The 288,358-nt window shown below is 45.7% G+C and overlaps 1 protein-coding gene and 3 long non-coding RNA genes across 5 annotated transcripts in view; all 4 read left to right on the forward strand.

Annotated features, from left to right (window-relative positions):
• Positions 1–2,519, forward strand: part of LOC139052542 (uncharacterized) — a 15,302-nt gene extending 12,783 nt beyond the window's left edge. Inside the window, exon 4 of the long non-coding RNA XR_011509959.1 lies at positions 1,704–2,519. This is a non-coding gene — a long non-coding RNA (uncharacterized lncRNA). The remainder of the gene's footprint in view (positions 1–1,703) is intronic.
• Positions 2,520–40,861: 38,342 nt separating this feature from the next.
• LOC139052507 (probable cytochrome P450 12a5, mitochondrial) lies at positions 40,862–192,145 on the forward strand. 2 transcript variants are annotated; one of them, XM_070529624.1, is made up of 9 exons: positions 40,862–41,085; positions 70,120–70,357; positions 72,278–72,468; positions 94,253–94,454; positions 103,122–103,284; positions 121,095–121,267; positions 155,176–155,254; positions 188,087–188,320; positions 191,617–192,145. In XM_070529624.1, the coding sequence occupies exons 1-9, from the start codon at positions 40,893–40,895 to the stop codon at positions 191,758–191,760; spliced, it is 1,617 nt and encodes a 538-aa protein (XP_070385725.1). In that variant the 5' UTR covers positions 40,862–40,892; the 3' UTR covers positions 191,761–192,145. The 2 variants fall into 2 exon arrangements, with proteins under 2 accessions (XP_070385725.1, XP_070385726.1); XM_070529625.1 differs by having other exon boundaries at positions 70,237–70,357.
• Positions 192,146–226,124: 33,979 nt separating this feature from the next.
• On the forward strand, positions 226,125–227,682 carry LOC139052540 (uncharacterized). The gene is made up of 2 exons (XR_011509958.1): positions 226,125–226,549; positions 227,442–227,682. It is a non-coding gene; the product is annotated as an uncharacterized lncRNA (long non-coding RNA).
• A 25,977-nt stretch (positions 227,683–253,659) lies between these two features.
• On the forward strand, positions 253,660–254,860 carry LOC139052537 (uncharacterized). The gene is made up of 3 exons (XR_011509955.1): positions 253,660–253,819; positions 253,898–254,039; positions 254,755–254,860. It is a non-coding gene; the product is annotated as an uncharacterized lncRNA (long non-coding RNA).
• Positions 254,861–288,358: the final 33,498 nt, after the last annotated feature.

Consider the following 288,358-nt stretch of genomic DNA (forward strand, 5'->3'; position numbering starts at 1 on the left):
TTGTTGAGCAAACCTTCATTCTCAAGCTCCATTTTTATCATGCCAGGTTTCAGTCTCTTAGGTTAGTTTTATCACAATGCAATGATGGTACTTTTAAGACTAATGGTAAGCTATAGACGGTGACTCAGTAATGTGTCACTTAAGTCTTCTAAACAATTTATAGTCTTTAAATTTTCTTCTACTGATCCAGGACTCCTGTGACTGCCTTAAGTAACATACTTCATTGCCTTCTTGCCCTAGAAAATATAACTGGTGCCTTCTTGCAGGCCTTTAAAGTGGCAACATGTGTACTGCAGACAGTAGGGCATGTTCAGATAAATTCAACTGGACATGCCTGGCGATCACTTTTAATTTTGATTTAAAAGTTTATTTTGCTGCCCGAGCCTGGCGACAATGAAATTAACCTTAGTTTTCCAAGAAAAAAAAAAGGTGTCTCTGCAAAAAACAATATAGAATGAACTGTTTAGTTAGAAGCATTTTTCCTGGATTTTACCGAATCTGCATTTTGGATAGATCCGAAGGAAATAGTGTTGTTGCTGCGGGTTTAAAAATATTTTGTACCAGACTGTAGGCCAATAGCAATAATTTCAACTAATTACCACAGAGTATCCCCACTACGGTATAAAGAAGAAAAATTTTGGAACGAAACATTGCACAAATTGACCAAAGTTTTTTTTTCTTTGCATTTACTAACAGCACGGAATTTGGCCATCCTGTTCCCATGAGTCGCAGAAATTTGAGCAAATAGCTCATTCCTCATTGGCTCTCAAAATCTATGGGAAGTGCTCATGTTTAGGCATGTTAATGAATTACTCTACTTTAAAATTTTTTAGGAGAGGCTTGATTCATTTCAGAAATTTCCCGAATTAAGCGCATTTGCATGAAGCAATGCAATCTAGAAAATTATGTTGCATTAGTCAAGAAACCGACAGAATAAACAGTACTGCCTGCCAGAGCCATGTATGGGGTCCAGGTATAATTGCAGGCTTCTTTACAAAAAGGGCAATTTTTTTGGTGAACACAGTGCAATATTATAACTTTTTATGAAGATGGGAATGGTATGTTGATACTTTCACGACCGTAACTTTCAATTTTCACTGCTTGAGTAAAAAGAATATTACACATTGATACTTCTTCCGTGACACAACAAACCATATCCGAAAGGGGCTGACAGCTGTTGTGACACAGTTGTGGTGCAAGCATGGTTTTTTTGTATTGTCGCTATTCTACCAGCCTGTCAGCTGGACAATATCTTTGGCTTGCTTGTTCTGCGTCGGAAGTAAACAACATGCATGGTTTGCGCTTGTTTCAAGAGTGCTTAATTGTTTTGGGAAACAGTAAAATCTGCAAGGATGTTCAATGGAGCAGTGAAAGTTGAAAACTATGGTCTGCAGTATGTGGCCATGGCAGCTCTACCTAAATATGGGAGATGTAATCTCCGAATGTCATAATGTGCACGTGACATCTTTGACTGTTCCAAGCAAACCATCAATTGACTTGGGTCCTTTCTATCTGAAGCTTTTTATGCTATAAGGCTACGAATGAATATATACCAACATGGCTGAGTCTGAACCATTTCTTTTGACAAGAGCACTTGTAGTGACAGTTGTGAATACGAAATCATTGTTTATCTGAGTAACAGTAGTGATGATGATGGTAAATAATTGAACAGCCTTAATTGATTGGTGTTTCTTACTTTTCAGGCAAAGCCGAAGGCCTCTGCAAGCAGCCAGTCATTCCAAGTCTCAGCCAATCCTTCCTCTAGTCAGCCAATTTCTAGTGTCTATGCAGAAAGGACTTGCGCAAAACTGGACACGGGACACTAAAAAGGCGACAAGGACAGGCGTAAACTTCCAACTGGTGTTCATTACAAAAAGGTATGTATATGTACTCTTGCACACTTGATCATAATCTGTTACAATCGTGCAAGTCAACATGGTCATCACAAATAAACAAGCGCACCAAGGCCTAAGGCGGCTTCCCGCATACAGACCCCAGATATTCAGATTCTTTACCAGTCAGTGCTATTGGGATGGCTTGTTAACGCTGTTGCATTCTGCAATAGCCGCTGCCTCAATGATGAGTCTAGTGTTTTCTTTCACATTGCTTGCTATTATTTCTGTTTTTTCAAACAGTCGATGACATTTGCATTGGCAGCAATGGACTCCAAGGAAACCTCCGTTCCCGTTTTGTACTTTCCGATTATGTTCCTGTAGTCTCAAGTTTAGGGAACTTCCCATTTGTCCCACGTAACGCTGCCTGCAGGAAGGAGGTATGCTATACACTATTCCTCTTGAGCATTTGATGAAACCCTTTCTGTGCACAATGTTGCATGATTTTGATTGTCTGCTGACAGGGCTGGTTTTGGTGCATAACTTGGATAGCTTGCGGGGCCCGGAAGAAATGACCAAGACTGCAGTCCTTTGGCCTATTTTCTTTAGTTACACCTATGTGATACTGTTCACAGGAATCTAGCAGTCATCCCATACATTACGCTATCTTGCATAAACTAAAGAAAATAGGCCAAAGGGCGGGAGTTTCTGTCGTTTTTCCCGCACCCATCAAGTTATCTCAGTTATGTGCCAAAACCAGCCCTGTCAGCAGACAATCAATTTCATGCAACATTGCTCACAGAAAAGGTTTCGTCGAAATGCTCAGGGGGAGTAGTGAATAGCACACCTCTTTTCTGTGGGCAGCGTTACGTGGGACAAACGGGAAGGTGCCTAAATATGAGACTACAGGAACATAATACAAAAGTACAAAAGGGAGACAGGGTTTCCTTGGAATCCACAACTCCCAATGCAAATGTCATGCACTCTGAAAAACCAAATAATAGCAAGCAACGCACAAGAAAGCACTAGGCCCATCATTGAGGGGGCAGATATCGCATAACGCAACTATCCCTAGCGTTGACATTAAAGAATTTGCATACCTGGGGTCTGTATGTGGGAGGCCGCCTTAGGCCTTGGGGCGGCCTTAGTGCGCTCTTGTAACTGATTATGATCAAGTTCACAAGAGTATATATACATGCATTTTCGTAATAAACACCAATTGGAAGTTCGCACCTGTTCTTGTCACCTTTTTAGTGTCCTGCGTTCACTCTTGCGATGGTCACTTCAGCATGGAATACCAACTAGCCCGTTCTCATACACTGCTTTTTTCAGTAAAGCAGAATAAACACAGGTTTTTTCAGATTCAAGTGGCTTGTTGTTTCTCGAACACAAATCTGTATGTATGCTGTGTACATGTTGGGTGTAGAACCCAAGTGCAACATGACAACACTGACACGAAGAATAAGCGGTGTAGAAAACAATTACACTAGGAGGAAACATGCAAACACAGCACGTTCTGTCTGGTGTATTTCCTGTGTGCTATGATTTCTGCCCCATTTCCAGCTATATCTTAAATGATGTTGCAAGTTATCCACGTTCTAATGTACAACTTGGGTGGTTCATTGCCCAAAATAACTTATTCCAATGAACGAAACAATTTGGCTCAAGAACACGAGCATTCAAGTCCCCGTTTCTTCATTACCGAAGTACGGTCATGTACTATAATCACAAGTACGGGGCTCAATTTACAGCATTTCCGTTTTACGGAACTCACCGTTTTTCTTATTTGCAAAATACGGTCGATTCTGTTATCACAACTACGGAGCTCACCGTTTTCCATTTAACGGAAATAATTTTACGGCCTGTCCGTTTTACGGAAACACCGTTTTCCATTTAACGGAAATAATTTTTACGGCCTGTCCGTTTTACGGAAACACCGTTTTTCATTTGACGGAAAAGTGTCCGGCAACGTTTTACCTACAGCTTTGACCGTAAACTGAAGAAATTTTTTTTACAGTGTGATCTACACCAGCCGATGTGTGCGGCGCCGGGAGAAGATGTGAACTTGCAAATGGTGTGTTATTGTGGTAGAGAGTGTGGAAAAAGGATAATCGGCTGAATTTTCTGCGCATGACCAGAGGCGGGAGATTGAGCGATATTTTCAGTGATGTTACAATTTGATATCGAGAGTAACGGGAAAGGATGAATCGTGCAGCCTTGTTTTGTATAGATTCTAACATGTTAATAAAATAGGTATAATGAGGGTTCCAGATCACTGAGGCGTATTCTATCACAGGCCTGATTAGCATGTTGAATGCGCGAAGTTTTGTATCCTGGTTGGCTTGGTGTAGTCGGTGTTTCAGAAGACCAAGTTTTTTTAAGGCTTTGGTAGTAATCAGTTCTATATGAGTGCTCCAGGATAAATTAGAGGTAAGATTTACGCCGAGGTATTTTACCGACGCTGCAGTTTCTATGGTAGTATTATTAACAGTGTAGGCATTAGGACTTGTGTTAGCAGCGGAAGTAAAGTTGACATGTTTAGTTTTGTCTGCGTTAACAACCATATGCCACCTGGAGCACCAGTGAGTTAGTTCATCAAGGTCAGTCTGGAGAGCAATGATGTCGCAAGGGCTTGATATTGCTCGGTAAATTACGCAGTCGTCTGCAAATAGCCGTATTGATGATGTTATGTTCGACGTGATGTCATTAATATATATTAAGAAAAGCAGTGGACCCAGCACCGAACCCTGGGGTACCCCTGAAGCAACGCCTGTACCTCTTGATAAGAAGCTTCCTAACTTAACTGACTGAAAGCGGTTTGTTAGAAATGCGTTGTTCCACTGCGTAGTACGTTGGTCCAGCTGCAGGTTGCGTATCTTTATCATCAAGCGGTTATGAGGCACGCGCTCAAAGGCTTTAGATAAATCAATAAAGATGGAGTCAATGTAGAAGGAAGAGTCGATTGCTTGATGAAGGTCCGTTATTAACTCAAATAACTGCGTCTGACACGATAAATGTTTGCGGAAGCCATGTTGGTTGTTATGAAGCAAGTTGTTCTGGTTAATATGAGCCATAATGTTAGTGTATAATATGTGTTCGAGCACCTTGCAACATATCGATGTTAGTGAAATTGGCCTGTAATTATTAGGAACGGATCTGTCACCAGATTTAAATACCGGCATTACATAAGCGGATCTCCAATCTTCTGGCACACATGTCGTATCGAGTGACTGCTGAAAAATGAGCGATAGCAGGAAAGCTGTGTGTTGGCAGGTAATCTTTAGGAGTTTCGCGTTGATACCACCGGGTCCTGGGCTAGTGTGGTGAGGTAGGCGTTCAATTGCACGAGCCACGCCAAGCGCAGATATGTGAATGGGTGAAAAACGGAATCTGTATACCGGCCTCGGGAAGCAACAGTGGATTGTAAATGGGCAATTCGTTCGTAAAAACGTGTGAGAAGTGGCTATTGAATTGTTCTGCACACTGTTCGATAGGCAGAGTGCTGCCGTGGGCGTCCAAAAGAACAGGAACGGTACCAGCGGTTTTAGGATTAACAGTGTTCCAGAATTTCTTAGGGTTAGTTTTCATCAAACAAGGAAGCGTAAAATTAAAATATTTGTTCTTGGCTTCAGAAATTTGTTTTTCAGCTATTTTGGAAATGTTTTTATAGTTTTCCCAGTCTGTAGCTTCATTTGATCGAACCGCTTTACTAAATGCTCTTTTTTTCCTATTTAGTGCCATGTTGACGTCTGTGGTGAACCAAGGATAGTTGGTGCGCGTACTTATCGTTAGTTTTGGCACGCAGGAATCTTCAATTTCTTTGAGTTTGTCACGAAACAACTTCCAATTTTCGTTAGGCGTACGGTTATGAAAATTGGTCTGAAAGCTATTTGTGAAAGTTTCCAGCAACAGGTTCATTTTTTCAACATGCGCACGTGCGTAGTTGTAGATAAGCTTCGTGTTTTTTGTTTTGTCGGTCCGTGGGAGTAGAAGAGAACAGTGCACAACTTTGTGGTCACTTATTTTTTCCAAGACGTGAATGTCTGAGAGCTCAGGATGGGTTGTTAGGATGAGGTCCAGGATGTGTTTACCGCGAGTGGGCTCGTGAACAATTTGGGTGAGCTGGTGATATTGAAGTAAATGAAGAAAGTTAATGTTCTCCTGTCGGTTATTGTCGGAGCCAACAGTTAGCGTCGTCCAGTTAATCGCGGGAAAATTAAAGTCGCCAGCTAAAAATAGGAGGCAATTCGGGTGCCTAACAAGGATCTGCTCGATAGCGTCATTTAACAGTTCAATGAATTCAGGTTGGCTACTTGGTGGCCTATAACAGGCGCCAATAATGCAGAACTTATGACCAAGTTGAGCAGAAACCCAGACTATTTCTAAGGGAGAGTCGATAGGGGTAAGAGATGCATGGAAGTCTTTGTTAATCGCAATGAGCACTCTTCCTCCTCGTCGAGAATCAGCCCTATCTTTTCTAAATAAAACGAACGATGGTGGAAGCGCGATGTCGTGAGATGCAACGTCTTAGGTTAGCCACGTTTCCGTACCCACGATGATATCAGCTGAGCAGGTGTGTGCTATAGCCTTGAGTGCGTCTACTTTGTTATGAATGCTGCGGAAGTTTGCCAAGACCAAGGAGATTGGTTTGGTTTTGTTATCGCTGACTTTCTTTGGGGTAGACTGTCAATTCTCTGGGGGCGAGTGCCTAGAAAAAAGTTTTTTCACGCTATCTGTTGCCGAATCATACCGGTAAACAAAATTTCTTATGTGAAGCTTATCAAATCTTACAGAATAACGCTCGTTTTCTCTGATATTGGCCTTGGCGAAGTCGCGCAGCTTTTTCCGTGCATGTAGGACCTTCGGGGAGAAGTCTTCGTCTAGCCAAACTTTTGGTTCCGTGAGATGTTTTAGTTTATGCGCATTTTGAAATGCTTCGAGTTTAGATTTAAAGTTGATAAATTTAACTATAATTGGTCGAGCTTTATCAGAACGTGGCCGGCCAAGGCGATGTGCACGTTCGATGTCACCACACTGTATCTTAAGATGTTCGCTAAAGAAGTCCTTAACTATTTTATCTGTTTCTGCATAACCTTCGTGTTCTTCTTCAGCGAGTCCTTTGATAATCAAGTTGTTCCTTCTCATTCTGTTGTTCATTGTTCTAATCGAGAAATATGACGCAGTCTTTTTCAATGTTTGACATTGCGGCCACTTTTACTTTCATCATAGTTACTATATCAATCAAAACGCCGGGCTTAAATGACAGGTGCTGCAGTCGTCTGCAAAGTGTTCTTCGTGAGGGAAGAGGATTGCCCTGTTCTAAAAGTAAGTCGTAGCCTGCAGAGCCACAAGCAAATTTGAGTTGCAGTGCTTTCTTTACGGTTTCTGCACTCCAAGCACTACCTCTCCGGCTCTTTCTCTTCAAAGCAGCCTTCTGGTCCTCGTTCAATAAATCCAGAATTTTGGTCAGTGCTGAGAGATCTTTTTCTAACCGCTTTGTTTTCTGGCAGCAGTCTTCAACTTCTTTTTTGATGTCGACAAGTTTTCATGCAAATCAGTGTTTTTCTTTTTCGCATCTTGCAGAGCCTTTCGTAGCTCACATACAGAAAGCGAGGAAATATCTTCATTGCTCTCATGCTCGACTGCATTTTATTCGAAAGAAGAGGTACTATCTCGACTCAGTTCTGCGGAGTCTTCTTGGTCAGCGCCTGTAGCAACTGTTGAGGAGGAGTTGGTGCCTTCCTCGCCAGCAGGTCCACATTCGGCAGTCCGTCTCATAGGGAGTTTCCTTCGCTTAGGTTGAGTTGAATTATTAATAATAAAAAGGACATCTCTCAATGCTTATTGAAATAAGTGCAAATCGAGGAAATAATACGCTCCACTACAATTATCACTCACGTCTAAAGTCGAACAGCGTTGGCAGAGCTGTAGACTTTAACAGGCGGCGTCCATCCTGTCGATTTCTCTCAAACTGGTCCTCTTCAAAGTGGATCTAAAACAATAAATAAAACACCAAATGTGGTTATTCACGTTTGTTTGGACTCATACAAAAATACTTGTAAAAACTGACCAGTTCTTTAAGGTTCTTAACAGAAAATGTTCATAAAAAATGTCGCTGTATTACCGAACCTCGCACGTTTCCAAAGAACGCGCAGGTTACGACGGACGCCGAGCCAGAAAGCTCAGGAAAAATTTGACCCATAATGTGCCTTAGCTGCACGTTTACATGAGTACATCCTGCTTAGGTATGTAGCTCCGTCACAGAATAGTGACCACGATCGGGAATGAACATGCAGCGTTAAGGTCTGCTTACGAACAGCGTAGTTCAAATATGCCCGCCATCATAACATCGGCTACGTCGCTTTCGAATGGCACGATGCAATTATATACCAATAAAAAAAATCCTCTATGCACTTTGACATGAGAGCCGCAGTTCTCCACTGATATCTCAAAGAAAACCGCAGGGCTTCGAGTGGCACCAGCACAACAGCCGCACTCTCCAGACGAAGCCGTGTGTGCCTTCAGTACCAAATAACGAGCACATAACTTTCGGTTCGTCTATTTTCACTCAACGTAAAAGTAACTCTGCTGTCTAAACAACAGCGATGTGAATTTGCAAAAGAGACGCCAGGGCTTCCTGTGAAAATATAAAACAGGTGTGCGACGTTACGATTTTTTGCTAGTGTTAAATATTCCGCGAATAAAAATCACCCTCGCCCGACTCTATAATCAGGGCACTACTCGCGTCGAAAAGCTAAGTTCAAAACGAAAAACACGCTCACGCCCATGCGTATATATATGCGCGTACCTATACGTTGCCCATGCAGCAGCGGCGTGCACGAGTTTGCTTTAATTGCAAAATACTGATCGACAAGACTTAACTGTTTTGCAACTCAACTCGCGGATATATGAGCTGTCACTTGCATTCCACCGATCCCGCTTTACTTGAGCTTCCCATTTCTTTATTCGCTCCGAGCCCCGCGGAAAGCGAAAACAACGCAGGCCTTTACGTGTTGACCCGGAGCACATTGGCACGCAACAGCCCGTCATGATGGCTCAGTGGACTTGACAAGCTTGTCAGTCATGCAGTCGAACACTGTCAAACAAGTTGAACTACCAGTGAGTGCCTCGAACAATGCAAGCTCAGCTGTTAGCACCGATCAACTACGACCACTCTGACCGCCCGCCGTGATTTAAAATGGCGTCGCAGCGAGAAAGAGGGGGCGTGGGGGTGGTCAAAGGATGGCACCACCCGGAACGGCGGCGCTGGCATCGAGGCACCTTAGGCAGCACCACCTGACAGCGCCTCCAATGTGGAAACGTCAAGCAGCGCGGTAGCGCCGTGGCGCACTATCCACTTTGTTTACGTTGCTTTGTCCGCGCTTTTTTTCGCTGCTTGTGCTCACGGCGCTCCGGTGCAATGACTGCAGAGCGGTTTCAAGAAGGCTGCCGACGCCAACAGCTTTTTAGAGCGCAGCTCTTTGGCGTCCGTTCCTGGGTTTCGCGTCGGCGTTGTCGTCGGCCTCGTAACCAGCTCCGCCCCCCTTTCATCCCCCCAGCGCTAGCAGCGACCGACTGATACCGCTGGATGCCGCTGACGCCGCTAGAGATTCAAGATAACGTGACTGCATAGAACACCGTCGCCGCCATGCAGAAAGAGGACGAAAGGGTCCCCCCCCCCCCTGTTCTTGTGTGGCGGATAGGGGTTGAGTCACTATCGGCGTCAGCGGCATCAGTCAGTCGCTGCTATCTCTTCTCTCCTCCCTTTATCGTGTTGTCCGCTTGCTGCGCGTGCTTCTGCCCCCATCGTTTGCCGCTGGGTGTACACGCCGCCCCCCTCCCCCCTCTTCCTGCGAGTCTCGGGTTGTGGGAGAATGCGGGAGAACATCCCGTTCCTCTCGCTCGTAACGCGTCCCACGGCTGTGACAACCTCGCGAGGCACTTGTATAGATCTCGTCTTTGAGAATCAAGCATTGGTGTACCAAGTCGAACATATATCAGCCTATTTCTCCGACCACAAAGCTTCCTTCATGACTGTCAAGAACTGTTAGTGGAGTCTTTGTTAAAGGAATACGTGTGAAAAATAAAAAAAAAATTCTGTGATAGCGCATACATGTGTTGCTCGATTTCTTTGCCTCAATCTATCGAAAAGGTGAAACAGCTTATTTGCTGCGCTCAAATTTCGCATTAGGAAGTAACGTAATCGTCGGTAATTTTTTCGTGGCGTCAACCACACGAAAGGGGAGCGTCTGCTTCGGCACGTGTACGATGTTGAACAAATTCTGGATGGTTATGTGACAGTGAAAGCCAAGTGCGTGTCACAGGTGTCCGACAAGATCGTATACGACGTCGAGTTAAAGGTACGCACCAAGTTCAGAAATTTAGCCACTTTTATTTCCATTACAACATAAGTCACTCTTGCAGCAGGAACTTTTGTCATACTACTCGATGACTGCAGATCCATTGGGCTGCTTGTTGACGGTTTCGTTACTTCACAACGGCATGTGCTGGAGTCTGTTTCACGTGTGTCTTGCTGCTGCTCAAGAGCTGTGTCGCTGCTGTACGAAAGCACATGTCCCGGTGGTGCTGACTGCTGAGAAGACTCCTGTGATTGCCACTGGTCTGTTTGGCGCCGGTCCCATCTACATCGCATAGAAATGAGACAGTATGTGTGCCTATTTGTTGTGGGAATTAAATTACTCCTCCTAATATGTTTGCAAAGGTAACGTTCCTGCGATTGTGTGCATATATTATACTACAAGAGTGCTACCACTAGAAGTTATGATACTTGCAAACTTACATACTTAGATACTTGGAAAGCATGACCAAACAACAAACATAACGCGCACGTCTCGAGCGGCTGCTTTCCGATCTGCCGCTTACCGACGCACGCGACGACCACGGCTTGCATTAAATACGGTCTGCTACCATACAAAAGTAGCGCGCGGCCCCTTTCATTACCTGCACAACTAGTAATTTAAGTTGCAGCGTTTGGAAAAGGGAAATAATCCCTTGAGCTTGTCCATGCCGATCGCGAGGAAAGGCACAGTGCAATCAAATAAATTCGGGGGTTCTAAGTGCAAAATTCATGCCAAAATCCCGAAATCATTATGAGGCACGCTGTAATGGGGAGTCTCAGGAATAATTTTAACCTCCGGGGTTTTCTTAACGAGCACAATAATCAAAGCACAAGGTAGAAAAGGTGTTCTTGCATTTCGCCCCTATCGAAATGCGGCCGCCGTGGCCGGGAATCGAGCTCGCGTCCTCGAGCTTAGCGGCGCAACAAGCATGCATTTACCGCTAACAAACGGCGGATGCCACCACAATTCAACAACGCGACACGACTAAACAAACGGCCGTGCGCTGAAAACAGGGTTATCGCTATTCCGATTTCATCGAGCGGCCGTGATATTGCACGCGAATGCGAAAGTGCGAGACTTACTTGACTCGGCGCACTGCAGTTATCCATGTCTTATCCTCTGTCCTTCTCGTACCACTTCCCCGGAAATCTATAGAACTTCACGGGCGGCGTACGACCTTTCGTTTTTTCAAGGCTGCTGTGGCAATCAACAACACAGCAGTATTGCGTGCCACCTTTCCTGGCTGATGAGGTCGCACTCTGCATCGCAAAAACCACGCGCACGAGCGCTCCCGCCGTACACAACACGGGCGCGCGGTAGCACAGCGAGGAGCTTCGAAACTTCCATCGGTCCGCTAGGGGAGCATTCGGCGCTGGTGCCGCGCGGGCAAACTTTAGGTTGCCTCGTTTATTTGTGTCAACATGGTCAGGCTACGCGCAGCAGCGCTTGGCGGTTGTTGGCCACTACAGGCCACCTTGAGTTTTTTCGAACCCTCTCCACTCAGGGACTACATTAAAGTGTATCCTAGTGAAACTTTAAGCGCGCCACAGTGATGCATTAGTAGTTGTGATTCAGAAAGCTAGCACACGGGCTTACAAGTGCTAATTTATGGTTCCGTTACCAATGGGCAAACAGAAAAGCAGGGAGCAAAAAGAAGAAAACTATGCGGATCCCACGCATTCGGGGAATCGATCTAAGGGAACCTTTCTGTGCTGTTTGCTTTCAATGACAACTAACGGTGATGTGGACGACGGATGTTCAATTGCTTCAACGTTTAGTCCTACAGGAGAGTGTTGAGTTAATGTTGAACGTTACCTTGAGTGCACCACTGCCGTTTGTCTGCGTAGTACACAGAACACACAGCGAGGCGTGTTTGCTTGAAGCGTTGTTGGGCGCCATACTTCCCAACCTCCGAGAGGGATGAGCATATTCGTTGCCTCACATGGCACATCGCACCATGGCAGAAGTATTAAATTTTAATTGAATTATATGGGGCTTTGCGCGCCAAAACCGCAATCAGATTATGAGGCACGCCGTAGTGGTGGACCCTCGATTAATTTTGACACTGTGGTGTCCTTTAACGTGTCCCTAAGTTTAAGCGCACGAGCGTGTTTTACTTCGCCCCCGTCGAGATGATGCTGCCGTGGTCGGGACCGAACCCGCGACCTCAATGCCATAGCCGCAAAGCTACAGCGGGAGGCACAGAAGTGTTTATTTGACGTGCGACCACTTCCGTCGTGTTGCCTAGAACTTACGGTGTGATTTAATGCGTCTCTGCTTCTGCACGCCCTGCGTAAGTTGTCCGCTTGACTAATTTGCATAGTGTTTATTTTTCACACATAGTAGAAACGTACCGTACCTTGAACTTAAATTCGTCCCATTTGCCCGCAACCACTGTTGTGTCTATATGAGTAGAGTTTACTTGCCTTCTTACGTCATGTTTTTTTTTTTCTATTCCTTAACCCCTTCTCCCGCCCGCGTTGGTATGGGAACTGCGAGCGAAAAGACCCAAGGCTGTTACTCGTTTCGCAATTCTCCGCCTCCTCTCCCCCTTCTCTATATCTAGCTTCCCTCTGGACTTGCACGTTAGTAGAAAGATAAGCATTGCAGTTTCCGGAATGCTTTTACGGGGGATCACGGATACTTACAACTATCAAGAGGCTAATGTGGCTACCCCCAGGGAGCTCCCTCGGCGTATCCACACAACTTGGAAGACCTTACATACAAGGAACCTATACAACAACCTATTTGGCATCCAATTTGAGTACGATGTTGTATGCGGCCTTCTGGTGAAACCCGCCGGAAAAGCGCAGAGGCGGGGGATGAGATCTGCGGCGCCTTAACGAAAGGTCGTCCCAGGCGGCCACCTGTTTCGCCTATCGGAATCAACGAACTTGGACCTTACAGAGAAACTGTGGCAGCAAGCATATCAGGCTAGCACTATCAAGCTAAAAAAAATGGCCGCAATCTCATTGAACTACAAAGTGAGGAAACCTCAAGTTATTTTATCTCTCTTTATTAATCGACATCCCCACGAAGCGCAGTAGGTGAGAACTATATAAAATTTAGTACACTCTTAAAGTTTTCAGACCCTTATGGGTGTAATGGGGGTTTATTTATCCTTTCACCCTTGTAAACACTATTGCAACACCCGTTTTTACCGGAAAAGGGTGTTCAATAAAGAAAACACCCTTGGAACACCCCAGTCTCTTTAATTTACACCCTAATTTTACGGGAGTAAGTGAACAAGCTTACAGTATATGCTAAATGAACATTGGCACTTTACGCTTTGATATTGCCTATGCATGAAACGCGCGCTACCTGCGCTTTAATCGGGTAGCTGGAATGATAAGATCGGGGCATCTAGGCAGCAGCGCACTGACAGCTAACAGCGGTCAAAAATTAACATTCTCACGATTGTTGATTACGAACAGCAGACACTAACGCGCCAACTTTGCATAGCCAGATATCTGGAAAAGGCTTCGCATGATCGATGGCAAAATCTTTACAATGCAATCACTGAATACTTAAAGGTATGCAAGCAGTTATACTGGGAATGGTTAGGAGTGAGGGCTAACGGTAACTAGCTCACCAACTTACGGCTTGCGGATGACATTGGCATACTCAGCAACGCTGTAGGCCATTCGCAACAAATGTTTGAGGAACCTAGCGAAGGAAGTGTAAGAGTCTGATTGAAGGTTATTATTCAGAAGAGAAAAGTTGTGTTCTACAGCCTGGCGAGAGAACGAAATGTCACGATCGGCAGTCAGCCTCTAGAACCTGCGCAGAAATACGTTTATCTAGGTTAATTACTCGCAGGAACGTATGATCTAGGAAATTTACAGAAATAAGGTTGGAGAGCTTACGGCGGGCATTACTAAATCATGATCATGGAGCTTACTGGTAATCATTGCTTTCTGCCATTACTTAACATATGGGGCCGAAACTTGGAGGTTACCAAAGAAGCTTGGGCAGACATTGAGGACCGCGCAACGAGCGACGCAATGAAAAATGTTAGGCGTGACGATAATAGATGGGAAGACAGTAATGTGGATTAGATAGCGAACGGGGATAGGCGATATTCTGGTTGACAACATAAAGAGGAAGAAGTCGTGCTGGGCAGACCATGCACTGCGTAAGGTAGAGAACCGCTGGTCTATTGGGGTTGCAGAATGGGTGCTAAAGGAAGGGAAGCACAGTCGAGGACGGCAGAGAATAAGGTAAGTGCGATGGAATGAGAAAAGTTGAAAACACGCGGAACCAGTTAGCGCAAGACAGGGGTAATTGGAGGTCGCTGGAGAAGCTTTCGTCTTGCGATGGACATCGAAATAGGCTGATGATGATGTCACAACATCGATGCCAGCTTTGTGGCATGTCATTCATGTTATGTCATGCATACGTGTCATGCACGTTCTGATAGCTCGAATGCGTCAATTGCGGGAGCGGGGGAGTAGCGGCGTAACCAAGGGGGGCACGCCGGGCACTTGTAACGCTTACTAACAGTAACATTTTTCTTACTATGGCACTGGCCCAGCTCCTCCCCCCTCCACGGTCAATTTGGACCATTTGGACACGAAAAGTTTTATGGCTACGCCACTGTAAGGCGTGGGGTGTCAGGTTGCTCTAGACCCCTCCCCTAACTTGTCAACGGAAGTGGGGGAGGTGAGCTGCTGCCGGGCTGTAAACCTTAGGCAGCCCAATTACAGGCTGCATTTCCTTTTGGACGTGAATACTGCTCTAGTGTCATTTAACAGTAGGATTCATGGTGGTTCCAGGCATGCCACAATAAAAAAACGACATACAGCCAAGAGCAAGTCTTAGCTTGACCAGGTCTTTGGAAGCTGTGGAAGAATCTCATAAAAACAAAAGCTTCGCACCCCTCCTACATGCATTGTCAGCTCTGGATCACCACTGACTGCACCTTTCAGACAAAAAAATCACACAGAAACTCCTCTGGGAGTTGTCTAAGCATCCGTAAGCATTGTGACACTTGCTCATCTACACGTAGTCCGATCTCATTATCAATGTTACGAGACGATACGACGAGTATAAGCGACACCACTGCGGCGACACGAGCTGCTGTGGTTGGCGGCGCAAAGTGAATGAAGCAAGCAAACTACTTCAGGTGGCGGTGCCATGTGTGCTGACGACGTTCCATTCATTTTGAGCCGTTATCGCTCTTTTACGCGGCCTCGGAAACTCAGCCGCTTCCGTGGCAGAGGTAATTGGCGCCGCCCATCGCGAGGGCGGAAGAGCAACTCCGCTTCCCTTCACGGCCTCTTAGAATGGCGCGCGCCGATGCAGGACGCTGTGCCCTTTCCCCCCTTCTCAATTCCTTGCTCCTGAAAGCTGTCAAATAGATGTTCCTCCTCATTGTCACATGGTCTACGACTTCTTTTCTTCTGCCAAGTCTCATTCTGCAACTTCGCTAACTCGCCCAGCTTTCCATTCCCCCCTCAGTTCTTTTTCTGCGTGTCACCATTCTACAAAAGTACTAACAGCTGAAAAATTACCGTTCGTGTTTATGTATTATCTCAATAAGTGCCGATGGGAAATCCGCGCGAACAACATTCATCTGTAGGCATGATACGCCTTTTTTCTGGAAAGCATGAGCATTGCAAGTGTCCTATATGCAGACTTTTGTAGTTCGTGTTTATTACACAAAGGAGTGCCCGGTAGGTGTGACTTAGTGCCTTGAGTGACGTAATTTTACTGCTAAGCATTGCATTCGTGGTAAAAGAAAAGTCGACTTGTCGGCTTATTTACCCTGGTCTTTGATTGAAGAATAGGCCTTTCTGCGAATGTTTTGTATGTGCTGCTGCAAAAGCTGACTACCTTCTGCGCCCCCTTGCTGCGTTACTAAATTTGTGGCCAAGTGCAAAATAATGTGATAATGTGTATTTCCATTTTTAGTCCAATGCCTTTTTTCTGCTGCCATGTCCGCGTTTTCATTTTGTTCAGTAGTAATGAACATGTCGTGCATTTCATATACTTTTTTGCAGGTATATAATTAATTTCCTGTATTTTTTGGTATGACTGTCAATAAAACAATCTTTGCTTTTCGTGGTATTTTTTGCGTGCCATTGTTTTGACCATTGCCAGTGAATTGTCGCTTTTTTTAATTGTCATGACTATGTGGTACACGTCGTCCAGTTATGCCTTAGTGCATTTGGCAGAAGCTCGTCTACACTTTGGTCTTGAGGGCGTTGTATAAAAATCTTTTTTATACTTGTGTGTACATGAAACGGCCTTCGCGTTTTCTAGCGTTTTTTTTTGTATTGCACTGTCTGTGAACTTTTGTGTTTAGTACTCAAGTATACGTCATGCACCTTTCACTTTTGTTCATTTTTTTGAGCGTGTATCAACCCCCCCCCCCCACCACCACCACCACGTTATAAGAAAAATCTTTTTTTCGAAAACGATGTCAATAAAGCGAGACCAAATTCTGTTGCGTTGGCAGTGGAATTTTTTTTTTATGTCCCGGCACATGCTGGTATAAGTATGGGCAAGACTGCGTGCGTGCCAACACGTAGCCCACGGCGCACCGCGCGCCAGCGCGCCAGCTCGCAAGCAATGCCAGTGTGCGGCGTAGCGCGCGCGCGCGATAAGAAAAAATGAGTGCGCGCCGCGTGCACCCAAAAACAGAAGAAAAGTAAGGGGTGCGCGTGGCAGGGGGGGAAAGGGCGTGGAGCAGGTCGGCAAACAGAAAAGAAAAACAAAAAAAAGCTACGGAGAGGAGGCACCACGTGGCTGTTGTTCCTGTTGCCATGGCAACGTAAACAATCGTGTGCGCCGCCATTTTGCTAAAGCATCGCCCTCCTGTTAGGGCCGCAACTGAAGGGAACCTTGGCGCTAGCGCCGAAGAGCGTTTGCTTCAATACAGCCTATGGCAGACATGTGGAGATTCACCCTGGGCTTTCGCGCTTCACTCATCTGCGTCCAACCATTATCAACCGTTCTCCGGCGGTGGATGTTTGTGGCACTGCTGCGGGAACCGCATCCTGAAAGCGAACTGCATACGGAAAGTGTGTGCCCGCTGCTGAAAGCTTCACGCGCTGTGTTCTCGCCGTTTACTTCGCTTTGAAAACAGACGTGCGTGCACCTATCTTGAAAGTTATCTGCGAAAAGTGCATAGTGCGGCATGTGCTGAGCGCTTCCTGAGCGCTGTGTTTTCGCCGCTTCGGTCGCGTTGAAGCGAATGCTAGCATGAAGGTGAATTCACTCGCTTGCTTTGGGTTCTATCTTGAAAGATATCGTATGGTACGGACTGAGGGGGACGGATGGTATTTCTTGTTAGGTAAGTATACAAATGCTTACGTATTTAAAAAAAAATTTGCAGGGCCCGCGCACTTGGCAATGACAACCAACACCAACCCCGCCCCCCGCTGAGCGATGCCGTCTCGGTCGCCCCTTTTCCAACCCCGGGGAAAGAGACACTACGCCTCTATCTCAGTTAAAGAAACGATAATGAAACTCTAACGACAAGGGCAGCGTTTCCTAACGCATTGTCCCATAGACTCCGAGATTTTAACATGAAGCTGGCACATGCAAATCTCGGAGGCCATAATTGACCGCTTAATCGCACCAAAAGACAAAAAATAATGCCAAGAAATGCAGTAAAAAAGGTAAACAAAGAACTGATCTTAACCATACAGTTTCGGTAAAAGAAATAAAAAATTAGAGAGCTGCAACACACCGCTAAGCCCCGTATTCTGAAATGCAACTTAAGTCAAAGCCCATGCTTGATTTGATTTATATGACGTCTGGCGTTAACGTGCCCAGAGAGGCTCACTGCGTTTCCTTCGGCGCCTTCACGTAGTCGTCACTTAGATTAAGTCAAGCGTGGGCTTCAACTTAAGTTGCATTTCTGAATACGGGGGTAAGAGCAACCACCGCCGGCATAACGTCGGAACGAACATTTGGCAACATTCACGTGTCCGCTATATTCCCGCTTTCCCACTACACCGCTGCTTCTCCGCAACGAGAGCCGACATCTTTTCGCGCCTATCGTTTTCTTTATCTGCAAATTCGCGCACGCAGCTTATCGCTGGATGCACTTCGTCGCATTGTGATCTGCGCCATTTGCTATTGTTCGCACAATCGGTGTGAGACATTTCGCATGTGAAATGTTTGATAGAAATGCCTCACGTCCAAGTGAAACGGCCGTACGGTTGCTATGGCGATGTGTCCCTCTCTCGGAAGCGTCGTCGGGTTTTCGGCATGCGGATTTCAAGTACATGCCAATTCGTTTCGCCCTCCTGTTCAGCTCTGGAGCAAAGCGTGCAATATTTCATGTGAAAGATGTAGTGCCCGTCATCATGGTGTGAATTTCGAGCGCCAAGTGAGAACTGCGGCACTTAGCGCACACTGCGGCAGCTAAGTCAGCGTGGAAATTGTGTTAGGTTGCAGTAATTGATTGCTGTCAATCTAACCTGTGGCTTGTGGACAGCTAGCTCATTGACTTTTGCTTGTGGCAGCGATATATATGTAAATGGAAGCGGTAATAATTTTCGAGAGCCGACAGTTGTTTCGCTCGATGTGTGGTCGTGTTCATGGCGTTAAGAAGGCTAGAAAACTAACGGGCTTGATGGTGCTTAGTTCCAACTTAAAGGGGCGTAACATTGGGGCAGTATGTGTTGTTTTCCGTGCCGCGATTGCCACATTCATGCTTTTGTTGCATGAGAGTGGTAGCTGCTACATGCCGCCTGAGCGGACAACAATAAAAGCAATATCCTTACTATCATACGTATGCAATGTGACGGAACAAAATTTCAAGCTTTTTACTAGGAGCGTAAATATCCACTATAGTTTAGTAGGAAACTCAAATTCTATCTTAGCTTAGAAGCCAGAAGACAAGTGAAATTCGCATTCCTTTTTGAATTTTTCGCCCACACCCTACGGCCCCTGGTAAATAAGTCACCTGGTATTTGGCAGTAGCTTCGCTACGTGAGTCCTTTTATGCGCAAATAGAGCCCAGTTAGTATTCTGTTAATTTATGCCGACACTGGTAATGTTATTTTTAAGCGATTACTAGCCCTGAGTACCGGACGACGCTAAACTTGTTGCGAGGTGTAGCAAGTAAACGCGGGAAAATCAAAGTGGCGTGGCTGCAGGTTCCTGTTTTTACGTTTCTTGCTTTCAAACCAGTGCACACAGTATCACTTTTCCATTTCTGCTGTGCTTTGTCAACAATGTGAAAACAGTATTTGCTCTTTAATATTGTCCCTTTATTGTGTATTCAGCTTGGCTGCCAGGAAATACTAGGATTTTTTCCATGATAGAAGTGACGGAATATTTCACTGACGGCCGTGTGTGAAACACACAAGATGACAAAACTGATAGCAAAATGATGAGATGTTTCTTTTATAGAGTTTGGACTCTACTTTTGGTGAGGATGTCGATCGACCTTGGGCCTGGTGACAGCACACCCGACATGGCCAAAGTGCAGCCTGTCATTCTAGTGCCCCCGAATGGACCATCAACATCAGAAAATGAAGCAGAGCGGGCAGAGGGAATTTTCACTTTGAAACAGAATACTGACAACTGCCTTTTTTTAAGGACTAAATAACACATTAAAAAAATAATCCTTTCACTTTGCGCAGCCTACATAGAATTTTTTGTTGCTTGTTGTACGGATTTGCAGAAAGCTGTCCTTCTGAACCCTTTTTTTCATGCAGAAATAAACAAAGAGGAGTGCACTTTCTGAAGAAATTGATGCACTGAAATGTGCATTCGGCACACATAGAGATGCAAAATAGCCAGAAACGTTAGAGCGATAAAAACAAAAAAAAACAGGTTAGAAGGATGTTCTAGCATCCTAACCCACCTTGGAATACGGAACTAAATATAACAGCAACAGACCTGGATGCAGAGAGGTGTTTATAAATGTTTTCAGGATGTGGACATTGTCTAAGAGATTGTTTTTGTTTACCTGGAGCTTCTTGGTACTATTGCCGTGAGTAAAAGCTCAAGATGGTGCCCTGCTCCCAATAAAGCACCTTTATATATTAAAATTAAATTATGGGGTTTTACATGCCAAAGTTGCAACCTCAAGTTTTGGCCACCTGGCCTTCTTTAACGTGCACCTGCATCTAATTACATAAGCGTTATTGCATTTTAACCCCACTAGAGCGCAGCTGCCATGGCCTTGATTGAAGCTGTGACCATCATGACTAAGCAGCATGGCCCCATAGTAACTGGGCTATAACACCAGGTCAGGCCGAGAAATACTGCTTAGAACTACCAACATCTTCGCTCACAAGCACTTTGCGCTATGTTAAAGGAGTACAGAGTACTCACTGCGACCGCTTATGTACCAATCTCTATTTAGGTTGTCCACTCCATTATTAGGGTGCGAAGCTTTAATTAGTCAAAACCACCCTAAATTACACAACCATCTCAAAACATGGACCATGTCTCTAGGCTTTGCATAAGAAAATGGAGTCAATTAATGTCGCCGAAAATGGAGGTGCCAGTGACACTATTTCATGCATTTGCCGAAAACATGAATAGTTAATAATAATTAATCAATTTATAAAGTATTCTTCTCAAATATAGTTTTTTCGAGCCTCAAAGAAGGAGCCAAATGGTGTTCAGGTGCACGAGCGGTTAGTTGCGCGGCACTTCTTGCTTGTATTCTCGGGCTTCTTTCAAGCTAGGAAAAAGCACATTTGTATTGCACCTGTTGAGCAGTAGAAAGCTGGATTGGCAATTTTTCAGGATGCTCTAAAATTTTCACACTGACACTTTTGCACTGTATATAATATTTGAGCAGCTAAATAATCGTAAATAACTAATTACCTAATTAGGCGAAATGCAAAAATTGGTTTGACTTGCTCCAAACGATGGCAAACAACATTACCTTGGTTCTGTCTAGCTACGTGGCACTTGTACATATTTAAAGCTTGCACAAGTCACACAGACCACCTGGTACTTACAAGGCATATATAGAAGCGGCTGCGTTGTGTGAACCAGCCATGTGTAGCGAATCATGAGAAAGAGCCATGTTTCTTTGACTTGGAGGCACGATTAGATTTACATGCTCGACACCTTGTATCAGTGTGTTCTAGTCGTATTCATAGATTAGCTGCTACGTCAACTATTTTTCTGCACATGTAAGCTCATGTGCATCATTCAAGTATATTGCCTCGTGTTTCCAAAATAAACCATCCTCGCACTTCCTTCATTATGTTTTTATCTGGTGCTGTGCTTAATTTTCAACATGCAACTGCACAAATTTTTATCTAGTTTTCATATTTCCTCCTGGTTCGATGGCTTTATTTCTGAACAAGTTTTCTTTAAACCCTGTTGCACACGGCAGTGCTGTCTAGAGTGGGAATTGTTTTCTTTTTCAGATTCACATTAATACACCTTGCCTGGGCATTGTAAGGCTTTCTACGTAACATGGCCCTGCAATCATGTTTTTTATTGCATTCCAGCATCATGCAATAGCTGTTTACTTACCAGATGAGGATATTTATATGGGCTGGAAGTAACCGAACTGGAAGACGCCAGCAGATAATGAGGCCAAGGAAAGCATACAGGAACATGTTTGGTGTTTTTTATATGAAGTATCTAAATGATAAATTCAAAGGAAATTAAAGTGGATGAAAAGACATCCAGCTGTGGGTAGGGAACGAACTCATAACGTTCACATTACGCAAGTGAGAGACTAACCACTGTGGTATTACGGCCGCGTTCCAGTGTCGACATTATGAGGGACAATTGTGGACGGTTTAATTCTGCCTTGGTAGCACAGTGGCTAGTGTATCGCATGCCTATGAAAAGGTTGTAGGTTCATTCTCCACCCATGGCTGGTAATTGTTTTACCATTTTCCTTTCCATTTATCATTTCTACATTTCAATAGAGAGAGAGAGAGAGAGTTAATTTATTTGAATGAAGGCAGAGAGATCGGATTGAGCTAACGCGCTCTAGCCTGCTACTCTGCACAGGGGAAGGGGGAGCAGGGACATAAAGGTGTGATGAGGGATGATGACATAGAAAGAGGGATGTGCAATGATGAAAGCAAGTTCAACATTCTGATAATAAATATTCCGAAAGCTCATTCATGTGTTCTGGTTCCGTATCTAGTCAGTAGTCGCCAATTCAAGTGAACTTAAAGGCGCTAGGACGAAGCTGGTGTGTGGGCCTCCCCTGCGTGAGCAGCACAAGCACCAAACAAAAGCTTAATAGCATGTAAAGAGCTGTGATAAGCGGCTCCTGCACGGCGAGTACCTGCAGAGCACTTCTTGCGGCCGGATTCTGGAGACCACCGAGAACCACGCGCATTGACTCTACCAGGTGCTTCAGCATTGCCTGTACGCTCTCCTTCTCATTGTGTCCATCTGCTTGCTTGCGCGTAGTGCCACTGGTTTCATTGGCCCTATCATTCTTGGCTTCATGGCGCAGAGTATCACTAGGGCTCTCTGGCATGGCTGTGGGCCTAGAGGGCAGCAAATGCCATTCCGTGTATGTATCAGCCGGTGGAGGTCAATGTTTGCCGCGTGCTGTCATCGATCTTGAATTAGCAGTAGGTACCGTTGCCGTCCTTAATGCACGCACAGGCAGAGGTGGTCATGGCGCCTTTGCCCCGCTATGTAGTTCTGAAATGGCTTTCTTGGCGCTTCTTTCGCGAGCGTTGGTGACTTTGGCGAACAGATTGAGCAGTCTCTTTACGTGAAGATTGGTCTCTTGCCATTTTTCGAAGTATAGGAACTTCTTGTTTTATCTTTGGGCATTCCTTCGAAGTCGCTTCGTGAGAGCCAGTAGAGTTGGGACATTTAAATGAAGAAGCATCACAGTCGGTGGTATAATGCTCTCCACCGCAACGCGAGCAGGTGGCTTGACTTCTACAAACAGCGCTCACGTGTCCTACCTTTAAACATTTCCGGCATGGAACAGGCCTTGGAACGAATAGTCGTACATGGTGTATCACGTAGCCCACTTTGACAGACGCTGGTAATGTCGAAGAAGCAAATATTAACTTGATACATTGGGAGTTCCCCAAGTGGTGAATCTCAAGAATGCGCAGCGATGACCTCAAAGGACTCTTGAGGTCCGCATACTTGATGTCGAGCTCCACGTCGGAAATCACAGCAGTCGTTGTCACCTTACCGTAAGTAATAAAGGAGAGGACGAGGATTACGCTTAATTGTAGAATGGACTTTAACGTCTCTAGTATTGCAGAATTCTTCACATCTATTGTGAGGATGTTCTTGCGAGCGTTGATCCTAATCTCGTTGACTTGCACAGGGGCCACTTTCAAAATATTTGGTTAGAAACTGCCTGTTGAGGGAGTTCATGCTTTGTGACGTCGAGAGCGGCACGTAAGAAATCAAAGGATTCCTGTCGACATACGGCGCATCTTCTCCGTATGACTGCCCATGACAACGGTGTACTCACTGTCAGAGTCCATGGCTTCTGGCGTCGAGCTCTCCCAAGAATCAAGCTGGTCCGAGCTTCCAAAGGCACGTCATCCAAAAGTGAGCGATGAAGCTGACGACTGACCTTGTTCAGGTGGTCGTGGGAACATCTTCTTGCTCATCTTTCACGAAGTGACTCTCACGAAAATGGGAAAAACGGAAAAAATTGCATAACAGCGAGTGGCCCAGAAAAAGAGTTAGCTCTGGGCAATTCTTCCTCTTCCTCCATTTCAATAGAAAATTACAAATAAGTTTCCCTGCACCTTCCCTGGCTTCTTCCAGCTGTGATTAAGAAAAATCGGGACCCTCAGGTTCCTTTCATCTCGTTTGGAAGAACAAGGTTCATTTTAAAAATTATGAATTCACCTTGGACAGCATCTCGATGTGGTCTCACAGGGAAATCTTATCGCAGCATGTGTATTACTGAGTGAATTTTTTTTGAATGGTGATAAGCATAGGACCTTATTAATAGCCTTTTTGTAACGAGATATGACTGCTAATAAATAGGAGGATCTTAAGAAGCACTTGTAACATGGTCTCATGATGAGTTTAAAAACTTTAACATAATTTCAGGCATAACTATCGCCCCTGAAAAACATTTAGATCATCTGCATTGGCATAGTTCTTAGAGAGCACCAATACTGCGTTCATTGAAGTAGCCTCATGGCACATGAAGCATCCCTTCTAGCAGAGTAAGGGAAATCTTATCTGCATATCTGAGGTGCACGTGTCATATGTTCGAATGCTATTTAAAAGCTGCTTATAAGAAAATTACTTCACTAACCTTCCAGAGATTGCTGAGATTGCTTCGGTAGTCTATTCTACTCGATCATAACCAATTTAGCAGAGTTAACTCATCACCGTTGGCTTTGAAATGTTTACGCAAAATTGCCTACTAGACATGGCACCACACTAAAACTTGCAATTATAGACCAGTAAGATTTATGGGACAGCAAAAGTTAGTTTATTACTCAAGAATAATATGCCAGGCACTTTGGTCATTTCTGTACCTCACTCGTGCAGAAGCGGCACCCTGCATAAACAGAACAGAAGAAACAGAAGCTGCATAAACATGCACTACCTTTCTGCAAAGTGCAGGGAATGCTCTGAACTCGCCCTGTACAAAGCCTGCACTAAATAAAATGAATCACAATGTGCAGTTGCTGCCATATTGAACTGATGAAACGAGTAGTGAACTGCAGCACCTTCTGAACTAGTTCAGAATGTGCAGGTGAACTGAGTGGTGATAATATAGTAACAGAAATTGAGTGATTTTGCATTATATTCCCAGAATGTACTTCAAGATACCTTTCCATTTGTTTATTCAGTTATTAAAGCATCTTTTGCATTGTTGGACAAAACTACAGAATGCCAACATATTTTACAGAATTTACTGGTAGCAAACATGTCAAAACTTGATCTAGTTTCTGTATTGCCGCTTTACCCTTAAACCCCCAAGGTAATTCTGGAAAAATGTACCAAATTTTTGAAAATTTTTAATGCACAAATTTCGTCTGTGTCATTCTCATTCTAAAAATATATTACTACATGTGTCTCTGCTTAGAATTACCCAAAAGTAAAAGCTGCTCTTTAGGGCTGATTTCCCTCAATTCCGACCGTAACTCTTCTTTCAGAGTCAGAACAGCATAAGATCGGCCAGAACGAGCGTGACTCATCATCGGCGAGGTTGGTACTACCTCCAGTTGCTAGTACAGCTCGGGATCAGAGGTTAAAGGGTTGAAGGTTGTGACTTCGGTGCTACCCAATTTTAATTCTGCAGCTGTTACACTTGGGTGTAGCGTGTATACGTACGTGTACATGCATTAAAATAATTTCACGCTAGAGCAAAGCAACTGTAGTGCAGAGAGGCATCAGTCATCTTAATATATTTGATTTGTAAAGATGCACTAAGTTTATCTTCTGCAGTATAGATTTCGCGGTCTTTGGCCAAAGACGCAGTTGTGATATTAAAACCTCTCAATTAATTATCTTTCTGCAGTAGCAAGTGCTTATCTCTTTTTGTCAGGATCGGTGCACCAGTTTTAATTTGTTTTTTTTAATCATGCACTTCCCACTCACAAGACTGCATGTCACTTGAGGTGTTCCTTTTTTAATCAAAAATGTTGAGGTTGTCTTTGTCAAACTCCATTTCTTGCCTCAAACGAGCTTGTACAAACTAACAAAGCCGATAATTCTACCTGATTATATATGAAATATGTTGCCGCTATGAACCCTCATAATGAATGACACATAGTACAAAAAATTAACGTATTAAAATAATTTCATGATATGTTTAAATATTATCTAAACTTAACCATGCTTTTTTGGCACAATGCAGGGAGAAAAAGTCCCAATAACACTATGCATTCAGTATGATGGCCCAGACGTGTAGGCAAGCAACCTCTTTCCTGGGGACCAAGAACTACTCTTCAATGTCTCCTCAAAGACTTCCATGCGAAGCCCTCAACATTCTCGTCACAGTAGAATGGCTTCTCATCCACCAACGTGTCCATTACCTTTACTGCGAGTTGTAAAGCTTCTGAACCCCTTTATGAAAGCCTAATAAGTTTTTTTATTTGCTTTTCACAGTTGGCCTTAAAATCAGAACATTTTTGGTGTTTCTAACATTCTTACTTGGCACAAAGCTGTGCAATATCTTTTATACCAGTGGTTAATGTATCTAGGGATGCACACTCTCATGCCTATCTGGTTTTGTTAGTGTTTAAGAAATTTGAATGTCTGATCAGTTAACAGCATTTGAGTTTGTCGTCATGGCTCGTTTCAATGAGCTGCTAGGAAAAAATACGTAAACCATACCGCACGCCAGTTGTAGCATTTTTTGTTTTCATGACTACAGTATATAGGTGCCAAAAGATTGAAAGAGGGAAAAAAAGCCTGAAGAACATAATTATCCTAGAATTGTCATGTCCGAGCAAGAAAAAGCTCTGGTAAATAATAAGCACATATTCAGTTGAGCTTAAAAGTACAGTAATTGATTACTAGGCACTGCATATGAAATCAAGCTGACAGCTTACAGCTCTGCAATGACTAATACCTCATACATCTTGGGAGCACATTGGAAGCAGTGCCTATAGGCATGTTCGGTATGAGAATGGCTTGCATCCAGATTTGCCACACAGTTGATGGCTGATGGACTTTTTTGTCGTCTTGATGTTACTACGGTGTACTCAATATTCATTTAGATGTAAAAGACACTGCAGGCATTGGAATCATGCCACCCCGCTCCAGCGGGCGGGTTGATTGATCTTCGAGCACACTCAAGGCGTTGTAACTACGACAGCTCTCCGGCGGCATCGCTTGATCTTCCGATAGTGTTATTGACTTCGACTTCAGGTCGATGATTGCGCCGTGTTGGTTCAGGAAGTCTATGCTGAGAATGACGTCTCGTGAACACTGTTGGAGGATATCAAAGGTGGTAGGGTAGGTCTGGTCTTAAACTGTACTTCTTGTGGTGCATATTCCAGTCAGCGTTATTAGATGTCCTCCAGCGGTTCGAATTCGAGGGCCTTCCCATACAGTCTTAACCTTCTTCAATTGGGCGGAGATTAGTGCACTTATGACGGAGTAGTCGGCTCCTGTGTCCACTAAAGCGGTGAGTGCGTGGCCGTCGAGAAGCACATCGAGATCGGTGGTTCTTTGTCTTGCGTTGCAGTTAGGTCTTCGCGTCGGATCACGGCTGCGTTGCGTTGACCTGTGGCTGGTGCGTGGCGTCGTCAGGTCGCACTTCGTCGGCGTATTCTTTGCCTCCAAACTTCGTCGGGACGACGGCGTGTCGTTGTTATGTCGTCGATATAAACTCTACGGCGTCTTCTTCGGCGGCGGAGGATCCTCGTCAGTTCGATGAACGGCAAACCGCACCTCCATCGGTTGCTGCTTTTAGTTTTGCGGATATGGGCCCGCAGAGTGGCCCTGGGTTGGGCCAGTTTACGGACGGCGCTGTTGCGACAGGTAGCAGCCTGGTGATGGCATACGGGGCGGTCGTCGAGAACTCCACTGAATGGCGGCGAGCTAGTCGGCGATGTCACGTGGGCGCTCGGCAAGCTGTGGACACGGCGCCTTGACATCGAACCCTCGTAGTCCCAAGTCGTGGTATGAGCATCGGTGGTACAGATGGCCGGCTTCTCCGCAGTGATAGCGGAGCGGGCGGTGGTCGGCGGCTCGCCAAATGTCTGTCTGGGCGACGGCTGGGCGACGGGTGGGTGTGCTGGCGGCGGTGGCGGTGTTACAGGGTCCTGCGGTGTTGCGGCGTTACAGGGTCCTAGCGCGATCGTGCAGGGGGACCTTGATGGCGGGCGACGGTGGCGTAAGTCATCGTTTCCGGCTCGGGCTTTGGCGATGACGGTTGCACTTCAGTAGCCCCAAGTGATCGCTGAACCTCCTCTTTGACGATGTCGGCGATTGAGGCCATTTGAGGCTGCGACCTAGGGAAGATCTTCTGCAGTTCCCCGCGAACGACTGCTCTGATGGACTCTTGTATGTCTTCACTGCCGAGTGATTGAGCATTGGTATAGTGTCGGCAATTACACTGGCTTGTCCTCATATTCAGCGTCTTCTCAATGATTGTTGCTTCGGAAACTAGTTAAGCAATAGTCCTGGGTGGGTTGCGTAACAATCCGGCAAAGAGCTCCTGTGTTACGCCACGCATGAGAAACAAAATTTTCTTCTCAAGCATATCCGGGTCGGCGTGGCGGAACAGGTGCGTCAACTTCTCAGTGAAGATCCCTACGGTTTCGTTGGGTAATAGTACTCGGGCTTCTAGCATAGCTTCGGCCCTTTCCTTGCCCACCATGCTCGTAAATGTCCGCAGCAAGCCACCGCGGAATAGGTCCCACGTTGTCAGGGTCGACTCTCGGTTCTCGAACCACGTCTGGCGGCTTCTTCTAAGGCGAAGTTATACATGCCGCAGCTTGGCTTCGGAGTCCCAGTTGTTGAAAGACGGGATTCGTTCGTAGGCCTCTAGCCAGGATTCTCGGTCTTCAGTCGATGATCCATGGAAAGATGGTGGGTGCCGAGGTTGTTGCAGCAGAATGGAGGATGCTGGGGCAGCCATTGGCGTTGTCTTGGCCACGCTCTTCCTGTCTTCTCAGGTAGAAGTACGTGCTGCAGGGGCAGCTGTTGCAGTCGGTGGCTTGCTCGATATTCCGGGACGACGTTGTTGGTGTTGTCTTTGCGGTCCGGGCTTGGGTAACGGCTTGTCGGGGGCGTCCGGTACGTGAATGGTCTAGTACCTCCACCAGATGTCAAGTGGTATTGACGGTCAAGGACACAGCAACAAAACTGCGAATGACGAAACTAATTTTATTGGGCGAACCTGTGCCCACAAAAACAGGCTACACTGAAAGCGCAACGAAAGCGGCGAACATAGTCGGCGATCGTAAAAAATCTGATCAGCGGGTCAAAGGCGTCGGCTTATATACATCAGTCGTCGAATGTTCCAGAGTAATCACTGGGACCCGCTTGTTTTCCACAAAGTTCTACAGTATTCGCGTCGCGCATTTGTGCAATCAGCTTACACAAGGTTCAGTGACACAGCGGATGGAACGATCGATAACATTCGAGAAACTTCCGATACACGCAGGCGCGTCCTGTGCTGTGCGATAACAGTTCTTAGGCGGTGAAACGTGGTGGCCCGATAAAGATAAACAAGTACATGTGTCAGTATACTCTAGTAATTGGCGACTTCAATGCAAAAGTGGGGAAAAAGCAGGCTGGTTAACAAGTACTGATGAGGCCTCTATGGCGTCGATTCTGGGAGCACTAGAGGAGAGATGCTGGTAGCTTTCGCGGAAAAGAATAAGCTGCGAATAATGAACGCCTTCTTCAGGAAGCGTAGCAACAGGAAGTGGACCTGGAAAAACCCTAATGGTGCAACAAAAAATGAAATGTATTTCCCACTTTCTGCCGATCCCAGCATAGTGCAGGATGTAGAAGTGATAGGTAGGGTAAAGTGCATTGATCGTAGGCTAGTGAGGGTTAGGATTCAGCTCAATTTGAAGAGAGAAAGAGTAAAATTGGTCAAGAAGAAGCAGGTAAACCTAGAGGCACTAAGGGTAAAAGCAGACAAGTTCAGGCTGGTACTTGCAAACAAATATGCAGCCTTACAACAGAGGTGAATATAACATAGAGGTAATGAATGAAACTGCAACTAGGCTGGCTTCAGAGGCAGCAATTGAAGTGGGAGGCAAGGCACTAAGGCAACCTGTAGACAAGCTCTCCCAAGTAACAAAAGACCCAATAAAGGAACGACAAAGAATGAAAGTGTCCAACTCAATATATAAGATAGAATTAGTGGAGCTGTCTAGACTGATTAACAAAGCGAAAATACGAGCTATTCGAAATTATAGTGCGAGAAAGACTCAAGAAGCCCTAAAAAGTGGACGCAATCTGAAATCAGTGAAAAGCACACTTAGCATAGGACAAACCAAGTTGTATGCACTGAAAGATGAGTAGGGTAACATCATCAGCAATATGCAACGTATAGTAACAGCAACGGAAGAACTCTGTCCTCACCTGTACAGTATCCAGAGGAGTCAGGATGTCTCCATTCGAAGCAGTAATGAACAGGATACAGAAACTCCTCGTTTAACTAGCGATGATTTCAGAAGGGCCTTGCAAGACATGAAACGGGGAAAAACGGCAGGAGAAGATATAATAAAAGTCTATTTAATCAACGATGGAGGAGACATAATGCTTGGAAAACTGGCGGTTTTCTATACGAAATGCCTTTTGACTGCAACGGTCCGTGAAAACTGGAAGAATGCAAATTTTATACTAATCCACAAATAGAGAGGCGTCACAGAATTGAAAAATTATAGGCCCATTAGCTTACACCCATTAATATATAAAATATTCACCAAGATATTTTGTAATGCAATAAGGGCAACACTGGACTTTAGCCAACCAAGAGAACAGGCTGGCTTCCAGAAGGGATACTCTACAATGGATCACAACCATGTCATTAATCAGGTACTCGAGAAATCCTCATAGTACGATCAGCCTTTATATATTGCTTTCATAGATTACGAAAAGGGATTTGATTCAGTAAAGATACCAGCAGTCACAGAGGCATTACGTAATCAAAGAGCCCAGGCCGCTTACGCAAATATCTTCGAAAATATATACAGAGATTCCACAGCTACCTTAATTCGACACATGAAAAGTAGAAAGATGCATATAAGCAAAGAGATCAGACAAGGAGACCAATCTCTCCAATCCTATTCATTGCGTGCTTGGAAGAAGTATTGAAACTATTAAACTGGAACGACTTAGGAGTAAGGATTGACGGCGAATATCTCAGCAACTTGCGGTTCGCCGATGACATTGTTCTATTCAGCAATACAGCAGACGAGTTGCAACAAATGAGGATCTTAACAGAGAGAGTGCAAGAGTGGGGTTGAAGATTACTGTACAGAAGACAAAGATAATCATGAACAGCCAGCCAAGGGAACAAGAGTTTAGGATCGCCTGTCAGCCTCCAGAGTCTGTAAAAGAGTACGTTTACCAACGTCAATTATTAATAAATAAATAATTAATATAATTAATTAAAAATACCTTACAGGCCCATTTAAGGGCATTGGGTAAGGGTGGATACAAAGTAGGTGTTTCAACAGGAGTAAACCATATAAATTTTAATACAGGCAGTCACAAGTTAAGTAAAGCAAACGAAATATTTTTGTCTAGGCCAAGCATTGCACAGCGTAAACACAGTAATATACTCATACTCACAAAAGCTACAAAAATACAAGTATAAAAAGCAGGGAAGGAAAGGAGGTCAATGACATCCTTATACAATGTTTCTACAGGAAGCTTTCCAATTCTTCGTGAAAGGCGTCACGATTTGTTAAGCACGCAATGTTACCAGGAAGGCTGTACCATACGGCTATGACACATGGCAGTGCTGATGCGTTAAGTGACAGTGTATTGCCAACTATGTGCATGAAACTATGGCTATTGCTAAGGCGACGTGACGTGCGCGCTAGTACTTCAAGTGGCAACACATGAGGTCGATTACCATGAACGTATCTATGGAAAAGGCAAAGAAGACTTATCGTGCGACGAGTTTCAAGTGGCTGGAGCGAAATATCTACTTTAATCTTAGTTACGCTGGAAGTTCTGTCGTAGTGACTTGTTACGAAGTGCGATGTTGTGTTTTGAATTGATTCTAGCATATCAACTAAATAATTTTGATGTGGTGACCATACTGATGACGCAAATTCTAAGTGTGGGCGAACAAAAGTATGATATGCTAATTTACGAACTGCAGCAGGGGATTTACGCACGTTCCGTCGGAGATAACCCAAAGTTTTCGAAGCTCTTGCGCAGATAGCTGTTATGTGTGTACTCCAGGAAAAATTGGTTCTAATTTCAATGCCAAGGTACCTGTAGTACGACGTCAGAGGTAGGGCGGTGTTATTTAGCACGTAAGGGAAGCGAGAGTTTGAGTGTTTTCGCGAGAAGGACATAACTTTACATTTGTCTGAGTTCAGAGTCATCTGCCATGTACTGCGCCGGGAACTGACAAAGTTAAGGTCATTTTCAATAATAAATGGTCATCAGACGTTTTCATCGTACGGTATAAAGTGCAATCGTCTGCGAAAAGCCTTATCTGCGTTGATATGTCTTCTGGAACGTCATTAATGAATATTGAAAAAAGAAGAGGACCAGGGACCCTGCCTTGCGGTACGCCAGAAGTAACATCAGAAACAAGCGATGAGTGGTTATTAGCAACAGTGAACTGTGACCGCAGAAAGAGAAAGTTTCGGAGCCAAAATAAAGTTAATGAATCCAGTAGGAACGCGGATACTTTTGAGATGAGGTGACAATGAGCGACACGATAAAATGTTTTGGAGAAATCTGAGAATTCACTCTCACTATGTTGTTTGTTATTCACGCTGGAATGTAATTCTGTTGTAAGTCCGAGCAATTGAGTTTCTCAAGCTAAGCCGATTCTGAATCCATGCTAGCTAAAATAAAAAAAAGTTGTTTGATTCTAATTCGCGGTAGATAAGCTATGCTATGATATGTTCCAGTTGTTTACAGCAGAAGCATGCTAATGAGATAGGACGGTAATTTCGTGGAGAGTACTTGTTATCCCCCTTGAATACAGGGATAACCTTTGCAATTTTCCAGTGCAGGGGTATTTCGCCAGATGATAAGGATTTCCTAAAAGTATGACACAAAACTTGGCTTGAAATTGCAACGGTATTTTGTAGTATTTTTCAGTTGATATTGTCAATACCGTAAGATGTGAATAATTTCAGATTATTTATTAAAGATGAAATACCTACTGCTGTAATATCTATTGGTTCCATAAAATCATATTCAAACTCGGGAACTACGGGAACAGCGGAACAGTCTTCCTGTGTAAAAACAGATGTGAAAAAATTGTCAAACTCTACTTTTCAATCAGCGTCAGACAATCGGCTGTCACCATCATCATGTAGCACAATACTGCGGACAGTGTTACCTGCTGATATGACTTGCCAGAATTTTCTGGGGTTGTTCATCAGAAGATATGGCAGGTCACGTGAGAAATATTTGTCTTTGGCTGCGCATAGCTCTATGCAGTAAAATTTTAGAAAATCACTGTATGCCGCCCAAGAAGAGGCTTGATTGTCCCTTCTGGCCGCGCGATACAGACGCTTCTTCTTGTTTCTTAATGTTCGATGGTGTTTAGTAAACCAGGGATGAGATCTATCACTTGCTATAATGATTTTTGGCACGTAATCTTCTGCCAGTGCTGTAAATGTTTGCTTAAAAAGTTCCCAGTTGTCGTTTACTGATCTTGAAATAAAGAATGGCAGAAATTCTTCACTAAGAAACATAGCCAATTCAGCATTAATATGTTTATAGTCGGCCCTATTGTAATCCCTAGTGCTTTTAGTCTGAACCCGATAGAAAGTTTATGGAATATTAATGTCGAATTGAAGAATTTTGTGACCGCTCAAGTCATCCATGTAAGCAATAGGCCCGGTGGTATCAGCTGCGGTAATTAATACTAAATCTAGGATGTTGGGACCGCGGGTGGGTTGATCCACTGTCTGGATTAGATTGTAATCTAGTGTTAAGCTAATAAATTTAGCAGAGGAACCGCAGGATGACAACAGATTTGGCCAATCAATGAGTGGAAAATTAAAGTCACCCAGGAGATAAATAGCCGTGGAAGATTGTTGAGTAGCACATGGAATGCTTTCACGCAGTACATCGAGAAACGAGTGGTCAGCGTCGGGCGGCCGAAAACATGTACCCACTAGGACACGTGTAGAGGCCGTTGCGCATGCGACCCAAAACTATTGCAGCAAGAGAATTTGTGTCGACGAGAAAGGATGAAATGCAGGTTTTTATAGCAATCAGGACACCACCACCCTCTTCCCACTACGGTCATGCCTGTAAATGTTGTATTTGTTATTGTTGGGAAGAAGTTCTTCGTTAGTGATGTTGGTGCGCAACCAAGTCTCAGTTAAAGCTACAATATCAGGATCGCCATCTCCCAAATAGGCACTCAATGCATCCCGCTAGTTCAGTATGCTGCGAATTTTCATGTAAGATAACGACAGCGGTGAAGTTAAGGAAGATTGAGATTTCTTAGCTATACCAGCAAATGTCGCCTATCTTAGCAACGGGATTGACCGCAAAATTGTGTCGATAGCGCGGTCATAAGCATAAGTGGTGTCATTAACACGAACCTTATCTATTGTAAGTTTGAAAGGCTGTTTTCTTGTTGTGGCAAATTCAATTAATTTTTTCCTAGCTTGCCTTGTGTATAAAGAAATATCTTCACGTATCGAATACTCAGTACCTTTTAGTTTGTGCGCAAGTGCGAGTAAATTCTGCTTGTCTTTATAAAGAACTAATTGTGCTATGATGGGCCGACATTTCTCAGAAGAAAAGCGTCCCAATCTATGCAGGCGCTCAAACTCTGCGTTCACCATGGTGAGGCCAAGCTGTTCAGAGCAAAACGTTATTATTTTTGTTCAGATGCAACCCAGTTTTCGCCTTGCTAATCATCAATACCGAAAAACAATACATTATATCGTTGCATTCTGTTTTCTGTATCATCACATCTTGAAGTGAGTGAGTGAAGTTCATTACATAAGCTGCGTAACTAGTTATTTGGCTCCGAGATTTGAACACTATCGAGAGATGCAACCGTGTTTTCGAGTGCATCGATCCTTCAACCTAACCAATTTACTTTGGCATCTGCGGCTTCTTGCTGTTCCCTGACACCTTTCAGCTCATTTAGAATAGCTGACTGTCCCGTTTCAAGTCTGCGCACAGTCTCAAGAACGGAGCAAGCGTTTGCGCGATGGCATTAGTGTCAGGGCGCGGGTTTTGTTCAACATCCCCAGAAAGTAGAATCAACAAACTACCTATGGAAGAACATTACCAAGCAGACATGGCAACCTTATTCCTCCATCATCTACAGGCAAAACATCAGTTTGATCACTGTGCTCGAATCGCACGTTCACCGATCCTAGAGCTGGCACCAGTTACCCCGTGCATGTCCTTGAAGTAACAGTCGCTTTCTTGATAGTCAGCTGTGGAAATTTTTGCAGAAAAACGGACTTTAGCATGACGGTGACCGAAGCCGCTGTGTCTATCTGCATCTTTCAGATAGTACGCCAAATTATGATTTGTCATGCTGTATATTTCTTGCTCTTCGTACGAATCGTCTCCCGGGCTATCGATTGCATTCTGTGCCTTCGTCCTGCCTGTGCGCTGTCTGCACATTATCCTCAAGTGACCTTGCTCACCGCAATTATGGCACTTGCGATACCGGCCACTTTCCGCCGTGCGACGTTTACAGCAACGGAAACACTCTAGGCATTCATTCTTGACTTGATAGCGGTCCCTAGTTTGAGTGCCTCGCCTTAGAGCATCAACTTCAAGTCCGGAATGCCTTTGTGAACTTTGGTGCTTTTATTACGCTATCTACCGACTGTGTGGATACTAGTTCACAGTTCAAAGTGATTTTACACGCCTCCTCGAATGTCAGCTGTAAACAGCTCACGTTGCGTATCCGCGCAGCGTAGACCGGCAACTAGCCTGTTTCGAAGTGCTTCTTCTAGAAATGTGCGAAACTCGTAACATCTGGCCAGGTGCTTCAACTGATCCACAAATTCGGCTACTGTCTCTTGCTCAAGTTGCCCTCTTCGGTTAAATTGGTAGCTTTCCACTGCGGTGGCCTTTCGTCGACTGTAGTGACTTTTCAGTAGAGCCGTAACCTCTTTCTACGTTCTGCTTGATGAGGAATGCGGTATTAGCAGGCTCTGCACTACCTCATACACTCGAGGACCCACTACAGTCAAGAATACAGCTAGTTTCTTGCTTTCAGCCATCTCATTTGCCAAGACGTAAAGCTCAAATCCTTCCCCGTAGGACCCGAAGCTATCGCTCCTTTTATCTGAAATATCAATTTTTCCCACCATAGCCATTGCAGCGCCGTCCACGCAGTGGCAGCAACCGAAGGAGCAAGGGGCAAGCTGCTCCGATCCCACTCTCATCGCCAGTGTAGTAGCGGTCGGCCGCCGAGAAGCCGTACTCCAAAAACAACAGTGGCTGGTGTGGAACAAAGAATCAGCGTTTATTCTTTTGACGCGCTTTTTATAGGCAGCGGTGCTTATCCGCTGCTGATATCAGTGCACGTGATGGCAAAGTGGCACCGCATGCGCTTGAAGTTACGCATCACACTTATATTCTTGTACATTTGATGTAAACGTAGAAGCTCCGATTCCACAACATTAACCAGGAGGTTTCTGCGGGAGCGTTCTGCAAATTACATTAAGCACTCTTCTGCACAAACGCATAAACGGCACTTTGCGCAGTTCACTGACAGATGAGCAATGGCAAGAGATTAGATACGATTGTTTTGTTAAGTAGGTTGTACTTCAGAAGACTGCCATTAGATTAGCAACAAAATATAATAAGAAACTCGTAGCAGGAGCACATCGGCGCCAGCTATTTAACCCAACTTGTAAAGGTTTCGATGAAAGATTTAGGTAGTGCGTTTGCCTCACTCTTGTTACTGCAAAAGGTCCGATGTGGCGTTGATAAATGTTTCTTTTCCACATCTTAGAGCAAGTGTTTGGTAAAAAAATTGATAGTCGTGAGTATGGTTATGTGATTTCAATGTGAAACCATTATGACGTATCACGTGTCACGACGTTACACGGGACATCATGCATGAGCATCTAGGAATCGATTTCACTTCCAATTATCATGTTTCCATGCTATAAAAACTATGCATCTTGGTTAAGGAAGGACTTACTTCTGAAAAATTGTCCGAACTTTCTGTAAGTACAAATCACTGCGAAATTTTGTCAATCAAATTACAAAATATGGTACTAACTGTCTGCCATCGTCCTCCCAATGGCACTGTCTCCTCTTTTTTTAACTATCTAGAAGCAACATTACAGAGTTTGCAAACAAAAGTAATTGCAATTTTAGTTGTGGCGTACACATTAATATTAATATATTGAAGAAGGATTTCTGGAAACTTAAACTTGATCTTTTACTGACAGCGAAAGGCCTAGTGAACGGAATTAACCTACTCACTAGAATCACTCAGCATTCTTCATCTTTAATTGAAATTTTTTGCATATATAAATCACGCAAACGTCAAAGTTAGTGTATTCGCTTATGATCTCAGTGATCACCAACCTTTATGCCTTTGTTGTAAGGTGCGTGCACGTAGTAAGAGGCCCATAATAACTCATTCTATATAGAAAATTACGCAAGGAAATTTGTTCAGATGTAGGGAACAAATGGAATATATTTCTTGGGAAGGAGTGTTTCAATGGAGCGACGCAAACAAGGCCTATGCAATATTTCTTCGTATCATAAACCAATATATGCAGCCACCTTTCCTGCTATCGGTGTTAAGCAAAGGAAAATAATTCGGAAACCTTGGATAACCTCGAACTTCTTTTTAAGAATCGAGGAGAAGAATGGCCTATAATGTAAGTTTATTCAAATTAAGATGCTGAGATTTTTCTTCAGTTTAAATTATGCCGCAGTCATTTGGATAAGGATATAAAGAAAAAGACGTGCCGTGACTACTTTACGAATTTCTTCTGTGCTGCAGTTGGATGTCCTGAGCTTATGCGGAAGAGGCTTAACTCTGTCTTAAACCATAACGCAATTTCTGGTAAAATTAGGAATCTACAAATAAACGGCCAGGAATTTTCAGGTAAACTGCTTGTAGACGTCTTTAATAAGCATTTTACTAATATCGCTAACATGCCCCCATTGCGCAAAATTACCTAAATACCCTTGGCGGTGTTACAAGCACATTTTTTTTGAAAAACCGAAATTGAAGTACAAAAATAAATAGAAGTAACGCAAAAGACATCGATGGACTCCGGAATATTCGTATTAAATATATTGCTGGTTTTTTAGTCCCCTGTGTTTCTTATATATTTAACCTCTGTCTTAACTAGGCTGCTTTCCCTCGTCAAATGCAAATAGCGCGTGTTAGGCAATAAAAATGACATGGATAATTATCGGCCTATGTCAATCATTCCGGCATTTTCGAAAATTCCGGAAACAGTAATATTAAATCGCTTTATTGAATTTGAAAAAAAAACATGATCATGTAACTTCGTTCCAGTTTGGTTTCCGTAAGGGTCTCAGTACTTAGCTTGCGTTATTAGCTCAGAAAGAATTAATCTTAACCGCTGCTTACGAGTGAAAACTGGTGTTAGGAGTTATTGAACGCTTTACCAAAACCTTTCACTATATAAATCGTTCTCTTCTAGATGAGAAAATTTTACGCTAAGGTTACCGCAGCAAAGCTGCACACCTGATTGAACCCTACTTACAGTACCGCGTCCAGACAGTGGACATAAATCAAGATCTCTCTAGTCTGCTTGCTGTATCTTATGGTGTGCCACAAGGTAGCATCTTGGGCCTCTTTCTCTTTAATTTTTACATTAATGACGTTATCAATATAAACTTTGCAGCAAATTATATAATTTACGCTGATGAAACCAGCATTTTCTTATTAGGAAATTCAGTTGATGAATTAATTGATGAAGCCAATTTAACCTTAGAAAATTAGACGAGTGGGCATGTCAAAATAGTTTTAGGCTAAATACGAAAAAAACGAAAGCTAAGATATTTCGCAGTAAAAATAAAAATGTTGTCGTTAATTAACCTATACTACTAAGTTCCTCGCCTATGATTATAGTACCCAGTTTTTGAACATTGGGTGTCGTATTTCAAGAAACCTTATCTGGGACACGTATGTCGATTGTTTAGGATTAAAACTGTCAGAGGTAATTGGTATTGTTTTTCGTAATCGCCGTATACTGCCACAAACAGTTCTGATGATGAATTTTAAGACTTTATTTCAATGTCGGCTTCATTATCATTCTCATTTACTTTGGACTACTACTTCTCAAGAAACTTTGCACAAGATTCATGTCTTGCAAAAAAAAGTTCTTATGGGTAATTGAAAATGTTTATGGTTACTTCCATACACTTGCACTTTTTGTAAAATATGAACTGATTCCAATCGTGACAATTTATGATTATCGACGTTGTAGAGCTTATAAACAAGAGTTAAAGACTGGATCGAGTTTTTTAAGCAACTTGACAAGTTAGAAAACAATACCACTACATGTGAAACTCAAAAAGGAATGCTGGAAATTTCCTATAGTAAGAACGACACATGGACAACAGACGCTTCGTAATAACCTACCAAGATTACTAAATAGATTACACAGCAAAGCGATTAACTCGAGAACAATACCCTTTAAGCTATTTGTAGTTATTTCAGCTTAATGCTAGGGGAATATCTTTGATGTTTCCTTTTCTTAGTAGATTTTTAAACAAAAAGTTTGTTTTTTGGTTTGTTGCCTTTTTTGGACAAAATCACTGTTTGCTTTGGTCATTCTTGCTCTTCTTCTAGCAGAAAAATATTTGTATAATAATGTGCACCTTGGGCTTTTTTTTTCTTTTTGCATCTCTATAGAATATTGCATTTGTCTGTGTAGTAATATATGCTTGCATTTCATGCATTTCCTGTAAGATTGTGTAAGTTTGTATGTTGCTACACAACTTTCTATTGTTATTTGCGTATTTTTCTTTATAATTTTTCAGCAGTTATGAACTGATTGTGTTTGTTATTGCTGTAATCGCCAATGCGAGGGCCTGCGGCTTTGTCAAGCTGTCCAACTGACAGCTTGTCCGCACGCCCCTTGGTATCATTACACTGTACTGATTCGACAATAAACATCATTGTCCTTGTCACATGGCGTCATACATTGTCATGTGTCCTTCACAACCCTACTTTACTTCACCTTGTTCTAATTTATACCATCCTTAATTCACCTTAATCCACTTTAATCCAGCTTACTATAATATGTACAACCTTAATCCACTTTATTTCACCTTCATTTTAGTTCACTTTAATTCACTTTACTTGACCATAAGTCACCCTACTCTAATTTTTTCTGTCTTTAATTCACTTTCACTCATTTTAATTACCCATAATTACAACTAAATAACGTTCTTATACCATTTACTACTATATGCATTACTACTAACGCCATACAAGGCGCTGATGACATCACATGGTGTGATAATGATTTTTTGGTACCGCTCGTTCTCCACAACACCGGATTTTCTGCTTCATAGGACACATAAGGTTTTCGCACCAGTAATGGCGAACGAATGCAGACACTCCTGGGGAAGCGTTGGTGCAGTGGTGCTCCTACAACAATGTAAAGCATTTCTTTGACTTGGAGTCCACTAAAGGGATCCAAACAGATGGCCCAGCCTAGTTGCAGTTAAAAGGCGTTATACTAGGGAGAAGGATGCTGTTGAGACACGTTTACGCAAGTGTGATGCCGGAGCCTTTGCTATCACGCGACTATTTCCCCTCCCACACTGGATCATTTCCGTCAGTGTAAGCCGGTGGTAAACGCTCGTTATGGCGCGCGTGTCACTGTATCAACGCAACTGAAATGAAGTTGCGCTCGTGTTGGCACGCCTTCTGAGAAGCCTCGGCATCCGTGTGTCGTGCAACCATCGCTTCTTTCACAAACGCGTCCCGTATCTAGGGTCAATGCACTTATCAAAACGGCGTGCAGAAAAACGCTACCAATTTCGTAATGAGGGGACTTCCTGCGACATCTTGCTAGAACGAGCGGCACGTCCGTTCGCGCGCGCAGTTTAAGAGAACAGCAGACCTACCCCGGTAATCCCATTCTCCACCAAGCGTGGTCACGGAGCGGTTCATTTACGGCGGATCGCTATGTTGCAAAAGATAACTAAGTGTGACAGCCTCGCGGGCACCTCACGCAACTTTAGTCGATTAGTCGTGAGATGTGCCGTAAGGAACTTTCCAAATGTCGATCAGGGTTCTATTCAAAAGCCTTTCAGCGAAGTGCCAAAAATCCCAGCTTTTCCTGTTATAGGAAGCTCATGGGCATATGCCCCACTTTGGGGTAAGTTTTCTTCGTTTTTACAAAACAATTTTGCTATCAAAGAGCAGTCCTGCTTCTTACCTTTATTTGTTGTCAATTGTTGCCAATTGTATGTCTTGGTTGTCAACTGCTGTTCTTTAAGTTGTATCCTACCATAAAAATATTTTTTTCCGTAACGTTTTTCACCACTTGCGCATCAAATCTATAGTAGGATACAACTTAAGAAAACAGCACTTGACAACCAAGGCACACGGACCGCAGGGGATTGTTACTCCACCAGCTAGTCAAAGAAGCAAACAAAATCGTCGTCATGCGACCATTTCAATGTGGTGCCGCATTTGATACCTCCGGAGAGACTGCTGTTCTTGAAGGGTTTTTTCATCAGCGGAAGCGATGAGCTGTGCAATAGACATATACAAAGTGAGGGGAGTCTGAGCATTTCACTCTTCAAAAGCCTGTAGTACAGTTCAATTCACTGCTGAGCCCGTTTTACTTATGAAACTTCACTGCCAACTGAAGTTAAGCTCGACAATAAATAGTTGCAGCGAAGAAAGCGTTTATAGCTCTTTAGGAGACATCGCTATCGACGGTACTCACGGTATTACAGTATTCACGTACGGGACAGAAACCTGGAGGCTTACGAAAAGGATTCTACTTAAATTGAGGACGACGCAACTAGCTATGGAAAGAAGAATGATAGGTGTAACGTTAAGAGATAAGAAAAGAGCACATTGGGTGAGGGAACAAACGCTAGTTAATGACATCTTAGTTGAAATTAAGAAAAAGAAATGGGGGGGGGGGCAAGGGCAGGACATGTAATGAGGACGGAAGATAACCAATGGTCATTAAGGGTTACGGACGGGATTCCAAGGGAGGGGAAGTGTAGCAGGGGGTGGCAGAAAGTTAGGTGGGCGGATGAGATTAAGTAGTTTGCAGGGACAACAAAGCCACAATTAGTAGATGACTGGGGTAGTTGGAGAAGTATGGGAGAGGCCTTTACCCTGCAATAGGTGTAACCAGGTTACGGATTTATGGATGCTATCGACGGATTTCTAAGCATGATTCATGAAATGCGTCTACGGGCATAGCCTCTGCAATTAGGCGCGTACCCTGGCCGTCATATTTTCCTTGAATAGCAGTACTATCCGACAGGGCACGGCGCCCTCATACCTGCGATTAAAGTGTAAGAAATCCACCAGGTAGCAGCTTCTTCCACTTATTGTTCTGTTCGCTTAACCGCTCGTTAATGCATCTGCTGGTCTTGTCAACGTTTTTTTTTTTTCGCAGGAAAAGCGAATGCGGTAGATTACGAAATGCGGTAAATTACGAATCTCCGGCAATCTACAAACTTTTTCTATGCTTTGTTTTATACACTCAGTTTTTTACTGCTCTTGCCCTATCTGTCTTGCAAAGACTTCCCAGATTATTGGAGAGGTAAAAGGAAAAGCATATCTTATGTTATCACGGAGTGCTACTTTCTTACGGTTGTTTGAGTGTTGATGGAGGTAAATGGTCACAGTGATGTTTTCTTACCAGAAACGGTGTTGTTCAAGGTATCAGGTTGGCACTGCTTTGAGCGAATTTTCTTCAGCTGCTTTTCTGCTGCTTGAAGGAGTACTGACACAAAATTTCGAAGTCAAGTTAACGTGTGAGATCGATTTATGTGGGCACACGCAAATCGTCTGCAGAGTATTAATGGTGAAAACAGCTTAGAACATACTTAAAATCAGTTTTGAAGTACGTGCACGCAGCCAACCGCAAGACGCAGCGCTTCGCAACATCGACATCAAGGAAGTACTGGAAACAACGGAGAAAACGCTACGTCACGAGTTTGCGAAGAAGCGTCTCCCCGCAGGCTGGCTGTACCCGGTTTGACTCGAAACCGGATGTCACGTTAGGTCAAAGAGGTACTCCTTGCCCCTAGATAAGCGCTAAAGTAGCTAGAAAATTATTCCTCGGCCATGCCTGCCATGCCCCCAGTCGCTTCGTGCCTAGGAGCATCAGCTGGCCGAACAGGAGCTGCACGTTGCGCGAGACCCACGAAAGCTGCGACTTCAAGGTACGTCTGCCGAAACTGCAGCTTGTGACATGAAGCGACGCGGCTCATGCATTTTCATTTTTCAAATTTTAGGACTTGGTCCATCAGCTGTAGCGTGACGTGAGCCCTGCTATTTCACTTTCAAGATAGTTCAGTTGCTCTGACCCTGAAAATGCCGACGCAAATGGTGAGTTGGGAAACCATCGCTTATTAACGGTGTGAATTTGCGTGCATGCGACCCATACCTCTTTTGCGGCTTGCGATTGAAGTAAAGACCGCGATGATGGCTTCACGCATGGTCCTCGCATTGTTATTTTCCACAACACCGAATCGTCGCGAGCTAACATGCTTTCAAACTTCCCAGTGTTAGCGCATCTGGTCTTTACGTGAGTGCAAGTGAGTGTCTTGAATGACATGTAAACAGGCGTAGACGCCACTGATGTATGGGCGCTATATTGAACGATTTGCAGTTTACCTTGGTCTTTAACTTCATTTATAGAATAGCTGCAGATGTCCTTTGTTAAGTCGGAATTATCATCTTACGAGCACTTTAAAAAATACGGGGCAGATTATTTTCATACTCCTGCCCTATCACAGTGCCATATAAGCCAGATATGCATTAAGCAACAGTTTATATTAAACGTAATATGTTAATCATCTAACACCCAAAGTCACCATGAACAGCAGCTGCTACAGAGACAGATATTTGTACCAAATAACTATGCTATCATAGCTTGCAAGTGAGACGGAAATGTTTTTTCCCAAGAATTAAAAGCAGAGGCAAGCCTGAACTAGTATGTTCATGCCTGCTGCTCTGCACAGGGTAAGGTGGAAAGGGGACAAAAAACGTATTGAAAGATGTTGAGGAAAATAAGATCATGTGTATGTGTACAGTAATCATATTATGCGTTGGTCTCTCTAAAGTCTCAAGTATGGTCCTGTATTCGGCAAATGGCCCAGAACAGCACTCATAGCTATTTTTGCTGCCCAGCTGTCACGGTGAGGACCTAGAATTGCCGCTTCTGATAATCATTGCCTTTGTTTCTTGCGAGCGCAGAGGGCAGCGTGTCCTGCTCTCGCAAGCAGTGAGGAAAGTCGCAAAACATGCGTTGCAGAATCTCAGGTATGTGGCAGTATTCCGAGTTCAGGACTGCGATTTTGTAGAGGTGCTTTTTCCTATGCTAATGGCTTTTTGTATTCATGAGTGGTCAGAGTGACGGCGCATTGCTCTGATCACTCACTAACGCAAAAAGGCATTGCTATAAAATTGTGCCCAGGCTGTCGGTATAGCCATTGAAATGTGCATAGCGTTGAATGAAGCCAACAAGAAGACGAATTTAATAAAGCATGCTTGCTTGCCTCTGCTTTGATCTCAACTCGGCGGTAAATAATTACTTAATTCTTTGTTTAAACAAGTTGAGTATAGTCCCCTAGTTTATCGCATAATTAGCCCAACATAATTATATGCAGACTTTCAGATGCGAGATCGGGCAGCGTTGGGGATGTGGGAAACAAAAGAGAACACAGGAAGATCTCTATGAATTTTTATTTTAGCAATTTTTCGCACTTTAAACGGCGTTATCGTCTCGTGGTCATTGCATAGTATTTGTTACTTTTCATGCAACGAGAGTTCCCTTGGAATTAGCGTGGATGTAGAAGTATTAACTTAAGAAAAAAAAGAAATGCTGAATATGCTGCATGCATCCTGCAAAACACACAATATATGGTAAAAAACAAAAGTATGCAGAGTCAAAACTAACTTATATTACGAAATACGGAAACTTGAATCGCTGACAGAAAAAAAGTAAATTAGAGTGAAGCCGAATAAAACAATAAAAATTCCTTCTTCTGTGTGACACGCGATGTTTATTTATAATGGAGCTAGAAGAGCTTCTAGCAGAAGTGTGTAGCACATTTCTGAAAGCCAATATCATTTACGCTTATATTTCGGCCAATTTTATTCTCTATTCTCGCATTGTGCATTGCCGCAGCTCATCTCAAGATTGTGATGAAATAACTAGTGATGTTTGCAGGAGTAGTCGCCTATGCCTTTTCTGTATATGACCATACGAATATGCAACAATTGTAGCACACGCATTCATATCACACAGTAATGCACAAGCGTAATGAACAGAAGATGTACTTTTTCCTTTCTCTTTTACTTGATAATTCCTCAACAACGACAGTATATCAGGCACTTGCTGTGGGAGCGTCCAAAGTTCTGCTCTTCGATTAAAGCACCGGGAGGCAAGTGGCCAGCTTTGAGGAGTAGTTCCGTCCCACAGAAGAGGCCAACACTGCCCTATAAGCACTGTTCGCCTACGCTGCGGAATCAGGCATTCTCTGCATGGTGTAAACGTGCGGGGAAGCATTCCTTGGTGGCTGGCCCCATTGTCACCTCACAATTCCGCAACTCTGTCATTTTTAATAGGCTGATGAGCCATCTCTCCTTTATTAAACGAGTACCATGCGATTTCAGCAGAGCGTCCTTCAAGAACCTTCGAATTCTGAGGTAAGCAAGACAGAGAAAGTGTGAAAGTGGAAACCATAGTCCGAAATAAAACAGCAACATGGAACACTAGTAGCTTTCCTACCGTGTTACAAACGACAACGTTTGGAGGTTAACAGGAGAGCTGTTTAGGCTTCAGCTCTGGCCGTGCCGAACGCTAGCAGAAAACTCCGCTCGGCGAAGTGGAAAGGGGGAGGCTAAGCAAGGTGGGGTAGAGGGACAGCTGTGTATGAGCGCGCGGCGCGGTGAAGGTGCCGTGGATAGGAGGCGCATAGTATGGAATTAGCTGAGCCTGGCGATTACATAAGCTGTGACGTGCAGGTACTTTCCTTGAAAGAGGTGATGTGTGTGCTGGCGGCGTCAGTACGAGAGAGGCGTCTTAATGGCGATGACGATAGCTGCTCGGTGAAAAGAATACGTTAGGCTGCGCGGCTTCCGCATTCAGGTCCCTGTTTACTGACGCGTCCCAATGTACTCGTGAATATGCATACATGCTACAAGAGAAGACGCACCAAGTGTCGCTTTAGTGTGCCATTCATACCTAGCAACGAGAGTGGCGTTACTGTGCCCTTCCCGGCCCTACCGACGATGAAATTGAGGTGAAGCGGACTCAGAAGCTGAAAGAAAACTATAACGAGATGCACGAGGAGTTTGAACATACGCAGTGCAGTACAGCATATACCAGTCCTGGGCCAAGTTTGGCATGCGAGATGATGATCACTAAGATCGAGCTGAGTTTGGGCTAAGCTTAAGTTTAGGTGGGTGAAAGGAGCGCAAAGAGCTCTGCTGTTTCATCAATCTTCGCGACGTAAAGTCTATGATGGTGGACCATTTCTTTTGTGCCAGCGCCGCAAAGAGAGGTTACGTCAATTCAAGCAAGCAATTGCGGGATGTTCGCATGAGATTGTTAGAAGAGGGAATGATGCACACCCTCTGTCCTCGTGGTTCTCAACTGAAACATCTTAGAGTGATTCAATGATCACAAGGCAGTGGTAGGCTTTTGTTACTAGTGAATATAAATAACTTTTTCTACTGGGCTATCGGAAGCCTGCAATCGAACACGTCATGAAAACCAATCAGTAATCACACTGTGAAATAATGAGTACTCAACTAAGGAACTAAACAATACAGCTAACTTTTAGGACTATCTCGACTAGTGACCACTATAGTGGAATACCTGACATGGTCAAATCTAATGAAGAAATGCGCCGCTGATATGTTCACAATAACCGAGATATAGGCCAGTATAGTACAGATTGTTCCTTCCGCTCGATTGCATGCCACTCTTATCATGAACTGATCACTACCAGGAACTCGCCAGTTCTCCTAATGGGTGTACATGTCCCCTGGCCCAGTGCTCGGCTTCTTATAGGGGTTCTCATTTTGCAAGGGGTGCTCTAGAGATTTAAAAAGGGGGTCTGGGCCACTTCCATGGCCGCGATTTCCAGTGTGGCATCATCATGTAGCTATTAGGTAGGGGACGCCCTCGGATGAGAGAGAAACATCCCTTTCCAAGCATTCCATAATGGCTGAGCACGTGACCGCGAGTGTACCAGGTTACCATGGTACCTATTTACCAGGCAGCAGCGCTAGCCTGCCATGGTGAGACAAGGAGCACCCAGAGGCCTTTCAAATCTCAGTAGGATCAATTTCGACAAGAAAACTTCTGCAAAAGACCGAGCGCCACGCTGCGGGACATGTGTACCTAATAAATAAACTGATGGGTTCCCAGCGGCACTAGGATCGTATGGAAGTACTACCCCCCGCATACGAGGGGAATGCTCGACCATTTCGCCACCACCGCGATTCATATGGCCTGCCAAACAGAATTGCCACAGCCTTTTAGACTGAGTCTGGGCCGGCTGCCATTCCCATGAGTGCCTTGCTCCCACTGGGTGCAGCACCACATGCTGGCCTGCAGGACCACAACACATGATGGGGTCACTAGCTGGAGCTGCAAATCCTGTAGCCATTTACATTGGGTGATCGTCCGACTGAAGTTATCCCAGTTACCATGAAGGCGCACATTGCTATAGTCACCTTGTTGGTCTTGTGGGCTAGACTTATGTGATCAAGTAGGCCGATGCAGAACTCCCCACTTGTGTCCCGTGAAGGACACTGTGTCAGGCTCTGTGATGCCAAAGCGACAAGCCCAATAACTTACCTGAGCATGCGCAGCATGTATCAAAACCCATGTGCTTTGCTGTTCACATGCTAAACCATTGTGATGGTACATGACAAAAATAACATAGATGATGCAGTAGCATACTTGAAAGCTTTAGATTGGGGTATCGAAGCGTTCAGGGCCCCCTAGCACTTGGTATGTCTGTGGCTGCATGCCCAAGCAAAGAGCATTATAGATTTGCATCCCCATATGAAAGTCACATGCACTCGCAGCACTGTCAGCACGTAGTCAAGGAGGCGTTAGGATATTTTTTATTATAAGGAGCTAACCATACAATTAGAAATAAAAAAGCAATTTTCTGATATAAATAACTTACAGGCTAAAGGACTTTTTAGACATGAAACAATGTATGCATGCACAGGTGGTGATTGAAGCTGAGCCAGAACAGTCCGAAAAAAGGCTATAAATTATGCCATCTAGTGCATCATAATTGCTGCGGTAGTCCACTGTGACTCAATTGATTACGACGAGCTTTTTGTCGCATGCAACTAGCACCGTGAAATGCTGTCATGAGGCTCAAAAATCAGATGGTCTCGGCCTGTTCAGCACCAAATGCAAGCAAGACAATACAACTTAGAAGAGAAAGCTTGGCAATTCGGTAAGGTTTCATGCACTGTTTGAAAGATTAGGCATAGAAAACAAGCCTTTCGTGGCCATTTACGGTATGCCTCACCCTTCAAACCCCGAAAATAATGACATTGAGAACACACCAAATGTACGTCAGCAGTAGTCTTATCACTTAGTATGCAGATGCCTATAAAACCGACGGATTAGGTTTTTATGCAGTTAATCTTGGAAGCATGTCATTATATATTCTGTCTACATGTGTCCGGTGCTGCCACCATTCTTATTGAGAACAGGCTATGGGAGGAGAGTGGTAAACCGGTCCCGTTGGCATAGATTTATCGTTGTTTGGAAGCGCAAACACACACAGCAAAGAAGCACCTGCACTCATTGTCTCGTTTTTGTTCATTGTGTGTGTTTGTGCTTCCAAACAACCATGAAGCTATAGGAGCTTTGACGCTCTGGAAGCTTTAATCTTTTTTTAAACAAAAGGAGTGTTTTGGTCAGTAAGGCATGTGCCATATGTGTAGAATTTGGCATCGCTTTAAAGGGGCTCTTTCGCACTGCTTGCTCATTTATGTGCTGATAATGAACTGTAACATTGCGTCGATAAACTATCGAATAAAATTGAACATGCCCTAAGCAAGAGCAGTCAGGAAGTAGGGCACTATACAAAATATAATTGTGACCGCCTATGGTGGCTCCATGTATGTGGTGTTCTACTAAGCAAGAGGTCATGGAGATGAAAGAGCTCCTATCGGTAGCCTACAACACGAAACTGAATTAAAGTGGAGCCTCGTTTACATGCTGCCACATGCACAAGCTAGAAGTGCTACTAGCGTCAATTTTGTGCAAACAATGGGCTACATTTGGGCATGTGGCCCTGCTTTGAAAGCCACTGTGAAAAATGTGCATGAACGCAGTCCGACACGCCCACACGAGACAAATAGGCATGGTCAAATACACGACGGTTGACGTACTTGCTAAAAAGTGCCAAGAACAAACCTTGAATTTGTTAAGATCCACCGCGACTTTATCCGCACAGATGGATACGAGAGATCCTTTGCGTAATCCTTTATCGGAAAGTTCCCTGGTTTAAGTGGGCACGCACGTGCACACTACGAAAACATGCTGAAAAAATTCACATTTCTGCTACTTCGCCTTAAGGTTGTCTTCTCTTACTTTGGAATGTTTGCTTCAACACACGACAGCGCATGAGACCATTTATTTGATGTGCACTTGCGATAGTATGCGCATTGTTCTCCTCGCTATGAAGTGCACCAACATGGCCCGGTCGCTGCCGTTCGTGCATACACAACCTATTGAATGCACCCAGAATGAGCTACAACTTGTATGGTTTTAACTATCCTTTTTTCTTTCACCCACTTAGGTGCATCTGAACAGCCAATGGATACCATGCCCATCATGCTGGCGGTAACGACCACTGCTTTTAATGAAACAGCACAACGGGATAGTAAAATGGAAGGATCCGGCAGTCCAACCAGCCAGCAAAGAGAATGACGATCTGTCACTATCTTGAAATGGCGACCGTACAGATATGGCCGAAACTTCTGGATGGCGAAGAGTACTGCCAGGCATGCAACTCGGTGACAATGTAATTTCGATCCGCTGTCGTGTGTCTGACTTGCGTACGCAACGAGGTGCTGGTGCCCATGAGAAAGTTGAACGAGGACGGCGCCAACGCCCACACCGCGAGCATCAGTGTGTAGCTAAGTCATGGCCTTGGGACCGAAATGGCGCAAAACAGGCACAGAAGTTAGTAGATGCTTCAGCTGACGGAACGCGTCGTCGCACCCTGTAGTCCAATACATAGAAATTGTCTTTGAGAAGGAGGCACGTGAGCGGGTGAGCAAGTTTGCCAAAGTTCTTACTAAACCGGCGGACGTACGAACACCAGCCAAAGATACTACGGAGCACTTTCGCTGTCTTTGGTTGGCTAAAATCGCGCACGGTAGCAATTTTTCAGGGTCACGTCGAATACCATCTTTGTCGGCGAGAAAACCGAGCACGAGAGTCTGGCTCTCGACGAAGTGGCCCTTCTTTGAGTTTAAAACCAGTCCAGCGCTTTGCATACGGTCCAGTACGATGCCAAGTCGTTGATTCTGCTCCTCAAGTGTTTTGCCAAAAATGATTACATCATCGACGTAGCACATTCAGAACTCCCATTTCAATCCGCGCAGCACTGTGTCCATAAGCCTTTCAAAACTTGCTGGCGCGTTGCATAAACCGAAAGGCATGACATTAAAGTCGAAGAGACCGTCTGGCGTCACAAAAGCAGTTTTCTCTTTGTTTGTTTGGTGCATGGGTATTTGCGAATGTCCCAATCCTAAGTCAACAGTTGAGAAGTAGGAGGCTTCATGAAGCCAATCGATAGCATTGTCGATGCGTGGCACAGGGTATAGGTCCTTCTTTGTGGCTGCGTTAAGTCTTCGATAGTCAACACAGAATCGCCAAGAATTGTCTTTTTTCTTAACTAGTATCACTGGAGCTACCCAGGAACTGCAATACTCATGGACAACGCCTTTCCGCAGCATTTCTTGAACTTGCTCAGCGGTTACTTTTCGTTCTACGGGAGAGGCGGGGTGCGGCTTCTGGCGAATAGGCGTCGCCTGGCCCGTGTTTAACGCGGTGTTGCGATCGCGAGTCAGGAAGCGAAATTAGGCGCTCATCTTGTGCGAAATCGAAAATTGGCGCACAGTGGACGAGCATTTTTTGCGATTATTTCCGCTCTGAAGAGGATAGCGACTTGTTCGTCATGCGATATAATTCCATAGAGTAGTCGCCATTTGCTGCACTCGCGTTGGTCGAGGTGTCAACAGCGTCAATACTGACGGTCGCTTCTGAGTCAATGGCAGCCAGCTTGAGTCCTATTGGCAGTAAAACTTGTTTCAAAGATGCGTTCACCGCCCACACGTGAGCACGACCATCTACAAATTCCATAAGAATCGGGGAACCAGTACATTTTTCTTCAGCATAGTATGGGAGTACGGCTCAATTAAACCACGTTAGCAATGCGGAAGGCAAGGTGCGCAAGTCACCTGAACAAATGCCGCCGTCTGCCCTTATGAGAATAGATTTAGAGTTCCTTTAGAACTCTGAATGAGTTCCTATGGAGTCAAAAGGGACTCTATACGAACTCGTCATCTATAGAGTCGTCTGCATAGAATCTCTATAAGATGTCTAAACAAATCGGTCTGTAGAAACACGTCATTTCACACACAATAGATGTGCAATAGAAGGTGCATTGATGTCACATGTTCTGAATTCTATAAAGTAATTTTTATATAATGTCTTTAGAACTTCTTACGCGACCTGTCTATAGAATGACTCTCCACTCGCCCTCTATAAGTGTTCTATAGAGGGTGTATTGAGATCATATGAACTAAATTCTGTAAAATATTGTCTGTAGAAAGTTTTTATCACTTCTAATGCGGCTTGTCTGTAGACTAACTCTCCCTTCACCCTATATTTATTTATTTATTATCATACCCTCAGGGGCCCAATGGACATTACAGAGCGGGTGGGTACATGGCTTACAAACAAAAAGCATTCAAGCGTATAACACGAGGACAAGATAAACAGACAGTAAGAGCAGCAAAATAAAAAGAAAAAACACAGAAAAATTCGATTCATTTTAAAAGATGATCTGTCCCAGCGGTCTTGAATGATGACGCATCGGCTAAGGTGGCGATAGAAGAGGGAAGGCGGCTCCACTCAGAACAGGTTTTCGGCATAAAATAATTCAGGAACATGTCAGCGCGACAAAGAGTAACAGCTACCTTATTGCTGTGATCTATACGGGAGGTTAAAGGGCCCCTGAAACGGTTCGGACAAATTTTGTAGACGCGTAGGGTACAGCTTAAGTACAACATTCGCACCACAATTTAAGTGAAGCGTTACGTAGTAATGCAGCTACAAGCGATTAGAAGTTACCCTCCTTCCCAGCCATGCTTTTCCTCCTCAACTCGTTCGCCGAGCGAGCGGGGCTAAGCTCCGCCTTCACTGGTCCTGCTTCACGATGCGACGTCACATCGTCCACATCCGGTTGTTTTGAAGCCCGCCCGCGCGAAACCTCTCCGCTAGCCGCTTGGCTGTCGACCCCAAGCGAGAGCTATCGAAGCAGCGTGCGTTGCGAGCATTCTGTCGTAGCGCCGAACGTGTCTGGTATTCCGTTAGCCACAGGCAAGCTGGTCATATCGGCAAATGACTGGAGGCATAAACTCAAGCTTATGAAGGAACTTTGGCGCAGACGTACGTGAGCGGCCCGATTGGTCTGCACGGTCCAGACACTTGTTGGCGCAGCGCTTAACCAGCCAAACAAAGCGCTAATATTGCTCTAACCAAGTGTAAAACATTTTCAACATTTATAAAAACAACGTGTTGATGGTTACACTCCTGCGAAAAATACGCACCAGCAGCAAAAGACAATACGCTTCGTTATTGCTACTGTGTATGGTTGAGCTCTATGCTACCAGGTGGCTGCACTGTGCAGACCATTCACCTTTGCCCTTCTGCTCATCTCGGCTCATCCCGTTACGGCACAGTCAAGCGGCCAGACCCTGTCCCCTTGCGCTTACGTTTGCCCTAATACGGGACTCGCCAAACGGTAGTGCATTAGTAATCTTCCGGTGTAAAGTGACGGCCACAAACGTGCAAATCCTGGCGCCGATCGGATAGCGGCAGTCCGATGCGCAGCAGCCAGTTCGCTCGTACGCTGCCCTGCAGAGGGACACGATGTCGCAGCTTGACATATTGCCAGTCGCTACGTTTGCAGTCCACAAGGCAACAAAATCGAATCATAGTGCTCGCGAAAAGACTGATACCAACTCTGACCACGGAGCTCTCGTCAAAATGGAGTACGCTGTAACACAAGCAGAAGACACTTGCTGTGTGCCGGAAGTGCTTAAGTGTACTGAAAAATTGTTCTTGTGCATTATCTTTCTGCTACTTTCTCTTTATAAAAACAAATTAACTAACATTCCAACTATTACGAAGATCATTTGTTTACCATAAAGTTGGAAAAATTATCGATCACGCGCCCTGGTCAGCCAATCGGATAGCTCGCCCCACTGACGTCATATGGGTTATTTCGGTCATATGGGTAGGGGCGGCTTATAATTCCGCCGAGCAGTGCGCTGCGATCGGCAGCGATGTGCATTTTCAAAACCTTATAATAAATTATACGCTTTACGCAGAGCACTTAGATGTGTCAATTAATGATCAGAAGGACCTACTCTAACGACTCAGTACGTTTGTAGAAAATCGTCAAAAGCGTTTCAGGGTCCCTTTAAGTACACTGACTGCGAAATGAGTTGCTGATTCAATGAACGGTGATGGAACTGTTTGCGGAATAAACATAGGCACGAGATGTTGCGCCGAGTTTGAAGGTTAGGAAGGGTAAGTGACGATTTCATCTGCGAGACACTAGCGGTACGTGAATAGTTGGACATAATAAAACAAGCTGATCGATTCTGAATGGATTCTATGGATTGAATGAGAGTGCGGTGTGTCGGATCCCAAATCGCACACGCGTATTCGAGTTTCGGACGAACGAAAGTTTGCTAGAGCATTATTTTAGCTGCTGTGGAGCTTGGAAAAAATTGCGTCGGAAATAACCGAGAGTGCGATTTGCATTACCTATGATGTAGTCAATGTGAGTGTGCCATGACAAGTCATCAGATACGTAGACACCGAGATACTTGTAGGCAGACACGCGCTCCAGTCCGATGCCATTAATTCTGTATTCTGAAGACATTGAGGCATTACTGCTTCGCGAAAATGTCATGTGCTTGCATTTGCTGATGTTAAGAGTCATTAATAATTTATTGCACCATTCAGATACTTTATTTATTTCAGATTGAAGGACAAGTGTCTCATTAGGGTTATTTATTTCGCGATACATAACGCAGTCGTCTGCAAATATCTTTATACTAGTGTTAATGTTATCTGGAAGATCATTTATGTAGATAAAGAATAATAGTGGACCTAACACGGAACCTTGAGGGACGCCAGATTGAAGCGCGATTGTTAGCGATAACCTATTGGGTTCGGTTAGATAAAAAGCATTCGATCCATTTGAGGATGTTTCGGTCCAGTTTCAAAGTGCTGATTTTTAGTAGAAGTAGTTGATGAGGTACTTTGTCGAAAGCCTTAGAAAAGTCAAGAAAAACACTATGAAGAAAGGTGACTCGGTCTAGAGCTGCTGCGATGTGATTAGTAAATAACAGAAGCTGTGTTTCATAGGAATAGTTTTTCCGGAATCCATGTTGGCAGGAGGTAAAAAACTCATTTGATTCAAGATATGAGACTAGATTAAAATAAATTACATGTTCTAAAAGTTTGCACAAGATACTGGTTAAAAAATTGGTCGATAATTGAGAGGAGAATGAGTGCTCCCGGATTTAAAAAGTGGCACCACTTTCCCGACCTTCCAATCTGATGGCAGCGTACTAGATTCAATGGACTGTGTGAAGAGGTATGACAGGAAAACTGAAGAGTCAACTTTCGTGTTCTTCAGAAACTTTGCATTAATTTTGTCATCACCACATGAAGACGAAAGCTTTAGTTTCTCAATCATTTTGGCTATGCCTCAAAGTTGACTACAATTGCATCCATGGGAAAGAAATCGTGATTATGCAGCTGCGGCGAGACAACAGCAGTTGTCTTTGTAAACACATCTGCGAAGACGTCATTCAGGACAGTACAACATTCCTCACTGCGCAGCACGTGCTCAGCAGAGTCAACAAAGAGAAATGGCACGGCTTTGTGCAGGTTTTACAAAGTTCCAGAACTTGGAAGGGTTGGTGGAAAAAAGAGAAGGGAGTGTGCTCTCCAGAAAAAAATATAAGCGGTCTATACAGGGTTTGTTCTCATCATATGTACAACATTCTATAGAATAATTTTTATAGAACGTTTTCAGAACTTCTAATGCGGCCTGTCTATATAATGGATCTACATCGACCCTCCATAAATGTTCTATAGAGGTCGTACTGACATCTCATGTACCGAAGTCTACAAAAAATGTTTATATAACGTTTTCAGAACTTCTAATGTGGCCTGTCTATAGACTGGCTCTCCATTCCCATTCTAAATATATCCCATCATATGACATATGTACTGATTTCTATAAAGGAACTTTTATATAGCATCTAAAGAAGCTAAAGTGTGGCCTGTATAAGAACGGCTATATATTTGCACTCTATAAACATTCAACAGAAGGTGTTGAATACTGCTGAATAATATATCAAAGTGTCTTTCTAACTTGGGAAGGCAGCAGTGCACCCATGGAAAATTCTGTACATGGAACAAATGATACGAAAAAGTGATGTACATTACTTTAGAGCGAATTGGACAATTCCATTTGCCGTGAACGCAGTGCGAGGCCGGCCTCGCACCACGTTAACGGTAAATATGGGCTGTGTCTCAGTCCTGTGTGCCCACAGCACTGAGAGCGTACTGAGATATTGGCACATCATAGTAAGATTCACGTACTGTAAGACGCTTATATATTTAGTTTTCTAGTTCGATGTACAGAACTGTATTACTAAGTTCTTGTAAAATTACCACTCACGCACTCTTCGAGGAATAAAAAGCTTGATTATTTCAACCCCATTTCAGAGGTTTTTTACTATCAAGCAAGAGCATCGTTAAAAAGACACTAATCGAAATTAGAAAAACCAAAGTAATGTAATGGAAGCGCACATTGGTGGTTTCTATCGTATATGGAGGTAAATCGCGAAGATAACTAAGAAACTCTAAGCAAAACTACGTGTTAGCAGCGCCGTCATATCTATTTGCTGGAATGCAGTGACAGCAGCACTTGGGGCGGAACAGGCCGAACGCCGCCGCACATTTCTGGCACACATCACTCAAATGCGACAACTGCACGCTTCAGAAACGTGTTTTTTTTTTCGAGGAATCTTCGTGGGTCACACAATGCACAGAGAAGGCACGGACGACATGAGCGTGATCCGCGCACGATAAGCACAATGCCACGAATGCAAGATACGAAACACATAAGCGTAACCTGCGCCTCACGGGTAAAATTAAAACCAATCGTATATTTGTTGCTGTGCGACGGACACAGTTGCAAAGCGCACGGAAACATTACACACTGAACACGTGTCCCTTCGAGATTGTGTCAACAATTTCAGGGCTACATCTAAACGACAGCAGGAAGTTGCTTCAAAGAGAAACGAAGTAGCGGCCAGGTAGTGCAGGTAACGGCTGCGCATAACGTCATTTAGGGATTTAAGGCCAGTTACCGAACTTGAAATGGTTCAAATCGCACCCCAGCGATAGCTTTCTCAGGGTAAATTGTTCAGGTCTTGAAGGCCATTCTGTTGCTCACTGCATGCGGCATAAGCGATTCAAAAGCAACAATACTGCATGTAATTTATTTCTGCCCTAAACTATACCATACAATATGAATATGTCAATGTTTCTTCTTGTCTCACCATATATGTAGTAGCTGGGCCCAAAATGACACAAAACCTGCTATAGTGGTTGTTATTGCCGGCATCACGGAAGCCACAACGACCGTACAATTGTACAAACGGCGCTGGTGGCGCCGGTTCCATGCGACCGGTAGAACACAAAAATACGGCGTGTTGTTATTGCTGTGTGTTCAATAGGTATTGCGAGCTGCTTCGACGTGTTTGTTTGATCGTGTGTTATTAGGTTTGCTCTAAGAAATGAGACGTAGTTGGTGTGCAAGTGCCACAAGATGGCTTCCGTGTCGCTGTAAACACGCCGTATGCGTGGTGCGCCAGCTAAATGTAGACCAACGATTTTCATATCGTGGAGTGCTTTCATTTTGTCGCCGCTGATTGTCGTGGAAAATTTGGTGGACGTCGCAATCTAATGCGCATTATTAGCGTGCCTCAGCTAGTCCACTACGCAGCGGCATGTATGCTGCGAGTAACATCGTGGATGCAGCACTGGAAACTCGGAGAGCGCCTTTCGTCCTCATCGTACTGTTGAAACGGTAAGCAATCATACTCGTCAACTACACGTGCGTTCATGCGTGTTGTGTGTGCTTCTCGTGTGTGTATAGAGTGCCTTGCGAAAGGAGGAAGTGCAACACCCACGGCAACAGTGAAATCTATGCCAATGCTTCCTGCGCGCTGGTTGTCAGTATTGTGTACGTAACCCTATTGCTGCAGTGCGGCATTGATAATCCTGATCATTGTTTCCTTCCGCTGAGAAAGGTTTCAGAAATCGTGTTCACCTTGTGCAGCTGTGCGTGAGCTCCCGCTTGTCTGCTAAAGTTGCATAGTAACCACCCGTCTACCTCTTCAGCGATTCTTTCTTCAATGACGTTTCCGCGCTTACAAATGCTTTGACGTTGTGAAGAATCTCTGCTTACGAGGTTTTCGCTTAACGAACAGTTCTAGGGGGAAAATGTAAGCCATTGACAGCTTGCTACTGGCACAACTTTATTTTCGAGAGAAGATGTGTTGACATAACTTTGACTTACTGAGCATGACAGAGGAAAGTTGCTTAAACTAAGTAATGGAATAAACAAGAGAAGATTACATTGTAATGTGCTGCTGCAGCCTGTCCAAAACTTTATTTCGTCAAGAGGTACATATTATCATGACATTCGATGATTTCAAGCATTTGCCCTCTTTCCGCATTAGCGGAGGCATTGTTTTCATGACTCTTTTGGGTACTGATTGCATGTTTTCATGATATCACACCTTTGTCGTGCCACTGGTATAGACTAACTTAGAACTCATTTTGTAGTGGCGGGGGCGTGACGCACAAGATCACAAGATCGAGGACCCCCCAGAGATACAGACCCCACGGATATATGGCTGCAGCAGCATGGTGTGTGGTCTGGATGGTCATGTCAGGTTTGTATGAAATGCACGTGTTCCAAAGAGTTCGCTTGGTATCATTCATGGTGAAGTTTATCAGCGCAGCTTAACGCAGCTTACTAAAGAGACAAAATATTTATGCAACATTATTGAACTTGCTGCCTGTTTGTGTGCATAGCCATTATGTCCACATTATCGTGTTCTATAAAACTATACCTAACCTTTCCTGATGTTTACTATTTCTTTTGCTTAAGTTGCTTCGCTGCCAGTTAAACTTTATTTTTGCTTTGTACATAGTATATTTATCACGTTATATTGTGGCTTTATTCTTTGAAGACTATTTACTATGCTGTACCCTTTACTTACATATTCTTTTCTGTTTGTGTCACAGTGTCCGGAAGTTTTCTTTGCCTGTAGGGATACGAAGTGTAGTGGGCTAAATATGTTACAGGCGTAAGCACATTCTGTGCACACCATTGTTTATCATTGATATCTTTACAGTTATTTCTGTGTTGCCATAGTAACAGCCACTAGCAAATACACAAATGATGAGCTTGAATTTCTTGAAAATTAATATGAAGGTCAGTATTTTCTATGCTGCATTTACTTCAGTAGTAAATAAGCACAGACTCATCTGGATTGCTTGTGACCTATTCAGGATGCCTTCTTTTGGTTGCATTAAAAATGGGGGCTCGCCCACATGTCTTGCTATATATGTGGTTTGCCTCATTGATTTAACTTGTCAATTTTTACGGTGTATGAAAACAGATGAACGATTGTAATCCAACATGAAGCCCCTTCATGGGAATGTACGGGCAAGTTGGACGACCATACTGGTCTTTTGAATGAAATATGGTGATCTTTTATACACATGATAAGACACCGGCCAGTTTGCCCTGTGTACGCTTGACCACACGTGAAAAGCATACAGTACACTGCCTGTGACACACACTGCACAAATTTGGTGGTATCTTTCACCAAGCAAGCCTCCCTTGCGTGCTTGCCTTTCTCAATTCACTTGCACACTGCTGTGCATATGCTGCATACTTTATTTTTACTGCATATATAGGCACCCCGACAAGAAAGGCTTGCTTAAAGATACCACTAAATTTGTATTGTGCCTGTCATGGGTAGTGTAGTCTATTCCTGTGATCATGCGTATATTTGGCCAAATGTACAAGCAGCAGACTGGCCGGTCCCTCAAAACGTGCCTAAGAGAGCACCATAATTCACTCACCGGACCAGTATATTCGTCCCAATTGACTATGCACAGATGGGACTGGGGCTGCGCGCCAGATTTTGACTGTTCATCTGCTTTGTTCACCAGCAGCAACCAATTGACCAACAAAATTTTTGAGGAATGCCACATAAAAAGAATGGGTCACAATATGTTTACTTAAGTGTCCGTAACATCCAGTAGCAACGCATTTCTTTGTTGCATTTAGTTTCAGCACCTTATTTCTTGTAAAACCTTTTTCTTGATCTATAGAGAAGTTATGCAATGTTTTGACTTCGGGGTGAAGGACGAGAGGCGGACTCTTTCCGTAGACGAAGAAGAAACGGAAAGCTTTATACAATATTTACGGATAGTGGATGAAATCTTACCTGTATCTGCAAGGGCACATCAGACCGACTGGGCGGCTGGAATCAGCACTCTCTCTTCACAATGGGTTGGTTCTCCCTTGAGTCCCTTTGGCGACCCCTCGTCGGCAGCAACCAGTTTGGCAGGTGCTGAAGTCGCTCGCGTCGAATGCTTGATTCGTCGCGGAGATGGCTGGGTGCTCCTTGAAGTCCCCCTCGTCGAATTCTTGATTCTTCGGGGAGAAGTGGGAGCTCCCGTCATATCAGTGATATGCACGTGGTGCACGTAGTATGGCAGCTCCCGTCCCCTCGATGATAGGCACGTGGTACACGTAGTATGGCAGCTCCCTTCGCTTCGATGATTGGCACGTGGTATGGCACAACAGCACCTCCGCCGCCAGATGATACATCCGGAAGTCGAGCTGTTCGACGCGGCTCGACGTATGCGATATGCTGATTGAGTGACGTCCTTGATGGGGTTAAGAAATGGCTTTGCCGCCCATTCATCCGCTGGTCTTTCCTTTGCTTGGATCTGAGAAAGCTCTCGGAGTGACCCAAACCCAACGCCAGCCACTTCGGTGAAAGTGACCTCCCCCTGCCAGTGTTCTCCACAAGGCCAGGCCAAACAAATGCTCTAACCTCCTTTGTGCTCTCAACAGCCCCACTACGGTTATTGTACTAAACACGAAATACCCACCCGATAAAGAGCCCGGGATACAGACATCCACAAATAGTGCTGTGAAAGAAGACACGTTCAAAGAGAATAAACAGCTAAAAAATATATTGTAAAGCAATGTCTTACAGTCATTCGGACAGACAAGACACAGCTGAGGCAATCGAAGAAAGTTTATATTTTGCCCGGTCTGGCTCCGAGTGAAATTCTGTGACTTGTCAATGGATATACCAACTTCCTGACATGCGTGGCATGACCAAACAAGTGTTTCAATCTCTTTCCAGCATCCTGGCCAATAGCTATGAGTAACATCTCTGATGGCGGCGGAATCGCGAAGTGCCCTGCACATTTTCCCGTTTACCGCGACCTCCTGCACATATGGCTCGAGCAGTCTTAGATTTTCGTCTGAACGGCTAATGCTGGCGAACGCGATTTGCTCCTTGCAATTTGAGGAAATATGGTCTTCCTTGTTGCAACGGAAGCAGATAATTGGTCTCCGGGCCTCGAACGCGCGCTCTACGTCTGCCTTAGCTTTCGTGGCCCTAGCCGACTGGGCTGTCTCTGCTAGCCCTTCCCTCGCCACCTCAGCCTTAGTCGATACTGCCTTGCTGAACTCGTCGCTCGTGGTTAATAATAATAATAATAATAATAATAATAATAATAATAATAATAATAATAATAATAATAATACTTTATTGATGACTTGAGAATCATGCAATTGAAGAATCTTGCCTGCCAAAGCCACAGTGGGCTTGAACGGCAGTGGTTGATTTCTTATTCGGCAAAACTGGGCTGCGAGGGGAAAACCGCTTTACAGAATATTCCCATTTTTGTAGCCTATCCTGAATCTGTTTTTCTTGGAAGTTTCGGCGTGTGTAATATTCCTCCACGAGCTGCGCTGCCTTCTCAAGGTTTACCTCTGGGAGCCTGTCCTGCAGCAAAAATCTGACTTCTCGAAGAACTCCATAAAATTGCTCCAGTGTTATGCATTCAAGTACCTTGTCATGGTTGCCATACACTTCTCTACTTTCGAGCCACTCTTTTAAGTTAGACTTTAACTCGTACGCGAACTCCATGTGCGACTTGCTGCCCCTTTTTGCGTATCTAAACCGCTGTCGAAATTCTTCGGCAGAGAGGCGGTATTTTCGAAGAAGGGCAGGTTTTACCTTTTTAGTCTTCTTTAGACAAGGGTGCGAGAACTTCAGCAACCTCTACTGGGACAAGTGAAAGAAGTTCTTGAGACCAAAGGCTTTCGTCCACCCCTCTCTTTTCACATGTACGTTCGAAATTCACAAGAAAAAGCGGGATATCACCGCCTATCGTGTACGGTAGCATCAGATCCTGTATTCTCAGTTTAGGCATAGCATCTCCACCGGAAAGGGGACTTCAACGCGCCGACCTGATTCGAACTTGCTATATTTCCCGTTCTCTCATTTTAAGAGCATAGTCTCACTCTGCGCGCGTCTTTTCTCCTCTGCCTCCTCGAGCCTTTTTCTCGACTGTGCCACCCCCCCCCCCCCGCGCGTTTGCCTCTCCTCTGCCTCGTCGCGCCTTTTCTGCTCCTCTGCCTCCTCGCGCCTTTCTTTCTTCTGTCTCGTCGCGCATATTTTTCTCGCTTCTCTCAAGAATTTCTCTCCAAACCTCTTCGACTTCCTCCTTAGTTACCTCTTGTGCCCTCATAACGTCCAGAATGGCTTTCTTTCGCCTTGTCGCGGCAACCACAATGCCCACCTCCTGACAAACACCAAGAAGGTCCTGTATCCTGAGCTTCTTCGTCGCAATGTGACGATTCGTCTCCGGTTTTGCCTCTAAATTAGCTTTGCTTCCGAAGCCGGAAATCAATGCAAGGCCTGAAGTGAACTAAGACAAAACCACTACAACCTTTTCAGAATAGTTGAGCAATTGTCCTTAGCCTTTACGTGTGCGACAGAGGTCTGGCGATGCGATAGGGGGCACTCACCTCTCCTAAGTAGCTGACGCCGGTGTTCCTCATGCCAACTGTTGAGCGGTGTAGCGGGCATTATTTGGCTTTGAATACCACAGCTTGACATCCAATGTTGTGACTTCGGGGTGGTGGACCAGAGATGGACTCGTTCAGTAGCCGAAGAAGAAACGACAAACTTCATACAATATTTACAGATAGTGGATGATAGCCCACATGTAGTTGCAAGAGTGCATCAGACCGACTGGGCTGCTGGAAGCGACTCTCTCTCTCTTCACAATGGGCCGGTTCTCCCTTAAGTTCTTTCGGCGACCCCTCGTCGGCAGGAGCCATTTTGGCAAGTGCTGACGTCACTAGCGTCGAATTCTTGATTCATCGCGAAGATGACTGGGTGCTTCTTGAAGTCCCCCTCGTCTAATTTTTTATTCGTCGCGGAGGAGTGGGAGCTCCCGTCGCCTCGCTGATATACACGTGATGCAGGTGGTATGGCAGCTCCCGTTGCCTCGATGATAAGAACGTGATATGCCACAACAGCTATCAATTTTCAATGTTACGTAATTCCTTAGCATAATTCTTCTTTTCTGTTTTTCACATGCTATGGTGGAAGGGGGACCCTCTTTAGTTAAAAGTGAATTAACTTTTCAATTACAATTGGGAAGTCTCATCATTGCGCTTAGGATACAGATCAGTGTACATAACCGTGCTACATTAGAAACTAATTCTTTCGATAACTCAAAAAGCACAGATATATTGTGCCCATTGTATCTTACAGTGACGCTGTGACTGTGTTCAAAATACCACAAATCGTAGTTACCCAACATAATTTGGGAAAACAACTTAAAACTATATTGGTCCCCATGAAGTGGATACTTACATGCATTATTAAGATTGCTCAATCTCAAGCTCCAAGTGAGAAATTTATTGTTGGCTTCTTAAGCATAGTACATACCAAATATGGCTAACAGTGGATGGATTATAAATTTTGTCTACCGCTCAACAATGGAAGTCAGTAAGTCATTCCCTTCTTTTCAGAAAATTTGTTCAGAAATTTCAGAAACAGTGACGCCTGTATAAGGTTCTTAGCTCATGGGTCTTCCTACTTTTTTATGTTATGAATAGAAATGTGTTTTCATTGCAAGATGAGAATAATGTGTGACTGGGCTGTTGTCGTTTGGAGATAGTTTTTGCCATTAGGAATGATATTCTAGCGCTAGGCACATTGGCCCAGTGCTAATGTCACAGAATCTTGGGAAAGTGAAAATATGCTCAAAGTGATATATTCTCAAAGTGAAATATTCTCAAAGAACTGCCCCTGTTTGGGAGAGTGTTCAGGGAGGTGGGGCATTGTGCAACATTTTTGTTACATTTTTTCCTGAAAGACTGAAATAAAAGTTAGCATAGTGCTACAAGTATGTAGATATTTGTGGCATGTTTGTTCCTGCTTATACATTATGGCTGAATGTTCATTACACCTTTTGAAAATTAATTTCAATTGTATTTTCCAGGCTCCACCATCATCGATTACTAGACGGACGAAATGAGGCTGAAAACTAGCCTTTCCTCGCTTCTTTCTTGGGAATTGAAATAGCAGGTGTTCGCGTTAAAGAATGAACTTGGAACATGTGAGCAGTAAGCAAAGCTCCATACAGGTCATGCTGGTGGTGGAATGCTAAGACAAACCACAACATTTATTTGTTTACTTATTCATGTAATATTTATTTACTTATATCTCATGAATGCTTTACAGGTTTCCAGCAAGCAATCAGGTAAAAGAAAGAAATATCGTTGCATCAAAGCAAACATGTTGTTCGAAAAACGCAATTCACGTAGCACAGTACTATGATGAAACGCTTTTAGGCAACTAGTTTGCTTTTTATACAAATAATGAAAAGTGCAAAATTTGAAGAAATAAAGCTGTAAGGTTAACATATCTTACTCATAAGTAAGAACGAGATCACATTTTTATTGGGCCTAATACCATAATTTGATCTGTAAAATTTGAGATATCATGCTGCTCTAAAAAAATCACTCATTTGTAGGTAGGCGTAATATTGCAATAATTTCATGTGATCTGTAAATTCATATATCAAGTTTGTTGAGTTTAGACATAGCTGATAAACCTGCCCGTTTTCAATAATTTTTACGTTTGGGTTCTAAATCAAATAGCTCTTCCTGCAATGAGTAGAATTTTACTTTCTCAAATGCCACAAACTTAATTCAGATTAGTCTTGTGGATGTGTCAAAAATATTTCTGTATTTTCGATGTACTTGAGTAGGAAAATTTACAGAATTTATGGAATTGTGCTAGTTATTTTCCTGTGATTTACAGTTGCAAACTGAGTAAGTTCTTTTCCTTGAAGTTTTGCTATGGTCAGCAATTTTTAATAAGAATTGATGCTGGTAAAGTAAAAACTATGATTTTAAATCATTTTAATGTATCAAACTTCATCAAATTTTATCCATAGTTGCCGATAAAAACAATCTTACTGTTCATGTGCATTACATAGGAGCTCGCGAGCAAAATATTCTTTTGCACATTCCATGTGTCAGTCTAGTTTATATTTCTCACCCTAATTTTTTTTAATATTGGCTCTGATCACAAAATTGTTTCCCTTACAACGAAATTCAAGTTTTTAAACTTTGTACGATATATGGGTTACTTCTCTATGAAGATCACTATTTGCCACATTTTTGCAGGGACTGAGAGTGCTAATTTTACACATAAACATAGACTAAAATGCTGTGTGGTTTAGCTATATGGTGTACTTATCTATGAAGACCACTATTTGCCACATTTTCGCAGGGAGTGCCAGTGTAAGTTTTGCACTTAAACATAGACTAAAATGCTGTGTTGTTTCGTCAGGCGGACACAACATTGCAGTGCACATTCATATCAGTTTATTTTCACGTTTTAGTATCCTACCATATAATGTGCACTGCTGGAACAGGCCATCCTTTTGAAGTTTTAATGGTAAGATTTCTTGTGCTAGTCAAGCCTGTTATTGCCAGGTGTCAACTCTGATCGCAATGATTTTCTACCACTGATTCTTTAACCTAATGTTTCGTGCGTTCTCACCACCAGCTTGACCGAGAAGCATGTTGGCAGCTAGAGTTGATGCGTTGCAAGTTCTAGTCTGACGCGTGTATGTAACATATGAAGCATGTATCTAGTCTGAAGTGCAATAAACATTTAAAACTGAATATTTTGCGGTTGTAGCACCAATTGTTTTGGCACTGCATTTACGGTAGTGCTTATTGCCTACTGTACTGCTAGTTCTCTAGAACCATGGTAAATTGCAAGTACTTTTCATACATCGGCCTAGCTTCTACAGGCATTTGCCTGTAGGGACTCGAAAGCTACTACATAGAAATATTCTATAGAAATTTGTCATTAGCATCTCTAAAGCAACTCGATAGAGATGATCTATAGAAATTTGTCTTTAGCACCTTCAAAGCAACCCCATAGATATATAGAAATTTGTCTTTATCATCTCTAAAGCAACTCGATAGAAATATTATATAGAAATTCGTCTTTAGCATCTTTAGAGCAACTCTATAGAAATATTCTATAGAAATTTGCCTTTGTCACTTCTGAAGCAATTCGACAGAAATGTTCTATAGAAATGTGTCTTTAGACTTCCTATAAGAATGCGGTGGCCAAATCACTTTTGGAACTCTCTAGGAAAATTCTATAAGTAATCAATATAAACACAATGAGTTGTATAGAACAAATTCAAAAGACTTTCTAAAAAACACATAAAAATTATTGTAAGAGTGAACCGGTAAAGGGACATCGCGAGATAGAAAATATACTCTGCATGCCAACGCCTGATACTGCTGGTATGGGTGTTATCACGTGACTTCGAAGTAAAATTTCACAGTCTAACATTGCCCAACATTCAACAAGAAAGTCAATGCAAAGGATGATGTTGTGAGCGGTGCGTTCCAAAAGAACAAATTCATTTGCAACATCTTGTCCACCCACACTCACTATGGCAGAGCAAGTTCTAACGGGCCACAGCGGTTCGCCCCAAATTCCACGAAAAGTAGCCTTTTGGTCCCATGTGAACACCACTTTGTGTGCCAGACCATTCTTAAACAAAACACCCATTACAGAAACTGTAGCACTGGCGTCGACTAAGGCATCAGTATTTAAACCATCAACATACACAACTTTGTTTTTCCGCATGGCGACAGGCAGAGGACTACTTGACGGTCCCGCGACCTCACCTCCATCGGTCGCACCAGCTAGTTTCCCAGCTGGGATGGTAGTGAAAGTGAGCGGCGGCGAGGTGATGGCGAGTAAAGATAGCTAGTCGGAGGAGGAGGAGTAAGACTACGGTCGGCAGCTCGAGACTCACTCTGGGATGCACGTTCACGCCGTTGTCGTCGAAGAGGCGAAGTGGTCTGCCGCGGCGCGTTGTCTTGGCCTCAACATTGGTAATCGGGTATGCCCGAAACTTTCCGCTGCAGTCGGCGACAATACCTGGCAATATGTCCACGGATACCGCAGCTAAAGCAAATAGGAGGCTCACGGTACACAGCGTAGCCATAAAATGGGGCCTCGGGCTGGCTGTACCGGGGAGCAGGGGGTTGGCGTGGTGCGGTCTGACGACGTTGGAAGGTACGCGATGAATGCCGGAGCTCTGCCGTGTCGACGCAGAGGTGTTCATCACGCAAAGGTCGAATTTCGCTGTTGCTTTGCAGTTGGCAAATCACCGACTGTTCAGGACAGCATACGTCAAGCGTGCATTGGGGGTACTACCACTCTGCATCTCTTCCTCCACCTTCTGCTTGAAAGTGCGGAAATTCTTCTTTGACGAGTTGATGAACTAACAATGCGATGTCGTGGGAGGACGCGACGTCCCCGCTTGCGACCCTGGTGACGTTGTCAAGTCTACCAAACTTTGGCAATACACGATGCGTCTTCAGTGCCTAAAAAGCAGGGCAGTGACGTCTTAGATCAGACGGAGTCCGTAGCTCTTCCTTTGATATAAGGAAATTGCAGACATCTTCAGCGATGCGCTTCAGAAAATGTCTAACGTTATCTTCATCCGACGTGGCCGTGTTCACAGTTCTGCGCAGTTTCAACACTTCTACAATGTTTGTTGTGCATGCTTCTCCGGGCAACTGTGGTCTACGCGAAAGCGCATGCTCAGCCTGGTTTCTTTTGGAAAGTGAGTCTCCCAAGCAGCTCTTGATGTCAACGAACCTTTCCCACGTTGTCATCGTGCTTTCGTTATTATCTAACCAGAGAAATGCAGTTCTGGTGGGAAAGAAGACGTGTTAAGTTCGAAGTAAGGTGGCGACTTTTTGCTTCTTCATAGCGTCAGCATTCATTGATGACGTCTTGCACTGTGGATGAGTTCTTCAAACTCAGAAGTGTAAACGCGTGATACACGATACCTTTCAAGATATGCGCAACCTTTTCCGTTTCCGGCATCGTGTCATCGACTTTGTGACAAAGCGCGAGCACGTCCTGCGTGCACGTCACATAGGACTCGGCGCAGGTCTGAGCTCGGCACGTAAGTTCTTTCTGCGCAGTACGACGGCGTCCAATGTGTTGGCCGAACAGATCGATGAGACTTTTGCTTACATACGCCCCAGCTCGTAAGTTCCTGTTCAACCCGCCATGGTTGCTCAGTGGGTATGGTGTTAGGCTGCTGAGCACGAGGTCGCGGGATTGAATCCCGGCCGCGGCGGCCGCATTTCGATGGGGGCGAAATGCGAAAACACCCATGTACTTACATTTAGGCGCACGTTAAAGAACCCCAGGTGGTCGAAATTACCGGAGTCTTCCACTACGGCATGCCTCATAATCAGAAAGTGGTTTAGCACGTGAAAACCCCATAATATTAAGTTCCCATTCGTAGTTGAGAAACCACACTTGTGCCGTGCGCGCCAGGTAAAATATGATTTTCAATAGCTTCAGAGTCGGGTCCCTAGTTGTTACTAGCCCACGCCAATTTGTACAGTTGAAGCTAACCTTCGACGTCGGTGTTGTGAGAGCCGGAAAAGGTACCTTGGTCATGCGGTTGTGTGAAGACGACTGGGCACCTGGCGGAGGATGGTTGATGCACAGTTTGGGACCTGCTCGAAGCATTCTCATTCCCGCCGTGCGCTGACATTGTAGATGCCGCCAAGGAGCGCCCACTGCGTATCCGTCTTGAAAAACCCGCACTCTCCGCCAAAATGTTTCGGAGAGAAAAGACACTTGACAGTATATTTACAATATATTGTCAGTGTGCTACTATACCGGTTATTATTGTGCTACTATCCTTTAAATACTGTTTTGTTATAGTCAAATATGTCCCGCTCGCTCTGTAATTCGATTGATTATATTTTACTTTGTGAAAGTTTCTTGTTCAGTGACCTCTCCCGTTCAAAGGCATTCGGTTTATCCATTGTACAATTTTAATACCACATTACTATATGTTTGCGCATTTTCTACACTGTATTTTGTATATATAATAACATATGAATTCTAATTATTCTATGAACTTTGAGTGTACTCTCCCCCTACTCAATGCCTCTAGGGCCTGTAAGGGATCTTTAAATAAATAAAAATATCTACACAACGGGCAGGAGACAGGCGTATAAGATAGAGCCTGTGCGCACGACTATCGGCGATCGTCGTCTTCATCAGTCCTTCATCATTGTTCGCTCCTGAAGCGTCTCGTAGCAATATTAATGATGTCTAAAAACTGTTAACTTCTTATGTCAGGCTGTGCGCGGGTGATTGTGTCATTTATAAATTTATACACGGCACAGATTATATTCGTGTGTTAAAATGTGATATTGGCATGGAAAAATGGAAAATGGAAAATGCGTTTGAACGTAAGCAAGTGTTGTCTTATTAGTTTTACTGAGAAACGCAAACCCTTCCATTTTTGTTATAGCCTGTCTTGCACATCGCTTGGCCGCGTTAAACATTTTAAATACCTTGGTCTCTATTGGTCTTCTGATTTATCAAAAAAGAAACATATGGGCTATGTAACTGGTAAAACCAATGGTGCGATAAATTTTATTAAACGTAACTTCATATCTGCCCTAAAGAAGCTCTGTATGTCACCAATGTTAGTCCAGTCCTTGAATATGCTTGTACAGCATGGGATCCTCATGGCAAAACGCTGATCTATAAAATTAAACGCATACAAAGTCGTGCTGCACGCTTTGTAAGTGGTAACTATAACTTTATTTTCAGTGTCACATTTAGAATGAATTAAGTTAGAAACCTTTTCACGCAGTGAACAAAATTTTTCGTTTAAAATTTCTTCATTCGACTTTTATGATGAACTGGTATCAATAAAAGTTTATACATGACGAGCCCATACTACATATCGCACAGAAGTGATCATGCTATAAAGGGTCGTGAAACCAGATGTCGCACGGATATCCTTACGCATTCTTTTTCTTTTACGATTGACGAGTTAAATAAGCTGGATGGGAGTGTTATCGATGTTCAGGCAAATATGTTTTCCTGTTGCTTGCAAGATCTATGCTTTAGTTGAGTGTTCAAGTGACAGCTGTGCCTGTCTGCTTTCTTATTTTTATTGTGGCTCTTCCATGGACCCCCCTACAATAATGCCAAACTGGGTGATGTGGGCTTCCAAATAAATAAATAAATAAATAAATGAATAAATAAATTAGTAAATGCTTATGAAATTCACGTCGACAGCCATTTCGATTTAATTTCTGACGGAGGTTTTTTTTTCGTTTAGGGAAGTATGACCGTCACGACATCAACAAGGCTGCTTGGGAGATTTATCACGAATACGGACCCGTTGTGGCTGAAACACTACCGGGAAGGCGAATCCTTGTGCATCTCTTCAGCGCAGATGACTTCCGCACCCTGTACCAGGAGGAAGGGAGGACGCCGTACCGCATGGGTGCTCAGCCATTCAAGTGGTACCATGACACGAGGGCAGAGTACTTCTCCAACCCCGGATTAATTAACGCGTAAGATGTCAATTATCTACAGTATGACTCTATTAGAATAATACATCATACAGTCATAATTCACCATAGAGAAAAGGCAATATTTTCCACTCATCTGAACCACGCACTTTTCATTCATCTTGTGTAACAGCGTACGTGGAAAACTCAAAATATTTGAAGCAATGCGCGTTATTTGCTTTTAAGCCTTGCTCTAAAGAGTGTGGTAGAAAAGAAAAAAAATATGCACGGTCGTGCCCTAAAAAATATAGCAAAACATAAATTTTGTATATCCCTAATTAGGGACACCTAATTAAAATAGCTTGCCAATGAAATCAGTGAAACGTGAGACACCAATTGGTGTTTGCTATAAACTAGACTTCCTAACTTCAAAATAACGGCTTTCTTAATTTAATAGTCAGCAAAATATGTTTGTAAGAATCCAGCTTAAGTCTCTATTAGGAAGTCATCCGACAAACACAATACTAAGACCCTTGCAACTAACTTTTGGAGTTGCGTCGCCGTGATTCAGCGGTATCCAGATTCCAATCCGAATTGACTGCGCTATTACGCGTGCAGGAATACTTCAGATGCGGTGGCAGCTCGGTATGATACGCGAATTCATTCTAGATGCTTTTATCTAAAGTACTCACGTATTCATGAGGCAGAAATAAATGGATGCACCAACAACTGGACACGTCAATATGCCGAAAATGCGCTTCATGTGATTACCGCTTAAAGCATTCTTCCATTCCCTTTGTTGTAACCTCACCGAGGCCATCGTAGCCATTCCAAAGGCAGCATCAACTTTAGAGCGCCGCACCACTATTTTCATTTTCACTGCGCCGGTCCTAGATGGTCCTGACCTGTCATATTGGCTGCGCACTCCCCATTCCTTTATGAATTCCCGAACAGTGGCAGTCAAGGTTCTCTGGGAAATTGATTACCACAAGTCACCACCGTTTATCAAAACGTACAAGTTTGTTGATTGTAAAACAATGCTGAAAAAAGGACGAGATGTCCTTCTTTAAAACAGGTTTCACCATGCAATTTTGCAAACCCGGCCAACTTGTCAATAGAAGGAAGCTTGTAAAATGAAGTTATGTATATTATGTAAACATAAGTTCCTCAAACAATATGTGATAAGCTAATGCTATACAAAAAAAGTGTTGGAATTGCTGTGTAAATACTTAATAACTAGACGTGAGACAATGTCTGGGGAAAATATGTGAGAAATTATTTCTTATCATTCTACTAGGTTTGAAAAAGTTGTTCTACTCGTGTCATATATAATGTGCTATGTGCTAAGCGCTCTAAGACTACCTTAATTAATTAGTGGTATAGCGAATACCCTGTAATAGATAGCTTACTTATTCATACCTTATTCGCATTTGTCTTACGCTATTACTTCCTAAATTCAATATTATTTACAAATTGTTTTTATACTCTCATTCCACAATCTCATTCCACAAAAGTGCAATAAAATCTACTGGGCGCAAATTCGCAAAGTTTTTCATTCGGATGCGCTTTCTGCCGATAGTCGTCCGCCTTCGTTGATGTTTTGTCAAGCGTCACGACTCCTTCAATGTTAATATAATGATCAGTGTCAGCGTAAGATCTTTTTGTGAATCTGGGAACTGATCGTTTCAGCTAAATTCTAGCGTTGTAGGTGTCGGCCAATTTTTATCATATTATTGCTATAATAACTTTATTTATGTGTGGTATTTCATTACGCTATTCGTGAGAAAAGTATCTTTGAACGCGCAACAAACATCCTTCTTGTTAAAATGTGTTAAGATGGTAGCAGTACTACAATCTTCATTCATAGCAGCGAGAAGGTCAGCGTCACATTAGCAATATGAACGTAAGTACTTTTGAGAGGGACTCTTTGCTGTGGTCCTGCAAATGCTGCAGCGCTTAACGGACCACATTTCCTATCTGCAGTCAAAACGAGCAGTGGCAACAGATTCGTGCCATGGCGCAGCCATCCACGCTTCGTCCTCGGGCAGTGGATTCTTACGCTGAAGGAATAACAGAGGCTGCCCGCAGCGTTGTGGAGTACGTCGCCAGGCAGCGAGACAAGGACGGATACGTGTCAAATTGCGAGGTCGTCATGAACAAGTGGGCACTGGAGTGTGAGTAGACTATATATACACCGCGCATAGGCCGTTCCGGAAAATTTACAGGTTGGCCTTTTAAAAAGCAAGTTGGCCCAGAACTCATCTATGATGAATGCGCAGGTCATGCGACTAACGCTCTTCTCAGACAAAAATGAATCTATTGTGCACTGAATGAATGTTTATTGTTCTATGCACACTTTGTTCTATTATACACTTTGTATAGTTCGGTTTCACAGATGCGCGTGCAAGGCGGAAACACACTTCGCACTATAACAACTTTATCGGTCCTTTTGTTTGGCGTAAATTATTAATTAAATGCCCCTAAATGGTTCTTACTTCAGCATACCGGCAGTAGAGAGACCGGTGTACGGAATATTTATGAAAAATTTCTTCAAACTTACATCAGAGCACGTAGTTTTGCTGATCGCTGACGCTCCTGTCAGTTCTGGCTGCTTCTGGGCACGGGAAAAAAGAACTGGCCTGAGAATATGAAAGATGCTATCCGCATGGTTAACTGAGGCATGCAACTCCCGCCTCCCTAGTGCTTAGACTCGCTGCGTTCCCAGAAAAACTACGAGGTCAGTTACCTTCCCCCGCCCCCCCCCATTCTCTCCTTCTCATTAGCTCAAGTATAAGCACAGTCCAAAGCTGTAGAAAGGCTGAAAACAGCACTGAGAGCCGTCAAGGTCACCTGCTTTGTGCGAATCTCAGCGCGGTAGTGAGACGGCACTGCGAATGAACATTCTTAATAGCCACCCGCGAACGTGAGTTTTCGGATGACGAGAGACAAGCAGACGTGACGAGCGGATCATACGACACTCGGGACCTCTCGGTAAGCGCTGAAAAACTTTTCCCTTTTTTAATTTTTACGCACAAGTGTTAACGCTGTTCAAATTTAGCAAAAATATATCGTCAACATAGGGTCGCTCAAGACCGAATACATGCGAAGGATTCGGGAAACAAGAGGCTAGGGCAACTGAGAATTGACACTAGGTCGTGCAACCTATGCCTATCAACAAAAACCCGCGAAGACAGACAAATTAGCGGTTCTGGTACGTATGTAGGACACTCTGGGCCGTACTTACCGGCGACAAAGTAGCCTAGTCACCTGCAGGATTATCTTACTGAGCGATGTCTTATGCTAGGTTGCGGTAGTCGGAAGTACATCTCCAGGCTTGGAGTGGCGCCTGAGATGCCGAGAGCGAGTTGGGCTATAGTAATCCAGGTACAACCAAATTAGGAAGGCCCACTAAGCTTGAAGAAAGACACTCCCCTCACCAGAACAGAAATTGGCCTCCCTGGTGCAGTATGTGGCCACAACCTCCCAAATGCAATGATCTTCTCAATGAAATGGCCCTCAGTCCCCAGCGGCTGCGGAGCACCTGACCAAGGCGGCGGTCAGACGTGCGACATAGCAGAGCGTGGAAACTAACAGGCCGTCAATGGAAACTGACCCTTGCAACGTTTAACACCCGAACCCTTTCGAGTGAGGCTAGCTTAGCAGAACTCTTCGAAGAACTATCAGACATTCTTTGGGATCATCATCAGCCTGGTTACGCCCACTAAAGGGCAAAGGCCTCTACCATATTTCTCCAGCTACCCCGCTCAGGTACTAATTGTGGCCATGTTGTCCCTGCAAACTTCTTAATCTCATCTGCCAACCTAACCTTCTGCCATCCCCTGCTACGCTTCCCTTCCCTTGGAATCTTTCAGTATTTTTACATATGGCTCGTCTACACCCTGACCATCGGTTATCTTCCCTCCTCATTACATGTCCTGCCCATGCCCATTTCTTTTTCTTGATTTCAACTAAGATGTTATTACCACGTGTTTGTTCTCTCACCCAATCTGCTCTTTTACCCGCCGTGGTTGCTCAGTGGCTATGGTGTTGGGCTGCTGAGCACGAGGTCGCGGGATCGAATCCCGGCCACGGTGGCGGCATTTCGATGGGGGCGAAATGCGAAAACACCCGTGTACTTAGATTTAGGTACACGTTAAAGAACCCCAGGTGGTCGAAATTTCCGGAGTCCTCCACTACGGCGTGCCTCATAATCAGAAAGTGGTTTTGGCACGTAAAACCCCATAATTTAATCTGCTCTTTTCTAATCCATTAACGTTACACCTATCATTCTTCTTTCCATAGCTCGCTGCGTCGTCCTCAATTTAAGTAAAACCCTTTTCGTAAGCCTCCAGGTTTCCACCCCGTACGTGAGTACTGGTAAGACAAAGCTGTTATACACTTCTCTCTTGAAGGATAATGGCAACCTGCTGTTCATGATCTGAGAATGCCTGCCAAACGCACCCCAGCCAATTCTCATTCTTCTGATTATTTCAGTCTCATGATCCGCATTCGCGGTCACTACCTGTCCTAATAGATTTATTCCCTAACCACTTCCAGTGCCTCGCTACCTATCGTAAACTGCTGTTCTCTTCAGAGACTGGTAAACATTACTTTAGTTTTCTGCAGAGTAATTTTCAGCCTTCTGCTTTGCCTCTCCTCGTCAGTGAGCATGCATTGCAGTTGGTCCCCTGAGTTACTAAGCAAGGCGATATCAATAGCGAATCACAAGTTACTAAGGTATTCTCCATTAACTCTTATCCCCAATTTTTCCCAATGCAGGTCTCTGAATATTTCCTGTAAACACGCTGTGAAAAGCATTTCAGAGATCGTATATCCCTGCCTGACGTCTTTCTTTATCTGGATTTTGTTGCTTTCTTTATGGAGGACTACGGTGGCTATGGAGCCACTATAGATATCTTTCAGTATTTTTACATATGGCTCGTCTACACCCTGATTCCGTAATGCCTCCATGACTGCTGAGGTTCCGACTGAATCAAACGCTTTCTCGTAATCAATGAAAGCTATATATATAAGTGTTGGTTATATTCCGCACATTTTTCTGTCACCTGATTGATAGTGTGAATATGGTCTATTCTTGGGTAGCCTTTACGGAATCCTGCCTGGTTCTTTGGTTGACAGAAGTGTAAGGTGTTCCTGATTATATTTGCCATTACCTTACTAAATACTTTGTAGGTAACGGACAGTAAGCTGATCGGTCTATATTTTTCATGTCTTGCGCGTCCCCTTTTTTATGGATTAGGATTATGTTAGTGTTCTTCCAAGATTCCGCTACGCTCGAAGTCATGAGGCATTGCGTATACAGGGTGGCCAGTTTTTCTAGAACAATCTGCCCACCATTCCTTCAACAAATCTGCTGTTACCTGATCCTCCCCAGCTGCCTTCCCGCTTTGCATAGCTGCCAAGGCTTTCTTTACTACTTCCGGCGTTACTTGTGGGATTTGAAATTCCTCTGGACTATTCTGTCTTCCATTGTCGTCGTGGTTGCCACTGGTGCTCTATAAATTTCTATAGAATTCCTCAGTGACATGAACTATCTCATCCATATTAGTTATGATATTGCCGGCTTTGTCTCTTAACGCATACATGAGATTCTTACCTATTCCTAGTTTCTTCTTCACTGCTTTTAGGCTTCCTCCGTTCCTGAGAGCATGTTCAATTCTATCCATATTATACTTCCTTATGTCAGCTGTCTTACGCTTGTTGATTAACTTAGAAAGTTGTGCCAGTTCTATTCTAGCTGTAGGGTTAGAGGCTTTCACACATTGGCGTTTCTTGATCAGATCTTTCGTCTCCTGCGATAACTTACTGGCATCCTGTCTAACGGAGTTACCACCAACTTCTATTGTACACTCCTTAATGATGCCCATAAGATTGTCGTTCATATCTTCAACACTAAGGTACTCTTCCGGAATTAAGGCCCAATATCTGTTCTGTAGCTTGATCTCGAATTCCTCAATTTTTCCTCTTAAAGCTAACTCATTGATCGGCTTCTTATGTACCAGTGTCTTCCGTTCCCTCCCTAGGTCTAGGCTAATTCGAGTTCTCACCATCCTATGGTCACTGCAGCGCACCTTGCCGAGCACGTCCTCATCTTGTATGATGCCAGAGTCAGTGCAGAGTATCAAGTGTATTTCATTTTTAGTGCGGCCATTCGGGCTTCGCCATGTCCACTTTCGGCTATGCCGCTTGCGGAAGAAGGTATTCATTATCCGCATATTATTCTGTTCTGTAAACTCTACTAATAACTCTCCCCTGCTACTCCTAGAGACTATGCCATATTCCCCCACTTACTTGTCTCCGGCCTGCTTCTTGCCTACCTTGGCATTGAAGTCGCCAATCAGTATAGTGTATTTTGTATTGACTTTCCGCATCACCGATTGCACGTCTTCCTAGAAGCGTTCAACTTCCTGGTCATCATGACTGGATGTAGGGGCGTAGGTCTGTACGACCTTCAATTTGTACCTGTTAATAAGTTTCACAACAAGACCTGCCAGCATCTCGTTAATGCTATAGAATTGCTGTATGTTGCCAGCTATATCCTTATTAATTAGGAATCCGACTCCTAGTTCTGGTCTATCCGCTAAGCCCCGGTAGCACAGGACGTGCCCGCTTTTTAGCACAGTATATGCTTCTTTCGTCCTCCTAACTTCACTGAGCCCTATTATATCCCATTTACTGCCCTATAATTCTTCCAATAGCACTGCTAGACTCGCCTCACTAGATAACGTTCTAGCGTTAAACGTTGCCAGGTTCAGATTCCAATGGCGGCCTGCCCGGAACCAGGGATTCTTAGTGTGATGACGTAACGCCAAGCGCATGCCGTGCCACTTCGTCATCACGGGCACTGATATCAGCAGCGGATAAGTAACCGCTGCCTATAAAAAGCGTGCGCTAAAGAATAAACGCTGATTCCTTGTTCTGCACTGGCCACTGTCGTTTTCTGGAGTACGGCTTCAAGGTTGCCGCACGCTACTACACTTAGCACCCTCTGCTGCGTTCCAGGTCAGCATCAACAGCTGTCAACAGTGAACAGCAGCTGCTTCGCAGCTGCCGCTGACTGAGGGCTGGGGTTTGATTGTTGTGTTCATATAGGAGGTTGTGGCCAAGTGCTGTACCAGGGTGGCCAATCCTGCTCTGGTGAGGGAGTGCGCGTTACCGGTTCTCGTCACCGGGATCAGGCCACACTCCACGCCTGTTTCTGCAATTTTATCAACATGCGGATTTTCTTTTTTCTTTAATCCGGTGGAAAATTGTGCGGCGCCGGGATGCGAACCACGGTCCTCTTGCACGCGAGGCGGATGTTCTACCGCTACGCCACCGCTGCACCCTTGTTTGGGATATTATCGACCTTAATGAGATTAGAACTGGTGAGGCTTACGCATTGCTGAAACACGGCCATGTTCGCTGCTATAGAGGTCTCCCGGATAAGAAGCAATACGGAGTAGCATTGCTAATCCATAAAGACATAGCGGGCAACATTGACGAATTCTACAGCATCAACGAAAGGGTAGCAGTAGTCGTAATGAAACTCAATAACAGGTATAGATTAAAGGCAGTAAAAACCTACGCTCCAACGTCCAGTCACAACGATGAGGAAGTAGATCAGTTTTATTAAGATGTTGAATAAGCGATGAGAAAAGTGCAAACGCGGTATACAGTAGTAATGGGGCACTTCAATGCATAAGTGGGGAAAATGCAGGCGGGTGAACAGGCAGTTGGACACTACGGGGTCTGTTCTAGCAACGCTAGAGCTGAGATGCTGGCACAATTCGCAGAAAGGAACAAGGTGAGAATAATGAACACTTCTTTCAGGGAACGTAGCAACAGAAAATGGACCTGGAAAAGCCCATATCGTGAAACAAGAAATTAAATTGATTTCATACTTTCTGCCGATCCCAGCATAGTGCAAGATGTAGAAGTAATAGGTAGGGTACGGTGTAGTGATCATAGGTGAGTGAGGGCCACGATTCGCCTTAATTTGAACAGAGAAAGAGTAAAACTGGTCAAGAAAAAACAGGTCAACTTAGAGGGAGTAAGGGTATAAGCAGTCAGATTTAGGCTGGTACCTCGGAACAAATATGCAACCTCAGAACAAAGAGATGATGATGATGACATAGAGGTGATGAATGAAACCGTAACGAGGCTGGCTTCAGAGGCAACTATTGAACTGGGAGGCAGGGCACCAAGGAAACCAGTAGGCAAGCTCTAGCAAGTAACAAAGGATCTAATAAAGAAACGGCAAAGAAGGAAAGTGTCCAACTCAAGAGATAACATAGAATTGGCCGAACTGTCAAAACTAATCAACAAAGCGGAAATAAGTGATATTAGAAACTATAACGTGAGAAAGACTGAAGAAGCCGGTAAAAATGGATGCAACCCGAAATCAGCATGAAGAAACTTAGCATGGGACAAACCAAGATATATGCACTGAAATATAAGCAGGGTAATATCATCAGAAATCTCGAAGCTATAATAAAAGCAGCGGAAGAATTCTATACTGACGTTTGCAGTACCCAGACGACTCAGGACCACTCTGTTCGAAACAACAATGAACAGTGTACAGAAACTCCTCCTATAACGAGAGATGAGGGCAGAAATGCCTTGCACAGCATGAAACGGGGTAATCAGCAGGTGAGGATGGAATAACAATTGGTTTATTCAAAGATGGAGGAGACATAATGCTAGGAAAACTGGCAGCTGTCTATACGAAGTGTCTATCGACTGTAAGGGTCCCAGAAAACTGGAAGAATGCAAACATTACACTAATCCACAACAAGGGCGACGTTAAAGGACTAAAAAATTATAGGCCCATTAGCTTACTCCCAGTATTATATAAAATATTTACCAAAATATTCTCCAATCGAATAACGACATTACTGGACTTTATTCAACCAAGGGAACAGGCAGGTTTCAGGAAGGGTTGCCCTACAATGGATGTCACATCCATGTCATCAATCAGGTAATGGAGAAATCCGCATAGTACAATCAGCCTCTCTATATGGCTTTCATTGCTTACGAAAAGGTATTTGATTCAGTAGAGATACCAGCAGTCATAGAAGCATTACGCAATTAAGGAGTACAGACCGTTTACGTAAACATTTTCTAAAATATCTACAGAGATCCTACAGCTATCTTAATTCTACACAAGAAACCCAAGAAGATACCTATAAAGAAAGGGGTCAGACAGCGAGACGCAATCTCTCCAATGATATTCACTGCGAACTTAGACGTATTCAAGCTATTAAACTGAGAACACTTGGGGGTAAATATCTACGACGAATACCTCAACAACCTTCGGCTTGCCGATGACATTGTTTTATTCAGCAACAATGCAGACGAGTTGCAACAAATGATTGAGGACCTTAACAGAGAGAGTGTAAGAGTGGGGCTGAATTTTAATACGCAGAAGACAAAGGTATAGATAAATAATCTGGCATAGGGACAAGAGTTCAAGATCGCAAGTCCGCCTCTAGGGTCTATGGAGGAGTACGTTTACCAAGGTCAACTAATCACAGGGAACCCCGACCGACCATGAGAAGGAAATTCATAGAAGAATAAAAATGGGTTGGATGGCATGCGGCAGACATCGTAAGCTCCTGAATGGGAGCTTACCGCTATCATTGAAAGGAAAGTATACAATTAGTGCATTTTACGGGTACTGACATACGGCGCAGCGACTTGGAGGCTCACAAAGAAGCTTGAGAACACGTTAAGGACCGCGCAAAGAGCAATGGAACGAATAATGCTAGGCATAACTTTAAGATACAGGAAGAGAGCGGTTTGGATCTGAGAGCAAACGGGTATAGACGATATTCTAATTGACATTAGGCGAAAACATGGCGCTGGGCAGGTAATGTAATGCGCAGACTAGATGACCGTTGGACGATTAGGGTGACAGAATGGGTACCAAGAGAAGGGCAGCGCAGTAGAGGACGGCAGAAGACCAGATGTTGCGACAAAATTAGGAAATTTGCGGGTGCTAGTTGGAATCGGTTGGCCCAGGATAAGGGTAATCGGAGATCGCAAGAAGAGGGCTTCGTCCGGCAGTGGACATGAATAGGCTGATGGTGGTTATGATGATGATTCGCATTAGACATTAAGCATTGGATGAGCCCGTACAGTGCCACTATGTCAAAAAAGCTGACCTTTTTGTTCTGTACGAATTGAAAACACCAACCTTCATATTATGACCCAATACCTGAATGTTCGTGTGGTCATTTCGGTCGGAAAGTTCTGCGAAAGTTCTGTCATTTTTTCACATCTGTTTCTCATCTGTTTTCATTGCAATGTTACTTCGACCATATTTCATGTCATTTCACATCCAGCACAGAGGGACACTTCTCCTCTCGTGATTTGTTGCGATAGATAATGTTACCATACTTGCGCGTCCGTCCGTCCGTCCATCCGTCTACTTGAGCGTGCTGGGCCAAAATATGATTTGTGGGCACCATGCTCAAGCGTCTGTCTGGTTTTTCTTCACCCACAAATTGGTGACTCCGGACTTCGCGTCATCGCTCTCGGCTCCGGGTGCGAGTGCCTAAGCCGCTTCGGTGGGCTTACCGCTGGGAGAAGCTTGAGCCCTGCTGTCTTCGCAGTCCACCTTCTATCCAGTCAGCCATGGCCTCGGATTCTCCCGATCAAGTACTGTCGTCAGCGCTACTACTTCGCCGTTCTGAGGTCTCCGCTCTCAAGCTCCCGGGAGTTCTGGTCGTCGGACTCTGAACTTTGGTTCATTACCAACGAATCCTTATTCTGTCGCCACCGCCTCAGTTCGCAGTTGACCATGTTTGACCCCGTCATTGGAGCGCTTCCACCTACTACTGCTGCGATTGTTGGCGAGGTTCTTCACTCCCCGCCTATCAACCGTTCCTATGACCACCTTGAAGTGACGCTCATCCAGCGCACTATTGAAACGGAGCAGCATTGATTGCAGCAACGTCATGCATTATATGGGAACTCCGGCATCTGAGCCAGCAGTGGAAGAAGGCGAGGATGAACGCACGAGCAGTGGCACACGCGCGTCTCTGCGACCACGTGACATTTTTTTATCATCTCCAGCTGCGCCACCAGATTTTGGACTTCATCAGCCATATAATATTTTCACACAATTTTCGCCGATTGTAGTGCTGACGGCATAGCGAGTAGACCAGCGTCTGAAGAGCCAACAAAGCGCTTATCGTCCTTGCACCTCATTAGCTCAATGTTGTCAACTTGCACATGATCCAGTGATTGGTGAGCATGAGCAGGCATGTCAGCGATAGCATGTGAAATAAACACTTCAACTATAAAACACTTCTATATACAGCGCTCGTCCTGTGTCCTCCCTTGTCCGTGTTTTTTGGCGCTGTTTCAAATATGATTGATCCGTACCAACTAGCTCGCATCCAAACTCTTCTGATTCTGTACTGACAGTCGTGGGTCCTCTGGGTCACAGCGCATGCGAAGACTCCGAACTGCCGTGGTTACTTAGTTGCTATAGTGAGACTCTCAGAAGAAATGTTTTTATTTGTCCTGCATTTCCGACGGAAGGACCTAGGTGCCGTGAATTGGGGAGGGCTACGTTCTCAAACAGGCGTCAGCAGCTGAGGCCAGTCCATGGTACCAACATACATCACAGGCATCACTGCTCCGGCGAATATTGGTAATGTAGGAACAGCACGGTTCCTCAGTCCGCGTCAGCAGGCCCCAGTCCTGCCCGGCCGCGCCTATGAGCGCCCAGCGGAGCCTCGAAGCACCGGTCGCGTTCCCGAGCGTTCCCGTCTACATAGGCCACATCACGTTCCGGAATTTCGATGAATCTAATTTGTAATGCTTTGGCTCGTGTTTGCCTCCTGTCTTTGTTATGTTCCGGGTGCATGTTTTTTTGGCAGGGGTGGGGGATAATCGCATTTTTTCTGACTTCCCTATCTACCTTCACTTTTTGGGTGGGGCCTCTATCCGGATTCATTCCAACTTTAGTCAATGCTAAGTCTCTCAATAAAGAGGTTCGCACAGCTTTTGCCAGTTCTGTCCATGTGGTGTGCTCCTCTAGAGCCATCAGTCTCTCTGTGGATGTGCACATGGGCAGTCCCAGCGCTGTTTTTACGCATTTTCTCATTAGAGAATCAATCTTTTCTCTTTCCACCACTTTCAAATCAAGATGTGGCGTTGCGTAGATCACCCGGCTGAAGACGTACGCCTGTATTAGTGTAATCAAATTTTTCTCCTTTAACCCTTGGCGTTTGCTGGCCACCCGCCTAGTTAGGCTCAAGGTCCGCTTTGCCTGATTCTGCAGCTCTTGACGGTCTCGCCATTATGGCTGTGTGACTGGAGAATCAGCCCCAAGATCCTGATTTGCTCGACTATTTGTATCTCCTTACCCACCACTTTAATTTTGATCTCCGATGCTTCCTTGCACCTTAAGTGCTTCGGATAGAAACAATTCTGATTTCTGCGGCGAGCTTGCTAGGCGTCTCTCGGCCGCGTAATCGACTATGATGCCGATGGCGGACTGCAGCGGGCTTTCCACGGCCGAATCAGTTCCCCGGTTGACCCAGAGGATGATATCGTCCGCAGATATACTAAATTTTAATCCCTCGAGCTTTGCCTATTTCTCGGGCAGTTCCCTCATAGCCATGTTGAAGAATAGGGAAGACAGCACTGATCCCTGGGCCGTACCCTTACTCGCTAGTTTAAATGGAGGGGGGGGGGGGGATTCCAGCGCGTGGAACTTCATGCAGACAGTTCCGCCCGTCAGGAAGTCCCTGATGTACCGAAATGTCCTGGTACCTGCATTAATCTTCTTCAGCCCTTCCAGGACCACCTCATGCTTTACGTTGTCGAAAATCTTCGTTAGGTCCAGCCCCAGAATTGCAGGAAAGTTGGGATGAAGACGAACTCCCACAACAGTGGAAGACGGCATGCATTGTTTTAACACCAAAACCCGAGAAGCCTCCAAAATTTGACAGACTTACGGCCAATTTCCTTAAGGTCATGCGTGTGGAAATTGATGGAGCACGTCGTCTAGACCAGACTGATGGCCTTCATGGAGTAGGGCGATCTCTGGCCACATGAGATGGTCGAGTTCCGACCTCACTTGTGTACGCAGGACGTCATGCTACAAATAAAACATGATATAACAAACTCAAGGTCAAAAGATGTACTGATCACAATGGTTTTCTAGTACTGGATCTGTGCGTTAACAGAACCTTACAGTAGTTAGCTGCAGAATAAGTGTCATGGACAGATAACCTGGCAATGCGGAAATAGGCAGTCATGTATCGATTACGCCTTAGTCTCAGAAATGGTCTAGGAACAAGCAGTCCAAATGACGGTAGATGACCATGGAAAAGATAGCCTGGGTAGCAATCACAAACACTCAACTTCGAAATATGGGAAAGTTACTAAGCCAAAACACATTAACACATGCGCTTCGGGGTTTCATGCGGATGAAGCACATGTTAGGTTCTTTATGCGGGATGTGAAAGAAACTCTTTTGGGCGGATTGATAGGCAGCCAGCCCAAGACTGTCGCTGGATTTGTTTTGGAGGCCAAAATGATTGAGAAGTGGCTTGAAATGATCACCGGGCAATAAAACCGCTGTGCGCTGACAACAAACTGCACCGGAGCTCAAGCACTGGGCGCCGATGACCTGCGCGAAACGATAAGAGCGGGTATACGGGAAGAGCTGCAGCAGTTGTGTCCAAGGTCACAGCCATAGGTGGCCTCGATCGCTAATGTTAAAGAAGAGCTTGAGCCGTCACTAGAAGCACCAGAAGTTCCGACATCGCAGGGACCCCTGCTGGAAGCGATGAACTACGCCACTGTCGCCCGTCGTCAAAGTACCCTTCAGTGACCACGCCAGGGCTCCATAACGCCGCAATTACATCGTCAACCACTGCCGCCAACCCACCCACCCGTCGCCCAGCGCAGCTGCCCGAGGAAGGCGGACATTTCGCGTGCCCCGATCGCCGCCCGCTATGCTATCACTGCGGGGAAGCCGGTTATGTCTACCGCCGATGCCTATACTGCGACTTGGGACGGCGAAGGTTCGCCGTGAATGCACCGCGCCCAGTGCAGGGTGAATGGCCACGTGATATCGCTGACCACCTCGCCGCCACTCCTTGGAGCCCTCAACGATCGTTTCGTTCACCGTCACCAGGGCGCTACCTGTCGCCGCTGCGCCGACCATACAATAGCCCACCACGGGGCCACTCCGTCAGCCCATATTTGTAAAACTAAAAGCAGCACCCGATGAGGTGCAGTTGCTGTTCGTCGAAGTGACGAAGATCCTCCGCCGCCGACGAAGGCGCCGAAGATACTACCTCGACGGCATACTATATCGACGAACCCTGGAAGCACATAATGTACCCACCAAGGACCTGACGACGCTGCGTACCTGCCACACATCAATGCGACGCAGCCGTGGGCCGACGCCAAGAGATAAGTGCTGCGCAAAACAAGGCGCCACCGACCTAGACTTGTTGCTCTACGCCCACACAGTTACGGCGTTAGTAGACACAGAAGCCGACTATTCCGTCATGAGTGGACCTTTCGCCGCCTAGTTGAAGAAAGTTAAGACTGCGTAGGGAGGCCCCCTAAATTCGGGCAGCTGGAGGACAAGTAATAACGCCGACAGGAATCTGCATGGCTAGAATTACCGTTCTTGACCAAAACTACCGTGTCACCTTCACTATCCTCCAAGGCTGTTCACGAGACGTAATTCTAGGCATGGACTTCCGGAACCAATACAACGCAATCATTGACTTCAAGTCGAAGTCGATAAAGCTATTCGAACATCCAGCGAAAGCGCTGGAGAGCTGTCGCTGTCACCACACCTTGAGTGCGCTCGAAGATCAAGTGAGCATCCCGCCTCGCTCCAACATTGTTACTTCCGCCGGCACCGAAACACCCACAGATGTAGAAGGCGTCATCGAGGGTCTTCTAGGTCTACTGCCTCGGTCGTGAAATTTGCGTCGGAAGAGGGATCGCTCCACTGCATGGTGGAAAAGCGAAAGTAATGACAAACTTTAGCCAGGGATTCAATTACATCAACAAGGGCACGACGATTGCATATATCCAAGAAATTGTGGAAACCAGCCATGCGGTTGTCCTTTCGGATTCAGCCGCATCTACCTGTACGACCATACTTCCAAAACCAGACTTCGACACAAATCTAAGTCTCCCGACGAATAAGTAGCAACAGGTAAAATGTCTTCTACGATTACAAAGACTGCTTTTCGACGTCATCGAGGATTCGACAAATGCCAGTTGCAAGACATCGCATAGTCGATTAATCCGCTGGACCACTCCGCCAAAGCGATTACAGAGTTTGGTACGTGAACGTGAAGTTATAGGGCAACAAGTGGCTGAAATGCTCCACGACGCCATCATCCAGCCGTATAAAAGCCTGTAGGCATCTCCTCTAGTTTTGGTGAAGAAAAAGGATGGTACCTGCGTTTCTGCGCCGATTATCATTGGTTGAACAAAATCACAAAGAAGGACGCATACCCCCTCCCACGCATAGAAGACGCATTGCATCGACTCTGCAACGCGAAGTACTCCACGTCGATGGATCTCAAAACTGGCTACTAGCAAATTGATGTCGACGACAGGGATCACGGAGAAAACCGCCTTCATTCCGCCGGACGGCCACTATATTTCAATGTAATGCCACTCGGACTGTGTTCAGCGCTTGCAATGTTCTAGCATGTGATGGACACGGTGTTAGCAGGATTAAAGTGGCAGACCAGTCTCGTCTACTTAGATAGCGGCACCGTCTTTACGGGCAATTTCGGTGACCACCTTAGGCGGCTTGGGACCGTACTAGAGCTAATCAAGTCACCAGGAGTCACTCTGAAGCCGAAAAGTGCCGCTTTGCTTACGACGAGCTTCTGTTTTCGGGTCACATCATCACCAAATATGGAGTCAGCCCTGATCGCAGAGGACATCTGTCATCGCTAACTGCCCACAGCCGACCGACAAGAAGGGAGTGGGCAGATCGCTTGGTTTTTGTGCCTATTACAGATGCTTCGTCAAGAGCTTTTCGCGCTTCGCCGCGCCAGTAACTTCTCTCACAAAATCAGACGTCGATTTCAAGTGGGAAGCACCGAAAGCCGAAGCCTTCCAAGAGATCAAACAGCGCCTGCTTTCTCCACCAGTGCTCGCCCATTTCGACAAAGGCGCCTACACCGAAATCCACGCCGACTCAAATAGCCTAGACCTAAGAGCCGCCCTAGTCCAAAGACGTCTTTGACAGGGTTTTTGCTTGCGCTAGTCAATCAGTGTCTAAACCGGAAGCCAATTATTCTACGACAGAATAGGAATGCCTTGCCATCATTTGAGCTACCCCGAAATTCCACCCGTACCTTTATGCCAGGGCCCCTACAGTCTTAAGCGACCACCATGCCTTGTGTTGGCTGCCAAATTTAAAGCACCCATCAGGGTCCCTCGCACGATGCAGTCTCAGACTCCAGGAATTTGGCATAACCATCGTCTATAAATCCGGCCGGAAGCACTCTGATGCTAACTGCCTAGAACGCACCCCCACTGACCCACCGCCGCAAGACGACAAAGATGACGACGCCTCCCTAGGAACAATTAGCGCGGAAGACTTCACTGAACAGCAACGAGCTGACTTGGGGCTAAAAAGCCTCGTCTATTATTTGGAAGGGAAGACTGACGTTGTTCTTAGGCCATTTAGGCGAGGATTGTCTTCGTCTTTTCTGCAAAATGACGTCCTCGTAAACAAAAACTTCTCACCAGTCCGCGCCAAATACCTTCTTGTTGTTCCCTCAGTACTGCGTCCAGAAGTACTGCTCGCCCTACATGACGGTCCGACCACTGGGCACCTGGGATGCTCTCGGAGGCTATCGTGGATACAGGAAAGGTATTGCTACCGTGCCTGACAGCCGGCGTCGCCCGTTACGCCAAGACATGCCGAGACTGTCAGTCACGCAATACACCACCGACAAGACCAACAGCATTACTACCGCCGATTGAGCCTCCTTGCCAACCATTCCAACAAATCATCATCATTATCATCATCCGCCTATTTTTTGTCCACTGCAGGACGAAGGCCTCTCTCTGCGATCTCCAATAAATCGGGATGGACTGTTGGAGCCATTTCCAACGTCATCATCCTGAATTAAGTGGATCGTTATGCCTACCGACGACCTTACGGCTGCAATATGGTGCCGCAGAAGTGCTCATCACCAACCGAGGAACAGCGGAGCTCACGCAAGCCATTCTAAAATACCACCAGACAAGTCACAGTAGGATAACTGCCTACCACCCGCGGACGAATGGTCTTGCGGTGAGGCTAAACAAGACCCTCGCGAACATGTTGGCAATGTACGTCGACGTCGAACACAAGACGTGGGATGCCGTCCTTCCGCACTTAACCTTCGCTTATAGCACGGTCGTGCTTGAAACGACGGAGATCACGCCATTCAAGCTGGTTTACGGAAGGAACCCGACGACAACTCTCGACGCCATGCTGCCGCACGTCACTGATGAAAATAATCTTGACGTCGCTGCCTATCTCCAGCGCGCCGAAGAAGTCCGACAGCTAGCCCACCTGCTCATCAAGAATTAGCAGAATACCGATAGCTGGCACAACAATCTTCGATGACGATACGTGGAATATGATCCTGGGGACCGTGTTTGGGTTTGGACCACAATATGTCAACGAGGGTTTCATGAGAAGGTTTCACGGCACTATTGAAAGCCTACAAGATCATCTGACGTATTGGCGCACTCGGCTATGAGGTCGTGCCAGACGGCATTTCGCTACCACAATGGCGTGGCTCACGACTTGAAATTAGACAGTTTTAGCAGAGCGTTTGCTTGCGCTCCGCTGCGCACACGTTTCACGCGCCCCGGTGGCTGCATAGAATGCATTGATTTCACTTATCTAACAAGCGCGTCTCCCAGAGACGCCAATCACGTGCTCTCAGCTTGGCGGTAAAACGATTACGAAAGCATCTACACGCCCCCTGACGCACCGCTAAATCAGGTTCCTAGCGGAACGTGGTCAGCGTCCCACGTTCCGCTGCCGCTATGTGTGCTGTGCGCACGCACGTCAGTGTTCCCAGTAGCGTTTTGCTGAGCGCCTGCGTGCCAATTGTTGTGATAGGCTGGTCTGAGCGGAGCGGACCATAAACGCTCTGCTAAAACACTCCATAGTCTGTGTTATGCGACTTAAGCCGTTCGACCAACGCTAAGGAACTTTGGGACTTCGCGTAGTTCAGCTTTACACTTTCTTTTTTTTTCGACTGTGCTAGTTTGGACTTTGTTTCATTGCTTTTGTTTAATAAGTGCCCTTTTCTTTTACCTCTCCTGGTTGTAGCATCGGGATAATGCTTCTTTAGAAGGGGGCATTGACACGTGTACTCGGTTATCTTTTTCGGGTGGCCATTTTCGCCGTCTAACAACACCGTCTTACAACAAGGACAAGATGCGGACAAATTACTACATGTAGAAGCAAGCATTTATAGTTGCTGATTTTCTGAATCATCATCCGGGCAACATGATAAATGAATCACCATCCCTATACATTTAAACAAAGTAAACATGTATTTGTTGTCGCTTCACGTATGACTGTTTGTTCTTTTGTATACAAATAGCGTTCAATATTTCTGTTACGTATTTCATGTGCTTTCCATTTTTTATATATGTATCTACATTGTGTACCATGCTTGCCCTGTGTGCTTGAGTGTTTTGTGCTCTGGGGACGGGTCGGGGAAGGGGACTGACACTTGGTCAGGCATTCGTGCCTTTTTTTTCAGCCTCTTTGATAGAGCTTCCTTGTATTTTTCTGTGAAAATAAACATTCATTCATTCATTCAAATGTCATCGCTCAGCGCGGGACGCGACCGCAGGTATCGGAAGCTTCTCGAATTTTACGTATGGTTCTATCCAGCGTCTATTGTCGCCGAAGCTTGTGTAGTGTGATTGCTTGTGCGCGCCAATTGTGTAGAACTTTCTGGAACACACGCTTGCACCAGCGATTACTCTAGAACCTTCGATGACTCAAGTGACGAGCGAAAGTGCCGGTCACTCAAGTGCCAGTCAAGCCGACGCGTTTGACCAGCAAAGCAGATTTTGACGATCGCCGACTGTGTTCACCGCTATCGTTGCGCTTTGAGTGTAGCTTGTTTTTCTGGCACAGGTTCGCCATTCATAGTTTTGCTACTGTGTTCTTGACCGTCACTACCACGTGGCAATATCCTGTGACCGCTACCTTCCTGGCGCATATCATAAGGTGGGTGCGTTCCGGGAGATAGGGTACATTATCGTGCATGCCTTCCCGACTCTCTCTTGCATGCTCGCATTTGCATGCACCCTGGAACCGGAACTGAATGGAAAGTCTAAAAAACGCTTTTTTTTCTTGATCTGGAACCGAACCGCAACTGAACCGGAATGGTACGGCTTCTTTTCTAACTCCGGAGTGAAAAAGTAAAGCAGTTTTTGCTTGAGCCTAGCTACCTTTTCTGGAGTTCTTTATCGATGCATTGCTTGCATTTATGGCTCAAACTATGCTGCTTCTATGAATAAACGCCATCTTCCCCTGCTATTTAGAAGTAGCTGCACTATTAGTACTGTTGTCAACGTGAAGGCGGGGGCAGTCATGTTAGCAATGCGCTCCTAAGCGTTTGAAGCTGGCTACCGTGAAATAGTTCTCGGTTAGTCGCAGACCATATGATGCGAGAGATAGAGAAAGGCTTCCAAGTGGTGTCGTGGCATTTAATCGCACAAGTTGAAGTAGGTGCAATATAAACAACATGTTGGTTCAGACATGTGCTTCCGCAGCACAATTTTTAAATAGAAGCTTTTTTTGCCGGGAATCTCGGGTCATGACCACTACGTGAAGACGCTCTGTGAATATATGGGAGAGAGAAGGGAACCTAGCACAGCGACAAGTTTCACATGAACTGCTCTGGCTCTCTTGATTTCTTCACTGGCTGAATACTTGAGGGACGGAGGATTGCGGGTAGACTCCGTATGTTCTTGTGTTTATGCTGCACTCGCTCACATGCGATGTGGAAGATGTCAGCTCGCTCTGCGATGTTGTACCTCAGACACCTCAGCTCTATAGATTTATCCGGTCCATTATGACAAAATCTTCTCTTTCGAAAACAAGTCGCAATTTGGCCAGAAAGGCGGAGTAATGATTTCGAGCAAATTAGTAGACAGCTACACTGTAAAAACGTTTAAACACTTAAGGGTATTTTCTTGTGGCACTGGTAACACCGTTACCTTTAGGGCCTTACAAAAATTTATAGCGGACGACAATGGCGGTCTAACTAGACGTGCGATGAAAAGAGACGTAGTTGAAAACTACGTAACCATTCTCATAGCCTTGGCCGCGCAGAAATATGCGAAGGGAGAGTTAAGATCTCTCCCTGTGAAAATTTCTTTTCGCATATTTCTATGCACCCAAGGCTCTTGCCTGTGCGTCACCCAGGCACTTCGTGTCGCGATCTCCCGATAAGGGAGGAAAGCGCGCGACACTTGGGTCCTTTCGCATCGCGGCGCACGAGACATTGGCCACGGATACAGCTGCGCTCAAATTTTGCATTAGGGAGTATCTAATGGTAGGTGAATTTGTTTTAACTCTTTTCCTTCTCTCCAAAGCTTCGCTACGCGTAGACTGCAGCCTTGGTGTGATACCTGCTCAGATCATTTTTACCTGCTAATCCGTGCAGCCTAAAAGATCAATGCACGTAATCTCTAATTTCAGCTTATCTGCAGCATCACCCTTTCTTACAAACTAAATTTACGCTGTTCCCTGTGATTATTCTTCGGATACGCAAATAAACTTGAACTGGCTTGAACCCTTATTTTTTTCACTCATGTATCGACCGGAACTGCGCCGTTTTCGCTGCACCTGAATGAAACCGGAATGGAAAAATATTTTGGCTTGACACTCTTCCCCCAACAGAGGGGGCGCGGACCACGTATATGCTAAAACCCTTGATCTCCAAAAATGAAGCCAACCACTTCCCTCCTCCTCCGCTCAACTCCCGCGCTCGGCGCCGCATCGAGAGTGGCGGCGCCTATGCTGGTCCTGCCGTAGTAGACGAATGAGACGTTCGTTTGAGGGATCGCCAGCCTTTTGTGGGCAGCAAGCACGAGTAACAGCGGGCGCGAGCGAGAAAATCTGGGGGATTTTGCTCCATCAATATATGACTCTGCCTAGGCAGTACCGAGGATGTTTCTTAGCGCGTGTTGTATGCGTTCGTCCCCTAGACATGCCGAATTGCGGAGTGCGGTCGAGGTTGTTTACGCCCCGCCGCTGGCTGCCCGCGCGGTGAGGCAGCGGGCCCGCTCGCCCCATTTGGTGATCGCTGTGTCTGTAGGGGCAAGGTTCTGACTGGTGTTGTATAAGTCGCGGGTCGCTCTTTTCGTCGCGACGATAGATTTATTTTTTTTACAAGCACTGATCCAGGAGGGCGCATATAACAAGCAGACGGAGGCCTCAGGAGTGCACCTGAGATTATAATAAAGCTGGTGGTGCAGGACCTCCGGGGCTCCCAAGGGCTAGCGGAGGGATCAAAGCTGGAAGCATGACGGCCTGTGTGTTGGGGCCGCGGAAGCTGAAGCGTGCGAGAGGGTGCTCGCATGAAAAAATTGGCTGCCCGCTCTCGCGGACGGCCGATCTTATACACCTCTAGCACGCGCAGGCCTCAGCGAGCTCCAACCAACGAACCAGTCGGGGTTCTAGCTTTAGTGTCCCCGTTGCCGCTTTGGTGTCCTGGAGGCGCCGCCAATAATGCGAAATAATGACACGTTGTTACAATTAGTTAAAAACACGATTGAATAAATATAGTTACCTCCAGCCGCCAACTTGTGACGCTAAGTTTAGCACTACCACGCCCCGCGACTTCTGCAACAGCAGTCAGATCTTTGCCACTGAAGGTACGGAGGAGAGACTTTGTTGTCGTGCCTGCAGCGCTGGTGCTGAATCAGTCATCGACACCGGCGGCCATTCAGCCACTTGCGTTCAACTGCGGTTTCTACAGTGCTCTGCCTTCTAGATTTCAAGATATGCCGCCCGGGCTTTATTACTACGGTCGCTAATGCTCCAACAGAAACATATGTGATGTTATTTACATGATATATCGCCGTAAGGCGCAAGAAAGCTATGATCCGCCACGACTGACTTAGCACAACGCCGCAGCTGTGAGACACTCCATCCGACACCGCGGTCGCCTTATCGAGTGTCAGTGCCCGCTACTTCACCTATTTTACAGCGCCGGCAGCCAGCGCGCGTGCGTAAGCGAACTCTACCCCATCCCGACATGCCAGCACGCCTAGGGACAAACCTCTGCAACACGCAGTAAGAAACCTCCTCCGTAGTGCCTAGGCAGAGTCGCATATTCAAGGAGCAAAAGCAACCAGATTTTTCATCTCTCGCCCACTCTTGCTCGAGCCTGTGCACAAACGGCTGGCGATCCCTCAAATAAACGTCTCGTTAGTAGACGACAGCTACCGCTCTACTGGAGGAAATTGGAGGAAAGTTCGTTGGAGCCCTGCAGAGCAGGTTTTGAGGCGAGATTTTGCTTTGTCGGTCGGTAACTGGCCTTATTAATGTCATGCTGGAATTTCTAAAAAATACAGAGAAAAGGACCATTATTTAAGGCGTAAAGCACGCGCATGCTGATATTTCGTGTTGCTGAAACACGAAATATCGTGTTGCTGAAACACACGCAAGCACACGGTGTGCTCAAACACCTCTGTTTCAGGTTTTGACTGCGTGAAGGTATGAGTAAGTGGTTTCGTATGTTCATTTATGTACCTGCAGGATACTTTTGTTCGGCCGGCGCATGAGAGATTCCAACTGTCTGGGGCCAGTAATGCCTAGCAACACGGTCGCTTCTGCTCCGAGTCATTTGCAGATGTGTGTAGCTCATGCATGGGTTGTGGCAGCCATGAGCAACGCTCTTACACGTAGACAGTGTCGATAATTTGAACAACGTACCAATACATGAAATAGTTATTTATTTATTTGTCTATTTACTTATTCATTTATTTATTGAAGTGCAAGTGGTCGGAATTTGATAGCAAGAACGAACTTCGTGGGACAACTGGACAGAGGTTAACAAAATTATTATCCTCCACTCATTAGCACCAGTAAGACTTTTGTTGAAGTGCTAATGTTATATCTGTGCACTGCGTGCGTCTGTATTATTTTGCATTGCATGTTTTTGCAGGGAAGCAGTGTTGCTTTAACTGGAACACTCAAGGCACACAAGACAGAAAAAAATGACTCTTGGGTTTTACGTGCCAAAACCACGATCTGATTATAGGGCACGCCGTAATGGGGGACTACGGATTAATTTTGACCTACTGGGGTTCCTTACGTGGCCCCAGTGCGCGGAACACCGGCGTCCTTGCATATGGAAATGCGGCCGACGTGGCCGCGATTTGATCTCTTGACATCCCGCGATCAATCCATCTGCGCGTACTTTCGCCGCTTTAGGCCAGCAATGGCGGTCGGAGAGGGCTGGCAAGAAAAAAATGTGCAAAAGCTCGTCGCGTGCTTCCATGTGACACAGCCCATGGAGGAGCGGAGGAGGCTGGGACGACAGGGGGCGTGGAGGAGGAAACGCTGGGAAGAGCGGGGTGGCGGAAAGATTTAAGAATGGCACTACTTTTGGAAAACTGAGGGGTGACATGACATCTAACTCGTCACGCCACCAACCCGGCACGAATTACACCCGCAGCAGTTGTCACGGCATCACAGTGGACATGGGGCCACGCGTGCGCCGTGGGCTTCTATGGCGGTACCGTTAGGGAAAACGCGCGTGATGTTTTCGCGTGATTTTTATATCAGCTAAACTAAATGTTTATATATATTGCCACATGCATTGTGCATCAGCGGCAGTAAAACTGCGTCGCAAAAAAAAGTGACTCATCATCACTTACCTTTTTCTTCTGTTCGTCTGCTTTTAGCAATCATGATGGCATCCCTGGGGAAGAAGCTTGGACTTCTTGACGGAAACGTGAAACGGGACGCAGAAGCGGAAACAATCTTCAACGCCGTCGAACGCATCTTCAATGGTCTGGATTCACTCGTGACGTACTTTCCCTACTACCGCTACTTTTCGACGCCCACGAGCCGCAGTTTCAACGGCGCTGGAGATAACCTTGTCCCGTGAGTCGGCTTGCAAGCTTCCTAGTTTTATCTGTAATGAGCGAGCAGCCGGAACAAACTGAATGGCTGAGAAAGGAAACTGACTTGGTGCGGTGCCTTAATTGGCAAGACATATCGTTACGTAGTAGTAATGGCGAAGCTAGAACAGAGGGGCAAGAACTGTCAGTCACAAAACTAACTCATTGTTCGGCGAACTTGTGCCCAGAAAAGCAAGTTGCATTAGAAGTGCAGTCGGCGATCGCCGAAAATATATTCTGCGGGTCAGAGCGTCTGCTTCTTATACATCACTAATGGGAGGTTTCAGCGTAATCACTAAATGCATGCGCAAGTTATAGAACGTTCAACGCTCTTCGTGTCTCGCATGTATTCTCATTAGCAGAGGTTGGCTGCCAACGCAGGCAACAGATAGAATCGGCTACAATAATGGAGAATGTTCTGATACATTCAGGCGAGTCTTGGGCCAAGCGATAACGCTTAACATTTGTAATCCAGTAAAAAGCCGTCACTGGAGAAAGACAAAGCGCACGTGTCAATGCTCGTTTCTTAACGACGCATCCTCCCGATGCTGCAAACAAAACGAAAACGCACACGCAATAAAGGGAACTGACAAAGAAAGTTAAACTCAGTTTTCACAGTCTGTTACGGTGAGTAGAATAGCTCAAGGCGCAATACATGTACCACTTCCAGTGGTGCACGGCGCCGCTGTGATTGCACAATACCGTCGGCCAAAAGCTCATAATCCAGCAAACCAAGTCATCGGAGTATCTCGTATGGTCGAAATAGTAGCTTTTCACTGAGTCCACGTCGGCGTATCGGGGTTGAAAACTAAACACGGTCGCCGGGATGGTATTCCACGAAGTGTCGTCGAAGATTCTAGTGTCGGCTGTCCATCCTTTGCTGGCTTTTGATGCGGGCAAGTTGTAGTGTCTCTTCAGCGCGCTGCAGATAGGCGGTGACGTCGAGATCCTCTTCGTCGGTGGCAGCATTGCGGCGAGCTTCGTTGCCGGCCTCCTTCCCTAAACCAATTTGAACAGCAACATGTGCGTCGTTTGTTGCACCGTCATGTTGTAAGCAAAAGTTATGTATAGAAGGACGGTATCCCACGTCATGTCCTCGAAGTCGACGTACATTGCTAATTTGGCAGCAGTGTTCCTGTTTAGGCGTTCCGTTCGACCATTCGTCAGTGGCTGGCAGGCGATGGTCCTCCAGTGACTCGTCCAACTGTGTTGCTGTATAGCTTGCTTAACCTCCATTGAAAAAGCAGTTCATTGATACGGACTCCTCCATTTCCTCCTCGCGCTCTTTTCGCTATCACCGTCTTTCATCTACCGCTGCGCTCCGCGTTCGCTTTCTACCTTCACTGTGCTCGTTCGTTCGGATGTGAGGGGCAACATCAGGCGCACTAACTCTGCGTAAGACTTTCGCTTCGGCGTAGTGAGTAAGGTAGTCGGTGGCCACGACGATTCATTTATATCGGCATGTTAACGTCGAAAACAGTCCAAGTAAAATTCCATGCCTGTTGGCTGGCACGATTGACAAGGAGGCTCGATGGGTCGCAGTAATCCCGCTAGCCTCTGTCTGAAAAACTTTATTACATATATTTTACAGGGAGGAAGTTTGAGGTGACCTGAAGGAGGCCACTTCTCACAATCACTAGGTGGGCTCCTCATTACAGGAGCCCATTGACGACAGCCGTGGCACGGGCTAGGTCGGCCAGGGCCTTCTGTCATTCCAGGTCGGACCAGCCTGACAGGGCTGCCTCCCAGTCCTCCCGTGTGGGGTTGGGTTTCATGGGTGACGTTCGGGGTTGTTTGGCCTGCCCACAACATATGGACGATGTCTGAAGACTTCTCGGCACAATGCGGACACTTTTCTCTACAGACAGGATGCAAGTGTTTTAAAATTGCCTGGCACAGCAATGTTTTGGTTTAAAGACAGATGGGTGTGTGTTCCACCACCTTTGTAACGCCCTAAGATGGCTTAGGATTAATTGCATGGCCGAATTGTTATACTTGAGTAATTTCTAGAAAAGTGAGGATGGGTTCGACATTTGTTTCGCAAGGCCTTGCCCGGAGAGCGGGCGCGCGGGTGGCGGTGTCTGCAGCTTCGTTGCCTTCGAGGCCCATGATAGCAATAGTCAATACGGTCGTTCCAGACATAACTACCTCGGGACCCCCCCGGCCCCGAGGTCGTTGCTGCTATGAAGGATACGATACGCAAAGAGAGGAATGTACCCCTGTTCAATATCTCTCCAGGCGCCTCTCGAGACGGTGATGATGACTCGCGAGTCCTGGCCTACGGTGGCTAGCGCGATGGCGACCTCCTCCGCATGTGTTATGTCTTGAGTTCTAAACGTTAGGCCGTTCACCGCGACGTTTTCGTAGATGACTGTGGCCATGTACCATACCCCATGATGAGGGCCAGAGGAGCCCATGTCGAAGATTGCGTGTTGGTTCCTACAGTGGTGGGCTAGTGCCTCCACACTCGCATGGCGTCTGCCACTGTAGCCGTCACGTGTCATGTTGGTCTGGAAAGGGCGCACATGCAAGGCGCATCTCCAGACTTCGGGGACGCATATGCGCTCTTCCGTCTGTGTGGCCTGGTGGATGTCTAGTCGGGCTAATCGGCGGCGTCCCGACCGCGCCTTTGAAAGTCTTGTATATTGATTGGTCAAGTGTGCCTCCCGGAGCTCCGCGATGGTGTTTACCATCCCCGGGCCCATGAGGCGCTGGTTGGATGTGTTCGTCGGAAGATCGATGGCACGCTTGTACATCCTTCTGAGAATCACCTCGAGGGCGTTCCCGTCAAACTTGCACAGGTGGAGCTGAGGAGTCGAGTAGAGGACTCAACTAGTCACGAATGCATGCATCAGCCGCAAGGCGTTTTTGCACCGTAACTCCTCACGTTTGTTGGAAATCTGGTGGACCATACGGCCCAGCTTGTCCCCCACCTTGCGCCGTATGGGTGGTGTTGTGTCAACGCGTCGATGTTTGTGGATAAAGAGAGCAAGCATTCTAATCTCATCATGTTCTGGTATGGGACCTCTGGCCAGGAAAAGGAACTATCCCTGGCCAGTGCTTAGGCGATGGGCGAATGTGCAAAAATTCGGATTTGGACGGGCAGCCTTGAAGACCGCAGCGGTGGGTGTGGGAATCCACGATCTCCGCCGCTTTCTGCAAATCCGCTTCAATATCTCCAACCGATCCGTTTTTGCCCTGATGGACAGCTTGACTGCGCCAATGAGCCCTTGACAAGGCATTTGGGACGACAACAATACATGACCAAAATGTACGATACATATTATGGTAGTTGTAAAACACTGAATTTTGTAATACCACGTCATACCAACACCAGGGAACAGAATGACAAATATATTTCTGACTGTACATGGTATTTCTTATGGAAAAAGTAAAATAAAGACCAGCAAAATGCAATGAAGGTAAGAGACATGCATCGATGAGAAGAAGAAAACATTAGAAAAGAAGTACACTCGGCCACAAAAAGCTTACGGACCACAGGATGTCAGAACACGTTCAATTCCCGAGCAGCTTGCAGCAGTAGCCAGTAAAACTGTATACGACTATATTGTTAGCATATTCCATTCGAGGTCCGAATTGCAAGTACCAGGCTGCGTTGTGAGGATGTGGAGATATTCAGCTTATTCTCAGATTTCATGGTCCATAATATTTTGTGGCCAGGTGTACGTGTTCACAACGTTTCTTGTCACTATATCTTGTATTCTACAATATCTCATAATCCAAGAAAAAAAGTAGAACCAGGAACGGAAAGGCAAAGCATCACAATGACTTCATTTTTCCAATTTCGCAACACAGTGAAAATTAAACAATGTTTACAAAAGCCAACCGGAGTTCCTTAGACGCGAAATTTTTGCATGAGTGTACTGATTTACTATTGTTCGCAAATGATGTATCCAAAATTGAACCTAGTTATTATTTTGAAGTCATTGAAGAAACGAAATATCGGTACTTCTTGAGCGTGAGGTAACAGCTCCAGCAATTAGGCGTGTGGTATCTTTGAAAATTTGTTTAAAAGCGCGAGAAGAGAAATAAGGAGAGCATGGAATACAATGGACGTGCGTGTTTTGAACTTGAACAAAATTGTAATCCTGAAACCAGTGGTGCTTTGATGAGCGGTAATCTACGTTAGCTATGTGCTCTAAACCTTCTTTTGTAGCGTTTGAAGCATCTATATATTAGTTTTTGACGTCTTAGCCAAACGAGACTGCGCTAATGTATGAGGATGAGCAAAACGAGAACAAGGTGAAAGCAGGAGCCAACGTTTCGACAAGTGGACTTGTCTTCTTCAAGGCGACATATGCTTTCCTTGCCACAGTTTATATAGGTGGGGTTCTTTTTAAGGTGAGAGGGTGTAAGGCGGGTGGGTGCGGCAACGAGCGAAGGTGTGGCATTGTGCCGTATTGAGAATAACGGAGCTCCTTTAGACGCAGGCATGTAAAAGATAAACATTGTGACCGACGATCGGCTCTTACTTGAATAACTGTAGGCAAAGAAAAAAAAATCTCATTTCACAGACAAGTATCTATAAGAAGAAAAGTTTACTTATTTATTTGAACATAGTACAGCCCTGAAGGGGCTGTTTCAGGAATGGGTACAAGCCTAAGTACAGTGCAAAAAAGTTTGTAACAACAAATTAGAAATTCCACAAGAAACAGAGAAATTGGTACAACGCTGTGTTTCCAACGATTGCGGCGACAAATTGGTTCGATGGGAAGGAACGGATATGGCCAGATAAAGAATTTCATAGTACAATGTAGCGTGCCGAAAACAAACTGCTTTGAAATGTGTTAGTGCAAACAAAAAGTGGTTTCATGTTTACTTCATGAAAACTGCGGGTCAAAGACTGTTTACAAACGGACACGTATTCACAATTTGATAGTTGCCAACAAGAGTTGATGATATTGTACATTGGTTTCAGTGAAATGATTTCATGTCGAACAAGGAACGAAGATAAATTCAATGAAGGAAGGGCAGAAAACGGGGAAAAGTATCCGAATCTTTGGTATATAATGCGTACAATGTTTATTTTTGTACAGCCTCAATTTCTTTTACATGACAGAAATAGTACGGGCACGAGACAACTGAGGCATTTTCTAGTATGAGCCGGATTACCGATTTGTACAATTGAAGCTTGTTTGAGGCATAGCAGATCACGGTCACGCGCGCACAAGCAAGGACAAAGTGAGGAGTAGACAACACAAGCGCTTACTTCCAACTGATCGTATATTTACAAAATTGCATCATATGAACAATTTCATTCATGACGTCACAAGGCCGAAATGCCGACATCAGGTGGCCATGCTCAGAAACTTAGTTCCTGTGGGCGACAGAAAAACAGAAGGTGCACTGACACACGACAGACACACAGTCCTTTTCAATGCAATCTCTTTCAATTATCTCCATAACATCCTGATTCTTATTTTTGGCTAGCCAACTAGCCCAAAATTCGGTGCTCTTTTGGGGCGGAGGAAATTGTACGTTTCGCATATCCAAGCGTTTTTAGTGCCTTGTTTACTACCGTCTGAGCATGGTGAGACCAAAATAGAGTGCTTGTGAAGACGATACCAAGGTAACTATAATTGCATAGCCTGTTTATAGGTGAGTTATTGTGCGAATATATAAAAAATGAAGGTATAGTCCTGTTTCTAAATTACATAACAACGGTTTTCGAAAAGTTAAGGTTTGTTTGCCATGTCTCACATCAGGTTGAAAACAGGGCGAATAAATTGTTAAGGCGTATGTTGTCCTCGGGGGCTTCAGTCACATCGTAAAGGACACAGTCGTCGGCGTACAGGCAGAATCTGGAGGGCAAGTTATTTGGTAGGTCATTTACATGTGATATCAGCAGTCATAGATGAATTGCGTAATCAAGGAGCACAAGAAGCATACGTGATGTCTTGACAAATGATTGAGGACCTCAACTGAGAAACTGTAAGAGTAAGGTGGAAGATTAATATGCAGAAGAGAAAGATAATGCTCAATAACCTGACAAGTGTACAAGAGTTCAAGATAGCCAGTCAGCCTCTAGAGTCTGTGAAGGAGGAGGCTTACCTACGTCAAATACTCACAGCGGACCCTGATCGTGAGAAGGAAATTTGCAGAAAAATAAAAATGGGTTGAAGTGCATATGGCAGAGATTGCCAGTTTATGGCTGGAAGCTTACCGCTATCATTGAACAGAAAGGTGCCGAATTAATGCGTTCTGCCGGTGTTACCTTATGAGGCCGAAACATGGAGAGTGACAAAGACGCTTTAGAACCAGTTAATAACTGCGCAAAGACCGATGGAACGAAAAAGGTCAGGCGTAACGTTAAGGGACAGGAAGATAGCGGTGTGGATCAGAGAGCAAGCAGAGATAGCAAGCCGATACTCTAATTGCCATCGAGAGGAAAAAAATGAACCTATGCAGGCCATGTAATGCGTAGGATAGATAACCCGTGGATCATTAGACTTACAGAATGGGTGCCAAGGGATCGGAAGCGCAGTCGAGGATGGCGTAAGACTAGGTGGGGTGAAGAAATTAGGAAATTCGCAGACGCAAGTTCGGAATAAGTTGGCGCAGGACAGGGGTAACTGGAGATCGCAGTTAGAGGTCTTTGTCCGGCAGAGGACATGAAATAGGATGATGATGATGATGATGATGATGATGATGATAATAATAATAATAATAATAATATAATAATTAATGATTTATATAGCTGAAGAACACCAGAGGACCTAAAGCTGAACCCTGGGGGACACCGGATGAAACAAATTTTTACAAATCCTGGGGAATTAAAACTGACAAATGGGGAGTGGTTAGAAAGAAAGCTTGTTCTCTAGTGAATTAATTTGTGAAATTTTAATTTAGTTATAGCAACCGCTGCTCAAGCTGAAGGAGACAGCTCACCTGGACGAAATATTATGTCTATGCTCTGCACTCAGTGGTTGCGGATATTCTCCATTGCTCAATCAGATGGCAAACGACTAGGCGTCGGTCACAGCCACCTAACTACACCTCATTCGTACATTCTTCATATTTACCTTGAAGCTGCAAGACACGTCCTTTAACAAAATTTATTGCTGGGCTAGTTGGTTCATGCTTAACAACTTAATACTGGTAAGCGCAATTCCAAGACGGGAGAGAAGATAGACACAGAAGCACAGGAGAAGCGCGAACTCGTAACTAAATTTTATACTTAATACTTCGCCTGCTTAAGTACACAGTAGACCAGGATCGCACAAGGGCACTGCCGATCAAGCCAACCAATCCATAATATCAAGAAGCCCATAGATTACAGCATCATTTCTAAAAGCTGCTTTTCTTTGCTATGCAAAGCAACCGACGTAGTACTAATACAGGCACTTTTTTTTCTTTCTAATATAGTATGCCTCCATGATTTTTCTGCCCAAAGCATTGCAACTCTTGCTTAGAATTCGAATACCGTAAAGAATTGGCTCGCAGGGACAAAACCTACAGCGCATAGGTAAATGAAAAGCTGACGCATCTTCCGGTATGACCGATATATACCTTTCCGCACTTAGGCGGGATCTCGTACACAACGCCCATGGCGCATGTGACGTATGCCTTGGTATGCTTCTTTTCACAGGCAGGTTTACTCGGAGGTCCGGAAATGTGTGGGCACAATCCAGCCAATCCAGCAAGTTTTAGTGGCGCAGAAAATACAATAGGCACGTCGTACGTTCACAGGGTTGCGTAAAACACGAAGAATGTAAAGAAAAAAGATACGACCCGCCTACTGTGTTTTCTGGACCCAACTGGAACCATTTGCGGCCAATGGAGCAGCATCGGTCTGTTCGCGTGCTTTTGTCTGCGCTTGGGGACAATAAGTTGGGTGATCAATAGCAGACTTTCATAAAGCGAAGCTTTCCTTGCTTGTGATTGCGTACTTGAGTAAAAAATTATAAATTTCTTGTATAAAGAAGAAGGTGTGGTGGTGGAAAAACGTTTTTCCTGCGCAATATATGAAGACAGCACTGTTCTCTTGAATGGCTTCAATGGACAATATTCGGCTTTTGGTCGATATTTCTGGAGAGCAAGGCAAAGATTGAGGCTTTATGATCAGGGGAAATAAATCCAGCTATGTAGTGTTTCATTGTAACACTGATCAGGTGGTTAAAATAACGGGGCTTGAAATACTTGAGGTGGGGTGATTGATGCTTACAGGTATTTCGGAGTACGTTAATTAAAAATGGGGAGGAATGACGTGGAAAGATGAATAATTACTTCAAGCGAAAGACAAAATGACTGCTGGGATAGTCGGTCGTGCATACCTCGTGAGGGAAATTAGCGCAACAACTGCAGAACGGGAGACGTAGACAAGCCGTCAATTGCACCGCACATCTCAGGATATCATTTCTTGTGCGCGTGTCTGTGATGTATGTCCTTCATCTTGTGATACCGTTGTATATTGTTGGTGCGCATGCGTTACAACATGGATACGCATGTAAGGACCTTCCCGCTAATAAAGAGTTGTAAGTAGCGCTTGCCTTCGTCTTCGCTTCTGTTGCGTATGTTTTTTTGTTGCGCTAATTCTCCTCATCAGGAAAGGCACCAGAAACGCGGGCATAATGAAATACAGAGCCGCATGTTTCGCCCAACACCGCAATATATTTATTTACTATCGCAGGCTGCTCTTCCGCATGACTGAAGAAGCAGTGGCCGAGGCGCAGACGCGAAGAAAGAGCAACCAGAGCAGCACTATCCTGCAACACTTGCTCAGTAACCAGGAGGCTGACCTGAAAGACATTTTCACGTTCATCCACGACGTTGTCATCTCCGGTGCCAACACGGTAAGGAATTTCGATGATACGCAATGGCAGAAGTACGCTCAACGTAGGTGACTTTTCCCGAATATCACCGCTCTAATAAGGCAGTAAGGAGAAATTGCGTAATACAGGCGCACAGAAAGCATACGGGAATACCTTGGCAAATACCTACAAAGTATCCACAGCTATCTTAATTTCGTAGAAGCGGGAAAATATTTATCAAGAAAAGGGTGAGTCAAAGAGGCCCAATCTCTCCAATCCATGCTTAGAAGTATTCAAGCTATTGCGTTGAGAAGAATTAAAGGTGACGATCAACGGCTAATATCTCAACAACCTTCGCTTTGCAATGGACGTCCTTTTCGGTAACGCTGGGAACGAATTACAGCATATGTAGCATTGAAATTGAAGCCGTGGTACACCAGAGAGCGTGACGATGTTTCAGATATTTTAGCAAAGCTGGGAGACCTATTGCGTGAACCTGTATGTCACTCGGATAAAAAGCTATGTCACCATGTGGCTATGCACAAGGAAGGCCAAAGCAATATAGTCGTGAAATTCAAAAGTTGTCAAAAAAGGAACGCATTTCTTGTGAAGGCTAGCAAGTGCACAACGAATGGATACGTAGGCATGAGGGACGCGACCGGCGAAGCAGGCCTGTTAATAAAATGCCGATGTTATTTGAGCGCAAACGTCAAGCGACTGCTGCCCGCAGCCATCGCAAGACAATGCAGTACAAGTGGCGGTTTGTTTGAAAGCGATACGGCAGCATCATCGCAGGAAAATGTGGCGGCGCTGAGGCCATTTCGATATCGTGTGAGAATGACATTGCTGCAATAACCTAGAGATAAACTGGTGATACCTGCTGCTAACGTGCTCCCAAGACAAAATGTATTACCATAAATATGTAAAGCCTAACAATGTAATGGTGTGCGACCAGCACAGGCAAAATGTTTGCACGGTACTTCACTTGAATACACGTTCTCTCGCTAATAAGTGTGAAGACTTCCGCCTTGCTGCTTAGCAAATTTTCTTTTACGTGCGTTCTACATAATCACGGTAAATGAGATGTGGTGTAACGCATCTAAAAGTCAGCCTGACTTAGATGGCTAGATCCACCACTACTTAAAACTTACTTACCGACGAGGCCAGGAAGTAGCTATTTATGTCCTAAATTCGGACACCTATAAGTTATCGTTAATGAATTCGCAGTGCTAACACCACATTATGAAGCGCATAGTTTACGATGCGATGATGTCATTTAAACCGTACGTTATCGCCCTCCCTTAGGAAAAGCGATAAGCGTTTTTAAAAATTTGTTGATTACCTCCTGGCGCATACTTCATGTCAGAAGTACAAACTGATTCCTGCTACGGACTTCAACAGTTTGCTCAGAAAACACAAGCGCTGTAGCACCGCTCAATAGATTTACTGCTGTCGCCGTGTTTGGCATCAGTAGAATACCCACGGGAGTGTCGGTAACCACTTCATTTGTTTTGGACCTTTTTGTTGCCAACGCCATGACAGTTGTAACTGTTGCTTGCACAATTAGCTGTGATTTCAGTGACCATTGTCCCATATACATACTTCAATTTTTCTGCGGCTAACAAACATACCACTTTGCCTAAAACATTTTACCAAGCAAGAACTCAATCAACGCTGGATCTTTTTAGGCCCAAAATACACAAGAGTGACTATAATACGGTCCTTATGAAAGCAGGTGCGCAAAGTGCGTACAACGAGTTTTTGAAGCTACCTTGCGCAGTATACGAAAGCTACTTTCCACTGAAAAATCAGGGAAACGAGTCCGGAAGCTATGGGTTAAACATGACCTTATGGGCCTATAATCAAATAAAAGTAAACTGCACGATTGTTTGTTAAAGACGCGTGGCCTGTCAGCACTCGCGGCTTTTAATACGCACCGCAATCGATTAACTGATGACTTAAGAAAGTGACAAAAGAATATTACGAAACGGTTTTTCAAAGTAAATACACGCCTGATCGTGTGTGAACAGTTATAAATAGCGTATTGGAAACTCGGTAACGGCAAAATGAGATAATAATATTAACGGCAGAACAGTGTCCGGAACTGCCCCCTTTATTGGAGTACTTCAGCAAACATTACTCCTAATTGTCGCTAAATCACAAAGCACGCCCATTCTATCAAACCATTCTATGCATGCTTAATACAAATATTCCATACACAGCGTTTTTCCACCAAACCTAATGCTTAGATGTGCACCGCGTGTTCCAATCCATGATGAATGTTAAGGCCATCGGCATAGACAGGCTACAGGTTAAGCCTACAGGTACAGGTTACGCGGTAGATCACCCATGATATCATGTGTGATCTGTTACGCGGGAGATATCTCCCGCGTAACATCCAAGGACAGAGGCATGAAGGAAGGCGACACCCTTCGACTGGTCAGTAGCCTGGTGGTGAGCAGAATCACATACAGCCTGCCTTACTACCCCCTCACACAGTCCGAGACGAAGCAGGCCGACACACTTTAAGGATGGCTTTGAAGACCGCTCTCCGCCTGCCGATGAGTACATCGACTGAAAAATTATTGGCGCTAGGGTTGCACAACACCCTCAGTGAACTGACAGAAGCCCATTACGTCTCGCAACAACAGAGACTTGCGCGGACTCGCAGTGGCCGGCAGGTCCTGCAAACCTTGGGGTTCCAAGCAATAACAACACGAACCCACGAAACCTGCTTGATACGTCGTCACGTCCAGGACAGGTTTCACGTTGCCGCGATACCACGCAACATGGACCCTAACCTACACTCCGGCAGGATGAGTGCAAGGGCCCAGTACATGGAGAAAGCGTTCAGCTTCAATACCACGGCCCGTTTTACGGGCGCCGCCATCTACGAAACGAACAACAAGGGCGCAGTTGCAGTGGCATGCGACCACCGAGGCCACGTTACCTCCGCTGCAACGACCCGCCCCTGCACGATTAGGAAGCCGAAGAGCTGGCCATCGCGTTAGCCATCGTCGAGGGCCTACACGCAAACCAACCACTGACGATCCTCACGGATTCCCAGCAGGCCTGCCGCAACTTCCTACAGGGAAGAATTGGAAGACCTGCTGCGCAAGTCCTAGCCGGAATACTCAAGGAGGGCTCTGAGGACTTCACCACCCAAACCATCATCTGGATACCGGGCCACACTGGCATCACGGGCAACCTGCAGGCCGACAGAGCAGCTCGAGGATTCGTACATAACCGAGCACTCATCACGCCGGCTGCAGAAGACCTGGACTCTGTCGACCTCGAGTATTCAGCCATCATGAACTACCACAGAGGGCGTCGCTTGCGATATCCACCACCCCATCGAAATCTAATGACAGAAGATGCCGCTGCCTGGCGTAGGCTCCAGACAGGCACTTACACGAACTTACACTAATTACACAGGATACACCCCACAGCCTACAGGGACGAATGCCCATGGTGTGCGGCCACACCAACCCTATACCACATTACGAGGGAGTGCACACTACACAACATAGAACACCCAGACACGAGGACCACGAGGGAGCAATGGGAGGCACTGCTGTCTAGCTCAGCCCTCGACGACCAGCTCAAGCTGATAAAGAGAGCTGAGAAGATGGCAAGGGCCAGCGGAGCCCTGGACTGAGAGCCCCGACCATTAGCGGTTTTTTTCTGATTATTCTTTTAATAAAGTTTATCTATCTATCTATCTACAGGTTAAGCCAGTGAAACCCGTGCTCCACCTCCCTCGCCCACGCTTAGCACATATATTTAGCCGTGCCATTGAACCTGGTGCTTTTCCTACCAAGATGAATCGAGAGAAGGTATCCGTAATACATAAATGTGACGACAGGAATGACGTTTCCAACTGCCGGCCAATATCTGTGCTGTCTGTCTTCTCTAAGAGCTTTGAGACAGTTACTCTGTCAATTTTCGACAGCTTCTTCGCTAAGCACATCATGCTGTCGGGCTGCCAGCATGGCTTTACAAAAGGTAGGTATAATAAGTGTGCACTCCTGTGCAAGAGATAATAATAATAAATGACATTGAAAATAGGCAATTAACCCCTGATATTTTCATAGACTACAGTAAAGCTTTTGACTTACTCCGTCATCGTATACTTCTAAGCTGCAATGGTACGGCACTGGTGAAGTAACGTACTCACTGTTACATTCTTGTCTCGCTGATTGGCAGCAGTGCGGGGCGATTATTGGTTTTGTGTTAGCATCTAAGAATTTAGAGAGTGGAGTTCCTCAGAACATGATCCTGGGCCCCGCTTTGTTTACTGTATATGTTATTGATCCAGATTTTATTGATAATGCGGTTAATTTTATCTTGTACACTGATGACACCAGTCTTTTTGTATTTTGTGAGTACAGAGGCGACTTAGTTGTACGTGCTAATTCTATTCAGTCAAAATTAAATGTGTGGTCGCTTAGTAGTTGTCTTCAAATTAATGCTAAAACATCAAAAAGCATCATCTTCACCACAAAAAATAATCCGTTGCTACAATGCAATATAGGGCTGCATTCTGTTGATGTAGTGCAAAAACACAAGCTGTTGGGCGTAGTATTTTCGAACCATTTCTCGTGGAATTCGAACATTGATATGGCTGTCAAAAAGTTCTCGAGTCTTGAAGCGTTGTTCAAATCTTGTCACATGTTCACCTCTCGAGTGGTATTCCACCTTTATCATTCGCTTTTGAGATCGCGTTTAAACTATTATTCATTAATATAAGGCACGACTACAAAAAGCAACATCAGCACACTCTTGCTTCTAGAAATGAAAGAATCATTTCAAAAATCATGTCGGCTAGTTAGACCCTATAAAAGGATTGTTTCAAACAAACAGGACTGTTAGTATCGACAACTTACACCAATACCGCCTTTGGCGTCAGCTTTAATTTGTAGCACGAAAAACTGCAGCATTTTCAAAAGATTGCGCCCAATCTTGTAGAGCGTGCTTGCACGCGAGAGCTGGTTGGCGACGTGCCCTAATACAAATCATTTCTTGCGGTCTGTAACTCAGAATGTACCAGTGCAATTATATGGACTTGAAAAATGTTTGCATAGAGGCGTTCTAGATTCTTTCGCGTGGGGGATTGCGCAATATGCTTGTCTTTAATGAATTTTACTAATCCATTGTATCTATCTGTTCTTTCATACTGTTATACGCTAGTATTATATTGTACATATCATAAGAAGCCAACAAACACTCACATCAAGGACAACACAGGGGAAATTGCTTGTGCTTAATAAATGAAAGAAAGAAACGATCAATTAATGGAAATGAAATTGGATTAAAAAACAACTCGCCGCAGTTCGGGAAAGATCCAACAGCCCCCTTGGTTAACCCCCTTTCTTCTTGTAAATTATTGTTGTACTCTAGTGACACGTGTACTTTGTTCACCAACAACAGCTTGATTTGGGCGAGTTGATTCATACTAAATAACATAGGTACAGCGCAACATTTTTCCGGAAGGAAGGCAAAGCAGCGTTCTTTCCTGTCTCTTTGTTTTCCTACCGAAAATTGGTGAGCTGTACCTACGTTATTAAGCACTTTCTCCGGGGACCATTTTTCACCGGCTAACTAATGTTAAACGTAATCGCGCCGCGCAGGACGTGCCTGCCTGTATATTAAGTTTCTAGAATGTTATCGATAGTTCTACCTGTTGTCTGTTCTTACCCAACCTCGTGTAATATGATCGTATGCTCTACGCACGCGAATTGTGTAGTGCTCTCTGGAAGGTACGCGGGCACCAGCAATTACGCTGGAACCTTCGACGAGTCAGGTATAAAAGCCGATTCGCTTGATCCGCTGATCATACTCCGATGATCGCCACTATCGTTGTGCTTCGGGCATCGGCACAGGTTAGCCCAATAAAAAGTTAGTTTCATGGTTCACAGTCTTGCTACTGTGTTGTTCGCCATCACTGCAACGTGACATCTCGCGGAGGTGCTTTCCTGGCCATGAAATGGACGCCTCCGTCCACCTGAGAGTTTGGAGCAAAGCGTGAAGAGGACGCCAACGTCCCCCCGGGCCATCGAGCTAGCCGCACGCTAGACAATTTGCCCCTCCAGAGCACGGGCTGTACCTGAAACCACCAGGAACAACGCAGCCAAGTCAACAACCACCATGACAGACCGAACGTACCGTTCAGCTATCGGGCTGCAAAAACACAGGAAGCCACCTATCTCCCTTGGGCGACGATGCATAAAGCTTGCTCGAGACATTCGAAAGGGTTTAAAACTTCACCACCTGGAATTCAGAGGACAAGTAGTTCTCCTTGGAGGATACCACGAAGTAATAGCTTGGGAACCAGTAGACCACTCTAACAAGGTGGGACTTGCTTAGAAGCAGCCTTAGAAGACGTTTGCGAGCATCACTGAAACCAACTCGGAGCGTGTTAGGGCGCGTGAAAATAGGGAAAGAAGAATGACGGCTCTAATTATTTTCAGCGCTTCTAACTAGACCAGGAACGTAAAAATTCTGTGACACATTGTAGTTAGCATGCCTCCCCTTCCCTTTCCACAAAATATAAACCTGTTCTAAGCTACAGCTGTGCCAGGATGCTGAGAAGCATGACTGATATTGGCCATATCACATGCTCTAACACTTCAATAAGAATTTCTTTTACAAGAGCTGTTTGATCCAACCGCATTTAACTGCGCACCAAAAGTTTCCATAGCATAGCACCACTTTTCGCTAAAGTTTGGCTTGATGGATTTTATAGCAATAAGATTGCGAGCTGGGCTAGTTGGTTGACGTTCATGTTTAAAATTTGACTGAAGCGCACATAAGACGGGGACACAAATAGGGACGTAGGCAGGATGGCGCTTTGCACTCAACCGAATTTATTGATGAACTTGACGCAGTACAGGGATCCTTCTCGTGAAGTGCTGAATGTTTGGAAAGTTTTTAAAGAAAATAGCATTGGACTCACTTTCACTACGCAAGTTCCTAAGAATAATTAGTTAGGATTTCTTGATTTGCTACTATAGTATATACCGCTGTTCTCCATCGCCCGTGGCTCGCGCATTTTCTTGTTTACGTAGGATCTAGCGGCCGGAAAGCGTATCATACGATCGCAGTTTGGCGATATACTGAACGTTGGTGCTGAAAAAATTGCGCTTTCGGGGGAAGGTATGAAGTGGTAAAAAATTAAAGTAATCTATGTGGTCATTTTTGTGTTCTCGGTGTCGAACGCTGGCGTCGCGAAAACGTACATAATGGGAACGCATCAGCGAGATTCTTCTGCATTCTATTCGACGGTTCCTATCGCGTCCCAATAAATAGTGCTGGGTGCTTGTGGCATCCGTCTGCATTGGCACGCAGCAGCATGGTCACGCGCTTTTTACAGTATTTTCCACTGTGGCTACGCTGACATTTCATGTCGTGGGATTTCGATAGCAGCATCTCATAAAAAATGCCTTTCTCGTCAGCGTTGTAGATGTCACACATGACGGAGTCCTTCAACAACGGCGAAAGGTTTGTTGACAGCCAGGCGGATGCACTCCCATGTTTGCTGATGCCGAATTGCCAAACCGTCTTGCCGACAGTGTCATGGCAGGCCTTGAATCTGCCGAGCAAGCCAGTGCTTGTGTTAAAGTCGTCGATTCCCAGCAGAAAAGCGTAATTTAGGGCCCTATGCTGCCCGGCGTTTGCACTGGCTGGTATCATTTTTTGCCCTCGTCTCCCCAAACCGCGTGTACACTGCCTTGTCGAGCTTTTTGTGCGTCTATGGCGTCCGCTTCTTCCACTTGGCTGATGTGCCTCATGCAAGACTGCTGGACAGCGAACAGGGAGGCATTGCAAACTTTTCTGCAACGTCGCCTTTCTTCTGTCCACTTGCGACTTCGGCCAGGATGCCACCTTTATTCTCAAAGGATAAAAAGCATCACTTTTTGCTAAAGACACAGAAAGGCTTTTCTGAGCAAACCAAACAGAGCTACACGTGCACGACACAAACTGCGCAGTTGCACTAAACTAGCTACGCACCGACAATGCTGAGATGCAGCATGGACCAAGCCGACGACTGGGCTTCGGCTTAAGAGTGTCTGTGGCTGAGAAGTTAGAAGCCATTGGAAAAGGAATGCCAGTCTCATTGTGATCACCATCGAGCAGAGGCAGCCCTAATACTTCGTCATCAGCGGCAGTGTCTGTTGGGGTCAACATGCAATTTAACCTTTGTAGACATATTTTTATGCGCCAAAATGTAACAAAATGTTTCAAATTGTTTCCTGCACGGCAAATTAAATTTTGGTTTGATTTGATTGAATTGCTTCATCAAAATTGGTTGAAGCTGAATGACACTAGAAAAAGTGTTCATTGTGGTGAGATATTTATGCATTGGCTCCTATGGACCACGGCCGGGGAACTGAAAATTATTCGTTGTACAGGAAATTTCATTGAAGCGGCGTTCCTTTCAACGTAGTTAAACTGTATAACACATACACGCATAGCACAAACACAAACATAGTAAGTCTGCAGAAAAAAAACAGATAACAAGAAGACAAAAAGTGAAGCTGGCCAGAAAACACGTGCCACATGAACCTGCACATACAGAGGTTCACTGTGCCATAAAAGAGCACAGTTAAACCTGTTTCTAAAGAACTTGATAGCTCCGAAAAAAAGTTTCCGTTTGTACTCCTGTTGATCACGAGCATGTATTCGCAACTGAGAACGGTCGTCGATAAGCCTGTAGGATTTGCCTAGATGAGTTCGCGGCAATCTGCGCACGTGCGGTTCCAGAACTACGAGGCTAGAACCGTTTAGAAATCGCTCTATATTGAGTTACCCATCGCGACATGGAAAGCATATCTATCGCGGATACATCAACAAGTATTTAGGCATGTAGGGCCCTCTGGGCTGTGCTTGTCGGCGATAAGGTAAGCTCGCCACCTATGTGATTATCTGCTATGTCAAATGATCGGTTGCCATTGTCGGAAGTTCGAATCCCACTATAAGAGTTTTTTCTTTTTACGTTGGTGAGCTTGAAATTCGCCTCTTCTAATGCACAACATCTGCAGGCTTGGAGTGACGCCTGTCATCCGCAAAAGATGCCGAGAGTGAATGAGGCTGTATTAATCCAAGTACAACCACAATAGGAAGGCTAACTAAGCTTCAACAAAACACTCCCTCACTAGAACAGGAATTGGCCTCCCTTGTGCAGTATTTGGCCACTCCCTCCCAAATGATTCCTCCAATAAACCCATGGCCCTCAGTCCCCAACAGCTGCGGAGCAAGTGACCAAGGTGGTGGTCAGACCTGTAACGCCGCAGAGGGTGCTAAGAATCTCTGGGTCCAGACAGGCCGCCAATGGGAACTGACCCTTGCAACGTTTAACACCCGAACCCTCTCGAGCGCGGCTAGCTTAGCAGGACTCTTTGAGGAACTATCAGACGTCTGGAATATCAACGGCCGTAGTGAGATTAGAACTGGCGAAGCTTATGCATTGCGGAATAACGGACATGTCCTCTGCTGCAGAGGTCTCCTAGATAAGAAGCAATACGGGGTAGGATACCTAATCCATGATTCTCTGCCTAATTCTCCCAAACTCGTCAAATATGCTGATACTAATATTTTCTTTTCCGCACCAACTTTAGGGCACCTAAACACAACGATGAACAATTACCTAATTAAACTTGAGCAGTAGTTGAACTCACAAACATTAACCTTGAATATAAACAAAACTAAATATATAATTTTTAAACCTCTCAACAAACAAAGTGACTTCGAAGTCACCCTAAACTTTCAAGGCGTGGTCCTGCAGCGCGTTGCATCTGAAAAATTTTGGGGGTTTGGTTCGAAGAAACAATGTCTTGGAACATGTACGTTAATAGGCTCACGATTGAATTAGACGAATCAGTTGGTTGCTTCTGCAGACTGAGGGAATTAATTCCAATTAGACTAAAGAATGTAATATATTATGCTATTTTTTACTCGCGTCTTTCATATTGAACTTTAGTTTGGAATACTACCACGACCATCAACTATAACAAACTGAAGCTGCTCCAAAAGAAGGTACTACGAATCTTTGAGAACTTTAATGGACACCGGAGCCTGTTACCCACTGGACCCCCATTCATTAAGCATAATATTTTTAAAGCATCTAAGTTGAACGATTATACACTATCTCTTTACATTTGACGTAGTAGTTCTGCAGAAACCCGCAAGATGGAGAGAAGCAATTAATAAAGGGAAATCAGACATCCACCCGTTCGCAGCGGTTGCTACGTAGGAAACATATACCGGTTCCTCAAAGGAAAAGCCTCGCAGTTGAAGAAAAATTCGTCCTGGTCCGCGACTCGAACCCGCGATCACCGCCTTTCCGGGGCAACCGCTCTACCATCTGAGCTAACCAGGCGGCTAGCAGGTGGCTGGGCGAAGCCGAATTTGTGAACAACTCGAAGGAAAGGCAAGAGTTTGACGTAGTAGTTTTGTGGAAACCCGCAAGGTGGAGAGAAGTAAATAATAAAGGGAAATAAGACAGAGTGTAAGAGTGGAAGTGAAGTTTAATAGGCAGAAGACAAAGCTGATTTTAATAATTTGTTTTATTTATTTAGAGGGTACCTATATCGCCATAAAGCATTACGTAGGGGGGAACAAAATATAACCAGTAATACAGAAAAGCCTTTGGACAGATGTACTCAAAAACAGAAGCACTACAATAGGTTTTAGAAAAAGGCATACAAGTAATGGGAAACAAACAGGTTTCAAGATATATAGCACATACATTTGTTTGACAAGAGCGCCGTCACAGCATAGAATAGAATAGTTGGTTATTTGACACATGTACTATACAATTTGATAAACTTTTCCATTGTCTAATTGATTTGGCGAATAAAGAGTAGTAAAAAGTGCTTTTTCTGCAGTTAGGGCTGAGATCTTTTTGTTTTTATCACAGCGAGTCGATATGTAATCTGGTTCCAGGAGGTAGTTATAGCTATTAAAACCTGTCTGACTGTTATATATTCGTGCAATAGTTTGAGCCTTAACTTCTGCCTACGCATATGTAGTAGATCCCATCCTAAAGTGGCCTTCATTTCGGAAACGCTAGAGTACGGGTTGTAATTATTGCAAGCAAACCTTACTGCTTGCTTCTGTAGTTTTTCCAGTCTATCAATGACGTAATCATGATAGGGATCCCATATTACACAAGCGTAATAAAGTATTGATCTGACATGTAAGAAGTATAATGTTTCTTTAACTTCGCGTGTTGCCTGTTTGAAGTTTCTGCGAATAAAATGTAACATCCTACTAGCTTTTGCTATGACAGTGTCAATCTGTTTATGCCAAGTGAGTGATTCGGTAAGATAGGCTCCTAAATACTTGTATTCCGACTGTATGTCGATAAGCGTGCCATTGATGCTAAGTCGGTGCTGAAATTTGGATAATTTTCTGGAAAAACTTACGCTACCGCATGCACTTTCTTATATTTAAATTCATGTTTCAATTTTTACAGCAGATCGCTACCTTCTCTAAATCTGTTTGCAGTGTATCTATGTCATCTTCAGTGGTAATTTCTCTGTAAATCACACAGTGATCAGCAAATAGCTTTATGGGTGGTGTAATTAGTTAGACAATGTCATTTATGTAGATTAAGAATAACAAGTGGCCCAGTACGCTTCCCTGAGGAATGCCCGAAGAAACAGTTATTGGTGAATATGCAGCGTTGTTTAGGACGACAGACTGGGTTCTTCCGTTTAAGTAGTTTCGTATCCAATTTTGAACGTTTTCGTTTATATTTATTGCAGCAAGCTTTACATCTAAGAGCTTATAGAACACAATATCAAAATCTTTATGAAAATCAATAAAAACCGCGTCTACCTCACTATTGTTATCAATGGCTATAGATAAGAAGTGCTGGAATTCTATTAGTTGTGTGTTGCAGGAATACCCTTTTCGGAATGCGTGCTGGAAACGTGTAAAGAAAGCGTTTGAGTCAAGGAATGCAGATATGTTACTATATAAAATGTTTTCGAATATTTTGCAACATATCAACGTTAGTGAAATCGGCCTATAGTTTTCTCCTAGTTTTCTATCGCCCGATTTAAAAATTGGTGTCACGCTTGTAGTTTTTCAATCTTGGGGAATGAAGCCTGTTTCAAGGGAAAGCTTATAAATGATCGTTAAAAACGGAGCTATAATACTATGACACTCTTTAAGGACCACTGGGGATATTCCATCAGGTCCAATTGCTTTTATGTCATCTAAATGCCGTAATAAAGAATCGATGCCAATAACATCAAATTCGATGTCTGGAATCATATCGCCCCGATTGGCGTTGTTAAAAAGCGAAGTCTCCCCAGCAGATATTAGCGAAAACACAGATTGGAAGTACTGGTTGAAGCATTCTGCCCTCTGATAGTCTGACGCCGTGGTTTTGCCGTCAATAGTTAAAGATGGTATTGATATGTCGTCTTTTCGATTTTGTTTTTACATATTTCCAATAAGATTTTGGGTTTTATCTCAAGTTCGTATTTAGTTTAACAAGGAACATATCCTTGGCTGCTTTCATTGTTGCTTTCAATAGATTATTTATCTCTTGCAACCGTTTCTGATTTGCCTGACTTGTGTCGGTAGAAAACGTTTTATACGTTCTTCTTGCTTTCCTTATAAGTTTACGTCTTTCTACGTTAAACCAAGGTTTTTGTTTTTTCCGTTGCCACAGGTACCTGCATGGAACATGAATTTCGACTAGTTTAAGTATTTTGTCCCGAAATGCTGACCGCAATGTTAACGAACAGCGTGCGTTTGACAGATACTGGAAAGTAGGAAAGAAATTTTCAAGTTCGGTTCTGATAGCAGCATAGTCTCCTCTGTCGTAGCTGTACACTTTGTGGAATTTGCGCCATCTGTACTCGCTGTATGTTAAGTTCTGTGACAATTGCCCAGTGGTCACTAATACCTGGGCAAACAGTAACTTTTGATATCATGTTCGGCTCATTGCAAAGTAGTAAGTCTAAATTTGCATTTTCTCGCGTAGGTTCTGCGCAATTGGAAAACCGTTAGGTAATTTCACAAGGCACCAGAGCGACTCAGAATGGCTTTCAAATAAAATTTGTGTACTTGACAATGCATTTTATATCAAAATGAATACTCTCTCGCCATGTCCATGCCTATCTTTCCGATAGATCCAATCGCTATCCACTTTCTACCTATCCAATTTCCCATCTATGTATCCAATTCCTATCTATCCAATTTATCTATCAATCGATTGGATGGATAGATAAATTGATTGCAGCGTACGTGCTGCTGCAATTCATTTCATCCGAGCAGTTCTTCGAACTCTTTGTAAATACGGGACCAATTACCAGCCACAAATCCAGCATTCCAGTTGAAGTCTGGCAAATTGTACCTCCCCCTCCCCCCCTAGAAATTAGCTATTAGGCACAAGAGATAGCATCTCAGACAGCAATGCTAATGAGTCGCTGCTGCCGGGTGGGTGGTAGAATGTCTCGTACACTACATTGTTTCCGTTAGATAATTTCACAAAGCACCAGAGAGGCTCAGAATTGTTTTCAAATAAAATTTGTGTACTTGACAATGCATTTGATATCAAAATGAATACTCCCTCGCCATGTCCATGCCTATCTTTCCGATAGACAGTAAAACGAGGCGGAAAGATTTCTACATTAGGTATAGTCTTGTCTAACCATGATTCGGTGCCCATCACGATCTGAGGTTTAACAGTGGCTACTAAAGACATGAAGTTATCGACTTTGTTCTTTATGCTGCGACAATTTACAAGCAGGACAGAGAGCCGTTCAGGCTGCGAGAAACGTGCTGGGTCATCTTTCACAGGAAAGATCACCCAAGTTGCCTCTATCCAGTCGCGCATGCGCCTGAAGTGGAAGTGGCATCTGCATATCGCTATCTCAGACAAACGTTTGCCCATTGATGGTCAATTTATCATAACTCAAGCGAACACGATTTTCTTTGTTTTCACTTTTTCCTTTCGCATACTTCCAAATCTGACGTCTTTTTTCTCGTACGGCTAGGCTGAAATCTTCAGAAATGCTGTACGAAGTGCCTTTTAGTCTGTAAGCGTTTTTAAAGACGTTTTCTCCAGCCTTCCACCTTAAAAGGCATGCTACTATGGGCCGGGTTTTGCCTTCTCTGAAAACGCCTACGCGATGAGCCCGTCCAACCGAAATATGAAGTTTCATCACATCTTTGCATATTCCACTAATTAGTTTTTCAGACGCCTCCCACGTCTGGTTGTGCTGCCTTTCAGGCAACCCGAAAAAGACCAAATTCTGTCTCCGGCTTCTATTTTCCGAATTGTCTAGTTTCGCCATAAATTTATCTTCCATTTTTTCCACCCGAGCAATACGGCTTTCTACATTGTTTGTTTGTCTTCTTTATTAAGCCCGTAATTTTTTATTCTAATTCACATTGCCTTGTTGTAATTTCCGTTAACTTCGCAAGCACAGTTTCGTGGCCTGTTTTCATTTCTAAGAGAATCCTTTCAGTGTTTGTCATTTGGTCACGTTCTACTGCATTCATGGGCCCTCGATTTAGTTCTCATCCCCCGATAGGAGCAGGAAGATTTGGGAAAGCGTCAGACAGCCGCCGCAGAGAGAGAATAGCATAGCATCAACGAAACACAGGCTGGCATGTTCAAGGCATTCAGTCATTTGTCGCGAGCTGGTGTGGCACGACACTCTTAAAAGCATAACATCGCTAGAGCGATAACGCTTAGTTACATTTAGGTAACTGACCAGGTACATGAAGAAGCGTGAGATTGTGCCGTAAAGAGCGTCGTGCCCCAGTCACTGTATGCTTGGCTAGTCCTTTATATGGCCAGCGCGCAGCGGAACCGGAAAGGTCCCCCGATGCGCAGATTCCATTTCGGTGCGTCGGAGATCGTACACGATTTCCAGCAAATAATCTTGCGGACCGTGTAAAACACGAGCAGGTGATTGCAGATCAGTTGTAGCAGCCTCTGGCCAATGTTTGGTGAAGCCATATTCCTACAGCCAGCCGACGTTCGCCACGACAGCAAAGAATCCGAGCAGCACCTGGCACATGAAGAAGCGTGAGTTTGTGCCGAAATGATAAATAGCCGGGCAAAGGAACAAGAGTTCAGTATCGCCAGTCAGCCTCTAAAATTTGTGAAGGAGTACGTTTACCTAGGTGAATTAGCCACAGGGAACGCTGATGATGAGAAGGAAATTCATAGAAGAATAAAAATGGGTTGGATCGCATATGCCAGACATTGTCAGCTCCTGAGTGGAAGCTTCCCATTATCATTGAAAAGGGAAGTGCACAATCAGTGCACTTTACCGGTGCTGAAATGTGTGGCAGAGACTTGGAGACTAACAAAGAAGCTTGAGAAGATATTCAGGACGGCGCAAAGAGCGATGGAACGAAGATTGCTAGGCAAAACGTTAAGAGACAGAAAAAGAGTGGTTTGGATCAGAGAGCAAACGGGTGTAGACGATATTCTAATTGACATCAATAAAAAAAAATGGAGCTGGGCAGGTCATGTAATGCGCCGGTTAGGCAACCGTTGGACCATTAGGGTTATAGAATGGGTACCACGAGAGTGGAAGCGCAGTGGAGGACGGCAGAAGACTAGGTGGAGCGATGAAATTAGGAAATTCGCGGGAGCTAGTTGGAATCGCGTGGTGCAGGACTGAGGTAATTGGAGGTTGCAGGGAGAGGCCTTCGTCCTGGCCGTGGACATAAAACAAGCTGCTGCTGCTGATGATGATAATGATGATGACATCGATTCAAAAAGACATTTTTTTAGCTAGTGTTACAAATTATTTTTTAATTTAGTTTAAAGATGCGACTGCGCTTTAAGATGTTGGGGTGACACTTTTTTTGTATATCAAATGGAATAGGTGGTTTTGGTTTGATTATCGTGTTCACTTTTACGGTGATGGCCCGGTCGACTTACCGGAGATGAAAGTATAATTATAATATGGGGGGGAATATACTTTCACCTCAGTGGTAGTTGTAGCCGTCATACCGAATCTGTCCAAGAATTCATAGATGGTGATAGTGTTCTGACTTCGGTAGCAGCCGTAGCCGTCATACCGAATTTCTCAGAATTCATACATAATACTCCCGTTCTGACTTCGGTAGTAGCCATAGCCGTCATACCGAATTCGTCAGAATTCATAGATAATACTCCCGTTCTTACTACGGTGGTAGCAGTGGCCGTCATACCGTTATGTCAAATATTTATCCAGTGTACTGCCTAATAAGAAGGACTGATGGCAGAGATTATAAATACTTTAGTCGTCAGCCTTTCACAACAAGAAATATATTTTACAATTTCACTGTGAATGCCGTATATTTTCGACCATTGTAGAAAAGTGATATAGATGTAATTAGCCATAATGATTTGTGGGCTGTTCGATTTTCTCGATCCGTGTCCTTCATTGATATATATGCTCATATTTTTTCCCCTTTTAGAGACAGTGCTATCTCTGTGTGTATGCTTCTTTCTATGACATCGTTCAGTCGCGTCTACACATTCTATCATGGATTCATACCAACTACCTTGCCAACAAGTTTTAACTAAATTAACAAGCTCGGTATCGCGCGCACAGGTAAACATGAACACATCTCGCTCGATGGGTGCGGATACTCGCTGTCAAGATGCTGGAGTGAGCAATCGCTGCAGCAGCTGCGGCGATTATAACCGGTGTACCATTCGAGTTAGAGAATGAGTACCAAGGGAAGAAAAGCGTAGTCTAGGACGGCAGAAAATTAGGTGTGGTGACGAAATTAGGAGATCTGCAGGCCCAACTCGGAATCAGCAAGCGCAAGAAAGACGTAATAGGAGATCGCTGGCAGAGGCCTTCATCCTTCAGTGAAGAAAGGCTGCTGCTGCTGATGGTAATTTGCTGTGTAGAAGTACGCCAGATCATATGAGACAACGGTTTGACGGGTAGCAAAGTGACACAGCTGAGTTAAATCGGATGAACTTTAAGGCACGCTTGCTGCTTACTCTTGACCCGACGTGGTTACTGAGTGGCTATGGTGTTAGGCTGCTGAGCACGAGGTCGCGGGATCGAATCCCGGCTACGGCGGCCGCATTTCGATGGGGGCGAAATGCCAAAACACCCGTGTACTTAGATTTAGGTGCACGTCAAAGAACGCCAGGTAGTCGAAACTTCCGAAGTCCTCCACTACGGCGTGCCTCATAATCAGAAAGTGGTTTTGGCACGTAAAACCCCATAATTTTTTTGCATACTCTTGGACGATTATGCACACTGATGCAATGATTTATCGAGACGCTATAGCGCAGTTTCTTCGTAAAAATAATAAGTTGAACGGGCTAGTTGGTCACTAAGTTCTCGATTCGTTTGTGGTGTCTGTGTCTCTTCTCTGTGTTCTAATTTTGAGGTTGCAAGATTTTGAAAGCAGGATTTTGTCCTAAATATTACGCACTTTAAAATATGAATTCACACTCTGAATATTAGGCTATGCTAGTTTTAGTTTCTGAACTCTCCAACAATCTACATTCTGTTCACTTCTACGACTGCAGTACGCACTAAAGAGGGATCAGTGCTGTGCGCAGCTAGCCACTGCAACTTATTAGGAAAGCCAGGGCGTCGACCGCACCAACGGTTACTTTCCGAGGTAAAGTAATTGTACGCTTTTATTGAGATCCCTCAAGGTGAGTACGGAACGTGCATCAGAAATGTTTCATTCTATGGAAAGGTTAAACCTACCAGCAGTTAAATGAAATATCTGTTCTTTCTTCCGCCCGTCTGCCTGTATGCGTGTTGCTGCGTAGCATTTGCACGGTGCCTATAGCAAACACTTCTCGATTATGCAGCTTGACAAGAAGCCGGTTCATTTCTCGTTTACTTCAGACAGGAACTGCGGCTACATTCGCTCTCTACCATCTGGCCACAAATCCTGAAGTCCAAGCAAAAGCACGAGAAGAGGTCCTGTCATCACTGTCTGATCAACCCCCAGAAGGAACGCAACCAAGCGGGCCTAATGCTCTACCGTACCTGAAAGCTTGCATGAAAGAAACCCTCCGGTAAGTATTTCACAGCTCCCATGGATAATGTATATAATAATTAGCGTTCAGGCTTTAAGTGCAAATGTGGTGAAAGGGACAAAACTGCTACCTTAAAGAAGTTTGAGCTATTTAGAGTCTCAGTTACACTTAAAAATATGTATCTTTTATATTTGCATGACATGACTCATATCGACTGCCAGCCGCATCGTTTGAGCGAAACGCCCCAGCTGTGAACTTTCGTGCCTTACGCAGCCATACGCTCATGCTCTAAGGTGTACAAATGACCACCGCTGCCCCACAGCAGACACCAATATGGCAATTTGGTAAAAGCTGCTGTCAGTGCCTCTAAATGTTAGTGTTCGTTTAGTATGGACGTCTATACGTCTAGATTAGTAGGGTGGAAATATAATTTCATGTTTTTGGTAGGCACCCTTAAACCTCGGTTGTTGACAACTGCCATCACCTATGAAATAAGCATTCACGATTACGTGCGCCGAAAAACACGGAGATAATGTCATAGCAAACGTCGCAAAAGGCAACGTGACCGCGAAACTGAAGACGCCTAAGCCTGTGCAAGATTAAAAAGGCAAGATCGTTCTTCTCAACTAGATCGAACGGCGTACGTAAATTAGAGCCCTGCGCGTACCTAGACACTACTCATCGCAGATCGATTGCAATATATGGCCCTCGCTGCCACGCAGCTGACTCTACTCATTGCAGATCGCCGGAGTAGAACGTCACATAATACGGAACATCACACCGACGCAGATGATGACGATGCAGACGGAAATGCGCGTCGAGCGTCCATATAATTGCAATCGCAATAAAAAAGCGACGGAACACAGCGCGCCGCGAATGTCGACACAATGCGTTAGTATCGAATCAATACAGCAGCACAACGTATTTTCATTGCAAAACGAGTTACCTATGAGGCGTGGACCACAACGGGACTTCTCTTTCGCACTTCCCTAAGAAAACGCGGCGCCACCGCGAAGCCTGCACATGGCCTCCTCCTACATACACGGCGCGCCGGTGCTTGCGAACGCTGAGAAACCCTTTATGAGGCAACCAGGCTCCTTTCTCACGCTCCCGCGTTGGCACGTTGCGCCATCTTCTGGCACTGACTCCTCGTCAGTGCCAGAAGGCTCGTCGTGTCGGCGCCACCTCCGACACGAGAAACGTGGCACGCCAGTGCCTGCGAACTCTGGCAATTGTTGTCTCGCTTGCCGCACGCACTGAGAGGCACAGGCTGAGTGACCCAAGTCGGCGAGAGAGAGAGAGAGAGAAGGGAAGACGGAAAGGCAGGGAGGTTAACCAGACTGAGTCCAGTTTGCTACCCTACACATAGGGGGGGGATGGGGAGTGAAAGAGGGAGAAAGAGAGAACTTAGGTGTAGGATGTCTATAGTCGGGCACTCAAGTCTGTTGCCCTCAGGTAGCGAAAAAGCGCTCGAACTGCTTTCAGGGCCAATGAACTGTGAGGCCAGGCTCCCAAGATCTTCGCTTCCGTAAATGGCCTGTCATCCAGTCTATTTAAGGCACACTGGAGAGTCTCACGTTGATTATCGAAGCGAGAACAGTGGCACAGAAGGTGACTGATGGTCTCTTCACACTTGCACTTAGCGCACATTGGTGAATCCGCCATTCCAATACGATAGCTGTAGGAGTTGGTGAATGCTACTCCTACCCACAGCCGACACAGCAGTGTTGCGTCACGTCGTGGAAGGTTCGCTGGTAATGTAAGTTTCAGTGATGGGTTGATGCTGTGTAAACGACACTTAGAGTTATGTGGTGTATGCCAGCAACCTAACGTGATTGTACGAGCGAGACTGCGAAGCTCTCTTGCAGCGTCGACTCTGGATAAAAGTATAAGGAGTGTCGGTGAGCCAGCCTGGGCACGTCGGGCTGCGTCATCGGCGAGGCGATTACCAACGATGCCACAATGTCCCGGCAGCCACTGAAATATGATATCATGTCCTCTTTCAGATGCGCAATGGCAGGTTTCGTTGACTTGTGACACCAGCTGTTCATAATTGCCACGTCGTAAACTTCGCAAGCTCTGGAGGGCTGCTTTCAAGTCACAAAATATTGCCCATTTGTTGGGCGGTTCTTTTACAGTGTATTCGACAGCAGCGCCGAGAGTGGCCAGTTCAGAACCTGTAGATGTCGTTACGTGTGAAGTCTTAAACTTGATGACGACCGATTGAGATGGTAGAACAACGGCGCCCGTAGAATTTTCCGAGACGGAACTATCTGTGTAAACATGAATTCGGTTAGCGTATGAACAATGCAGAAGTTCCAATGTGATCTGCTTGAGAGCCGCGGTGGTCAGGCTAGCTTCCTTCACTATTCCTGGAACAGCAAGTTACATAGGAGGCTTCTTCAAGCACCACATAGGGGACGGCGTTCTTGTTGCGGGTGAGTGCCTCTAAGACAAAGAGTGCTGGTTAGCCGCAATTGATCTGGAGAACGCTGCCTTGGGTCTTCGTTCAGGCAAGCGAGCGAGATGGTGGTCAGGGACTCTGGATATGTGGCGAACATGCACCCGGAGTGCGTCGATATCTATATAGGTCCTTATTGGGTGGTCTCTCGCGGTGGCAATTGTTGCCACGGTTGAAACATTTCGAGGTAGCCCCAGACATGTTCGAAGGGCTTGGCCTTGAATGCTTGTAGGACATGGATGTTAGTTTTGTTAGCATTGGACAGCACTGGTGTGCTGTGTCGCAAGTATCCTAGGAAGAGCGTCCTGTATAGTTGAAGCATAGATGCCACGGATGTGCCCCACGTTTTACCGGCAAGAAACCTTAGTATATGGGAGATAGAAGTAAGCCTCTTCTTCAAGTGGGTGATGGGGGGCTCCACGAAAGGTCTCTGTCTATAACAACGCCTAGGAATCGCTAAATTTTTGCGTAGGAAATTGGTTGGTGGTCAATAGAAATGGGGTAGCAGGTCATGGGCTTGTGGGTAAAGGCGACTAAGGCACACTTCTCGGTCGAAATGCTGAGGCCTTGCTCACGCAGGTACGATGATGTTAGGGTCACGGCTTTTCGGAGCCGTGCACGCACCTGGAAACGTGTAACTGCCGAGGCCCATATGCATATGTCGTCAGCATATATGGAAAGGTTTACTGTATGTGGTAGAACGTCGGCAAGGCCAAGGATTGCAAGGTTGAACAAAGTGGGGCTAAGAACCCCACCCTGAGGGACGCCACGGTAAGTGTAATGGTCAGCAGTTCGGCCATCTGCACTGTGTACAAAGAAAGATCTTTTGAATAGATAACTCCGAATCCACCGAAACATGCGTCCACCAATTCTATTATTTTCCAGAGCATCAAGGATGGCTTCATGCGTTACATTATCATAGGCGCTTTTCACGTCGAGGAATAGTGCAACCGATATACGCTTGTGGTGTTTTTCTTGTTTACAGACGTGACTAGGTCGATGACGTTGTCAATAGAGGAACGGCCTCCTCTAAAACCAGCCATGGCATCGGGGTATACGTTGTGGCGCTCAAGACACCATTCTAGGCGGGTGAGAATCATTCTTTCCATGATCTTCCCAACACAGCTGGACAGCGCAATGGGTCGGTAGGGCGCTAGGTCAAGTGGCGACCTTCCAGGCTTCAGGAGTGGTATGAAGCGGCTGTACTTCCACCGCTCAGGAACGACGCCATCATTCCATGACTGGTTATAACATTCGAGAAGTCTGCTTCGGCCATCTTCACCTAGGTGGCATAAAGCAGCGTAGGTGATGCCGTCTGGTCCTGGCGACGATGAGCGCCTGCATGAAGCCAGAGCAGCGTCCAATTCCTCAAGTGAGAAGGACACATTCAATTCTGGGAAGCGCGTCGGCGAGATGTTCATTGAAAGCGGCACATACCTAGTGCATTTGGAATGCAGCCTGCTAAAGCATCGGGTTGCTGTACTTGGGAACCCTTGCGATCCGGACTCGATTCCGCTCAGCATCGGAAAAATTTACGGGATCTGTTTCGTCATTGTAGACCGGCACATTCCCAGTGGCACATGCTTACTTGCTGAAGTTGGCGTCAAAGACATTCATTGTAGAGCGGCACAGGCGTACTGGCACATACCTAGTGACCCAAGTTAGCGTAAAAGAGGTTCATTTGAGACCAGCACGGACCGAGTGGCACATACCTAGTGCTCTAAGTCGACGTCAAAGAGTTTCTTCTATGGCGGAGCAGAAAAAGAAAGCTGCCACTTTGAAATGCAAGAACAAGCTACTTTATTTTTTCTCCTCACGCGCTCGCTCCGCTGTCTTGGCGCAGTTCGTCGTCGTTGGCACGTCGGCGCATCGGCGCCGCCAAAAAGCCCCCCGCCGTAGAAACAGAGTTGGGTGGAAGTGTATTGTGGTCGCTTGGACAACTTTCTAACGCTGTTCAAGGAAGCGACACGTCCAGGCCGTTTGTTCAGGCCGCGCTTTAAGTGCGGATTGAGCACGAGCATGGAGCTCTTTGAAAAGCTGGGAAATGTGTCGAAAGCTCCGGCGACGTCGTTGACAGAAAAGCAAGTGCTTCGGAGTGCTGCAGCGTTGCCGGAAAGGGCTGCAGCAAACAGGACTCTGCGCGAACGGAACGGGAAGTGGCTTGCAGCTGGTGGCGCGGTATTGTATGGTCACGTGCCCATTCACCGATGTCGGAGCAAGGGCTACTCGTACGTCAAAACCAGCTGGTGGACGAATGTAAGCTTTGACGATATCAGGATTCTTTGGGAATGCTATTGGCACTGTTTGATAAGCATTCGACGCATCTAATGTGCACATCGTTGATAGAGGTTTCCTGGCTAGAGAAATTTTGTGCTGGTGATATTTTGGTCAGCTGTGAACGGATAGGTGTTGTAGTGCTTAATCCTGGTGCAGTGGGATTACTCGATACAGCTGCTAGAGGTGAAGCAGTTATAGCGTGCGGGCGTGGGTGGCGACCTGGTTGCACGGCAGCTAGAAAGCCAGGTGGCACTGCCCGTGTTGGTAGGCCTAGTACGAACACCCAAACTGCGTCATATGCTTGTGGTCCAGGTGGCATGACGTCGCAGCGAAGAACAGGAGGCAGTATGGCTGTCATGATGTGGTGCCTGTCCTGTTTCGAAGTGATACTATGAAGGTAGAAACACGCCTCTAGTTTAAAAAGCCAGACGGTAGGTCCTTGTGGCGTAGGTTCTTTTTTGCTACTGTTTCAAACTGCTCCCCGAGAGCGAACCTTAGAGAACGCAATCAAGGATAAAGCCGTTCGTTCTAAAATGCACATACAACTTTTCACATAACTATTGCGAAAAGAAGCATATAAGGTAAACACTCAATGAAAAATTCCGAGCCAGAAACAAATACACTTAGAGCTAAAATAGTACCAACACCACGCAAGTTAGGGCAGACCACGAGTGCAATCAAGCGCAACAGCTCGACATGGTTGTACGACGGCGTAGCGATGAAAGAAGAGTCGTCGGTCTCACCGAAATGTCGATAGGCTGGACCGACGAACGGGCCTAGCAGCGTAGCAGCTCCAAATTGGAGAGGGCACACAAATTCCCTGGAAATACGTGCAGTACCTGCAGGTGGAAGTGGCGTTCTGGCCAGGCAGCTGGATGCAAACTCGAGCCCGTAGCCCGACTGTTCATGCTCTGCCTACGGACACAGGACTTGGCAGGCCTCGGGCAGCAGTCCGTGATCAGGTGGCATTGTGACGCCCGAGAACAGGCTGGCAGGAGGTCCCGATGCAGTGAAGTCCTGATAGCTAGGGTCCAACCTCCGACTGGCCGTCTTCGTCTCCCAGTCCGTCCGGGGGACGACATTCGCCCTTCATCGCTTCCTAGAACTCTCCGAAATCCTACCCGCGCGCCTCGCTTTTACCTCGGTGCTGGTCCATTTGTCTCTTCCGGATTGGTGACCCTCGGAGCCCTCTTTGCACCGGCGATTGGTCCCTGGGAGCTCCGCGGTTCTCCCTATTGGATCACTTTTATCTTCATGCGCCACGTGTTCTCAGGCTTGACGCTCTCCATCGTCGTCCTCTTTCACCTAGCACGGAATTTACCTCCGTGCGCACACTCTTTGCCGTCTTATACCTTTCATCTCCTAACCACGGCACTGTCTCGCGCACTACACATATGGCAGGCTTCCAGGCCAGAAATAATGGAACTGTGGTAGATCCAGGATGCAGTGCACCGAGGCTTCTTCCGGTCGCAGTGCCATAATGATACACGGGGTCCGGGTCTCCCCTGACTCGTTGTTTGTTGGGTGCCCTGTGGAATCTTCTGGAACGCATTGTTCCACGGTCCGGTGTCACCACTGTGGCGGAGCAGGAAAAGTATGCTGCCACGCTGAAATGCAAGAACCAACTACTTGATTTTCTCTCCACTCGCGCTGTCTTGGCACACTTCGTCGTTGGCACGTCCATAAATCGGTGCTCCGACACTTCGAACCTACCTAGTCACGCGTATACATGTCGGCTTGAAAGAGGTTGGTCGAAAAGCGGCACGTAAGTACACATTGGCTTGTATTGAGTGACCCAAGTTGGTCCGATGGTTGGCTTAGAATTATGTTCCCTCAGCACAGCAGCTAAATGACCTAACCATTTAACCGCGGATTACCCAGTGACTCAGATAAGCAGCTAAACGGTTAGATACCAACATTAGAGTACGTACATATATATTTGCAGGTTGTTTCATTAAACACTTTCAAAAATCTTTAAATGTTGCCTGTGGTAGATATCAGAATTCTAGTTTATGAGCTGGTCTACTCGAAGCGGCGGACAATACTTGCAAAAAAAAATTGAGATGCGAAATCAACTAATTCATGAAAATTCACTCATTATGTTTTTAACTAATTACATTATGGCGCACATTGCAATTTACAAATTCTAGCCGTGGAGTTCGCAAGGCGGATTCACTTGGAACGAATTTTACAGATAACACCAGTTTCGAGATATCAATTCCCGAACTTTGTGGATAAATTCATTGGCGCTCCAGTTAATTTGTTAACAAAACGTCGTTTCATGCACTGAATCACACAACTGGAACGCCAATGCTCTTCTCCGCACAGTTCGGGAATTTATATCTTGAAACTGGTGTCGTCCAGAGGATTCGTTCGATGTGGATCCGCCATGCGAAGTCCACTGCTGGAGTTTGTGAATTGCAATATGGGTCATAAGATTATTCGCTAAAAGGTAATTAGCGAATTCTTGTTAATTAGTCGATTTTGCATTTCAATTCTTTGTGCAAGTAGTGTTCGCCGCTTCGAATAGACCGGCTCAATAAGTATAATTGAGCTCTCTGTCACAGGCAATCTTTAAAAAATTTTGAGTCTTCACTGAAACACCCTGTATATAGCCCACGGAAACTGCGTGATGTACCCATATAATGTTAACGCATTAAACGGGACATGAAAATTCAAACACACCGATTGACCACGGGTACAGCAGAACCCGCAGCTACGCGACAGGTTCCCCACCATCACAAATACGACACCCAGTGAAAAGAAAAATTGTCATCTGCCAGAAAGTTCCCACTAAGCTATACTAAAAAGCTTTCTCTAAACAGCTTTAAGAATTTTTTTAACGTGCGAGGATCGAACCTCGGACCAGCACCTATCTATGGCGGTCACTCAATATTGTTTTTTGTACAAGACCCAATGCTTGTTATGGCACTCAGTACATAGGGTCGTGGTCCGCCGCGGGAAGTCGGACCAGAAGGACCGAACGTTTGCTAGCGCAGACTATCAGTTTCACAAAAACACGCGATATTGGAATCCGCCTTAGTTGTTGGAATGCCGGTGCTGTAGTCTTATTTTCAAAAAGATGCATGTATCCTGAGTGTTCAACGAGGTTCGCATGAACAATGCCCAACCAATAACTTAGCTCTTTCGTCGGCGAGAGAAACGCACAACGTGGTAAGAGTAAAGTTTTTGTTACACAAGGCAAAGCTCAATCCCTGTGGCAACTGAGCTCGCATCGACGTCACAGCCCATTGGCAAGCTAGCTGCGGACCAAGCTGGCCTGGGCGCATCTTGAATAACCGTAGGAAGTTGTCTTGACGAAGCAAGGGCTACTTAACAAGGTCGAACAGCATAACTTCATCTACTCTGTAGTTTGCATTTGTGCTACACTTTTAAGAAAATTGCTTCCCTCGATCACATCACGTGTGGAATGATCAATAACTGTGAATTCTGCTTTTAATACCTTGCCAGTCAAAAAACAAGAAACTCGCAGTGCACACTCCTATGCCGCGCAAAGACTCTGCACTCGCAGCACGAAGGGCAACTGGTTTGTCCCAACGAAACATTACCTGGCTGTGTAGTCGTTCTGAACTCATCATGGAGACCGTAGCTCTCGAGTCTATATCAAAGACATTGTGTCAACTTCGTCACACACTAACTTTACTTTGCAGCATCGGAACTAGTGGAGGCATACTTGTGGTTAATAGCCCATCGGCGTCGCCTCTAGTTTCGCATTGTTTCAGAGTAGAGCCGCGACCATGAACGCGGCGGTGGAGACGGTCTGGTGCTTAGCAAGTGGCGTGCAAATCGATACGAAGATTAAGCTGGCACATGCTTTTTTCAGTAGCAGAATTTCAATGACAGGAGCCGTAACCAAGCCGTTAACTTCAGCGTGAAAATGACGGTGGTCACTGAAGGAGTGTCAGAGGCACAGCGCTCAGCGCGAAAACTGGTTATGTGTCCCCGAACGACGCACTCGAAGCATGTGGGGTGTTATCGAGGAGCGGAACAATATTTGGCGTCCCGGGGGTAGTCGACGAGAATTTTACATTTCTGAACAAGAAAGGGCAGCCGGTGGAAGTAGCTGCAATGGTGTGCATAAAGTGGCTCGGCGTCAGAAGTCAATGGGCGTGGGGTCCTGAGCCGTGGCGCGTGGTTCGAACCTTCAAATATGTGACGCATTATTACTTGCGGATATTAAATCGGACGGCTTTTTCTAGCTTGCAGGAGAACGTCAGCATGCCGATGTAGCTCCGCGCGCACATTTTCACGGATGGTCATCGAAGGGTAGCAAAGCAAATAATCTTGTATAACATTAGCAATTGCTACCGTCGTGATGTTGGCCACGACGGCCAAGCTGTTGACCATGATTTGATATGATGAGCCATATTTAATGTTTCGAAAGTGCGGCAGCGTCCAATCATAATGAAGATTATACTTCCTGACAAGGAACAGGTAGATTTATTCGGCAATAAGAATGTGGCCCACTAGACCTCCTGTCATGTCGGTGTTCACTGATTTGCACATCTTCATAACCTCTTTATTGTGCACTGTGAACGTCCCTCACGGACTTTTATCGCTGTGCAACAATATGTACTCAGGGCGTTTCTTCATGTCTGAATTTCTGAATTCAGTTGAACAGGCGTTTCCACATTATCAACGTGTTCTGGAGTGGAGCGAACGCGCTGCCGTCAAAAGCAGCACCACGAACTGCGCAGCAGTATCCTCACGACTATATCGGCACACGCACTCGTAATGGTCGAGCCACTCGTCGACGTGATGTCGAACGTTGAATCGGGCGCATTCCTGAACCCAGACCATCTCCCCTGGCTACTATCGCTCAAACGTCCCTTCCCATCAAATTACAGCACACGCGCGGCTCTTCTCTGAAAGTCTGCGGCTCCCGGTGGTGGTGCCGGGGGGCTCGTCACGACGGCGCATTGCTGCTGCACGTTCATTCATCATCTCTGCATTGGGGCTGCAAGGCCGGAGAGCCCGCCGTGGGGGCGAAGTTTTACGGGTTTTGTAGTATTTCAGTGGTCGACGGCTTTTCTGCGGAATCGCTTGGGAAGGGCATCCCAAGCACCACAACTCTGATGGCGGGTTGTGATTATTTGTAAAAGGGACATGATGCCTCAACAAATGTAATGCACCAATCTACTCGCTACGCAGTCGAACCCGGCTTCCCTCTTCTCAGTACAAATTTCATAACGTTTATGTCCAAAACACCATGCCTCAAGTTCTTTGTGTGCGCGTCACGTGCGAGTTTTATGGAAAACATAAGCTTTACATCATAGCGGCCACGAGATGGGACCACACTTCATGCCGTCTAAAAAATCATATGGTATGTTTGTGTAAGAGAAAACAGATTGAGGATTGACAGTGTCACGTTGTAGTGACAGTGAACAAAACAATCACAAAACAGTGAACGACTAAACTAACCTCATGGGGCGAACCTGTGCCCACAAAGCAAGTAACAATCAAAGCACAACGATAGCGGCGAACACAGTTGGCGTCGTTGCAATCTCATCAGCGGGTCAAGCTCGTAGGCTTCTATACATGAGCCATAGAATGTTCCAGAGTAATCCCTGGTGCCCGCGTGTCTTCCAGAATGTACTGCGCAATTCCCGTAGCGCATACTTGCAATCAGGTTACACAAGGTCCGGTGACAACATACAGCGGATAGAACCATTGTTAACATTCGAGAAATTTCAATAGATGCAGGCGCGTCCTGCGCTGAGCGATAATGTTTAATTTTTCTTAGCCGGTGAAAAAAGTCAAAGCCCCTTTCTTACAGAAAGACGGTTGAACGCGAACGCGGTTGAACTGAATCAAAGTCCAAAGCGAACCACCACGCAACGAACCCGAGAAATGCTGAGCGACCCGATGCTACGCATATGTTATTTGGTTGCTTGTTTGGGATAGTATTTTTTGAACGTTGTAGTTGAATGAAGACGCATTTCGTTAAGTTGCATCGCCTTCATTTTAGATCATGCAGCCCTAGGTCGAACGCACACAATTACTCTTTCACTGACGACTCCACAGTTGCACAGCATTGCCTTGCGATCGCTGTGGTAGACGGTCACTGGCTCTGGCATCGTAACGGGCACAGCCTGCTTGCAAACGGGAGATCAATGCTGGAATGGTGTTGCGTCGTGGGTCTTTGTAGCGTCTTCAGTTTCAACGAGTAGCGATCTAGCATAAAACTCTCGATTCATTTGCCCTATTCTTTCGCCATATTGATGTTAAAGTCACGGCACACGTGGATCAGCGTACTGTGTGGCTTTAAGGTTTGCCTCGCTTTTGCCAGGAACGTTTCCGCGTCACAACGAGACGTGTTTTGTCTGATGTGCACGCTGACGATAAGAAGACCAGTGGGCACCTCGACTGCACAAGCATCTCCCACTTGGCTTCTTCATGCCGTTGCCGATACATGGGATTGGCTTTACGGGCAGCATCGCACTCGCGCTTACATTTGCGTACGCCAGCATCGTCTTCTGTCGTGCGCTGCACCCACGGTCTACCCATGGTGACGGCCACGAATGCATTGCGCGATGCGCGTAATGCAATGCAGATATATACAGTTGGTTTGGGTGGCGTGGCGTTCTAACATCTTTCTTTAAGAACGGGGCTTTGATACTTTTTTCCAGATCCTAAGACGAGCCCGTGTTCACGCGCACATGCTGTTTCCGATAAGCAGGGAAGCTCAGTTAATCGCCGCAGGGGTGCTGTCTTGCCTAGCAGACGCAACTTGCGCTTCTAGTGAACTTTGTACGCATGCGACACTCTTGCTGAGATCGTCGCTTCGCGCAGTTATCATATGCCGTTATCAGATATTCACCGGCAAGCCAGTCGACGCTGGCGCAGTACTGCGAATGTGAACCGTTGCATTCAACGTAGATGTGTAAGTTCACTTTCCTGCAGTGCGTTTTCGGCGCTCACGGATGAATTGGTGAGAAATACAAAGCTTTGCTTTAAAATCGTGTCACCCGAGATAGGTTGACAAGTACACCTGTCAATATCGAGAAGCTGATAGCAGCTTGGAAAGAGCTATAGGCGAGCGAGAAGAGCACCTAGCTTAACGAAATGCAGCAGTCACTTCACCGTGCCGTTCTTCACACTGGCTATAACATGATAATATGTAGAAGCTCAGGAACTAACTTGGTGTGAGGCGCCAAAGGGGATTGTGAAACTGAAGCTACCAGCAACATGTGAGAAGGGGTACACGGTTTCTGAGCAGCCGACAGAATGCACGTAAGCTAGCAACGACCCAGTGCAACCACATGCGATGTATTATGCATGCGATGCACTACAAGTTTTGCCGCAGCGACGGTTAACACTCTGTCCACTAACTTGGGTATTTACGTGTACTGAATGTAGCCCTGGGAGCGTTAGCCAGCGTCACTCAGAACCATGGCAGGTGGCTGTTGTGGAAGCGCAATGCGAAGTTTCTGGGTTCGGTCCCAACCAGCGACAGGTGATCGTTTCGTTCACTTTCGGTTCCCCTTTCCTTCTTAAATTTGTGCATTTCAATTTTCACGAAAGGTAATTACCCCTCTGCTTTCTTTGGCTTCATTGCCTTCTGGTTTTGCATGGTCATGATTAATAAAAAATCAAGCACCTTTGTTTATCTTCTCCTCGTTCATGCATAAATATATTGTGGTTTTGTAAACCACTTGAATTCGTTCATTAATTTTATTTGTTTATTGGTTCATTTATTTGTCTGCAATGTATGCTGATCTTCGCCAACGGCCCATGAAAATCTTAATGCCCGCCACTATGCACGTTGCCTGTATCGCCAATGGCGGAGCAGTCTTCGTAATTTGTATGTGTTCCACCTAAGTCTCTATCGCCGATCGCTCCACATTGTTTTCTTCACCATCCTTGCCCACTGATCCCACGATGTCATTTTCAGCCTGGACGTTCTCATAACGCATTCTTCAATCGCAGACATTCCATACAATACTCTTCGCCTTTAGCCAGCCAGTTCCCTATGCCGCTGATCAGTTCCGCCGCAGTTCCACCGCGGAGACGCGCCAGTTTCGCCGACTTGATTCGCTTGCCACCATCAGCTCCGACGTGCGTTGACTTCGTATCAGCCATTGAATTCTTATCAGCCGTATTTACGGAACACGTCAGATGTACGCCAAGAATATTATTGAAATAGCAATAATACAAACGCTCGAGGCTCATTCACGTCGTCAGGGCCGTTGCCGTTGTCGTTGCCGTTCACGTCGTCGCCGTTGCCGCGCTGTGCCTGCGGTTCGCGCTAGGAGGATGCAGAAACGAAGTCAACGTCACGCTCCATCTACGCTATGCTAAATCGCCTCGTTGGCGACGCAATGGTAACTTTGTGCTTTCCACTGCGGGCATGAGTGCTTTGCACACGTCAACTATGGCGCCCTAGTGTTCCTGCTGAGCTGTTGTGTGTATGCTCTGGTGTGAGCAGTACATGTCAAGCTAGAGTAATTAATATTTGACTAGGCTCTGATTAACGCGGGCGGTTTTCCAACGGTCTCGCGAGCCTTCAAGGTGTGACGCCTGTACTGACGGCACTCGTCAAGCTCGCGTTGTGAGGCGCATAGCAGTACTCCTTCCGCCTTGTGGGCTATGCGTAACGCCAACATGTCGCACCCACGCACAACACCGTCCGAAAGTTGAAACGGTATGCTATACATAGCTATCGGTGTCAAAGCTTCTCCCATCGGGCAGAATTGTCATTTTCATTTAGGCATAGTGCATTATATGCGTCGTTGTTGTGTTGGTTATAAATAAAGGTGGGTGATGGTGATTCTTCTTAGATTACCGGCACCTTAATAGAGCTGCAAAAAGTGGCAATTTTCAGGCGTAACATTAACGGCGATATTGCAGTATTTAACAAAACAACCACACGAAGCAGGGTCCGTAGATTTATCGAATGTACACGTAGCAGTAAACATTCGCTTACTAAACAAAATAATAAGCATGGTGTCAGGTGCATTCGGGCAAGCATTAACAGATCTCGCTCCATGACCGTCAATACTCGCTGTCACAAGGCTAGCATGAGGAATAGCGACTACGGCCAGTGCCTCCCAGATAGCAGGCCTGTGCACTTTGCTTTATGCTATCATGCTACTTGGACCTATATTTCCACTGCTATGCCAGGCGTGACGAAAGCGGTGACGTGAAAATCACCGTGGCTTACTCGGGGGAATCCACATTATATTCTATGGCAGTCGGTCCAGGTACCACGACATCATGGATCGAAGTGCACAGCCATTGTGCTATCTAGGAGGTGTTGCCACAGTGGGTGGTGAGCTGATTCCCCTTAGTGCTGATTTTCGCTTCTGCTCGGAGTAGGCACGCGCGAACACCGAGTAAAAGAAACCATCCGACATATCGCGTCGCGTAACCACATCTACCGCATATTACCTCCAAGAGAGGGCGCAAATTGCCGCGCAACGTGTAGCAGCGGCTACAGTAAAAGCGCACCCCGCTGACCTGCCCTCCTCCACTTTCTATCCTATTGGCAACTCTGCAGAGCCCATTACTTGTGGTGGCACACTGTCCAAATAAACAAAGATTAGGACATCCAGGTTCACGGCGCTTTTTTTCGCTTCCTGCTGCGCTCACATTTCTCGTTTGTGGCATGAGATGTTTCCTCAAAGTCTAAATGGTCCTTGCTGTCGATTGCCTTGTCTATATCGGTTTCAACGATTTCAGCGACAAATCCAAGAAAATAGTTGCACTGAGCGTGGAAACGTCCGGCCTGCCTAGCGAACCACATCACTCTTCTTTGAAGACATAGAGCCTTTCAAACGAGCCGGAGGTTTAAAAAAAGGAAACTGCACAGTAGACTTCTCTCAAAGGTGCAAACATATGTTCACGGCGTGGCTCCACTGCTGCAGGTACGATGTTTCACTGTTTTCGGCCTTCATAAGCATATCCGCACTGCGACTCGTCTTGCAGTGTATCACATAGCATCCCACAATATATAGGCAGTAACGTCTGTCCTATTTCTGGAGCTAAGCACGGATATTCCACACTCGTAGAGCGAGGCTAAATACTATGAAGTTACCTGGCCAGTGTGTATCGGTATAAATACAAATGAGAGTTCCGCTTGTGAGTCTGGGCACCCCTTTCTCTATATAATTGGCTTATTTCTGTGATAAGTCGTCTGTGATCGATAACTGGTACTTGTTCGTGCTCTCAGTACACAGTGCTCGAGGTAGGGTCCAGGTTTAGGATCACAGCAGACACCAGACGCTCGTACGAATTTTCAAATCCGGGTGAAATTTGAGCAGCAAGTAAAAACAAATAGGACCAAGGGCGCTATAATGTAAAGGTATTCCATTTCAAATGGTTAAAAAATTTAGCACCACCCCGAAGTCGCTTGTCTGTCACGCGACGTTACGAAAACAGCGACAGCTGCCCATCTGATATGGCGTGTACACAATGATTATGTGCGATTAGACTGAACGAAAAAAAATTATTTATTTCTGACTTGACGGCTTTTAGCCATTACTCATTGCTATTGGTCAAAGGTTTTCGGTCTGCAGCCACTTCTGTCTGTCATGCCACGTCATCAAAACACGAAAACTCACCGTGTCACAGTGATGTGTACGCATTAAGATGTATTAATGTGCCGAGAAAAACAGAATTTTTTCTGAATAGCCGGACACTGCTCCGTTCCGAAAGGAATAGAAGACGGCTGCGCGCCAATCGCTCAGACACTGGCCACTGGGAGCTGCTGGAAGGCATGTATTTCTTTGCGTAGAATAAAAATTTAGCGTGACAGTATAACATTATCGAACCCTTCCGGCACGCATGCGACATCGCTTTACCAACTCTTCTTTCCTGAGGATCCGTTTTAGCGGCATTCTTAACCTGCCGTTTCACGCCGCCGCGATTTTCGACCAGCCAGTGCAAGCTAAGTAAGGGGAAGCGGATCAATCACAGACGCTGGCACCACGCTTCTCAACCGGTTATCTATTTTTACTATTCTAGCTCGGCCAGAACATTCAGAACAGAGAGAAAATAAACTAATAGTTCTGTAATTCAGCACTCCCACACGAAAACGTCACAAAAATTAATAGTTAAAACACCCGCTACAGCCGCAGCCTCTTCGCGATCATCCTCCCCACAGCGCAACTCCCCCGCAAAAAAAAAACGACCTCTACCGACTGAAAAAGACCCCGTAGATAAGTTAAAATCCATGCTAGAGCAAAATTTCTCAAAGTTTGCCGCACAAATTGGCTGCCTAATCGAAGCACATAAGGCTACACAAAGCAAACAAAAAGCAGCTTTTGCTAGCTTTACATCCACCTTTGAGCAAGGTGCAGCAACTTCAGGTGCCAAACAGCATCCAGAACCCCCCCCCCATGTACTTTAACTTGGTGGGGCTGCATAATGACATAACAATCTGGCAATGCAATTGTAGAAGCTACTAAAAAAAACTATGTAACGTGCAGCTCCACATACAAAACCTTAAAGAAAAAGTCCCCAACATTATTGCGCTGCAGCAAACACTTGGCAATGTTAAACTACGGAGCTATAAAACCTAAGAAAACCAAATTGCAGAGAAATGCCAAATCGCCACATTAGTCCAGAAAAATCTAATGGCCACAGAGCCATAGAAATGGCCATACAAATATCTGACTTGGACTGTCTCCTACTAGAACAAATTACACAAACAGTAAACATACCTGTCACATTCATACCTAATGTATACAGTAAACCGAAGGGAGGTCATTCTGTCATTATTGAAGCAACAAGTAAGACACTAAAAATTTCTAAACAGAATCCACTAGTTATAGTGGGGGATTTAATGCACAGGACATGGCCTGGGTACACGGAGCCAATAATAATAGATGCACGCACTTCTAGAATTACATCCAGGATGCACGCCTTTCGCTACACACAGACCCAGTCACTCATTCTAGAATTGGCAGGAGCACACAGGTTAACACATCTCCTAGTGTTACTCTCACAAAGTATGTAGGTCAAGTGACATGCCAGAACACCACGACTAACCTTGGTAGTGACCACTACATAGTGGCAACTACTTTAACTGCCAAATACTTTAGAGGTAGAGGCACAAAACCAGTCCAAATTATGGACTGGGACGAATTCAAACAACTCAGAGATCAAAACGCAGAGAATTAGATAAGCTACTGAGAGGAATGGGTCAAAGATCTCATATATGATGTTAAAACAGTAACTGAATCAATGCCGTCCTCAGAAACACCAGAATCTGTGGATAGTCGGCTGCTACATATGTGGGAAGCATACGACAGTCTTCACAGAAGGTGGCAAACGTAGAAACTCAATCGGCCATTGCGCAATAAAACGACAAAATTATCCAAAGAGATAGACGATTATGCACAACTTCTTGCCAGGCAACAATGAGGCCAAGTCTGCGACCAAATGAGTGGCAAGCTTGGCCTCAATTATACTTAATACCTCCTCAGACACTGCTGGATCCAGAGAAAAGCAAAATAGCGCACAGTAAAGATATCATTAGACTAGTGCATAACCAAGCACTCACATATGAAGAACTCGTCGAGGAACTCGGACAGAGGTACGTAGACATATCAAACAAATTCTCTCTGCCGAGCTACTCAGGAACCCCGAACCGCAAACAGGACGAGGAGATACACGAGTTACAAGTAAGAGCTGCGCTTCAAAGACCTGCTCGGCTCCAGACGTGGACGGGATTGCAAGCAAGTCACTAAGCAACTTAGATGATACCTTAATCGAAGCCATTACTAAATACCTTAACCAACGCTGGAAAAGAGGGGAAAGCGCCGTGTCGTCGTTTTATACCTTCTTTTATCCTTGTCTTGTATTGCACTGTAACAAACCTTACTATGAATTCTGGGATAACAGCGGAAGCAATAGTGAGATGAAGGCAACACTACAAGCAGGAGCAGACCGAGTGTAACATCATGCGAATCAAATAGGTACTCTCATGCCTATGCTCCCCCTAAAAGTCAGAACTTCTGATTATAAGGCCTCAACCACAAGCAAAAACGCCTCACCTGGACATCAAGGTGATGGCAGTTGGCACATACGTACAAGAAGTGCATACCGTTATGATCCTGGATATGCACACACAAACCAACGGAAATAACGCAGTCACCCTGAATAAAATCATAGGGTGCGTTAGCCAAACAGGCTAATTAAGCGAGTAGTAAGCAAACGTAAATGCCCGACGGAAACGAATCTCAGGCAACTTGTCCAAGCCTTTATCCTGCGTGGGGTAGTATGTTCCCTTCCTTACCTGCACCCCTACCCGACTGAAAAAAATTGACTGCCTAATTAGACAATCATACAAATCAGCCCTTCACCTCCCTAGATGCACAACTAATGAGAAGCTCCAAGAACTGGGAATCCACAGTTCCCTAGAGGAGCGGGCCGAGGCACACAAACTAGCTCAGCTGGAGAAGCTATCCAAAGCTGAAGTAGGAAGATATATACTGAAGGATCTGAGGATCCGATATGGATCTGCACACGCCTCCATATGCAAACTTCCCCTAATTTACCACAGAAATTTCAGGATAGACCCAATACCAAAAAACGTGCACCCTGGACATCACATGGACACAAGGAGAGCAAGAGCTAAAGCTCTACATAAAAACTACTCGTGCCTGCATGATGCAGTCCACGTCGGCATTGCGGAATACATAAACACTACTCGTGCCTGCATGATGCAGTCCACATCGGCACTGCGGAATACCCAGCTCAAGATTCTTTCTCTAGGGATCGCATGGTGATGTTCCACGAAATTACTATGCACTACCGCGAACGTAGACAAAAACACCTCCCTTCAAATAAAGCGCTGGATAAACAGCAACAGGTCTCCTGGAGACAGTTGCAGATGGACTCATTTGCCAACCCTTACAAGTATTCACTAATATATCCCGGCTGCTTCTCACCTGTATTGAGCAACTGCCCCAGGCTAAAGCCTAGGGCGGAACTCTAACTTAACAACACTTCGGACTGTGTGGTAGCGTCATCCAGCTTGGATCTCGCACTTCAGCTGCGGACCGCCAACTGGGCTTTGAAGATCGCCAAAAGTCAAGGATGGATGGATGGATGGATGTTATGAGCGTCCCCTTTGGAACGGGGCGGTGGGTTGCGCCACCAAGCTCTTGCTACTATACTGCCTAATATTCTACCTAGGTTAAACAATGAATAAAGACGGGCTTACGCCACCGCACGCCCCTGGCGATAGAAATCCCCGTAATTCACGCCATTCGAAGATCTGATAAAAATAAAGTTTTCCCTCCTCCTCCTCTGGGTCGGAAACATCGATACCCTCACTAATTTAGCATGCTCCACGCTTCTTGTCAACCAGTTAGAAAGGAAAAACTGCTCATTTAATTCGCTTTGAAAGAAACCGGTGTGACCTCCTATAAAACAGAAGTGCTTTTGATCGGACTTTTGAAACAAGGCTGCACGTTAACGCCCGACGCTTGCGTGGGTGGTTACGTAAATTTGATGTCAGGAGATTGGAATAGTTTTACGTTATAGGGCCACCAGTTGCTTTTCTTCCAATAGGGTTCTGAAATTTGGCGAGGGATTTCTTTTCGGCAATGTCACTTGTATTAGTATAAATTCATGACTTGGAAATGAGTCGAACCACTTAACGGAATTTGTCTGTGTGCACAGTGTCGGAAAGCAAACTAGCGGTGCTGTGCTTAGGCGAAATGCTCCAAATCGTGAACAAGCGCTGTTTCCAGTTGCTTCTAAATTCTATGAGAGCAGATGAACTGGCAAGCGACCGCGCTGTATTAGAAAACATCCCCTGCTTACACCGCTATACCAAAGCACATGGCAGGCCTTGCAGTATGTGTCATGTTGAACTTCAGACCTTGGCGACCTAGTTATCGCTCTTGCCTATCCGTGCCTGCGCACCAAAGTACATTAGCGAGAATATTTCTGCTGCTTAAGGCATACGTAACACTAACGCTGCGGCAGAAATTAAGACTGACCAAACCAGTTGATGCTTAAGCGTACGTCACTGATTTATTAAAGCAACTGCATAAGCGATGTACACTCCGCGATCTGAAAGACGAGAAAGCTACTTAAGATACGAAATGGTAGGCGAGCCTAATCTTTGACTTAGGTGTCTGTTAGTGGCATTTTAGCGTTAGTTAGTGTTAGTGGCACCCGCACCTCGGCGTTGGTGCTCTTTATGTTAGGCGAGCGAACCTCTTTCCCCTGGCATGATATGCGGGCGAGCAGCGAGGGACGGGGCGGAGAAAGCCCAGCGCACGCCACCTGGCGGGGTGTAGCCCCCTAGCGAACGGAGCACGAAGCGCACCTTCCTTGCCCTTTCCGGTGCTGACGTCAGAGCATGTAACGAGCCCGCAGCTATTGCGACCAAGTAAGCGAGCGAGCGAGCAGGTGCACGCCGGAAGAAGAGAAGTAGGATAGAAGGGAGTGACGTCACATCCGCTCTGATAGGCAGCTGTTCAGTCTACGCCAAGCAACCATTTTCCAAAAGTTAGCGGGTAACTATCAGACCAAATTGTGTGTGTGTCATTAGTGACGTCATTACTTCTTTTTTATACTTGCAGCTTTCCATTTATTCCGCCAAGGTCGTGCTGACGTGGCAGGTCTCTAAAGTAAAGGATTCTTTGCTTTGGTGTGCGGTAATCAGTGATTTCCAATAAATTCAAATTATTCCATATGCTTCAGTACCTTGTTAAACTTGCGTTCTAATATCATATAATAATAATAATAATAATAATATTTTTTATTCACTTCAATTCGTACAACGTGTTCCAGCCTGCATAAGCGTTGCCGCTTGTGTGCTGAGCTGGGCAGCCAGGTTAAGCACATGAAACAACAGCGAGTAAATCATAGTTGAAAAGTAGGGAAAATAAAATCAACCAAATACTCAGCAACTGCTTGTGCGACATAAGAACAAACAAGCAAACAAACAAGAACCAGCAGAACATATGATAGCAAATCCACCGTGCACACTTTCGTACACGAAATGAAAACGTTAAGAACATGACCAACAGCAAATTACCTTATTCTATATTATCGTTCAGCCAAGGTCGAAGAAAATTCTTAAGGTCTTTTAAACCGGTAATATTCGGGAGGGTTCCTAATTTATTGAAGTAGTAAGGAACATAGTAGGTGCGGGTTCTTTTGCCATAAGTGGTGAAGATGCGGGGTATGACATACTTTTCTGATTGACGGAGAGGCCGTACTTTAATGTTGCAGGTTTTAAAGGAGCTGTGAAAGAAATGCTTGTATAATATGTCAAAGATAAATTGCTTCTGTACAGGAAGCATGTCAAAATATTCCATACTGTCTCTGGCTGACTTATCATGATAGTTGGTTCCATAGGAGAGATTGGTTGCAATCCTGTGCACAATGCGGCTTAATGTGTTTAATTTATATAAAGAAGCGGTTCCGTAAATTGTTATCCCGTATCGTAATATTGACTCTCCCAATCCCTTATATACCATTTTTCTAACCGATACATCACATATAGATCGTAGAGCATATATATAAACACACACTAGGCGTAGGCGTTTGGCTAACTCTGAAATATGAATATTCCACGACAGTGTTTCGTCAAATGTGATACCAAGGTATTTAAAATTGGATTTAAGTTCCAAAGGTGGGCATGAACAACACGTACAGTTTCTCTCATGAAGGTATATATTTGATAGTACTCTAACCACTTTATATGGGCTATGAAAACAAAGTAGGCAGGTTTTTGTATTATTAGTAAACATCTGATTAGTGTTGAACCATTCTATCAAAAGATGCACATCCTGTTGCATCCTGTCGGAGGCCTCTTCATACGTTTCACTTGGTATCGCCAGGGCAGTATCATCCGCGTATAAAAAGAGTTGCGAGTTCAGTGGAAGACAGGTCATATCATTGACGTAGATATTAAATAACAAGGGTCCTAAAATTGATCCCTGAGGAACACCTGTCGAAACGTTCAAAATTGGGCTGTGTAATCCGCCTAGTTGGACGCATTGGGCTCGATCAGCAAAATAGCTTTTAAAGAACGACTTGTATGGACCTCTAAAACCAATGCTGTCAAGTTTATCTATTAATAAATTGTGATTGATAGTATCAAAGGCTTTTTGCAAATCAATAAAAAGTGTAAGGACAATGTTATTGTTATCTATTTCTTTGCAGACTAGGTCATGAAAATCCTCTAGTAGGTTTACCGTACTTTTACCTTTCCGGAAACCATACTGGGCTGCATTTAGTAGATGGTACTTATCAAGAAATGATGTCATGCTAATATGTATAATTTTCTCTATGATACAAGCGAGGGATGACAAAATTGCGATTGGCCTATAATTATTATAATCCTTTTTGGAGCCTTTTTTATGCAATGGTCTTATTACGCTTACTTTCATGAACATGTGAATTTGCCCAGTTATTAACGTTTCGTTGATAATGAAAAGTAAAACAGTTTTAAGTATGTCAAAATGCACTATGAGATCTCTTATCCTAACACTATCATAGCCTGGGGATTTCGTTATTGGCATTTTTTTCAACACATCCCATAATTCCGGCTCAGTGACAGTAGGCATGTAAGCTGAATGAATGCTTGAAGCAACTGCAGTAACGTTCGCCATTTTGCTTCCCTGTCTACACAAGAAAGTAACAGATTCTACAAAGTGTTTATTGAACTCAGTGGCCAATTCTACCTTGGTTGTATCTGGAAAGGCCTGTTCTAAAGTATCATCAATGCTTTTCTTGGATGGTTTTCCTATGGTGGTTTGAACTAATTGCCAAGTTTTTTTTACGTCACTACTGCATGCCGAGAATTGATTAAGCTGGTACTGTTTTTTTGCCAGTCGTATTTTTGCTGTAATCTTATTTCGCAGTTGCCTGAATTCTTCTCTTAGTGCAAAGTCATGAGGGTTCTCATTGCGCCTTCTTAAAAGTTTACTTTTGATGTAAGATAGCTCAATAATTTCCTTGTTTATCCAAGGACTTGCCTGATTTCGCCGCTTCATCCTCACCTTAGTTTTCGATTTATTGTAAATTGATTTTAGTTGTTCTACGAGCAGTTCGTAAGCATATAGGTGATTGTACTGCAACAGGGAAGTCCAGTCATACAACTTAATTAGTTTATCTACTTTTTCATTGTTAATTACAAGCCTTTCTGTAGATCTCTCCTGTGCCACCATTATACTATTTTTTAACAACGTAAGCGCAACAAAATAATGATCTGCAACTTTTTCCTTGATAATACAGCCGAATGTTTCCTGTTGCGCTACGGTTGTACTGATATGGTCAATACATGTCTGTGTGAATTTACTTCCTAGAAATTCTTCTCGCGTATAGCCCTGAATTTTATTCTCCAAGCCAAAACTGGCCAACAACGTTAAGTACTCACTTACACCTACCCTATTGGTCACCGAAATGTCAATGTTGAAGTCTCCTGCGAGAATCACACGTTTATTTACTCCATATTTTTTCAGGAATCTAGCGAGCTCCTCTAAAAAAACTGCAATATTCTTGCTAGGAGGTCTGTAAACCGCACAAACTAAAAATTCATCTTCATTGGTAGAAAGATAAAGCGCTATAACTTCCGCTTCATCAAATTCAACTTTTAAGCATTCACAAAACCAGCAATTTTTCACAAATACTAACACTCCTCCACCGCGTTTGCTCTCTCTGCACAATGCAAACGATTGATAGTTCTGTATATTATAAAGAGAGCAATCAAACTCGCTTACATTTATCTCAGTAAATATTATGACCTCCAGAAAAGTTAAAACATTCTCCAAGTACATTTGTAACAAGTTCCAATTCTTGTGAAGACTTCTCACATTCACTTGGATAAGATCAAAACTTGTACAAGATTCAACTGACATGAGTTCCCGGCGTATCTTCATCCACTCAGAAAATGAATGTACAATCTCAGTCATCACGTTATCTTGCGCAGATCCGCTTCGTTCTCAACAAGAATAACAGGGGCACCTTCAATTTTCTTAACAAATATACGACCATTTCGCACCCAAACATATTTGTAGTGTTTCTCAGTTGCTTGGCGCTTTGCCATCCATCGAAGCTTCTTGGCTAGATGTGTCAAATTTTCATTTATGTAAATGTTCTCATGTTTCAGCATGTTTCGCTTTGCAAGCCACTTTTCTCTTGTTTCTCTCTTGGTGAAACGGACTAGTATGGGAGCCTCAGCATCTGCTTTGCCTTTAATCCTGTGCACAACTTCGACTTCCTCATTCCTGGGAAGGGGTAGTTCGAGTCTCCCTGCAAGGGAATTTATAACTACTCTCAAGTCTTCCCTCTCATGGCACTTGATCCCATGAATTTCCAAATTATTACGTCTTGAATAGGATTCCATCCTATTCACCTCCATTTCCAGTTGAGAAAGTCCAGTGTATTTTGCTATCAGCTGAGCTTCCATGTCCGTAGCTTTTTTCTTCAGCTCTTTTACTTCTTGATTCTGGGTTTCAAGAGTTTTAAGCACTTCATCATATTTGGAAGAGGTCAAATCGAGTGATTCTTCTATGCTCTGAATTGTTAGTGCTTGGTCCTCAAGTTTTCCATTGGTGGTATCATGTTTAGCCAGCTGCTCCTCCTGCTTTCTTTCGAGCTCATCAAAACGGCGTAGCATAGTGTCAAGCTTCGACATGACGTCAACCAAAGAAGGTTGCTCGCTGTCTGCCATTAACTTCTTACGCTGGGAGCCAGCCCCTTCTTCAGCGTTCGACAGTCGTGTTTTGTGGTTTGCACACGTGGGACATAACCAAATACGGATCGTTTCTACTGACATGCTTTTTAGGTTAGTCTTTGTGACGCCAGAGCATTTGCCGGCATGATAACGGTTATCACAATCGCTACAACGAAGGCACTGGCTATCAGGTGCAATAGCTTTCAGGCACGCGAGGCAATCATTGCTAGACATTGTGAACACAACTTTGTGCAGTCCGGCGGAGCAAAATTTATATTCAAACACTGAAGTAGTTAAGAAACGCTGCTCTCACCTACGTAAGCGAAGAAAGAGCGTTATGCCGCGCTCATGCACTCCGCCGGACTGCGCTGGTTCACAATCGGCGTTGGCTTTTTAAGCGTTGTTGCCCGGTGTCGCCCTCCTGGATTGGCTGCCACCACGATGACGCACTCGCGGTATGGACTGTGTAGCCATGGGCGCTTGCACAGAATCTTCTCCGGTATCACGTCGATAACAGCGCCGAAGATGGAAGCATCCGAAGCCGGGGAAGCGACAGTCAGGTCCCTTGGGTCTGGCGGTTCCTACGTAAGCGAAGAAAGAGCGTTATGCCGCGCTCATGCACTCCGCCGGACTGCCTGAATTTTGTACTGTACTATTTCTTTTCTATGTTTTTCTCATTTATATTGAATTTCGTCCCCAGTCTTCCCACGAGGTGAACGGGAAGCGCTGCCCCAGATACAAGGGTGTCTGTCACTCGATGCTCGCGCCACTAGAAAAAGAAGGCAGCGTTTTTCTTGCGGGAAGAAGAAGCTGTCAAATGAAGTGCTTCGAACAAACCACCATAGTGTCAGTCACTTTTTTCATACTGCGCAAGTATTCTTATCAACCTCTTCCTGGGATTCGCGTTGTCTGCTACTTTCTGGAAATGCTAACACGATGAATTGCTTGATTTCGAACGTGATGAGACTCCTATAATGCTACAGAGCAAGATTGTTTCGACATCTGTTTTATTTTTTTTTTCGGCCTTGCGCGGTGCCATCACGATGATTCTAGAACTACGAGCCAACGTTGCAACGTGCGCTATAATGTGATAACCTGCAGCTGAATTAACCTAGATCTGCTGGCTTTAGGCGCGGCCACTAGGGGGCGTGTATTTAGTTGGAGTCGCGAATATCGTACGCTGGTCCCCGCGCCCCACCACCGCACCTTATTCGCGCGAGAACACGGTGTTCAATCACCCCCCCCCCTACCTTGAGTTTGCGAGACGCCGCGCATCACGCCATCATCATTTTAACCCTAACCTCGCACGCTTTCCCTCACACCTATAGCATAGGGCGGGACCGCCATCTTATTACACTTGACCTTCATACGAAACCTCACGGCGACGCCGACGCTGACGGCGGACGTTTGCCTGGAGTGTTGATTTAGTACTTATCACAACAAAAAACTTGTAGCAACAAAACCTTGATTTAGGCGAGTTGATTTGTCTTGACATCATTCTTAAACCAGTGCTGTGAACGAGGACGAAGGGCACACAAAGACTACAAAGTACACAAACACTGCTTGAGCATCGGCGTGCCTCGGCGTTATACCTGGTAACCGAGCGAACGCGGAGCACACTGGCAGATGAAAGAAGAGCACGCGAGGAGAAAAGTGCAAGACAAGTGGAGGGAAGACCGCCTGCGCATGCGCTGAGTTGGCGGCGGTCGCGGCAACATCAGCCGCTGTTGTCGCTGCTGACACTGGTGGCACGTTTCTCCGAGACTAAGGGCCCGCTCTAGCCGTTGGTGGAACGAAAGCGTGCGAAGAAAAGCGTAGTTTCGCGCAAGACGACCTGTGCGGCAGCGGTTGCTACCATAGAGCACCAGGGTAGGGCGCATCGTCTGTATGGAAACAAAATGCTATATGAGCAGCATGGCGGCGCTGTGAATCATGCCCCAGGCGTCACCCATGCGCTGCCTCTCGCAATCTCCCGATTAGCGAGGCAGTCTCACCACACTTCGCTCCACTTGCAACGTGCCACGCAAGACAGATTGTGCGCTACGCTACTCACAGCCTTCTCTTCCTAATAAAAACCCTGTGTCAACATATTCATAATAGAAGATATTGACACGCGACATAAAAACACGTATAGAGCTGCGCTCAAATTTTGCATTAGGCAATATCAAAATCATCGCTGAATTTCCCTTCCTTTTCTTCTATTCTATAGACCCTCGCTCTGTCTACTCGGACATTGCGTGGACGACTTCCAGCATGAGGAGACCACGCTTGTTACATCTGACATCATTACGACAATTGAATTATGCCATATGATTTATGTCACTGATCTAGGTTACCAGTACATGTGTGTGTGTGTAGTGATTTTTGAAGGAGAGGAAGAGAGAAGTACAGTGCCGTAACTGTTTCTCAGAGGAGGACACCTCAACAGCACTGCACAGGGAAAGGAGAGTGGGGAGAAAAGGGGATAAAAAGATAAGGGAGAGAAGGAGAGGAGGGCGGAAAAAAAATACCAAGAAGGTTGAAGAAGCAATGCGGGGCTTACAGCCGCGCTCTCAGCTGCGTGTCAGAACAAAAGTCAAGTAGGGCAGGAAGCACTTTCTTGACAATGGAAGGGTGGGCTGCTGGAAAGAGAAGTGCTCCCTCCGAGTCAAAGGGCAGTCCCACACGACGGTATGATACAAAGAGCGCAGTGCGCTCAACATCGAAGGACGGGCAGCGGAGCCGAAGGTGCTCAAGCGTCTCCTCCTCGCCGCAATCCAAGCACGCGGGGCTGCCTCTTCCGTGCAATCTGTGCATTCTGGCGACCGTGTTGTAGCAGCCGATGCGCAGCCGAAGGAGAAACGAGTGGTCCTAACGGTAGAGACCCGCGCGGGGCAGGAGGCGAGGGGGCATACCTGCAGCAACGCCCGGATCCGGGTTCTGCGCGCGGAAGATGCGCAGTATCGCCGTCTTGGCCACGTCGAAACGGGTGACAGAGCTGGTGAGGGGGAAGCGAGTCGAAAGAGCTTGCTTCGCGAGGGCGTCAGCCGCGTCGTACCCGGGCAGGCCAATGTGCGCGGCCTGCCCGGGAACGAATCGGCCGACGCCCTCGCGAAGCAAGCTCTTTCGACTCGCTTCCCCCTCGCCAGCTCTGTCACCCGTTTCGACGTGGCCAAGACGGCGATACTTGCAATCCATCTATGTAACAGAAGATGGTATCGCAGGTTTCATAAATAACTTTAAGTTGACTAGTTCTTCGGGTGTCGATAGTATGAACCCCAAAATTTTGAAGAATACAACCAAACTATCTAGCAAAATGTTATGCCTTATTTTCCGCCAGTCGTTATCATCAGGTCAGCTGCCCTCATAGTGGAAAATTGTAAAAGTGATATTAGTACACAAAGTAGCAGCAAGAACTCCCCAGAAGACTATCGTCGAAATCCAATACAACTGACAAGCATTTGCTGCAAAATACTTGAACATACGTGGGGCAATCAAAAAATTTTGAAACTCGCATATCAGGAAAACCGCCAGACTATGGAGGAGAAGGAACAGACCTTTATTGAAACCAGACCTTGGAAAAAATTGCTTTTCAACATGATCTGCCCTCACACTAATGCACTTCTCCCATTTTCCTAGAATGCTTTTGATACCTTGCAAAAGATACTTTCTTCCTGGTTGCCAAGGCAGTCCACTGCGGTAGTTTGAAGCGAGTTCAAGTCATCAAACGTCGTTCCCTTGAGGTCTTTCTTCACATTCGGAAATAAGTAAAGGTCACTCGGGGCCAGGTCGGGACTCTAGGGTGGGTGGTACAACTGTTCAAAACCACACTCTCGAATGGCAGCCTGGGCAACACGCGGCCTGTGAACCGGAGCGTTGTTGTACAGGAGGAGGAAACATCTTGTCACTAATCCTCCGCGTTCGTTACGATAGCTTTTACACAGTTTTCGAAGAATGTAGGCGTAGTATTTGTCTGTAAATGTCCTACTATTTACAACATACTCAATCGCAGGATCCCCTTTGCGTACCAAGAAAGGATCACGATCACTTTCCTCCCTAAGCGTTGGGTCTTGAAATTTTTCGGGAGAGGGTGTATATCAGTTTAACAGCATATGTATATCAGTTTAACAGCAACAGGGTGTATATCAGTTTTTCGTGAGAGGTGTATATCAGTTTAACAGCAGGATATACACCTGAGGTAAAAAAATTAAATTATCGGGTAAACGTGCCAAAACCACTTTCTGATTATGAGGCACGCCGTAGTGGAGGACTCCGGAAATTTCGACCACCAGTGGGTACTTTAACGTACACTTAAATCTAACCACACAGGTGTTTTCGCATTTCGTTCCCATCGAAATGCGGCCGCCATGGCCAGGATTCGATCCCGCGACTTCGTGCTCAGCGACCGAACACCATGGCCACTGAGCAACCACGGCGGGTTACACCTGACGTAAACTGCCTCGCGTACTGTATGGCCGAATCAAGTGCCTATTATCAGCAATGCTATGGTTACATTATATATTGCCTTTGTCGAAGACCCATGCGTGCACATATATATCTACGTATGTCACTTACACCCTTATCAAGCATAAAGAAACACCCTTGGTGCCAATCGGAGGATGCTAGTGACGTAAGTATCCTACTGAACGATGTAGTATTGCAAAATAGTCGCAAAAGCGTGTGAGCAAGGGTATAAAAATGCGAATACATGCTTTTGGGTGTAGGATATATTACTCTGTGTTACTGCGATATGTGTGCCGAACAGACTTCGGACTTTTTTTTTTCAGTTTCAGAGCCCATCTTCTCGATCACTAACCCTGAGAGCCTGCTTCACTCTTAAAATTCTCAGGCTCTTATAGGTGTAATAAGGGTCTTTCTGTTTTTGCACCCTTGTAACACCAATGCAGCGGCCTTTTTTCGAAAAAGAATGTTCAATTAGAAAACACACTTGCAAACACCGCCCTCCTTTAATTTACACTCTTACATTACGGGTGTAAATGATAATTGAACGTTGGCAACTAACGCATTTATATTGGCTCCGCATGAAACGCACACATGCGCACACTATCTGGGCTCGGATGAGGTAGCTCGAACGATAAGATCCGGCAACTAGGCAGCAGCGCACTGACTCCGAACAGCAGTTCAAAAGCAAGTTTCCCATGAATGTTGATTGCGAACGGCAGACAGTAATGAGTTGACTTCGCATACCAGATATCTGCAAAATGCTTCACATGATCAATGACACAATCTCTGCAATGCTATCAATGTATGCTAAAGCTATTCAAACAATTAGACTGGAACGAGTTAGGAGTGAGGGCTGGTGGTAAATACCTCGCGAACCTATGGTTTCTAAATGACGTTACCACTTTCAGCAACACTGCAGGCTGTTTGCAACAAACGATTGAGAACTAGCAGAGAACGTGTAAGAGTCTGGTTGAAGGTTAATATGCAGAAGACAAAAGTTCAGTAGCTGGCGAGAAAACGACATATTGCCGCGTGGTAGTGGCGTGTAAAGAACACAGTAGCAATACTGTGAAAGTCAAAACTAACATATATTGGGCGAACCTGTGCCCACAAAAACTGGCTACACTTAAAGAACGGCGACAGCGGCAAACACAGTCGGCTATCGTCAAGATCTGATCAGTGGGTTAAGCGCGTCGGCTTTTATACATCAGTCGTTGAACGTTCCAGAGTAATTCCTGGGACTCGCGTGTCTTCGACACAGTTTTACACTATTGGCGTCGCGCATACGTGCAATCACATTACGCAAGGTTCGGTAACCAGACAGCAGATGGAACCAGCGATGACATTCCAGAAACTTCCGATGCATGCAGGCGCGTCCTGTGCTTTACGCTAACATTTCTTAGATGGTGAAACGTGTCGCCCAATAAAGATAAAGAAGTACACGTTTCAATATCATGATCGGCATTCATTCAGCCTCTAGAACCTGCACAGGAATACGTTTTAGATAAATTACTCGTAAGGGGTTCTGATCAAGGAAATTTACAAAAATAAAAATAAGTAGGAAATCTTACGGCAGGCATTACCAAATCATCACCAGGAGCTAGGCGCTGTTCGTGAAAAGTGTCCAATCACTGCATTTTACAATTGCTAACAGCAGGGGCTGAAACTTGGAAGGTAACAAAGAAGCTTAATAAGGTGAGGACCGTACAACGAGCTGGGCAACAAAAAATGTTAGGCGTGACGCTAAGAGACGAGAAAACAGCCATGTGGGTTAGAGAGCGAACCGGGATAGCTGATATTCTAGTCGATACTAAGAGAAGAAAGTGGAGCTGGGCAGGCCATGTACTGCCTAAGGGAGATAACCGATGGTCCATTGGAGTTGCAGAATGGGTGCTTAGAGAAAGTAAACCCACTCGAGGGCGGCAGAGATTCTGGCAGGGGTCACCTAATTGTAACATGTGCAGGCATATGGAACTAGCTAGCACAACACAGGGGTAATTAGAGATCGCTAGAGAGGCATTCGTCCTGCAGTGGATATCTAAATAGGCTGACGATAATGTCATGACATGTGTGCCAGATTCATGTGATGTCATTCATGTTACGCCATGCATGCGTGTCATGCAAATGGGGATATCTCAGTTTATAATCGTCGATTACGGGAGGTGGCAGTGGCGTAGCCAGGGGCAGACAAGGCATGGGTAACACTCAGTAACATAGTAACATTTTTGTTACTATGGCACTGGCCCAGCCTCTTCCCTGGCCAATTGGGTGTACCCAGAAAAACTTTTCTGGCTATGCCACCGTGGGGAGGGGGTCAAGGGTGCTCTAGCCCCCCGTAACTTGTCCATGGAAGCTAGGGTAGGGACCGTCCTCGGTTCGGAAAGCATAGACAACTCAATTACCGGCTGCATTTCTTTTTGTACGTGAACACTGCTCCAATCTTATGACATAGCAGGATTAATGGTCGTTCGAGCGCATACAATAATAAATAAAACTTACATGGCACCATCACCAAGTCTTAGTTTCAACGGGTCTTCGTGAGCTGTGCAAGAATTGAGAAGTTGTGCCCGTATGTCTACTGCCAACCGTTTTCAGCCGTCTTGGACCTTCACGCGCTCTGCTCGTTTTCTGAGCAGGAAAAGATCATACGTGCCTACTGGGTTGCTGGGCATTACGGCTGCACGAATATTCTTATTTGGTGATCTACAAGTATGGCCAACAGCACGAAAATACCGATTCTTTATCTCATTATCCGCTCGCTCGCACCGCCAACTTGCTTTTGCTCTCATCTGCCTTCACTAACATCAGCGATGAGTTGCATCATGATTTATCGCAGCGCGCACCCATCGCCAGTTTGCCACTTTCACCTACTGACGCTTCCATCAACAGCTGCATCCTCAAGGAGGGAATCCTGCACCACCGTAACTTCCAGCCTGATGGGCCTGGTTTCCTTCCCGTCGTGACTAGACTACTAAGTCGCATTGTTTTGTTTGAGCTCCATGGTACGCTTACTACAGGACACCTTGGTGTATCTTGCACGTACCACGGCGTCAGCCGTCGCTTTTAATGGGCCACTCTCACTAGCTTCGCCTGCCGCTGCGTTACTGTCTGCGGTTCATGTCAGCACCCAAAAGCACCTAATTTGCTACCGGCTGGTCATCTCCAGCTGATCACCATCCCCACCGAATCGTTTTCCGCGCTGAACTCGACCTTCTCGGCCACTTTTAACATCGTCCTGCAGGAAAAAACGTGTAACCGTGGTAGATCACTACGCCACCTGGTACGCCATAATCGGGTTCCCGACCAGTTGCGCCATAGACATCGCGGACTTTCTCTTCCATGACATTATCTCAGTATGGCACCCCACGACAACTGCTTAACTGCTCCCTGTGGTCGTAACTTTTAGTCCAAAGTTATCACCAGAATCCTGCGTCCCCGCTTTAATTAACACAAGATGGCCACCTCCTGCCATCCCCGAACCAAAGTTCCGACGCAACGTTTAAACCATAGCGCCAGAGGTATTGTGTTACGAAAGGCCACCATGACTTGACATTGCCCTCTCTTACGTTCCTTTTGCCTACAATTCTTCTCGTCAGGCCACTGGCAGACTCCCCGCCCCCCTCTTAATGTATCCTATGGTTGCGAATCAACCTTTTTACCTCATCGCATGTTTGTTCCTCCGGCTGCCCCTCCCAACAAGCTAGTACACGCGTAAGGCAATCACCCTGGCCGACCACGCATGCCAGGGCTGCCGGCTGAATCCGGCCAAGCTGTCATGCGTGACACCACCCAACGACGTCTCTATGATGTTCATGCATGTTGCTCTTGTGCTTTTTACCGAATACACGCGGCGCTATCGAGTGCTGCTCCAGGCGATTTCAGTGATGTACGAGATTGCTCCTGTCAATTCTACCTTACCCTCTGCCCTGGCGTCAGTGTTATTTAATTTATTCATTGGGCTCTCTCCTTTGCCTGCTTTAAAACCACTGAATTGTGCAGTGCTTAAAGCGATCATTTAGGTAAATTCAACATAATATTATCCCCATCCTCCTTTGTACCTCACCTTCTGCCTTGGAGTCAATTTTATTTCATTTATTTAGCGGACTTTCCCCTTTTCATGCTTTAAATCTATGGAATTGTGCAATGCTTGAGGCTGTCATTCAGGTAAAGTGAATATAATATTATCCACTTTGATGCTCAACAAGTGTTACATTGTTGTGCGAGGAATCATAATCGTCAAAAACTACTTCCTGTTTTGGAAATATGACATAGCTATCTAATTGTGAAGAGAGTTGTCAACAACGCCATTCGATACCATTTCATTATTTTATAGGGACTAACAGTATCAAAAGCTTTTCTATATGTTAAAAGCTGCTATTGTAACTTTATTTTGATGGAGAGCACCATTAACAATTTACGTAAGGTTTGCCACAAACGTGTAGGTGCGATTTCGCCATTAGGACTTGGAAACGTCTGAAGATTTATTGATAGACGTTCGTCCAATAACGTAATAATTACATGAAGTACAAAAATCTATCGGCAGTTCAAACCCCATGAGAACGTCTTTAAAGTTAGGTCCTTGGATTTTACACTCCAAAACCAAGATGCGATTATGAGGCACATGGTAGTAGGCGACTGCGGATTGAGCTGGACCATCTGAACCTCTTCGGCATCCACCCAATGCACGGTATACGATTATTTTTGTTTCGCTCGCCTAGAGGAATGCTGCCTCCGTGGTCGGGGTTGATGTTATGCTCAGCAACGCACCGCAGTAGCCACGAAGCTACCTCGGCAGGTCCTATTAGAACACGCACCGTCAACTTAGAGCACTCATCGGGCTTAACAATTGCGTATTTTATAATACATCTTAAACTTCGGTGCTCCATTCGCCACATCTAATTATCATGAGCAATTCAGAATCGCTTAGATAAAATCATCTGTCGCATTCCGCACAGTAGTTCATGGAATAAAGTCCGTCTAATGGAAATAATAGTAGTTAGTGCCTGTCGGCGGTGGAGCAGAAAGTTGTACAACCATGTAGCAGCGTCATGATGCGCAATGTGCCTCTAGAGTACTGCTATATCTACTTCTTTTCAGGTTTCATCCCATCATCCCTGGCGTCAATCTAAAATTGAAGCGTGACGTCATCATGTCTGGGTACTGCATACCAGCTAATGTGAGTGTCCACCGAATTTCTTGCCTTCTTCTGTGGCTACTTGGCGTACGTTAGGTAATTCCATTTTATGCACAATGTCATTTAGGAGCGACGGCTTTTCTGAAATTCTGACAATGGCGGTGCACATAAGCACCGTCTATAATTGGTCAGATATCTTGTCAATCGGTCCCATGTTCTTAAAGAAATTATTTGTGGTCTGCTGTCCACATCTACGCAGTTGAAATGTCTAACAAAATGTCATCCCAAACCCTGATTTTACTTCTCAGTACTCTATGAACCTGACCGTACATGACTTAAAGTAAGCTGAATAATGGTACATTGTGTTTTTCGAAGTAGTGGCTGATTGCAGTTAAGCCGGCGAAACAGCCACACGCATACAAGGATGCTATAACGTAAAACTATTCCACACTTTTCTATTCCAATTCTGCAATCAGCCCACCGCGATTGGTCAAAAACATGTTTCGACCACCTCTCTTCGCCTGTCTGTCACGCGACGTTACAGAACCGCGATAGCTCCCCATCTGATATGACGTGTACACACCGATTATGCATAATTTGGCCGAACAACACACAAATAGTTATTTCTGATTCAACGCCTTTTCGCCATTAGCCCTCGGCTATTGGTCAAAAGGTTTCGGGCTGCACCCACTTGACCTGCCTCTCACGCGACGTCCCAAAACCACGAAAACTCACCACGTCAGAGTGGTGTGTACGCGTTAAAGATGCGTTAATATGCCGAACAAAAGTGAATTTTTTTCTGAATAGCCGCAAGCTGCCCCGTTCAGAAAGGAGTAACAGATGGCTGCCACCGATCACTCAGGCATTGGCTACACGCACCTGCCGGAGAGCATGGGTTTATTGGCGTGTAAGAAAACATTTTGCGTGGCCGTCTAACGTTTTCGAGAACTTTCAGCCCGTTTACGACCTCGTTCTGCCAGCTCTTCTTTGCTGAGGATCGGTTTTAGCGTCATTCTTAAGCTTCCGTTGCATGCCGCCGCGATTGTCGATGAGCTGACGCAAGCTGAGTAAGAGAAAGCGGACCAATCGCAGACGCCGGCACCACCCTCTTCATCCAGTTATCGATATTCAGTGCAGTGGCTCGGCCCCATCGAATCCCTCTCCACTTGAGCAGGCACCTCGCCTCTTGTAAGCCAATTAGATAAGACAAGCCGGTCAGTGCAGGCAATGTTATTGGTTTTTCAAGCAAACAAAAGTGACCTCCTATGAACGAGGGGAGCATTTGATTGGATTGTTCAGACAACCCTGCGGGTGACCGCCCGATGCATGCGTCGGCGGTTACGCAAATTTGACGTCAAGAGATTGGAATGAAAGCATATTGGAATAGTTTACGTTATAAAAGATACAGAAGCTGAATAATGCGCATGAATTCATGAATTTAGAAAGAGTGCTACATAGGCTAAAAAGCGTCGGATATGTTCTTGAAATCAGTTTCCTGGTGAGGAGGGAGAGGCGGGGTGGGGGCGGTGGTAGTGATATTCAGACCATTTAAGCAGCTTTAGATTTTATTCACCTAATGAATGTTAAGAAAGAGAAACGCAGTTTATTATGTAGAGATCTAAAGGGCGAAACCCTAGCTGCCGTGAATAATCACCTTGGCGCCACGTCACAATATGTACGGCCGTAGGTTTATATAATTTGCCAAGCTAGTACTTGGAATATACTACTAAAAAATATCAAACTTGACAAACAACTTTCTTTCTCATTAGAAAAGTTATGTTTGAGAGGCTGGAAATATTTCGTTACTTAACACATATTCGCGCTGTTTCTATAAGTGAGTACGTTGGTTGTAATTTGTCACTTCGGCATTTGTTTTCTGAGCTCGCACTGTGAGCTTGAGCAAGATGTGATTCATATTTTTACGTCGCATTCATCTTATTGAAGTGACCTACTAATGCAGTGTCCGTCGTGGTTTTACTTATATTTAGTGAACTCCTGATTAGTAGTTAAGGCAATGAATCCAAGCACGGTTCTGCCTTATCTCACTATCTTTACACTACAAAGGAATAGAATAAATCAATGATCACAGAGAACTCTACTGAGAGCTGGTATTCCGTCATCTGTTAGCATGCAAGTTGTATTCATGTGCCGTCGTTGCTAAGATGCATCCATCCTAAGAACTGCAGGAAGTGGCTACCATTCGCTATAGATAATGTTTGTGCACCAGTTACCATCAAGCGCATGTGTGGAGAGAGACTGCTCTTTGTTAAAGCGCAGTTACCTTAGCGAACACTTTGGCAATTTCCGGACCACGGCCGCTAGGTGTTGTTGTTGTCTTACATAATGGCTTACATTAAAAATGGATTTTGTGCTCAAAGTTGGAGTCACACCTCTGCCTCCCAATAAAACCGCCCAATCATTAGGCCACGTATGCTTTTATCGTGCTAACTCTTCGAGGTGATCGTCGCGTGCATCACACTGCGTAGTATTGCGTTGTCCAGAGTAGCGTACCCTACCGCTGCCGATCAGTTGCGACGCCTGTTTATCGAAGCTGGACCGACGTTCCTACATTGTAGCGTGGCGCTGTTGGCAAGCTGCAGGCGTCCGGTAGACCATGGCGATCAGGCAGGGACGAGACGACTTCTAGTGCGAAACTTGCAGGGTTTATTCAATGGTTGGTGAAAGAGTAAGGAGAAGAGAATGATGTGAAAGTACATTGCGGGACTCTTTAAATAGGCCGACTAAAGTCGTAGGCGGGATCTTGTCCACGTCAACATCAAATGACAGGCACTGAGTTTAGTTGTGAATGGGCAGCTGATCTCTTCTCCCCGATGAGCTTGCACGGCCCCGCCCCCACAGGTGGCAACACTGGTGCCTGGTTGGGGATGGGGCTGATGATCCATGCTCTCAGGTGAGGTGGTACGGACTTGCTTCCTCAGGCGGCAACCGGCGGGGCTTGTTTGGTTTGCGGAAAGTGCTGACAGTTCGTGGAAAAGGTGTCTGATTGTGGTTGATCTATTAATCCATTCTGCCAGTTGACGTCTTCACCGAAGTTCTCCTGTAGAGCTTGACAGTTCGTGTAAAGGATCCCTCTAAAGTCGCACACTCACAAAGGGGCCTGTAAGCACTGCGGGGCGCCAGCCAGACCGGCAATCCCTCGAGAAAACCACAGCAAATTGGGAATTCACCCTTCGTTTCGATGAGGCATGGTGGTCGAGCATTTTTTGCACGGGGTGCTACACACCAACCGTAACAGTAGCGCGGGTTGTCGCTCGCATGTGCGCATGTGGCTGTGTTTGTACAGCTTGTAACGGGGAGATGTGCGTTGGATCTCCCGTAATTTTATTGCGAGAGCAATTACACGGACACTCCAAGTGCATCTCTGCCGTCCCCATCACCATGAAGTTCAGTATGAAGTCCAAATGCGATGTAATCGTCGCCGCGCGCTGTATGCTGTATGTGCGAGTGAAAGCGTGCGAGAGTGAGCCAGCGATCGCGGCTCAATCTCGCGCACGAAAGGGAGGAAAGCGGAGAGGAAGTGCGCCGCCTTTCATCGTGCTAAAGGCTCCAGCGGGAGGGCCGGGAGGGTTCCACATTCTACTCCGAGCGGGCGCGTATAAGAAAAGCGTATTCAACGCAGAGCAAGGGGTCAGAGCTGCACGCCTACAGCGACGCAGCATTCGGCAGCGAGGCGTGGCGTTGTCAAATGCCTACGCACAAGCCTTGCAGAGTGTTGCAGACCGTTTCACAAAGCATTTAAAGTTGCGTCACATGCCTCCGATACGCCACAAGGCATGTGACGCGTGTTCCTGTCACCAAATGGGGCGTCAGTGCCTGCTGCTGGGCCACGCTCAGTTATTACGAATCAATCATTGCTTAACAATGCTAATTAGTGATCATCTCTTACAGGCGGGCGCACATGCTTTAGTTCACTTCCGTCCTTCCTTAAGTCACATTATATTTTCTGTAGCTCACAACGCGACCTGGAAAGAGAGATCCAAGGCTTTGGCTTAAAAAGCCACACACTAAGTGATGTGCCACAAGCAATACTATACCAGACACACAAAGTAAGGCATCTCATCATGTGGCGCAAACATTGCCTGGAGTATAGAACTCGCCTCAAAGCTCCTGTTACATCAATATACCCCGTTCAAACGGCTTTAAGAAAAAACCAACCTCCTCATAGACGTTGCTTTTAGCATTATCGATGCTGTTATCAACATATATGAAAATTTTCAACACCACTGGGATGCGCAACTGGTCCACAATAACATGCCTCTATAGAATGCTGCGGCCCGTCCACGGGAGCCCAGGAAAAAAAAAAGGACGAACCTGCTGCCAGCCTGTCTGAGTAGCTCTGCCTACATTTAATGTTAGTTTCGTTATTTTCTGGTAATATTACTGGTCAGAACGGTTCAAGATGTCTGTCGACTCGAAAAGGTACCTTCCGTATCGGAGACCGACGGGTGCTGCGCCACCCGCCGCCTCACAAGGTGCTAGAATGAACCAAGCTGAAACCGACGAGCGCCCCGCCATGACCTACCAAGGGCTGAGACCGGGTCAGAAACGCCAGCTGGTTTGTACAAGCCAGCCTGACTGTAAGCAACAAGACACTGGTGAATCTGAAGACGAGTCAACTATCATCGAGGACGACAACGTGGGGAGCCCTTCAGACTTAGACATGGACGAGGGTGGTTTCCGAATTGTGCGCCATCGTAAAGACAGGGTGGAGGGCATTCCAGTGTTAATCACTGCAACATCCGAAAGAGATGATTTAAGGCAAGTAAACCGTATTGTCCGGTATTCTGAGCTTGAAGCGATTCTCGGTGGAGCACCAGTGAAGAGCCACTTCACTGCACAGGGAGCATTGGTCTTAGATGTAGAGACAGAAGGACAAGCCAACGTCCTTCTAGAGACCAAGAATATCGGCGGCGTAGTCATATCTGCCCGTGTCCCACACAGTTATATGAAAAACACGTGAATTGTTAGAGGAGACCCTGAATGGTACTCGGATGAAGAGCTGCTCACCTACCTGAAGCCTCAGGGAGTATTCCATGCAACAAGAATCATCCCTCGGGTCCAAACCTCGTCATCTCAATGTGAGTCAAGGCGCACTAACTCGGGGGCTCTCACATTTGCTCCAAATTCTGAACGCCCGGAGAAGATCACCCTTGGTGTCGTCAGACACGAGCTTGTCGACTACGTGGAGACACCACCACGCTGTTTTAAGTGTCAGCGCTTTGGACATATCGGTACGTACTCTCGTGGGGAACAGAGGTGCAAGCGCTGTGGGGGACCTCATGACTTTAAGACGTGTGCAAGTAAAGACAACTTTATGTGTGCAAATTGCGGTGGTGACCATCCTGCTAGCTACGGTCGATGTCCTGCGCGGACAGCTCCTCAGCGGAGAAATAAGTTGTTTGTTCTGTGTCCAAAGAGTGCAAGCGCACCATCGAACACGAAGAAGACGTCCAGAGCGCCACAACTAACTGGTTTGGAAACAGAATACGCATCTCATTTCCCGCGTCTCACACCGATAAACGAAGTTATTGAGCTAACGCAAACGGTCACAGCGGCTGAGAAACCTGTTCGAAAAGAGTCCGAAAAACGCACCTATGTGGCCGCAGTAAACCGACCTCAAGTACCACTTGGCAACAGTCAGCAGGAAAACTGCCAGCATGTGATACGCGCTTTGTTCACGGCACTACGTTCCCACGTCGCGAAGATGCCTGCTAGTTCAACGAAGGATATGCTGGAAGCAGTGCTGGCTCTTGAGTCAGTAATACTCTGCTCTACTTCCACATACACTCAGTAGCATAATGACAATGTCTCGCCCACTTGGTCCATTCCGTCGTCCAAAAGTGCCCTCAGTAATGCAATAAAACTGCGCCGGTATTCTACAGCGTCTTTATGAACTCAGCCTTTTCCTTCGAGACATGCCTATACCAATTGTAGCACTCTCGCAGGCCGGTCTCCCAAATGGAAGGACGATGCCAGGGTACATCAGACATGGAAATCCGAGTATACCATCATTTGCAAATGGAAGTGCGATGATATACATCAGGCGAGAAATGCCTCACGTCACCTTACCAGTGCCAGACTGTTCTACCTTCTTGGTAGTCGCCGCTGTGCAAGTGTGTTTAGGAAAACGAAAACTCAGTGTGGTGCCGGTGTATATAAGTCCGCGCAGGAAGGTCTCCATGGAGGCGTTCATAAAGAACCTTTGCATTCGTTGCCCCTCTCCGATAATAATCTGTGGCGACTTTAACGCACATCATTCGCTTTAGGGAGATAAGACTGCAGATTCCCGAGGCAAGGAACTTGTCACAGCCGCGGATGCTGCTGACTTATGCATCGCAAACGATGGCAAACCGACTTTCTTCAGACCACCAGATTCATTCTACGGACCTTGTCGTATCGTCAACAACGGCCCCAGACAGGATGGTTAGTGACCACTTTCCGATCTTCACCAACATCACCGGATTTCACACTGCTGGGCGACAATTCTGTGCTGTGACCCGCTGGGACACATACAGAGAAGCGTTGCACGAATCTCCTGGTGAGCTGTTCGCAGATATGCTGCGGAGCAAAAGAGTGGCTACCTCAATGTTGAAACTGCCAGATAATATCCCTACTCCTGATTTGAAACTAAAGGACCTCTGCGTAGCGCGCAGGAGAGCGAAGCGAAAGCTAATGAGAAAGACGGGAAATCCCTCTGCGAAAACTGAATACAACAGGATAAACGCTGTCATCCATCGTCACACAAAAAGGTTAAGACGAGTTCAATGGGATGCTTTCTGTGAGAGTTTATCGGCGTTTACTCCCGTGACAAGGATATGGGCAGTAATGAACAGCCTATCCGGAAAGATTCGCCTACACAGACCATTCGAAGCACTTGCTTTAAAGCAAGGAAAAGATTTGCAAACCCTTGAAGAAGATTTTGCAGACGTATACACATCTGGGAGATCAGCAGGAGTATCGAACCCTTTGTTGTCTGAAGCATTCCGTACCATGGATACGCCGTTCACTTCTCGTGAGTTGGATTTGGCGCTTGGCAAATTAAGAAGACGCTGTGCTGTGGGTCCCGATTCGATCAGCAGTCAGCTGCTGACAAATCTGCCATATGAACGAAAACGAGCACTTCTGGACATACTTAATCACGTCTGCAGCCCAGGAGAGATCCCAGAAGCGTGGAAGACAGCATGGGTGGTGCCAGTGCTCAAGTCCGGAAAGGATCCTGCAAACCTCACCTCATATCGGCCAGTATCGCTAACATCATGCGTATCAAAGTTGATGGAAAGACTAATATGTACGAGGTTAACATGGTATCTTGAGCAAGGAAATAGACTTCCATCATGTATGACCGCATTTCGTCCACGGTTGAGTGCCCAGGACAGTGTCTTGGATCTACTAAGCCATATCGAGCACCATCGCGTAGACGGCCTTTCCACACTCGCCATCTTCATGGACGTTGCCAAGGCATACGACTGTGTTCTTCTACAGGCATCATCAACGGATTCCGAGCCATGGGCGTCTCGCGAAGTGCTCTTCGATTCGTCCATGAATTTCTCAGCGATCGATGTGTCCAAGTTAAGCTCGGAAGTATAATGAGTGGCAAGCGACGAATTTCCCTCGGCGTCCCACAAGGAAGTGTCCTATCCCCCTTGGTTTTTAACGTTGCCATGGCCAGCCTTCCAGATGCCCTGGAAGTAGGTGGGACGGCAGAATGCAGGTGCCATCTACGCAGATGGCATCTGCGTTTGGATCTCGGGGTACCAACACAAACGTTTGGCCCGGATAGCCCAGGCCACAATCTCCACTATCGATCGCCACTTATCAACGCTTGGCCTATCTTTATCAGCAGAAAAATCAGCCTTCATGCTTTTCCCGGGAGTGAGACGCAAGTCAACACGTCTGACGCTGAATATCAGAGGGCATTCAATTCTTCGTGGAACTCACGCTCGATTCCTGGGCGTCAGCATCGACAACAAGCTACTATGGCGTGGTGCGGTCGAAAGTGCTGTGGCTGCATCAGTGCAAAGAATCAACGCATTTCGTCGATTGGCAGGTGTACGTTGGGGAAACAATCCTATATCCATGCTTAAACTGAACGCTGCGCTTATAACAAGCCGCATTCTCTATCAGCTCCCTCTGATATCGCGTCATCGAGTCAATTCGAGCGCTTGGAGGCAGTGCACAGAAAGGGACTTCGCTTGGTGATGGGAGTTCCAACGGCGGCTTCAAACAAGAAAGTCACTAATGAGGCAGAGTCTCTTCCACTCCGCCTCTTGGCATCTCAGGCCTTGCTGACGCAGCAATTAAGGCTGGGCGAGTCGCACGCAGGCACGGCGCTTCTCCGGCGGCTAAGAGCAAGAACTCGCTCACATTTCCATGCGGCGCTGAACACCTTGCGTTATTTAGGACTGGAATGGCCTAAAAGAAGTCGCCTTGACCCGCCATGGTCTTTTCCGGACGTTACCTGCAGCCTCACTGTACCCCACCTACCGACTAAACGCACCATTTCAACTGCCGAAGCCAAGTGTATTGTGCTGGACCAGTTGAGCACTGTGTTTCAAAGCCATCTACAAGTGTACACAGACGGTTCGGTGTGCGCACAAACAGATAGCTGTGCAGCGGCATTCTGCATACCGTCCCTTGATGTGTCATGGTCTGGCCGACTGGATCGCGTAGTTTCCTCTACAACAGTAGAAAGCGCCGCAATCCCCGCGGCTTTGCGAAAACTACGGGCCTTTTCTGCAAGAGATGTCATGGTGCTGACGGATTCCAAGTCAGCATTACAGCATTACAGAGATTACATCGGGGCCTACCGCTAGAGAAATTTACAAGGCAGCCTCTGGCACTGATCGACGACCTAACGAGCAAAGGATTTAACATAAGGTTTCAGTGGATTCCATCACACGTAGGAATTGATGGAAACGAGGAAGGTGACGCCCTTGCACGCCTAGCGCTGACATGTGTCCCAAAAGTGAAAGCTCCAAAAGCTTTTCGAAACCCTACGGGTGCAATCCGCCTTCACTTTAGAGAGATGCACAAGAATCCACACGAATCCTGTGTGACTCATGGATTTACACGCGAACAAGCGACGCTTTTATACCGCATCAGGACCGACTCCGCGTACACCCCAGCTTGGGTATTTAAAACTGCGCTTCGCGCTTCCCCACTCTGCGTTTTCTGTGGTGACATTGGCGACATCGAACATTTCATTTGGCTATGCCCGCAGTTTTATACAGAAAGAAAAGCGATATTCGACAACCTACAAAAAAGCGGTCTCACGCACAGGACCTTTGAAGACGTCGTTTTCCCCGGAGGGCCCGCGGCATTCAGGAAGAGAGCGCGACGACTGCTGATAGCCTTCCTGCAAGACATGGGGCTCATCGACACCTGGTGACACACCCCTGATCTCAACTCGAAGGAGGATCAGGCGGAACAATTGCCGACTATGTATGCCAGGCTAACCCCGCCTGCTTCAACATCAACACCACCACCACCACCATCCAGGCGAAAAAGCGTGCCGTGCACAGCCGGCGGGCGAGAAGAATCGAGGAGAAAAGTGCCGCGAGGAGGAGGATGTCGCTACTTTCTAATTATCAAGGGGTTTTAACGTGCTCTAAAACCCCTCAATCTCCAAAAGTAGCGCCACCACTTCCCTCCTCCTCCGCTCTGCGCAGCCTCGATGGTGGCGCCGCCCGTTCTGGCCCTGCCGTAACACGCTACCGGAGGAAATCCGCGGAAAAAGTTCGTTCGAGCCCTGCGGAGCAGTTTTTTCAATCGATATCTGGCTTCGTCAGTTGATAAAAAGAAATAATTTCAGATGCATTCAGCCGGAAGCATATGGCACTAGGCATATACATAGATTTCTCTAAGGCTTTTGATTTAATTAATCATTCCATCCTTCTTAACAAATTAGAAATGTATGGTGTACGTGGAACCGCCCACTCGCTTATGACATCTTATCTGTCCCACAGATCACAGTTCGTAGATGCTAGTAACACAATATCTTCAAGGAAGCCAGTTATCACTGGTGTGCCGCAAGGCAGCATTTTGGGCCCACTTTTATTTTTGATTTATATAAACGACATTGTACGCTGTACAGATAACGCTACATTCGTTTCGTATGCCGACGACACAACCGTTTTTATTACAGGCAACGTGGAAACAGATATAGAAATAAAGGCTAATAAGACGCTGTCTGACTTAGAGCGGTGGTCCGTGATAAACTGCTTAAAAATCAACCCTAAGAAAACAAAAGTTATCTTGTACGCGCCTAGAGGAAAGTTGTTGACAACTAATATGAATTTGTGTCTGGGCAGTGAGCAGTTAGAGATAGTGGATTGCGTTAATATCCTTGGGGTGCGTTTTACAAAGCACCTAACCTGGAATGAGCATGTTGATCATCTGCAATCTAAATTGTCATCTGCCATTGGTGTTATTGCTCGTCTGCGTCGCTTACTCCCGACCAAGGTAAAAATTATGCTGTACAATGCTCTGGTGGTATCTGTCATGCAGTACTGCGTCATGGTGTGGGGTACAACTGGTGTGACAAACTTGCACAAACTACATTTGCTACAAAAAAGAGTTGTGCGTTACATAGCTGATGTCCATTATACGCACTCCACAAAATCACTTTTTTCTAAATATGAAATTCTTCCTGTATTTTGTTTTTACAATTATAGGTTGATGTTGTGCTACAAAGATTTCGTAAAATTTGGCATTGATGATACAATTCATCTGGCAAAACTTCGGGAAAATACAAATATTCTACAGACCCGACATAAAGAAATGTGGTTCGTACCTACCCCAAGAACCTCTTATGATGAGCAATCTTTATCCTATACATTACCTTCGCTTTTAAACCTATTAGACCGACAAAATTTTGATCCCTCCAGAAACCGAAACTCTCGCATTAAACGTTTTTGTCAACTTATTTATTTGCAAGACTAGACATTGCCTTCTCCTAATTTTGTTTTCCACTGTTATTTATGAGTGTTGATTATTTCTTGCCGTCTTGTTTCACTCTGTATTACCCGTTACATTGTGATGGTTTTTTTTTCTTTTTCATTTCTTGTGTATGACTGGCTGTCATCTTGCTGTTATGCCAACTTACAAGGGGTCGGGACCTCGTCAAGCTGTCCAAGCTTTTAGTCCTGTACTCCTCCTTCTTTAAGGAAATAAAATGATTGATTGATTGATTGATTGATTGATTGATTGATTTATTGATTGATTGATAACCAGCCTTAAGAATGTCCTGTTGTAATTGCGGAAAAAATTGAGAAAAGGACCATTATTTAAGACGTGAAGCACGCGCACGTTGCGAGTTCATGTTGCTGAAACACGACGCATGTACGCGGTGTGCTCAAACACGCACGTACAAGCGTCGTAAAGGTCCATACACCAGAGTTTCAGGTGTTGACAGCGTGAAAGTATGTGTACGTGGTTTCGTAGGTTCACATACAGTGCACATGACTCATGCGATACCAATTTATATAATCGGGCGCACACAAATGTTAACGCTAAGCAGTAAAAATGTTCATCCTTATCAGCGGGCCTGCGGTACTTCGTGGCCTTTCTACGCCATTATAATCCTGCTCACAAAACGTGCGAGTAGCCGCTGATGCCTCCAATACTGAGGACGCGTCGGGCAGCAGCCGGGATAGAGACGAAATGTATGAGGCCTGTAAAGAGGTTCCTCGGTGGTATTCTTTAATTCTCCTCGCACGGGCGCGGTACGTTGCACCAGTCGCGGGGCGCTGTTTTCGTTTCGGGGTGCTTTGGTAATCGCGATGATAGATTGTATACTTTTACATGTACTGCTCCAGGAGGGCACACGTAACGGCTGACAGAGGCCTCTGGAAAGCACGTGACATTAGAAGCGTTCCCGCTGCCACTTTGGTGCCCTGAAGGCGCCGTCTGTAATACGAAATAATGACACGTTGTTACAACTAGTAAATAAAATCTAATAAAGAAATACAATCACGCCGAGGCGCCAACTTCTGGTGCAGCGCTACCGCGCCCGCCTGAGAATTATGAAATGCTAACGAGGAATTTGCCGGCCTATGTACAAATACGATCAAAGTGGAAGTTCAACGTCTCCAGGCGACCTAAAAAAAGTTATCCGGAGCCATCCACTACGACCTCCCTCATAGCTTTAGTCGCTTCGGGATGTTAAAAACGTTAATCACCACAAACCAAATCAATACATGCGGGCGTATATTCGAAGCTAAACGAACTTTGTGCATCCGTAAGTCATAGTGAGCTTTGCAAAAACGTCGAGAGTGTGCTAACTTCTGGTAGACCTCAAAATATAGCATCAGTAAGGTGGCTTTTATGTCAGAGGCCAGCTGCAGATGCGTACACTTTCGCCGCAAGACGAAACTGCACCAAACAAAGAGAGCACATTCGAAAGAAACTTGACTTAAACGCGCTAACAACACGCACAGCCTGAACGCATACACTTTTTCGAAGTGGCAGGTGTCAGCTAGGCTGGAAAGAAGAGGTTGTGAGGAACATTGGCACTTCACGAAGCCGTGCGTCATTTCCCACCACTTCCTCGAAGTCAGCCCGATCCTATGTATCCACACTTTTCTTCTTTGTGCGTTAAGAAAGAAATCTTTTGCCGTCGCTGTGTCGGTTGCGGCAACCGAAGGCGCAGCAGCAAGGCATGGCAATTAGGTTCTTGTCCCTAACACCTTTATTTCTTCCGCTAACGCACTCGATCAGTCCGTTTGCGCGTACTTTCGTCCAACAGGGCCAGCAATGGCGGCCGGGGTGCGCTGGAAAGATTAAATATATGCAAAAGCACGGCGCCTGCTTCCGCGTGACACAGATTGGCCAATGGGAAAGCGGAGGAGGCTGGGGTGGCAGGAGGCATGGAAGAGGAAACATCGGGGAGAGCGGGGTGGCGGAAAGGTCTAAGAATGGCGCTACTTTTGCAAAATTGAGGGGTTTTACCGTGCTCATAGTGCGCTCCTTCTTACTTTCCCCAGCGCGCGATTGACTTAACCTCCAGGCGCCTTTCTCCTCCGGCGCTCGCATCCCTCGCGGCGACACACATTATCTCGCCAATTTTACAGTCGCGGCATGCACGCTTGCGCATATAAAGATTCCGTATTGCTATGCGCAGCGGGGCGGTCCTAAGTTTGGGTCTTCAAGAGGCGATAATTTGACTTAACATTGATGTCCGGATATTTCTCCAGTGTCAATGTGGTTGTGTTCACAAAAGGAAATAATTAATCTCTCTCAAGGTTCCCTGCGTTGTCGAATTCGAGCGTTCTAGATCGATGCGGTGGGTAAACATGGGAAGCCTGTTATTGATTGTTTGGTTGATTGGAAAACTTGGTATTGATATTGGTATTGGATTGGTATTGGTTGAATGGAAAACTAGTAAAGTAACCCCAGTATTTAAGGCAGGCAATCGATCCGATCCTTCTAATTACCGCCCAATTTCATTAACATCTATTCCATGCAAGCTGCTGGAGCACATTTTATATTCGCAGATCGCATCACACCTCGACAATAACGCTTTCTTCTATGAAAAACAGCACGGTTTTAGATCAGGCCATTCATGCGAGTCCCAGCTTTTCGAATTCACCACAGACCTTCACTTAAACTTAGATTCTTCTTTTCAAACTGACGTCATTTACCTAGACTTCTCCAAAGCCTTCGATCGCGTTCCACATCGGCGTTTAATGGCAAAACTGTCCTGCCTCCACATTAACACTTTAATCTTGCCATGGATTGACTGCTTTCTCCGTGAACGCTCACAATATACAGTAATAGGGAACCACAGATCGCAAAATACTACAGTCATCTCTGGTGTCCCCCAGGGATCAGTGCTGGGACCAGTCCTTTTTCTGATATTTATAATCTTCCTAATGCCATATCATCTTGTATCCGCCTCTTCGCAGACGATTGTGTTCTTTGCCGCCGCATATCTACTCCCGATGATCAGGCTCTGCTTCAACGCGACTTAAATCTCATAGAAACCTGGTGTGCGACATGGCTTATGCAACCGAACATTTCCAAATGTAAGTTCATGCATGTATCAAGAAAGCGAAATAACCTCAGCTATCCGTATTCATTAAATTCTACACCACTCTCTGAAACATAATCATACAGGTATCTCGGAATCATCGTTAACAACAAACTAACATGATCTGACCACTTTGCAAAACTTTGTACAGATGCTTCTAAGTTGCTTGTGTTTATCGGACGATCCCTCCCTTTTTCACCCCGTTCTGTCCGTCAACTCGCCTACGTAACATTCATCCGTTCGAAACTCGAATATGCCTCGGCGATCTAGAATCCCCATCAGAACTATCTAATCGATCAGCTTGAAGCCATCCAAAATCACGCGGCCCGTTTTATCACATCGCAGTATTACAGACGACACAGTATAACTCTTATCAAAGCATCCCTTTATCTTCAACCCCTGGCACTTCGGCGTAAATTTTCACAGGTTTGCCTATTTCACAAATTGTACTATACCTTCCCGCAGCTAAGAAATTCTGTATTACACCCGCCGCTTCGCACCTCACGCCGTCTTTTCAACTCCTTAAGTTTGCAGCGCATACATGGCTCCACAAACTCATTTAATAAATCTTTTTTTACCTAGCTCCATTACATTGTGGAATGATTTACCGGATTCCTTAGTTACTGAAATAGAACCTAATAAATTCAGGCACTTATTAACAGCCCATTTCAAGAGCTGAGTTATATTGCCGTGTTTTTGAATGTGTATGCGTGTTTTGTTTTGTTTCCAAGTTGTTCTTGAGCCGCTGTGTCTATCTTAGTGTTGATGCTTCTGATGATGTTAATGTTGAACATGAATCTTGCACTTTGTATTGCTTTTTTGTTGTTACCGAACATTGTATATGTAACGACTGCTCCCCCCCTTAGTAATGCCCTAAGCCAAGGGCCTTTAAGGGTAAAGAAATTATGATGATGATGATGATGATGATGATGATGATGATGATGATGATGATGATGATACGGCATGACGCCAGCTGCGTCCCCAAATAATTAAACCGAGGCCAGCGGGGTCCTAAACGACAGCGTCTCCCTCTCAGACCAGATTGATGGATGGATGGAAGGATGGATGGAAAAACGTTCATCGAATCCAATAAATATTATGAGGGAGGATGTGACGGGTGGATTCCCCGTTCGAAGACTCCAGTGGCCGCCGCTGCTCGCCCAACTTGATCCAGGAGGCCGCTTTGAGTCTCCAGGTCAGTTCGGGCGAGCAAAGCCACCCAAGTTTCCCGCAACATCGTGACTATAAGAGGTGAATATGCCTCCATTGGCATTTTCTGGCATTTCCATGTTACACGCTGAACGTCGCTCTCGATTCCTAAGAAGGACATTGGTTTGTATGTCCACTCGATTTATTAGCTGCAAACTACAACAATGTGGGTGTGTGTTCAACTGCGGTTGTTTAAGACTACGCGCCTCTTCCACTTTCAGTATTCTATGCGGTGGGGCATACCACTCTAGTATATGCTGCAGATTGCTACTACCTATGTAAAGGGTCTCGCATACATATCTCTCTCTCATAAGGCCAGTAATAGAATATGCAAAAAAGTTACAGTGGCGTTTCACTTAGTGAACGCGGGTGACGCGCAAGCGTATGAGTGCTATAGCGCACACGACGCTATCGGCGCTCCTTGTGCCTTGACGCCTGCACTGTCCGCATCACAGGGTTCGCGCTCCAGCACCACACGCAGCAGCCTCCAGAATAGAACGCCCCTTTGTAAACGTTTGTTTACTAGCATGGTTTCAGCCACACAGGCACACTGCAAGCGTCCGCACTCGATGACCGCGGACACTCGCTGTCAAATGGTGGCATGAGGAATCGCGGCAGCAGCAGCGAACGAAGTGAACTTCGTTCTGTCTATCGCTTACGCAAACTCAGCAGTGAGAACACAGCGGTGAGAACACAGCGCGCGCAAACCTACGATCCGTCGGCACACCGAGGCTCGGCCCCCAAAGCAGATCTTTTTTCAATATAAAGTGCGCGCCACGGCGCCCGCCCGGCTGAAGTGCAACGGCCGTCGGCCGTTGTACCGGGAGAGCAGATCTCCATCCGTTCCCCCGTTGCTATGGTGCAAAGCGCGCGGCGGAATACGGCGCGCTTCTTCCCATTGCGCACGCGAGATGGAGTCGCCACCGTCTGCTCACCGTCGCACGCTTTCATTCGCACACACAGCGTAGCGCCCGTGAGGACGACTTTAACACGAGAGGAACCCACTACGTATGCATTGTAATAAAAAAAAAACAATAACAATAGCGGCTGCCAGAGGGGGCCAACCCAGCGCGCGTCTGCCCACCTTCTTTTTCCGAGACGCTTCGCCTAGTTTCTCCATCTCCACTTCGCTTAACGTCACCTACAGATTCCTCTAGGTGGCTGTACTTTGCCGCCCGCTGAGTGCGCTGCTTCGTACTATCCCCGGCGCACGATTTGTTTTCACCTCCAGTCGCCTTGCTGGTTCGCTTGCTTCGCGGCAGCCGATTTGAAGAGCTAGCTAGTCACGCTTGCGCGTAACAGTATGGGACCCGCACACAGCTATCATCTGCATCAAGCTTGAAAAGATTCAACCCGTTGCCTCAAGATTTATATTTAATAAATATTCCCCAACCCAAGTGTGCAAACAAGGTCAAGTACCAGTCCTGGAAGCAAGAGCCCCAAGGGAAAAATCGAAACTCCTTCACCAAGTAGGGTAGGATAAACAAAATCAAAACTAATGAAAAAGCCAGACATCCCCACAGTAAGTTTATTCCAGTACCGGGTTTAAGAAATGACTGCTTTAAGTTGAGTTATTTTCCTCGCACTTCCAAAGATAGGAACGTTCTCCCGGACTCCGCTGTATCATCTTCCTCATTGTCAGAATCATCATCATCATCATCAGCCGGGTTACGCCCACTGCAGGACAAAGGCCTCTCCCAAACTTCTCCAACAACCCCGGTCATGTACTAATTGTGGCCATGCCGTCCCTGCAAACTTCTTAATCTCATCCGCCCACCTAACTTTCTGCCGCCCCCTGTTACGCTTCTCTTCCCTTGGGATCCACTCCGTAACCCTTAATGACCATCGGTTATCTTCCCTCCTCATTACATGTCCTGCCCATGCCCTTCATACCTTTCATGCCCTTCAGAATACTTTCATAATATTGAGCATGTGTTTGCTACTGAGAACGAAGAGTACGACTGTATTGCCTGCGTGAAGTGAACTTGTGTTTCTGTGCCTTGACGATATTTTGTTGTTTTGTTTTGTTCCAAGAAATTGAACTTTCGAACTGCCGTATGTGCGTGAATATCCGCCAATCTTTGCATTTCGTACTTTGGATTATACTCAAATTTGTCCTTTCCCACTCCTGGTATAGCCCCTCTGAGATTTAGAGTATCAATAACTGAAACGAAATAAAATGAAATGATGTTCTAGTAAATCGCGAGCAATGTGTGGCTCGTATTGCTGGTATCCGTCATTCTTCGTTCCGTTTGTTAAATCGCGAGCTAAAATGTGCGCCCACTGATTACCCGAGATACTGTCGTGGCCTGAGCACCAGTTTATGGCATGGTCGTGTTTTAGCTTGTCACCCAGTATTCTTGTAGCACCTTTCGGTAGTCTAGTATGTAGAAACTCTCTACAGGCCTCTTACGAATCAGATAGGATTAAGTCATCAGTATTTTCTGCCTCTTTGGTACTAATGGCTGGCGGAATGACCGCTGCTTCACCGTTGTGGTGCAGCTCGTTTTAGCGGAGGCTACTACAGCTCGGATGGTACGTTTCATAGGTTGAACTGCTACTATGAGGCAGCCCTCAGTTGATTTGGCTGCATCGGTGTAGACCATCTCTTAACTCCGCTGAAATTGTTTTTGAAGCAGTTGTGCTCTAGCCTTTCTTCTCGCCCCGTTGTACAATTTGCTCATGTTCCGCGGGATGGGAGAGATGGTTATGCGTTGTCTTGTTGCACTAGCCATTGTAGTTATGTGCTCTCTACAGTATTGTGGTCTGGCGGGGTAGCCCAATGCAATTAGGGTTTCTCTGCCTACCTGCGTGAGACATAGTCACTCATTTTCTGATAGAATAGTTGCTGCTTTCTGCTCTTCGAAAGTGTTGTACACATGTAGCCTTTGTACTTTCTCATAGGACTCGTTTATCGGTATTCCAAGGGCAGCTTTATATGCTCTTCGTCGATCTCTTTAATTTCCTTTGGTGTGAGCTCCTTATATATGTGACTCTACTGAGGACGAAGGCTTGTTCTAATCATATGGTTTTATCTTCAGAGAGCCACTTGCTCTTCCTTGTTTTCCTGTGAATCATTCGAGCTCTAAGATTTATGAGTTCAATAGTGTGGCTTGCACTCTTGTTGCTTTGAAGCCATAAGCCTAAGATTCTCATAGTTTGTCTCTCCGGCAGAATTTAATCTTCTATATATAATTACATGACTCTTAATCGCTAGAATGTTGGCCATGGTCGCATAAACTGATTTATCCGCTGCACATTCCCTGTCATTTCCTTCGGCAAAGTCCTGTATTGCATTTATCGATTCTTGCAAGATTTGCCCCTTCTCCGCTAATGAGCCTTATTAACACATAGAACAATGTTATCTACATATTGTCAAAATTGCTGCTTTGCTAGCCGGTTGATTCTCATATTAAAGAGAAGCGGTGAGAAGACTGCTCCTGGGGGAGTTCCTTTGTCTGGCATGGGAAATATACACGAGATGATGTTCTCCATGCCAACTATTGCTCTAGAGTTTAATAAAAACGATATTACGTAGTGAAAATCTCATGTTCCACCAATGCAAAGATTGCAATTCTTCCATTATCAATTTGTGGAAAATAGTATCGAAAACAGCAACCAGAAGGCAAGATCTCCCAAGTAACAAAGTACCTAATAATGAAACAAGAAAGAATGAAATTGTCCAACTCAAGAGAAAGAATTTGCGGAACTGTCAAAACTGATCAACGAGGAGAAAATAAGTGATATTCCAAACTATAATGTGAGAAAGACTGAAAAAGCCGTACAAAATGGACCCAGCCTGAAATCAGTCAGAATGTAACTCGGCATAGGACAAACCAAGATTTATGCACTGAAAGATAAGCAGGATAATATCATCAGCAATCTCGAAGATATAGTAAAAGCAGTGGAGGAATTCTGTACTTACCTGCACAGTACCCAGAGGACTCAGGATAACTTTATTCGAAACAGCAATGAACAGGATAGAGAAACTCCTCCTATAACTAGCGATGAGGTCAGAATAGCCTTGCAAGACATGAAACGGGGAATATCGGCAGGAGAAGATGGAATAACCGTCGATTTAATCAAAGATGGTGGAGACATAATGCTTATAAAACTGGCGACTCTATACGACGTGTCTGTCAACTGCAAGGGTCCCAGCAAACTGGAAGAATGCAAACATTATACTAATCCACAAAAAGGGAGACGTTAAAGAATTGAAAATTATGGGCCCATTAGCTTACTCCTTGTATTATATAAAATATTCACCAAGATGATCTCCAATAGAATAATGGCAACACTGGACTTAAGCCAACCATGGGTACAGGCAGGTTTCAGGAAGAGATGCTCTACAATGCATCACATCCGTGTCATCAATCAGGTAATCGAGAGGTCCGTAGAGTACAATCAGCCTCTAAATATGGCTTTCATAGATTAAGAAAAGCCATCTTATTCAGTAAAGATACCAGCAGTCATAGAGGCATTACGTAATCAAGGATTACAGACCACTTACGTAAATATCCTGGAAAATATGTACTGAGATTCCACAGGTAGCTTAATTCTCCACAAGAAAAGGAGGAAAATGCCTATCAAGAAACACGTCAGACAAGGAGACAGAATCTCTGCAATGCTATTCACTGCGTGCTTGGAAGAAATATTCAAGCTATTAAACTGGGAAGAATAGGAGGAAGGATCGACAGCAGATACCTCAGCAACCTTCGGTTCGCCGATGACGTTGTTCTACTTAGCAGCACTGCAGACGAGTTGCAACAAATTATTGAGGACCTTAACAGGGAAAGTGTGATAGTGGGGTTGAAGATTAATAGGCAGAAGACAAAAATAATGATGAATAGCCGGGAAAAGGAACAAGCGTTCAAGATCGCCAGTTAGGTCTAGAGTTTGTAAGGGAGTACGTTTACCTAGGTCAAATAACCATAGGGAATCCTGATATGAGAAGGAAATTCATAGAAGACCAAAAATGGTTTGGGTCGCATACGGCAGACATTGTCAGCTCCTGACTGCAAGGTTACCATTATCATTGAAAAGGAAGGTGTATAATTAGTGCATTTTACCGGTGCTGACACATGGAGCAGAGACTTGGAGACTGACAAAGAAGCTTGACAACAAGTTAAGGACCGCACAAGTAGCGATGGAACGAAGAATGCTAGGCATAACCTTGAGACTGAGCAAGACGGGCTAGTTGGTGGTCGATATTTGAATGCATAACGTAACCGCGCAAAGGACAACGGACGACGAAGGAAGCAGGAAGGTCCAGGAAGGTCCCATATTTATACATGCATCATAATCACACTTGATAATCATCGCACAACGATGACTCTACATTGGTCTGCGGGCGTGAGTGGCACAAACGTCTATGTAAATAATTTAAGTCTTCTTCACTGAGTGACACTGAAGAGCTGCTTACGCAGCTGCCAGATCGCATTTTTACATAGTATGCTTCATTGATTTGTCGGCTCAGTCGTGATGCAAACATCTTCAATACTTTTGTGTCGCGGAACCTAGGCATGCCATTACGACAGCGGTGATAATGGTCGGCCAGTTTTCCACCCCCGCCAATCATCCGACCCCTGCGCGGTGCTCCTGCAGTCTGATGTTTAAACACCGTCCCGTCTGCCCTGTGCAGCTGTTGCCACATGAAAGGGGTATCTGGTACACTACCCCTATTCTGTATGGCACGAACCTGTCAACGTGCTTGATATTGCATTCGTTCCTTTCTTGCTTCCCTGCACCATGTTGCACATGCCCGCGAGTTTCTTGCGCGCCGTAAAAGAACCGGGACTTCACACTTTCCAGCCACCTTTCTGAGGCGGTGAGAAATTGGGTGGTTGTATCAAACTGGGGGGGGGGGGGGGGGGTTGGCAACAGGTTTCCGGCGTTGCGGCTCTTCGCTTGGTCGGAGCTCTTATTTGCCCGCGCTTCCTTGGCAAGGGCTTTTAGCATCGAGGGGACCATTTCACAGTGAAATCCCGCACTGTGCAGTCTTTCCGTTGCGGCTCTCCGCCGCAACGGAGAGTTCTCGAACGTCACCAAGAACCTGCGAAGTAGCCGCAGGCTGCAAGGACTGCCCCCAGAGCACAGACTTTTTCCGGAGAGGACAAGGAAGATCGTCACCAAGACAACCTCAATGGCAGCCCCAGCGATCCCCATCGTGCTGCAACAGCCCAGGGAACCACTGACCTTCCATACATCATCATTTAAAGACCCTGATAACTGGCTGGAAACATGTGAAATGTTCGCTGCATTAAACAACGGGAACTCCGAGAAGAAGCTCCGGCATATATACTTCGCCTTAGAAGACACCGCGAAGACGTGGTTTGAGAACCGGGAATAAACCCCGACAACATGGGAACGGTTCCACCACGGCTTCTTCCACCAGACGTTCACAAGCGTCCTGTGCAAAGAGCGAGCCCAAGCTTTTCTGGAAACCCGCATGCAACGGCCGAACGAGAACATCGTAATCTTTTCGGAGGAGATTACTCGCATCTTCCGACAAGCCGACCCAGACATGCCGGAAAACCCAGACATGCCGGAAAACCCATACATGCCGGGGCCAGTCCGTGAGCCCACACCCGGAGAACTAATAGCAGCTACCGATGGAGGTGCGGTTGCTGTTCGTCGAACTGACGAAGATCCTCCGGCACCGACGAGGACACCGAAGAGGCTATCTCGACGCCACAACAATGAGACGCCGGCATCCCAATGAAACCTGGAAGAAAAGAATGCACCTACGACGAAAGACCTGACGACGCGTACAAGCAACACGTCAACACGATGCAGCTGTGATCTAACCTAAGACCTAACTGCAACACAAGACAAAGAACAACCTACCTCGACGTGCTTCTCGATGGCCACGTAGTCACCGCCTTTTATTGGACACAGGAGCCGACTACTCCGTCATCAGTCGATTGTTCGCCGCCAAGCTGAAGAAAGTCAACACTACATGGGACGGCCCTCAAATTCGGACAGCTGGAAGACACCTCATAACGCCGAGGAAAATATGCACGGAAAGAATTACAGTTCATGACCGGATCTACACTGCAACGCTCGTTGTGCTCCAACAGTGGCAGACGAAGAAGTGTTTCTATCATAGAACGCTTGTACCTTTGTCTCGCTTTGTTCCTTTCCAAACTCTGGGAGCTGCCACACCCGTGTTGTGGCAATCGCCGAAGAAGCCCTCAAAGACCTTCCTGGAGCCAAACCATTACGTGTGGTCGCGTCCAGGAAACGTGGAAATGCGTAAAGTGACACGGACAGCCAGGCAACCGAGTTGTACTCGGACAGCGTCGACTCGTCGGACGAAGATTTCACGCTTGTCATGAGCCGAACCACAAATAGAAGACTTCTACGGAGGTCATCGTCGCCAAGTGTCTCCACCCTGAAGACAACACCACAGCGCTGGCCGCACACTATGCTCTTCATGCCTGTGGGCCCAGTGTCAAATTTGCGACTCCTAAACAGGCAAGTCCTTTCTGCATTTCTTGAGGGAATCGCGCCAAATGAGATAAAGGACGTGAGAATAAACGCACGGAAGAATGTCCTTGCTGTAGATGTTCTACACCATAGTGCACTGCAAGGCCTGCGGCACGTAACAGAGATCGACAAAGTACAAGTGCGATCCATGATACCTACTGGCTGCAATGGGACTATCGGCGTCATTTATGATGTCGATATTTCTGTGCCAACCAACGAATTACCAATAATAATAAAGCCAACTACAGAAGGCACTCTTATCACGCACATCACAAGACTTTCATCAGAAGACACGCACATCACAAGAGCACTTTCACGCTCTTATCCCCTCGTCTTGGGAACGAAGCTCACAGGCGGCGGGCGACAGCGCTTGTTTCCTCTGGTAGTCTCTCTGTTTAAAACCAGCCGCCAGCGACAACACCCGCACGTGACGTCACTGCACTAACTCTTTAAAGCTGACACGCCGAGGATGACGAGGCCACCTTTGACGAAGATAGGTCCTCCTATCGAAACGTTGGCCAGTCTTTCTTAGGCACCTTATCCCTGTTTACGAACTTTATACCACAGTGTGCTATTCCATCTGTCAGCCCCTTTCTTGTTTTTGTTCTTTTTCTATGGAAGAACTAGAAGCTGCGCTGGCTTTGTGCAGGCGTTCTTCAGTGCCAGGACCTGACAGTATTACATACCGTGCCCTGTGTAACCTAGGAGATCAAGCTCGGAAGGCACTCTTGCTCTTGTACAATGACTCCTGGCAGACGGGTGCGGTTCCGCAAGAGTGGAAGTCAACTCGCCTCATTCCACTTCTCAAAGCTGGCAAGTCGCCTTTGGACATTTCCTCTTACTGTCCGATCGCACTTGCCAGCTGTGTCGGAAAAACAATGGAAAGAATTATTTTAACACGTCTGGAATGGTACTTAGAGTACTATGAAATCTATCCACATGCTATGGCCGGATTCAGCTGGGGCCGTTCGTCAACAGACAGCGTTGTTGACTTGATAACATTTGGGCAACACCAAAAGGCCTGTAAGCTACTATCTGCTGCTCTGTTTGTAGACGTTAAAGGAGCTTATGATAATGTCACCCATGAAGCCATCCTTAGCACGTTAGAAGCCGTCGGACTTGGTGGTAAGATGTATATGTGGGTGTGCAACTACTTACAGAGGAGACCATTCTACGTGCACACAGAAAATGGCCCGACATCCGCGCATTGCGGAAGACGAGGAGTCCCTCAAGGCGGAGTGCTTAGCCCGACTCTTTTCAATCTCACCCTCAGTGGATTAGTTTACAACCGTGCCAAGCACGGTACGACTTTCCATCTATGCGGACGACATCTGCATTTGGGCATCAGGTGTGACACGACTACAGCTTCTCGCTCGGCTTCAGAAGGCAGCCACAATGACATCTTGCTACCTTCGTGACGAAAGACTTGAAATTTCATGCGGAATGTGCGCAATGGTGCCATTCATGAGGAAGCCAATGTCTGGTTACGGCGTATCTATTAACGGACAACTTATACCATACAGCAGAAGTCACAGGTTCTTGGGAGTCGTAATTGACAGAGACCTGTTTTGGACTCCGCATGTCAATTACGTGAAAAAACGGCCGACTGCTATCTGTCACTTGTTCAGGTTCCTTGCAGGAAAAAGTTGGGGAGTATCTATACACGCTATGTTACAGTTGTACATGGCGTTGTTCGTTGGATTCCTGCGATACAGCCTGCCTGCAATATCCAACACTTGCAAGACTAACCTGCGTACGATTGATAGTATTCAAGCCCAAGCCCTTAAGATATGTCTTGGCTTACCACGCTGTGCATCAACGGCTGAAACTATTGCCCTTGCGCAGGATTACCCGATCACGACGCACATTACCGTTGAGACAATGCGTATGCATCTCAGGCATTGTGCTAGGACCCCTTTCCACCACTTGGCGAGCCTCACTGCTGCAAGGCCCTGCTGGACATTTAGTGGCATTGTCAGTGCACATCGTGCGTCGTTTACATCAGGGTACGCACCTGCGGCCAAGCCAGCGTTTCCTCCGTGGTGTTTTAGCCGTCCATAAGTACATATAATGATTCCAGGACTACAGAAGAAGACAGATCTACCAACCCCTGCTCTAAAACAGCTGAGCTTACTTCTTCTGCATGAAAAGTACAGCATCCACTTGCACATCTATACCGATGGATCGACTACGTCGTGCAGTTCTGCTGGTGCCGTGCTTATACCAACGCGAGGAATGACACTGCGGTTCAGGACACCCCATGTCACGACCTCAACTGCGGCACAACTAACAGCCCTGCGTCGAGCACTGGAATTCATTGATTCTGAAAGACATACAAAATGGGCTGTGTTCTCTGATTCAAAACCGGCATTACAGCGCACGCAGTCAGTTTTGCGATACGGATGTCATGACCAATTGACATACGAAGTCGTGAAACTTTACCATGATGTCCAACAAAAAGGCCACGAGGTCGTTTCTCAATGGGTAGCTGGCCACTGTGGAATCAGTGGCAATGCTTCCGCCGATAACGCTGCTCGCACAGCACATCAAGAAGAGCACAGCGTTCCAATTCCGCTTTCGAGGACTGACGCTGCAAGGCAGCTTCGACACCTGGCACGCAGTCTCACAGTGCCCGAGTGGAACTCGCCGAACTTACGACTTACACGACTACAACGACTAAACCCCTCCCTGCAACTCCGACCTCCACTCGGACTTCGTCGTCGATGTGAAGCTACGCTACTCTGTCGCCTTTGGTTAGGAGTTGCCTTCACAAAGACATACTCTACATTAACTGGAGCGACTGACAGTGCAGCATGCGAGGTCTGTGGCACCGAAGAAATCATCGACCACCTGCTGTGCCACTGTCCAAGATATGCCCTAGAGAGACAAGAACTTGCCAAAGCTTTCCAAAAACTGGACAATTGGCCGCTTTCTGTGCAGGTGCTGCTGGAACGCCGCCCCCATCGCCCGTCGGCCCATAAAGTGGTGAAGGCGCTTTTGTGTTCTTTAAGGACCACGGGTTTGTGCAACCACCTGTGACTATTAATGTAATTTCTGTAAGACCACAAGCGTCAGCGAACTTGCCGCAATTTCCTTCTTTCGTTCCCTCCTCTCTTTCCCTGTGATCTTTGCTTTCCCCTTTCCCATACCCCCGGTGTAGTCTAGCCAACCGAACGTTATTCTGGTTAACCTCCCTGCCTTCTACTTTTCACTTTCCTCCTGCTCCAACAGTGCTCGCGAGACGCAATTCTCGGCATGGACTTCCAGAACCAACACGGCGCCATCATTGACCTGAGGTCGAAGTCGACACGCTGTCCACAGACCAAGCTACACCAACACGGATGCCTTCCAGTAAGCATGCTTTGAGTGTACTTGAGGACCGAGTCAGCATCGCGCCTCGCTACAGCATCGCCATTTTCGTCGGCAGCGAAACACCCGCAGACGTAGAAGGTGTCATCGAGGGCGACCAACGTGTACTGCTCGACCTTGAAATTTGCGCCGCAAAAGGGGTCGTACATTGCACGGAGGGAAAGCGAAAGGGATGCTGACAAACTTCAGCCAGGAGTTCAAGCACATCCACAAGGCTACGACGATCGCATACATCGACGAAATTCTGGAAACCAGCAATGCATTTGTCCTCTTGGATTCGCACCTACACTGAAATCGATAGTTCTCGAACCAGACTTCGACATAATGGGACATGGAAGCACAGCCGTGACGCACGCGAGCCAGACGCCTTTTCACTTTCTCGTGCAGTTCGCAACAGTATTCGCAGCACTGGACTTACCTTGCACTGCGCCTGGATCCGTATCACGGCCGCCCGCCAGCTGAGACGCCCCCCTCAAGTCCTCATGGCTTTCATCCCTTGGCTAACTGTCAACGCCGTTTTCAGAAATCCAAATCTGGCCCAACGTTCACCTGCCATCGGCATCGACAGACGCATCCTATGCAACGTACTTTAGTCAACCCCTTCAGTGAGCATGGAAATGGCAATTACCCACGCCAAACAGACGCCTTATCGCTTTCTTGTGCAAGTAGACTCAGTACATTCGCTTTACCAGAAACTGTCTAACAACCTTTGTCTGCTGCTGCTTCCATGCCCACAAGTGTTGGTCTCATTTATTTGCGAACGATTCCATTTTGCCACGTTGTTACTCATGAGTGGTGATGTTGAATCCAACCCCGGTCCTAAAGAAGATTCCGACAGACAATACGAAGAACTGGTCTCACTGATGAAATCGTTGCATAAAAAGATGGACTCTAAACATAGTGAAATTATGGCGTTCCTAAACGAACGACGGCAAGCTCAGACGTCTCTTGAGCAGCAGATGGGAGACATGCGTAGCAGACTTTCAGTTGTAGACAATTCATTATACGCTTCCAAAGGGCAAGCAGGCGGGAACGTTACCCCCCCAAACTGCAGCACTAACCGACCGCTTAGACGATTTTGAGGACCGATCCAGACGAGAGAACTTAATAATTTCTGGCTTTCCTGGTGACCCCTCTTAAATCTGGGCGGAGTCCAATAAACTGATCTGTTGAGTCTTGAACACAGCAGTGCACCTAAACCTCGATGCGGGTGACGAGCGCATAGGTTGTGCCCATAGGTTAACAAAATTTGTCTGTGGAAGATTTCACCAATTGTGGTGAAATTCCTCTCATCCAAGCTCAGGGTTAGCATTCTGGCCTCGAGAACCAAGTTTCAAAATTCCAAAGTGTCCGTTAACGAAGACTTTTGTAAAGCGACGAGCTCTTCACGTAAAAAGTTGTATGACTTCGCAAACGCTGCTGGAACCAATTTTACATTTGCCATAACAAACTTTTCATGAATAATAAATGCTATGTCTATTCGTCGGCTACTAATAGCGAACTGCCCCCAAGCAAAAGCCTCGTCAGGGCACGTTCAGCATCAAACACGCCGATTCAGCATCAAACACGCCTTTGTCCTAACAAAGCAAGTGCTTCGAACATAGAGTGATTTGACCATTCTCCCTTATTCTCAAATGTAAGAAGTTTTCTTAACAAGCGTGAAGCTTTATCTGCCGTCCTTGACTCATGTGTTGACGTTGCTCTCTTCCCTGAAACCTGGATGTTGTAAGATGTAACGACATGTGACTACAACGAGATGAGGACAATGACATGACGACGTTGGTATGACAACTGTGTGCAGAAGCGGGAACGACATCGATGACATTACCAAGACGACATGGCAACGATGATGTGACAACGAATGCATGAAAACATCTGTGTGACGATGACGCAACGCCGACAATAGCATGACAACGGAGGCATAATCACGACTGAATGACGACAGCTTAATTAACGTAGAAAGACGAACAACAAATTATGTCGATCGATCGACGAAGGTCGATAAAGCCGACGGCAAGACGGCAATTGTGTGGCGATACTGAAGTAATAATTTTATAATTTCATAATTTATTTATTAGTAAAATACAGATAATTGCATGTGCGCAGTATACATAAGGAGGTCCCATGGACAAAGACTGTATCGGGACCTCCTGCTAAATACACTTATGATGTTACACAATGTTTAAAGCAACAGTAGTACAGATGAGAGCTAAGAGTAATATCAAAACATGTTTATAGCATATGAGTAATAAGAACACTTGTTAGCTGCAGGATACTATAAAAACGCAATAAAATTTAAAATTAAAAAAGGAGAGATTCAGTAAGTATTTATTATGAATGATTTTAGTTCTCGTTTAAATTGGTATCATTTTTTTGCACTTTTGATGATAGGTGGTAAAGTATTCCAATGCGATATTGCGGAAAATTCCGCAGTCTGTTTACCATAGTTAGTTCGCACTTTAGATAGAAGAAAATTATTATTGAGTGCAAATATAATGTGACTGAGCTAATGGGTCACAAGGTGAGAAGCAGATTGATGGTAGTTCCTTAGTCATATATTTGTAGAATAAAATTCCTAGATTATATTTGGTGAGTTCTGAAATGGTTAGGATGTTGTTTTCATGTAGTAGGGATTTTTCATTAGCAAAGCCTGAACTGCTTTTAATTATTCTTATGGATTGGTGCTGGATTACCAGGAGGGATGCCTAGTGAGTGTTATAAGTGTTACCCCACCATAGTATGCCGTAGTTAATATGAGAATGAATGAATGAGTGGTATAGCGAGATTAATGTATTATGTGTAAAGTAGGGACGAGTTTTAATTAGAACGCGAATAGCGAATGCTATTTTCTTTTTGATGTGAGAAATGTGATCTTTATATTTCAAGCTGCAGTCAAGAGAAATCCCAAGAAAAGATGAGCATGGACTGGGAGAGATGGAGTGTGAGCCGAAAGTTAAAGAAGGGGAGAATGCCGAATGTTGTTGATGTGAGGAAAATACAACAAATTTAGTCTTGGTGGCATTGATAGATAATAGGTTTGCATTACACCAACTTAAAACATTTTGTAGCGCAGAATTTAGCTTGGTAATAAGAAGTGACATGTGTTTATCAGAGGAAAATATGGTAGTGTCATCAGCGTACAGAATGCATTTAGTAGAGTACAAACAGTTAGGTAGGTCATTGATATAAATCAAAAACAGTAGTGGTGCTAAGATGGATCCTTGAGGTACGCCAATGTTAGTGGTTTGTTCTCTGGAGTAGACATTAGACGCAGACACTATTTGAACCCTTTTTGATAAGTAACTTTTTTAATAATGAGAGCGCAGGACCACAACCACCGATAGCCTCAAGCTTAGCAAAAAGGATAATATGGTTTAAGCAGTCCAATGCCTTTGTTAGATCAATGAAAACTGAACCTGCAAATAGACCATCGTCAATTATTTTTTTAATTGGTCAGTTAGATGTATGAGTGCCAAATCTGTGGAGTATCCATTACGAAAGCCAAATTGGCATGAAGAGAGACTATTAAATTTAGTGAGATATTTGGTTAGACGCAATGCAAATAATTTCTCCAGAACTTTGCCGAAAAAGGGTAAAATACAAATAGGGCGGTAGTTATGTATTAATGTACTGTCACCTTTTGTTAGAACTGGAATGACTTTACCGTGCTTAAGCTCGTTAGGAAACACAAGTCTTGAATATCGAATTAGTAATATGAGACATGATATCAGAAATTAGGTGGGCAATCATTTTAATGGTAACAGGTAAAACTTTATCTATTCCAGCACTGGTGGGTTTTAGGCGACATATAACGTTATATATTTCTTCTGGCGTTGTGGGGAAAAGAAAAAAATGTATGAGGGAGAGGATTAGGTTGAGTTACTTGTGAAGGAGAGGGTGTGTCATCATCAAAAAAATAGGAGCTGAAGGGTGTTGGCTACTTGGTTAGGGGAGTTGTACTCTGAGTTATTGTATATAATTTTTGATAGCTGTTCTGGTTTAGAATTCCTGTTTAGAAAGGAGTTGACGATGTTCCGTTTCAATTTGCTGTTATTGCCGGCTTGTAAGATTTTTTGTTCTAGATATAATCGTTTTGCCACTTTTAACTGGTTGTTTATAGAGTTACCTAACCTTTGATATCAGGCAAATAATTTGGTATTAAAAGGCTGGTTTTTAGTTTTTTTTTAAAGGTTATCGCGTTTACGCAAAGCTGCTAATAACTTTTTTAGACATCCATGGATTGTGAGAGAATGCAATGGTTTTTTTACATCTCCTTTTACAAGTGAATTTATGAATAAGTGATATAACTACAGTAAGAAATTTAAAAAAATGCTTTCTGAGGATCATTAAAAGCTTTTACTTCAGACCAGTCTATATTAGCAATGGCAGTTATGAAGCTCTTTTTGTCCAGAACGTATTTGAAGTGTGGAAGAGGGCAAGGACTCAAGTTATGTTTAAAACGTAGAAGCAATGGGTAATGATCTGTTATGTCCATATCAAGAACTTTTGCCTCTGGTGAAGATATTGAGTTAGATAGGACATGATCAATTAGCATCCCTGTGCCACTAGGAACCTGTCATGTAGGAACATCAATTAAGCATTCATATCCGTAGCTTTGTAGCAGACTGGTGTAAGAAATAACTGTTGGTGGTGTGTCATTGATTAGATTAATGTTGATATCACCCATTATAATGACATTTTTATTTTCTAGTGAAAGGGTATGTAAAATATGATCAAGATTATAAAAAAGTCGTCGACTGATGACGAAGGCGAACGATAAATGCATCCAAATATTAAATCTCTGTTATCACTAGAGGGAGAACAATTAACTATGGACAACGGGACGACGATTTGTATGACAACAATGGTATGACGACGACGGCATGACGAGAGTCTTATTTCTAAAGTTACAATGATGACAATTGAATGACCGCGACATTATCACGACCACGGTATGACAACGAATGATTCACTACGACTGTATGACGAAGACAACGGCATAACAACGGCCGGAGAACCATGGCATCACGACGAGTCTATGAAGACAACGACCTGACGACGACCGTATGACGAAGCCTGTATGACGAGGATGACGGAACGACAACATGTTGAGGGTCGATTGACGAAGTTATAGTGAAGATGACGGCACGACGACGGCAATACAAAATGTCTGATGTGGAGGCATAATAACGACTGGAGATCACGGCAAGACAACGGCGCCATATTTGCGATTGAATGAACATGGTATTATTGCAATACGATGATGAAGAAATGTTGACATCGATAGAACGACGAAGGCGGTATGATGGCCACGTTACGACGACAATGCGACGTCGTTACTGAAGTGATGACAATGACAAGACGGCAGCGTGACGGCGGCGGCATGACGACGAGTGTGCGACGACCACGACGGCATCGCGGCACCTAACGCATACCTAGTGACCCAAACTATTAGACCGCACGAACCACTGGGTCAGAGTAGAAGGCGCAATGATGATGGTTTGACGAGAGTCACATCAGGACGCCGGAATGACAATGAACGACCACGACGGCAGCACTGCGGCACTGTGATAGCGAACGCAAGGCGAGTGTGTGACGACAATGGTGTGAAGAAGGTGGTAAGATGAGTGTCGGATCACAAATATGTAATGACGGGGGCGCAACGCCCACGACGGCATCACGACTACCAGCTGATACCTAGTGGCTTAAGCTATATTAGACAACTTCGGCCACTCTGTCGGGGTGGATGGCGTGACGACGACAACGGCATTGCGAAAGTAAGATCACGAAGCTGGAAAGACGATAATGGAACGACCACGATGGCATAACGACTAAGACCTAAGGCCCAAGCAGGGAAGACAACTTTGGTCACTGTGTTGGTCTAAAGTGATAGATAGATAGATAGATAGATAGATAGATAGATAGATAGATAGATAGATAGATAGATAGATAGATAGATAGATAGATAGATAGATAGATAGATAGATAGATAGATAGATAGATAGATAGATAGATAGATAGATAGATAGATAGATAGATAGATAGATAGATTCAAAACGGCTGAAATAGGGGCAAAGCATGCTATTCGCATCTAAAAGCACAACTGGATTCCTATATTCATTCAGAGTGGCGCTGTGAACTACGGCAGTGAACAATTGTCTGTAAAAGTACCAGAGCTGCAGACGGTCTCCAATCAATTAGTTATCGCAAATGGGGCGTCCTTAGGGCTCGTCTTTAAATTGTACAACTGGCTTTGTCTTGCAAGTGTATGTGTTTACAAAAGAAAAGTAAGAAAATTTTTGCGATGTTAACAGTTCAGCTTATTAACTTCACTGAAACTGAGAGTGTTTGTTTTGGATATATTCTGCTTGAAATCCCTTCGTCGCTATTGCTATTCGAAGCTGCACCTCGTGCTCCCATATTTCACTGCATGGTCCTCTACCGAAATAGTTTACCGTTATCGCTTTGATATCACACATATTACCTGTGTGTATAAATACTTGCATTAGTAATTTTTGGGAGCACGTTGTGCAATAAAATATAATTAAAACCTAAGCGTGTTCCACTCTTCTGCAAGACTTCGTTTGCTCCGCATCTTGACCACACTCATAACAGTCAATTGCACTCTTCAAGCGTTGTACCAGGCGCATTAATGTACGAACCTGTGTAGAATATTCGAACATACCTAGGCATCTATCCGGTCGTTCAGTGTGGATACCTATTGAATGTTTTATGGAACCGGTTTTCAAAACCCTCAGGTGGTGCTAAGGACCGAGTGGTACGTAGCCGGAAGGTTGGAGGAGAACTTCAGCCGAGCGACCACGTTTCTGCCCGAGAGGTGGCTACAGAGGTCGAGCGAGCAGCAGCATCATTCCGGCAAGGCTGAACTGTGGACCCTGCACCCGTTCGCGTCGCTGCCCTTTGGCACAGGGCCGCGAACGTGCATTGGTAAAAGGATCGCCGAGATGGAGCTCTGCACACTTCTGGCTCAAGTGAGCAAGAATTACGATTAGGAAAGCTATCAACGAAAAATGTAGTAACAATACTATCACTTTATTATCGCTTTCTCTTCCGTTCTCACTATTCAGGAATAATGTACAATACCCGCACCACCACACCTTGTTCGTTCAAGTCGGTTGGATATACCTTATCGCACTGAAGTACTAAAGCGCCAAACAGACGACACAAGAATGGACACGGACGAGCGCTTGTTGTCTGTTTGGCACTTTAGTACCTCAGTAAAATGCACCAACTAGCCCAACAAAAAGTTCGGCTTGAATACCTTATCGTGTTCGTTCTTCGATGTATGCTTAGCCTCTTTTCTCGCTCGGTCCCTCTTCATTTATATACAGACAGAAGGGTGTCCAAGTGCTACTAATCTGTCAATAATACAGCAACACAGAGGTTAGAAATAGTTAAATTCTGTTTTGATTCAGGTAATTAGAAGTAAAGCAGCTTGAACGACTGCACAACTTCCCTATCTAACAGCCACGATTAATCTGATTAGAAACAGTATAAACAGATTCAACTAACAATGTTCATCCTAATTGTTGCGCAATAAACGTTTTCAGTAGTGCAATCTAGTGGAATGTTCAGCGGCCCGAGTATAGCTAAGAACTGCCCATGATAAATGACATATGTTCAGCAACCGGATAGTCCAACTTTTGGTGAACGTCCTTCCGTGGGAATCGCTTGTTGCAGCATCAAATGTTGGGCTTTGAATTAGCCGCTTTTTCACAGCACGGGAAGTAATTCACCCTGGCATGCTGCGTACCTTCTTCATTGCACACTTAAACAAATTCAAGAAAGACAGACGTGAGCTTGTCCTGACTTGTCAAAATTCTGGGTCCCCTTGTTTCACCTTTGGTTATCGCTCTGTTAATACATTTTTTTTCGCGATTAACGTTTTTAGCCATGACTTCGATTTGATCAACGGTGAAGCCAATTGCAAGCCAATCTGCAAACTTTGTGCTCCAATTAAGACTTAGTTTTTTCTTAATGAAAATAAGGACGCGCCACCGAGAAGACTCGCGAAGACATCATACGGTACAGTGGTAGTATCTGGATTTCTATGCGCCACCGCAAAGAAAGAAGCGGGAGGGACTGAATGATGGAAGCATGAAAAGCTAACAATCAAATAGTTAGCTCAAGATTTAGCACGTTTTGGTTAAAAAGTACCTTCGACTGTGTGTACAGCTTCGCAGACGATATTTTCACAACGCACAGATCCTAATAGTATCCTAATTAAATGGTGACATTGAGAGCAGAAAGGAGGCAGAACTGCACAGTCCTGTCCGTTATAAAAATGTGCACGCAAAAGTAGTCACGCAAAGAGTAAATCGTGCTGCTGGATTAATGAGCCGAATATGAACCTAATCAGATAACCCTACCCGAAAAGACTTTCGGCTGAAAATAAATATACACAGGTATTCTGGAAAGCATGCCTATACCACATCATAAAAATAACAGTGACAGTTATACGATATCCGGTGTCTTTCAAGGAACGATTTTCAGTGATGCTCAGTAAGTGTTCCTAGAAATGCGGTTGGGCTGCGGAGCATTGAGGAGTCCATGCGACAATATTGACATTGCAGTAGTACGCATCATTAAAGTACGATTATAGAGGTGAAGGCACGGTACTGGGCCGTAATTTAAATAGTCCTGAACCACTTTTTATTAAAGTCGCAAAATGCATTTGATGTTAAAACAGAGCATTTCAAGAATACTTCGCCTCAAAATATAATTCAAAGCGTACAGCAGAAGCGGAGTTATTGGCCATCAAAGATCGCCTGTGATCTTCGCGGTGCTCCCGGTATTTCTCAATGCTTTGCACTGCGAAGGCTATGGTGGAGTGGGTCGGTGTCTACAACGCTCCGCCTACCGAACGTCACAGTGGCGCGTCAAAGTTTGATTTTGGATGTTAACGTAGCCCCCACTATTTCAGATTGTGGCGCGTATGGCGTACCAAACTCGGAGGATATCCATCAGCTTACGGTTTATCTCCCCTGGTTTCATGTACTTGCTGCGCTAAGGCGTACTAGATAGCTACGCACGGCCATGGCCGTGCGTAGCTATCTTCTCTGCGAATCATTCTCTGCAGAATCATTCTCTGCGAATCATTCTCTGAATCATTCTCTGCGAGAATGCATTCTCGCAGAGAGTAGCACATTTTCTTTTGCCCTTATGTCTACGACAATTACACAATTTCTGGGGGCGGAACATACTTTATCTTGTTCACTCGTGCGAGTACTTGGGCAGTGCGCACATCGGCTAAGTGATGGATGCCGCACTCCGCACTCGCGTTGAAAGGATTTTTAACGTAATGAGCTTCGGCCATGATGGCGACACGCCTCGAGGGAGTGCAACTCGGGAAGCAGGGGACTCCGCTCGTCAGATGTTGGAACTCGGGCCTTGAGTCACGTCACCCACCGATATCAATAGGCGCACGAAGTCTTCTGAGCGAAGCGAAGTCTTCTAAGGCGTCGAGCCAGGAGAGGTCAGGAGTGAGCGCTCGCTGGCAAGCATATCTGACCTGAAATTTTTCTTCTTTAGAAGCAAGTTGACCATTCAAAAATAACAGAAGTTAGGGCGGCCCGACGGCTACGACACTGATAAGCAGTGGGCCAAAGTTCCTACGCGGGCGGGCACGGCCGAGCGTTCGCAGGTCATGGCACCATAGGCGTACTTCCAGAAGTACGTAGTTTCTATCGAAATACCGAGCACACCTTTTCGCTTCCTTCAACCTGTTTATTAAACTTCGTCAATAAATATACACAGTGAAAATAGGAAGAAGCGCACTGATTCAAACATCCTTCTTGATTGATGACAGGTATTAGGCCAATAGCAGCCGCATGTATGATAATCTGCTATTCCCTGAACTATAGCAGCTCGAATAAGAGTGAGGCCTCTGTTTAAAATAGTGTTGGTTGGACAGGGCACTTCACTTGCGAACATATACGTGCCGCGCACGACTGCAAATCTTGGCTGAGAGGACTTCACAGCAGAATATTCACCGAGGGGTAGTCAGCACGCTTTTAAAGGCGATGCTACCTCACGTTGCTTGCCTCCCGCTGTGTAAATGTAGACACTGTACGTTCACCGGTACAACCTAAGCTGCATAGCTAAAGGAGCAGTGAACGAAAGCGTTGCTTTAGAAACCTCTCATTTCCTTCACAGGTAAACTAGACAACAATACGCAGTGACTAAAAGTGATAGAGTTTTTGGACGTGTACATATTTCCTATACCAGATGGTTAGGCTGCACATTTTTCTCCTTTTTCCTTGCACAGGTACTGAAGAGGTACAGAGTTCAAAGTCATCACGGTGACATCGGCTTTCGTACGCAAGCCACTGGAAGGGCTGACCGACCGGTCACACTGCAATTCAGTGATTTGGAGTCCACGGTTTCAAGTTTGCCTAAATACGTCGAATGACAATTCAACCATCGCCATAACGCTTGTAGCTCACCAAATATACAACAGACAGCGCTTTTAATTTTACACCCAGTTTATTAAAAAGAGATCAAGTGTGTAAAACGTTTGTTAAGCGCTCTTTTACATGAATATACTAAGACATTATTGTGTGTCTTGTGGTCTTGTTTTGTGTTTGTTGTTGTGGTCTTGTTTATAATGTGTTTAGTTCTATTATCAAAGTCGCGCTGTGAAAGCGCGAACGAAAGTTCTATAAAAGAGCGCATTTTTATTGCAGCAATCTTCGCTTCAGCAATCACTTATGTCCTATGTTCCTTGGCCATGCTTGGTGCCTTTTGTACCCAGATCGTGATTTGCAACGTTTAATGTGTCTATTTTCTGTGTTGGAAATAAAACATTAAGGATACTACTTGGGTGGCACTTCCTTATAACAGTGACAATTATTTATTTTTCTCAAAATATTCATAGCAGAATAATCACGGGTGCAATAGATAAGCAAGACAATGAAAGAAGCATTTTACTGTGACAGTGCTAGAAGCTCGAATGCGGCCTTGTTCTGTCCTTTACGTTAAACCATCGTCTTTATGCCAACATTTACGTTGTGTAGGGGTTGGAGGACGGGACTTCGGGATGAAAACCAAACTTGGGAGGGATTTATTCTACATTATATACAGAGAGGTGACAGTCATGTAACAGTTGTACAGTCATTACGGGCCGGCAGCAACTCGGACGCTGCGGCCCGCTGCAAGAAGTTCGAGAGAGGTGAATCAGGGAATCAGGGACTGTTCTGGTCTCTCTCGGAAGGCTTCTTATAAACCCCTCGAGCACTGTAAGTCACGTCATGTTTGACCAATAGGAGAGTCCGCTCAGATGACGCCATTTTCAGCCAATGGTAGGCGCCCGTGTCGCGGTGTCACACCTGGCGGCTCTCTGCGGTCTTGCCTCGCTGACTGGCAATGCACTTCTAACGAGGAGAAGGGGAGGGCTGCTCATGCTCCATTGTCCGAGGCCCACCTGCTCCCGGTGCTACGGCCCCACAGCGGTAGCAAATGTCTTCTTCAAAGGCGAAGAGAGGTACGCTTGGGCCTTCCCGGCACGTCTGGGCGCTCCTCTGGAATCTGCTTTTCCTGCTTCTGCATTCCTCAATTAGCTGTGCTGCGTTTCGAAGTGGTTTGGGGAACTCGAAGTAATCGCAGGAAACAGCTCCATATCTAACAGCTCGTCCTCGCCCCGGTTGTTCTGAATGGCCGGTGAACTCAATTCGCTGGCCATGAGGAACGCTGAAAGAAGCTGCAGGGTACTGGGGTCGAGCCTCGTTTGACAACCCTCGGGATCCTGGGCCCTGGAGAACATACGTCAAACAGACCAAACAACACAGCGCTGCACCACGCGTAAGCGCAGGCTCTTCACCCCTGACTCGCCAGGCTATTACTGAGTCAAAATCAACCCTGATCTTTTAGTTCCCCAATTTTGACAAAACAGTTGTAACCACCCTTCCAAACAGCCATCCATTTCTCCTCGAATGCCGACAAGACCAGAGTACTATTGTTGTTGCAAAACAAAAGGGTCGTTGACGATGCAAACAACAAATGAAAACAGCCGAACATAACTTAAGTGGCCTAACTACACGAACAGCATGTTTCCAATCTATCGCAGTGGCGTACTTATCGCACGTATTGGTGCCACTGAACAATCTGGTCAACCTCACAAGTACGTAATCACAAGCGCACTAGCCTTGTGGTCACTAAACAGAACGCGTACTTGCGTTGTAGGCAAACTTTTCATTTACGCTTACTCACGTTTTTTTCCTGAAGGTCCTACAGGACACGTGACTTAAACGAACAATTAAACTTGCGGGACTTACACACTCCGCAGAACTCTTAAAATAATGCGTCTTCTAATAACTAGTTCCAGGCACGCTCACTAAAGAAGTCAGAATACGGCTGCCCTCCACACACACTAGCAACCCAGTGTCTGCTTCCTTCCGTCCACACAGGACACGCGCTAATGGAACTAAGAACGCTTCTCCGTGCAAATCATGCACTCACTGAAAATCTACGCACTTAACCTTAGAAAATTCAACACTTAAAAACAAAGAAGGTTAAATAAAACACACGCGCGTTACGATAGGCCTCTCGACAATAACCTTGACCCTCAGGTTACTCACACACAAAAAAAAGCCTATCTACTTATTAATGAGCATCTCGCGAGACTACATGTTTACTTAAAACGCATCTTTCAAATCTCGAGCTTCTCCAACGAAAACACAAACAAAGCTCATACCTTTACATATTGAAAGAAATCCCAGTCTCAATTTCGCGAAAAACTTTCCGATGCTTAAAATAAAAAAACAAGATAACACTTTTTACTTCTACGGAAGCTCTCTTGGCCTCCCTTTTCAAACGCTTATGTCCGACTCTTACTCTGAGCCGTCCCCGAGCTGGTCGCGGCTTGAAAACTACTCTGGCAGCCGAGGGACAACAAAAGGGCTGATTAACTATCAGCTCCCCCAAGACGTTACGGTCTACTGCCAATTTGCGTCCTCGCGCCCCGCTTTCAACACAAACTCGATTGACCGCGTCGCTACTCCCCACCTGGTCTCGTCCTGCCACCTTGCGTTTCTTCGAACTGCACGCTGAGCTATGAAAAGAACTACGGAACGACGAGGAGTTTAACAGCCTCGTGCCCTTTGTCCGCGTCCGTGCAGAACATTCTTCGCGGTCCCCCTTTGACCGGTGGCTCGACCATTCTGAATGCGTCAACATCGTCCTTGACGACCGCACCTTTTTCCTCGCGCCTTGCCCTTTTGGGTTTCTCGCCATTTTTGGCGGCGCTACATTAATTGCCGTCTTTCGGTCTTTACCGCGCTTCTTTTTACGGCGCTTTCTCTTTGCACTCGCTTGCATGTCGCCCTCTCGTGCCTCGTGCTGGCCGGTACACATTTCGTCGGCCCGGATCGGTCTCTTAACCGCACAGTCTGAGTGAATCTCACTTAAATCAACACTCTCTCTGCCTCCACTGGCGGACAGCTCAACCGACTCTGGCACAATGCAGCAGGCTTTACTCGAGTTATGCAACTCGCACTCTTGCGAACTGCCCTCTACTACATTGCCCAGCGCACGCTGTGCATCGGCACACAGCCCGTCGGTATCGATCGCTGTCTCACGCGCACAGTCCGAATGATTAATAACTGAATCATCCCTCTCTAGGCTACCTAAACTGGCGGAGAGCCGCACCGATCCCTGAACAATGCAGTTGTTCTCTCGTGAACTACGGAGCTCGCCGTCCCGAGAACTACTCTCAACTGCATCGTCTAGTTCGCACTTTACTTCTGCACGCACATCTGGCTCTACATGGGTGCTCGCTTCTGTCGGGTCAGAAGTACCCTTTTCTTCGCTAGCAACCTCGCTAACATTACCAGCGACGCACACGCGCGGTAACTGTGCCAATTTGTTCGCAGCTGGCCTAGCTGTCTCCACAGTCATCTGTTGGCACAGCACCTCGTCGCTCTCACTACGGCCTTTAATAGCCTCTGTTGCCACTAAGGTCTCGTTAGCAGCTAGCCTTTTCCCTTCACTTATGAATCTGCAGCTAATCTCACAGGCACTACTCTTTTCGTCGGCTTCTGGCGAAAATCTGCTAGATGCTTCCTCATTCTTTCGCTCTGTACTACCTACAGAATTCTCAGACAGCCGTTGTCTCTGTGCCAATAACTGATCACAATGCTGTATCTCTTTGATCAGTGCTGCCTTCTCTCTCTCACACTTTTCCTCACGCTCAAGCTCGCGTTGATTCTCACGTTCGTGACGCTCCCACTTAAGAGTAAGTTCTTGAAGCTCATGCTTCCGTTCATTCTCGCGTTGTTCACGCTTACTCTCACTCTTAAGTTCACGACGCTCTCGCACACGTACACGACGCTCTCGCTCCCGTGGTTCCTGTATCACCTCCCAAGCAAGCTCAATGCTTTTATCATCATTGCCACTATCTTGAATCGCCTTTATGATAGCTGGCGTTTTCATCCGTTCGTCCGCCTCAACTCCCAAATCGTCGCACACCAACAAGTCTAACCTCGTCAACCTTGTAAGATCCATGGCAGCTGCCCCGACAGGTGGTTAAAACTGTTTTCCTTATTAATTTGTGCAAACACACAATGCAACAAACTGCCGATTCCCAGAACTATCAAAATGAACACACAACATTTGAGTCTGGCGAATCATAAGGAAAAAAACCACGCGCTCACTTACGGTTGCAGCACTCTGCCATCCGGTTCATTCGTCCGCTGTTCCCGGTTCCTCCGGACTCCCTGGGTCGAAGGCTCCCTCCTTCTTCGCTACTCCCAGTTTCTTCGGACCTCTTTCGACGAAGGCTCTCTCTTCTTCGCTCTTCCCGGTTCCTTAGGATCTGTCTCGACGAAGGTTGATACGTAGCGCTGCCACCAGCTGATGCATTCGGAGGCGATCCTACCGCTGCCAACCAGATGTAGGGGTTGGAGGACGGGACTTCGGGATGAAAACCAAACTTGGGAGGGATTTATTCTACATTTTATACAGAGAGGTGAGAGTCATGTAACAGTTGTACAGTCATTACGGGCCGGCAGCAACTCGGACGCTGCGGCCCGCGGCAAGAAGTTCGAGAGAGGTGAATCAGGGAATCAGGGACTGTTCTGGTCTCTCTCGGAAGGCTTCTTATAAACCCCTCGAGCACTGTAAGTCACGTCATGTTTGACCAATAGGAGAGTCCGCTCAGATGACGCCATTTTCAGCCAATGGTAGGCGCCCGTGTCGCGGTGTCACACCTGGCGGCTCTCTGCGGTCTTGCCTCGCTGACTGGCAATGCACTTCTAACGAGAAGGGGAGGGCTGCTCATGCTCCATTGTCCGAGGCCCACCTGCTCCCGGTGCTACGGCCCCACAGCGGTAGCAAATGTCTTCTTCAAAGGCGAAGAGAGGTACGCTTGGGCCTTCCCGGCGCGTCTGGGCGCTCCTCTGGAATCTGCTTTTCCTGCTTCTGCATTCCTCAATTAGCTGTGCTGCGTTTCGAAGTGGTTTGGGGAACTCGAAGTAATCGCAGGAAACAGCTCCATATCTAACAGTTGTCGTGACGTCGTCGTAGTCACCTAAAACTCCGCTTCGACTTTTGACTGGGCACTCACCACGTGGAGGAGGAAAATACTCTTCCTAAAGTTGCTAATAGAAGATAATACAGCGAGTGAACAACACCGCAATTAATCAGGGGCGGATCAAGGGTAGCACGACATGAAAACGTGGGGGGAGGGCTAGCGGGAGTACTTAGGCGCGCTCCATTTTGTAAGCATCGACTTGTTCAGGGAAGTCCCGGGCCCTTAGGACACCGTTCTGATTCCGCCAGTGCCACAAGTAAATGCATCTGCTTACAAGAAAGCTCAAGAAATGAGAAGCGTAAAACTACTTCAGAAAATAAAATTATTGCAGAGCTCATCTCACGATGACTGTCGACGGTAATGCGAATAGATATCGAGCAATGTGGCAACAGACCATACTCCCGAAGTCCCATTTATTTAACACACGTAGTGATGTTGTTGCGGCAAGCACACAGGCAGAACCAATCTGAGGGTCAACGTAACGGTTTATTAGCACGCTTGCTTTTTTAGTTCTCTCACTGTACAGTTCTGTTATCTTTATTTGGAGTTGTTTCTATTGTACTCAACAGCTCATTGTCACATTGCCCCCCTTACTCAATGCCCGACAGGACCTGTAAGGTGTTTTCTAAATAAATTAATAAAAAACACGTGAGTGCTGAGCCAAAAAAAGCACGAAGCGCCCCTCTCAGCGCTTATATAGCGATGAGCAAGGCGCTAAACCTACGACAAAACTGCGGACGCAATAATGCCAGCAACTCTTAAATTTTCCCCACAACTTCTTATGATTGTCTTCGGAAACGAAAAGGCGCGTCTCTTTCAAATAAAGCTAAATTTTTCAAACATCAGCTGCGTCATAGTGTCTGACATTCATGAATGTAGGGATGAAACAATGGAAACTTACAGAAAAGTACACTTGTAAAAAATGTGTTTATTGTCACGTGGTCGTGACGTCAAAGAACGCAGTAGCAGTAGCAGTACTGTGAAAAGCAAAACTAGCTTTTATTGGGCGAACCTGTGCCCACAAAACAGGCTACACTTACAGCACAACCAGAGCGGCGAACACAGTCGGCGATCGTCGAAAATCTGATCAGCGGGTCAAGCGCGTCGGCTTTTGTAGAGCAGTTGAGCAGGATGCGTTGTTGGGCAAGTTGGTTCATTGTAATTGGGAACATTGGTTGCGCTTACTAGACAATCACATGAAAGAAGACAGGACAGGCGCAAACCGCTGATACTTGGCATGATGGAGGGAGAACACAAAAGGAAGAGCCCGATGTAGAAGAAATGAAGTTGAGCAGGATTTTTGTAGAGCAGTCGTCGAATGTTCCAGACTAATCGTTCGGACCCGCGTGCCTTCCACAAAGTTCTACACCATTTGCGTCAGGCAATTAAATCAGATAGCATAACGTTCGGCAACAACAGACAGCGGATAGAAGCATCGATACCTCTCCAGAAACTTCGGATACATATAGGCGCGTCCCACGCTGTGCGATTACATTTGTTAGGCTGTGAAACGAAGTTGCCCGATAAAGATAAGTACACGTGTCATTATTGTTGGAAATGCCTTCAAGAACATTCGATTTCGATTCACTGACGCTCGTTGACCATAATAAGTCTGGTGTTGAAGGCGTTGGGCTCTTTTCATGCGTAGAAGAAACTACAGTTTGGGTGAGCTTATATGACAACAGCACATTTAGTAAAGCTCCAGAATAATTCGCTTGGAAAATCAATCATTACTGGGACGATAGACGTCACGAGCAATGACAAGGTTATGATTCAGGTAATTGTCGAGTTTGCCATAAAAATCTAACAAAAAATTCTGGCTGAGCACCAGGTAGCCTGTAAAATCCCGCAACAACAATTTCATTGCCTAAAAAGTAATTTTGCACAATACACTTTCGAGCTTACTCTTGATGGCGGGTAATGGAACACATGGTAAAACATTTAGAGAAGAACCGCTGTTCTCCCGCACCTCGTGTACCGCGGTCCCAGCGATAACACATCTGCACAAGAGGCAAAAAGAGGCTGTCAGTGCCTTGCCGAAGCCACGTCTCCGATGTAACGGCAACGTTGGGATCGTATGATAGTAGTGAATGTCCTAGCTGCTCTGTTTACAAAAGCGACGCTTTCTTTCCCTCTGCCGTGACTTTTTCACTGCTGCTGCTGCTATCTAGCACGCCGCGTGAAGCGGGGGGGGGAGGCTCTATGCGTGTGTACATGGCAGTAGTGCTGCAGAAAGGAAAGGCGATATGAGAAACCCCTTTGGGCCTTTCCATCGCGTCGCCAGAATGGCGCCTGGAGCTACATGAACAATACCCTCTCGGCTGCTGTAACTGTTCGTGAGTACCCTGCAAAATTATTGCAGCGGCTGCAGCGCTTACCTTTGTACTAACCCCCAACAGTCCAGAGGGGAGGTAGATAGAATGGTAGAGTGAAGGTAACGAGAGGAGGTGGGCAGAACCAATCAGCTAAGCGACGAGCTAGACGTGTGATTTGTGAGTAAACCATCGTGGCAGCTCGTATACCTGGGGAGGGTGTGGCTGATGGAAGAGACAACATTAGGAAACAAGGGAACACTACAACACTCTTAAGCAAAATTACACACTTTGGGTCGTATCTTGCCGCACAACGATAATCGGCATCTGTCTTGCTTTCATTTCCGTTCTTGAAAACGCTGCACACACTACTTTCCTGTCGAGAATGTTCTGTTATGCTGATATAGCGCATGCCGTTCGTGACTTCGAAGTACCGGGCTCACAGCGTTAAAGAAAGGTAATGGGGGACAAGACAGATGGAGATTATTGTTGTGTGGGAAGACACGACCGAAAGGCTGTAATTTCGCTTAAGAGTGCACTAGGAATGTTTTTTCCTCCCTTATACTCGCTCTTTTAACTACTACATGCAGACACAAATGAACAGCGCTCGCATTCAATCCCATAAATGAGAATGAGAAAATATATATATATATATATATATGTGTATATATATATATATATATATATATATATATATATATATATATATATATATATATATATATATATATACAGAAAATTATCAGTCAAAGCACTCGTAGTACAGCCCTCTGGGCCGTTCTCTCTCCGAAAGTAGCCATATTAGGGTTATTATAGTTAGACAAAGGCATATCGCTCTCGCGAGCTGCAGTCCTGCGGATAGTTACTCAGGCTAGCTTCTCACAGTAAGTGTGCCACTCTAGGCTCGCACCTGCTTAAGCTTTTCCTAGTCTCTAGAGCAGCTTGAGTTCCCTCTCATTGACGGGTGGCCATTTTTTCCAAGAAAGTATGCCTTCCAACCACTTCCGACCATCGCGGACAACATCAGTCTCTTACCACGTAAGTACAAGGCTCTGGACAGGAGCTATGCTGATTAAATGTAACCTGGGGCCTGACGGACCAACCGGCTGAGCTATCGCTCCAGGCAACATTCAGGGGTCACGAGTTCAAATCCCCGGTTCTCTTCCTTTTTCGCTTTTTTTTATCTCTTTTCTTCTAGTTAATGACTAGCAAATCTTTTCTCCTTTATTGTTTATGGCCACTCATGCGCAGGTCATAAACTACCAGGTCTCTCCAGTTGAGTGCCATCTGTGCGGTTTAACAGTGATCAGATTGGTCAACCTTGACTGATCAAAGACGGCACCACTGTAGGTTAAACGAGACGTACAACTCCTGCGGTGGCGAAGAGGTAGAGTATGCGCTTCGCGTGCAAGAGGACCGTGGTTCGAATCCCGATGCCGCGCAATTTCCCACCGGATAAAAAATATCTGCGTGTGGATAAAATTGCATAAACAGGCCTGGAGTGCGGCCTGATACCGATGACCAGAACCGGTAACGCACTCTCTCATCAGATCAGGATTGGCTACCCCGGTGCAGTACTTGGCCACAACCTCCTATATGAATACAACAATCAAACCTCGGCCCTCAGTCCCTAGCAGCCACGAAGCAACTGACCACGGGGCGGTCAGACCTGTGACGCAGCAGAGGGTGCTACGAATCCCTGGCTCCGGACAGGCCGCCATTGGAATCTGAACCTGACAACGTTCAACGTTTCTAGTGAGGCGAGTCTAGCAGTGCTATTGGAGGAATTAGAGGGCAGTAAATGGGGTATAATAGGGCTCAGTGAGGTAGGTTACAAGGACACAAGAAGCTTATACAGTGCTAAAAAGCGGGCACGTCCTGTGCTACCGGGGCTCAGCGGAGAGACGAAAACTAGGAGTCGGATTCCTCATTAATAAGGATATAGCTGGTAATATACAGGAACTTTATAGCATTAACGAGAGGGTGGCAGGTCTTGTGGTGAAACTTAATAAGAGGTACAAATTGAAGGTCGTACAGGTCTACGCCCCTACATCCACTCATGACGACCAGGGAGTCGAAAGCTTCTATGAAGACGTGGAATCGACGAAAAGTCAAAACAACATACAATATACTGATGGGAGACTTCACTGGCAGGGTAGGCAAGAAGCAGGCTGGAGATAAGTCAGGGGAGGAATATGGCATAGTCTGTAGAAATAGCAGGGTAGAGTTATTAGTAGAGTTTGCAGAACAGAATAATATGCGAATAATTAATACCTTCTTTCGCAAGCGGGATAGCCGAAAGTGGACGTGGAGGAGCTCGAATCGCGAGACTAGAAATAAAATAGACTTCATAATCTGCGCTAATCCTGGCATCATACAAGATGAGCACGTCCTCGGCAAGGTGCACTGCAGTGACCATAGGATGGTAAGAACTCGAATTAGCCTAGACTTGAGGAGGGAACGGAAGAACCTGGTACACAAGCACCCGATCAATTAGTTAGCGGTAAGAGGGAAAATAGAGGAATTTCAGATCAAGCTACAGAACAGCTTTTCGGCTTTAACTCAGGAAGAGGACCTTATATAGTGCTGAAGCAATGGAAGACAATCTTGTGGGCATCATTAAGGAGTGTGCACTAGAAGTCGGTGGTAACTCCGTTAGACAGGATACCGGTAAGCTATCGCGGGAGACGAAAGATCTCATCAAGAAACGCCAATGTATGAAAGCATCTAACCCTACAGCTAGAATAGAACTGGCAGAAATTTCTAAGTTAATCAACAATCGTAAGACAGCTGGCATAAGGAACTATAATATAGATAGAATTGAACATGCTATCAGGAACGGAGGAAGCCTAAAAGCAGTGGAGAAGAAACTAGGAATGGGCAAGAATCAGATGTGTGCCTTAAGAGACAAAGCCGGCAATATCATTACTAATATGGATGAGATAGTTAAAGTGGCTGAGGAGCTCTATAGATTTATACAGTACCAGTAGCACCCACGATGATATTGTGAGGGAGAATAGTCTAGCGGAATTTGAAATCCCGCAAGTAACTCCGGAAGAAGTAAAGAACGCCTTGAGACCTATGCAAAGGGGAAAGGCAGCTGGGGAGGATCAGGTAACGGCGGATTTGTTGAAGGATGGTGGGCAGACTGTTCTAGAAAAACTGGCCACCCTGTATACGCAATGCCTGATGACCTCGCGCCTACCGGAATCTTGGAAGAACGCTAACATAATCCTATTACATAAGAAAGAGGACGCCAAAGACTTGAAAAATTATAGACTGATCAGCTTACTGTCCGTTACTTACAAAGTATTTACTAAGGTAATTGCAAATAGAATCAGGAACACCGTAGACTTCGGTCAACCAAAGGACCAGGCAGGATTCCGTAAAGGCTACTCAACAATAGACCATATTCACACTATCAATCAGGTAATAGAGAAATGTGCGGAATATAACCAACCCTTATACATAGCGTTCATTGATTACGAAAAGGCGTTTGATTCGGTCGAAACCTCAGCAGTCATGGAGGCATTACGAAATCAGGGTGTAGACGAGCCATACGTAAAAATACTGAAAGATATCTGTAGTGGCTCCAGAGCCACCGTAGTCCTCCATAAAGAAAGCAAAAAAATCCCAATAAAGAAAGGCGTCAGGCAGGGAGATACGATCTCTCCAATGCTATTCACAGCGTGTTTACATGAGGTATTCAGAGACCTGGAGAGGGAAGAACTGGGGATAAGAGTTCATGGAGAATACCTCAGTAACTTGAGATTCGCTGATGATATTACCTAGCTTAGTGACTCAGGGGACCAATTGCAATGCATGCTCACTGACCTGGAGAGGCAAAGCAGAAGGGTGGGTCTAAAAATTAATCTGCAGAAAACTAAAGTAATGTTTAACAGCCTCGGAAGAGAACAGCAGTTTACGATAGGTAGCGAGGCACTGGAAAAGGTAAGGGAATACATCTACTTAGGGCAGGTAGTGACCACGGATCCGGATCATGAGTCTGAAATAATCAGAAGAATAAGAATGGGCTGGGGTGCGCTTGGCAGACATTCTCAGATCATGAACAGCAGGTTGCTATTATCCCTCAAGAGAAATATGTATAACAGCTGTGTCTTACCAGTACTCACGTACGGGGCAGAAAGCTGGAGGCTTACGAAAAGGAAAGAAGTTCGTTCTTTCTTTCTTTACGAAAGAAAGAACGAACTATGGAAAGAAGAATGATGGGTGTAACGTTAAGGGAGAACAAAAGAGCAGATTGTGTGAGGGAATAAACGCGAGTTAAAGACATCTTAGTTGATAGTTGAAATAAAGAAAAAAAATGGCCATGGGCAGGCCATGTAATGAGGAGGGAAGATAACCGATGGTCATAAGGGTTACGGACTGGATTCCAAGGGAAGGGAAGCGTAGCAGGGGGCGGCAGAAAGTTAGGTGGGCGGATGAGATTACGAAGTTTGCAGGGACAACATGGCCACAATTAGTACATGACCGGGGTAGTTGGAGAAGTATGGGAGAGGCCTTTGCCCTGCAATGGGCGTAACCAGGCTGATGATGATGATGATGTAGACATCTAGCAGTTGATTAAAAATAAATAAATTTATATTCTAGTTATGGTACGATGCTTTTCTGCTGTTTCTCAAGAATAAGCACCCGGTCAGCTTGTTAAGTGGACAACTTAGGTAGGGCGTGCAGACGCAAAGCCGCATTAAAGGGACACTTAAGCAAAACCCTTAATCAGTTTAGGCTGACAAACAATTCTTTGAAAACTCAGTTATCGTTTATTTCACAATAATAAGTTGGTTAGGGGAAAATAAAACGGTGAAAATTAAATTTTTTTTGAATTTCTCGCCGAAACAGCGACCCCAAGGGGACTTTAAGCACTTAAAAGTTTTTTTTTCTTTTGCATTTGCGCCGCGTTAGCTCAGTAAACGCTCCACATACTTATCATATTCAGTCTTTGACGCCTTCAGAACACAGTGTATTGCATCTTTATTACTAAAGAATTAGCTAGGGCCTAGCAGACGCTGTAAAATATCTCTGGCGTCACGTTAAGCTGGTGCGGGAACTTCAAGGTGGCGTCAGCACCCGTCTTTTCTAATTGCGCCTTCTCGGATTCAAGCGGTTTCAGGCGGTACGAGTGCTGTTTCTGTCACTGTAGAAGGGCAATTTACCAATGCAGATCGTATGATTTTTCTCTTTAGTGTCGTTCTAAAGCACTGCAACGTCTATACGAATCTACGCTAGCGGCCGCCCATCCCATCAACAGTTCTGTAACCACCGCGGTAGTTTTGTGGCAATGGAAGTGACGAAGTGACGGGTTCAATCGCGACCGCGGCAGCCGCACTTGAACACGGGGACATGCAAAAAACGCTTGTGTACATAAATTTTCATGCACGTCAAACAATCCTCCGTGGTCAAAATCAATTCGGAGTCCCCACTGTCACCTGTCTCATAATCAGAATGTGAGTTTGGCCCCACGTAAAGCCCCACATTTTAAAGTTTAACACTCCTGTCACGATGATGGGCGCCCTGTGAGGAAATCACAGTGCTAACTTATTCGCAGGCTGTGAAAAATTGTGCATGCCGTATCTTGAAATCGATCTGCAGACGGCTCATACCTTTGTGCGCAATATGTTCTCACCGCTCTTGCCTTGAAGCGATAGACGGCCCGAAGCTTCCTTCGCTCGCTGCTGCTGCCGCACTTGCTGACACCAGCGTTTCGACAGCGAGTGTCTGTGCTAATCGAGTGTCATGTATTGATTTGCTTGTGCGCGCTGGCACTACCCTTGTTATTTCAGTTAGCAAACGAATGTTTCCAAATTTACACGGCCGATAAACCTACTACCCTTAATTTGTATAGCTGTCTACTAATTGGCTATCGCAATCGATAATTCGCCTTTCGGACGAAAGTGCGACCTTTAGATTCTGACAAAAAAAAGTATGGTTACGACGTGGGCCAACCCGAAGGTGGTGCAAAGTGCACGCTCCCACTCGTGACGCGCGAGAAGGACGGAAAATGGCAAACGAGCGCGTATTCTCGCTTGTGCCTTGCCACGGGACGCAAAAGCCAGCAGCCTCAAAGGGGTTGTTGGCGGTGGAACACGATAAATACGTTGGTGATTGTGGTCTTCATTACAGCATCAGGCTGCTGTGTTGGGTGTCAGAGGTTCGGAAACATCAATTTTCATTTCCTTGAATAAGGGCCCGAAACTAGGTGAGACAGGATATAGTCAATCTAGGCGCCGTAGTAGCTTAGCTGTTATGGTGTGGTACTGCTAAGCACGAGTTAGCGAGATCCAATCCCGGCCATGGCCGATGTATTTTGATGGGGGTGAAGTGAAAAAATGCCGGTGTACCACGCTTTAGGTAGCTATTAAAGAACCACAGCTGGCGATAACTAATCCGAAGTTCCCTCACTACGGCGTGCCACGTATTCAGGTCGGGGTTTGGCGCGAAAAACCTGGAATTTAATTTATTTACTTACATACCTGCTTACTTACAGCCAAACTACCTGTGATGAATGTGCAAAAAAAGTTATTCCTATTAGAAATTGTATCTATCAGGTGAAGGCAAAGCGGTAAAGCGATAGCTAGATTTGGCGATCCTCTCGAGCGTCTCACACAGTCTTATGACAGTATACGTGGAGGCGACACGGCGCGACGCATTGCGCGGCACAACTGCATCTACGCAGTAGAAACAGCGCCATGTCATGTACCAGGCGGTTCACAACGCTGCCTCGATGAGGAACACGGGCGGTGGCTGTGTGCCGGCTTCATCTCCTCGGTGGCGCTCAAAATGATACGGACGGAAGACCATCGGCGGTTGTGTGGCCTCCATTGACAGGGTTAGTTGTATTTTGCTCTATTTTTACAACCATTTCCAATGAGACCACACAGCAGCTGTTAAGCATAAACGTTAATCTGAGTGCGCACAGCCTCTCATGCCAGGGGCGGTAGCCAGAACGGTTTGTATGCCCTGTCTGTCCTGTAGCCATGTATGCTACACTGTCTACCCGGTCGCTATGAATGCCCTGTCTCCGGCAGAGCAGATGGAGCGGAGCGTGAGGATGTGTCCACTTGGCCCACAAGGCCATGGCATACCCGATAATACCGTGACGGAACGGCGGCAGCGATAACCATAACGGCACTAATTAACGTAGAATATTCATATATAACTGTTACAGCAATAAATTGCTGAATAGCGTCCAATTAGCACACGAAGTTGTTTGTGGGTCTCGGTGAAGCACGCTGGAAAAGCCTAGTCGCGGACGACGAGATGTACATGCTGCGCCTTACCGAAGTGCTGCCGCAAGGAGGCAGCGGTGTCGCCTTGAGGAAAGGCACCCTATATTTGAGGAATAAATGCCTCTGGTTATACTCGGCAAAGTAGGAAGAAAGAAGTATGAAAGGGTAGCACGGTGACGATAAAAAAGTGGGCCAAATCTCATGCTAGTGCAACATGGGGAACCCACCAGTTTCTTTCTTTCGATTTGTTAACCCGTAGTCTCATGAAGCAGAGCGCGTCACCATTATTTCCATGTAAAGATAAGTCATGCTTTCCTGTGATTTTCAGCTTACTCTTGTGAGGATTATGGCCATAAGCTAGACATGTAGCTTTCATTTGCCAGTGGCTGGGCAGACGGGTGCAGCCTCTCAAGCAAAAACCAAGCAGCACTAATTTCCCACTGGTGGTTGTAGAGTAAACCCGTCGCGGTAGCCTAGCGGCTGTGGCGTCGCGGTGCTGCTCTCGAGGTCACGGATTCAATCTTGGCTGCCGCAGCCCTATTCGGGCTGTATCCCGAAATGCTGGATATAGCCCGAAAGGAGCGGCTACTGAAAGCAGGCTACCCTGTCCACGTACTTTTATCAATGGCAGAAAATGCACTGAAAAGCCAGCGGAACCGGGTAGTAAGCGCGAGCCCAAGCATGAAATTAGAAAGAAGGTAGTTGTACCGTACATGCATGAGGTATCACACGGTTTAAAGAAGGTGGCGCGAAAAGTGGAAGTGGGCATCGTAGCTTCAGCTACACAAAAGCTATCAAGCATAAGTAAGGCCACCGATCCGTTAAGAAAGACGCGACGAGGATCCGCGAATAACCATCGGCCGTCGTTGGGACACTGCGCGCAAGGTGTCCTATATGCTTCCCTTTCTCGTGCGCCAAAGTGTACATAAGGCAGACAGGCAGATGCCTCAATGACAGGCTAAGGGAACACAAGCAAAAATTGAACTGTTATCGAGATGGGCATGCCTCCGCGCATAGTAATGACTGCGGTTGTAAACCACTGTTTCAGGATTGTGTAGTCGTGTTTAGAAATACAGATAAAGATACGATGGATATTGTAGAAGCTAGCTTGAATGCAAAAGAAGGTGCAAACTGCGTCAGCGCTCCGTCGATTACTCTAAGCAGAAAGGAAACAGCCTATCCAGAAAATTCAGGGTTGTGCGAGCGACAATTTCCACTCATTTGAGCCGGTATAAGTGCATGATTTTAAATTAAATTAAATTATAGGGCTTTACTTGCCAAAACTACTTTCTGATTTTGAGGTACGTCGTAGTGGAGGACTACGGGAATTTTGACCACCTGGGGTTCTTTAACGTGCACGTAAATCTAAGTATGCGGGTGTTTTCGCATTTCGCCCCCATCGAAATGCGGCCGCCGTGGCCGGGATTCGATCCTGCGACCTCGTGCTCAGCAGCCTAATGGTACGTTCACACTGAGGAATCCGGCGTCTACAGCGAATGGAATTCTCGTGCCGCCGAAAATCGCGTAGTTCACACTGCTTGCGGACCGCGCCGCCGGAAAGACATACAGCGCCATCTGCCCCATACAATGCTAACCTCCCATCAAGCGCGGGATGTCCCGGATGTTCGCGCGGCTCGAAATTGCGCAGCAGTTGTCTCCGCTCGCGTCGAGTTCGTGTGTTTATGTTGCGTGTCTCCACCATTGATTGGAAAGACAATGATGAACCCTGAGCAAGAAGAGGCAGTACTGCTCGGCCTGTTGGCAAGCACCTTTCTGGCGATGCATGACGCGCAGAAGCATTCGCCGAAGAGACGGCGGCAACGGCGTTGGTGGGTTCGCCCACCAATCTCGCGACCGATGTTGTGGCACAAGTCGTCCTTCTGCACGTTGTCTTTGTGCTTCAAGTGGCGCTTATCGTAGAGGACTGGGTGGTTGCGTACCAGTTCGATCAGCATTTCGGATGTGGATGTCGCGGCGGACTTTGATGACTACGACATGACGTGAGACTCAGCCGCCATCTTTGGAAGTTCTGTTTCGCGCTCCCCGATTGGTCAGCGCCGCGCGGCGGCGAGGCAATCCGGCGGCAGCTGCCGCAAAAATCGGTGCGGGAGCGATCGGCGCGGAAGGGGCTATTCCGGCGGATCTCGCCGCCGCCGAACTGGGTTCCGCCGAACTGGGCGCCGTTCCGGACGCCGAATGTCTCAGTGTGAACGGGGCATAACACCATACCCAATGAGCAACCACAGCGGGTTTCCATGATCTTCTGAAATAAAATTCAGCTGATTGTTAGAGCACATCCTGTCGTCTTGCTTATCCGTGTCAATCCAGCGCTATGACTTCAATTGATGGAACAAACCAATTAGCCCGAAACTCTTCACCCCCTAATATATTTTTAGAGCAAAAGCTGTATATGACCTTCCATCGTTTTTTTAGGCGTCCGGCAACAGAAAAAAATCATCCTTTAGCCCGATCCAAGGCGATAGTGCAGAAAATGTCCAAGCTCAATGGCACATACCCCTGGGGGCTCAAGAACCTGTAACGCACATTTCACCGTGCAAAAGAAAACTGGGGCAGAGCTCTGCAAGACGAGTTCAGGCGTTTGGAAAATCACCACCTGCCTACGATAACCATGACTTGCCAAGCACTACTGCAAGAACCGCATACGATGGCAGTTGCGACATTGAATATTCTTTCACTAAATCTGCACGCGGGAGACCTCAATCACGATGCAATCCTGAACGAGATACCCCTCCTGTGTCTTTCGGAAACGTGGTCAGACTCGTTCGCCCAGCTGAACGGCTACACCGGAGTCGTGTGGGATCGCCGGGCGGAGTTGCGCGCTGCAGGTGTTGCTGAATACGTAAAGAATGACATTCAAGGGCAACCGTTCAATCTTGGGATGAACAGAATTGTCACCAACTGGGCGGATGTTTGTGCTATACCAACGGAAGAAGGAATCGAGATCTCGTCGGTGTACATCTCGCCCGCAGCTTGCAAGTGGGAAATGAAGGAGCTGATGAGCACGTATTTCCAGTGGGTTAGAACGGATGATGCCACACCTGTGATAATCAACGGAGATTTCAACGTGGACATTTCTAAGCCAGAGAAGAAATTGTTTATGCAGTACATGATTTAAGAGTTTGGCCTACAATGTTACTCTAACGCCGTGATACCTACCGCGCATCACCAGACATGCATTGATTTGATTCTTGCCAAGAATCTCTCTAGGGTGGCTGTCGAATCACTGAGCCTATTTCACAGCTATCATGAAGCAATCGTGACTGCCCTCACAAAAGAAAGAGTCTTAATCGAACATCAGCCACTGTCATTATTAAATCATCAATTCAAAGGCATCAACTCCCATCATCAGACACTTCAAACAAATGACAACCATTCCATCTTCGCAGAGTGGAATAGTTGTCATATTTTTATTTTGACGCAGTGGTTCTGCGGAAACCCGCCAGATTAGCTCAGATGGTAGAGCGGCTGCCCCGGAAAGACGGTAATCCCAGGTTCGAGTCCCGGACCAGGACGAATTTTTCTTCGACGGCGAGGCTTTTATTTCGTGGAACCCGTATGGATTTCCTTTGTAGCAAGTGCTACGATTGGGTGGATGTCTCATTTTCACTAAATAATTACTTCCCTTCACCTTGCGGGTTTCGGCAGAACTATTATGTCAAACTCTTGCCTTTGCTTCGACTTGTCGCTACATATGACTTCGCCCTGCCATGTGCAAGCCGCCTGGTTATAGCTCGGATGGTAAAGTGGCTGCCTCGGAAAAGCGGTGGTCCCGGGTTCCAGTCCCGGGACAGGACGAGTATTTCTTCAACTGCGAGGTTTTCTTTTTTTTTGTATCAATTGCTATGATTAGGTGGATGTCTAATTTTCCTTCTAATAATTTTTTTATTTTAGCTTCTGTACTATACAAAGCCATGCAGTTGGCTTTTCAGCAAGTAGACGCGCGTGAAACGAGCACACCCTTGTGCAGCTGTGCGAGGAGCATATATCGTGACATTATAGGCGCAGTGATCGCCGATTGAGAGGCGATACGCTCTTTTGCGCCGCCGGTGAGCGCTGAGGGCCCCGAGTGGATGCATTGTGGTATACGATGAACGCGAGAGCCCTTGTGGCGCACTGTGAGTACATTCAGGCTACCAGCGGTTACCGGCGCTCATCGGTGGCACAGGAAGCGCTGTCTGACATGCTCTCCAATAGGAGCGTTTGAAGCGCTGACCAATCTGCTTGCAGCTCCCAGTGCTGCTAAAGGCTTGCGCGTGACCGCGTGCACGAGATGGCTCGCGCGTGGTCTTTATTGCGGCATCGCAGCGATCATTCCGCTAGTCGGGACAAAATACCCTCAAATGTCATTTCTGAACAAAAGTACAATGCTTGTCAAAACTTGGGTCACACTGAACTAATAACACTACATTTTGTCTAAGGAACTTCTTATTTTGCGGTAACCAATGCAGATTTTTAAGCGAAGTATTGATCGAGACTCATATACGATCTGCATGTCATGCTGCAAAACGTCCACTCAAATTGTTAAACGGAATGTCTATTGAGAACTAGAAGTGGGTTACCTCACGCGCTTCCCTCCTGATGAAGTCGACCAGAGACTCAAATTGAACGCAGTCTCAGAAAGTGAAGTGAAGGTAAGGTAAGGTTGCCAAATGGTACGAATGGGAACAAGAGAGTCCGTGACCCTATATTTTATTAGCCGAAATAAGGTACATACAGATAATTACAAATATGATGTATTATCCTACGTACCTTAGACTTTTTCCCAAATAGTCCCCACACCGGTTAAGACATTTGTGCCATCGCAGCACTAAATTTCAGATGCCCTTGTCGACAGTCAGCGACGCACGTGGCCTTCCCAAACACTCACTGTCATGTAGACCTTCACAGCCTTTGGCGAGCTCAGAACACCACCACCTCACACTACTCAAAGCGAGACACCTTTCTCCATACGTGGGCTACGTTTCGCTGCGGGTTTAGTGGGCGTTCGTCCTTTGCTCCATATAAATCAAAATCGCACTTCTCTGCTCGTACCCGCCGCGGACGTGTGAAGCAGAACCACCATCTTCAACAAGTGACAGCAGTGCCGCGTCGCGGAGCTGCTGGCAGATTCGCATTCCAGCCGCTGTTTGGCTTTAAGAAAGAACTGAAAAAACTAGGAGCAAATACTTTCTGATTCGCCCTTGTAGAAATTCTGAGCTAGGTCAACAATGTTCACCTGAACCTCATTTATGTTTGAGGTTAAGTTTGTCGGATACTCAATGCGGGAGAGTTTTGTGGTCATTGTTTTTTCAGCAACTGTTACGCTCATGTCTGTTCCTTCTTTACAAATTAGTCCGCAGTAATGACTCTTATAAAATCTCTTACATGTATAAAAGTATGTCTTCATGTAGTGGTAACCCCGAGAAGTTTGGATGGCCTCCGGTCATGTATGCCCTCACCTTAAGCACTCCGCCACGGCGTCCACGCATGTGCTCGTTACGTGAAGGTTGCTTGGCGCAGTTGGTCAACCTGCCTTGTTCGAGCTCCTGAAGAACTAATGCGCCCTGAAGTTTACAATACCATGTATGGTAGTGCATGCATCGTGGATCCCTTCTCGAGCTGTGTGCTAGCCATCAATGTGCACGCGTTCATATGTGCTATATACGGCGTGGGTCTTTATCTTGCGAATACTGGCCTGTGGTTACTGCTCACTGACAATAGCCTGTATGCACTACTCTGACAAAGAAAAACAGCAGTCGACCTTTACACTGCCGTCTCTAAACTGCCATAACGTCGATGCTTGGGCCCAGCGCACCGCACCCTGCGTGGGCGGTCACACACTACACTGGCCTTACATATGATTTTTTTGGTTGCCAAGCAGACAATTACTGAAAGCGCTTGACGCTGCTCTCACATTGAAGTATTCGTTCCGGTGCAATAATGCTGTTTGCTGGCATGAATGCATCCAAACGTGCACTTGTTGCAATGTGCCATTAGCGGTAAAATGCGGTGTCAGGTAAGTTTCGGATCACCAGCGCCAAATGCTGAGGCATGATGCAAGCAAAGCTTGCTGTAGGTGACTGTTTGACGGCCCTCCGTTTCGAAGGGAATGCCAATAGAAATCATCATCATCCTCACTATAACCCAGAAGTTGAATATGACGTCTCAGTCTGACTGCTCAACCATTGTTGCCCTCGAACAGCTTGGTGTATCTATTTACCGAAACGTGCAGTTTCACTTGCTACGTTCACTTCAGGGATGATGGTGGTATGACAAGATTGCTGGCGGCCATCCTAACATGGCGGCCCCACGGTGGTGAGCACCATTACCTCTGAAGTTATACCAGTGGACTGTCCAAGGAAATCCGGAAAAGTAGCGGCGGTGAGCGAAAATGAACGTTGGAGCGTTGCTTCCGATGCTAGAGACACTTGAGCTCATTAATGTACTGCGCGATGGAGGGATTCAGAGCCTTCGGTGGCAGTTGAGAAATTTCCTCCTGTGCCTTCATAACGCCTAAATCTTTTAAATTTCTGCAGCATTTTATTGTTAACAAGCTACTTGCTCGAAACGAATATTTGTCTCCATATGCGCAGAAAACAGCAAAAAGGTATTAACCTCTCGACAAGTTCCTACAAGAACCCCAGCCAGTGCAATTGCAATTTTATGGATATTGTCGCGAGATTTAGCGGCATTTTTGTCTGTTTAGCAACCGGCGATGTTTTCTAGCGGCATGATAGAACAATTCGGTGAGTACGTCTTTAGTGACTTGGAACTTAAGTTGTTTTAAAAATGGCTTCATAAAACGCACTTTATGTGGCTGAAATTCGCTTTATGGTCCGTGCGCTCTGCAATCTTGAGGAAGCGATCGTGGTGGTTTCCATTTACAGAGGCCATATGCTGCGGTTATTTGCGTCGTTGAAAAGGTGTATGACGGTGCACTCACAAAACTAACTTTCATTGGCTCTTGTCCCCACTCCGTGGGTTGTTCCTTTCTGGCCAACTTCGAGCAGTACGTGTAACTTTAATTGTCACTTGCACTATATAAATAAATTTATCAATTAAAAATATCCATATGTTGCGTACCATGGAAATAGAAGTTATGCTAAGCATCTTGCACGTAGCTGGCTATGGTGTCGACCCTGCTGCGCTGGGCCTAGACCAGCTCTTTGACTCTCTCGATGAGTTACTTCAAACAGGCGCTCATTGTGGAGTCCGGGCATGCTGAGGATCAGAAGGAACGTGGGTTTGCCTAGGTGCTAGATTACTGCGAACACGTTCAACTTCCTCCGTTCCAAATAGTACCCAAGTAGTACGCAATTCTCGAGCTGCTCAAGTAAACCCCTGCGGAACACAATGTCCGAGTCGACACGTTACTCGACGAAGCAGCTGTCTTCCAAGAGCTTCTTCGTGAGCCTCAGGGGTCGGGCGGCGTGTACTCTTGCTTTTGAATCGCTATTCGTGCGGAGGCAACCATGCAGCATCTGGTGTTCCGCAGCCGACATACCGGGATCTTGTTACGGACGCCAGCTAGCTCGGCGCAGGTGGTCCGCGAGAAGCAAGACAAGAGGCGACAGTCCGATGACGGAGCTCGAATGAAGACGATGCCGCGACCACGTCGGCAACGCGAACTCGAGCGTAATGCCCAACAGCTCAAGTTGGTAGGCACTGGCAGGCCCACCGGCGTAGAACGGATTGACGGACGGACGGACGGACGGACGAAACGACGGACCGACCGACCGGCCGACCGGCCGACCGACATCCGGAGATTGAAAGTCGATCGATCGATCATGGATGCATTCCTGAAAAGGCAAGGTGACCGCCATGGTGGCATAGCGGCTTGGGCGTTGCTAAGCCCGATGGCGCGGGATCGAATCCAGGCGGCGGCGGCGGCGGCCGCATTCGTTGGCGGCGATATGCAAAAAAGCCCGTGTACCTTGCATTGAGTGCACACTAAAGAACCCCAGGTGGTCTAAACTAATCTGGAGTCTCCCACTACGGCGTGTCTCACAATCATATCCGGGTTTGGGTACGTAAAACTCTAGAATTCAATTTAAACCCGTGCAAGACGGTGCTTGAGACGCTTGGCGCGCCAGTCACGTCGCATAGCAACAGTTTGCGTATAAAGAGCAGGCAAGCGCATCCGCGTGTCGATAAAGAAAAAAATACACAGAACTCGTTCGTTCCCGCCATTCTACAAGGTAAAACACGTAGGGTATTGTTCCTAACGTGTTTTCATGCCGAGTAAAGGTACCGCTTACTGGGCGCCTCAGTAATGTCGCATAGCAGCAACGTTAGGCTAGTCGCAAAGCAACAATTAGTTGCTAAAATCATGAGAACACACATCTTATGGCTGACGATGAAGAAAGATGGTGTTAGGGGATGCAATCCAATGGGTGACGGTACGCCTCACGAATAGTTCTACAAAGGAGGTACATACGCGCTTCGCGGTGGTGTAATAGGGGCGCTCCGTCGTGGCTTTCCCTCGATTCTCCACTATGAGTTGCTTGAATAAGTACCCTTCCACGGATCTGGATGAACGTAAACGGCGCCGTGCGGAGGCCGAACGTATTCGATATGCCGCAAAACGAGAAGACGAGAAAGAGAATCACGCATATTATGGATTGACGTGCCGCGGAAGACTCTGAAGTGAGATAACAATGCTTGCGACCCATATATGTCGATTATAATAATGGGAGGCTTTAACGTCAACGTTATTGAAGCCCGAAAACTTCTGGTTCACAGATTTCATGGAGTAGGCGTCCGGGGCGGAAAGGCCATCGAATGAAATTGCGCTTACGTGCCGAAGCGGAGGAGTAATAAATCACTTGTTTGTTAGAAGGTTGTGCATATTCCGAGTTTTAAAGTGCGCCAGCTACTTTTCCTAAATATCCCTGTTAATAGCATGTTAATGTAAATGACCATGAATTTGGGATGCTGCCGCAAGCAAAAAAAACACGATACATGAGGGATCAAGCCTCAGGAACCTAGAAGATAGGGCTATCGGGATAGTCACGGCCAAAATAAATGAGGTATGGAAAAGTGGACAGGCCCCGATAAACTGGCATACCGCAAAAGTGGTACTCATGCCCAAACCTGGAAAACCGCCACATATAAATAATCTGCGGCCTATTTCCCTTACATCATGCATCGCCAAGGCTGCGGAGCACGCGATACATAACAGGATCACTGAACGTATTAAAAACAAGGAGCTCTTTAGACACAACCTTATCGGCTTTTGACAGGCGTTGTCCACACAGGACGCTATGCTTTTGCTTAAGAAAGCAATCTTTCATAACCCTATTCGTGACGTGAGAGGGATCCTCGCACTGGACCTCTCCAAGGCCTTCGACAGGGTCGCACAAAAACACATCCTGACGGAGATTTCGTCTCTCAACTTGGGCCAGCGGTTTCATGATTACACCAGATCTTTCCTCGCGGATCGCAAGGCACACCTTCGACTAGGCATGGTCACGGGAGGACCCTACGAGCTAGCCACCTGCGGCACCCCGCAGGGCTCGGTCCTCTCCCCCACTCTTATTTAATGTAGCCATGCACAAACTCTCCGCTCGCCTCGCTGCAATCCCGAACGTGGGTCACGTCATTTATGCGGATGATATCACGATCTGGGCGCCGAGCGGATCGCTAGCCACGCTGAAACACTCGTTACAAAGCGCGTTGGAGGCTGCCGAAGGTTTTCTTTCAAACACAGGCCTTGAAATCTCCCCCGCTAAATCATAGCTACTGTTATACCGCCAGTCCAGGCAGGGGGTCACAAATCTTGCGCCTCTGGAAACTCTACCAATAGAAATTCGAGCTAAAAATGGGCATTCCATACCGAGGATGGACTCGGTTAAATTTCTAGGTCTCCTTTCAAAATATGAAGCGCCAACGGTAACGGCACACCAGGTCAGTTTGCCAGCTCTCCTCATTGATGCCACGGGCTGTAACTCGACGGCCCTCAACAGGCTAACTGGACAGGCTAATAATGTCCTAAGACTTGCAGCCCGCGTTTTAAATCGAATAGGTGGTCTCAAAGAGGACAATTTGCTCAGAGCTTATCAGCCATTCTTCCTGAGTCATGTCATCTACATCGCGCCGTACCTCAATTAGGATAAAGCGGAAAAGCCCAAGCTCGACTCCCTAATCAGAACCGGCCTCAAGCGCGGGCTCGGCCTTCCACAGTCCACAAGCACACACAGTGAAGCTGCTGGAGCTAGGACTACATAACACCATCGATGAGCTAATAGAAGCTCACACAGCGGCTCAGATAATGAGACTTTCATCCACTAAGCCAGGGATTAAGATTTTAGAAGAAGCAGGAATCCAACCCAGACATGAACCGGCGACCAAAGTTAGCTTGAGCCGCATCACGGTTGACCCTATCCCACGAAACATACACCCAGTGCATAACGAGGGTAGAACGTTCGCGAGAGCCAAGTCTATCCCTAAAAAGATCAAGCAGCAGAAACTAGATGCCCTCTTTGTCGATGCTGCCAGATATGACAGTGGGGATAAGTTCGCTATCTCGGTGGTAGACGCGGGGGGCAACCTGGTCAATGCAGCCTCTGTTTATACGAAGTTTGCCCATGTGGCAGAGGAAGCGGCGATCGCTCTGGCTTTTCACAGCTCAAAAGTTCCCGCTATCGTCTTCTCGGACTCGCGCACGGCGGTTAGATCCTTCTCGTCCGGTATCATATCTGAACAGGCGAACAGTATTGTGATTAAAGCTCTCCAAAGGACTAGGGAGAGCAGCGAACGAGGATACCAAATCTCGTGGTTCCCAGCCCATCTAGATAGCTCAATTAACCCGCTTGAATGAAATCCTAACGAGCAGGCGCACCGGAGAGCGTGCGATTTCACGCACCGCGCTGTCGCGGGTAGCCAGGCTCGGAACGAAATCTACATCCGCAAAGATCCATTATGTACTTTCCACGAAATTGTTTCCCATTATCGACTAGGCAGGAGGACATTTCCACCCCCTCACCCCAAATTGAAGAAACCTCAGGCTACCACACTCAGAATCCTGCAAACCCGTTCGTATACCACTCCTCGATCCCATAACCAGATAGATCCTGAACACTCACAGTCGTGCCCCAAATGTGGTCATGACTCATGCTCTTTTGACCACATGCTCTGGTTGTGCCCAGCCCTTAACGCCTCTCCACCCAAGAGCAGCAATCTCCACATTCAACTCCAGGCTGTCCAGAGGGCCCATGACATTGCAGCGGGACTTGATCTCCCGGTCCCATCGTGGGCGGAGCCACCGACTTGATCTTCGGGAGCCTTCGGTTTTGGCTCCCCGAGATCTCAGTCCCTCAGGACTCAAAAAAGTTCTTGTCATGTCATGTCATCAAGGAAGGAACAACACGAAGCGGTCTTCAAGCGGGGTAAGCTCTTCGTGCTGTCCCTTACTTCAAGTTTACTGTTTTGCTTGCTGAGACTTCCCAAAAACATCAATCACCAATTTGTCGATACCGACACTCTGCTAAATGACCATATTGATCGCGTAGCCATGATTAAAGAAATCGAGACCTTCGGTTTCCCTTCGCTCGTTAATTCAAAGCGAGGGTCTGGAATCTGGAAGCCTTGAAGTCAGTTACGTAGCATACGAGGGTTTTTTAGGCACGTGCTTGCTCTCCTGAGTTCACCTGTTACGTGGCGCCATCGGGTAAAGAAATGAATTTTCCACGTCCGCACACCATGGGCGTGAATGGCGCTGGCTAACACTACCAGGGCTAGACGTAGTCAACATAAAATACCCAATTTAGTGGATGGATCGATAGCCGTCGCCATAACACAATGGGTGGTGCAACGCATGCGTACTGCGGCGGTTATGCGGCGGCAGTGCTATATATATATATATATATATATATATATATAGCACTAAAGAATAAACACGACGTAGGTGAAAACAGGCCCTTTTTTACTGTCAAACGTAACGTTTCGGCTGGTGGGCCAGCCTTCGCCGGTGACCAGCCAGCCTGCGTCAGGTCACTAAGGAAAGCTGGCCCATCATCCCAAGCGTCTGACAGTAAAAAAGAACGTGTTTTTACGTGCGTCCATCGTGTTTCTTCTTTTCTGCTATACCAACGGAGCCCAGGGGTGCTATGCAGGATGCCCCGAGTTTCTCGTTCACCCGAGTTTTGCCCGATTTGCTCGACGGCAGTCAGTGAACGGAGATAGCGCGCAACGGGCCGAAGGTGCAGGCAAAAAATATGTAGACAGAAAGTCGCGTATGACAACATGAGCGCACCCTGCGCGGCACGCTGCTTCCACGTTTCAAGCGCAGAAGGCTGCACAACGGAACGCGCCAGCGCCGCGTATTGTTATCAACGGATTATCGCAACTTAGCGATACCGTGACTGCCCCGCTGTCTGTTAGCACACTTGCCGTGAGCCGTTTGCCACGCCTTTCCCGGGCGCGTCAAGGGCGTGCCTCATCTTTCGGGCGCTATCTATCTATCCTCCATCGAATGCGAACGGGGTACATGCGGCGCATTCTTGCACCTACACTTTCACTCAAACGAATACGTTAAAATGCGACAAATAAAATAAATCACATTTTTATTTCTTTAGGTATCTGTTTTTCGTTTTCAATGCTAGAAATTTGTGATGATAAACGGAGATCGAGCAAATTATTAAATTTTGCACATCTTGCCGTGAGTGGCGACAGGGAGGCGAAAGCTTAGAAGCGGTACATTGAAACGGGTCGCACGCACGAGGGCGTTCATACGGTGATAAGTCGCCTAGGGGCGCTGCAGTGCTATTCTCAATAAAGTCGGTCATGATCCATGGAGGGTCATGGCCACTCTTTCTCTATTAGGGGAATAGAAACGCAGCGCCGCGGTACGGCTGTTCATCGCAGGCGCTTCACTAGGCTATTAAGGCCCCCGCTTTACCAACTAAAAACGACACAACAGCTGTCGCTGTAAAATGGCGGTATGTTATTTTAGAGTGCGTAGTGTCGCAGTTCAGTGAAAATGTACCAGTTTATCTTTGCGCGCGAAGCCTTTGCGATACATTGCGAAATGTGCGTGCTTCCCCAGCGACAGAATTCATCGCTTGTCATCGCTTGCCCAGTGAAGGCGCCTCTGAGCGCACGTACGCAGTATATGAGTGTGTTGTGCAGTCGAAGGTGCTTGCGGATTACCTCTGCTGGAGCCAGCAGCGATCGCAGATGGATATCGTAACGACACCGCAGCACTCGCATTTTGGCAGGTGAGGACTCTTGTGTGCAGTTATGAAATCAGATTTCGAACGGAGAGATGTGTTGGAACTGTTGAGTGCGCAGTGCTTGTGATGAAGAAATGTCATTGCACTGGGCCTAGAAGAGCGAGCGATTCTCGGACGCTGATCGTGTTTACGACGTTGTGGCTCCGTTTCATCACCGATGACAGAGCAGCTATCTGAAACGACTGCTGCAATAAGCCCTCCTCAGCATCGTCGTCCCCCTCGACGCCTTGCAAGCACCTACAGTGACGTGCCGATAATTATTTACTGTGCGCTACGCGCCGCAATGCAGGCAATGAAACCGTGTTGTGCGGCCATCTCAGCCCGAGATGTGTGCCAGCGACAGTCAACGCTTTGTTTTCGATAGTGGTGCTCAGTACATCACCGATGACAGTGCGTTGTGCGTGTTTTATGTCGGCGGTCAAGATTGTTGATGCCTCTCAGCTCGACACCGCGTCGCTGTTGCCGGCAGATAAGTTGGGCGTGGCCCAACTGTAGTGGGTGCGCGCGCAATAGTTACATGCCTCGCGCGGGGCGTGACCTCTGGTTTTAATTGACAGGCGAACTCGTGCTAAACTCGTACATCGCGAAACCCCCTCCGAGTTCAACTCGGGAACATGGCGGCGGCAGCAGCAGCGGCAGCGGCATTGCATCCAGCGGCAGCAAGCGTCAGTATGACCGTCCGGACCCGTTCACCTGCATGACCGGCGGGGAGTTTCAGCGTCATTTTCGCCTGTCGAAGACATCAGTGTGCTGGCTGTGTGACGAGCGAGGCGAAGACTCTCGTCTGCGGTGACAGCGTGGCGGGCTTCATTCGCTCACCGTCTTAGAGCAAGTCATCTGTGCCCTCCGTTTCTACGGGACTGGGAGTTTTCAGGGAAGCGTCGGCGCCGAGCGTTACATCGGACGCCATCAAACTACTGTTAGCCACTGTGTCAGAGATGTGTCTGACGCGCTTATCGATGCGGCAGTGCGTAAGCGGTGGCTAGCTTTCCAGAATACTGCGGCGGAGCGGGCATATATAAAAGAATGCTTCCCACTTCGTGGGAACATTACGAACGTAGTCGGGTGTGTCGAAGGAACGTACGTAGGAATTAAGGCGCCTTCAATGTCAGCGTTACTGTGATTAACAGACTTTTTCGCTGGTTGATCACTTTTTGTCGATTGTTCTATTTATCTGTCAGGGTGCCTTCCAAATGGCTCACTTTCTTGGGAAAGGGGTTAAGTATAAATAGATAAATGGATATCACTAATTGTGTGAAGTAACCTATGAATCCTAATCTCATAAAGAACTTGGGGTTCTTCATTGGTGAAGTTACTAAGTATGCACAATGCTGAATTTTGGTCATGCGTAATCTATCGGCCGCACTATGAAACAGCGAGGCATTGCACAATTTGTTGCAGCGCGAGATGTGGATGTTGCGCCAAGCCGGTTGTGCCTATGCATTTGTGGCGAAATGAAAATGCATTGAGAATCTTAGTGTGTTGGCTTGCATGAAGAAAATACTTCAGATTGTTTGCTCTGTTCACTGTCGATGCATGTGCCAGAGGTTCAGTGCATCTTCTTTTTTTTTTGGGGGGGGGGGCGGCGTTATTTTGGATGGATAAATTGTATATTTTCGTCTCATAATGGGGCTCTAATTCTTAAGCATTAGAACAATGCACATCCGATACTCTGCAGAACTCTCTGTACGTGAAGATGTCATGAACCACCAAGGCATTATTACATATCGGGAGAAATGTGGTGCAGATGCCAATGAAAAGTGGGTCTTTAACCTACCATGATAAAAATAAAACTTGCAGAGCAAATAGACCATTTGTACAGCTTTAGAGCAATAACTACACAAAACGTGATATGCCCAAACGAGTAAACACTTGCCGCATTGCCAAAGTAGGCTGAGCGACATGCAGCATATGTTGGCATTGAACATGTCTCGTAACTGTTATTTTTATTGTAAGCCCTCGCTGTCACACCTTTCCCTCCAGCACTCCCTTTACTGAAACGTGGCACTGTCTTTCCATTGGTGTCATGATGATAATGGTAACGGCGGCAGCAAGGCTCGTTAATGCTTGCCTCTTTGATTCCTGTGAGTTTAGTGGTAAAGAATATGGCACGTTCATACATACAGCTGTGCTGCAAAATTTAACATTTGTGATTTTTTGGAGAACTAATTTGTGTTGGGAAATTTCAAAGATGTGCACCATTGTGGCCTAATAACTAGAGCATTGGTGAGGTTGAAGACGGTGTATTGGTATAGAAGCTTGAAGTTTAATTGCACAACAATTCGACGGGGCACAAAGAGAAATACACACAGCAGAATGCTTTGCTGTGTGTGTTACACTCCTTTGTGTGCCGTTGAATTGTTGTGCGATCCAACTTAAAATAGAGCATTGGGCTTCTTTGGTGCAGGACCGAGGAAGTGTGAGCTATTCGACAACATGCCAGTGCCTTGCCACACACTTATGGAAGTCGGAAGGTTTGCAAACAAAGCTTTGCTTTCAAATCCACCTGCTCATGTAATACAAGCGCTGATTGAAAGAACCATCACACAAAAATAATGGTGAAATCAATGGCCTGTGAAAAGTGTAATTTGTATATAGATACTGTTGACATAATAGGTGCCATACCGGTGCCATAATAGGTGCCATACCGGCCTCAAAATTGTACTGGACAGAGCAGTTTGTTTCCTATGTGAAGCTCGACCTCCCATTACATGCTGTGCAAATAACCAAGCTCAGTTTGTTTTGACGTGCTACACAACATTCAGTGTAATCTGTTTTTGATTCTAAAGAAGTGCCAAACACCACCTCTTTTTCAAGGACGTCATGGGAATATTTGGCGAGACCTTTTTCAGCCCCTCATAATGGAAGTGTGGCCAGCCGGCTTTGCTTGGATGCCTTTATAGATTTCTGCTCCTGATCATTGTGTGCTATCAAATTGCAGAAGCCTATGCAACTGGTGCAAGGCATTACGTGTTTCTGTAGTCGGATACAACTTTAGGAGGCTGCGGAATCTGCACTTTAAGGCAGGTGAACACAAGCCTGCACCAATGGGCACGCACTCGAGACTGATATCGTGCCGCCAGACAGACTAATATTGCTCGTTGGAGAGGGACTATTTCTTTAGACGTGTAGGCAATCGGCTGCTGCGCTTTGGTCATCTGGGTGGGGCCTCTCCTGTCTTCTGAAGTTTTATCCGACTGTAAAGGATGCTGCTTTTCATACAACACAAAAGGACAAAGTGTGCAATTATTTGGCCTATGAAATGGATACATCAGAAGTGTGCTATGCAAGGGCTTAAGATGTGTGAAATATGGTACATGCAATTATAAGACAATGTTAAAGAATATGTGGTATCGAACATGCATGTAATTTGTAAATGCATGGCACATTTGAATTGGGGAGTGTTGCAGTCATATGCACAGTCTATAGGTGATAGCATTATTAAGCTCCTGCTGTTTCCTTTCTTCATTGTGAATTACACACACCGTTCATCTTGTGGCTAATGAACACGCACTGTATTCTTGCACATAGAAAGAACAAACAGCATGATGACGTGTATGCTGCATTAGTGTATTTTTTATTTACATGGTCCAAGAGTGGCACAGGTTGTCTTACGTTTTTGCCTATTTTGAAGGGACACAAAGTGCATGTTATAAGTCTCCTAATATGCACAGCACAATGTTTACTGCAATAATTTTATTCATGTTCCTGAATAATAAACAAAATATTAAACTGAAAGCTCCTTTATAAGGTGCCTTCTGTGGGCTCGACAGGAGAGCAGTGAGGGCACCGATACTACTGTTGCGGAGCAGCCCTCTGGACCTTTGCCACACTCTCAAGAGCACGTGCCTGGCGCTCGCCTACTGCCACCAGGCGGTTGAGTGGCTCCAGCAGCAGAATGTTTTGCTGCAAAAAAGTGTATTGGAATGAATCAGCCACGTACAAACCATTATTTACAAAGAAAAATGCTCGTTGCACTATTAGTACCAAGTGCCCTTAAATGTGGAAGCCTCTAGTGTAGTATGCATAGTAAAACAATGCGTTGGGACAACATTGCTTTATTTTTCAAAACTGGGGTTTTCTTTTTCAGAGCCAATTGTCATGTTGATTAGTGTGCCAGCAGCTGAGGTGGCCCTGCACCTTCACGAGTCTCTACTGTCAGCACCACAAACCTATTTTTGTTCGCTGCAAAACAAATGTCTCACCCTACAATCCCGTCTTATACGAGCTGATTGCATCCTATGCCTACAAACATCATATTCTTGTCCCATTACGCAATTTTCTACCATCCTTGGCTGTAGTTCTCTCTCCTTGACATTCATTCTGTAATGCTTATGTAATCACCTGATATGAATTGGCAACAAGTGATCGAATACGTGCATGACCTGCCTGCCGATTCCTTTCTTTTTTAATCTCAACTAGCATATCAGTTGCCACGGTTTACTACGCCACTGTCTTCCTGCCTTAATGCTATCTGCAACAATTTTTGTTACTTCGCTTTCTACACAGTCCGTGACATCTCAAGGGGTTGGGACACCAAATTTTGAGGCTATAAAAAGCATGTTGTAGGCTGCTTCGGTATGCAAGGACACCCCGAACGAGGTATCGGACGCTGCAAACATTTCGAAATAATTTTAATTCAGCTCCAAAAAGTCATTGAAAACTCCTTCTTGTAGTCGAGACCCATCGCTAGCGCGGCAGCTACTACGTCACAGAGGAGGAACGAAAATATTGACGTCATAGCACACCGGCACAAAAACGTGACGTATGATGAGTAGCGATGAAATGCCGAGCCTGCTGAGCCGAGCGACCGAGCATAGCCTCCACTATGACCAAGCTACACCCTTACAAAAATCGGTTTGACCTTTCAGTCACTCATGAGTCACCTATCAGTCACCCCTGTCACCTATCTGTAGAGTCGACCTTTCTGTAGACTAAGTCCGCAGAATGTCTGCAGACACCGTGCGGACTGCAAGTAGACTTGTCTGTAATATGCGTGCCCAGTGAGTGTGTGTGAATATGTATATGTATCTATATATACATACATATTCTGAACCATGACATATTTTATAATTACGGTTGAATAGTTTTGACCTTTCAGTCACCCATGAGTCACCCACCAGTCACCTCCATGTAGAGCTAGTCTGCAGAATGTCTGCAGACACCGTGCGGACTGCAAGTAGACTTGTCTGTGATATGCATGCCCACCGAGTGTGTGTGTGTGTGTGTAGATGTATATCTATATATAAACGCATATATATACATATTCTGAACCATGACACATTTTATAATTACGGTTCAATAGGTCTGACCTTTCAGTCACCCTTGAGTCACCCACCAGTCACCTCCACGTAGACCTAGTCTGCAGAATGTCTGCAGACACCGTGCGGACTGCAAGTAGACTTGTCTGTAATATGCATGCCCAGCGAGTGTGTGTGTGTGTGTGTAGATGTATATCTATATATAAACGCATATATATACATATTCTGAACCATGACACATTTTATAATTACGGTTCAATAGGTCTGACCTTTCAGTCACCCTTGAGTCACCCATCAGTCACCTCCACGTAGAACTAGTCTGCAGAATGTCTGCAGACACCGTGCGGACTGCAAGTAGACTTGTCTGTAATATGCATGCCCAGCGAGTGTGTGTGTGTGTAGATGTATATCTATATATAAACGCATATATATACATATTCTAAACCATGACACATTTTATAATTACGGTTCAATAGGTCTGACCTTTCAGTCACCCCTGAGTCACCCACCAGTCACCTCCATGTAGAGCTAGTCTACAGATTGTCTGCATATTGTCTGCAGACACTGTGTGGACGGCAAGTAAGTAGACTTGTATGTAATATGCATGCCAAATATATATATATATATATATATATATATATATATATATATATATATATATATATATTCTACATGACACATTTTATAAATAACAGTTAAAGCGGCTTCACCTTCCAGCCACCCACGAATCACACACACACACACGTGTGCGCATCCTGAACCATGACACATTTTATCATTGCGCTCTGTTTTGCCATTTTAACATTTTGAAAACTTTGTCACTGATTGCTACAAGAACAGTCTGATAATGGCAGTTATATAAATCAATTATTTAGTACTAATTGAAATAAGGTAATTAATAATTATAAAATAATAAAAATAAAATAAGACATTAAAATAGATAATTAATAATTAATAAGGTAATAAGGTAATACTGGCGTGTTACATAACGTACATAAAATGCAGCAGTTATACTATGGCTCGAACCGCAGCCTGAATTTAAGGACATATCTACCGCGCGACGCCGACACCATCCATCCGACCACCGACTGCGTGGTTGCTTTCGGCGCCGGCCCCCAGGAGGCGCTGGCCGCGAGCACCGGTAAAATTACGGGTCAGTATATTTTCCCGTCTGCGCCTGGTCACCGACAAGTCACGGCGTGCACGCGTGCACGCCATGTGCACGCCGCAGTGACGGCGACCGATGAGGTAGTGAACATGCCGTGCCGAGAGGAATTGTGGCGATTTTTGTGTGTATTAATGATCCAAAACCCCTGTGACTGCATAACGTAGCTCTCAGTGTTTTCCGTGTGGTGTGCCGATGCCAATTATCGTAGTTATGACCCGGTCGCGCTTTCTTTGTTACCGGCTCATGAAAAGCCGATGGTACTCTCGCTGCGCTCGCATTCCATTACAGTGCGCGGAAGAATATTTTGAAAGTTGTGCTATCACGTGCTGTAGTTCATCTGCAATTCTACGCTGTTGACGCTGGAGGCACCGTGCACCGACTGTCCTTCCTGCGGTACCTGTGCGATGCGGCAGCAGCTGTCACGGAGACTCGTTTACCGAGCACGCCTAGAAAGGTAAGTCCGGCGCGTGCGCGCATTTTTGTAGTCCGTGAAGTGGGCATTTCTGTACGAGTAACAAGGTGATTAGTAACGTGACAAAAATGATCGTGCTTTTCGAATGTTCGTTCTTGTCGCAGGGCGCATTTAGCGAAGTTTGATGACAATTGCCCTAAAACGTGATGTTGCCAAAATCTATCGACTATTTGCTGTGAAGTTTCCTTGCGCCGGGGACTGCTTGATTTGAGTAGGCGCGAAAATTCAAGCAGGGAAAGTTACTATTTCTGTACGTAATTTTTCAGCGAGAAATCGTATAGCCATTTCTAGAGGTACGTCGATTTGTCGTGTTCACAGCTAACGGCTGCGCGAGATTGCACCCGATTGCTGTGTACAACGCATGGCCAGATTTTAGCTTGTATGTAAGTTCTTTTATTTATATAGTGTCTTCAGACAGCCTGTATTTCTTGCGTTGGGTGTCATGTGTTTTCGTGTATTTGTAAATGGTTCCGAGATTTCAACAACAGTATCTATCTTTAATGGAAAAAATTGTTTTCTCACCTGAAAAAGAGAGAGTCTGTTCTTTTTCAATGCATCGTCCTTTGGGGCAGGGCTTTGTTGCACCGCATAAATAAATTAGGTTTTCGAACGCTTATCATGTGTTAACGAGTTTTCTGGTTGTGCAATTCGCATTTGACTTGGTACAGACGTGCGTTTGTGTGAAGTTTTTTATAGTTGATTCATGTTTGCTCCAGTTCCATTTACATGTTAACTGCCTGTGATATAATAATCGGGTATTTGTGCAACCATGCAGCTTCATGTAGCTGTTTGTACGAGACTTTTCACAATGTCACAAGTTTACAGTTTCAGCAGGGTTAACTTTACAGTAAACTGAACATTTCTTCTTGTTTAGGGATGTCACGATTTTGTGAGCCAGAGGAATCTACATCACTTGGGAGCCTGCGGCACTTCTGCAGGCTGAACAGCGCGTCAAAGCATATGATTTGCATGCTGCGACAAGGTGTGTGCAAGGCGGTCACTGCCACTCACATGAGATGTCGGTACTCACTACTTCATTCCTTGGAAGCGATATTCTTGGTCCCAACCAAGCAGCCCGGAAGAAATCGGAGACAAATAAAATGTGCAAAGAATACTATTGCGTCTGTTATTTTATTGCATGCATGCATGCCAGTTCCCCATAGTGGGGCTACAGAAATTCTATCTAATGTCTGCCTAAATGCTGTAATCCTGTGACCACAATCTCGACAGACTTTCTGCAGAAATGCTGTATCCTGCAGCTACACAGATTGAGCAGACTTTCTGCAGAAAGGGTGTACCAATTGGGCGCTGGGAGGTGACAGGGGGTGACAGAAAGTCTGTCACCTGTCTTCAAATATTCTGCATCCCGGGTGACTCGGGGTATGCAGAATTTCTGCAGAAAGGGTGTACCAATTGGGTGCTGGGAGGTGACAGGGGGTGACAGAAAGTCTGTCACCTGTCTTCAGATATTCTGCATCCCGGGTGACTCGGGGTATGCAGAATTTCTGCAGAAAGGGTGTACCAATTGGGCGCTGGGAGGTGACAGGGGGTGACAGAAAGTCTGTCACCTGTCTTCAGATATTCTGCATCCCGGGTGACTCGGGGTATGCAGAATTTCTGCAGCAAGTCTGCAATGATTTTTGTAAGGGCAAGCATATAGAAATCCTTTCTTAATGCAAAGAAGGGGTAAGGCGTGCAGACACGGACACAGGAGGAGAGAAGAGACAACACGAACGCCGCACGGGGGCCCGCGAATGGCAAACTGCGTGCGGCGAGTTGCCGTGCCGACGGGCCGTTGCACGTTTGAGTGTAAAACAGTAGCCGGCCGACTCCGAAAGGGACCAGGATATGCGGCGTTCGTGTTGTCCGCTTCTCTCCTCGTATAGTCGCATAGTTCGGCAGCTCGGAGCGGTCTGTCCTTCGCTTGGCCTTTCTCAGTGTGAAGGCCCGTCCACGTTACCGGCACCGAAACTCGCCGCACGCCGTTTGCCGTTCGGGGGCCCCCGTGCGACGGCGGTTTTGCTTGCGCACGGCGATATTTCCTAGCCGCAGAGAGCACGGGCCCGGGACCCATTTGTGCGGCAGCCGTACGGCGAAGCGGCCAATCAGCGTACGAGGAGTGGTCACTCTGTGCACCGACGGCAGCTTCACCGCCTCTGATCGTTCGGCGCCGCCGATATCGTGGCTAGGCCTTTTCCGATTCACTTCGAAGCTAACGCTAACGGCGCTTCGGAATGAATCACCGACTCTCACAAGCCGCAATATGTTCTTACCGTTGTTGTCGCTCTTCGCAATAATTTTAATAATCGCGACATGCACTTCGAATCGCCAGTTGACCTCTGCTGGCAGAGCACGCGTATGCGCGAGCAGACGACGCAGCATAGTTTTACGCCACTATTTTTTGTGGCCCACGTGACCAAGTCATGTTGCGTTTCCTCCTCTGTGACGTCATAGCATCCCCCGGAGCCCAGAAACCGAAACCGAAATCGCTCGGTATAATAATGCGATTATTAAATTATTTATCGGATATATATGAATCCCGCTGTGTGTATCGTGCTCCCTGAAGCATGACGCAACGTTTGAATCAACAAACGCATGAACGAAAATTTTGATGTCTCCACCCCTTTAACCTCCAGGTTTATGTCCCATATTGCATAACCGGTGGAATGCAATGATTCTAGACTTTTTTCAAGGATATCGGTAACGTGGCGATCACGATTCGGTAATGCCTTCCATGTGCTGTTCAACCCATGAAATGTTTGTATAAGTTTCCTGCTTTATATCAGTACTTGCTATTGATATTTCACTTGGATAAAGATACTCTAACATAAATTTTCTAGCTTAATGTCACTCATGAATTTCTGTTGCCTTACCAAGTTAGTGGAGGTTACCTTCATCTATTCCATATTTTCGCGGGCCCACTTGCACGTAAAAGCACGAACACTCATTGGTTCTCACTGCCTTCTTTAAACTGCTGGACATTCAGTTCGTTACTACGAAAGTGACTTAATCCGTGCACTCTTATTATGCTAAATATGAAACAGTAGAAATATACTTATCTGCAGTTTGTCGAAGTCTCCTTCACTGTGTTGGTAGCGAGATCCATCGTCGGTACCACCTCGTCGCTTCGTAGCTATATAGGATGTCTACCTTTTGCCCACACTATGTAATGTTCGTGACGCTCGCAGTCACGCAGAGTGGAGGAACTCGGCGCACTCGCAGAAGCAGCACCGGACAAGTTGTTTCTTCAGCACTTCGCCGTGAACAGTAGGTGCGCGTTGCGATCTGTAAAATCGCCGAAGCTATTGGCAGTCTTACCGGGTGCACGGGAAGATTGCCCACGGAGGAACAGAACTATCCAAGAAATAGTGGCCTTCGTCGAGCCTGATCACTACGTCGCGCACTGCAAGCTCGTTGTACGGGTTTGTTTACACTGGGCCTCCCTGATGCTTAGCCGCCATGCTTGCCCGGTGAATGGATGTGATGACGCCACTACAGCGCTCCCTCGTGGTATAATGCGAAGCGTACTAAATTACAAATTAGTCTAAGACGCATTCAGTGCACATCTCGTAAGCTTCAAAATGCTTCTAAACCACGTTAAAGTAACTAATAATATTGTACTAAATGCATTTGTTTTACAACTTGCTTCTGCATGTAATGCACTCGGTGGAACGACAAACAAGTGAAAGAAGGCACGACCATGCACCGACGGTATGATCACGTGAGCCCCAGTTTGTCGACCGCCCAGAAGGCAACGCCCAAGAAATGATAGCCAGCCAGAGTGAATCTAGATAAACCAATGAAACTGGAGGCTTGTCGAAAGATAAACTGTGTCTCGGTACCATTCGTGCTTTCATTTTGGGGTGTCGCCAGAGCTCGTGAAGATCCCGAGTTTCGCCAAACTCGGCGCATCCTGCGTAGCGCCCCAGTGAGCTTTTTTCGTTGCCACAATCCGCGCCTTCATGGCGCGACGGCGCATGCGCCCTGCCCTAGTGGATTAGTCGCGAACCGTTTTGGAAGGGTCGCGCGCGTGGCCGCACGCCGGGAAGTTCCCCGAAAAAAAAAAGCGCTCGGACGGACGCTGCTGCGAGCACTCGTGCCGTGTACCGCATTGAAACTCTACTGGTATATAGCTCGACGTCGGTGCGGTGCCGGAAACGTGCGTAGCTTAAGACCGCAACTCCACTTTAAAAGAGAAAGCAGCCAGGGCATCGTCCGAGTTGTCCGGGACTGCACCGTGACCCTGATAGTTGCCGCCTTTCATGAATGGCTCGCTAATTTAACTAAAAACCCGCACGTTACACTTGGGCGACACTTAAATACATCACGTTGCTGACGTCTTTTTGCAGCGTCGGTCCTCACTTGCTGGTGGTGGCAGCGCGTTCCTGACTACACGTACTAGCACGGCGCGGCAACACTGGGTCGATACGAGACCGACAAGACGCGCGCTCCAATGACTGACCGACTATTGTGCGTCACTGAAACCTTTTTATCATACCAGTTCCACAACGATGCAACCGACGAGCAAGAGTTGTACTGCGACAGGCTTTCTTGTCGAAGGCACCGGCAAAATCAGCGTGCCGACCATCGTTCGAACCGAACCCCGCGCGATCGGCCATCGAACCGACAACACAATAACGACGTCTTCGCTTGTATATATAATTAGCCGTGCTCAAAATGAGTCATACATGCCTACCAAGTTGAAATGCACAAGCTTTAATCCTCTCAAGCCGTGCCCATGAAGTTTGAGCCAATGTCGATCCTGTTCAGCGAATGTTAAACTGGCGCCGTCGAGTTTGTGCACTCGCTACCGGCGGACCTGAACTGAAGCGTAAGCAGTTAGGTCGAACGAAACTGCTTTATAGTTCAATTCTAGCCTTAGCGATTTAAAATCAGCCACACTTCACTTCGCACGGCGCGTACACAATAAACGGTTAGCGGCGACACAGCGCTGTGCCAACAGACGTCACCGTACCTGTAGGCTGTCGGTCGCATTCGCTACGTATATGGGTGTGCCTGTACGTGTTGCTTTGAGGACACATTTCTCAATTTCAGAGATGCACTGTTTACTTCTGTGTCAAGCGGCAAACAAGAGACGCTGTATTCGGTATACAGCAGCATAAACAACCACCTCGCGCGTTTGTACCAACGCCGTGTGAGCAATGGCATCCGCGCGTTTTCGTGAGAGAACAACATGGCCTACAAATGAGCACTTATGCGAGCACAGTTTTCTCTAGTAATGCTCTATATCACGCTAAAACTGCAAGTATGATGGAGTTAAAGAAAAGTGAGGATGAATTAACAGCCCTTTATATATGTATCTGGATCACAGTTACCGTTGTTTAAGTGCTCCGGTCGCTCATATTGACTCGTCTCAGGGTGTAACAACGTGGCACATATGCGCAGATATGCGCGTTTTGCTACATTTTGACACTATTTCATATCAGCGACGGACCTTACCCACAATATTTGACGATAACAACGACCTGCGGTTGTAGCTGTCGATGTAATCCGACGCAGAAGGCTGCGCTCGAAGACTTTTTGAATATGCGAAACGTCTCAATACAGTGTAAAAAGAATACAAAAAGTGATGTCCAAGTGCAGAAATCAGTGACAAATTCCAAGGCAGCTGTGCCACCAAACAGAACTCAGCCTGCCTTTATCGGCCGCACTGTTTGCAGAACAGCGCACTCAGGCCTGCTCACCAAGTAGTCATTGAGTGCTACATGGCTTCAGGAACGACATGCTGTCGCGAATAAGTCATTAATAATTATTCGCGATCCACGAAACGCACAACTCACGCGCACTCAACGTGGGCGCAGGCACACAAATCAGCCGCCAAAAGCCCTGGGACCCTTCCAACACGTTTTCAGCGGCGTGCGACAAAGGGCAGCACAGGAAAATGAAAGAGGCGGATGGTATATATATATATAATCATGTCATAAGAAGCCAACAAACACTGACGTACAGCAAGGGCAACATAGGGGAAATTACTTGTGCTGAATAAATGAAATAAAGATACGATAAATTAATGGAAAAAAAGTGGATGAAAAAACAACTTGCTGTGGGATCGGTTCCCACCTGCGGCAAGTTGTTTTTTCATCCACTTTAATTTCCATTGATTTATCATATTTGTATTTCATTTATTAAGCACAAGTAATTTCCCCTATGGTGTCCTTGGTGTCAGTGTTTGTTGGCTTCCCATGATATGAGTAACAAAAATCGGGCCCCTCTGCTACCCACTTTCTTCCCGTTTTTATATATATATATATATATATATATATTTGTGTGTTTGTGTGTGTGTGTGTATCTGTGCGATAGAGCGAGATATGTATATATAGTTTGTGTGTTATTACGTATCCTAATAACACAGCTGCAGAAAGGCATACATATCGGACTGCCTGGGATTGTTCACGTGAAGCTCACGCGAAGTGGATAACGCAGCTTCCCTTTCTCACGGCTTTCAGACAAATAATTGCAGCAGGGGCTTTCGAGGTTGATGAATGGCTGGCAGCGCAGAGTGATACTCACATAAATGTCATGTAATTTCCATCATCAGATTAAGAACGTGACCCCGGGCGTTTCACTGAATTTAATTATCCTTTCACCACATCTGAATGATAGAAAATTTGCGCCAAGTACGTTATTTTGCTAGGAAAATGCAGTTAGCTGGAGTACCTTTAAATTGCACTCGATTTTCAACGTTCTAATATGATGTTGAATGTCCCCCTAAGAAAATTTCTGACCGGTGGCAATAGTACTGAGACCCGAAAAACACCAGGGTAATAACGGGCGCACAAAATGTATACCACTAGCGCTTGTGCTGTTTTTTTGTGTGTGTGTGCATATCTTTTTCTTTTCCACGCAATCGCGACCATAACAACCATGCAGGCTAATAGCTTTTGGCACGAAATCCCAGTTGCCCGGCACCCTTATGTCGCTCTGGATACATTGTTCTTTAGATCCCCAACATCACTTCCTAACTTCAGTGCACGCGAGCTGCATTACTTCTGAATGAAAATTTTTGTCCACAGTTAGAATGAATCAATGAAAAACTTTATTTTCACAAAGGAGGAATCTCGGCTAAGGCGAAGCCCTCAGTCCTGTTCCGGTGTTGGTGTTTTGTGTACTGGCGCTACCTTTGGTTTTTGGCAGACCCCTGTAACGTGGTAAAGCGTTGCGTGTTCCCCGCACAGCGGGCATTTATTGTCGTATGTTGCCGGATAGATTTTGCTGAGTAGACTCAGATTGGAGTATGTATTAGTCTGCAGTTGTCTCCATGTAACCGACTGCTCTCTACTAAGGTCTATGGACGCTTTGCAGAATCACTTGCGCTTCGTATGCATCGCAAGCAATGGCTTCGCGTAATAATCTATATACGTTCAAACCTCAACAGAAGTTCATTAGACAAAACTCAGTGTTCTTAGTTCAGTCTGACCCAACTTTCAGCAAGAATTGCACTTTCCTTCAGAAGACAGATTCGATGGCGTTCTCGTACTGCTCCAAACTTCGCTTATCCCCCTCAAGCAACCAATATTATGGCGTTCTCTCGCAGGTAGAGGTACGATCGCTGCAACGTCCAACTAAAACACCCCGCGCGAGCCGCCTAGTGCATGCGGTCACGCGCAAGCTTTCAACAACACTCACATCTCAAGGTACACTTAGTGTTAAACTATAGGATTTTGCGCGTCTTAACCTGGTAATTATTATGAGGCACGCCATGTTGAGGGACTCCTGAGTAATTTGAACCGGAAAGGGTTCCTTAAGGTGCGTCTAAATCGAAGTACCACGGGTATTTTCGCATTTATCCCCTATCGAAATGCGGCCGCCGCAGCCGGGACTTAATCCCGCGATCTCGTCGTTGGCCAATCCACCACCATATCAATGGTTCGGCCCCAAATTTTTTGTTGCACTGAACAAAATCTAAATGGAACTCGCATCAGGAATAACTTTTTAACGTCTTCCAGCAGGTCAATAATAGCCACAAATTTTATATATACGCTTGAGCTAGTCAAAATGAATAAGTCGCTTGGGATGGATTGACTTGCTCAGCAACCTTGTAATCGTGGCAGAACACCAAAATTTATCATGTAACAAACAATCCAGCACAATAAACTGCTACCATGGCATCACTTTCGGCAATTACCATGTTCTTTCAAAGGTAGACCATGTTTAGTGAAATTGGCACGCACCATTTAATAAATAAGTAAGAGGATTATTCGCAATTATCATATTTTAGTTTTACAGATTTTTTTTAATTAGTGGCGCCGCAACATTCATAAGGGGTTGGATTTCCAGCGAAGTTCTTTAGGCTGCACACATGGGCTGCATAAAGGGGCTGCACACATCGGCTGTATATACATAATCAACTCACATGTCTTTTTCATACGGCACCATACTACGCCGATAGAAGTGTAACCGCGGTCACCGCACCCCCCATGCATCTGCCGCGACCGCAGCTGCAGCCGCGCCGGCACCTCTGATGCACGCGATATCATGACCACATTAAGCACATGCTACGTCCACAGGCGCCGTCGCCACACTCTTTCCCTCTCTCATTATGCATTAAGCAGGATATAAAGCAAATAAAGCACATGAAGGCCAACTCGCTACACTGAGTGCACTTTCTGATATACCATGAGTGTCAGTGAACACTTTCAAAGATTTTTACATGTTGCCTCTGGAAGTAGCACAATACTACATTATGAACTCTTTTACTGAAAGAGGTGGACATTACTTGCACAAAGAATTGAAATGCATAGTCGACTAATCAAGAAAAATTCACTAATAAAGTTTTTTAACTATTTTCCTTATAACACATATTGCAATTTACGAATTGCAGCCGGAGAGTGCGTAAAGCGGATCCACTTGGAATGAATTCTCAAGATGACACTAGTTTCTAAATATTGAATCCCGAACTTTTCAGAGAAATGCATTGGCGTTTTCGGCAATTTTTGGCTTCAATGCATAAAAGGTCGTTTTGTAAAGAAAGCAAATGGAACGACTGTGCACATTTACCGTAAGTTTGACGGCGCATGTCTTTTAAATGGTGTCGTCTACACAGTTCTTTTCAAGTGGACATGCCTTGCAGCCTCACCCGCTAGAATTTGCAATTTGCAATATTTGCCATAAGTTAATTAGTGAATAACCCAATTAGTCAATTTTGTTAGTTATAGTCAATTACGCATTTAAATATTTAGTACAAGTAATGTCCGCCTCTTCCAGTAGACCAGCTAATGGGCTAGAATTGTGCTATCTGCCACAGGCAATCAAAAAAAATTTTTGTAAATGTTCGCTGAAACACCCTCATATAAATGGTGTCCCAAGTAGCTTGAGCCAAATATTAAATGTAGGCATATGCCATGTAGCTGAACAGAACCAAGGTAATGTTGTTTGCCATCGCTTGCAGATACTCAGATTATTTTTTTTTATTCCGCCTAATTAGGTACTTAGTCTTAATTAGTTAATCAACTTCTCAAGTGTTATAGTTAAATGAAAAGTGTCAATGAGAAAACTGTAGAGCAACATGAAAAACTCCCGGTGCAGCTTGTTGCTCCATACGTGCTACATAAAAGTGTTTTTCTGAGCGTGAAAGGAACCCGCGAATGTAGACATGCAGAGTGCCTGCAGTGGCCAGTCGTGCGGTAATTTGGGTGTATTTGCGTGCACTCATTGGTGTGTTCTGTCTAACTTAAGTAATACTGATAAGGTGCTTATATTTTTTTCTTCCGCAGCCTAAACTAACGTAGATTAAAGCACGGGAATCTTTTTAGAAGCGTTCTCGCTAGTGCGTGCTTTGCCTGTGTAGCTTTCACTTCATAGCCACAGAAAGTTGTCCGCGAGTATTATACTGACAGAAAAGTGCTTCACAGTCACGTGATCCATCTATCGGGAACTTTCATTCGATATGCGAAGTTTCATTCGAGAGCACCGTGAACGGAAGTCACCATCCCGGCTGCCGCCGTCTCCTTAGCTGCTCGTGCATAGCCCCCTACCCAGCGAATTCATTAGCGTGGCCTCCGAAGTGGTGCAGTCTCAGAGGCCCCGCCGCCGACACAAACATAAAGCTTGCACGATGGAATCGCAGACTGAACGCATAGAAGGTGCTCGCAATGTGCCGTTTACGTCGCGCTCTCAATCTTCGTGTCCCTTAACCGGCTGATGTTCACTCGCCCTCTCTTTCTCTCTCTCTCTCTCTCTCACACACACACACACACAGAGAGAGAGAGAGAGAGCGATACCACACATGTTCGCCCGAATTCACATTTACACGCGTCAACGCATCCACATACGCACAAAAATGTACGCACGCATGCACACGGAACTGCACGCACACACAAATTCCCGTATGCTCGCACACGCATACGCGCACTCGTCTGCACGCATATTCAAATACGGAGACACAAACACGCGCTTTCACGCAAATGCAAATACACACTTATATGCACTCTTCCTCCTTTCTTGCTACCTCACAAAAATATGCGCGGGCAAAGAGACTGAATGACACTCGCTCTGCAATTACCGTTGAAACTCTAGCTGTAATGAATCAATTTACGGTGTAAATTTGGCGCTTCTTCGAGTGAATGCGCCCTCTGCAGAGAGGGTGGAAAACTATTTCCTCCTGTCGTGCGACACAACCGCCCATCGCCGAACAAATCACTGCTTTAACGCGCCACTAATGTTCCGACTAAGTGCCATAAATGCATATGTTTTTGCAGGGAACTATACCTCTCGGCGCAGTCAGTTGAAACCGGTTGATACTCAGCCGGTATATTGAAATAAAACTGTCTAAACTTTTGCCCATTCAGTTATGCATGTGCACTGCCGTGAAGTTCCACAAAATGGTGAATGTGCAATGCCCAGAATTCCTCAGTATGTCCATGCTACAAGGGACGAAGTTTCCTTTTTTTTTTAACGTAACACATAGACACTCATGCTTGTCGTTATGTTGTTCAAGGAATAACATCTTATAACAAAAGCGATGACTTAAAGAATGAGCAAGGCCATTGTTACGTTTCAGGCAGTTAAAATAGAAAATATAATATTTGAAGACCACTTCTTGGAAAATCGAAACCTTATAAGTTTGTGTTTCGGCCATCTGGTGGAAGTACGTGGCGCTATGGAGACTATCACCCAGCACGGTATCAAACCACTGCCAGCATGACGCGGGATGATAAGTACGAGTGAATAAACTACTCGGCCACGGCTCCCAACGGTTCCGCAAGTGATACACTCGGGTTTTTATAGATACCTCGTGAACTTGCACAACTATGTGTCAAAAATCGCTCTTGGGAACAATGTTACGCCATGTGTTGAGAGTCGAGAAAGGCAGCACTCGAAAGCTGAGCCTCCAGACTACATACGTTGTAGCAGCTATAACTATGGCAGCCGTAGTGTTATCACAGCTACAGTTTTTGTCTCAAAAATCAGGTACCAATTTTGTCATTTATGTTACGTTGTGGGGTCCCATAGAACTGTCATTCAACCTGTGATCAAAGATACGTAGGTAAACTTAACACTAAAACTATCAGTCACTTGTGAGACAGAAGGAAGGACCACAACCATAGATACGAGGAAGACGTAAACTAAGGTCATGTATTGAAAACAAAGCTCACGTAAACTTTTTAAGATGGTAATTGCGACTTGAGTGGCTTGATATACTGGGGAAGTAACTCCAAAAACGAGATAGCAGCTAGTTGAAGCGTCTTTAAACCGTATTTTGAACGGACCCGTGATTTCGCCACAGCTGAAAAAAAAAATCTAATCTTGTGCGTCTCTTCCGTCGTGCTTTCATTTCCTGGCGTACGGTACGTTATCACTGCAGTGGTAACCGAAACCAGCTACATTCTGGAGGGCAAGCAGTATATGTGACACATATACTGCATATACAACCCAGGGGGTTGAGCCGATGCCGGGTGTTCGGACCTTTAATGTCCCCCGGCGGAGGCAACACACCTCTTTGGCCTCTCCTTCACACAAACGGCACATCTCACCGGGAGAAAATAAGCAATCGCCTATTCCTGTCCCACCATTATATCTTTATCTTTTCCTTACACTATTCTATCTTTCCTGTCTCCTATTTACTTCCTTTCATTTCCAAGTTACTGGACGGTTAGGGTTAACCATTTGGGCATGGCCTTCCTTGGTCATGGTCATATGGTTATAGCAGTTACGTAGGGCTAGTGGTTTTAAAAACAATCCAGCGTTGGGCTCCACGGTTGGCGGCCAGCTTAGCTGCCGAGCGTATATCTATCTATTTTTATGGATAAAACCCCCTCTCCAGCAAAACCTGATCTGAGGCCGAAAAAGCACCGGAACGAGGTAATAAGCTTTGATACACCAAGGGATACCTTTACAACGTTTTTGTCATCACGTGTGAAACTGAACGAAAAATTCAAGACATGTCCCCCTTCCTCATCACCAAAGCAGTCAACGAGTGTACTGGTCTGACTTACAAAATTATTTCTGGAGACTTCTTACTTGAAGTTATGACAGGTGAGCATAGCAGACACATTAAGAAACTGGAGGAGATTGGCAACAACATAGTGTCGGTCTCCCCAAATCATGCACTCAACTACGCCAAGAGGGTAATCTCAGACACGGAACTCCTGAAATGCAGAGACGAGGAAATAAAGGAAGCCTTGAGTGATCAGAGTGTTCTAGCTGTAAGAATAACAAAATTTAGAAAAAATGACAACGAAATTCCAGCCATACACGTTATGCTGACGTTCAACTCTATAACGCTTCCGTGTACCATTAGGACCGCTTACCTGTACCTTAGAGAGAGACCACATTTGCCCAATCCCCACCGGTGCTTTTGGTGCCAGAAATATGGGCACAGATCTTAATCATGTAGTGATTGAGATCCGTGATTAAGATGTGATCAAGATGATTAGATGAGAGAGATGTTTCAGATGTGATTGAATTGAATGTACGGGAGAACATACCATACACTGAAGCCAAAACGAGAGTCGCGTTTGCGATAATGGCACTTTAGCACAGGCTGCGCTTAGAGGGCGTGTGCTGCCAATGGTGTCAGTTGGAACCCAGGTGGAGCTCCTGGACAAGGTGTCAGCGCTCCGGCCCTCACCCAGAAAAAAAAAACAGATGCACGTCGCACCCATCTCCCAAGAGGCCCACGGGCTTCTGGTGGGCCCCGCGGCAGTGAGCACGTGGTAGAGGACACAAAGGTTTCAACTTTGGTGGCAAAGGACCGCTTTCTTTCTAAGAAAACGGCACCTTCACCATGCACCAGCAATGATGAACGCCCAAAGGGCGATCATATGATGGAAGTGTGTCCGCCAGACAAACATCCTACAAAAGAGCCTGCATCTGGTAGGCAAACATAAAATTCGCCTATTCCCCCGGGAAAACATAGAGGGTAGACTTCCTGTAACTGCTCCTCCAAAGGGGACATGAACTGAATGGCATTTTCGCAAGCTTTTTGCTTATTTACATGTGGCAGCTTTGTGACTTTCTACATAGCATTTCCTCGTGAAGTACTTAATTATCCACATCATCAAATATGGCTACCACTGTGCAGTGGGACTGTCATGGTTTAAGTACTAATACTGTCAAGTGGTAGTGACTGTGAAGAAAGCAGCCAAACTGAGAAAGACGAAACTAGCGTTTTATTCCGTGAACTTGTGCCCTCAAAAAGACTACAGTTCGCCCTCAAAGTGCGCCCTCAAAAAGGCTACACTCAAAAAATGGCGGCAGCTGTGAACACAGTCGGCGATCGTCGAAAATCTGATCAACGGGTCAAGCGTGTCGGCTTTTACACATCAGTCGTCGAATGTTCCAGACTAATCGCTAGGACCCGCGCGTCTTCCACAAATTTCTACCATAGAGTAACATAGTATTGGCGGCGAGAAGTTACGGAGTCGCCATCTATCGGAAGCGCCTCGCTGGCGTAGTATGAGGGATCACGCGGCGAGCTATCATGGGTTTTGCTATCAGCGCTCACTGAAAACACCACGCGCGAGCTCTCCCGGACATTTCTGCAAGTACTTTCGAAACAATAGAAGTTTTTTACTGTCTATGTAATAATCTTGGGCAAACTGAGAGCACAGAATAGTTTACAGACGCTATCTCTTCAGCGAATGCGTACAGTGACCGCCACTGCGCGCGGTCGCCGCGATGGAGTCTCCCGAACCGGCTTCTTACGTGAAAGGGAGGTAAACGCTGAGAGCAAACTATGTGAAACATGTTCTTATAGTGTTTGTATAACTAAATGGAGCGTAATAGAATTAAGCCTCAATGTAGCGATCGCACAGATTCGTAGCGACCGACTGCGCGTCTGCATGCACGCACTGTTTCGATTTCGCACCGTGCCATGAGCTTTAGGCCGCAGCATATGATAATTTCACAGTGCACAAGCAACCATTGTTGCGTGGGCTCTATCGGAGCTGGGGCGCTATAACGTAAAACTATTCCAAACTTTTCTATTCCAATTCTGTTATCAGCCCTCCACGATTGGTCAAAAACTTTTTTCGGCCACCCCCACTTCACCTGTCTGTCACGCGACGTCACGAAAACCGCGATACCTCCCCATCTGATATGAAGTGTACACACTGATTATGCATGATTTGACAGAAAAAGGAAAAGCAGTTACTACTGATTCGACCCCTTTTCGCCATTAGTCCTCGGCTATTGGTAAAAAGCTTTCGGGCTGCACCCACTTCACCTGCCTGTTACGCGACGTCACAAAACCGCAAGAACTCACCGCGTCAAAGTGACGTGTACACGATAAAGATACATTAATATGCCGAACAAAACTGAATTTTCTTCGGAATAACCGCAGGCTGCCCCGTTCCGAAAGGAATAAAAGATCGCTGCTGCCGATCGCTCCGACGCTGGCTACTCGCACCTGCCGGAGAGCATGGGTGTATTTGCGTATAATAAAACTTCTTGCGTGGCCGTGTAACGTTTTCGAGCACTTTTGGCACATTTACCCCCTCATTCTGCCAACTCTTCTTTGCTGAGGGTCCGTTTTAGCGTCATTCTTGAGCTTCCGTTGCATGCCGCCGCGTTTTTCGACCAGCCACCGCAAGGTAAGTAAGGGAAAGCCGGCCAATCGTAGACGCCGGCACCACCCTCTTCATCCGGTTATCGACTTTCAATGCAGTGGCTCGGCCCCATCGAATCCCTCTCCACTTGAGCGTTCTCCTCGCCTCTTGTCAGCCAATTAGATACGACAAGCCGCTCAGTGTAGGCAATGTTATTCGTTTTTCAAGCAAACAAAAGTGATCTCCTATGAACGAGGAGAGCGTTTGATTGGTCTGTTCATACAACCCTGCGGGTAACCGCCCGGTGCTTGCGTTGGTGGTTACGCAAATTTGACGTCAGAAGATTGGAATAGAAACATATTGGAATAGTTTTACGTTATAGGGCCCCTGTTTAAAAAAATTTCATTGTAGAGACTTCCACGCCTATGGGCACTGTGATGTGCCATCGCGAAGATTCAATCTTTTTTCTTTTTCTGAATTCTTGGACGTTTAAATATCATTTCTCGAGTTGCATCGCACTGTATGTTTATCGGTGTTCTTAGCATGCGATTTCCCGCTGCTTCCTTTTTGTAATCCAGTGCATTAATTCATAAAACAAACATGACCATATGCCATGTTTTTTTTATGTGCTTCTTGCCGCTCCCTTTCCACTCCAGTGAACTTGCCAGTATCTATAGCATCGACAAGTTCATAGACTAAACCATCATGACATTATTCGGGCAGCCGACTCGGGCGAGCGTCTTAGTGCGCGTTTTCCGAACATCGCAGACCCGGCGCCATAGCAGGAATCTTCCTCGCGTCTATGCTTGCTGCATACCCGAGTTGTAGCCGATGACTGTTTGCCGGATTTATGTTTCGCGAGCCAAGCTCCACGCAGCTTCTTGCCCTGCGGCTACGTGTGAATAAGGCTGACGCCGGGCTCTATTGCGTACATCCGGCACTGCGGCACTGAGCAGTATTTTATTTTTATTTTTATTTATTAAGTACTGCTACCCTGAATTACAGGCCTTAAGCCGGAGGGGGTTACACTTCGGTACAAATGTACATGAATGAACAACAAAAAGAGCACACATACAAACAAATGGAACTGGAGAAAAGTGAATGGTGTGTCAAGTACGGCACTGAATTATATAATTTCAAATGCTAAAATGTTACATATATGAACACACATCATATCGCAATAGTAGATATATGAACACACATCAAGACATATTAGACAAGTGCGTTGCGCAACAATTGACAATGTGAAGGAAACAAGAGAAAAAAGTATTTGGTTCGATGCGTTATACATGTCAATGCGATGCACAATATAAAGAAAACATAACTGTAAAAACATCAAAATGAAGAGAAGCAGGATATAAGTGCAACGCTTACATGAAACGTTGCTAGACCATTGGTGAAAAGACACTATCATTTCACATCTTGAAGTGCGCCAGTGAATGCTTTGTAGTTTCCTTATATATGTATTTGTGTGCGGATGCCACACTGCTGCAGCGTATTCGAGTGTTGGTCTTATATACGTTTTGTAGGCCAAAAGTTTTACATCGCTTGAAGCTTTGGGAAGTGTTCGCCGTAAGTAGCCTAGTAGTCTCATGGCTTTCTTGTGTATGTATGTGATGTGATCATTCCATCGAAGATCAGATGTAATAGTTACCCCTAAATATTTGTAACTTGGAACTACAGATACATTGTTACCGTTGATGCTATAAGTGAAAGTGAGTGGGTTCATCTTACGCGTAAGTCTCATCGCTACCATTTTGCTGTGGTTTATTTGCATCTTATTCACACCAATTTGCAATTTTGGCTAAAGATTTGGTAAGAGAAACTTGGTCGTCAGAACTATGGATTTCGTTTTATAGAATGCAGTCATCCGCCGATAAGCGGATTTTTACCGGTATGTCTTGAGCAATGTCGTTTATGAAGATTAAAAAGAATAACGGCCCATGAACAGAACCTTGGGGGATACCTGAATGAACGTAGGCAGAATCTGAACTGACATTGTCGATGAACACTGATTGCTGCCTAAAAGACAAGTATGCTGCGATCCATGCAAGGAGGGAATCGTTTTTGTGTATAGGTCTTAGTTTCGAAAGAAGTTTAGGATGCGATACACGATCAAAAGCTTTCTCGAAGTCAAGAAATATGATGTCAACCTGACCAGATATAACCAACGCTGCGGCAAAGTTGTGAATGCTCTCTAGTAGTTGCGTTTTTGTATAAACTCCTCGTCGGAAACCATGCTGGCGACTATCGATTATTTTGTTATCTTCAATGAAGCTGGAAATATGTTTAAAAATTATATGTTCGAGTACTTTAGCGCAAGTTCAGAGAAGAGAAATTGGCCTATAAGAGTTAACACTGGATGGATCACCTTTTTTGGGTATTGGAGTTATTCTGGCCCATTTGCAATCACTGGGAATTTCGGCGTGTGACAGCGATTTCCTAAATATTAAACATAAGAATTTTGCGCACCACTCAACATATCGATGTAGGAAAGCGTTAGGGATTCCGTCTATTCCAGATGATTTTTTGACGTCTAGTTAAAGTAAAATTGATAGCATTCCCTCCTCACTGATAGTGGTGTCATCAATTGGTGGTACCGCTTCAAACGTCAAAAAATGTGGAACGATACCATAGTCGTCAGAGAACACCGAGCAGAAGTAGTTGTTAAGTGCATCAGCCATTTCCTTCTGATCAGTTCTAGCCGTACCGTTAATTAGGAGACTCGAGATAGATTTCTTTTCCTTCGGAGATAGGTGACGCCAGAATTTTTCCGGGGATGTAGAAAGAAAACTCTGGAAAACTTTTAAGGACACATTTTGATAATAGTCCCTTGCCCTCTTGATGTCGTGCTTTAGTCGAGTTCGCAGTTCAGATAAATTACGGGTACTATCAGCAGAGGGGCGTCGCCGGTGCAGCCTACTTGCTTTTTTTACTTTTTTTCCTAGTCGAACAATATCTTTTGTTATCCAAGGATTCGCAGTACGTCGCTGTCTCCGCTTCCAAGGTACAAAATTGTTCATGCATTGACAGACCGTCTTTCTTATTTTTTGAAAAAACACCACAGGCTGTCGACAGATATGTTGCTTGATTCGTACCGAGCACAAAAATAGAAAATGAACAATCTAATGTATCTAGTATGTCGACATCGCTTGCCTGGTTAAACAAGGGAATTAGCCTATCTTTTCTCTGTTTTTCAGGCACGACGTTAACTGGGATTGTGAGACAAGTCATCTTGTGATCCGATATCCCCTCAAAAAGATGCACTGTCGGGTTTCGTTTGAGCAGTGTATCGTTAACGAGGAATAAATCTAAAACAGAAGCGGTAGTTCCATTGACGCGTGTTGGTAGCTTTACAAGTTGGGTTAAAGCATGGAGGAGGACAATGTCAACGAGAGGCTCAGCGGAAGCAGAAAGTGCATCAGGGAACTCGTCTGCCCAGCTGACTTCTGGAACGTTGAAGTCTCCCACTAATAATTAATTGCTCTTACTGTTTCTATGTACACACAGGAATTCGTTAAGTTTCTCAAAGAAAACACTGGGTGAACTTGGTGGGCGATAAAATGCCCCAAACAGAAGGTGGAAATCCCCTGAAACAAATTTTACTATAACACATTCTACGTCCGCGATATCGGGTAACCTCGTGGCAGTCACAGATTCGCGAAACTTAACTACTACACCACCGCCGCGAGAGCCCCTATCTTTCCTGTAAATTCTATACCCGACTGGTGTCATTTCCGAGTCATTAATGTCGCAGTGCAGCCATGTTTCCGTGATAACTAATATATCCGGGTTATGGGTGATCACAATAGTTTCAAGGTCCACCGTTTTATTGACAATGCTGCGGGCATTTATGTTCACACAACAAAGCGTTCTTTCCATGCAGCGTCCTTGTCATTTTGGCAGTGCACTCGCTTTTCTGTGTTTATGAAGAGGGACGATTTTCATTTCGGCAGTGTTCCATTCAAACAATTCGTTCTCAATTTTAACTTTATCGTGAATCAACCTCACTTTTCTGCCATTAAGTCTCGCGTCAGCAGTGTTATCCCAAAGGTGTTTCCTAAGCTGTCTGGTTGCGGCTGAAAAATCTTCAGAATTCGATACACTGCTTCCTTTTAGCTGTAAGGAATTTTTGAGCACCATCATTTTTTCGCGACGGTCGAACAACTTCAGTATTGTAGGCCGTGGTCTATTCGATTTCGTCGTTCCCAATCTGTGAATTCTTTCGACAGATAGTACTTGTAAGCCCAGTTTATTCCGGAATAGATTGTCAACCACACTTTCTGCGAGAAGTTCAGGCGTTTCCCGAGTGGTTTCAGGAATACCAAATATGATTAGATTATTCCTTCTACCTCGGTCCTCGATGTCAACTAACTTTCTTTCCAAGTTTTCGATTGTTCTTTCCATATCTGTAATTTTCTCGCGAAGTTCTTTCACTACAGCCAGAGACGTCTCGACGTACTTAAGTTTTCCCTCTATTGCGTCAAACCTTTGCTGCATGTTTTTTTTTTACCGTCAAGTAGCTGTTGTAAAAGCTGTTCAGTGCTCGGACCAGGATTAAATTCTATGTCTCCACAGAGCATAAGTAAGGACAGTACAATGTTTCGTATACACAACATAAAGCAACAAACACAGTTGGGGCACGTCAGCTGGACCAAAAATCGGTTGCTAGATTTGATAGATGAATATGTATTGTATATTAGGAGACTCGCGTATACGTATATGTATACAACATGGTAGTAGCCCACCATGTTGCGCGCCTTCAAAGGCAGCCACTACCAATTGTAGTGATTTGAAGCGTTGTAAAGGAGACACTCGAAGCGTGAAAATCTCGCCACTAAATGAGGACCGCAGCGTACGAGGGAATTGAAACTTTTGTTTTCAGCTCGCTTCGGCGCTCCCGAAGCAGCCGACGTGGCCGCTATGCCCACGTGATCCCTAATAGCACGTCACGCCGACGGTGGCGCCAGCTTTTCCAGTGGTAGAGCTCGAGGCCAATACGACAAGAGCGGACACTCGAGCCGTTTCGCGGCCGAGCTATACAGCTTCGCCGATTCTGCTAGGTTGCAGAGCCTATCAAGAAAAAAGAGGCTGTGGCTGCTAGCAGCATAGAGAAAGAAATTCAACAAGAGGGGACACTCTTCAAAAACTAGCAACAGGAAACACGTCACGCCTAGTTTCAACACCATCCGTTAGTTGACGCGAGCATCAGAAAAAAAGAATGTAAAATAAACTTCCAGACAACGTTTTATTTTTTTATTCCTTCCCACTAAAAGTGAAAAAGTCTTGCGCGTAAATGAACTTATACGTTGCAACTTTTTGTTGCGTTGCCTAGCCACAAGCTAGCGGCACGCCAGACGCATGTGCATACGTCATGCGCCAGACAAGCCGCAGGAGTGAGCGAGGCCGGTCGTACAGCGATGAGCACAATTAGGGTGAACACGCGAGCGCGTGGACGACTACACTGTTGGCGCCGCGTCACGACAATCACTGGAAGCACTGCACATGCGCAGTACACGTGTAGCGAGGCTGTCTTTCTACCGCGCGCATCACGTCACTGGAGAGGCCCGTCCATCGTCTGCTAGCAGAACGTTTGCCTTGTGAGCTGATACTTTCGGCATTTAAAGTGCTTCAAGAAAACAAAACTGAAAAAAAACGCACATAGCTATGTGGGGCGTGACTAATATCTTCAGAGTTGTTCCGCATGCAAATACAGCATATAAAACACCGAGCATCTACCGCAGACGTTCAGTCTGTCGCCACATGCTATTATGGCTAGAGTTCTGGATCATCAAAGACGCTCTATCGTTGACCTTTCACTAAAAGGTTATTCCCAGCGACACATCGGCTCTTTAGTAGGTAGGCCTCTCAAGACTGTGAACCGAATAATTCAGGCATATAAGAACGAAGGTCGCATTCGGGATGCGCCACGTGCACCTCGTCCTAGGGCTACCACAGATGACGAAGAAGCATGCATAATTGCAGCTGTTGTCGAGAATCCTTTTTTGCCTGCCGCAGCAGTTCGCGAGGAGTTGGATTTAGACGTTTCGGACACTACTGTTCGACGTCGCCTGCGTAGTTCAGGCCTTCGCAGTTACGTCGCAGCACAGAAGCCGCTACTTACGGCTGCCAACAGGGAAGCACGACGGCGGTTCGCTGAGCAACACGTGTCGTGGACAACCGATGACTGGGGACGTGTCATCTTTTCGGACGAGTCCGCGTTTTCGACGCGACAAGACCAAAGAGTGCTTGTGTGGAGACAGCCGCGAACACGGTAACGTAAACTTTTTCGTTGAAGAGTGGATTTTTTACTTTATTTAACAACGCCATGCAGGAACGATCCAGACAACGTGCAAAGCGTCTCTACCAGCGGGAGAGCAAGTGTGAGCGTGTGGGGTGCGGTTTCGCAATTTTAGGACCATTACACCGCATACGTGGGCACTTATCGTCTCAGCAATACGGCAGTATTTTGAAAGATGTGCTGTTGCCATATGCGAGCAGTTTATTCCCCGACGGCAACTATCTTTTCCAGCAAGACCGGTCACCGATCCACACGGCCAGGGTTGTGAAGGACTTCCAGGCAGAGCAGCACATTCCCGTACTGGAATGGTCATCGAAAGGGGCGGACCTTAACATTATTGAAAACGTGTGGGGCCGCCTGAAAGCTGCCTTGGCAAGAAAGCCCCTTCATTCCGCGACTTCCGACCAGTTGTGGGCCGCAGTCAGCCACGAGTGGGAAAGCCTAAAGGCCAGTCACGAATATGTGCAGGCACTTTATGACTCGCTACCGTCCAGGACAGCGGCAGTCGTTTCTGTCAGTGGTGACGTGACTCGGTTCTAGAAATTCTAATATTTTATTTCCCTGTAGTACGTCTGTTCCACATACACTGCGAGCTTGCAGTTTAGTTCAATAAACAGTTGAAACACAAAGTGTCTCATGCTGATTTATTCATTGACGCACCACATTTTCTACCAGATGGGCCAGCAAGCACTGAAAGTGTCAGCTCAGCAGACAAAAATGCGGCTAGCAGACGACGAACGAGCGTCTCCAGTGACGTGGTGCGCGCGGTGGAAATATTCTTTCGCAGAGCGCATACTGCGCATGTGCAATGCTTCCAGCGATTGCCGTGACGCGGCGCTAATAGTGCCGTCGGCCACGCGCTCGCGTGTTCACCCTAAAGGCCAAGATATAGTCCGGCGTTCTCGGCGCGCCAGGCCGCGGCAGGCGAAGTCGGATACGCTGCGCTAGCGACCCCAGGGGTGCAACAAATTTGCTTCCTCTAGAGTTCGGCGTGTGCGCGCAGCTCGAGGCTGGCGCCATCTGTGCGTCCGGGAGCGCAACTTCACCGCGGCGAACAGCTGTTTACATGGCGCATGTGCGTCGTTCGGGTAGCGCGCGCGCTTCTCGTTCCGCGCGCTGTTTGTGCGCTAAAATGAAAACTTTTGCGGGATGGCGTTAACTTGTCCTGACAGCCAGAAAAAAAAGAAACATAAGGTTTTACGTGCGAAAACCACTTTCTTTCTGACCTGGGCTTCTTTAACGTGTACCTAAATCTAAGCACACGGGTGTTTTTCGCATTTCGCCCCCATCGAAATGCGGCCGCCGTGCCGGACAGCCAGAACATCGCACTCATATTGCTAGTACTTTGGCTACGTCAAAAACGGAAGCGGACCATGTCTGTACATGCGAAAGCTATTCGACAAGCGCCCTCAACTCGGCGGCTACCACCAGCTAGTACAGAGCTGCGGAATGCAGCTTACCTGTGGCGAGACCACACTGCTTTCGTATAGCGTTGTTCTTGCGCTCTGTGTCGCGGTGGTCCATGCGTTTCACATCGTATACACATGGAAGGTTGCAAATCGCTTCAAGCAGGCGTCCTCACTCGCGCTGTCATCCCACACAGATGTTGAAAAAACCACAGCCCCATTTCAGTACGCGCACCGCAGGCCGCCATTCTGCCTTCTGCTCGCTGCCGCTGCAGCGCGCAGTGCATTCTGGTCTAGCGGCAGCCGCGTGAAATAGAACACACTCTATGTCCGCGCCGGCGGCGTTGTGCTCGCCAAGCGCGCCTAAGCACGCCGGGACGCCGGACTGTAGAGTGCGCGCTTTTCACCGACGTCGCTTAACCGCGCAGCGCGTTACGCCGGACTATATCTTGCCCTTAACTGTGCTCATCGCTCTACCTGCGAAGCTCGCGTGCTCGGCGACTCGTCGGTTATGGATATAGCCCATTTTTTGGGGCTCCCGGCGTTCTCTATGCTTCTCTTGCGTATCGTCTGCATTTCGACACGGCACCACTGCACTACTGGACTACGTCAAGGTGAGAAATTGTGTTTGACAGTGTGCGGCGCATTTTAAGCACATTTAGGCTCAGTTCGAGTGGCGCAGTTAGTGAAAAACAGCTCCGCCGTCATGGCTCAGTTAATTGGAGTTAATGCCTCGTCCTGGGAGATGTTTGCGACGCTTTATATGAGCCCCAACATTACTATAACTTAATTTGGTAGTTTGTGGGCACGCTTGCCGCGCCCGGCTTATTGACGCAGTATACGCGAAAACCGGCTCGGCGTTTGACGCATTTGCGCGTGTACTACATGCGTGTGCTACGTCGTAGCGCCTAAGACAGGCACGTTTTCGCGCATTCTGTGGCCCCCAACAATATTGTAACTAACGTCGTTATATTTGGGGTAGTTTAGAAGCACGGTTGCCGCGCGTGGCTTATTGACGCAGTTGGCGAAAAGCAGCTCGGCTGTGTGCCGCAGTTTCGCGTGTACTGAATCTTACTGGTAGAAGTTCGTGACGCATTCTCTGACCCGAAATAGTATTGTAATTTATTTGCTAACTTTTTGGGATATCTTGAGGATTGCTCGCCGCGCCTGGGGTTGTGAAGCTGTTAGCAAAAAAGCAAGCCGGCCATAGTGAGTTAGTTTTGCATGTATTGAATTTTAGTGGGACAAGATTGTGACGCATTTTATAGCCCTGCAACAACATATACCTTATTTCGGTACTCACGCTTCTCGAAAACGCGACGAGCGATTGCCGAGAGTGATAACACGGGAGTGTTGCATGCGCCGGCAGGACGCGTAAAAGATAACACGGTGGAGCTCAACAACATGACATTTATGTATTCTGAGCGACTGAAAACAGGCTTTGCACCCACGAGTCTGACTTGAGTGCAATTAGGAGGCATTCTGCGAGCGTGTAACATGGTCTGGCTGAGCCTGTGTTGTAGCCACTTTTGTGTACTTGGCGAACCATCGTGTCGACTGAGGCCAAGTTATTTTGGAAACGCGCAGTCACCCGTCTATTTGCGCTCTTAAAGTGCAGGAATAATAACCCGGGAAGGGAGGGATGGTTGAAAATCGGATGGTTTCTTCAAATTTTATGGCATTGTTTCGGAGGAGTCTATTTGCTGCGAAATGTACGTAACAGTGAATTTATCTGTAATGCCGCTCATTCACCACTTACACACGTTTCGCCTCTAAACGCAATACTCCTGTTAGGTCAATATACCGAAATGATACATGCTTGTAATTTACTTTCTTTCAGCTGATGGCATGCGGTGGAGCATCGTACGGCAACGACTGCTGCTTAACTGGTGCCACAATTTTGAATGAATGCAGAAGCAGCCCAGAACGAGCATTTATATAGAGCAAAATAAACATTTCATCATTTCAGAAGACGTCTTTCGTTTTCTTTATGAAATTGCACCTGACAGATTCGGCGCAGTCTTGTAAAGGTCAATCGCAATCATTTCTACTTAATAATGAAACGATTCCACGCCAAGGCTACGCGAGGTTCAGCAGAAGCGAAAAAAACATGAATGCCGCGCCGAGCAGCGGAGCCGGCGCGGCGTGTACAACTGGTGTTCAAAACGCGCGGGCCCGAAACCGGAAGGAGTCAACAACATCCGCTTGGTGTGCTACAGTCAATTCGGCCGCTGGGCTCTATGGGAGTGTCCGCTCTTGTTGAAATTTCTTTCTCTATGCTAGGAGCTTGACAGGCGGCATGACCACTGGGCACGACCCAACATGTGCGAAGCCTTGTCAGACCACTCTGCCGGGTTCTTTCTGTAAAATGCACCTGAGCATCACTGCTAGGTTCTTCCGCCAGCGTCTGCTTCGTCGCCGTTTCATGGTACGGCCACAGCAAGTTCTTTTGCGCGTTGTTAACGACTTATTCTCTTCGCATTTCGTTATGTCACTGTTAGCCGCATGAACGACCGACGGCGGCCTTGCAGCCATGAACAGCTGCTGCCCATTTGCTACGCTGACTTTCATTTCGAGTTCTTTTTTGATGCGCAGCAGTGAGCGGTGATGCTAGCGATAGCAGCGATTGCGGCAGCGTCCGAGCTGCGATGCACGTTTGATACAATGACGAAGTTATAAAATAAAATGGTTCGCTAAGAAATGTGGCCTATGAACAAATGCTGTTCGGGGCAGAGAGCGTTATGATACGCACGGTGACCGCTGAAAAAGTATGGTACTGTACTTCTGCAAAAGAAATGTAGTTATTTCTAAGCGGTACACGTGCAATATTTGCAGTATGGCAATAATGCGCTGTCTCCCAATCTCTGTAGCAGGCTATTTGCGCTCGAGCGTTGTTAGCTGTTCTGCATTGGGCTGAAAATACGTGTTTTCATGTTTTCAATGTGTATGGAGTCGTTACCGTAGAAATTTCCTTGTTTCTTAGCATTTATAACAGTGCTTCCTTAAAAAATAAACAAATAAAATAAAATACGCATTGCATGAACGAACGCAGCCTCTCCATTACATAGCTTTGCAGGCTCCAATCATGCTTATACGAAGGAACGTAGCGTCTACATTCAATAGCTTTGAAGCCTCCAGTATTGCTTACCTTCTGTCTGTCACTCTACGTATTGCAGGAATCTCCACCATTTCCTCAAAATACATTGCACAGCCAAAGGAAATCACGCATACTCAAGGGCGAAATTCCAAGGTTCAGAAGACGATTGGAAGGCTTCAAAGACAGCAGGTGAAGACCTCCAACACACAGTGCTTAATTGCAGCTCTTTAATGACGGACACACTGGCTTACAGATTCGAGGTGAAGATGTTGGTGCGTGCTCAATTATTTTTGCAGCCATTTTATTTCGGCACGCTACCATACACATAATTTTTCTGCCCTAATTCACCTTCCTTCGCAGAAGTACAAGAAAAACGTCATTTTTTTTCCTTCTAAAACAATCCCATTTTCAGCAAATTAATTACTGTTGTGCATTTGCATTTTTCTTTTTCATTATCTGGATAGTTGCAACACGTCTTCTATGTGTTTTGCTTGTGCAAAATTATTGCCATCACAACATTAATTTTCAACTATTCACCATTATACCGGTGTCACACGAACACTTGCGATTGCGAACAAGTCCGATCCGGATTGAAATTCGCGACTGATATTGGCGCCATCGCGCAGCTTGCGCAAAAGAACCAATCGTGACTGAGAAATTCAAATCGGAATTGGCTTGATCGCGTTTAAAAGTGCGCCGTGTGACACCCGTATTACTTGCATTTCGCTGTTTCTTCCCGTTTTCATATCTTCCTCTTACAATCGTGCTGCAATAAATTGTTGCCCGCTATTTTCGTGTTCTTGACTGTGCTGCAAGCTCACTTATATTTAAGATACACGGCACAATTATTTACAATACACCTTTTGGCGTGAGTTACTAGACGTACAATATCATAGGCGATAAAGTTCTGCTTCCTCAACAGTTGGCACGATTGGTGCGCTAAGTTACAGCTTCAAACAGCAAATATGAATTTAAATGAAACTAACATGAGTGAAACACCTTTGTGCTCTCGTCGTCACAACACATAAACAGCAGCACGAGCGCCTGCATGAAATCACGCGATTTAAGCAAAGGTATGGGTCACAAAAAAAAAATACAACAATCGAAACTCTAACTGACGCCTCGGAGATTCGGCAGCGTACGCGACCATCTTGGAGGCTGGTGCGTTTCGCCGATTCCGCTGGGTGGGCTGAGAGCCAAAGTCGGCTAGTGTTCCTGTATATGCTCCCGCAGGGAGCAGAGTTGCGCATACCTTTTCCGGCGCCGCTCGCACCGCTATTCGCCAAGCGCCATCACGTGGTGCAAAATGACGTTAAATGATCAACTTCGCGCTCCGAAGCCAACTTTACGGAAACGGCGCCGACTCGTCTGTCAGTGCCACCGAAATTGCAATCAGCGGACCATCGAGCGTGCGTAGCAACGATAGGCTCCGGGTTGCAGGTACGGTATTCGAGGATATTAAGTTAATGGCTTTGGTGAAGTGCTACGAAGCAGATCATTTTGACACTTGTATTCTAGCATGACGGGTTGCAGCGCAACAAACTGCGCAAATCGCACAGAAGATGGCAAAGCTTTTTACGCGGTGCCGTGCGGACGGACGAGACCGGCCGGCTCCGAAAGGGACCGGGATATGCGAGGTCCATTCACATTGTTTACAGAGGTGAGTTCGGCTTGTTTACACTAAAGTGGCATTTACCTCGAGTAACACTCGTGTACACGCTGAAATGCGTACGCCTGGCATGAGAGGTTGTTCACTTGTGCAATTTTTGGTGTATATGTGCACACGCGACACAGACGCGGTACTAAGGGAGGACAGCACGTCTGTGTGGCGCTGCACATATACGCCAAGAATGTTAACTTACCAACTCTCTCAATTCGCTTTGTTACTTGTACAATTGTTCTGACTATGCGGCTCCAGAAAAGTGTGTCCAGAACAGAGTAACTGCCAGCAGGTGCAATTTGCCCGCTGCACCCTGGCTTTTCACTGCACCGTTTTTTTTTAATTTTTATTTCGGCGTTGTGATTTTTCATGTAAAGTCGATTGATGTGCTGGTGTTCATTGTTTTGTAGTAAGCGAAGACACCATGCGCTCCTGCTTATGAGACAGCTACGATAGCTTCAGCATTTACCGCCCGCAATATGTCGCTTGGTCGGTCAGCCTTAGTCGACGTGAGGAATGTGAAATTATTTTTGTACGTTTAATAAGCGCTGTGTTATAGTAAATTAACCTGAGTAGTAGGAAGAGATAAAGAACAATGTGCTGTCATATTACAGTCTAAAATGTGTCAATAATTACTTTGCCAGTTTGTCATCTTATGTGTTTAGTCCAATAAAAATAACATGTTGTTACTCTTAATAACTTGTTGCCTTTCCAGTGGCTTTGAATTTTCCCCCCCAAGGCTCCAAGAAGCAGCACTCATCCGCTGCTACCACCAGCCATTGCTCGTCCATTCCTTTGTACGAAATAAATTTGATCTAGAAGCACATGCCTCTTCAATCTTTTTCCATTTGCAGATTCACTGCTACGAAGCAGCTGTTAAGTTCGCGGTATGAATCGTAAAAATAAGCTTTGCATAAGATGTGCGCATGTGAACATTTGAAATGCGTTTACATTTACGCGCCTGCATCGCATATCTAGAAAACGTGCAGCTGCTGTGAACTACGTTTAGTGATGAATGACGGTCAACGGTCACTCACATAATTGCAGGCACGATAGTTCTGTTGGCGGCATTGATTATTCGTCTCGTTCCGGCAGCCAAAATGTGCTCACATAATTGTCTACCACACGTGTGTGAAGTTTTCTTTAAACGCCCTCCAAAACTTTTCTTGTCTTCCACCTCCACGAGAAAACTTCATATACGTGCTGAAAAACATTGCACCGCTTTTTATTGCAAGGTAATGCGCGTTAGCACGCGAACTTTTGAGCTGTGCGAGCCATGGGCATAGTCAGGATTTTATTTCGATGGATCTAGGGGGGTCCTATTGTTTATATGTACATTCGTGCGTGTGTTTGTATATGTGCGTGTATATATGCACACAAATTAAAATTTGGGGGGCGGGGGGAGGGGGGGGGGGTTGGTGCCTCTCCGTCTACGCCAATCGTTTGAGCTTGGCCTGCATTAAAAAGTGTAATCTTGCTCAGCGCTTGCGTACAGTTGCCGCGTGTAGCTCGCTACCAGTAGACAAAAAAGCAAATGGAACACCGCGCGGCACTTGCCTCCTGCGCGCGCGAGGAGTGGCTTCACTGCAGAGCTGGATCATAAACCGGATCTATGCGCAACTCTGCTCCCTGCGGGCGCATATACAGGAACACTAAAGTCGGCTGGAGTTACTGTATATCCTTTGGTGGCATATACAGTAACTCTAAAGCCGGCCGCAGGCGCCTATTGGAGTGTCCGCTCTTGTCGTATACTACGTTACTCTATGGTTCTACATTATTCGCGTCGCGCACATATGCCAAGCATATGCAATCAAATTACACAAGGTTCGGTCACAGACAGTGGATGGAACCATCGATAACAGTCCAGAAACTTCCCACACATGCAAGCACATCCTGCGCTGTGCGATAACATTTGTTAGGCGGTGAAACATGTCGCCCGATGAAGACAAGTACACGTGTCAATATTGATGATATTTACGATATTTTCGAGGATGCTGAGGCTTCTGTTATGTGTTTGCAAGAAACTCATTTGAAAGGTTCCCATAAACAACCTCTGCGTCGATGTAGCATCTTTCGCAAAGATATGAAACGGACTTCAGTTGCATACGCTGGAGTCTTTACAGTGGTTGCTCAAGGAGACCCAGTGCGCAAAACGAAGCTTTAAACCAATTTAGAAGCTGTTGCGGTAAAGGTTCAGATAGACAAAATGACACTATATGTTACCTGTACTTATCACCAGGTATGAATATCACAGGAAACGAGATAGAAAATCTCGTAAAGGAGCTTCCAGACCCTTTCCTTTTATTGGGTGATTTTGGTGCCCATAACAACATGTGGGGCAGTAGCCACAGCGACGCGTGGGGGAAAATGGTAGACAATTTTTTGGACAACTGCAATGTGTACCTTTTTAATGACGGAAAGCCAACATTTTTTATTGCAAGAACACAATCTACTAGAGTTGACATCTCCTGCGACACGCCGTCACTTGCTATGTTTTTTTTCCTTGCATCTTAACGGAAAACCCACGTGGCAGTGACCACTACCCTCTAGTACTTAAACCGATTGACGCGCCTCCAACAATGCCAGTACAAAGACAGAAATGGAAGCTGGGCAAAGGAGACTGGTCTCTTTTTTTTTTCGAAAGCTATGAAGTAGAGATCGATTGACAGTGTCATCACACATTCGATATTGACGGCTTATGTCATGCGATAACGAAACAAATTTTAGAAGCAGCTGAAAACTTCATACCACTGTCACAAGGGAGGCTTCCACGTAGCCCACAACCGTGGTAGAATGACGCATTTGATAAAGCTCGTAGGAACCAAAATTTATGTGGTCTGAGCTGAAAAGATACCCAACGTTCGAAAATATATTATTATTTAACCAAAAGCGCAGTGAGGTTAGGAGGGAACAACAGATAGCAAAGAAGAACATCATGTGTGAAATATGCACCGCTCGATAGTCGCACAACAGGTAAATTAGTCTGGGAAAAAGTGAGAAAAATTGATGGCATTCATACAGAATACGCAGGGGTTTCAGTCTATTGTAGTAAGTGTGGGGGTTTGCTCGATTTGCAACACATGCTGTGGCGCTGCTTGGCGTTGGCCGGTGGTGGTTCTCGAGGTGAACAGTGGTGGCAGCGGATGCTGCACAGTGAAGTGCTGGCGGACCAACTCAGGGCTGTCCAGAGGGCCCGTTTGATGGCAGAGGGGCTCGGCCTCTCTGTACCGACGTGGGAGCGGCCCGCATCAGTCGCAGACTGATCCCTCAGGACCTAAATAAACTTCTCCATACCATACCATACAGAATATGCACTCCCCATATTTGACTCCCCATACTTGGCGACCACTTTGCTGGAATTTCGAATCACGCTCACTACACTCCTGAGTTTCTTAAGACAAAGTCTACTGCAGAAAAGAAAAGCTTCGAATATAACTTAATAGTGCTGAGCCGTTTAACCGGCCTTTTTAAAAAACTGCTCTTCGGTGCGTTCAGATTAGGAAAGAGCCATTCAGCAGGTTCGGACAACATACACTATGAAATGCTGCGACCCCTACAAGCGAACACATACGGCACAATCCTACACCTCTTCAAGAGGTTGTGGACGGAAGGCTATTTTCCAAAAGCATTGAAGGCGGCGATAATTACACCACTTCTAAAACATGGACAGGAACGCTCTGACCCTAGCAGTTATCTTCCATTTGCTTTAACCAGCTGTTTAGGAAAGACATTTGGAAGAATGGTTAACAAACAGCTTGCGCATCTCTTGGAAAGTAACAGGTTACTTAATCGGTACCAGTGTGGCTTTAGAGCCAATCGCAGTACAATCAACCAATAAGTCAGGTTAGAAACGAGGATCCGTGAATCTTTCGTCCAAAGGCAACATGGCACCTTTGTTTTCTTTCAATTATAGAAAGCATATTGTCATGAAGAGTGACGTATGAAGAACACAGTAGCAGTACTGTGAAAGACGAAACTAACTTTTATAGGGCGAACCAGTGCCCACAAACACAGGCTACAGTTAAAGAACGGCGAACACAGTCGCAGCGATCTTCAAAATCTGATCAGCCGGTCAAGGGCGTCAGCTTTTATACATCAGTCGTCGAATGTTCCAGAGTAATCACTGGGACCCGCGTGCCTTACACAAAGTGCTACATTATTCGCGTCACGCACACATGCAATCAGATTACAGAACGCTCGGTCATAGACAGTGGATAGAAGCATCGATAACATTCCAGAAACTTCCGATACATGCAGGCGCACCCTGCGCTGTGCGATAACATTTGTTAGGCGGTGAAACGTGGTCGCCTGATAAAGGTAGGCAAGTACACGTGTCAATATGATACGACGTGGAGACATGGTGTGTTGATAATCGACTTGCAGAGATACGAAAAAAACGCCACATGCTTGGTATAATCAAAAGCTCTCTGGAGGACAGAATTTTTCAGGTGAAGTTTGGAGCAACTTTGTCTTACTACTTTATACAGAAAATGTAGCGCCACAATGTGGAGTATTAAGTGTTAGACTATTTTAAGTTAAGCTCAACTCAATAACTACACTTATTCCGTCTTTAATTTATTCTTTATATGTCGATGACACACAACTTTTTTACTCCTCTTGCAATATGGCTGCTTGCGAGCGTCAACTCCAGCTGTGCGTAAACTCTATAGTGCATTGGGCAAATGAAAATGATTTTAAATTTCACCCAGAAAATATAATATGTGTGCCCTTCAGTCAATACCGGAGTATCGCACCAGAGCCAACGTTACATATTAAAGGACAACAAATCAAAGTAAAGAATGAACATAAATTTCTGGGTGTAATCTTTGACAAGATCAGCTTCAATGCTTACATCGCATATGTAAAAGAGAAATATATCAAATCCATCAATCTAATAAACGTCCTATTCCACCGATCATGGGGTTCAGATAGAATATGTCGGCTTCGCATATACAATGCAGTTGTCCGGTTACAATTTGACTACGGATGTTTTGTGTGTGGCTCAGCTCGAAAGTCTCTATTAGAGTTTCTTGACCTGGTGCAACAACTTGGGCTAGGACTGTGTTCTGGCGCGTTTAGTACGTCTCCCATACAAATATTTTCTCCAGAAACCAAAGAGTTGTCCTTGGGATAAAGAAGACTACTTCTTGGAAACGCCTACCTAATGAGGGTATTGCCCTCTTCAGCGCATGCTTGTAGACTACTATGTACAACCCCGCGCTTTGTAGCAGATTTTAGCAACAAACCGGCAGTCATTCCTTCCCTTTGTTCACGTACCGAAATATCGATGCACACATATTTTACGAGCTAGGAAAATAATTCTTGCAAGATGAACCTTCTTTTGCTCCTTGGGAGATGAAGCGTGCGCAATGCGACTTCAGGTTAACGAAAAACAGATAACAATCGTCACCAAGAGAGGCTTTAATAAATGAATATTTCGAAATAGAATCAGAATATAATTGATGCACCAAATATTTTAAAGATGGATCAAAAAGCTATGATAATGTAGGCGCTGCAGTCATATGAAATCAATTTGAAAAACAAATGAGACTTCCAAGTCAGGCTACTGTGTTTACTGCAGAACTCTGTGCCATCTCTCAGCTCTTGAAGACATCCTGAATAGAGAAAATGACCAATCTGTCATATTTAGTGACTTCCTGAGCTCTTTTCAAGGTCTCGCATCTAGAGTACCATCTATAAATAATCTACTGAGGAAAATACAAAATCAATACACCAAATGTCACAGGAGAGGTTCAAACGTCATTTTCTGCTGGGTTCCTAGTCACGTATAAATCCCCGGTAACGTAAGAGCAGATTTTATAGCAGCCGGCCCCAAAGATCTGGAGCTATATGATGATGGCCTAACTTGGAAAGGTTATAAAGGCACATTAAAAACAACAGTTGTAAAACACTCCAAGAAACAATGGCATCAACACGAACACATTACAAACTTCATTGCATAAAACCTGTTTTACGAGAATGGGGCAGTTGTCGCCACACAGAAATATTTTACGCGGTATTCATATCACTTATGAATTGGTTCACAAGGCTGACCCACAGTTACCTCATAAATAATGAACCACATCCAACATGCCAACAGTCGGTGAATTTTTAAACTTGCTGCACACTTTAATAACATTAAAAAAAGAAAAATGGAGACAAAGATATATTTAAAATTATTATGAAAAAAGAATCACTTTCTATCCCACGTTCTTATTGCGCGACGAAAGATTTGTGCCATATGAAGATACTTTTAAAAATTTAAAGGCCACGGGAACCCTACAGGAACTGTACCACATTTCATGCTCTTATACTTTTACTGGGCCTTTTACACCATTTTACCACATTTAAACACATAAGCTACTTCGAAACACCTGCGCTTGGCGCAATATAGCCTGCACGGCCGCTGCGCCATAGAAATCCTGATTCGTCATCATCATCATCATCATCATCATCTCAGATTAATGTTGTGTGTTACCCCCGGAGATTTGCGCTTTCAAGTATTTACGGGCGTCCCGTATAAAATCGCAAGGCACAGAACGAGGTGTCTCAAAGCTTCGCATGGATGGATGGATGTTATGAGCGTCCTCTTTGGAACGGGGTGGTGGGTTGCGCCACCAAACTCTTGCTATTATACTGCCTAATGTTCTACCTATATTAAACAATGAAAAAGAAAAAAAAACACTATTAACTACCACGCCCAAATTTTCTGATCGCCTATTGCGAACTGTGCTTTTGTACGTCTCCGTCTTTTGTCGTTTCCCTACTTTTCTTCCACCAATCCTCCAATCGCCTCTTACTAATGCCTATTGCGGACATGTTTACTTAACCACTGCTCCCGCTGAACCCAAGGGCTTCAAGGAGGCCACTGGTGCCTAAATCGACCGCTGGGTAGACGTCTTCACATTCTAATAAAACAGGCTCCATAGTTGTTGTTGTTGTTGTTGTAGCCTGTGATGCGTGTGGCTCTTACCCACGATGGGGAATTGGCCAAGAAATGGGTGGATTATTCGAAATTATTATGGAGCATAAATTTCCTAATAGCTATTGAAATAGCATTGAATAGCGCAGAATTACCTGTTAAATAAAATCAGGAAGGTAATATTGATTGGGTAATAATTAAATTAAAAGTCAAAACAAAAAGCAAGGAATTTAGCAGGGCATTCGTTTAGATTCCGTAAGGAATGTTCGGACAGCGAAACATGCATCCGTGTGGCTGAATCCCAAAGTGGACGCTGCGAACGAAAGAATGGCAGGTTCTGTCAAGTCCAGGCGAATTCTTCGAAAAGGTATTTCCAACCATCTTTTTCTAACCGCAGTAAAGCGGCGACAAGATAGAAAAAAGTGGTGTATCGTCTCTTCCTCATTACAAAAAGAACATAGGGGGGAGGGAACCAAACCCGACCTGTGTAAATAGAAATTCAGCGAGGGTATGCGGCAGCGTAATTTGGTGAGGCAGACCTCCAGCATCTTTGTGTCACAGGATTCGCTATGCCAGGGAAATGGCAGGTGCCTATACTCTGGAGAAGCAGTCAAATGTGGGTTTGATAAGGCTAATCTTATTGATCGTATCCAAAATCTTGCCGCCGTTATCTGTGCTGTCACTGGTAGAATAGGAAGAACAGGGCCGGATAGTGATGCATTTGCCAGTGAATCAGCAGTTTCATTAAAAACAAACCTTAGCAGAGAACAGCAAGCGATCTACAGGCAAATACAGGCAGGATCCTTCCCGCACCCTTACCTTCAAAACAAGATGTACCCGGAAAGGTACGAGTAGGATTGTAACTTCTGCAAAACTCAGTTAGGCACGCTCCAACACGCCATTGGAGTATGCGATTTCATCAAGGCGATCCCCCCACCTCTTAACTGCCCCGCTAGCCTACCCCATCCCTCATCCACCCTTACCGAGCGATGGGAGACCTTGCTAACCAGCACCGCCCTGGAAGACCAGCTCGTCCTGATCTCCAGGGGCCAGGCGGCTAGGGACGCATATGGGTCCCGTGAAGAGGGAACCACTTCCATCGACGGCGTCTAAGAGGATGTCAAGCTCGGCTCAATAAAGTTGTTTCTCTCTCTCTCTCTCTCTCTCTCTTTATACCCTGGCACCCAAATCAAATGAACGCATTGCACATGGGCTGGAACTAGTAAGTGGAATAGTTTTAGCATGGGTTACTCATTAGTAGCGGTAAGGCAAGAGCATACTGAAAGGGAGTCAGTCAGAATGGCAGCCATTGTAATAATTGGGTCTAATTTACGTAAAGCTAGGATTACTGCTAACAACTCGGCCAGAAAAATAGGCACAAAATCAGGCAACATTAAAGCAAAAGACCAGTCGAGTGCAGGACAAAATATTCCAACGCCAGCTTTTGTCTCGCACTGTGAGGCATCTGTTGCAACGATAACGTTTGTTTCTAGGCTGCTTAGGTGGTCTTGCAACATGGCGTTTAAGATGCCGTAAGGGAGTGGTTTCGCGTGGTTTGGGAAAATGTCATCAAACCTGATCTCTGGGTAATTTGAATGCGTATTATCATGAAGCACCTCGCGAATTTGCACATTAAGTGGTTCAAGTAATGTTTGCACAAATATAATCTGTGATCTATGAAACCTGGGCCAATGAATAGGAAAAAGTAATTCTGGATCAGAGAGGAAAATAATTTGTGGGCGGTTTAATGGGGATTCATATAGCCTGAGGAAAATCTGAACTCTTAGAAGGCGAAATCGGCATATTATGGGTGGGATTCTTGCCTCCAGGTATAACACGGCATTCGAAACGTATATTGGGAGGCGTAAGCACAGACGTAGCGCCTCTCATTCCAACAAAACTAGCCGCCGAAGCTTGTATGATGGAACACCTGAAAATAAAACGCATCCCAATTCTAACACCGGACGAACATACATCTTACATACCATCAAGAGGGATTTTCTTCGCATACCTGTTCTTCGGTTGCTCAACTTGCGCAAAATGCCCATTGAATGAGCTCCTTTTGTCGCAATATATTCAATATGCGGCCGCCAGTTAAGATTTCCGTTGTAAATAACTCGAAGGTATTTTAGTCCAAAAACAAGAAAGGGGCTGACAGATGGAATAGCACACTGTGGTATAAAGTTTGTAAACAGGGATAAGGTGCCTCAGACAGGCTGGCCAACGTTTCGATAGGAGGACCTATCTTCGTCAAAGGCGGCCTCGTCATCCTCGGCGTGTTAGTTTTAAAGGGTTAGTGCAGTGACGTCAAGTGCGGGTGTTGTCGCTGGCGGCTGGTTTTAAAGAGAGAGATTACAAGAGGAAACAAGCGCTGTCGTCCGACGTCTGTGAGCTTCATTCTCAAGACCAGGGGACAAGAGCGTGAGAGTGGGCACGCAGGGAGAAAAGAAAAGAAATAGAAGCAGAAAAGAAAAAAAAGAAAAAAAGGGGGTGGGGGAAGCCAGGGTGGCACCAAGACAGACAAAAAAAGGGGGAGAGTTAAAGAAAAAGAAAGAGAAAAAATGAAATTTTTAAGAAATACGGGGGCTTGGGAGCGTGTTGGGGATGCGAAAGGTTAGGAGGTATTCAGGGGAAGTCGTTGGCGGCATGTTTTTGAGGCATTAGAACGGCTGGTCAAGTGGTTAGTGCGCGACTAACACAAAAGACAAAAAAACAGACACACAAAAACACATGAGTTGAAAGTGACTTGAGTAGCATAGTAGCAATAGGTCGAGTAATTTTGAAATAGTTAAGATGGCGACGAGGAGTCTGCGGTGCAATGTATGGGGTGACTGAAAGTTAGCGGCATGGTCTTTCAAGGGGCACTGCCCCAGTCGCTCAACGTAGGTGTCGTTACGGCGGCATCCAGGAATGGCGATACTCTGGGTTGAGACGCCGAAAAAGGCATATTGACTTCGGAATGTGTTGTTGAGGGGGTTTAAAAAAATAGATTTAAAAAAGGGGGGGGGCAGGCAGAGGGGGAGGGGGACCGAAACCGTAATAACAAACAGGAGGTTGACGCGCGCAGAAGCGGGCAGGGGCAAGTGTACATGGAAGAAGGGGGTCGTACGTTGGTATAGACGTAAAAACCGGGAAGAGTACATTAAACTGAGTAGTAGGCAGGAAAAAATGTTTTTTTCTTTTCTTTTCGAAATGGAAGAGTAGGTGAGGTTAAGAATTAAAGTTAGCTGGTGGCCTATTGTGTTTTGTGTATTGGTTGATGATATGAGAGTTTCAGATTTAAGTTACCGCTTTTAAAGATTCTAAGTTGCCGCGTGCCAAATTAATTCCTGTCGGGTGTAGGCAATTAAACTTGTGTATGAGGTATGATTCCGTATACTTCCTTTCGCGAGGGGAACGGAAATTTGTAGTATATAGAGCCTTGCTTTGTCAAATATATGACCATGTTCATTAAAATGGCTGGCTACTGCTTTGGGTAAATTGTGTTTTGTGTCTGCGCGGTGACCATTGAGTCTTGTATTAATTTGTTGTCCAGTCTCACCTATGTATTGTTTGTGACAGGCGGCGCATTCTAGACAGTAGACTACATTGCTTGATGTGCAGGTGAAAGCCGAAGTTACCTTGTGTGTGTAATTCTACGCTATATTTTTTACTGTAAAAGTAGATTGGATGTGTTTGCATGTAGAGCACCTGGGGCGGCCACAGGGATTGGTTCCCAACTTCCTCTTTTTCTGTAGTTTGGCGTGCACAAGAACATCTTTAAAATTAGTGTTGCGTCTGTAGGCTACTCTGGGAGGGTAGGGAAAAATCTTGTTTCTGGTTGCTGGTGAGAATTGGGTAGTATTTACTTAGGATGTTATTCACGTTTGGGAGTGCATTTGAGAATTTAGTTCTAAGAAGAGGCGTTGTTGTTCTTGTGATCCTCGGGCGGGGCTTGAGGACCTCGGCTCGATCAAGTTTGGTTGCAGCGATGTAGGCTGTTTGAAGGTCACTGTTTGGGTGGTTCCTGTTTGCTAGCGTTTCTTTAAGGTGATCGAGTCTATCTATGTAGTCTTGGTTTTCAACGCAAATGCGACGTAGTCGTGTGGCTTGGCCTTTAAAGATGCCTTGTTTGCAATGTCTGGGATGGTGGCTGGTATATTGTAGGTACTGTTGTTAGTCGAAAGGTTTCGCATACAGCGTTGTCTTTAGCTCACCATTGTCAATGTATATTGTTGTGTCCAGAAAGTTTATGCGCTCAGTTGAGGATTCTGATGTGAATTTTATTGTTGGGTGAACAGAATTTAGAAAAGCTACATATTTATCTAGACTGTCTTGACCATGTCCCCAGATTATGAGTATGTCGTCTATGTATCGTAGGTATGTGTAGGGCTTGGTAGTGCAGCGCGATAGGAAATCTGTTTCTAGAATCCCCATAAATATGTTCGCGTAGGTTGGGGCAAAAGGCGTACCCATGCTTGTACCATGTATCTGTCGGTAGTAACTCTTTTCAAATTTGAAGTAAATATGTGTTAGAACTAGTTCAAGGAGAGACAAGTAGACTTCAGTAGAGTATTGTGCATTTGTGTTTAGACAGCGTTTGTTTTATCGAAGATAAACCATCAGGGATTGGAATGTTTGTGTACAGCGCCGTGACGTCTAGTGTTGCGAGAATTGTGTTGTGGGGTAGTGTGCCTTTAGTATTATTGTCCTCTATTATTCTCAGCAGGTGGGGCGCATCTTGTACAAATGACGGAAGTGTCTTTGGCAAGTCACCAAGGTAGTGGTTAAGGAATGTGGAGATGCTCTCTTTCGGGGTGTTGTTGTTTGATACTATCGGACGGCCTGGGATAATAGCAGTGTATAGTTCAGTGGATGGAATTTCATCAATTTTCGGAAGGAGGTGAAAACGCCCGGCAGTGTTGTTGCTTGGTTTAAGAAATTTGTGTTCTGACGGTGTTATCAATTCATCAGCCAAAAGTGATTTCAGCCTGTTGGTAATTGTCACTGTGTAGGACAATGTCGGATCGTTATCTAGTTTGCGGTAATGTTCTGGGTTGTTTAGTTGTCTGTAAGCCTCATGCTTGTATTTTTCTATTGGACAAATAACTATACTTCCACCCTTATCTGCTTCCTTAATAACAATGTCATTCCGGCAACTCAGATTTGAAATGATATGACTCTCCGACGTAGTTATGTTTTTAGGTCGCTTAGACGTCTTGGATTGACTTATAATTTCTTTAGTGCCAGTTTTAAGGTATATGTCAAGTTCTATGGCTTGTTCTGGTTCGGGAGTCCAAGTGGAGTGGGCTCTAAGTGGTGTCGTCCCGGTGTCTGGTGTGTCTGCAAAAGAGTGTCGGATACGTATTCGTCGGGAGAATTCTGAGAGGTCCTTGTGAAGCTCGAAATAATTTATTGTGTTGTTCGTGGGGCAAAAGTTTAGGCCCTTGCTGAGTACGTCTATTTATTTTTGACTTAATGTTTTTGAAATGTCTATAACATTGGAGCGGTTTAGTTCTGTGGAAGTTTCATTCCTGTCTGGTACTTCTAAACTCGAGGTCCCTCTTGTCTGCGTGTGGTGGCTGTTTGGCTGGATGATTGTTTTTTGATTAAAATTTGCTTTTTTCCTTTGTTTTTGAACCAATTTTCTAGATTGTTTTTTGTCGTAATGTTCTAAATCTCTCTTCTCATCTGGTGTCAGGGTTATGTTCCGAAGTCTGTGGCTAAAAGTTTCGATTTTAGTGACTATACTTGTGGGATATCTTCCAGATTATAGTTAAGCGATATGTATACTGGATCTTTAACGGTAAAAACAAGGATAGCACACTTATTTGCATTCAGGTTTAAGTGTAAGCTATCCAGCCAGACTTCCAGTTCCCTTAGATACGACTGCAGTATTTCGTAAAGAGAGTATATGTCACTAGCCATACCAAAAAAGGCCATGTCATCAGCATAAACGTACGTACTGACAGCTGGGTGAACGGTGATTCTGCTCAGTAAAATATTAAATAATACGGCTGAAAGTACCCATCCCTGAGGCACACCTCTTGTTTGCTTATATTTACTGGAAGAATAGCCGCTTCGAAAACAATAGAACGGCCGGTCTTTTAAAAATTCATGCACCCATGCTACAATATAGCCTGGAAAGCAATGGCTCTTTAACCGATTCGTTAAAATTGCATGTTCAATGCTGTCATAGGCTTTACATATATCTAAGGTAACTAGAGCCGCGTATTGTTTTTTCTATCTGGCGATGTTAATGTGATTTTCAAGGTCTACATGCGCGAGCCATATTGAATAGCCAGATCGAAATCCAATTTGACACGGACTCAACAATCGATTGTCGTCAATAAACTCTATTATATGTCCGAGAAGCATTCTTTCAATAAGTTACACTATGTTTGATGTCAACGCAATTGGTCTGATGTTGTCGATAGCATACCCTGCCCCTTGTTTTTTAATTACCGAAATAATTTTGGCGATAATCCATTCTTGTGGAATCCATGTGTTACTAACAGAGTAGTTTAGCAACTTCAGAAGCTCACGTGGAGCTTCTTGAAGGAAAATCTTTAACATTGCATTTGTTATACCGTCCGGGCCAGGCGCTGTAGTTGGCAACTGTAACATAACGTTTGCTAATTTCGAATAGGATATTTCCTTGTAGCCCGAGAATGCAGGAGAAAAAGCAAAAGTTTGAAGGCGCGTTGCGAACCGACTCTCCAGTCTTTTAGCCAGTAGTTCTAAGGACACCTGCATTTTCTGTGAGGTATAGACGATTGAGTCTACATTAATGCTCATTGGGAGTTTGTTTCTAAAACGAAGGTAATTAAATAAAGCACGTTTGTTTTTGGAATTTTCTGCCTCTACCGTTCTGTCCAGATGCCCAGCTCGCCTGTGGTTACCCCGGAATACAAGACATGTTCGGTGCTGCGACAGAATGTTCACAACATATGCTGCTTCAATAGCTCTCGCTTGGGGTCGACTGCCGAGCAGCTGGCAAAGAGGTTGGGGAGGCTTTGTGCTCTCGCTCCTAGAGAACCGCAAGTAGACGACACGATGTGCCAGCCAGTAAAGGCGGAGCTTAGCTCCGATCACTCTGCGAACGAGTTCGGGAGAAAATGCATGGCTGTGGAGGAGGACAACTTGTAATCGTCCATAGCTCTCTTAACCACACAAATTGTGGTGCAAAGATTTAACTTTAGCTGTATGCTCCATGTTTACAAAATTTTTCAAAACCGTTTCAATGGCCCTTTAAATGAAATCAACTCCTCTAGGGTGGGGAGAAACATTGCTGCCATAGTTGTGGCTCATCACAGCCACCCACGTGTTCTTTCCTCTGTGGTTGCAATTCAGAAATCTTTTTTATTCTCATCCTCTGCTTCTTGGAGAGTGAGGACAGCTACGCCTTGGTCATGACTCATCGCAATAGCCACATATTCTGCCCTTGTGTTATTTACTGTAAAATGATATTTTTTGCTTTTATTTTTTTTTTACTGCTAACACTGTTTTGAGGCACATGCCCTTCCAGATGTGCTTTCCCTATCTGATGCCTAATAAAATAACATGTTCTGTACTCCCATTCACTCTGATAGTCGGCCCACGGGCCAATATGCTAGTAAACTCATACTTCTAGGTTGTTAATTGTGGGACTTTTTACGAATATATATGTATATATATATATTCTTGATATTGCATGTCCTTCTGGCCTTATGTTTAGCTGCTATGATGCTGTGTGTATGAGGTAGCTATGTTCTGCTCAAGTCTCAATGATGTGAAATAAATGCTGTTCAGCTCGAAAGAACTTTTCTGTGGATTGTGGGCATTTTTAATAAGAATGGAATCATGTCATACTTTGGTGGGCCTAGCTGGAAGCAGATGCCACCCAGCATGCTTCTTGTTGGTTGCACTTGCAGACTGCAAGTGTAACCAGTGTGTTTGGCTAGATAATTGGAACCACGTGATTTGCATTCCAGCCAAACCCATAAGGCAACACATACGCTAGGTCGTGATGAAGAAATTGCGGCCACCGACCAAGTCAAGGTGAAAAAACACAGATGTTTCGGGACCCGTACGGGTTCCTTGATCACACTAAAAGCGGGCAAGAATCTTGCAAGTCTTGCCCGCTTTTAGTGTGATCAAGGAACCCATACGGGGCCCGAAACGTCTCTGTGTGTTTTTTCACCTTGACTTGGTCAGTGGCCGCAATTTCTTCATCATCATGTTACCTGACCAGATGAACTTTCGTCGAACTCTTGACTACACACCCTAGGTCCTTATGTAAATCTAGTACACAATTTCAAGAAACTGTTCCAAATATGGCACATGATGATTGCGAGCTTTACTTTAGCAAACTGAAACCAACCACAGTTCATGCTAGATCTCTATTGCACAGTGCTGAGAAAGGGCATCAGTCTAAGCCAACCGTGCAATCCCAATTGAATACAGTAGCTTCCAACTGGCACTGCAGTTAAAGCTAGTGCAGTTCCATTTGAAGACCAGTAGATACTACTTGAGCCAATTCAATTCCAGCACAATCCCAACTGAAGACCCATAGCCAACAACTGGGACCAGTTGAAACCAGTAACAGACCACTTGCCACATCAGACCAGTTCATCCCACTTGAAAACCAGCACAGTTCCAGTTGAAGACCAATAGCCTTCTACTGGGACCAGTTGAAACCAGCAACAGACCACTAGCTGTTCAACTGGGACCACATCAAACCACTTCACACCACTTGAAAACCATTAGTACCACTTGAAAACCAGTAGCAATATTTTCACCTAGGAAATTTCTTTTTAATAGATTTTGTGTGCAGGGTCTCTTAGGAATGTGTAAGTGACGTTCATTGTTTGCTGCTCTAGTGCTTGTGGATTCAGTCTATCACGTGCACTGAGAATTTGTTTATCAAAAGTAACATCATTGAAGGGGCCCTGAAACACCCTCGAGCTTGGTGATAAAACACATTCATTCACAAACGCAGATAGCATACGCAGCTTTGAACATCTCAGCTGAATTTTGCAGTTGTGCACAGCCATTAGAGTTCAGAAGCGAAGCGCAAAGGTGGCCTCTCTTCAAACAGAGGCCTGCCCATGGCGGTAGGCCAGCTGTCATTTGTTGTCGTAGAGCTGCCATCAGCCAATAGCTGACATGAAGCAAGCAGGATGTCTGTGCACTTTTTTCTACTGTTACTGCATATATTAGTTGATGCAGTGTAGTAAGCAGTCTAAAGTAGTAAGTCATGTTTTCACTTTGGCAAAAATTGTGCACTTCCAGGAGAAACTGACTGTCGTTTGCTCACGCTCAGCTGTGCCAGCCCGCATAGGAATGAAATGTAACGTCTTGGCTGAAGTACTGCCACTGGTTGTGCCCCATTTTTTTCGGAATGGACACTGAGGGGGAATGGGAAAGGTTGCGCTTGTAATAGCATAACATTGCGTTTGTAATATCTTCGCTTGTACCAAGTTATATCGAAAGAATCTTTCCGTACTCTGTTCCTGAGAGGCACTACACTCATTACAAGGTGTGTTTGAGGCTTCAAAGAAAGATGGTTCATGGCCCCATTAAGTGAAAACGTGTTTGCTGTGTCAAAGAAGCTGTATTCTGTAGAGGTAGATGAGCATCGAGACGGTGAAATCTGCATTCAAAATCAGGCGCCCTCCCGAAAGCAGCTGAACTAACAATAGGTGACACAAGTTTCTAATAAAGTATTTTTCGTGCCATTGTTCACAAGTAGAAAGCTAGTTAACATAAAGAGTGAGTGTTGAGCTCAGATTGCTGCATAGTCTGTACTCGCTGTGGCTGTGGCAGCATTCATAGAACGGTCTCTAGATTGCATTCGTAGAGGGCCTAATGGCATGTTCGCCCTGTAGAAGAGCTTTCCAGCCAGCAAGCTGAAAGCTTGCTGGCTGAAAGCTTGATGCGGAGCAGAAAAAAACATCCTTAAAGATGTATAATAAATAGGTGTGCCTTACAGCTGTCAGATTAGCTTTAGTGCCCTTAGTAACACTTGTCCAAAATTATATTATACAACATTAACGGAGCATTCTTATCAAAATGTTTCTGTAGCATTCAGGATTGTTTATTACACATCAGTCACTACAGGGCAGTCCACTTATAACGATATCAAGAATGAAAAATCCGATCGTTATAACCGATTATCGCTATATCTGGACTCCCGTAAAAAAAAACGAAAAAAAAAGTTGCCGAACATGCCTTCGTAGCTCCGAAACCAGGTTTGCCACTTACGATAAAGAATTGACGTAGTAGAAACAAGGCTGTGAAAAATGAAACATTTATTTATACCTCTAAACAGCGTGTCAAGCGCTAGGCGCGCTGAAATAGTAAGAAATCTGCACTTGCTTTCGCGGAAGTTTCAGGTTCACAACCGCGGTGTCCATTGGATCCGGCGTGAACATTGGGGTCGCACAGCGCGCCCCTGTCTGTCGCGACAACGATGGCCCCGTCGGAGAATCTTCGCCGAACGAGGCAGCGCTATCTGCACTCAGAAACTCCTCCGTCGAAGCACCACCTATTTTATCGCCCGTAGTGACGTGCTCCCAGAGTTCGGCAATTTCAGTGGCTGCCACCGTGTTTTCACACATGGGGGTTTTGCTCAAGCGCACAAAGCATACCGTCTCTGTTCATCGGCATGGCCACTGGTTCTAGCCTTCATGATCGCGTGGCGCTCACGGTTTTGAGAATCGTCGATAACATCGACTGCGCGAGCTCGTACTTTGACTCTTGCAAAATTTGCAGCCTCCTCCAAAGCGACACAGCTTTGCGCTTTGTCGAAGCACCTACCGTTGCTTCCGCGGCGCATTCTATGTTTCCGCGGTCGCTGGTGAAGAAGAGAGGGAGATGGTAGAAAGTGAGCGCAAGCGCTTTTCGCTTCGTGCTCTTTTTTTCTTCTCTTCCCTCGACACGCCCGCCGGCGACACGGACGCGAAACAGCTGGCGCCATCTTGCGGCACGTTGCGCCAACTTGCAATGCTCTCCATGGCTTTCGCATTCGGCGCGCTGTCGGGACGCGCTAAGCGGTAATGGCGTGAGATACGAACTAGCGTAAGCAAACTTTTCGCCCCGTCTCGGTTGAGAGGAACTTAGCAGAGGAAATTTCACGACTATTCTGCATGTAAAACGCTCCCCGAAAGGCACAACTTCGATCTTTATATCCGATTTGCGGTAAATAACACGTCGTTATACATGGGGTTTTTCTTATAGCCTTAATGCATAAGTTGATACCCTGAAGTCAACTCATCGTTAAACCGATATATCGTTATATGTATCGTTATGAGTGGGCTGCACTGTATATCTTTTTTATCTGGTTGATTTGCTGCAAAGCATATGGAGTATTGAATAAGATAATCTGGCATGAAATAAGTGCACGCAGTCCCGCATGATGCAGGTGCCGCATTCTTGTTCTTTTGTGCAGAAGCAGATTACTTAAAAGTACTTCTTGCCTGCATTTTCTCAAAATTACGCACAACTGTAACAGCATCGGTAGCCGATGCAAGGAACGCAAGCCTTTGTTCTAAAATACAGTAAAAGGACTGACAGCCTGGCTAGTTGGTCTGTCGTGCATTTGCCCTCGTCTGTTCCCCTCTGTGTCTCCTTTTTTTTGCACTAAGCATAGCAATAACTTTACTCGTGAGAAAAAAATAATCTGCTTTTGATATCTACACCATAAGGTGAGCGACAGTGTGTTCCTGGAGGGCCTATTGAACGGCTGCCTCGAGTTGTTCGAGAGGCGAGAGGAGACGGATGTGCCACTGCGCTGGACACCCTACGTCTCCTTCGTGGCCGAGCTCCTGGTGGCACTCAAGCCATCGGACGGCGCTGGCACCGATGCAGCTGGTGACACTGTCTACACCAGAGATGGCAAGAGGCCGAATGGCATCTGGAGCATGGTGCAGTCCCTGGCCGTACTGCTAAGCGAGTGCTACAACTTCATTCTGCGCCCACCATCCCTGGGCAGCCTTGCCGAGGCAAGAACTTGTTCGCACTATTCAATGCGAGATCGAACTCTAGGTGGCAGCACCATCGCCGCATTAGTGTGGATAGGCGGTCGACAGTGCGCATTGAAATGTACGTGTCAGCGTACCGCTGTGAACAATTTGGCCCGAGTTTCTGGTAATGAAACCCGCTGACTACAGTGAGCTGACCTTCTATTGCTCTCCATGCCAGGTTTTCACACGAAATGTGTAGAACGTTTCCATTTACATGAAGTGAAAACTGTTGTTCAATGGGGCATGGGCACTCACCCACAAAGACACTGTTTCGACACTTTCTTGGGGATTTTTGTGTATGTTTCGCTTGCGTTATGCCTACTTGCGTACCGCCTACATTCACCGTCCAGGGACTGCCGTGTCCCACGTGATCATCATACGCTACCATATTTTCGCTTTCCTTTTGCAGCAGCTATTCAAAGCACAAAAGCGCACGACTTAATTGTGAGGCAAAATTTATTCGTGGTAGCAGCATCTGAACCACCACATATCGAAAGAACATCTCTGGTCGCGTAACCCCTAAGCAAGAGTCATGCGATTATCACAATCATCGTAATGCAGTTATCGTAATATAAAGTGTATGGCGCGATATAATATGAGTGCAGGCTTAAAACTCTTTTTTTCTATTGCTTTTAGTGATGTTAACACCACCCCGTTCACATTTCGTGGCATCACAGAGTTTTTGGAGTGAACAACACACCGTGAAAAGTCACTTTTTTAGCGCAGTATTAACGTCTCGCTGCTACCACCTCATTTATTTAAAACACTGTAAAAATTTGGGGGAGGGGGGGGGAATGTTCTCACAACACGAAGGGTTAACAAGATTGATATGATTGTGGCGAGCGCCAGAGTGTGACAATCACACATCGCGTGCTCGGCACAGGCATTTACTGGTCCTACTATAGCGCAAAGACGGCAGCGCACTGCTAAGTACTTTTGTACACAGTCGGAAAATCTACACCAGCATTTATGACTGTGCTACAGCCACGGAGGAAGCAGCCTTTAGAGCTATTCACGCTGATGCATGCACATGTAAACACGTAGTGACTAGCAGACAACACATGGCACAATCCACACTATCTGTGGTTCACCGAGCGCCCACAAGGCAGCAACTGCTCGATCCCACGGCAATCGATCACCAGTTAAAGGGACACTAAAAAATATGAAGCCCCACTAGATTGAAGGATAAGGCTTTCGTAATAACGAATTCGTCATTGGTAGTGAGAACAGAGTTCTTCCAAGTAAGAAAATGGCAGAAATGAAAAATTGGAGCGGCACCACCTGTTATAGACTTGAGCACCTCTCATAAACTTCAGCACTGGCTGATTCAGAGAGCAGCATAAAGAGAACTCACACAGAAATTACGTCAAATGGTTTGTTCTGGCACAGGCAGTTCAACATGCGATGTACCAGCAGGACCTTCGTCTGAATGTTCTACGCACTAGGGTACATATTGGGGCACAAAATTGAAAATAAGTTCTTAGATTAGCAATCTATCATTCTAGCTTGACCTAATATTTTCCTTTTGTGTCCCCTTAGAGGAAACTGTAGACTTCTGCTTCAGGAATTCAAGAATGAGAGACGAACACCAACAATCAACACATAGGAGTGGAAGGGTGGCATCTGGTCAGTACAATGTATCAAAGCACAATGCGTCAAACCACAATATATACAAAGCACAGCATATCGCTTTTGATACGCCAAGTTTCATACCAGAAAATTGTGATTTGGGTGCGGGAAGCTAATGCAAAGCCCATAGTAGTGTTTTTGATATGTTGGGGCGAAGTTTCAGTTGTGAATAATTGAAAACCAATTACTAATTAAATATTTATTTATTATAATAAATAATTATGGCACAAATTATTATTTATCATCTTTGGTACGAATATGGAATGGCCTTTGGGCTTCGTGGGGTTACAGGGTAAAAGAACACCAGAAGCACTAAGTCAGTTTAGACCGACCAAGCATTTTTAAAAGTTGTCTTTTTGTAATCTGAAGGTAAGAGGTTCTTTGAGAGAAGCAAAACTGAAGGACAAACCTTGCATCTTTCAAATTTTGTGCTGAGACCCCTGTGCCAGTATACTAGTTTGACATCAGGGATTATTGAAATGCTTTTTTGTATTTCGGCTGTTGTTTACAATTTACAGAACTTGCAAATTTCACTCTTTTGAGTAGGACTTGTTGGTCCAATTGGTACATGTTCGTCTTAGTAGAAATGGTGCAAAAGAACACAATTCATAAGATTAGATGACAGGGCATGGCACCTGCCCTGGCGTCCTTTTTTCGTGCCATTTCTATCGAGTCTTTTGCCCCTTTAGAGTACAGTGTAGCCCGTCTTTACCAGTGATTAAACTAAGCTCAAGCAGATGCCCTGATTATCGCTGATGTGGAGGCGAGCTCGTGCGAGAACTTAAATCTGGCGTCGTCATCTGTCTTTCATTCTTGTGTCTATTCCGGCTTAGCTTCCTCTTATGTTAAAAGAGATGTAGCGAAGAAGACAGGCATGTACTTCAGGCGCATCGTCAGTACCTCACGTCAGTACCATGGTGCACCCCGGGAACTTCTGGGGGACAGAACTCTTATCGAAGACCAGCTTGCATTACCACTTCATTTACTAAAGAGGAGAAAAAAAAATAAACAGCAACATAATCATTCTCAGGATATCCCACTGTTTCTGCTGGAAAACTTTCCATCGCCGAGTGCTACTGCTTGCTTTGCGACTCGATGAGGATTGTTGTAAACTGCTTAACGTCCGATGTGCAGAAGCCCCCTTTTTCCCCCTCAACACGTGGCGCCCCTCATTCCTTTGTCTCTTATTTTTCGATTATTAAGTGTGGTGAACAGTAGCAGTACTGCCCTAAATACACTGAGAAATCCTCCGCAAGAGCACTGAGATCTGTGTCCAATATAAGCGCCAACTGTTCAGGAAAAAGAAAAGAAGGAAGGGAATTTGAGAGGGAAGCGTAGTTCAATGGCAAAAGCTAATGAAATGTGAAACTCTCAGTCAACTTGTGGTCGCTCATATTTACAGTGCCGTTTTCGAGGTTGCGCACTCGTCCGTAATTCTACAGGCTAAAGTGCGCCGTTGAGTGCAATGCCTGGTATCGAGCCTCTTCTGAAGCCGTAAGTGGGGATGTTCAATTTGCATGGGAATGATGGAGACTTGACATAAAAACTGTTTACAGCGCAAGCACATGCAACCACAAAGTTTCAAGAACAGGACACAAGCGCTGACTGTCAACGCTTGTGCGTCAGCGCTTTTGTCCTGTTCCTTATACTTTGTGGTTACATGTGTTTGCGCTGTAAACAGTTTTTATGTCAAGGATGCACCAACTCGCCCAGAAAGAAGATTTAATGAATGATGGAGAGAACACGATTTTGACTAAATCTTGTCTTTTTGGCTTGTAACGACGCTATGAATGCCTAACGTACACTAAGCTTACTATTTCTTCGCAAACGCTATGTAAGGGACATTTACTCTTATTTCGTATCTAATTTCCACCTGCTTGCTTTCTGAACAGGGGAAAAAAAGAAGAAAACCCGCTTAGAATGCAACAAATTAAGAAGACGAATTATGTAAGCTGGCTGTTAGTAATAATCATATATATTTAGCGGTACTCGAAAACGTTGTGGTTTATTTATCCGCAGAGAATTGCGCAATTAATGCGGAATGGGAAACACTTAACTGCGTTAAGGAAATTCGTGAGGCTAGAACGCAAGACAATTCAACTGCGCAAAAAATGAAGGAAGATGCAACGTGCATGATGTTCAATTATCTTTCAATAGAGCTAGAGAGCCTAAGGTGTTGCAATGCATGAAGTGTTGCATACAAACGAGAGTAAAAGGCGTGACGATTGATAAAAATTGCCAATCATTACTACTTGGTTTCGAACTCACGCCACTATGTGTACTTCTGTGCAGCACGCGCCATGACCACTGCGCTGTCGTAACTTGTGCAAAGTGTCGCCGACCTTGGTGTCGTACTGAAGACAGACTCTGAAAGCAGTGACGTCAGTGTATATATTTCGGAGGCCACAACAGGCAATAATGTAGCGGACGAGGTTGATGTTGTGTGCATCACATAGGAGTAAACCACCGAATTCTTGTCCGATCCTCCACGGTGGGTATATGCCACTTGTGCAGAGGAAGAACAACAACATAGAAGTTGCTCTAAAGAAGATGCCAGCTATATTGGCGGTTGTAATTATCGTCGCCCTTGTCTTGAAAAGAGAGTGGGTGGCAGAAACGGGGAATGCGTGACAATGGTGGTGATGAGCCTCACACATGGGGCAGACGCAGAATTCAGGATGCACCTAGCATCAGATGATTGACCTGGTTATAATTTTATGTTTGTAATTTATAAATTTATAATTACCTCTCTATATGTTATTTTATATGTTTCATTTTTTGCGTATACTTCCTTTAACTGAATATATTATTCTTTACCAGAACAACCCCCATTTCCCTCCCTTCTTTCAAACATCTTATACCCACTGGCTTCATGGCCATTCCAACGTAGTTGGAGAACGCAATTATTTAAAGTATAACCAATCAAGTGAAGAAGATGCCGATCTCCACAGTGATTTAGGGTCGAAATGCAAGAACGCCCGTGTACTCATATATAGGTGCACGTTAAATAACCCCAGGCGGTCAAAATTAATGCGGAGAACCTCACTACCGCGTGCCTCCTAATCACGTTGTTGTTTTGGCACGTAAAACAGCCATTACTTTTAATTAGCTAATAATTTAATTTTGACGCTTTCGAGACAACGAATGGTTAGGAAGGACTGAAACCAACACTCCTTAGGAAACCTGACGTCTGTGAGTTTTGAGCTGTGATGTTATGCCGGGATAGCCGACAACCCATACTTTGAAACGGGCATTGTGGATGGCGCCGGTAGTCATTTTTCGTAAGTATAGCTTTCATTGTGTGGACTGGCGTTTTTACGTGATATCGTAGAGAGAGCGCAGAAATCTTTTGTTTGCAACGAGGTGCTTCTGAAGTACAGGAAAGTGTGAATGGGTCTGCTGCGGAGCCCTTGCGAATAAAACGGCACATGCAGATTCGCCGGAAGTGCTTGGTTACCTTTACAGTTACCATTACCTTTACTAATTACCAGTACAGAATTGCATGCTGGAAGTTCTGGTTTCGGCCAATTCTTTTGCGACGTAACAAAATAGCGCGTTATAACCGCGAGAGATAATTGACCTACAAAAGACAACCCCCTCGCCCCAAAAAAAGCAAACGGAGTGTCTTTAGAGAAAAATCTTATTTTTATTTAGCAAAAAAATCACAGTTCTCTACAAAACAATGTAAATCGAAGCTAATACACCTGTCCAGCCCTTGTACCCCTATTCGAAGCAACTCTGGAGCTCCTCAAGTTTAATGCTGTTGAGTGGCCCTTGCGAAGTTGGCTTCACTTCGCGCAGAGGGGTACATCTTCTTTTATTACTAAACGTTCTGCTTAAAAATAAAGAAAAATATTAGAGGGAGAGCTCGGTCCGATGAATAGGGTGCGTGGTGTACGCCAGCGGATCCACGAGAGGCCAGATATCACGTCGTAGCCAAAGCAGTGCGAGCTGCGGCGCTGTCATGATGGAGAAATCAATAACCCGCATTCCACAATTTATCGCGTTGCCCTCGCACATTCTTTCTTAATCATCTTATAGCTTGAGGTATACTTGCTGAATGACAGTCTGTCCAGGAGGAACCGCTGCACAATATCACAAACGCCGGAAAAAAAGAAACAAAGGATGATTGTCGTCTTCACACGTCTGCGCTTTTCTTTTTTCGGGGTTGGGGAAGAAGACGCCTTCAACTGGCGCGAAAGTTGCTTTGTTTCGGGGACCTACTCGTAGCAGGCGCTTTCGTCACTCGTGACGATCCTGGAGAGGTACGGGTCACTTTCCACGGGATCTTTTAAGTCTTATGAGGCTATAGCTACATGGGCTTGGTGGTAAGCCGAACGACAGGGACGCATAAGGCACGTGTCAAGTTTGACTTTCCGCGTCCCTTTCGTTCAACTTGCGCTACAACAAAGTCGAAGGTTTCAAATACTGGCACAAAATCAAGCAAGGGTTCATTGTTTTGATTTTTTTTTTTTTACCGCTGTGAGCAGGCGGGGAACAAACTTCGCGGCAAGGCGTGTCATGCCTAATTACACACTCAGAATCCACGCACAAGAGCTCCAACCCACGCCAGCAGTTTCTGAAACCTTTTTAAATTGCGTTGCAGCGACTCTCGTTGTTTTTTTTTTATTTATTTTTCTTGTCGAACATTTCGGACATCTCGTAAGTACCACTGGCGACGGAAGTCAGGATGGTCATTGACACTCATTTCTCTTTCTGGAACCGCCCACACCACTCAAAAACTGCGTATGGCCTAGTGCCTCCTCCATAAACGTTGTTTCTGTGGTCGTTTTCATAAGGAGGAATCCCAATGTCAAAGAAATTCGCTGTGTTTTAGGAACAAATGCAATGATTTTGCAAAAGAAGAGTGGCAATAGTTGAGGCAACTGTCACCACACACCCCTAAGTGATTCTATGGTGGCTTGGCTACTGATTTGTGAAATGCCCACCTGCACCTTCCTAGTGGGAGAACGCAGCAATACAATTCCGAAAAGCTCCATTTTTTTTCGAAGAGGTGGGGGGGGGATCATCTTTCGCATATAGAGAAGTAAAGGACCTGCGAGAAATGACAATTTGTGTTGTCGCTACCTGAAATACGACTAAAATGTGCGTGCGACTAATCTGGTCGATGTACTCGTCATGTCTTCTTCGTTTGAGCATGTGTTAATTCGCGCTCCTCTTCTAATAGCTATGTTTCAACTAGCCCTACAAGAAATATCTTGTCACCAAGGGTGGCGCAGCCATGTGGCAAACCGACAAAGATACCGGTGCTGGCACATCGGTTTGTCATTATTTATCGTACTGGCACTTCCGGCACAGGTCATCGGTATTTCCTTTTACTTCACCCTAGTTATACGCCTACCTTTAAGAAAATCAAGATCTCAATTAAGCGAACAGAGTGAACGAAAAAAATATATATATTTGCGGGTCCCATGGGATGTGGCAATCGGTTCAGGCAAAGCTTTTGATGGTATTTGCGAGGAACGCGGCTCTTCTTTAGCGATAATTTTTAACTACGAAAGACGCGAGTGAGTTGAACATAATTTTCACGGAAAACGGCTCACCCAGCGCTAACTTGAGGCGCTTCTACATGCCGGTACCATGCAGAAAAACGGAGGAATGACGACAATATAATGACGACGATGGAATAAAGACAACGGTATGACCGCGAAAGTATGCCTAGGATGGCGTGACGACGATGGTATCACAACAATGGCACGACGACGACGACGATGATGATGATGATGATGATGCTCAAAGGAGGACGACGGAACAGCAATGAAACGAGCACGATGGCATGACAACGTCAGTAGGACGACGACGTAAGCGACAGCATGGTGACGCTGGACTGACGGAGGCAGAACGACGATGGTATGATTGCGACTGCCTGACGACGGCATGATAACAATACAATGATGACGACTACTTAATGATGACGGCCTCACGAAATAATGACGACAATAGTGTAACAACGACTAAATGACGAACACGGAATGGCCACGACAGCATAATGACTAAGACATGACGACGACGGATTGACGACGACGGAGGAATGACGCCAGCATAGCGACGACATAGTGACGAAGGCACAACTATGATGAAATGACGACGAAGGAGTTACAACGCCAGAGGGGCGACGACGACGACAGAGTGATCACGACAGCACGGCAAAGAAGAAATGACGACGATGAAATGAAAGCGACGGAATCACGACAAACGAAAGAATGACGGCGACGGCTTGAAAATAACGTTATGGCGACGCCCGGGCGATGACAGCGTAACGACTGCAATGGATTGACGACGACTGCATTACGACGACGCAGTGGCGACGACGGAACCAATGCGACGGCGTGGCAACGAAGGAATGAGGACGAAAAAAAGTGACGACAAAAGCGTCTTTCTTTTAAGCTACCGTTGGCAAGCTAGCTTGCGCTAGCAAGAAATGGATGGTAGGCCTGCGCTTCCGTCTGTTTCGTCCTGTTTTGTTGCAAACTCAAAATTCCATTAAAAGAAAACCGCAGATTTCAATAGTACGTGCCATGCTTAATGTTGCCTAGGCCAAATGGAGACGCGTGCCATGTTTCTACCACAATATTTTGTTGGAGCACGGTATACACGGTAAGACTGGGGACGTCAAAGCGAGTCAATTTTTTTCTCGAAGCATCCCTTACAAGGACAACCCATATATTCCTTGTTAACTTATTTTGTTGTTCACGGGGACATGGAATCGTATAGTTTCTTAAGTTGTTTGGGATAGAAGGTTTGCTTCAAAGCCCGAACTGCGCTGCCAGCGGAGAATTCAAATTCTTACGGTTATTCGTTCCTGCACACGTCTGCCTCAGCAAACGTTTACCTGACGCAAACTGGGAAATCCAAAATTGGATTGTTTTGTTTGCAAGAAATGGAACCTGCTGCGACAACTAACACAATGCACCATTGATATAGACGCTATAATGCATTTGTGATTCTGACCGCTTCAATAACCAGAATGCTGTAGCAGTGCTAACAATATTCGCGCCTGTCCCAGCAACTTTCCTTTGCCGGCAATGCCACGATCTTACTGCACGTACGCCACAAAGCAAGATGCACAGGCTTTTATTGAGTTTCTTCCGTCTGCTGCGAGTACGTGAAAGCTGCTGCAAAAGTCATAATAGCAATAAACATGCCGGCACTGGTCACCATGCACAAGACAAACGCGCAGAAAACTTCGTTTAGCATGTTTCAGTCCAAGTGCGAGCACCTATCTTGAAGGAGTATCTTGATAAAAAAAAAGAAAGTCTGGAGATCCATTTTACATAAAGAAACCAAAGACAAACCGGCAAAGAAACAACAAAAATAGAAAAAGAAAAAAAAAACGAAAAAGGAAACACTCGCGAAGCTGCTGCTTTTTTTCTTGCCACGACCAGTCCAGCGATAGACGAGTCAAATGCTCCGGAGTGAGGTTGAGGCAGTCAGTGGAGATGCAGGAACCCGTCCTTAAACGCACGCCAGAAGACGACCGCCTCCCAATCGGCGACTACGGGGCTAGCTGGCGATTGATGGCCAGCGATTGTGCAGCCGCCGGTTCACTTGCGCCGGTACGGTTCATGGGTCAGGGCGCTCAGCAGGTGTAGTCCAATGAAGAGGCAGGCGCCGATGAGGACACACATGAGTGTGCCGTGGAGGACCTTGGCAGCCAGGGCAGATCGCTGTGAGCCGCTGCTCGGCGAGTCGGTGGGCGCCCCGGCTTCATTTGGGAGCTCGGCAACGTACGCGCGTTGCTTCATCTCACTTGAAGTGGTCAGAATCGGCTCCGTGGACATCGTAGAGATGACTTCGCGTGCCAGATGTTCCGGCGAGCCTTGTCTCCGAGCGTTCAGGTACCGACGAGCCGAGAGCTGATCGGGTGCGGGTCACGTGCGCATTCGAACGCTCAGCCTGCATGAGTCGCGAGCCCCTCGTCTGCTTCTTTCTTGTCGCAACTAAAGCCCTGTCGCCACGAGTGGCTAAAAGGTGGGCTGCAGCAGAGGCAGTAAACTTAGTCGAGGAGCAATTGGAAAAACAATACCACGCGAAGCAAAAGCGAAACGATACAAAAAAGGAGACAAAGGAACTAAGCTATGTGATGCATAAGGGAGCAGAGCAAGCCTGCATATATTTGCAAGAGCTACAAATATGTTATCTGCAAGAAGCGATATGTAAAAAATTCCGGAAAACTTTAAAAAGCATCAGCCCGTATATATATATATATATATATATATATATATATATATATATATATATATATATATATATATATATATATATATATATATATCAGTAATATCATGGAGTAATATCATGGAGACAGAAATTTCAACAACATTTTCCTTCGGCATGCGGGTCGAATGAGGCACAATGATCGTAATCGACGCGACAGCGACTGTGAGCATTACGTGCGCTGCTAAGGAGTACAATTCAGAGTACACGGACATCATATTTCTTGGAAGGAAAGGCACATTACATACCGGATTTTTCTCCTAACTAGGACGACACTTGACTGAATGGTACACCATAGATGAATGAGAGTGGTAGCATATTGCTGATAGCCATCTCGAGTTAACCAGATATGTTTTTGTACAATCAGTTAATAATATCTTCCATTTAGTCGTGCGTTTTTTCCCGTGGTCTAAAGAAAGCTCGCAATATATATATATATATATATATATATATATATATATATATATATATATATATATATATATATATATACGGGCTGATGCTTTTTAAAGTTTTCCGGAATTTTTTACATATCGCTTCTTGCAGATAACATATTTGTAGCTCTTTAGCTGGATTATTCAGAGAGGTACAGATTACTTGCACGAGCAATCGAAACGCATATTTCGCTAATTAAAAGATCGCTAGTTAACATCTCAGTTATTTGCTTTAGGGCACATATCGCAATTCACGAATTGCAGCTAGGAAATTTGCAGGGCGTATTCACTTGGAATGAATTTCCAGAATTCGAACAGTTTGGAGATATGGGCCATCGAAGTCACCGTAAAAATGCAGTTTTTCGACTTCCGTTTCTCACAAAACCCTATTTTATGCAGTGAATCAAAAAAGTAACTGGAACGCTCATGTAGGTCGTCACGCACTTTGCGAAGTAATATCATGGAGACAGAAATTTCAACAAGAGCGGACACTCCCATAGAGCCCAGCGGCCGAATTGACTGGAGCACCCCAAGCGGATGTTGTTGACTTCTTCCGGTTTCGGTTTTGGGCGCGCGCGTTTTGAACACCAGTTGGTACCCGCCGCGCTGGCTCCGCTGCTCGGCGCGGCTTTCATTTTTTTTTATTTTCGCTTCTGCCGAACCTCGCGTGGCCTTGGCGTGGAGTCATTTCATTAACAAGTAGAAATGATTGCGATTGACCTTTACAAGACTGCGCCGAATCTCTCAGGTGCAATTTCATAAAGAAAACGAAAGACGTCTTCTGAAATGATGAAATGTTTATTTTGCTCTATATAAATGCTCGTTCTGGGCTTCTTCTGCACTCATCCAAAGTTGCGGCACCAGGTAAGCAGCAGTCGTTGCCGTACGATGCTCCACCGGATGCCATCAGCTGAAAGAAAGTAAATTACAAGCATGTATCATTTCGGTATATTGACCTAACAGGAGTATTGCGTGTAGAGGCGAAACGTGCGTAAGTGGTGAATGAGCGGCATTACAGATAAATTCACTTTTACGTACATTTCGCAGCAAAGACAATGCCATAAAATCTGAACATCCGATTTTCAAGCACCCCTCCTTTCCCGGGCATTATTTAAGTGCACAAATACACGGGTGACTGCGCGTTTCCAAAACAACTTGGCCTCAGTCGACAGGATGGTACGCCAAGTACACAAAGGTGGCTACAACACAGGCTCAGCTAGACCATGTTACACGCTCGCGGAATGCCTTCTAATCGCACTCAAGTCAGACTCATAGGTGCAAAGCCTGTTTTCAGTCGCTCAGAACACATAAATGGCATGTTCTTGAGCTCCTACGTGTTATCTTTTACGCGTCCTGCCGGCACATGCAAGACTCCCGTGTTATCACTCTAGGCAATCGCTCGTCGCGTTTTCGAGAAGCGTGAGTACCGAAATAAGGTATATGTTGTTGCGGGGCTATGAAATGCGTCACAAGCTTGCCCCACTAAAATTCAGTACACGCAAAACTAACTCACTACGGCCGGCTTGCTTTTTTTTGCTAACAGCCTCACAACCCCAGGCGCGGCGAGAAAGCCTCAAAATATTCCCAAAAGTTACCAAATAAATTACAATACTTTTTCGGGTCAGAGAATGCGTCACGAACTTCTACCAGTAAGATTCAGTTCACGCGAAACTGCGGCACACAGCCGAGCTGCTTTTCGCTAACTGTGTCAATAAGCCGGGCGCGGCAACCGTGGTTCTAAACTACCCCAAATATAACGACGCTAGATACAATAATGTTGGGGACCACAGAATGCGCGAAAACTTGTCTGTCTTAGGCGCTACGACGTAGTACACGCAAGTACACGCGCAAATGCGTCGCACGGCCGAGCCGGTTCTCGCTTACTGCGTCAATAAGCCGGGCGCGGCAAGCGTGCCCAAGAACTACCGAAATAAGTTACAGTAATGTTGGAGCGCATAGAAAGCGTCGCAAACATCTCCCAGGACGAGGCATTAACTCAAATTAACTGCCTCAGGACGGCGGTGCTGTTTTTCGCTAACTGCGCCACTCGAACTAAGCCTAATTGTGATTAAAATGAGCCGCACACTGTCAAACACAATTTCTCACCTTGCCGTAGTAGTGCAGTGGTGCCGTGTCGAAATGCAGACGATACGCAAGAGAAGCATAGAGAAGGCCGGGAGCCCCAAAAAAATGGGCTATGTCCAAAACAGACGGGTCGCCGTCTGTTTTGGACAGTACGTCGTACTTCGCGTGCTTCGCCGTACGTGCGAAGCACGCGAGCTTCGCACGTACGGCCGGCCTCGCTCACTCATGCGGCTTGTCTGGCGCATGACGTATGCGCGCGTCTGGCGTGCCGCTAGGTTGTTGCTAGGCAACGCAACAAAAAGTAGCAAAGTATAAGTTCATTTACACGCAAAACTTTTTCACTTTTAGTGGGAAGGAATAAAAAAAATAAAACGTTGTGTGTTAGTTTATTTCACATTCTTTTTTTCTGATGCTCGCGTCAACTAACGGATGTTGTTGAAACTAGGCGTGACGTGTTTCCTGTTGCCAGTTTTTGAAGAGTGTCCCCTCTTGTTGAATTTCTTTCTCTATGGTAATATCTCGAAACTGGTATCATCCTGGAGATTCATTTGAAGTAGATACATCGTGCAAACTGACCGCCTACAATTCGTAGATTTAAATATATGCCGTAAAGTAATTAATAAAGAGGCAAATTAGTGAATATTTGTTGGTGAGCTGAAAAATCGCAGTTTCGCCCCAAGGGCAAAACATCGATCACGATAGCAGATTATAAAACAATCATACGAAGCAAGGATAGTAGTTTCATCGGCTGCATAAACTTGCACACATTGGCTAACTAACTGAATTAGCAAGCATGGTGTCAGCGCGCACAGGCAAACATAAACACATCACACTCGATGACCACGCTCACTCGCTGTCAAAACGTTGGCGTGAGCGAGCGCGGCATGGAGCGAACGAAGTGACCTATCGTGCCGTCTGTCGTTTGGACGCAAACTGAGCGGCGAGAACACAGTACGCACAAAGGTATGAGTCGTCTGCAGATCACGTTCAGGAGATGGCGCGCGCGATCGCGCGCCGCCACGCAAAATACACCATTTCTGGCCAAGTAGAAGCCGTCCCCTCCTGCCAGGCGCGCTGCCTCCCCACTTTCCTCCGTTCCGCGCGCGAGATTGAGCCGCGATCGTCAGTTGCCCTTGCACCCGGTCGCGAAAAGCGCAGTTGTTGCCGTAGCCCAACGCGCCCCTCCCTCCCTGCCACCCCCCGACGGCTTTTCGCACGACGGCGTGTTTGTTCTCCGCCTCTCTCCCCCATGCGCCTATTTGAGCCGCGATCATCGGCTCCCCTCGCGTGCTTTCGCATACATAGCCAACGGCGCACTGCGACGGTGTTATCTCCCTTGAAATTTGTGCCGAACATCACGGCGACTGCGAAGGCAACGGCAAAAATAAGACTTGGAGTGTCCATATAATTCCTATCACATTAATGTGTGCTTCGATGTCTCGTTCGACTGTGTCCGACTCTTCGTATAATTCTGCTCAAGGACAATAACTATACAGGGATAGCATAAATGATTCATACGTTTTGAAAAGACTATGTTTTCAAAAGTATTACACGTACATACATGAAGGATATACGAAAGGAACCACAAATTCACCAGAGAGAGAGAGAGAAAGCAAGGACAGGAAAGGCAGGGATGTCAACCAGAAGGGCACCCGGTTTGCTACCCTACACTGAAGGTGGGGGAATGGGGAATAGAAAGAGGAAAAAAGGGAGAGAGTAAGCACTGAGTGCACGTGGGATGATGCACAGGGACAATATTAGCAGTCTCTTAAGCCGCTGCACGAAAAGCGATTTGTGCACAAACTCCCAAAGATTGTATTGTGTTTACGTACCTTGTTTTACGTACCCCCGTTACCGCAATCCCTAGTCGAGCTCGAAGGCATCAGTGCTACAGGGCAGACAATTGCCAGGACTATGCTACAAAATGTATGGAATGAGCTCGATTATCGTCTGGACGTGTGTCGTGTCACCAAAGGGGCACATATTGAACATTTGTGGAGGGTGTATAAATTTGGTGAGTTTGTGGTTCTTTTCGTATATCTTTCATGTGTGTACGTGTAATACTTTTCTAAATATAGCTTTTTCAAAACGACTAAGGGCCAGACAATGAAATCTTCCTTACCTCAGTAAGGAAGCCTTCATTGCAGTGAGGCTACCTTATGTCACTCTGAAAGGTTCCTTACTGAGGCGCCCTCGGTGAAGGCTTCCTTGGTGCTTCCTTGGTACTTCCTCAGCATAAGAAGCCAAACAATGAAATCTTCCTTACCTCACTAAGGAAGCCTTCATTGGGGTGAGGCTACCTTATGTCACTCTGAAAGCTTCCTGAGGGGCCCTCGGTGAAGGCTTTCTTGGTGCTTCCTCAGCATAAGGTAGCTCCAAAGCTACCTTCATGCGTCCTTACGCCGCTCCTGGCCCTGAACGAGCGCTTCACCTCACTGCTTAACCACGTGGCATTCGCTTGCGCATGCGCACTGTCGCCCACCTGCGGAGAAGCGCGAGCACGGTACGTCTTGCCAGGCATGTTCGTTTCAGTCACGCGTGCGGCATGCAAGCATTGCTAGGCGTTGCTAGGCGTTGCAAGACGCCGGCGTGCCAGCGTTGCTGGAGCACATCAAGTTTTGCACTGTAATGCGCAACTTTTTTTTAACTTTAGTAAACGAAACTAGAAGAAAGCGTCCACGCTTCTCTATATTAGCTATTCAATTTAAAGATTGTGCGACGATACAACATTTTTTAATAGAATAAAGGTGTTCGCGGAAAGATTTGAAGAGATAATCTCGAAGCCAGGCACGCTGCAACCGCTCCTTAGGTGAGGACGGGTGAAGGGAGCTTTCACAGTACGCTTGCTTCCTCCATCGGTCCTTCGCTGTAAGGAGGCCTCACGTAAGGTTAGGAAGCGCTCGAAGGAAAGGAACTAGGGGTGTGCGAATATTCGGAATTTCGAATACGAATCGAATATTTTCCATATTCGAAGCGTATTCGATTCGAGAAATGCATGTTCGGAAATTCACGAATATCCGAGGACGG

The sequence above is a fragment of the Dermacentor albipictus genome, unplaced genomic scaffold, assembly GCF_038994185.2.
Source record: "Dermacentor albipictus isolate Rhodes 1998 colony unplaced genomic scaffold, USDA_Dalb.pri_finalv2 scaffold_26, whole genome shotgun sequence".
In the NCBI taxonomy this organism is placed as follows: domain Eukaryota; kingdom Metazoa; phylum Arthropoda; class Arachnida; order Ixodida; family Ixodidae; genus Dermacentor; species Dermacentor albipictus.

Coding starts and splice junctions, on each gene's coding strand:
- LOC139052507 (XM_070529624.1), top strand. CDS start 40,893: ATGTTGCAAAAGATAACTAAGTGTGACAGCCTCGCGGGCACCTCACGC. Junction 103,285..121,094: donor TCATCTCCGGTGCCAACACG/GTAAGGAATTTC, acceptor CGTTTACTTCAG/ACAGGAACTGCGGCTACATT. Junction 188,321..191,616: donor TCTGCACACTTCTGGCTCAA/GTGAGCAAGAAT, acceptor TTCCTTGCACAG/GTACTGAAGAGGTACAGAGT.